Source organism: Dama dama, chromosome 14 (assembly GCF_033118175.1).
Source record: "Dama dama isolate Ldn47 chromosome 14, ASM3311817v1, whole genome shotgun sequence".
NCBI lineage: Eukaryota > Metazoa > Chordata > Mammalia > Artiodactyla > Cervidae > Dama > Dama dama.
The window spans coordinates 56603938-56892295 of record NC_083694.1 but is presented as its reverse complement, the minus strand read 5'-3'; the positions used below and the strand labels follow the sequence as shown (position 1 = coordinate 56892295).

Here is a 288358-nt window from a genome sequence, read left to right as displayed (position 1 = left end):
CAAAGAGTCAGACACGACTGACTGACTTCCACTTTTTTTTCACTTCCCACGGCCTAGGAGATGAAGGCTGGGATGGAGACCTTGGGGGAGGAGTGAGCTAGAGATCCCAGGGAACTCTGAGGGCCAAGACTGAACCTCAAACACAGGCCCAGGCCCAGATCTAGACTTTGTGGGTCTGAAGCTTTTACCATTTGGGGCTCATTTTAAGAAAAAATAATATAAAATTACAAACACAAAATCATATTTATAAACCCAATTTTATAAATATTTACTTAGAATGAGATATTTTACTTAGAATGAGAAATAAATATTTACTTGGGATGAGAAAACAGATGACATCAAATTATAAATTTTAAAAAGCCGACAGATGGCACAAGTATCACAAAATCCAGAAAAATAACCTTTTTGTTAATTGCCCACCACACCTCTACAGTATTTTTCCAGGTGTTTTTTGACTGCTTACTCTTTGACAAGCACTTCGTTTGCCAACAATTTTGTAATATCATTTTCTATAGGGAGAACAGAAAGATAATTCAGTCTTTACTACAGTTGATCAGCATTTTATGTAATATTGCTACAGGTTTATGCTTACAAAGTCAGGAATTCATGCATTTTATTTTGTCAATCCCAACAAAGACGGAAAACATGTGGTGTGCTTAGAATTGTGATATGCTACAATATTAAGTATATTCTTGACAAGAGAGAATCTCCTGACAGAAGAAAACTTTGACTGGGTATTGTGTGTGTGTGCTCAGTTGTGTCTGACTCTTTGTGACCCCATGGACTGCAGCCCACCAGGCTCCTCTGTCCATGGGATTTCCCCGGCAAGAATACTGGAGTGGGGTGCCATTTCCTCCTCCAGGGGACCTTCCGGACCCAGGGATCGAACTGCATTACTAACAACCAAACTCTGTCTTGTAGATTTATGATGACTGAAGGGATTTTTCCACAAACTAGCTTCTGATTCTGTACATTTTGAACCTAGTTTCTCTCACACTTCCCACCTACTTCCGGTACAAGGTACTGAGGTCACGTTCATATTGTAATATGACCTTTGGTCATTTGTCATGAGTAGACAGTAGGAACATGCCTACAAGCCATTCCTACACTAGGAAAAGTGCTAGAAATAATTTAACTATACTAGGAAGTCGTATATACAATGCACTCTTGGCTCCATTTTCGCTTAGATACTAAAAATGCCCATAGCATTCCAAAGCCAGCCCATATAGCACACCATCCACCATGAAACGAAGTGTGACCAAGAGTTGTCAAAGTGGGAAAAGACTATAGTTTTTATTTTTTTTAGGTATGGATGCTTTAATTAACTCAAAGAGGGAAACTCTTCCCAGTGTATACATATCAATCCTCTAAGGTGATAGTCTTAATTGATAATGGTTAATATACCTTTTTTCAAGTTTTATACATTTTAAGCAATTGCTAAAGGCTCTCCCATGTTCTTGCCAGTGAGGTGTCCTGAAGCTTGTGCTTTATTAGCTTCATGCTAAATCCACCCTTGCCTGGAACCTCTCACTCTCTCCCTACTTCCTCCTTCTTCCAGGAATAATTGGCTTGCCTTCTTTACTCTCCACCACCCAACTTGTGTTGCTTCTGGTGGAGGAATTTCTTCCCCTCCCAGATGGAAACCAGAGCACACCTGGGTCCCCAGCCTCTCTTGCCCTTCCTTCCAGTAAACATATGGCCCTTCTAAACTTTCCACTGATTTGACAAGTAGAGACAATAGACATAGGGAATAAAACAGATCTTTTCAATTTACCTTTACCTTCTCTCCACTTGGGTGCCCCAGAGAGACAAAAGCACACACAGGGGTTGATGCTGCAACTTCAGCTGTGACCAGGGGAAAACATGTCTGGGATCTCCCCCGAGTGAGAGGTGAAGCTCGCAGATGACAGGATGAGATAGAGGCTGGGGTCACTGCCACGGCCCCCCTTGGCCCCACCAGACCCTACTGTGAGTTGTCCTTAGAGGAGACCAGATCTCCTGAGGACAGAAGCTGTGTTTTACTAATCTACATGTCCACTGCACCTAGCATGCTTCTCAGTACATAGTTGTTGCCCCATGAATGCTGAATCTGAAGAGTAGAATGGGGTTGGGGATCTGACTGCTCCCAGGAGGCCCTTGAGGGAATAACAAAGGCTGCTTGTGCCTGAGTGGCCATGCACCCAGGGGACTGCCCATAATGGACAGTGACTGGGTAACTGGGGCCAAACCTGCCGCCTTCCTTTCCCTTGCCTATGTTCTCATCTGACATTATTATGTTTAACAGGGTGCTTCCTTTAGAAATCAGGAAAAAACCAACTGCAGCCTACTCTTTCTATGCAGACATTTCTTCTGGGCATTTCTTGGGAAATTAGTATGCTTTTCCAAATCCTGAATCCTGAGAAAAATCAATCCGAAAAACAGGAAAAACTATCATATTTCTCCTGTGAGAATTGAAGCTTAACAACCAACACAGAGACGTGACTGGTGTGAAGGATTCCACCGACATTTAGCGAAATCAGAAGTAGAAAGTGCTGATAACATTGAGTTGATGGTAAAGGTCGATGTTTTGGGGAACAGGGATGGGAACCCATAGGAGAGATGTGGTCACTATATAGTCTGTCTTGCTTAAAGCTGTTATGATATGAGTGTGTGTTTGTGGCCCTGTCTAGCCCTTGAGTTATTGTTGCAAACTAAATAAATAAATAGGTATATATAGTTTGTACACTTTTTTCAAATCCTATGAGTAGTATTCCAAGAAATAATAAGTTTTGAAAGGAAAAATAAGTCCCCTAAATTGGCAATTTTAACATAGTTTTGTGTAGCATTGTTCACTTTGCTAGACGATCTGAATGTTACATTATCCAAATACAGCACAGACCAAAACATGCGCTCGTTTTCCTGTGTTTGAATATTCACTATATAGGCAGTGATTCTTTGTGAATACCATTGAACTTAACACTTCTTATATATCAAAAAAAAATTTTAGGTATGCATGGTAATAAGTAAACAGCATAGAAAATGAAGGACAGGGAAGACTGGCGTGCTGCGGTCCATGGGGTCACAGAGTCAGACACGACTGAGTGACTAAATAACAACATGAAGAATGTTGAAAGTATTTCAAGAATAACACAATTTGGCAAATTTCCAAGAATTCCCAGGAATTCAATTTCTTCTTCCTGAATGCTGAAGTTAAATACCTATCAAGAATTTGGAAACAGTATTCCAGCCTCAGTGAGGATCCAGTTTCAAGTCAGGGGACTGAGAGAATCAACTTTTATGGGCTAGGACACTGCTGGGGGGCTGCTCGGGTCACCTAGTGTCTCCTGGTAGATGTCATTCCAAGCAGAAATCTGAGCTCAGGGCACATGATTCAAGTTTGAGTCGATGGGTTGCCCTGAAGTAAGAAATTGAGAATTGGAAGGGATGTAGGGGGTTGTCCAATGACCTGGCACTAGAGCACCCACGACAGATGAACCTACAACCACTGTTTCCTTACTCATGACCCCCAAGCTCCCCACTGCCTCCCGCCCTGCAGAACGGAGTGCTCACCTTCTCCAGAGGGAAGAAAGCTTCTTTTGTGTTGCCCAGCTCAGGGCTTTGGAAGGCAGTACAATCACCTCCACTCCTCAGTAACTACTGGGGATTGGGGATTGGTTCCAGGACCCCCAGGATCCCCAAATCCCTTGATCAAGTCCCTTATATAAAGTGGTGCAATATTTGCATATAAACTGTGCACATCCTATGCACTTTATTTAAAGATTTATTGATATATTTATTTAGGCTGTGCTGGATCTTTGCTGCCGTGTGTGGGCTTTCTCTAGTGGTGAGCAGGGGCTGCTCTGTAGCTGTGGTGTACGGGCTTCTCACCGCGGTGGCTTCCCTTGTTGTGGGGCACACAGCCTCTAGGGTGCTCAGGCTCAGCAGCTGTGGCACACAGGGTTAGTTGCTTCGTGGCATATGAGATCTTCCCAGACCAGAGATCGAACCCTTGTCCCCTGCACTGGCAGACGGATTCTTAACCACCAGACCACCGGGGAAGCCCCTCCTATGTACTTTAAATCATCTCTGGATTAGTTATCATACTTAATACAGTGTAAATGCTAGGTATATTAGTTGTTAATACAATGTAAATGCTATGCAGAGAGTTGCCAGGACACTGCAAATTCAAGTTTTACTTTTTGGAACTTTCTAGAAATTAAAAAACAGCACAACTTCTTATCCACACTCGGTTGAATCTGCAGATGTGGAACATGTGAGTACGGAGAGCTCACTGTATATATGACTCTTTAACTTGGATTCTCATATGGAAAGAGCTCTGCGTCTGATTCAGAAACCCAGATTTGAGTCCCATATCTGTGAAGTGTGAGCCTTGTCACACTGGCTTCTAACTGTCTGTTTACATGAGTGTTCCACTAGGCTCTGAAGCTGGGGCACTGAAAAAATAGTGGTTAAATAAATGAATAGATAAGTGAATAAATGAGTAGTTGGGAAGGCATTCATGAAGGAGCTGGAGTATGATAGGCACAATCTCTGGTCATCCCCAAAGAAAAATGAGAACTTTGGGTTAAACAAGATGGATTGAAAACATATGTATATCGCTCTTCTCTCCTCAAAGTCTATTTAAGAAGTTTCATCAAAGAATACTGGGGGTTCCCTGGTGGTCCAGTGGTTAAAACTCAGAGCTTCCACTACAGAGGGTGTGGGTCCAATCCCTGGTCAGGGAACTAAGATCCGGCATGCCATGGTGTGGCTACCAAAAACAAAAAAGGAAAGAAAGAAAGAAAAAAATACAAAATGTGTAAACTCCCAAAGACAAAGATTAGAGATGTCGACAACTTTAAAAAGGAGACTAATGGCAGCAGGGCACACAGGGAGAGTCGGAACCCACCTCTCCTGTCCTCACCCCCATGGGTGATGAGAAGTTTACTCACTATAGAAACAGACCAGCAGACTACCTTCCACATCACAAGGCCCAGCAGACTGGGAGAAAGGCACCCGCTGAAGTCAAGACAATTGACTGCAAGGCCCCACACTGTTCGGGCACCAGGGCCTTTTTTCCACCAGGATCTGAGCAGTCCAGCAATTTAAGGTACTTCCAGCCAGCAACTGGAGAGTTCTTCTCTGGAAAAACTGATGAGCCTGAGAGAAAACACCTACAGCTACTGAAATTTGGGTCCTCCCAACAAAATAAGCAGCTCTCAACCTGGTCACTCTGTGGAGAGCTCCTGCAGGCCCTATGCCTGGTCCCAATACTCAGAGAAGACCCACTTAGTCACTCCCAGGCAGCCCAGGGCTACCAGAATAGGAGAAAATCATTAGGGAACCAACAAACACAAACTTTGCCTTAAGTTCAAATTTTAGGAAAAATGCTCGGAAAACACTATTCAGGCATATCTCAGAGATAGGGCATTTCCAGACCACCACAATAAAGCAAATATTACAATAAAGCAAGTCACTTGGTACAAAAAAACCAATTTTTTGGTTTCTTGGTGCATGTAATAGTTATGTTTATACTACATTGTAGTCTATCCAGTGTGCAATAGCATAATGTCAAAAAAAAATGTACACACCTTAATTAAAAAATATATCACTGAAAAATGCAGAGTTGCCACAAATCTTCAATTTGTAAAAGCCTCAGTATCTACAAAGTGCCATAAAGTGAGGCATGCCTGTGCATATTTAAAATAACTATCACTTTACTGCAGAAGTAAGACAAGTAGAATTATCCTTATCTGCTAGGAATTTACATTGAGTTTTGAAAACCACGCTTTTTATGAAAAAAGGCTTACATGAATTTTGAACCACTTATAGTATTCATGTGGTCATAAATTTATAACATATTTATCAAAATAAGGTTTCACAAATTTGATGACTAATTCGAGAATAAGAGGTGTTTTCTATGTGTTTCTTAAATAAAAAACAAAGTTTTAACACAAGGTTTCCTTTTTTTGTTCCTTGAGTGTCAGGACTTTTTAAGAACAGAAAATATAGTGTATAGAAAAATGCAATCTGATTTGGATTTTAAATTTTACACTAGTGAGTTTACCAAGCAAAGTATTTTATTGAAATAAAACCTAATTTTTTTCCTTAAAAGGGGAGCTTATATATATATATACACACACATATATATATATATATATTATATTTTGCTTCTAAAGGGAGGCTTATTTATGTTTTGCTCTTTTAGCTTATGTATTTTTATCCATACCAGACAACCCCCAATGTTTAAAGATGGAGACAAAACAAGTAAACAAAAACATACAGAAATTCAGGAAAGGAATTAAGGAAACAAAGATAATATAAGGCACAGAAGAAAACTTAAATGATTATAATGATCCTCAGAAAGATCAGGGTCCACAAAAGAGAGGACAACATATACACCCAGAGAATAAGAAATAGTTTCTGGAAATATGATGGTCAAAATAAACTCAGTAGGAGGGATACAATGTAAATTCATGGACATCTCTCAGAAAGTAGAACAAAAAGACAGAGATGGAAAACAGGGTGGTTAAACATCATATACTAGAGAAGCTTCAGTGGGAGAGACCAGGGGAAATTGAGGAGGATGTTATCAATAAACTAATACAAGAAACATTTTCAGCATCTGAGGCCATAAATTACCAGCTTGAAAGGTCACACAGGGCACCAGCAAGAATGAAAATAGAGCTACCCCGAGGTACTTAATCTTGAATCATCAGAACATCCAGAGTAAAGAGATGATCCTATCAGCTTGTGAAGTCTAGGAATAAACTCACAGCAAAGATCAATAGTGAGAAAGGGATGAGGTTTCTCCCAGCAGCACTGAGAACCAGCAGACAAGAAAGTGATATATTCAAAATAATGGGAGAAATGCCTTCCAGTCACAGCTTCTATTTCCGGCCAAACTCTTAAACTCGGAAGGACAGACTAAAGGCGTTTCAAACCTGTAGGCTTTAAGACGATGTACCTCCCAGGCACCCTGGTCTCAGGAAGCTATAGGAGCAGGAGTTCCAGCAAAATGAGGGAGGAAGCTGAGAAAGGAAACATTGGGTGTATAAGATTCTTCGGAGGGAGGTGACAGGGACCTCCAGGGTAAGGTTGAAGCCAAGCCCTGGATGACAGCCCCTCGTGTTCCTTCAGGCCCAGGTCAGAGTCAGGCTGGTGTCTCAGAGAAAACACAGAAGTGGCCCATTGTCCAAGGGCTGCTCACAACGCATTTTGGAGAAAAATTAATGATAGATAAGTAGAGAAGAAAGCAAACAAAAAAGGCAGTTGTTAATGTAGGGGTGGGGCAGATGTGAGGAAGTTGTATATATGGGAAAATATAGTCTAGGGCCAGGAGTCTCAGCTGGGAACAGTATTTACCTAGTAATAATACAAATATTGAATATTGATTTTCAAATATTGTCATAAAACTTACTGTGTAATTATGGCTGATGTGCGTTGTTGTATGGCAGAAACCAACACAACACTGTAAAAATTAAAAAAAATCAAAAAACCAAAACTTCTGTAAAGTGATAGAGTAGAAGTGTGTGCATGCGTGTGGAGGGGGTGTGTAGAGAGATAAATCTTTATCTTTTCTGGTAGAAGTCAATAAAGGATGTCTAAAATGAAAAATAAATTAAGAGATAATCTTTTCAATATGGAGGGTCATTAAAAAATAGCTATAAGAAATAAAGGTGGCTGTCCCTGGGGTTAGGGGCTTAGAAGGGAATAGAAGTGGCTGAGGACTCTTGCTTGTTTTTTGTGATAAGCCCTGAGGTGCTATTCAACTTTGAAAACTATATATCTTGTATTCTTATGCTCAAAACAAAAACTAAGGCAATTCCCCAAATTTCTACTGCCCTTACTTTTATACTGCAACCCCGCCAGCCGCTCTGGACTCAGAAACCGGGTTCTCCATGCGTCTAAAAAAGGGCTTCATGTCCCCTGAAGCCCATCAGAGTCACCCAAAGCAAAAGCAGCTCCTCTCTCCTTCCAGCCAACAGCGCAGCAGCCGGTCGACTCTGCTTACTTATTCCCTCACCTTCTCCCTGCGCTGCTGGGCTCCTGCCAAGACTCGATTCTTTACTAAATCAAACCCTAAATCTCCTGTCTCACCCCCACACCAGATCCAGCCAAACTGACTTTGCAGGATTTATTAAACTGAAGGAACTTACAAAGGGGGAAACACACACACACACACACACACACACACACACATACACACTCAAACCACAAGGCATCTTTGGTTGCTATTATCCTCCGGAGAGAGCAAAATGGATGGAGACCCCGCAGATCGGAAACTCATTACAGATGTGCGCTTCAGCGTTAAGAGGGACACTTGGAGACCTGAACGTTTCAGGAGTTGGGGCAGGGTATTCATGTGTTGCTTGGAAACCAGAGACCAAATAGGAAACAGGAAGCCCCAGGAGAGAGAGGCTTAAATATTTCAGCATCATTTCCAGAGTTGAAGGCTGCCTGCCAGGGCCTGAGGGTCCTTATATTCTGGTCCTTATTTCTCCTCAGCCTCAGATTGTCGGAACTACTCACACCTCATGGACCCTCATCCCAATTTCATTTGCACCTCTTAGAGGTGGAGGTTGGATTCTTAAAGGGCCCATGTCAGAGTCCATGTACACACACACACACACACGCACACACACACACGGCTGCAAAGCCATTTTCTGGCACTGGTTTCTGATGAAGCTGGAAGTTTAACAGAAATGTCGGCTCACACCTCCAGGCTTCCTGCAGCTGCAGTGGCGGCTTGTGCAGGGCTCTGACTTACTGCTTCCAATTGTGTGACCCTGGAATCGGCTGGGTCTGTCTGAGTCCATCCCAGAATCCGGAACTGGAGCAGAGTATGGCCAAGCTTGAAGAGTTGCTGGGGCCCAAGGGAGCCCAGAGCATTAAACTCAAGTAGCTGACAGTGGTGCACATCAGCCATGTCTTTCTTTGCTGCAGACACAGACCTGGCCACAGGGGTCCTCCTCAGTGTGCCCTGCGCCTTACACTGTGTCTTTCTCTGCCACTGCAAATCCGTGTGGAACCCTCTCTTCACTTCCCACCTGAAGACCTCCGTGGGGGCGCCAGTGCTGTGTGCTCACCCCTACTCCACACCCTGCGGCTTCTCACTTGGCACTAGCATCCGCACACTCGGATGTTTGGGGCATGTGTGTGGTGTGAATTTCAGGGTCAGGTAGACCTCCCTTTCCATCACCAGTTGGATTTGGGGCAACCTAGCCTCTTTTAGTCTCTTTTTCTTCATCTATTAAAAGCATGCACAATCCTTTTCTTTCAGTTGTGAGGACTGGGGAATATGAAATATTTGGGTCTTGAATAAACCTTCCTCCAAAGATATACAACAACATGCTTGGTCAACAAGCATGTGAAAAGAGGCTCGATATCATTGGTCATTAGGGAAATGAAAATTAAAGCCACAATGAGATACCACTCCACACCTACTAGAGTTGCTGTAACAATAAAAAAAAAAAAAGAAAAATGAAAAATAACAAGTGTTGACGAGGATGTGAAGAAATTGGAAACCTCGTAGGTTGTTGGTGGGAATATAAAATAGCGCAGCTGTTGTGGAAGATGGTTTAGCGGATCATCAAAAAGTTAAACATAGAATTACCATATGATCCAGGAATTCCACTCTTAGATATAGACCCCCAAATAATAAAAAACAGATACTCAAAAACTTGTGCATGAATGTTCATAGCCACATCATTCCTAGTAGCTAAAAGGTAGAAAACCTAAATATCCTTCCGCTGATGAGTGGATAAACAAAATGTCATCTATCTACCCAATAGAATATTATTCAGCTATAAGAAGGAATGAAGTTCTGATACATGCTACAACATGATAAACATATGCTAAGTGAAAAAAGTTGAAAACAAAAGGTCACATCAAATGGTTCCATTTATATGAAATATCCAGATTAGGTTCCACAGAAACAGATTTTTTTTTTTGGTTGGTAAATAATTTTTTCCCCTTTGCTATACAGTAGGATCTCATTGATTATCTATTTTAAATATATCAGTATGTACATGTCAATCCCAAGCTTTCTAACTCTTCCCCCCACCCCCAATCCTTCCCCCCTGGCAACCATAAGTTCGTTTTCTAAGTCTGTGATGGCTGGCAAATATTTTTAGTGGTGCCTCTGTTATTATTACTATTTCTGGTGCAGATCTGACTCTTCTGTAAGGGAATTTCCAATGTGAATGTGAAAAGACAAACCCACGAAGAAGCCCCAATAAATAAGACAAATAGCAGAATGTGTGCACAAGGTTTCATGGGAAATCAGATGAGGGAGTGATTCACTCCACTCTGAAGATTGGGCACTTTGACTTATCTTCAAAATCACCTGGTAAGCATGTGCAGAAGCTCTCTCCAAGTGAAGGACATGGCATGGGTAGAAATAGCAGACTAGCCATTGCCAGGGGCTGGGGGGAATGCCAGCTTGATGTGTACAGGCTTTCCTTTTGAGGTGATGGAAATGAGCTGGGTAGATGTGGTAGTTGCACAACATGGTGAATGTAGTAAACGCCACTGTATTGTATACTTTAAAATGGTTAATTTTATGTCATGTGAATTTTGCCCCAGTTTAAAAAAAGTCTCTGCTCTAGGCCCATGTTTGATGATGGATGGAGATTTTTTGGTCTTCAAACTTGGCTGGTATACGTAGGAGTCACCCATTGATACGAATTCCTGGGTCCCACACTCAGACATTCTGGTTTAATCCACAGGGAAGAGGCCTGAACATAGAGCTTTATGAAAGCTGTTCAAGAGATCCCAGCACCCAGGACTTTCTCTTCTGTTTCCACGGGGCTGGCATCTTTTCCAGCCTGCAGGTCTGCTGAGGGCTCCAGGGCAGCTAGACAGATTGACCTTGGCTGAACTTCACTGTGATTGTGTCATAAGGGTCTGACCTTGTATCTGAACATGTGAATGTGGGAATCAGTGAAAAGTTAGATTTATATGTGAATACGTGAAGAAATATACAAGACTTCAGGGAGATCTGTGTCTACAATGGTCAATGAGGGTGGCCAGCCATGGCCTTAAACCCAGTTCTACCTTGAAGTTTCAGAATTTCCTATGCAAGCTAATGTCAAAATGTTACAGTAAGTCCAGAGAGGCAGGGTGTCTAATTCTTAGAAAAAAGTGTTGGGGGAAATTCTCAATATGCTTCTCCAATGGTCTCTTCAGGGACCACCTACTCTAGACTTCTCAGGCAGCAAGAAAAATTGGAAATAGATGGCAGACTGTGTGGGGAGGTCAGTGTGCTATGTTAGAGCCCATGGTAACTAGACAGCTAGGGAAGCACCAGGACTGCAAATGCAATGTCTTGGTTATCTATTGCTGCATAACAAACCAACCCAACACCTCATAGCCACTGAGATGCCTACTATCGAAACAAACAAAAACCTGAAAAACAGAAAACAGCATGTGTTGGTAAGGATGTGGAGAAACTGGAACACTTGTGCACTGTTGGTGGAAATGTAAAATGGTGCTGCTGCAACGGTAAACAGTATGGCAGTTTCTCAAAAAATTAAAAATAGAATTATTATACTGTATGATACAGCAATCCTGCTTCTGGGTTTCTACTCTGGAACTTTGAAAACTTGAAGAGATATTTGTACACACATGTTCCTGGCAGTATTATTCTAAAGTAATATCCTACAGGTGGAAGCAATCCAAGTGTCCATCAATGGATGAATGGATAAATGAAATGTGGTATACACATACATACAAGAGAATATTATTTAGCTTTAAAAAGGAAGGAAATTCTGACACATGCTATACCATGGATGATACTTAAAGACATTATGCCTAGTGAAATAATCTAGTCATGAAGGGACAAATACTATATGATTCTACTTGAATGAGGTACTTAGAGTAGTAGAATTCATAGACACAAAGTCGAATGGTGGGTGCCAAGGGCTGGGGCAACAGAGAGTTACTGTTTAATGAGGAGACAGTTTTAGTTTAGGAAGATGAGAAGAATTTTGTCGCTGGATGGTGGTGATGGTAGCATAACAATGTGAATGCAGTTAACGCCATTGACCGGTACATTTAAAAAGGTTACGATGATAAATTGTATGTAATGTATATTTTTGTTGTTGTTAATATATGTTTTGTTGTTGTTGCTTAGTCATTAAGTCATGTCTGACTCTTTTGTGACCCCATACACTGAGGCCCACCAGGTTCCTCTATCCATGGGATTCTCCAGGCAGGAATACTGGAGTGGGGTTGCCATTCCTTCTCCAGGGGATCTTCCAGATCCAGGGATGGAAACTTCATCTCCTGCACTGGTAGGCAGATTCTCTGCCACCCAGCTGCCAGGGCAGCCCAGTATATATTTTGACTCCAGTTTAAAAAAAGTTAATATAGTAACCTCCACTCCTCAAACCAAAAAACCACCATCAAAGCCCATTGTATTATCTCATGATTTTGTGGGCTCACTGGGCCTGCCTGAGAGGTACTTTTTCTCCATGTGATGTCTACTGGGTCTGCAGTCATATGGGGCTTGGATGGAGCTCAGTCTCATGGCTGGCAGTCTGGGGGAGACACCAGGCACTGCTCTTAAGTATTTGCACATAGGAACTCATTTAATCCTCATAACAAAACCTGAGACAAATAATACTAACACCTCCATTTCACAGATGAAGAAACTGAGACCCAGAGAACTGTAGGAACTTGTTCAAAGTCACACGACTCTAGGTCATTATGGTTGTGGCTGATATCCTCCTTGTCTGAACTCAGAGTGATCCCTTGAAGGTTTTCTGTTGTTGTTTTTTTTTAAAACAATTATTTCTTTATTTTTGGCTGTGCCGGGTCTTCATTGCTTTTCTCTAGTTGCAGCGAGTGGACTACTTTCTAGTTGCTGAGCACAGGCTCCAGGATGCACGGGCTTCGGTAGTTGTGGCGCGTGGGCTCAGAAGCTGCGTCTTGCAGGTTGCAGAGCGAGGGCTTGTTAGTGCGGCACAGGAGTTCAGTTGCCCTGGAGCATGTGGGATCCTCCCGGACAAGGGATCAAGCTGGTGCCCCTTGCATGGCAAGGCGGACTGTCAACCACTGGACCACCAGGGAAGCCTGGTTTCCTCTGCTGTAATGCCACATGTGGGGTGTGGATTCATTGATGAGATGGGGCACCCTTGTGCTTGTGCCCTAGCCTCTCCAAGGGTACCATGCAGCCAGCCACCCAGGACTTATCACTTCCTCCTCACTGCCCAGTCCTGCTACCTTGCACCTGGATTGATGACTCTTTTTTTGTGCCTCAGGGAATTCTGTCCCCTACTCTTCCAATTGTGATTAAAAGTATTTATCATGGGACTTCCCTGGCGGTCCAGTGGTGAAGACTCTGTGCTTCACAGGGGGTGCAGGTTCGATCCCTGGTCCAGGAACTAAGATCCCACAGGCCACACGGTGCAGCCAAAAATTAAAAAAAAAAAAAAGTATTTATCATAATCTCTCCAACCAATTCTGGACTAGACAGCCAAGTAAGTACTTCTATTGTTGGCCTCATTGTACAAAACTCCCATAGAAAGGAACACATAAGGATGCAGCTACCTTCACCACTCTTGGAATCAGGACATTTAAAGGAGAAATTTTTACGAAATTATCCAGTTACACAAGGAAGGGAGTTCCTGGCACCTTTAACCTAGTTCAGATACACCCAGAGTGTGGAGAACCTGCAAAGAATATCCCCAAACTCTGATTGGTCCTCTTTGAGGAGTCTTGGAAAAGGCAAGAGATGCCAGGAGATGGGTAGATTTTAAACCAATTTTTAAGAACTGGGACAAGAGGTAGATTCCAATACCAGCCTACCTGAAACTTGGCAAAACGTTTTGAGAAGATTATTAAATACACAATCTGTAAGCCTTCAGCAAAGAAATGGTCTCATTTCTTTAATAGCGTGGTCACCAGACTGGAGGATCTGTGAAATAATACACTCTGAATTGAAGCATGGACTTTAACGAGGACTCTCATTAAAAATGATCTTGCAGACAATGACCTGGTTGGATGGTGTTATGGACTGAATGTCTGTGTACCCCTGCTAAATCCATAGGTTGAAGCTGTAACCACCAATGTGATGGTAGCTCATTGGCTGGCTGTATGGTACCCTTGGAGAGGCTAGGGCACAAGCACAAGGGTGCCCCATCTCATCAATGATTTCCACACCCCACATGAGGCATTACAACAGAGGAAACCAGGTTTCCCTGGTGGTCCAGTGATTGAGAGTCCACTTTGCCATACAAGGGGTACCAGTTTGATCCCTTGTCTGGGAGGATCCCACGTGCTCCAGGGCAGCTGAACCCCTGTGCCACACTAACAAGCCCTCGCTCTGCAACCTGCAAGACGCAGCTTCTGAGTCCATGTGCCAGAAGAGAGATAAATAGATTTATCTAATTTGGGAGATAATTAGATTTAGGTGAGGTCATGAAGATGGGGCCCTCATGAAGGGATTAGTGCCCTTAGAAGATGAGGATGAGACACCAGAGCACCCTCTTTCTCTTCCTCTTCACTGCATGAGGACACAGTGAGAAGGTGGTATCAGCAAGCCAGAAGGAGGAACCTCAACAGAATCTGACTCTGATGGCACTCTAATCTTGGACTTCCAGTCTACAGAAACTGTGAGAAAATAAAATTTCCATTGTTTCAGCCACTCAGACCATGGCCTTTTGTTATGGCAGCCTAGATTGACTAAGGACAGGAAGCCTGGTGTGCTGCAATCCATGGAGTCAAAGAGAGTCAGACATGACTTAACGACTGAACAAGAAATTGACTATTATAGATGGGTTTGTAGCTGATTCAGCAGAAGTTCTTGAAATGAACTAGCATGCTTCTTGGTACATAGTTGGTGCTTAATGCATAGTCAACGAAGAAGATGTAGATGTTTTTCTGGAATGCCTTTGCTTTCTCCATAATCCAACTAATGTTGGCAATTTGATCTCTGGTTCTTCTGCCTCTTCAAAACCCAGCTTGCACAGCTGGAAGTTCTCAGTTCACACACTGCTGAAGCCTAGCTTGAAATAGTTTGATATTACTCAGCCATTAAAAATAATGAAATAATGCCATTTGCAGCAGCATGAATGAACCTAGAGATTATCATACTAAGTCAGACAGAGGAAAACAAATATCATGATATTATTCAGATGTGGAATCTAATTTTTAAAATGATATAAATGAACTTATTTACAAAACTAAAGCAGACTCACAGTTTTTGAAAACAAACTTATGGTTACAAAAGGGAAAAATGGAGCAGGGAGTGGGGAGGAATAATTAGGAAACTTGGATTAACATACACACTATTATGTATAAAGTAAATAACCAACAAAGACCTACTATATAGCACAGGAAGCTCTACTCAATATTCTGTAATAACCTGTATGGGAAAAGTATCTGAAAAAGAATGAATATATGTATATGTATAGGGCTTCCCTGGTGACTCTGGTAAAGAATCCACCTGCAATGCAGGAGACACAGGAGACCCAAGTTTGGTCCTTGGGTTGGGAAGATCCCCTGGAGAAGGAAATGGCAACCCACTCCAGTATTTGTGCCTGCAGAATCCCGTGGACAGAGGAGCCTGGCAGGCGTCCACAGGGTTGCAAGAGCTGGACATGACTGAAGCAACTTAGCATGTATGCATGCATGTATAGCTGAATCGGTGTACAGGGGTACTATACTGTACCTGAAATTAACTCAAGATTGAGATTCAACTATGCTCCAATAAATAAAAATAAAAAACTAAAACAAACTGTAGTCCTCAACTTACTATGTCTATTCTTTTTCTCCCTTCACTGGATGATAAGCTCTCTGAGGGTAGGGTTTTGTTCACTGTTACATCCCAAGCACCGAGAGGAGCAGCTGGTTGATAAGATTCCTTCGCTGTCTCTGCTGCCTCTTCCTGTTCTGCCCCTTCCGGCTCAGAGTAGAACCACACTCTCCCTACTCCCCTGAAATGGCCGTTGGATTTGTTTTGGCTCCTGAAATGTGAATTAAAGGTGACACGTGCTGCCTCCAAAAGGGACGTTTCAGAGTCAATGTGTGACTTGCCCCCTTCATCCTGTATGTTCGCCCACACCCCTTAGGACTGGGTGGAGCAGAGCCCCTTGCAACCTGAGCTACACAGTAATGTTGGCAAGAAAGACACTTTGTTGTTTTGAGTCACTGAGATGATGAGGATGTTTGTTATTGCAAAATAACCTAACTGACCTTGGCTGACATCAGGCCTTCAATAAATATTTAATGAATAGTCAATGAATCCTTTGGTTGTGTAGAGTGGAAGAACTCCACTCTAGGTATTGATATATATGTACATATCATATAGTAATAATAATAATTGCTATTATTTTTATTAGTCTTTTTGAGTGCCAAAGTTTGCAAGGCACAGAACTAAGCATTTTACATGTCCATTTAATTCTTAGTAATGAAATATGAGATAAGCGCTTTTATTATTCACATTTGTCAGATGATGAAACTGAACCATGGAGAAGTTCAGACCAGATTCACCATCACTGCCTGACTTTTATTAGCCAATATTCTGGAGCTCACACTGGGTGACCCCCAGGCCCTGCAGACCACGGTCAAAGGGTACCAACTGGCAGTGGGAATACCTGCAGTCATCATCTCCTTGTATCTCTTCAGCCTCTGGGTGTGGAGCAGGCAGGAATGTGTGCTCAGAAAGAGGGAGAGACAGACAGCTTGCTAAACTGCCGAGCTGGGTGATAGGTCACTTGGATGACTCCATGTCTGGTTAATATCTCAGGATGCTGTAAGTGGTTTGGCTGCCAATAAAATTCCCCAAAATATGCTCTGGGGGAAAACAGCCAATCATCTAAAAAAAAAAAAATCCAACCTCCACCCTAGCCCTTTAATTTTTAAATTCTTTGTGTATTCTTTGGGAAAATTCAATCCATATGTTTCTCAGCCTTTATACACTGAAATGTTTCTGAGGGAGTATTTGACTTCCCCAATCCCCAGAACCTTCCCCCACTTGCCTCTCCCTGTCCTCTACATTACTGCATCTCTCCCAACACTTTAGAAGAGGGAATTCAGGTTCCAGCAAAAGCTAACCATGGGGGAAACATTAAGGCTCTGTGCTGAGAAGCTGGAATGGCTCTGAGCCACTGAGATGCCTACGGGAGCATCCTCCAGGGTCCGTCACCTCCGAGCCTCACGCCGCATCAGACAGGCTGCCCTCATCCATTCTGTCTGTCCCACTCCATGAGTGTTGCCTTTGGAACAGCGGAGACACCTTTCGAGACCTCAGTGTTTCTGGACACACTCGGAGTCAGGACAGTACAAAGCCAGACAGCACAAAGACTTATGTAAAACCAGACGGGGATTCACATTTTGTTGAGAGCCTGGAGCCTTGGCCAGGAGAATCTCAAGATAGCTCTACCCACTCCTGATGGCGCGTTTTCATCGAGGGCCAGCTGGGGACAGGCGAGTGGAAAGAGGCGTGTGTGCTGCGCTGCAGAGCTGAAGTGTTGGGCTGCGCAGGGGCTTCAAGCCAAGCTCCACACGGTGGAAGTGATAATAATTATTAATGCCTGACATTTGTGTAACACTTCATAGTTTTAAAAAGGCTGTCAGCAGCTTGATATAGCCAGTATGTTGGAGCCAAAATGTTTAGATTTCCATTCTTTGTCCTAGCTGTGCAACCCTGGGCAAATCACCCAACCTCTCTGAGCCTCCATTTACTCACTTGTGAAATGGGGAAATCTTGACTCCTGTCTCAGAGGCTAGTTGTGAATCTTGTGATAAAAGGCCAGCAAAGTCTCTTTCAAGCTGCAAAGTGCTAACAGCTGAAGGTGGTTACTGTGGTGCTGATACCACCTTATCTCACTTGCTGAAGTTCATTTTTTTTTTGCTTAAAAAAATTTGCAACTTGCAATTTATAACATTGTAACACAGTATCTTCAATTTCCCGTATATATATATATATATACACACACACACATATATATTTATATATATATTTATACATATATATATTTTTTTTTTTTTTACAAAAGAAAACACAAGTTGCTCTCTGGCTTACCTTCCTGTCGTGAGTGCTCCCAATGGCCAGCAGTGCGTGGGGGTCCCAGGATTCGGAGTACCGGGGGGTCTGCTGGTGCCCACTGCTAGCACAGGCTGTGGATCCCCCTCAGGGGAGAGCTCATCCTGAGGGAGGGGAGGGTAGAGGCAGGGCTTGGAGTGGCTGTCTGAAGGGGAGGGGGGCTTTGAGTACTTCTGGGGAATCCCAGGAGGAAGGTCAACAGACACAAGGGACGCTGTGGTTTCCCCATGCACTCTCTCAGCCTGGGAGGAGAGGCCTGCACACAGCTGAGGCCCCTGTGGCGAGGTCCTGCTTGGAGAGGCATTGGCCGCCACCCACAGGTGCCCAGGGGACCCTTCTTGGGCATTGGGGAGTGCTAGACAGAGGATGGCTTCACAAAGGCTGGGAGAGAGGCACCCTTGGGGTGGGACAGGCACCTCAGTGCTGTCTCGGTAGGCCTGGAGACAGACCCAGGGACTCCCAGCATTAAGGTTCCTTAAAGCAGGCATCTCATGAGAGCAGCTGGAGGCAAAGAGGGTAGCACGGTTTGTCCGGTGACCCTGACACAACTTGGTGCGAGGCTCCTGTGCCTGGAAAGCGGGACTCACCAGGATAAAGCCTGAGCTCCTTAGCATGGTGCCCGAGGCTTGATTGGGCCCCTGCCTTTCCCTCCTCGAACCATCCTTATCTCACCACTTACAGTCCCTGGCCTCTGGTTTGCACCTCTGCCTGAACTTTCTCCTTCCCTGCCCTTTCTGCCTGGCGATCACTTACACCAATTCACCTGTTTTCGCTGGGCCCAGCAGAGTGCTTGGTAAATGGCCAAGAACATGTATGAAAAAACGAATGAGTGGAAAGAGTGGGGGACTCATCTGGGATCCCCCAGTATTTAAACCATGACCTGTTTGGAGACCCAAGTCTCCAGCATCAGCTGCGTGTGGTACTCGGGCCCTTCTGGGTTTCTGCAATTGCTGCTGGAGGGATGGTGGCCACAGACACATGGCCCCATGACGCCTGTGTCCAGCCAGCACTCACCTTGCCTGGGGCAGGCAGGCAGAAGGCAACCGGTACTCTCTTTCAGCCAGGGCCCTCTGCCGGTCACAGAGATCTCAGCTCTGCCACTGGGCTGGGCCTTGCTGGTCACTCCTGGTTCTGTTTCCTCCCTGGCTCAGGAGGAATGAAAATCTGACAAAGCCCCAAAAGCATCACCAGCCAGTGTGATGCCAGCCTCCTGTGGAGAGGCCTCCAGGTGAGGTGTGTTTTGCTGCACATTCAAATCACCTGAGGGACTTCGAAAACTGCAATGCCTGACTTCATCTCATAGCAGAGTTGTTGGAGGTTGGACCTAGGAGTGTGGGTGGACCAAGAGAGCATCATGCTTAGTGAAATTAGTCAAAGAAAAAGAGAAAGACAAATCCTATATGATAATATCAGTTGTATGTGGAATTTAAAAAAATAAAACATATGTATATACAAAACAGAAACAGACTCACAGATATAGGAAACAAAACGTGTGGTTACCAAAAAGGAGAGGGAGGTGTAGAGGGATGTGATTAACAGGTACAAACGATTATATTTAAAATAGATAAGCAACAAGGATATAAGGCATGGCACAGGGAATTAATTATACTCATTATATTATAATAATCTATAATGGAATCTAATCTGCAAAAATACTGAATCACTATGCTATATACCTGAAACTATGACAATGTAAATCAGCTCTATGTCAATTGAACAAACAAACAAATAATGCCCCAGGGGACTCTCAGGTGTGGCCAAGTTTGAAAAAAAGGCTAGGGAACTTTAAAAAAACATCCCTATGTCCCGGACTGCCCCAGAACAATGAAATTAGACTGTCTGGGGGCCTGGGAGTGCTATGACTTGGTTGGGTGTGTTTGTTTTTGTTTTAAATGTCTTAAATTTTAAAAGAATAAGAATTTTTATTTATTTATTTTGGCTGTGCTGCACGGCATGTGGGATCCTAGTTCCCCAACCAGGAACCAAACCTATGCCCCTGCAGTGAAAGTGTGTTAGTTGCTCAGTCGTGTCCAACTCTTTACAACCCTGAGGACTGTAGCCCACCAGGCTCCTCTGTCCATGGGGTTTTCCAGGCAAGAATACTGGAGTGGGTTGCCATTTCCTCCGCCGGAGGCTCTTCCTGACCCAGGGATCAAAACTGGGCCTCCTGCTTTGGCAGGAGGATTCTTTACCGTCTGAGGCACCAGGGAAGCACGGTGGAAGTGGGAAGTCTTAACCACTGGACCACCAGGGAAGTCCCTGGCCTGGTTGGGTTTGATAGGTCTCCAGGTGGTAGTAATGTGCAGGGGCCTGAGAACCTCTGATGAAGCCCAAAGCCCTCATTTAGCTCATCAGAATCAGAAAGGGCAAGGTACTTGCCTGACGACATGTAATAAATGGTGGGGATGGGACCAGGCTATGAACCCTGCTTCAGGGTCCTGAATCCTAATCCAACGCCCGTCCTATCACACAGGGCAGCCGGCACTCATGGAGACTCCCTCTGGCATTCATTTATAGGCACTGGGTTGGCACAGCTGGTCAAGATGTTGCAAGATCACCCTTGACTTTGATCAGAGAGCTTGTGCGGGGCCACCCCTCCTCTCCCTGAACTTTGTCAGACCCGAGGGCAAAACGCTTTGGAGAGAGCACCCAACTCAGTGGAAACAGATTTTGTGATGCTCAGAATGACACAGATAGTGGTGACAAAACAGAAACAAGTGTGGGGTAAAAATCTAGAAGAAAGAACCCTACCTAGAGGGATTATTATCAGGGCTGCTCTCACCTTGCACTCTCCTGGAAACCGCCTGGCATTTCTATGCCTTTTGCCCTGATTCACAGACTCTTTCTGTCCTTCCCATTAAGTGGTTCTGTGGGAGCATCATGGATTTGGAGACAGCCTGCCCTGGGTTCCCCTCCAGCTGTACCAACAATAGAAGTTGGAGACCAATATTATTTTTAATTGAAGGATAATTGCTTTACAATATTGTGTTCATCTCTGCCAAACATCAACATGAATCAGTCATACGTATACATATTCCCCTCCCTTTTGAATCGCCCTCCTACCCTATCCCACCCCTCTAGGCTGTCACGGAGCACCAGATTTGACTTCCCTGAGTCATCCAGAAAATTCCCATTGGCTGTTTTACATGTGGTACTGTATATGGGAAACCAATATTATTGGGTGCCTCCCATGAGCAGGCACTGTACTTTCATGTTCTTTGGCCTCTCTTAATACTTAGGAGAATTAATCCTGTATGAATCATTAATGCCCATTTTACAGACAAGAGAAGTAAGGCTTGGGGAGATTTAATAGCTTGCTCCAGATCACCTGGGTAGTAAATGATGGCGCTGGGATTTAAACTCAGTCTGCAGAGTCCCGTGCTTTCTCTCCTGGAGCACCTGCCTCCCAGCATGGGCCTCACCTATTTCAGTTCGGCCAAATCTGAGCTCTTCTTCATCTGTCAAAATCCTCCTCAGCTTCTGGGACTGCAGGGACTCTCTTCCTGCCTTTGTAGCCCGTTACCACAGCCTGGATTGAACCTGGTCTGTCTGTAGCCTCCATGGTGCCATCTCTCATATTCCTCTTGACCCCAGGGTACCCCGCCCATGGGAGGAGCCCAGAAAAGTGCAGTGGTCTCTATGGGCAGTAGAGCCCTGGAATTCTCCAGCCCTGTGAGGAGATATACCCCGTGTTAGGGCAGCAGAGACCTTGCTGCACTCTGTCCCATCCAAGACATCACTTCCCAGTGTCTCGTCTTCAATTCAGAAGGCTCCTCTCCTTCCCAAGAGGCTTCTTTTCTGATCCAAATTCTTAACTAGGGGAAGGTAAACACGAGCCATGATCAGCTTGTCATGAACTTACTTGGAATGGGACAGTGGACTGGCACTTTAACTTTATACGACATTTTTATTATTAACACAACATTACAGTAACATTGAAGGAATTTAAAGAGACAACAGTCCAAGGCACAATCCTACCTACTCCTCTTACACAGTTCGTCTATGGATCTTTTTAACCTTCAGCCGGAGAAATACACATTTTGTTTTTTTACTTAGTTCTAATCACAGAGTTTACAATTTTGTGTTCTGCTTATTTTGCTTAGAAGTAGCCTACAGACATCTTTCCATAGTCTCATCTTCATGCTGATCTATTCTAACATCTGTAGAGTCTTCTATCACATTTTTGAGGCATGGTTAAGTTGTTCCCCCATAGTTAAAGATTAACGTTCATTTTTATAAATAATCTTTATAAAGATGGACATCTTTGTCCACACATTTCTCTTGGAAGGGCAGAGAGGCCAGCACTGTTGTGTGGCAGCAGGATGTGAAGGGGTGGGTGGAATGGGGGGCAGAAACTGGAGGAAGGTCAACTTTTGCCTCAGTTTTGTCTGCACCAGCCCAGCTCACAAAGCTGGCTTCCCAGTCACCATCATATAGGCAGTTAGGTCACAGTGGTAGTAGTTTAGTCACTAAATCGTGTCTGACTCTTTGTGGCCCCATAGACTGTAGCCCACCAGGCTCCTCTGTCCATGGGATTTCCCAGGCAAGAATACTGGAGTGGGTTGCCATTTCCTTCTCCATGAGATCTTCCCAACCCAGGGAATGAACCCAAGTCTCCAGCATTGCAGGTGAATACTTTACCAAGTGAGCCATCAGGGAAGAAGCCATCTTCCCTAGGCCACAGGCATCTCGAGATTTCTGCACTGTCTCTGGCTCTGAAAACTCGGCCCTCTTCCTTGCCTATGTTTGTAAAAAGGTTGGGGAGCTAGACACCACATGCTGCAACGAAAGATGCTGCAGGCTGCAACTAAGACCTGGCACAGACAAATAAATTTTAAAAAATAATATTTAAAAAAAATCTTTCTTAAAAAAAAAAAAAGAAGTAGGCAAAGGGCTAAGTGTACTTGGGGTTTTCCTCTAAACACCCAAGAGAAATTTCCTACTCCTCCCAACTGTAGTAGTCATTTTATTTTTTTTTAATCTATTTCTTTTGGCTGCACTGAATGGCTTGTGGGATCTTAGTTCTCTAATGAGGACCTGAACCTGGGTCCCTAGCAGTAAAGGCCTGAATCCTAACCACTGGACCATCAGGGAATTCCCATATTTGTCATTTTCAAAGTTGAGGTTGTACCTCTAACTGTGTGAGAAGCTGTAGGAAGGAGGGGTCTGGCCTGTACTTTGGTCTGAAGAAGTGATGAGGTCCCCGTCACAGCGGCTGGATGCAATGGGAGCCAAGTTCAGCTCCAAAGGGTGGGTGAGACCCCATTTGGTGTAAAGAAAGGGGGAAAGTTAACTTGCTCAAGGAGATGGTGGAAACTCAGGTAGGAAGATGGGCATGAGAAGGGAATGTGTGGAGTGAGTGAGGGGCCAGTGAGGAGACAGAACTCACTCGGTTGGGTTTGTATTGGGGAAAAGTAAGAAATGAGGCTGGAGACAGGGCCCCTGGACTAGCTGTTAGCCTGGGGAGTGATCCTTCTCCAGGTCTGAGTTTCTCTGGCTCAGAGTAGAGAACAGTGATGAGGGTGAGAGCATTGATTACATGTGGCAATTTCTTATAATCAGGAGAGGGGAAAATATAGCCTAACACTTGATTAGGCAAACAGCTGAGATTCAAGTTGCTGTGTCCAGAGCCTGAGTGAGAACAGGCTGCCTAGTGCCTGTCTCAACTCACACAACACTCTCAGATGAGCACAGTCCTGCAGAGAGTCAGGAAAGAAGCTGTCATGTCTTGTCTCAGCCAAGGCAGACTCTTGGGGGCAGGTGATGCTCAGGCCACATGATGCTCCAAACACCACCACAACGGATGCTTTGACAATGGGAGAAGGTCTTTCTCTGCAAAGCCCCCTCTAGTCCTCACTTCTGTGGTTCCTCCAGAGACTCCAGAACCTACTAGGCAAACATGGGAAGATCAGCTTCTGGAATGGCCAGGATTTGTTCCATAAGCCTCTGTCACCTTGGTTCCAGGTCTCCATCACCCTTACCTTTTCTCTAGGATTAGCAATGGGGAGAGGTGGCTGGCCCCTTCTCTGGGTCCCAGCCTCTTGGGCTGTTTGCTTATTTTGGTTTTGGAACTCTGGTGTTAAGTAAAAACATCAGGGATTCCTGGCAAGGACTCAGACAAAACGAAAATTAGAAAAACAGACAAGTCTCCAAGTCTTCCCAAGAAAATAGCCCAAGCTGTGGATGGCCCCCAGAGAACACTCTTTGGCAACAGACAGCCCTAAACCACCTGCTTTTAGCTTGGGAGGCTTTCTCTGCTTGTGGTTCATGTTAGAAATTCTGACCCACATGTCCAGCTGAAACTGACTGTTGGAGGTTTCCATCTTAATGGAAACATCTCGGACTCAATAGGTCAAAGTCAAACTCACCCTAGACCCCTGGTGTTCAATCTCTCTCTCTCTCAGTGACTGGTACCACCGTACTCTCAGAGGCTAGAATCAGACACACGGGTTGTACCCTTTTCTCTTCTATTATCCAGACACGAAATAACCCCCAACTCCCTGTCCTCCTCCCTACTTCTCCTGCTGCTTCCTTGGTTCAAGGCTCTCTTTCTGATCTGCCACACAGACTCTTCAATGATTTTCCTACCTCTATCCTGTCCATTCTCAAAACAAGGGGAATTCATCCAAAACACAAAGTCAATCTTGTGCCCCTCCCCACTCCCTTGGAATGCACAATGGAGAAAATAATTGAAAACCAAATCATCGCAGGGCAGCATCCTTCTAAGGGTGAGGGAGGCAGGGGCGTTGGTTGTATCAGTGGGGAAGTAAATCTCTGTCCACCTCCCTTTCTCTTGCAGGAAGGGGTGGGGAGAATAGCTGAGAGCTGCAGAAAAAGGCTTAGTGGTCACTGACCACTCCTACTGTGAGAAAAGTAGGTAGAAGCTACAAGGTGTGTTGCGTTAAGTCAGAAAAAGTAATATAAACATATTACCTTAAAAAGAAATATTTTTCTGTTTGTTACCAGGGAGATGGCACTCTTGCCACCTCATCCCCCCATTCCTCATTCCCCCCCGGTGCTCACATGCACCTCAAGCTCCCAGGTTGTGATCTCTGATATCACTCACACAAATGAGGATTCCACGGACGCAGTTGATTCCAGGTAGCGAGGCTGGAAAAAAATTAGGATGGGTCTGGAACATCTTCTTGTTGCCAGAAATCAAGAATGCTTTCAAGAATGTCAAGGGCAGTGCAGAAAGGACAAATGAGCCAAACAAACGGGTTTTGGGGCCAAGCTTTGATCATCAGGGCATTAATTAAAACAAGTCAAGCCAGAGAAAGAATGTGTTCAAGATAATTCTCAAAACCCTCTAAGCATATAGAGGAGTGGTGTGAGAACAAAAGGGCAGTGACTGTAATGGCATATGTTGCTTTGGATTGACTTTAGTAAGTGGGGCATTTCATGTAAACAGGTCTTTTCTTTCTTCTATTAATTATATATGTTTACCAAGGATAGATATATTTTTGTTTCTATCTGTGAAAGCAGGAAAGAATAAATGCAGGGAACACTGAGTTAGCCAACTTGTATAAGAAAAAGTAGGCACTGTCCAGGCTGCGGTTTCTCCACCTTGGGGTGACACAGGAAACTGAATAAAGGTGGTTACCCCATGTTCCATGGCGTCCTAGAGAGGATCTGAAACTACAGACCCAGTGCCTGCTCCCTTAGGGAATGAAACTTGGAGATGGTTTCTATAAATTATAACCCAACACCAGCAAGAAGACATGCATTTTTAATAATGCTAACAGATCAGGCCAATTCATCAAGATGACAGGACAATGGGTTAGGTCAATGCTGGCCAAGCAAGATGAGAATTCATCTCATTTGAGGGGGAAAATTCAGTGCCGTCAAACAGGAAACCTTCCCAAAAGGTGTGGACTTAAAAAGTCTTATTGAAGAAACAAAGAACAGTTATGAAAAGGAAGCTTCCTGACCTGATTTCGTCTCCTTTGCAACCCCTAGTCTGATATCCTGACTTAGAATGAATTGTTCAACCACCCAGATTTTGCAACTCCAGCAGTTTGAGGTGGTGCTTTTTCTTTTCCTTGTGGTCTGGTAAAATTGTTAAAATCCTTAGAAAGCTAAAAATAGTACTTGGTAAAAATCGCTGAAATCCTAGGAAAGTGTCAAAACTGGCACCCCAGGAAGGTGCAGAATTCAGGAGAAGAAACAAGTGAAATCCACAAATATTAGTGCTTTTATAACAGGTTTTGATGTAAGGGTATTAAACAGCTTTGGGATTGTAATATTTTGTGTATTTAATACAGTGAGAGCTTTAAAGAGGATTTGCTATGTTAAATTTGTGAATTTAATTAAATGTTTGGAGGTATTACTTAAAGTTTGCAATCAGTGTTAAATGTTTGTGACAATCCAATGTGCTAAATTAACGAATTTTTATTTATTTATTTTACTTTTGGCCGCCCTGGGTCTTCATTGCTGTGAGGACTTCCTCTACTTTAGGCAAGTGGGGGCTACTCTCTAGTGGCAGTGCTTGGGCTTCTCATCGTGGTGGCTTCCCTTGTTGCAGAGCATGGGCTCTAGGGCACACGGGCTTCAGTAGTTGTGCATGGACTTAGTTGCCCTGAGGGACATGGAATCCTCCTAGACGAGGAATAGAACCTATGTCCCCTGCATTGGCAGGTGGATTCCTAACCACTGGACCTCCAAGGAAGTCCTAAATTAATGAATTAAAAAAAAAAGAATTTAATTTCATAAGTTTCAGGTCCACAGCAAAACTGTGGGAAGTAGAGAATTCCCATTTACCCCTTGTACCCCAAACAGATGCAGTCTCCCACACAGTCCACAACCCCCAGAGCACTAGGTAGAGGTACTGTAATCAGTGAACCAGCACTGACACAGCATCATCACCCAAAGCCCAGTGTTTACATTAGGGTTCACTCTTGATGGATTGTGCTATATGGATTTGGACGAATGTATAAGGCTCTGTATCACCACTGTGTCACCACACAGAGTAGCTTTGCTGCCTTAAAAAACCTCTGTGCTCTGTCTATTCATCTCTTCCCCTGTGCCAGCCCTTGGCAACCCATGACCCTTTCACTACCTCTATAATTTTGCCTTTTCCTGAATGTCATATAGTTGAAATCATACAGTATGCAGTCTTTACAGCTGGGCTTCTTTCACTTAGTAACATGCATTTAAGCTTTGTAGCCCAGTTGGTAAAGAATCTGCCTACAATGCAGGAGACCCGGGTTCGATTCCTGAGTTGGGAAGGTCTCCTGGAGAAGGAAATGGCAACCCACTCCAGCATTCTTGCCTGGAGAATCCCATGGACAGAGAAGCCTGGCAGGCTACTGTCCATGGGGTCATAAGAGTCGGACACAACTTAGAGACTAAATCACCACCATGTCTTTTCAAACCTTGATAACTCATTATTTTTCTTTTAGTGCTGAATAATATTCCATCATCTGGATGTACCACAACTTATTTATCCATTTACCTACAAAGGACATCCTGGCTGCCTCCAAGTTTTGGCAATTATGAATAAAACTGCTATAAATTTTCGTGTGCAGGTTTTTGTTTAGACCAAAGCTTCAACACATTTGGGTAAATACCAAGGAGTACAGTTGCTGGATCATGTGGTAAAAGTATATTTAGTTTAGTAAGAAAGTGTCAACCTGTTTTCTGAAGTGGCTGAACCATTTCACACTTCCACCAGCAAAGAATGAGAGTTCCCATTGCTCCACACCCTTCAAGCATTCAGGGCTGTCATCGTGCTGGATTTTGGCCATTCAGATTGATGTGTAGTGGTATCTTTTTGTTTGCAAAGAATTTTTAATTTATTACCTGTGTTAGTAGTGTGTGAATATTCAAAGGAATTCTGATAGTTTGAGGAAAGATGATGGTTACACTTTCAAAAGATTAATCAATGGGCATTAAATCAGGTGTAAAGAGTAGTCAGTGTTCCTCCCAGAAGCCCTTCAGAGTTGAAATAGTCATTGATAGACTGAATATGTACTGAACATTGCAGGCCTGGGTGAGAGGTGGCAAAAAAGAACCAACTTGCTCTGTGTGATAGGATTTGATGGGGGATTTGATGGGTGGTGTGGTGTTAAGGGCAGACGGAGTCAGTCAAGGTTGGAGACAGAGGGACAAAGAATTATGGAAAGAGACCAAACCCAGGATGGTGGAAATGGCTAAGGAAAAATTTAAGAATGGACAGTTTAATATTTATTTGGATGTAATTAGCATCTCTGTGATGTAGACCTTCTCCATTTCCATAAATTGGCTACATTATGTGAGTGAGCATTTTTTTTTTGGAACTCCAGGAAAAGTGACTGAGCTCAATGCCTGTGTCCATGGGGTAGGGAGAAGGAACAACTATCAGCAGGAAGGTGAGGGAGACTGAGTTACCTAATGCTGCCCCTCTACCTAAGGACTTTGTAGGGATTTTGTGGCAGCCAACAAGTTTGAGAGGGTAGAGTTTACACGGGGCTTGTGATAAACTAGGGCGTTGGAGCTAGCCTTTATCAGCTGGCAAACTGATTTGTTAAAATTTCAGCAACTCTTGTGAGGTGGTTGTCAAACCACTGGTAGATTGAAATCTGCCACAGAGGGAAGTATTTACACCACAGAAATTGGCACAGACGTTACACATCAGTAACTTGTCCAACTCTTCCCCCAGCTGCTTGTTAAACATAACTCAGATGGCCGCTTCCGGTCTGGCTCCGGGCCTCTCTCCAGGCTCAGCTCACACACCGGAAGTGCAGAATGGACCACTATTCCTGTCTCCTGGATTTCTGCGAATGCTGTGCCCTTACCCTGGCTTGGCTTCATTTTTCAAGATTCAAGTCCAGTGTCACTTCCTGGGGAAAAGACTCCTCTCTGCAGCTGCTGAGTCACGGTGGGACCGAATGGAGGGAGATGCTGTCTTTGAAATTAGAGGGGAAATTCTCCGGAGCCCCCTGGAGAGGGTGAGGTGAAGGGCAGCTCGAGCAGGGCCTGCTGACAGTGCAGAGAATGATCGAGAAGCCACCCTCCTGACCACGGAGGCCTGGAGCTTCCTTCTGCATGGCAGGAGGGCGCTGGCCTGTGGTCCCTCTCAGCATGAAATAGTCGCCTGGCCTCTGGGAAGGCTCCCAGCTGTCGACGCCCAGGCCAGGCCTGGCCGCCTGCTCTCCCAACTGCTGCTCCCAGCCGGAGCCACTTTCCGACCCCAAAGACTTGTCAGCAGGACTGGAAATGGTGACTTGAATGAAAATTTTTAAACCGCGAGGAAACTGTTTTGGGCTGCAGAGAGAAGTGCTGCCCTCAGGGCTTTTACAGGGGTCTCTAGTCCCCAAAGATGACCCATGTCTCAGGGTCACAAGCCACTCCTGCCCCCAGCTCCATCAATTCTGTTTTTGGGGAAAGGGTGGTAAAAGACCAACAGAAAAACGGGAAGATGCCTGCTGAGCCTGGCCTCGGAAACCTGCGGGAACAGGAAGCCGGGCTGCTGGCCCCTGGATGAGGCTGGGCACCAAGGACAGCGATGTTGCGAAGGGCAGGCAGGAGGGTCAGGCAGTCTGGCAGAGAATGTTCCCTGACACTCCAGTTTCTTACTCTCAAAAGGCAGTGCCCCATCACAAACACTCTTTACTTTAGAACCCTAAATTTCATTTAAAAATTCTTATTGACGATGATTATAAAATACCCAAGCTAGTCTTCTGGTGGTGATGGGACTTTGTCCCCATGCCCAGCAGGAGACGGCTTAGAATGCAGTGAAAGGCTGGAAACCAACCCGGGTAAGTCACCCCACACCCTGCTGGGCCAGAAGTCCTGCCCAGGGCCCTGTCCCGACCCTGCATTTTCTGGTTAGTACGTGTCCTTCACCGTCTCACCTCTCTGGTTTTATATTTCCCTGAGTGGCCAAGAATTATTTCCCTGGAAAGCCCAGCATCTGTTTTTCCTGCACCTCTGGTGCCCAAGCCAGCCTGCTATTCTGACATCACTGCTCTCTCCTGGGAACTGCTCCTGAGGGGTTGACTTGGTAGCTTGCGGAAACCCTGTTGCTCAAAAGAACCCATCTCTGTGCCAGGGGTGCCTGCCAGGGGAGACCTGGGAACATGAAATTCCTTAGCAGGTTTGTTTGAGGGCTGAAAGCAACTGAATGACTTTATAGGATCACATCAAGCTCTTGTTATTTTGGCCTGAGAAACTCAAGTATTGTATGTTTCCTTGTGTCTCCCTTCCCTCTTCTCCTGTGACTCAAGTGGGCACTAAAATAGGCCTCCGTCTTGCGGTCTCCACTGAAACAAGCCAAGGGAATGAGGATGGAATTCCCTTTATGATTTGTGGACACAGTGTCCTTCTCGCTGCCTCTTGACATAGGTTACAAACAGCTGCTGGGCACTTTCTGAGGGCTAGCTATTATGCTAAGCATGCAGGCACCAACTTGTGTATTTAACTCCATGATCTTATGAGGAAGAGAAGTCTTTTTTTTTTTTTTTTTCAATTTATTTATTTGGCTGCAGCAGGTCTTAGTTGTGGCATGTGGGATCTAGTTCCTTGACCAGGGATCAAACCTGGGCTGCCAGCATTGGGATTGAGGAGTCTTAGCCACTGGATAACCTGGGAAGTCCTAGAAGCGAAGTATTGGGTTGGCCAAAAAGTTTGTTTGGATTTTCCTATAAGATGTTATGGGAAATGCTATTACTTTTACTATAATACTATACTGTTACTACTATACTATTATTATCACCATTTTTTAGGTGAGAAAAGTATGAGTCAGAAAGTTATGAGACTGGCAGCATAGCTCACAAGTTGTAGAGCCAGGATTTAAACTCAAATCTTTCAGACTTGGGGATGTAACACTGCTTTCCAGCAACTCATTAGTTCAGTCTGATTCTAAAGTTCAAGTCTTTGGACAATACACAAACCTCACAGTATCAGTCTCCTTTGGAGAAAGTAAAAAAAAAAAAAAAAAAAAAAAAAGCCATCCCAAGGCTATTTCTATCAACACATTAGCAAAAGGTGAAACTAAGTGCATGTTTACCAGCTACTGACAAGACGCTGAACTTCTGCCTTGTTTCCTCTCTACAACCTGTGTTTTCCTGTCTCTACTCACCTGGGAAGTATTATGTTGAGCCATCTGAAATCAATGTTATTATAAGTAAAACAGTAAAATATCAGCAATTTCATGTGATTTAACCCAGTCATAGACATTGCAACTTGAAAAGCCTTTATTATCTTTACTACTCCATCTCTCTCTATCCTCAATCAACAATATTTCTTGTCCAAATTTTACTCTCACTTCAAGTTTCAGCTTAAATAATGCTATCTCCCCCAGGAAGTCTTTGCTGAATTCCCATCTGGAAATCATCTTTCCTAAACTCGCATAGCACCTTATTTGCATCTCTTGTCACCGTTTTCCAGGCATCATGGTTATTTGCCTATGTGTGTACATGTCTTTTTTTTTCTGGTGAGGAGCCATGTCTAATTTATCCCTACCTAACTGGCACCCCTGGATAAGGGAAAGGCTACCCACTCCAGTATTCTGGCCTGGAGAATTCCATTGACTGTATAGTTCATGGCGTCGCAAAGAGTTGTGGACACTGCTGAGCGACTTTCACTTTCAACTGGCTTCTGGCATAGTATCTAGCACCCTATGCTATTGCTAAGTCACTTCAGTCGTGTCCGACTCTGTGTGACCCCATCCCTGGGATTCTCCAGGCAAGAACACTGGAGTGGGTTGCCATTCTCCAATTCATAAAAGTGAAAAGTGAAAGTGAAGTCACTCAGTCATGTCTGACTCTTTCGAGACCCCACAGATTGCAGCCTACCAGGCTCCTCCGTCCATGGGATTTTCCAGGCAAGAGTATTGGAGTGGGGTGTCATTGCCTTCTCCGCTAGCACCCTACAGGTGCCTGTTAAGAGTTGGTGAACCTCCACTATGTGACTTCCTTCTTCTTGGAGGGACATGCCTATACCAGGGCTTCATCCTATAGCTTATAGGAGAATCTGAGATGGGGGCAGTACTCCTCCCGGCCCCACCCTCCCATTCCTGACCTTCACAACCTCCCCACCCCCACCTCTGCACTCTCCTGGGAAGGGCCTGGTGAAGATGCACCTTTGGCCCTGATATTAATTAAAAACCTTGGGTGCTTCCCTGAATGTTATCAGAAAGAGACCCCCAGTACTCAGAGGTCAGGGAAATACTAGGAAAGAGGCGAGCCATTGCAGATTAAATTGGTAGGTGGCAGATTTGATAAATGAGGGGACTGACATATAAGGCTTGTCTTGGGCAGCTGCAAGAAGAGTAGATCTTTGCACACTCCCTGCCAGAATCTTAAAAGTTTATACAGAGGGCTTAGCTGGGTTCAGTCACATATACTGTCCAGATGGTCTCAACGACAGCTCACTATTTCAAGGCTGTGTCCTTGGGCAGCTCCTAGTGCAGGGACCAGGGGAGGGGTGAGGAGTCTTCGATTTCCACATCTTCCTGATGACCTCCTCCAGTGCCTGCTTGAGTAGACAGGGGCCCAGAAGCATTCTCTGGATCAGACTTAATGCAAAGATCAAGTGAGGATGACTCTAAGCGTGCCAGAGACAAGGCCCTCCTAATATTATTTTCCCAAACCTGGCTTTATTCTCCCAAACCTGGCTTGATGGGCAAAGACATGAGTCATGGTTTTGGTCACTGTATTCAGTCTTAGGACATGATCTGAAGGCCACTGAGTCAGAAGACAAGTTGCTCTGCTCTTTCTTCCGCTGACGACGCTCTGGAAAGGAGCTCCTAGCAGCCCAGGCCTGGTTAAAGTGGAAGGGATTAGTGAATGTGTATTTCCTCCCGAGAGGAGAAATCTGCACATACTGAGTCTGCTTTCTCTCCAGAGAAAGTGGATAGTAGTAGACTGCAGATCCTTGAGTAGCTCATCTTAAACTCAACAGAGCTTCAGTTTCCACTTTGTATCTCCTGGTTTCCCCTCCCTTCCTTTCTGAAAGCATGACTGGAAAACAGAGGAGGCAGGATTTTTTTTAATGACTGACAATCTCCATTTCTCTGTGGGCAATTGCTCAGGGCAGACTCAGGAACCAGGCCAGTGGAGCCAACGTGCTGAAGAAATAAGGCAGTTAGGATGAAGAACCCAGGCAGAGAGTCTGTCTCCTGGGTCTTCAACATCCCAGGCATATGGCCTTGGGCAGCAGCTCCCTCACCAGCCCCCCCATTATCATGTACTTCACTTTTACTACCAGAAGAAGGAGGAAGAATAAATGGTTCCTCTCTTTCAAAATTGCCTGGAGGATAAATTAGAATGCAGAGGATGCAGGTGGTATTTCTGGGGACAATTTGAGGGCATAACATCCACCCCCAAACAGATACAGAAATGCTTTGAAAAATCAGAGAGCTGTATAAATGTAAGGGATCAACATTGTCCATTCACTCCTTCCCTCATACATTGCACACCTGGGACCTGTCAGGCAATGTGAGTGGTGCTGGGGCACAAAGGTGAGAGGTCCTAATCTTCAAGGAGGTCAGAGAGCAGTGTGGGAGATGGACAGATGGACAGACACACAAATAACCAACACTAGACAAATCCACAGGTATAGGTGGATGTGAAAGAGACTGGATGTTGAGATCCGGTAAAGCAAAGACTCCTTGGAGAAGGCGGCCCCAGCAGAATGTTGAGGGGTAGGAGTTTACTAGGGGAAAATGGTTAGTGTGGGAGGGAAGGGCCTTCCAAGCACAGGAAAGTACAAGCACAGGTGATGTTTGGAGGTCTCCAAACAGTGCACGTGGTTGGGGGGAAGAGTGCAGGGCCAGGGGCTCTGAGAGTGGGCAGGTCAGGTCACGGAGGGCCTGGTAAGCCATGCAAGGAGCTGCAGCGTGCTCTGGAAATAGAGGATGTCACTGAAGGCTTGAAGCAGGTGAGTGCCGGGACCAGGTGTGGGGTATAGGACAAGTGTGATGCAGCGTGCCCTGGAGGACTGCCACACTGCAGCCTCCAGGATAGAGAGCCTGCTGAGGACCATCAGCATGGAAGCGAGATCATGAGAGGCCCCCTTCAGGGTAGCAGAGGATGCGGGGCCTGTGTGGTCAGAGGCAGAGAAATGTCAGAGGTACTAAGGATGCTGAATGAAGATAAGGTGAGTGGAGTTGGGGAAGATAGGAGGCAGGGAGGACCACTGAGTAAGGGCAGCGGTGCAGATCCAGAGCCACTTTCAGAACTGGGGATGCAGGAGGGAATCAGGTTGTGGTGGAAGATGATGAGTTCTGAGTATCTTGAGCTTCTTTCCTTTTAAATGAGAAATAGCTTTTCCTTTCTTTATACCAATAATTTATTTCATTGCATTTTGCTTTGTTGCAATCAAAATTCAGGTCATATAGAAAAGTATATAAGTGATCAAAATTTCCTCTCGATTCTACCACTCGGAGATAGTCAATATATTGGCAAATATTCTTCCATTTTTTCTGATTTTTTATTGTTATTGTTTAGTCATTTAGTCCTGTCTGACTCTTTGCAACCCCATGGACTGTAGCCTGCCAGGTTCCTCTGTCCATGGGATTCTCCAGGCAAGAATACTGTAGTGGGTTGCCATTTCCGACTCTAGTAAATCTTTCTGACTCAGGGATTGAACCTGCATCTCTTGTGTCTCCTGTATTGGCAGGTAGATTCTTTACCACTTGTGATAAATGATTATTTTTTAAAATTTGAAATAGAGTATAACACTGTTTTTAAAACTTTTGATGCCCAGCTGTACCCTAGATCAATACAATCAGAGTCGCTGTGGGTTGGGGACTAGGCATCAGTGCTTTTTAAGGCTTCCTGATGATTCTAACGAGTAGCCAGTATTGAGAACAAGAGCCCTTAAAGATGAGATAGTACAAGGCAGCAGAGCACAGGCAGCTTCTTATTGATTCCATGCTGCTCCTAAAGGCTCCATAAAGAACCCCAAATCTATGTACTAACAGGATTCAGTGACCATAAGGTATCATAGACTTCTCCCTCATGCAATCAGACCGAGTCATGATTCAAAGAACTGAGGAAAAGCCTGTAATTTTAGATATTCTGCTCAAACCCAATGGATGCTTCGCCCTGGTGTGGAGTCACTTCAGTGGTCTGATTAATACATTAACACCTCAAGATGGGGCCTCTAAAGCTGGTCAGTGGCAGTGAGGATGTCGTCAATCACAGAGCAGCGTTAACTTCAGAATCTAATAAGGAAAGGGATTCTGAACTCTTGGAACAGGCCTTCACCCTCTTAGACAAAGAAAAGAAGGTGCAGAGGGAAAAGAGAGCCTCCGGTTCACATTAGAGTTTCGAGTCCAAGAATTGTAAACATGAACACACTGCCAAATCTCACTCTAAATATATTCCAATGATCTCATGTTTTCATATGCAGTGGAATCAAAAGAGGCATTTTTATTCATCTTGGATGACAGCATCTTGAGCTTTTATGGGAGCGTCCTAGTGGTATTCGTTTAACCAAGAGGGGCCAGTCAATACTCCAGCCATTTCAAATCACCGCAACCGGCGCGTTAAGTGCCCTGAATGACAATTCTTTATCTTCTTGCAGCTTGGACCCTCAAATGTAACCCCGAATATCAGCAGCAGACCCCTCACCCCCTGGGGGAAAAGTCTCCAATCAGAGATCCTCTGAGGCGAGCCAAGAGCGGTTTGGAGGGAGCAGCGCATATTTTGAGGTGATTAACATTTCGGTTTTGGCCTCTTCATCTGTATGAGCTTCATCTGTTACTCGTTTTCTCTTTGGCCAACGAGACCGCATCCAATGTCCCGCAGGAGAAGGCTGGAAATTTTTCTGAAAGCCCTTTTAGGTGAAGCCCAGTGAGAGGGCAAATGAAGCTTCACTCCTTTTATGGCCGTATCTCAACATGAGAGAGAGGGAGAGAGAGGGAATATCTTCTCTGTTCCCCTGAGACAGAGCCTGTGTGCTCCTCTGCACTAACTGAAGTGAACAGAGTTGATCCTACAACTGGCAACACCCTCAGTGACCCCTACCTAGGGTGACAGGACCCTTCAGTACCCCTCAACCTCCTGCCAACCCAGACCCTGCTTTCACCAACCCCGCCCCACCCCACCGTGGAGTCTTCCCTTCTGCCCTGTCAGAGCATAAATCAAGCAGCAGGGTAGCTTGGAAATATGACGAATACCTTGGCTGGCTCCAGCTTGAAAAGACAAGCGGGGAGGAGAGGGAATCTAAAGGAACCAGGCTTGGCTGCAAGTGTGGCCAGAATTCAGTGTTCCTGGAGCTGGCCCCAGTGGCTCGGAGGGCCAGGCGCTGCCAGAGGCGTCTCCCCTGGGGGCAGCCCCGCAGCTCCACGCTCGCAGGAGGAGGAGGAGAGCGCCTTGGTGTCTGTCAAGAGCAGCATTCAGGAATCCTCGGACACTCCCCGAGTCCTCGCTGTGAGCACCGAGAGGACGCGGACGGGTGGGGAGAGCTTTTCCTCCTCTGGGAGAGCCCTTGTCATGGCCCCAGGTTCGGAAGTTGCTGTTTCCACAGGGAGCTTGCCCACAGCTGCTGTGTGTGATGCTCCTGTGTGTGGGTGTGCACGCCAGGCGAGGCGAGAGAGCCCGCCGAGCCCTTCTGAGGACCCGGGTCAGGGGCGCCTCCAGCCCTCAGGTGTGCGGGCGGCCCTGCCAGTGTCGTGTCTCCCTGTTGCTGTTTCCTAGTGTCATCGGTCTAACCAGCTGCCCTCACTCGTTCATGACTCTCTGGTCCCCTCAGGTCATTCTCGGTGGGTTGGAGCCTTGTTGGGATGACTCTAGCAGAGACTGCCCGTAAGCAGAGCCAGGGTCCTCGGTGTCACCCTCCTGCCTGCCGAGCAGGTGGTCGTCTCAGGGCCCCGCAGCGGGCGGCTCCCGAGTGGCCACAGAGTGGTGGCTGCACTTGACAGGGTTCAGGCTCCAGGAGCTTCAGTGCAGAGACTCTTTTTTGACTTGATTTGTTTTGTTCTTGAGACTTGTGACAAGGTTCTTGGAGTGGCCAACAGACAAGAGATGTCTAGGCCCTTGCACAGAGTGGCGGGTCCACAGTGACACTTCTCTGAGAAGAGCTGTGGCAGAGATCTGGTCCCTGTCTCTGAGCACACGGGTATCAGAAGGGCTGCCTCGCTCAAACTGGTAATCATGTTAAAATGGGTCACTCATCTCTCCAATCCTCAATACCTAAAAGCACTTATTTCCCCCCTAGGCAATGCATTATTGGGGTCCCTGCTGCAGCAGGGGAGAGTGAGAACAAACAACAGGTTCCCTTGCTGACTTGCTCACTGGAGGTGGGGCGAGCCTATTCCTTATATGGGGTGAGGACAGGGGTGTGTCCAGGGGTGGGGTGGCTGGTGGGGTGGGGTGGCTTAGGTGTTTTGCCCACTGCTTTGGTGGTGTTGAGTGCAGGGAGCATGCTCAGTCCCCTGCTTTTGAATTCTTGAGGCCAGAATACTGGAATGGGTAGCCTTTCCCTTCTCCAGGGGATCTTCCCAAAACACGGATTGAACCCAGGTCTCCCGCTTTGCAGGCTGGTTCTTTACTAACTGAGCCACAAGGGAAGCCCAAGGATACTGGAGTAGGTAGCCTGTCCCTTCTCCAGTGGATCTTCCCAACCCAGGAAACAAACTGGGGTCTCTTGCATTGCAGGCAGATTCTTTACCAACTGAGCTATCAGGAAAGCCCTTGCTCCCAACACCCTGTTCTAAAAGCATCTTTTTAATGCCTTTTTTTGTTTGTTTTTTAAGGGAAGAAGCCCCATGAGACCCTCCCTGCAAGAAGCTGGAATATTATCACCACTCCTCTCCTCCGCCCCCTCAAAGGCCCCTCCTGACCACCGTGTTAGTCCTCTGAGTTGGCTGGTAGAACAATTAGCTTTCCTCAGGGGATGGGTGGATCACCAAATCAGGCCACCAAGCAGGGGTTTCCTGTCACCAAAGCCACACTAATGCAAATCAATTTTTCATTAGGAGAAAATAAAACTCACAAGTGACATCAACTGAAAAATGTTCTTTTAGAGTAAGTTATTCCCATTTAAAGCTAAGCACATGACAGCTGGTGACTTTTAATGGAAAGTAAAATTTGTTGGTCTGAATTACTATCAAACCACTTGAGAATTTGTTTTTAATTTTCCTTTTTGGAGAAAGGCAGTGCTTTGGCTTCCAGAAGAGCAGAGGAGGAATGGAAAGGTCTAGTCTTGTCTCTAATTGTGGCCTTAAAAGACCCTGGACAATCTTTGGCAAAATCATGATACAGCATCTCTAGGTACATTAATTCCTTCACCCTTTACTTAAAGCTCATTTAAGAAGCTGGTTAGAAACAAACCTCTCTGTCCTAGAATTCATTTGGGCTCTGTACCAAAACAGTTGTATGTGTCCCAAAACCCGTCTACCATTTCCCCACTTAATCTGGTACAAAATATCTGGTACAAAAGAACCCAGTGGTATTTGCTATGGACTGAATATATGTGTCCTCTCCAAATTCATAGTTTGAAATCTTATGATGAAATCTTGTAATATGATGGTAGTTGTGGAGGAGCAGCTTTAGGGACATGATTAGGTTTAGACGAGGTCATAAAGGAGGGGCCCCTGTGATGGGTTTAGTGCCTTTTTAAGAATGGGAAGAGACTAAGAATGGGAGAGACTCACCCTCTCTCTCCAAGAAGCAGCCCACTGTCTGCCAGCCAGGAGGAGAGCTCTCACTAGAAACAGAATCTGCTGGCACCTTGATCTTGGACTTCTTAGCCTCAAGAACTGTAAGAAATAAATGACTGCTGTTTAAACCAGTCAAGCTATGAGGAGCTCTGTTACCACAAACTCCAGGGGATCAGCCATCTGCATACTTGAGCTGCATCAGACATAAAAGAACCATGTGAGACAGCCTCTGTATGACCGAATTTGTTTCAGGCCAATATAAATTCAGTTCCTCTTTCCCTCCAGAGTCTTCTAGCACTTTCAGATTCTAACACACATTTGCTATCTTTGTGGGCAGTATAGAGCACACCTCCAGAATCTGGGGACATGGTCAGAAGAAGTCAGGGACTGAGGAATGCTACTAGAACCATCATAATACACCTGAGATTAACCACTTGCAGATGTGACCTGAGGTAGGTTTTGCATATGCATTGTTGAGGATTTAATGGTTTGCTACACTAATATTAGATAACTCAAAATTTATTGGAAAATGGAATTATATAAAGAAATGACAAACTAGATTGTAATAAGGCCATGTTATTTGAAGAGAATTAAATGGGTAGACATGAATAGCCCTGTATTGAGCCTAGAAAAGGGGGCTAAAGAATAATCACATTGCTATTTATCCAGGAGTGTTGAAAGAATGGTAGAGAGGGCATTCCAAACTCTTCCAGAATCTGAGATACACACCCCTTAACACCTTTTCCCTGATTTCTGCTTCACAAGTCCTTTTCATAGAGTTTGATGCTATTAGGATTGTTAGGTCTTCTTGGAGTAGTGACCCCTTCTTCATTATATTGTGTCCTTCTTTATCCCTGATACCTTTCTTGCTTTGAAATCTGCTCTGATTAAAATTAATAGAGCCGCTCCTTTCTTTTGATTAGTGTTGGAATGGTATATTTTTCTCTGTTCATGTATTTTTAATCTACATCTGTCTTTATACTTAGTCCGTTTCTTGTAGACAACCACTTGTTTATTTCTTGTCTTTTATCTACTTTGGCAATCTTTGTCTTTTAATTAGTGCATGTAGACTATTGACATTCAAAGGGATTATTGATATGGGTGGATTAATATCTATTTTATTTGATACTGTTCTCAATTTGTTGCCCATGTCCCTTGAGGTTATTTGTCTTCCACTTTTTCTGCCTTTTGCAATTTCAACTGAGCATTTTATATGATTCCATTTTCTCTCCTTTCTTGGGATATCAGTTATACTTTTCTTTCTTTTCTTTTTTTAGTGGTTGCACTAGAGTTGGAATACACACTTACAACTAATACAAGCTCATTTTCAAATAACACTATACAATTTCTTGGGTCATGTGAATGTTTAATAATAGGGAAATAATCCTAATTCCTCCCTGTCCCTTGTATCACTGATGTCACTCATTTCACTTATTATATAAGCATATTACATATATATACACACACACACGTAGCTATATATGTATATACATATATATATAAGATGTATATATATGATACATAAGCATTCATAATAAATATTGTTGCTATTATTATTTTGAACAAGCCATTAGATCATTTAAGAAAAATAAAAAGTTTTTATTTTACTTTCAGTATTCCTTCTTTGATGCTATCTCTTTTTTTATGTAGAGCTGAGTTTCTGATCTATGTCAATTTTCTTCTTTTCAAAGAACTTTTAACTTTTCTTCCAAGGCAGGTCTGCAGGCAACACATTCCCTCAGTTTTGTTTGTCTAAGAAAGTCTATTTCTCAGTTATTTCTGAAGGATAATTCTTCAGAGTACAAAATTCTAGGTTGGTAGCTTTTTCCTCTCAAAACTTTGAATATTTAACTCCACTCTCTTCTTGCTTGCATGGTTTCTGTGAAGAGGTGAGATTTGTTCTTGTCTCTGATCCTCCTCAGGTAAGGCGTTTTTCTTCTCTGTTTCTTTTAGCATTTTTTCTTTACCTTTGCTTTTCAATAATTTGAAAATATATGCTTAGGTGTAGTTTTTCTGAGATATTTATCTTGCTTGGTGTTCTCTGAGCTTCCTGGATCTGCAACTTGATATCTGGCATGTGGGGGAAATTCTCAGTTATTGTTTCAGATATTTTTTTCTGTTCTTTTTTCTCTTCTCCTTCTGGCATTTGTGTTACTCAGTTATACCTTTTGTAGCTGTCCAGAGACCTCGGATATTCTGTTCTGGGTTTCTTCCCTTCAGTTTTTGTTCTCTTTGCTTTTCAGTTTTGGAGATTTCTATTGAAATAGCCTCAAGCTCAAAGATTCTTTTCTCAGCTGTGTCCAGTCTACTAATAAGCCCATCAAAGGCATTCTTCATTTCCGTGTTTTTTTCATTTCTAGAATTTCTTTTGAGTTCTCTTTCAGAATTTCCATCTCTCTGCTTACAATGTCTATCTGTTCTTGCATGCTATTTTATCCATTAGTGCCCTTAGCATATTAATCTTACATACATATACGATTACATGTCCTAAGTCACACATACATATAATACGTGTTTTAAATTTCTTGTCTGACACTCAATAAATTGACTGACTTTATTATCAAGATATTTGAAAAGATAAGTTCAAATAGAATTTATCTTCCTTGGAATCCAGCTGTAAAAAGCATAAGTTAAAATGCTTTGATGTTTGATCTTTAGTTTCTGTTTGAACTGACTCTCCATGTCAGCCTATTTTCTTTAGTGAAGAGCAAGAAATTCCATTTACCATGGCTTTCCATACTCTGTCCTTTGGCTTTTGTTTTCATTCAACGTGTTATTTATTTGTCATGAAATAACATGCTATTTGGGGCTGATTAGAGCTTGCAGTGTTTACATTTATTCCCAATTATATAAATTAGATGGCTTCCCAGGTAGCTGTGTGGTAAAGAATCCTCCTGCCAATGCAGGACACGCAGGTTCAATCCCTGGGTTGGGAAGATCCCCCTGGAGAAGGAAATGACAACCTGCCCCAGTATTCTGGCCTGGGAAATCACACGGACAGAGAAGCCAGGTGGGCTACAGTCCATGGGGTCACAGAGTCAGACACGACTTAGTGACTAAAAAACAATATACAGGTTAGAAGTATTATAGCAAATCACCATTATGGAACTATAAACCTCTTAAGCATTCTATAACAACAACAAAAAATGCTAAACTTAAAATCATAATAACAACTGTACCAGGCTTACCATGAGGCCTGGAGTGACAACCTGGGGGAGGAAAATGTGCAGGAAAGAAGGGGCTTCAGCCAGATGCACAAGAGAGAGGATTTTTGTTGCAGTGCTGGCTAGATGTGTGTGTTTGTGCAAGACCCTTCAACCAAGATTCTATTTCCTCATTTATAACAATGTTAACAATTCCTACCTCAGGAGACTGGTGTAAGGATTACATAACATGACATATGCCAAATGTATGGCACAGTGCCCTGGAGGATGGAAGTCTTACTGAAGGGCCCATCTAGTATTCTCAGGTCTTGACCTCTATGGATGGGTCTAAAGCATCCCAGATTCCCACCCAGGGCTCCGTTCCAGTTTAGCTTAGGTGCACTCCAGTGCAAACACAAAGGGAGAAGAGGAGCCTGTATGGACAATAGTATAAAATAAGCAACAGGACGGTTGACTGTCAAAATGGAACAATTCTGAATTTCTTGTTAGAAAGCCACCTGTGTCCAAATTAACTTATGGGAAACTTAACCGATATCTCAATATAAATTTGCTTGATTGCACCTTCAGCTATTTGCCAGTGTCTAATGAAGGCAATGGCACCCCACTCCAGTACTCTTGCCTGGAAAATCCCATGGATGGAGGAGCCTGGTAGGCTGCGGTCCACGGGGTTGCTAAGAGTCGGACACAACTGTGCGACTTCACTTTCACTTTCACACATTGGAGAAGGAAATGGCAACCCACTCCAGTGTTTTTGCCTGGAGAATCCCAGGGACGGGGGAGCCTGGTGGGCTGCCGTCTATGGGATCACACAGACTTGGACACGACTGAAGTGACTTAGCAGCAGTAGCAGCAGCAATGCTTTCCAGAGACAGAGAGAGGGCATAATAGCCACTTTCCACAGCAGTAAGTCCTCATAAAGCATGCTCATGGCTCAGGAGGCTCTAGCTGACCAAGGGAGCAGATTGTCATACTGGTGGCTCATCACTAGCAATTATGAGCCTAGTGCCTGGCCTTGCACTTTGCATGCATTATCTCATTCAACCTCATCACAACCCCAGCAAGGACAAACCATTTCATGCTGATTTTACAGATGAGGAAATAGGCTGGGAAGGTTAGGTAAAATTGACAGGAGGAGGTAAGTGAAACTGGCAGTTTAACATGGAGGGTGACAGGAGGTTCTACTTTTTTCTAGAAAGGGTATTGTATTGCCAGTGGGGCCCAACATAGCCTGCCACTGAGCAATCAATCATTCCAGTTAGTGAGTGGTACTGGTTACCAGAGAGCAGGGTATCCGGGTGCCTGGGGCAGAGGAGCAGACTTCCTTCCGTCTTGTCCCTCCCACGCTCCTGCTTTGGTCAGGCCCTCGTTCTCTCTCCCTTGGAGTGTTAACTACTCCCTGCCTGTTCTCCCAGCTTCCGCCCTCAATTCCTCATCCTGGCAAAGTCCTGACCTTTGGACTCCAACCTACTGTTTCCACTTTATGCCCTGCTTCTTGTCAGTGTGATCTCTTCCCAGCCTAAACTGTGTACTTCTGAGAGAGGCTGGGACCTGCAAAGAAAAGGCCCAAACCCAACTGCCCCTCCTGAGGTGCAGGGAGCACGCCCTCCTGCTGTAACTGAGTCCCAGTAAAGCCTGAAGTCCTTGTCTGGACACCCCTGAGCGACTTAACAAGAGACCAAGAACCCAGGTCAGTTAACACTTCCAGTTCTTGCATTCAATTCTCCTCTGGCCCTAAATCCTATCCACACAAAAATCTCATCTCTTCCACCCAGCCTTTCCAAGCTCTCTAGGCCATAGCATGGTGTTTTTCCTTCTGCTTGGGCAGAACTTTTCCGGTGTAACATGTACACGTGACATTTAAGCAATTCGGGCTTGTTCGTGATAATTGTTTTAGTGTTTTGTATTTGTGGTGAGGTTGTAGAACGCACGGGACCAGATTCAGCACAGTGCGTGCAAGGCCCATAGGGAGGCTCTGGCCTGGCACAGACATTGGAAAAAAAAAAAAAGATGACATTTGCACATTGACAGCACATGAATTTCTTTAGCTAGAAACTACCATAAGCAAGAATAACTAAAACAGGAAGCTGCTGGTTGTTCTTTCTTTGAGTCACATAATAAATCACAACATTATTTGCTGAGCTTTCATGCTGCTAGCTTTGGGCACGGAAATTGCTAGGTTACGGCTCTGAAAGCCAAGGTCTACCGGGTTGAGAATGAGACTTGATCAGAGTCTGAGTCCTGGCTCCGCCCCTTACTGGGTGACTTCATGGAACTCCTTAACCTCTTTGATTCTTCCTGTTGTTATCTGGGAAGAAGTATCCTTTCCTCCTAGAGTTGCTATAAGGAATACTGACAGATTGTGTATAACATGAGTAAGATTATAACCCAGCCATCAGAGATTGTGTGATGAATCAAATTGACAAGTTTCCGTGAACTATGTTGGGGACCTGGGAGCGGTGTCTGCAGGGACACAGTGAGGAGACACAGGGCAGGACTAGAGTGGGGCGGACTGAGACCGGGTGCTTAGTCATTGCCTAGAGTGGCTCTGGGGTCCAGGTGCGGGAACCGGGCGATGGGGAGGTGGTTGCCCCCAGACAGGGAAGTGTGCCCCTTCTTCCCAGAGACCACCCTAGTCTGACCTCAGCTGCAGGGTGATCACTGATCAGGCCCTTGGTCACTCCTGAGTGGCCTCTCCTCAGCCCTCATGTTCCCAGCCGGACAGCCCTCAGAGACAGCCTCCCATTGCCCAGAACCTGGCAGAGAGCAGGCATTCGCACATACTGGCTTTTATTGGACATTCCCAAGCACATACTTTCCAAGAATAAAAGAAGACTTCTTTCTAGACTGACTTGTTAACTAGCAAGTGGATAATTAAGACGATGCAAGAGAATCATTGGCAAAGGTCCAGGAAGCTGCCTTCCTTGCACTCCTCACAGAGGTGCATTGGGTTACATTTTTGGACAGCTGTTACGTAGCTCAGGGCAGATGGAAGAACAACAAGTACAAAAAAGAACTTGATTTGAGCAAGACTTTTGACTTTGTTTAGCCACTGTTTACTGGATACCATAGTAGCGAGCCTTGTCCTGCTGGGGTGTGTGAGGTGCCTCGTTAGTTTGCCAGTAAGGGTGAACGGAAATATTTGAGTAAAAGCCTAATCATTTTAAGACACATCAAAACAAAAGCAAGGAGGGAAACAATCTGGCTCTCACAGTTGATGAGAATTCAGCATCTCTGACGAAGCTGGTGCTGTCAGCAGAGGGAGAGCAGGGCCCTGAGGGAGCAGAGGGCCTGTTGCCGACACTGGACTGACCCCGCGAGGAGGCAGCTGCTTGGTCGGCCGGCCTCCCTGTTGATTCAAGAAGCAGCGGGGGCCTATGTCTGGTTTACCCAAGTAGAGGAACGGAGCGTTCCCTGTTGAGCAGAACAGCGGCTGACCTGGCTCCCAGCAGAGGCGGCTCAGGGTACTCTAGCCGTGGGCAAGAGCACAGGCTGACGGGGCTCCACCGCCCACCAGGGTGCCCAGTGTCAACACCAGTATCCTCCCTTTAATAATAACACCACCACATAAGGAAGAGGTGCTTCTCTCCCTTACTTTGAGACTGTTAATACCTCCTGGTTGTACTTCTAAAAATTAATAAATTGTGGGGGCACAAGCAGAAATCTTGCAAGAAATCTATTATGTTTCTGTAGCTCCATCATTCCTTACCAGTGCACAGAAGTCTTAAAAGTGGCCTGCCTTTTCCCCTTCTTCCTCATTTTTTATTTCTATCTCATCTTTCTTTTCTCTCTTCCCTCCCTTTTCTCTATTCTTTTGTGTCTTTTCTCCTCTCTTTCCCCTCTTTTCTTCTTTTAAAAATAAAAGATGATCACGATCTGTAAGGAGTGCAGAAGTTGGACTCTGGAGTTCAGGGTTGGGTTAATTCAGCAGCACAAGGGTATCACTAAGGACCTAGGTTCTTTCCATCTTTTCCCTCTGTTCTTGAAGACATCTTTACTTCCAGGCCGGCTTCCTTCTTTCTCATAAAATGGGACCTTCTGTTTTAGGCTGCTAAAGAGATGAGTGGAGAAAATAGGTCAAAAGACTACGGGGGTACTTCCCTGGTGGTCCAGTGGTTAAGAATCCACCTGCTAATGCAGGGACATGGGTTTGATCCCTGGTCCGGAAAGATTACACATGCAGCGAGGGGCAACTAAAGCCCCTGAACCACAACTACTGAAGCCTGTGTACCCTAGAGCCCAAGTTCTGCGAAAAGAGAAGTCAGTGCCATGTGAAGCCCTCACACAGCAATGAAGAGCAGCCCCTGCTCACCACAACTAGAGAAAGCCCGCACACAGCAACAAAGACCCAGCACATCCAATAAGTAAATAAATATTAAAAAAAAAAAAAAGACGACTATCGGCAGTGGTAGGGACTATGGCACATTGGAGCAAATGACCTTGCCGAAGGCTTTCAAATACAGAACAATTTTCTTCCTGTTGCTTCAAAATACTTTGTTGTTCAGTTAAGTTCAGTTGCTCAGTCATGTCCAACTCCTTGTGACCCCATGAACCGCAGCATGCCAGGCCTCCCTGTCCATCACCAACTCCCGGAGTTTACTCAAACTCACGTCCGTCAAATTGGTGATGCGATCTAACCATCTCATCCTCTGTTGTCCCCTTCTCTTCCTGCCCTCAATCTTTCCCAGCATCAGAGTCTTTTCAAATGAGTCAGCTCTTCACATCAGGTGGCCAAAGTATTGGAGTTTAGAGGGAGGAAAAAGGGGATCCTGGATGTTCTGAAGTAACTGCTTTGTGAGTAAATATATTGTTGCAAGCAGTCAAAACATTGCTATTGCTCCAGTTCTGCAGAGGTCAGCACTGAGCTGCAGGGAGGACAGGAGATGGGCCAGAGATCAAATATGCATGGAGCTTCCTCAGTCCTTGCCTCTCTGCCACACCACAGCTGCTGGTAGCCCTGTGGCTGCCCTCCTCCCTCTCATCATGAGCTCCCTCGGGGTTTTGGGGTGCTGTCTTCTCCTTTCGTGCCCTCCTACCACCTGGCACAGATGTGCACACCCTGGACAGCACCCCACCCACCACATTCACAGCATGAAGCTGCATACTCACAGCCTAGTGTGCACCGAAGATGGATCCTCTCATCTTCCCCTCCTAACCCAGTTTCTAATTTCCAGTGGTTCTCAATGTATGGCCTGCAAACCAGCAGTGTCAGCAGCACCTGGGACCTTGTAAGAAATGTACATTTTCAGGTCCCACCCCAAAACTGCTGAATCAGAAACTCTGGGAGGGGGTAGGACCCAGCAATTTAAGTTTTAACCAATCCTTCAGCGGATTCTTATGCCTTTGGCTGTTTGAAAGCCACTGTCCTAAAGCCTCTGCAGTGTTTAGAGACCAACGACCTAAATGTTGGTTTTTAACCCTGGCTACATATTTGTGTCATCTGAGAGGCTTAGCACCCCCCACCCTGACTGCTCCCATGCACATGGTATTGGTCTGGTGTGTAGCCCAGGCTTTGAAATTTTTAAGTTCCTTGGATGATTCTGAATTGCAGCCAAGGTTGAGAATCACTGATCTAAACAAATATGAAGGGAGACAACCATACTATAAATAAGTAGACATCCAAAAGTGAGACACACTGACGAAATATGTAAGGGGGAAAAGAAAGGTTAATATGAGAGGTTAAACTGTCATTCCAGACCCCAAGAAAGGCAATGCCAAAGAATGCTCAAACTACTGCACAATTGCACTCATCTCACACGCTAGTAAAGTAATGCTCAAAATTCTCCAAGCCAGGCTTCAGCAATACATGAACTGTGAACTTCCAGATGTTCAAGCTGGTTTTAGAAAAGGCAAAAGAACCAGAGATCAAATTGCCAACATCTGCTGGATCATCGAAAAAGCAAGAGTTCCAGAAAAACATCTATTTCTGCTTTACTGACTATGCCAAAGCCTTTGACTGTGTGGATCACAATAAACTGTGGAAAATTCTGAGATAGAAATACCAGACCAACTGACCTGCCTCTTGAGAAATCTGTATGCAGGTCAGGAAGCAATAGTTTGAACTGGACATGGAACAACAGACTGGTTCCAAATAGGAAAAGGAGTACGTCAAGGCTGTATATTGTCACCCTGCTTATTTAACTTACATGCAGAGTACATCATGAGAAACGCTGGGCTGGATGAAGCAGAAGCTGGAATCAAGATTGCCGGGAGAAATATCAATAGCCTCAGGTATGCAGATGACACCAACCTATTGCGGAAAGTGAAGAAGAACTAAAGAGCCTCTTGATTAAAGTGAAAGAGGAGAGTGAAAAAGTTGGCTTAAAGCTCAACATTCAGAAAACAAAGAGCATGGTATCTGGTCCCATCACTTCATGGCAAACAGATGGGGAAACAGTGGAAACAGTGGCTGACTTTATTTTTTTGGGCTCCAAAATCACTGCAGATGGTGACTGCAGCCATGAAATTAAAAGACACTTACTCCTTGGAAGGAAAGTTATGACCAACCTAGACAGCATATTAAAAAGCAGAGACATTACTTTGCCCACAAAGGTCCATCTGGTCAAGGTTATGGCTTTTCCAATAGTCATGTATCGATGTGAGAGTTGGACTATAAAGAAAGCTGAGCGTAGAATTGATGCTTTTGAACTGTGGTGTTGGAGAAGACTCTTGAGAGTCCCTTGGACTACAAGGAGATCCAACCAGTCCATCCTGAAGAAGATCAGTCCTGAGTGTTCACTAAGGACTAATGTTGAAGCTGAAACTCCCAATACTTTTTGCCACCTGATGTGAAGAGCTGACTCATGTGAAAAGACCCTGATGCTGGGAAAGATTGAGGGCAGGAGGAGAAGGGGACGACAGAGGATGAGATGGTTGGATGGCATCACTGACTCGATGGACATGAGTTTGAGTAAACTCCAGGATTTGGTGATGGACAGGGAAGCCTGGTGTGCTGCAGTCCATGGGGTTGCAAAGAGTTGGACACGACTGAGTGATTGAACTGGACTGACTGAGAAGTATAAAAGAAGAGATGATCTGTTTTAGACACTATGACACATAACCCACTCCTACGATTTAAATTAGGCTGAAAAGCTCATTACCTCTTTTGGGAACAAGTATATACTGATGGGTTTCTAACTGCTATAGGTGTTACATGAAAAGTTCTCTTTACTGCTTCAAAACACACAGCTCACTATGTTATAAGACACTTCCATCATTTAGTACGTTCTGTCACTGCTCCTTTGCTTTTTCACAGTTTGGATAGCAGGTACTTGAGCTTGAACTGCTAACAGAAAACGTCAAGTTATCATCAGATGTCAGATGACCCTCCAAGACAGTCCCTTTAGAGCAGAAGGCCCTCCTGCTGGAAGTAAGTTCAAAGAACAAAAGGTATCCATGGATGATCTTAACCAAAGAGGAAACATGAGTACAAGCCTCTTCTTAAAGGAGAAACATGGAACCAGAATGAATCTTCAAGAGTCTGGGAATTTTAATTTAGTAAAACTAAGGAATCACGGAAAATCTGTCACCCAAGTAAGTTCATGAATTATCTTGATTTAGAATGAGACATAGAACATAATTAGTTATGTCACAGCAATTTAGGCTAGAATCAAAGGTTTCAATTCAAACTGCGTCAGGCCATGCTCTCTCAGCTTTTTTGTAGGCTGTCTATCCCAAAGATCTAGGTGGATATGACCATACCCCAAAGTAGAGTCATTTAATCTCTTTCAACATAGAAATCCCAATCCTGTATTTGTGTGGTTAAGATTTGCTAACACATCACTGAGGTTGCACAAGGTCATAAAACATGGCTACTGTAGAACTCAGTGGTCAGTAGAGGTTCACTGATTGATTGTACTTATTGTTTGTACTTAATAATTGCTTAAGAAGTTAAGAAACGCACGGTGAATCTCCAGATTTTTCTTCCATGCCTAATGGAAAAGGATTCCATTTTCATGTTAAAATCTCAGAACAGTTTCTGTCAATAAAAACAGCAACTTGTCTTTCTTCTGCAACAGCTCAATATAGATGCTAACAGTTTCCAAACCTTAACTGTATGAACAGCTTGGTTTTGACAGGCAATAACAAAGCAAATTCAATAACTGTTATTTTCACTTGAGCCTGGGCTATGGGCAAATCAGACCAAAATGAATTCGAAGTTTAGTGTGCACTGTCCTCATATTCTGATTTAGGCAATTTGGGGGTGGTGTTCAGAAGTCATCATTAAACAAGCACCAGGTGGGTGAAATATGGATCTTAATAATCAACAATAATAAAGGAGGGTTCTTGTTTTAGGTGGCTTTCCTTCAGGTTTTTCTCTACTTGATAGTTTGTCTATAATGAATATACCTGCTTTATTTCTTCATTTAGTTTACTAAGGTTTATAAGATACTTCTCAGTTCACTATGACTTAACTAGGCAAATACCTCTTCCGTATCCTCTCCTTCACCTCTAATCCCACTCTCTGTAACTGATGCCAACTCTCCCTAACACTGACTGTTTTTCCTAGTGCTGGCTCTGCTCATGGGGCTTTGGAGACACGAGCTAAGGTGAGCTGCACAACTCTATGAGGGGGGCTTGTCGCTTGATCATTTTACAGCAGAGAAACCCGAGGAAGGGTAAGTCACTTTCTCAAGATCACGCAGCTAGTAAGTGGCCCAGTGCGGAATTCTGCATTCCTATGCTCTGTGTGCGCACACAGTCTCTGTAATGCTGCCCAGGTGCTCTCTGGCCCTGCCTCACCAGTTTCATATGTTTAATGAGTCAGCTCTTCCATGATTTACTCTGAAACTCTCTACTGAGGTTGAACATCTTTTCATAGATTAGCCACATAGGCCTCCTTCTATAAACTGTTTATTCATACCCTTTAGCACATTTCTCTATTGAATACATCTTATTAATTTGCAAAAAAAATCCAATCCATGTATATTCTTGATATGAATCCTTTGTTTTATAAACTCCAAATATTTTCTCACAATCTATTACCTTATTTGCAGCTAAGATGACAATGGAATCATACTGGACAAACTATTAGAATTAGATAAGGGATTTCAATAAGGTTGCTAGATGTTAAGTGTCAACATAAAAATAGCATTCCTATAGACAAATAACTCATAGCAGAAACAAAAACTAGTTTACCTAGGAATAAACTAATAAAAGATGTATGAAACTAGTAGGGAGAAAACTGTGAAACTTTATTGAGGGACATTAAAAACCCTAAATAAAACAGAGACAGTTCATATTCATAGATGAGACGAGTAAGCTTTTCAAACTGTTAATTCTCAAATTAATCTACAAATTCACATCAAGTCCAATAAAAATATTAAGTGTTTTCACTGAACCTGACACACGGATTATAGAATTCATAGGGAGGATGAAAAAGTCACAAAGAGCTAAGGCAAATTTGAAGAACAATGCAATTACCTTACCAGACATTGATGTCTGACTTACACGGCTATCCAGGAATGGAGACAATGTGGTACGGGCTCAGGGACCAACCACTAGCGAAACACAGGAGGGAACCCAGAGACTCAGCATGCGTGCATGGAGAACGAGGGGCTGTGTGAGGCAAGGACAGGCTGACCCGTAAGAGAATAGTCACTCTCTTTTGGTGCTAGCACAGTGTAAGTGAAAAATTTCAAAGGCCATCGAAAAAGTGAGAAAATAGTTGAAAATTGGGTTATAGTTTGCCCAAACACTGGGCATTCAGTCCCGTTTGGAGGTTTCCCAAGCTTCTTAGAAGCAAACTCATGGAATTCTAAGAAAGGGCAGAGCAAACACCCCAGTCGATAACTTACAGGAGACTCAACACATGTATTTCGGTACTTCTTCCAATTTAAGGCTCCCTAGGTTGGATGGTGGATTCTGTTTTCAGAAATGGTGAGAAGTGAAAGTGTCATGGTTTGGAATTTATGAAATACAGTGTTAGCAAAGAGGGCCTTTATGGAGACTGCTCATATCACACACTTGGAGTGGGGAGATATGTTGGAAATATTATACCCTTGACCAAGGCCCCATCTGTCAGCATGCTGCACATCCTTGCTCTGGGAGAGAGAAGAGCAGCTGAAGTTTACCCAGACAGAAGCTTCCCTGTACCAACAAAATTCTTGTCAACTATTCTAGAAAGAGTGGGAAAAAAAATCAACTTAAAGCATTTCTTTAAAAGTTAATGATAAAAATGTAACTATGCAAACAAATTATCCCCACACAATCTATATTTTTAAGTAATTTATTCCAATAGAAATATTTCAGAAAACTGTACTTAAATTCATTTTAAGTTAGCTTATGCAAACACACTTAAGATCTCACACTCACATTTGCATATTAAACAGAAATCAAAGGTGAGAGAGGAACCAAGCTGCACGTCACTCCAGGAGGTCATAGTGCAAATGAGTACTTCATCTTTAGTACCTCAATTTAACCAGGATGAAGGAGAGTAAAAATGGCTTGTGTTTTCCTGCATATTATCATTATTGGATATTCATCCCCACAGATGCCTTTGTCTCCTTTAGATTACACTGTGAATGAGTTCCCCACCCCCTCCCCACACGTACATACTTCGGTCAGCTGTAAAACAATGGATTTGTCAATAATCAAGGTACAGAAACTCTTGAGTCTGGTGACTTATTATCAGCTACTCTGTCAGATTTAGTAAGTCAATAATTATTGGACTACCTTCTGTGAATAGTTTTAATAGGTGATATCTTCATGGGAAAATTGATACTTGTTACCTGGTATCTAAAGCATAGCTAATTATGAAACTTTCCACTTGTCTATTTAAAAAAAAAAAAGCTCAATCCCAAAGTATTCTAATTGTGTATTCCTTTAATCCCATCACCACTTTTCAGTCCAAATAACTAGAATCAAACTTTAAATCCTACTAATAACCTTCAAGGACCAGTTATCCCTTCATTTGGCTTTAAAGACTAAATTTACTTGTCGAGAACATACTAGCCCTTTACAAAATGTGAAGACAGCATTCTGACTCAGTTGAACAACAGTATCTCCAGATCTTGCAATAATCTCAGAGAAGCAAAATGTTTCCACACTTTGTTTTTACTGAGAAAGCTAGCTTAGCCTCTTAACTTCTCTTTAATTTATACCTTGTAGTTGTTTTCCCTTTCTGGACATAGTATCTTCAAGTAAACAATAACTGGTAGGTGAAGTGACTGCTTGTTGTTCTGAGTCCTGTTTAACTGTAAGAATGTACTGAACTAAATCTCACTTCTGGGCAAAGGAACTCTCATTTCAGGATTTTAGTAGCTTTTTCTAGAACCCAAACAAATCTTTCTGGCTGTACTGTATTCTTTTAAGGATTTTCTGAAAGGACTTATAATTAAATCTATACTCAAAACAATTTCAACAACACAAAATAAAAATAAACTCAGCTGGATGGATGTTCTTCAAAGTTGCTCTTAGGCATGTTTCATCTAAAGGCTGATTTGGAGGGTTTATTTTTAATCTTCTACCCTGGAAGGAGAGGAGCAGGGAAGGAGCTTGTCTGAAAAGACTCAAAGCCAAGGATGAATGTGACAATAACCTAGAGTGATCTGCATGCATTTTCTTAGACTTGCTATGAGCAAGAGTAAGCTGGTGGAAAGAGGAATAGCACACACTCCTGAAATAAGAGAAGTAAGAGGACAAATGATTATTGTCACACTCGATGCCCTAAAGTTGGTCTTCAAATTGATAAGGCACTGACCAAATTTTCCCCGCACTACAACTTGAGGAACCAGTGTAACGAAATAGCTTTCAAAAAGCTTAAAAGTTTGCTCACACAGATCTCTTTTGTTAGAATCCTCTAAATAGGGGGAAAAACAAAACCAGTCACCTTAGACACAAGCCATTTTTAAGGAAGCAAACCCAAAAGATGCTGACTTCACACAGAAAATTATTATCATCAATGTGTTAAATAACAATGTTTGTTACAAGAAAACAATACTACTCTGGCTGTAAAATTATAAATTTACTATGTTTGAGAGAAATAATATAAAAGAAGAGAGACAGAAAATAAAAGCAAACCCTAAAAGACCACTGAAGAAGTCAGACAGACCTCACCACTTGCTTTGTATCACCTATTCATGCACCAGCAGTACTATTGTTCCACCAGGACACAGTCAAATTCATTTTCAAAAAGGGATCCAATTATTTCAAAAGTCTTTGAGGCAGATGATTTTTTAAAAAACTGATATTATCCTCTGTTAACAATACTGCAATACTGGTACCTCTTGTTTGCAAAAAAAAAAAGATAATATGGTGGTTTAAAAGAACATTGAAAAGGACCATGTCTCAGAAAACAGGAAGGAAATCAAGAGTGGATAGTTAATGGGTTAAATCTACTATTATTGATTTTTAAACTAATACCAAGTCCTGTAGTTTTGTTTTTACCAGTAAAGTCATCTATAACTACAGATTTAACCTAAAAAAAAAAAAAAAGACTTCTGCTCAAATCATTTGGCCAAGTGAATTCTAGTAATCCTAAGAGAGCAATAGGCCAGGCTGCTCTTGGCGGGCCCTGGTTTCAACTAACATACAAGGTGTATACACTAGAGACTGTAAACATTTTTCTCTTCTGTAACAGTGCACATTGGGCTCCTTTATAAACCTTCTAGAAGAGGAATAAAGCCACTTACAGAAACTCTACAGCTACAAACACCCTAAGTTCTTGACATACAGAAAGATACAATACCAAAACAGTCCATACAGAAGGTAGCGCAACAGTCATATGGCATTTTCCGCACAGGAAAACATTTATCACTGAAGCATATGCCTGGGGAGGAAAAAAATACTCAAATTGTTTGGATCCCTTTTCATAATGTTTACACAAATAATATTTACACAGTGAAGAAAATGTAATAGGAAGGTGTGTTTGATTGGTTCTTTTAATTTTTACAGTTTGGAGGTTATGGTAAAAGTAATGTCTCTGAAAAAAATAAGCAGAACTCACACACAGAGGGGGCATGAGACCAAAATCAGAGCTCTTCAAGGTCATCATACAGTTATTTTTATAGTTGCATTTTAAAAACTGTTAGAGGTTACTTTTGCATGAAAAATAAGCTTCCATGTTCAAACAAACTGTTAAATGAGATGTGCCTCAAACTGTATTCTGGTTGGTATTATACTGCTCCACCAGGCTGGATAATATACCGATCATTATGCTTATCAAAAACTAGCTTAAATTTAGATTATAATGGAATTTCCAATGAGTTTTTCTTGACTCAGAGAGAAAAAAAATGGGCTTAATATTGGTGAAAATTTCAAGCTTGGGAGGCGCTAGTTTAGAAATTTATTAAGGGTAGGCCTAGTAAGAGGAGAAAAATTTCATCTTCTCACTAACACAATGCCTAAATATTTAATATTGTAGTATTTATTTTTGCCTGAATTATTATTAGGTCTCATTTGGTGAATTATAAGGTCAAAAATTCACCCACACTATTTTAATTCACTTCTCCCACTGGTCTTCTCTTTGCTCCAAATGCTAAAATAGCCTTAAAAAGCAATAAGCAAGCTTTTGAATGGACAAATCTGAAGACAAGAAAACAACAGTGACCCCCGCTGCACAGTTCAGAGTTTCAGTCAGTCAGAGGCCACAAATCTATGTGTGGTCTAGTCACCAAATCTGAACCCTGTTCTCACTCTGCACAAGCAGCCTTGTGTTTAGCGCTGAAAATATCAAACATGTCTTCCAGTTGAGCTCTCTCTTTGGCAAAACTGTGCTGTCAGGCTCTGACTTCCAGCTGCCCATCTTCAGCAATACGGTTAGCCTACCACTTAATCTACTTTAGCTTATTTATGACAAACAGACAAGGTAATAAAAAATCCACAGGGTTCTCATCCACAGTGTGTTTAAAAAAGCACATACACTGTTAAAAACACTTATTTCTGAAGAGAAATAAACAAGTTAAGAAAATTAAAACAAAAGTCAGATGTGCAAGGTCTCAGAGAGTAATACTGCTATGCTGGTTATGCAGAGGGGGTCTTCTCCGCGCTCAGCATGGGCTGTGCTGGAAGGTCTCAGCCACATTCTTGCCCTCTCCAGCTCATGTCATTTTCCACAAAACCAGAAATAATGGTATTTCTAACTGCACCATGTGAGAAAAATATTTGAACTCTTAATATCCTTTTCAAACAGAAAACAAAATTTACAAATTTAGCAATCTGAGAAAGCTCTTCCACTTTCCAAATGGATATACTTTTAATTATTCTAACAAGCAATATTTTCTATGTAAGTTTCATGGATTCAAGGATGAAATACTTATGATTAAAAAGGAAAAGGAATAAAATTCCCCTAGAACACAATCTGAAAATTTTTATGTGAGGCCCAAAGTAATAGAAATCTATTAGAAGTTATCAGTCAAAAAGCACTTCTTACTCTGGGCCACAGGCAAAATTCACATTGCCTCATGAGTTTAAAACATCCAACACACAGCCTTTGTTCAGGTGCCCTTTTTTTTTTTTTCTTTTTGGTTAAAACTCTAAGGCATTTCACCTCCAAACTTTTTTTTCCTCCTTTTTTAAAACTCAACATTTATTTTGGAAGTTAAATGCATTATTGCATAAAAGAGCTCTCACAAAACTCTCTTGATCAACTATTAACAAAATATGGTTTCACGGCAAGGACCTATAGTAAATTTTGAGAAAAATGTTTGTGATAAAGGAAAGTTAAGTAGGAAGGAAAGTTTTGATACTCAGAATTTCCAGCCTCTCAATCTTTCACCTTTTTCCCTTTGAAAATTATTCTGTATCCCTTATAATAAAATACATACATGCATACAAACACATGTAGATTCTCTTTTAAACAAATGTGAACCTGAATCTCATATTGAACAAAAATAATGAAAATAATTAAAAAAAACTGGCATTGTGCACATTAAACACTGTAAAAGAAAATATCCTAATAAAATATTGATACATCACCCTTGATGATAAAAATCACCTGTGAGTGACAGAAGGGCTAATTCACTTAAACTTGAAAACTGTAGTTATTGTAAAATCTTCTTAGAAAAGTTTAGGTTGGGATTACAGTTCTCTACTAAGCAGATCTGTGGTCCAACAATGAATTCATATAGAAGGCCAAACTTTAAACCCAGTTAAAAACAACCATGTTTTCTGAAGCCCACTTGAAAAAAGTGTCTGGCACGTGAACACTCAGCCTTTATACCTCCAGCAGGAAATAATGTACCCCATACAGTACTAAATTTCAGAAGTTTAGTGTTTAAAAAAAAAAAAACTCCCCTATCCAAAACAAAACAACCCCCCCACCCCAGTCCCAAACAAACCCCAGCAACTCACATTATTAACATTTCTAATTCCTACACTCTTGCTGTGAGAAAGTACGTTGAGGCTGCTGACTCATGAAGGCTTAAGCAAACCTTTTGGCGAGGTGGCTGGTAGAACCCTACTAAGCTGAAACATCTTCACACTTCAGTTCAAAACCAGATCCTGATGTCACCCATAAGAAATATGTTTTTCTTTTTAAAGTGTATCTAAAAAAAGGCGATTCCCCCCTCCAAAATTAGTACAAAGTTAAAAGAAATGCAAATTAGCTACGATCTATTCCAAGCACAGCACCGCCAGGAGATTCACACGCACTATTTGGTGTTTCATGGTGGTTTTCCTTTCATTCTATTAAGGCAGTGGTTTCCACAGGTCAGTTCAGAGATAAGAAGCACGGTCCATGGCAGTTTGTTTTACAGCTCTGATGTGTTCTCTGGGAATATCTCACTTCGTTCCCTGAAATTAGTGCTTTTTTGGTTCAGGACTCCAGAGGCTGAGACGGAGCCTCTGGGCTCTGCCTGGCACAGGATTGGTTTGTAGCTGGCACTCTCATCAGGTCCTCGCTTTCACTTAGGGTAACAGTTCACCTTGTTCTTTATCACGTTTTTACTCAAAAGTCATCAAGTTTGTAGGAACCTAAAAAATATAAGCATTACAAACTGATAGTATTTGAAAGGTGTTCTTCAACGTACTGTTTATCTTCCCTTGTCATTTTAAGTAAGCCCATAGGAATTTGATAGAAGGTACTGTAATTGTTTATGAATAATGGATAAAATATACTAGAACATTTTTGAGAGAAAAACCACTGAGATAAGTTAATACCCTTTCCAGTAAATTGAAATCTGGATGGCAAAATGGGCAGAGACAGTACCTTTCTTGTCTAACACAGGGGAACTCAGTAGATGTTCGCTGAGTGAATAAATGAATGAATGAGGAAAGAGTACGTATGGTCCTAGTAGGTGTGAGATTCCAGACACACCTGTCATCATTTATTTTCTCATTATATGTATTACAATGAATTCCTACATGCAAATTTTAAAATCAGCATAATTTTATAACATTACTAAGAATTTCTTTGTGAAATCATCATGAAATGAGTATAAAAGAATAAAACTCATCGCTAGATAAATTCTAACCTGACACTTTGTGACTCTGAAAAAAATCTATAGGTTATATAACAGTTGGCTGCTAACAGACTGGATCGAATTTAATTCCATTTCTTTTAAGTCTAAAATTCAACAATAATTCTTAGAAAAATAAATATATTTTGTTTTTAAAAATTAGTTGATGGGTCGTCTAGTTAAGGACTAAAGAGGGTTCTGACATGTTAAAAAAATGCTCTTAACTTTTACTACCAGTTTTCCAAAGTTGTGCTGGTAGAGATATTCATGTATCAGTAGTCATTGCTGTGTCCTTTAAAAGAGTTTAACAGTTCTCTCTTTTTTTAGTTGTGGCATGCAGACTCTTAGCTGAGGCATATGGAATCTGGTTCCCTGCCTAGGGTTCGAACCCAGGTCCCCTGCACTGGGATCATGGGGGTCTTAACCACTGGCCCACCAGGGAATCTAAAAAGAGCTTAACAGTTCTTTAACAACCTTTTCCTGAGAACCTAGGACACTAAAAAAAAGATTAATCTCTTACACATGTCAGCTTCTGAATGAAAAATTATTTGACAATGTAATCATAAGTGAATTATAAATAAAACATAGTATGAAAAAAAAAACATAGTATGAATGGATGAGTACTTAAAAGTATAAATTCTTGGGGCTGGTTATAAGAAATCCATATTTAAATAAGGTAAAATTTTCATTTCCTCCTAAGTTGCCTGACTATGGTTTATGATGTTGTATTTGAGTTACAGTCTTCTACTAAAAGTTTTCAAATTTCATGGCTTCAATTTATAAAGTTGCTACTTCTCTCATTCTTCTAAGTATAGAAACAAACAAACTGAAAAAACAAAACCATTTATACACATCTGGTTAACTTTTTCAGCAGGAAGATCCACTATGTTGTAAAAGAAACTGAATCCTATGCTGGTATGCGTACACTCTCTTGATTAATCTTAAAATCTGAGATAAAAAAAATGATACAATACTTTAAGGCCACATTTAAAGAAAATGTATGCATGCAACTGAATCCTGAAAAACCTGGTTTAGGCAAAAGAAGGTCTGCTTCCTTCATTCTATCCCAGACACTAATTTGACAAGGGCAAGGATGTAATTTTTGCATTATTATTTTTAAAATAAAAATTATAAGAGAACAAAGCCCATTCCAACAATATTTAAGAAGAATGCATCTACAGAATGAAGACAGACTTTGTGTCTTAGGTCCACCATTTTTTAATTTTGTTTGACTTTTTTTATTTGTTTGACCCTGTCGAGGTCATTTATTAGCATTTTTGAACCTTAGTTTCTTCCTATACCAAAAAAGCGGTTATAACTTAGGTCCTGACAGCACATGGTAAAAAACACATTTATAAGCTTTATAAACTTCTACAATGTACTATATAATTCAAAATCAGCTACTGATAATATTTACCATATACTTCTGTATTTCAGTACCTACAGGCAATAAACTTTTCAAATATATTCAACTAAAAACTGGCCAAAAAGAGTGCAGAAACTTTTGTAACTCCAGTTATATTTATGTCTGCCCTACCAATTCATGGTTCCACTTTAAATCAGAAGCAGGATTTGGGGAAACCACCACTATGAATTCATTCCTCTTTCCAGCCGAGTTAGACCATCATAGGCCTCTTTGAGTTAGACCATCTTTGTTTCAGTAAAATAAAAACAAGGAAAAAGTCCAAATCGTTTTGGGTTTCACTGCAAGCATAGGAACCTACATAAAATTGTCAACAGAACAAATAGAGATGCATCAGAATAATTTTTGGCAAGGTACCATCAAATTTTTAACCTCTGAAGCTACGTTTTCTTGCCTCTCATTCTTATTCTTCTGACACAGGCTACATCTCCCTATTTTGAACACCTTAAACCTTGTTTCACCTTCAGGGTCTTTGCACTTCCCTTCCTTTCACCAGAACTCTGTTCCCTCTTATCTTCACACGGCCCCTCCTTCCTGTCATTCAAGTCACTGTCATCTCCTTAGGGAGACTTCTGCTGTTCGCTCTTAATTTATTTAAAGTTGACTCTACTCCCAACACTCCGTATCACCTAATTCTATTTTGCTCCTTTCAGAGTTTTTACTTTTTGAAATGCTGTTATTTGTTCACTTGTTTACTGCCCATCTCCCTCATTAAAATGTGGACCTCATGTCTTGCTGACTGTGGTCAATAAAAAAAGAACATAAACAATGCAGTTTTCCTACTTCATTCCAAAAATTAGTCCATGTACTTCTCTTTCCAGCTCTTTTAAATACATTCCCAGTTTATGGACTCTTCTGAGGATGAAGAGAAATGCTTACCTGTTGTTTGTTGCTTTGGCAGGCTGCACTCAAATGCTTAAACCACAGCATTGCATTCATCCTACTGCCTGCTTGAAACTTGTACGAATTTCCTAAAATTATTAAAAACAAGGGGAAAACAACAAAAATTGATGAGAGTTCTCAGTTTCAGTTTATTTCAGTTTCAGTCTCAGTTTCTCTTTCTCTCACCTGATTTTCTAATACAGAGTTCCATATGCTACATTCACAAGCTGTAATTTATTCAGAAAGTCACTGCTTTGCTATTCATGAATTGGAAGAGAAGTATTTTGTTTTCTTACATGATCTTTAAAGTACACCTAAATAAAACAATTGTTTGGCTTCTCTAAATTTGTATGCATGGATGAGAGTACAGAATATCAGTTCTCAGCACTATTTAGATGATCTAAATACTAGTAGATGCTAACACTAAATTTTTATAGGCCAAAATGTTCTAAAATGTTTAACACTTAAACATAAGCTATTTAATGGGATTAAGGATTAATCAGCTAACATCAATATAACCTATGCTTTTAGTTTTTACTTACATTTGTCGAAATTATTAGAGAAGTTCCTAGGTCTAGTAAGGGGTTATGTGAAAAATCTGAGAAAGCACCTTTTTCTCTTTTAGAAATTTAGAAATTCATTTGTTTTATTTGTGATGTATGTATTTAGATCTTGAAAGTTAAAGTGTTAGTCATTCAGTCTCATCCTACTCTGTGACTCCATGGACTGTAGCCTGCCAGGCTCCTCTGTCCATGGAATTCTCCAGGCAAGAATACTGGAGTGGGTTGCTATTCCCTTTCTCCAGGGGATCTTCCTGATCCAGGGATCAAACCTGGGTCTCCTGCATTGGTAGGCAGATTCTTTACCATCTGAGTTACTAGGAAAGACCATTTAGACCTTATGTTGACTAACTAAAAACTGACACACAATAAGAGTATTTTTATACATTTATATGTATTAAGGTAATAAACTGAGAAAAGAAGGGATTCATGTAGTATAGGCTGCCCTAAGTTGAGCTTAGTTCTCCTTCTCACGGACCTGAGGTCTTCTTGTTTCCCAGTTCTTACTGACTTCTACTCTTTCCTTAATAACTGCATCCAATGATTCAAGAGCCTTATCTGATCTATATGTAGGCTTTATACAGCTCTTCTTTGAGATTTTAACAATCAAAGACTTACTCATTTTCAGAAGCAAAAGTTCTCTTCACCATATGTTTAATTATTCAAATAACATTTTTTGCTTGTTGAACCCAGATCAAACATCAGATCAACCTAAATAGCAGGCATATCTGATATGACAAGCTGGCCATAGCGGCCATTCATCTACCCTTCTTCCTGAAAAAAGCTGTCAGTATAGATTTCATAAAAACCTTGTACTCAGAAGTAGTTCTATCAAGTACACTAAAGAATCAATGATTGCCCTGGAGAAGGAAATGGCTACCCACTCCACTATTCTTGCTGGAGAATTCCACGGACAGAGGAGCCTGGCACGCTATAGTCTATGGGGTTGCAGAGAGTCAGACATGACTGAGTGACTAATACACACAAGGAATCAAAGGAAAACAAAGAATTTGTTAACTAAATCCTATGAAAATTATCTCCTTTTAAAATGTACTTTTATAAATAATGAATGTCTTTGGGATTGGCAGGGTGGAGGCTGAATTCAGAATGTTGAGTAGAAACTCCTTACTCTGTAAATCAGTTTATTTCACCTCAAAATGTGACATCTTGCTATTATTTTTTCTGCATGTTTTCTTAAATTTTTACTGTAAATACCACAATATCTTAAAAGCAGAATATCTGTTGATATACATTCTAAAGAAACGGAAGTCAAGAATATAACTTTACAGTCAATAAATGGTAATATAATATCATTTTAGTAGTGAGCTGCTGAAGTAGAAGGTTCTGGGCAGATGCGAAACGATTTCCTTTCTGGCTTCCTCTGTGGTGCTCATCAGTGCCTGGCAGATGTTATAAAGCAAGAGCTACAATCATGTGAGGATCTGTTCTGATGACCACTGAGTTCACCACGACACACACAAGCAGGATAAGGAGACACATGACCTGATTCTACACGGCCCACCCTCCAACCTCTCTCATCCATTCTAAAAACTCCCGTGGTTAACAGCCAATAATGTTACTCATAAATGTCTCTACATATTATAAGCAAAGCATTATAATTAAAATTGTACTTATCTGGAAAGTGGTTTGGGTCAAATAACCAATTAATTTAATTAAAAATAATGGAACACAAACCACTTAAAGGAAAACTTTTGCCACATTCAGGACTTAACAATAACAATTTATTTCAAGATATAAATGAAGGGGTATTGCATATTGCAAACCTGAGATTTTAAAGTAACAGTGGTTTATAGATTCTCAAATTCCCACTTCCTTTCTTGATTATTAGCTCTTCAAGCTTATGCCCATGTAGCAAAGAAAATAAGCTTATTAAAGAAGCAATTAATAGATACTGATATCTAAAAATATTGGCATAATTAATATACATCACACGACAGAAGTATTTCCCAAGAGGTGAAACAATATAAACAATGCCCCCAGTTGAGTATTCCAGTTAAACTAAAATTTGGCTTATCTAAAGTTGTATAGTAACCACTACTTATTTCAATGATTCACCTTTCTCAGAATCAGTCAGCAAGAAGAGATCTGGATGTTCTGGGTCATCAGCCATCATCACCATCCATCCTACTACAGACACATTCTTATTTGATGTTGATTTAAACTGAGAGATAAAAAAAAAATAATAAAAACACAAAATTTATGGCTTATCCTAAGTAAAAACTTACTGTTAAAAAGTGTATTTTCAGTTTCTCCTAGGGAGAGCCAAGATTTCATGCTGGTTAGCTCTGCTCCTGGCCTCTTACTACTAAATTCTAGGTAGGCATGCCCTCTTCAGATAGTCTCCTACTTTCCAGATGTTTATCAAAAGTTTAACTGTCGGGCTTCCCTGGTGGCTCAGTGGTAAAGAGTCCACCTGTCGATGCAGGAGAGACAGGTTCGATCCTTGATTCAGGAAGATTCCACATGCCGTGGAGCAACCAAGCCCATGTGCTACAACTACTGAGCCTGTACTCTGGAGCCCAGGAGCCACAACTCAAATATGATCAACTCAGTTGATGTGAAATAAAAGCATTTGTTAAAATATAATGCATATTTGTGGTAGACTTGGAATGGAATTTATTTTTTTGTTTGTTTGGTAGGTATTGTTATTGAATTAGAAAATTCCAAGGAATTCAACAGTACCTACCAAACAAACAAAAAAAAAAACAAATGACACCCCACCTCCACCCCTCCGACTGAAAAAAAAAAAAACAAAACAAAAAACCTGAACAAAGTATACAGGAAAGAAAAACACAAAATAAAATAAAACCCAAACTAAAATTCTGCAATACACACTCAAGGGTAAAATGCTAAAAACATTTCAAAATCAGTTTCAAGACAAGGATGCCCACCATTGTTACTTCCATCCAATGCTGAATTGGAAGACCTAGTCAGCATAATAAGATAACAAAAAAAGAAATAAAAGGTATAAGCATGAGGAAGAAATAAAACTGCCATTACTCGCAGATAGTATTATCCATTCAGAAAATCCACCAAATTAATAAGAAAAATGAGCAAGGATGCTTGGAAAAGATCACTATAAAAGTCATCTGCTAGATGACTTTTATACACTAGAACTATAAAAGTCACTTCTAAGAAAGGTACCTAGAAATATATGTAACAAAAGACATACAGGAAAGTGTAACAGTCAAAAGACATTCAAGAAGACCTAAATCAACAGAGAAATACCATGAGATGAAGAAAAAGGGTCAGTGTTGTAAAGATGTCAATTCACCCTTAATTGATCTACAGATTCAGTGTCATTTCAATAAAAATTTCCATAGGGTTTTATGTGGGAACTTGAGAAGCTGATTCTAAAATGTGTGTTTAAGACAAAGGATCAGAAGCAGCCAAGATGCTCCTGAAGAATTAGGCAGGACTTGCCTTGCTACACAACAAGACTTACAAATCTACAGTAACTGAGACTGTGAGTTACTAGGACAAGGACAGACTTGACAGGGCAATGGAAGTCTAGAAAGCAATCTGTGAACCCTGAGGCAAACTCAAACGACAAGAATGGGCTCTGCAGACCAGCAAAGAAAGAATGGACTGTTCAACACATGGTGCCAGGAAAATAACTTACCCAGGCAGATAAATAAAAATAAGTGCCTATTTCATAGCACATCTCACATACACCTTCCTCTGACTTCAAGTGGGTCAATGATTTTAAAGCAAACTGTAAAACTTTACCAGTAGAAAATATAGAACATTTTGATGATCTCACGTTAGAGAAGGATTTAAAAAATACGACTCAGAAAGTATTAAGCATAAAAGATAAATTTTATTACTTTAAAACTAAGAACCATTCACTAAAAGATCACAAAGAGAGTGAAAAAAAACTGAACAAATTGGAAGAAGATATTAGTAATACATAATTGCTAATAAGTATCCAGAATATATAAGGAAATTTTTACCAATTAGTAAGAAAACAAATTATTCAATAAGCAAAATAATTATCCAGGCATTTTATAGAAGAAACACAAATAACTAGTCAACATGAAAAAATTATTTCAAACATTAATAATCTGGGGTATATACACTAAAATCACAAGTTTATGGACTTCCCTGGTGATCCAGTGGTTAAGATTCTGCAATGCAGGGGTCATGGGTCTGATTCTTGGTCTGGGAACTAAGATCCTTATCATGGCTGATAAGGAAGGAAGAAGATGCTATCTGGGAAGACTTGGATGGTTCTGACAATGCTCTGTCTTATGTGGGGTGGAGTTATATACGTGTTTATTTTATTTATTATTCTTTAAAATATACACGTATACAATGTATCTTCTTCTGCATGTATGTATTTCACAATTTTAAAGAAATGGGAAAAAGAAGGAACATATCACATTATTTTTAACAACATGGTTACAGCAAAAATGAAAGCTAAAGGAATTAGGAAGCTTTAATAAGATGAAGAGGGCTTCCCTGGTGGCTCAGCAGTAAAGAATCCGCCTGCCAATGCATGAGACACAGGTTCAGTCCCTGGGCCAGGAAGATCCCTTGGAGAAGGAATGGCAACTCACTCCAGGATTCTTGCCTGGGAAATCTCATAGACAGAGGAGCCTGGAGGGCTACAGTCTATGGGGTTGCAAAAGAGTTGGACATGATTTAGCAACAACAATACTATGAAGAATCAAATTGGCAATACATAGCTGATCGACAGTTTATAGTTTATGTCAAAGCATACAGCATGATTTTCTAATATCTTTTCTTAGACCCCAAAACCTCTGCATCAATTGCTTTTTTCAGCAATAATAAAAACTCAAGCAATATAAGCCCATTCACAGAGTCCAAATGCCCTCGACCACCAGCTGAACCTCATCCTGCTCCCAGAATTTACCATCCTTTGGGGTGTAGTCCTCTGGACCTTTCTCTCTGCATTACATCAAAGACTTTCTTGTCGTTGTTGGTTTTCATATACAAATGGGGGTATACTTATACTCTGACTTGTGGTTTTTACCTATCAGTATTTCCTTAATAATAAGTATTTTCAGTGTTTGCAGATTGCTGATACTATAAATATAACAGGAATATTCTTCTATAGATATTTGTGCACTAGCTTAATGATTTTTCATAGAACAGATTTTCAGAAAAAGAGTCACTGGTTATTAAGTTAAATGCTGAGTAGGACTGTCCACCACAAAAAAATATCAATTTAAATTTCTGCCAATTGTGGGTCATAGTCTGTTTCCCTACATCATGGCCAATGCTACATTATCAATCTTTAAAATTTCTGCCTAATGGTCAAAAAAAGCATCTTCTTTAATCTGCCTTTTTAATAACTAGTGAGGTTCATCACCTTTTCATGTATATTAACCATTTATATTCACTTTCTTTTTATCTCCCTATTTCATCCTTCTACTGTTGTTTTATTCTTACTGAGCTGTGGAAGGTCTTTATACATGTTACAGACTTCTTTTTCAGGTGTAGAATTGGTTTTTATCTTATCTAACAGTATTTATTCACTCATTACTATGCAGAGAGGTTCAAAGATATCTGCAAACTTTTAAAAGTTATGATGAATATGCTTTCATTAAAAATATTTTTATAGTGAATTATTTCATTTTAAAACATTAAGAAGACATACTCCTCTCTTGTCTATTCCCAAGTCTGCTCTTTTCCTCATGTGCAAAAAAAAAAAAAAAAAAAAAAATTCATACTTTAGAAAGTAATAAAACAGGTGCAGGCTTCCAGATTTCTTCCTCCTGCATTTACTTACATATAGGAACAGATATACTTTTACTAGTGACTTTTTTCCTCCTCCAGCTTTTAATTTTGAAAAAGTTCAAACTACAGAGAAGTTGAAAGAATGCTACAAGGATTACCCATATATATACATTTTGCATTTGCTTGATCTCTTTGAACATTTCAATGTAAGCGTCAGACATAATATTGAACCCTAAATATTTCAACATCTATCTTCTAAGAATATACTGATATTACTATACAATCACAATGATTCACATTTAAGAAATTTAATAGACATAATCATATAAAGTCCATTACTATAATTTCTTTGATTGTCCTAATTATGAACTTTATAGCTTAAAAAAATCACCTCCAAGATTAGACCAAGGTACATACACTGAATTTAGTTATCAAGACTCTTTTAAAGTTTCTCTTAATCTAGAATATTCCTTCTGTCCCTCTACCCTACTCCAACTGTCAAATTTTAGTCTTAAGAATCTAAGCCAGTGGTCTTACACAATGTTCCATGATGTGGATTTGGTTGCTTCCTCATGATTAAATTTTTGACAAGAACACCACACAGGTGATGCTCTGTTTATATATTTTAATCCCACATTTACTGCTTATATATAGCCAATATTTTCTTTCAGTTTGCATGTTAACTTTTGTTTGAAAATGATTAAAAATCTTTTTCTCCACTGCTTTTAGTTCTGTGCCCTTTTCTATCCTAAAATTGGATAAATATAAACATGGACTTGTTTCTATACTGCTTTGTTATTATCATTCTTTCTTTAATCTTAACAGTTTAAACTAGAAAAGATGAGGAACACAGTCCATTTCCTTGGCACTCAATCTGGCTTCCTCACAGCCCACTAGGCTCTAATATCTAAACATTTCAAATGCATTATTTATCACTTCATATAATTAAAAACCCAAACTAGCTGTATAAGTACCAATACCAAACACAAAAATATACTTAACATATGTATTAGATGACAAATTCAGTTATTTTATCAATTCTCTAGTTTGGCTTCTAATTAAAGTTAGGAAAAAACAAACAAAAAAATGTATACATTTTACTTCCTTATAATAGGCAACTAAGTGAAATCTAGCCAAGTCTCTCAAAGTGGCTAAGTGAACAGTTAACTATATCTGAAGATGATAATTTAGCTATATTAACCTCTTTTTTCCCCCCTCCTTTGAGTACAGCAATACTAACCAGAGGCAATTACTTTGCAAAACATTCTAGTGAAACTAAACTGTAGCTTTGTCAGGTATGTGGGCATTCTAGTCTATTTGACTAGAATATAAAAAAACAGTCCTTCACCTCAATGTGAGGACTAGATCTAGACATTTATAATGTTGAGCAAAAAGGTTGGTGCCTTTTAGGTACAATCCAGATACAATTAAAAAATGATGCAATGTATTATTTAAGGAAACCTAAGTGGCAAACTCTAAAGAAAAGCAAGGCAATGATTAACATAAATTCAGGACAGCAACAGGGTATGGGTACAGCTGATAAAGAAAGGCAGGTGATGCTATCTTATTACAGCACTTCCCACATTCATGTAAACCACAACTGTGTTCTTCTCTATCCCTAGTTTGATTAAAGGGCTAAACTGTGAGAATAAAGAAAAGCTTCTCTGCATAATGATAATTTTTGAAGTTGAACTTATAACTGGCCTCATCCAACCAAACTTCAAACTAGGGATTTTCTTACTAAAAGGAAAAAAACAAAACAACAATAAAACACCAAATCCTAGTAAATTTAGTCAAAGTATTTGGTGAAGTAATACCTGATATTAAAATATACACATGCAATATGTATATTATTGTTTTTAAGAGTCAGCCATTGTGAGGGAAAAAAAAATAAAGTGATAATTGCCAAAAAGAAAAAAAAGGGGGCGTTTCTGAATTACACAGTATCACTAGGTAATTTATAAATAGTAAAGAACTTAATTTTTTTTTCAGTGTCTTCCTTACCTTTCCTCAATATGGTAAACCACTTAATTCCCCCCACCCTCAAAATACACAATTTATAAATAAATTCCTCTCCAAGAGATAATGCAAAACGGAAAATTTTCCTTTCAAATAGTGTATCAGTGGCATACAAAAGCAGAACAGCATGCAAAAGAAGATTTATACCAAGATTCTACATTTATAGCAAGATTCTACAAGAAAAGAGCTTTTCGAGGCTTTTTTCAAGCATAAGAAGGTGACCACAGTAACCTTAGTAACTATTATTCCTCTTCACTGTTGGAAAAAATCACTCAATCAGAGGCTGAGATGGAAAGAACTGCAGATGCTGGTCCTAATTTTTCAATACTTTACAAATCAGGAAATGACACTCCAAGGCAACAGTTTTCAACCATTTTTCTGAACAAAAACCCCCAGGTTTGGGAGGGCTTGGACATGAAGATAAGATAACGGCAGGGTGCAGTTTTGACATTTGCAAAGGAAAAACAGTATTTAAAAAAGGAACTTCAAAATATGCAAGTTATTCCAAGACCTTTCTTGGGATGGTTATTACCAAACAAAAATAATTCCATTACAATACTCATACAAAGAAAGTCTAAGAACTTCTGGCTTAGAAAGTGGGGAAAAAACCCCAAACCCTCACATCCCATTAGGACTACTTTTCTTACAACTACATAGAGGCTGTGAAACTATGCTAAAGACTTGGAACAGGAATACTTACATGTTTTCTTTCTGTAGCCTTTAGAGACTTGGCAGCATAGTAGAAAAGCTGCGTCCCACACAAAGCCGCCCAGTATTTTGTCCAAGATGCTACCTGGAGAGGACAGACACAGGAATATACTACTCAAATGCTACCGGCTTCTCAGTCACTCTGTTCCTCATTGCCAAAGATCCTTAGCTCCACTTCACTTCCACCACCTTGGCTTTGAGTTTCATCACTTTTGAAATCTTTATCTCAAATATTCTTACCACGTCTACTTGATACATTCTACTTAAGACTGACAAAACAAAATTGGCTGAATTCTGTTTTTTAGAGTTTTTCGCTCTCTATTTTCTATTCCTTCTAAAAATACTCCTTAACAGGATATACTTTCAAAATTCTCAAAGAACTATATTAGGGAGCAAAGAGAAGTACAGGAGCATCTTGATTTAAACACCTTAAGTGTATAATTTAACCAAAATCTATTAATACGTAGTAGGTATAATAACACTTTAAATAACATTGTGATGGAAAGGTATATTTTAAATTATTTCAAATGTATTATATATCTGGTTTTGTTTCATTTGTCTTCATATTTTTTTAGGGTCTTATTCATTTGCTTATTTTTAGACATGTTTTAAAATATAAAATAATTCTTACTGTAGGCTTCTTGCCTTCTTTTAACAAAGTTTTTCTCCTGAGAACACCTTGAATAGTAACAGCCCCTGGATATAGATGTACTGCCAAATCCTCTGATTCCGCAGAACTATAAAAATGAAAAGAAAAGAACATATAAGCACTTGAGTAATTATCAAGTAGGTATTTAAATAAAATGTAATTATTTTCAATTTTAAGACTGTTACTTTATTCAGAATGAGAAGACACTGACAATTATAAAGGTTTACTGATCTGAAATTTACAAGCTGTCACAAAATGAATCAGGCAGTTATTAAAGTCAGCAGATGGTTAAAAAACACATTTTACTGCACATCTGAACAAGCATAATCCAGAAAGAATACAGCGATTCACTTTAGTAAAGAGTAAATTAGGGATTCAAGACTTTTCTTCTCAACATGCCATACTGCAGCACTGCTGAAACCTTTTTTCCCCAGAAGAAACTCAAGTCCTGGTAGGAAAGGTGAGGATTCTATATGTTAAAAGTCTTTTTAGGCATATAAAACTCAAAATAAAAATATCAGAAAATCAAAAAAGGAAAAAAAGCAAAAGAAAACCCATGCTCAATTCTAAAGTAGGTGAGAGAAGTAAAAAAGGCAATTAACAACATATTAAAAAAAATCAAACTTTCTGCAATAAAATTTAATGACATTTTAATGTCATCAGTGCATCTAAGTGATTATAGCCTAACAACTCTGCAAGAAAGGAATAACTAAAACTCAAGATTGCTTTTTCTTGTATCTTAAGAAAACCATCACAGAATAATCAAACATTTAAATATCTTTCCCCAACTCATTTAAGGTCCTATAGTTAAGATAAGAACAATTTTTATGAGTCAATTAAAACATATACACTGATGAAAAAAAAAAAATCTCTCATTCTCCAGTGATTTGACGTGAGCTGCAGAATTCCTACAACAGTGATGAAAACTGAAGTTTGCCAGTTTATCTCTTTTTGATTGTTTAGGTGTTCTCAATGACTTAAAAACCTAGAAACCACTAGAAATTTCATGCTGGAGCTATTTATATCCAAGGAGATTAGACACTATTAAACTGACATAAAATTAACTTTAAAATGTTTGCTATTGCATTGTCTTATGAGAATTGGTTGATTATTCACTACCATTAACCTCCAGTCCCCAATCAATCTACCATCTTTATTTTCTTCAGCAGCTAATGTAGTGCAGAAGGAGATCAGGATTAACTAGGTAAACAACCGAATGAACATGAGTTAAATACACAAATATTATTTCATAAAACAGACTTGTTTAAATTCAGACCTGCAGTTAATCTGAAAAATCCTTAAAAAAGACAAACTGAATGTAGTAAATTCTTTGATTGCAGCCTTTGAAAAACAAGTGGGTTTTTGCACTGCTCCTCTAACAATCAGCAACGTTAGAAAGACCTGTGCAGTTAAAAAGCTACTGATTTGAAGTATTTAAAGAATGTGACATAAAGATGCAAGTTTTAGCAATTAGCTCTGTGGATCAGAAAGAATACTTCAAATTTATCTCTAGGTTAAACCTTGGAAAAACGTTTTCACGGGCATTTTATTTAGCTTTGAAACCAATTAGCTGAGAAAGAACAGAAGTAATGTGAGACCACAATTATGAAAGCCAGTCACCACCACCAGAGGGGAGTTCTGTGACCCCTGAATGCAGGGGGATTGTACCTGCTGGCCTTCATGTGGCTTCGATAGCCATTTCGTGCCACTCTTGTCACCGGGCCGAGAGAATGGTATAATCTGTTCCTGTTGGATTCCATTATAAATTGCATATATTACTTTTATTCACAAAATCATCATCAATAACCTAGAACAGTATAATAATTTCGTGTAATACAGCTTTCATAATAATTTTTTCGTGTGACACAGCTTTCTAAATCCTACAAAAGGATAGTATATTATTGCTCCTTTTTTTTTTTTAAAAAGCATGCAGCACAGATTTTAAATTATTATTTTCTTCTACCATTGACTATAAATATTTAGGGTTGCTTCTTAGTTTAAACCATGTATTTATATACACATTCATTTTCACAAATTTACTAAAATAATTAAAGAAGTATTTATATCCAAACAAAGCCTGAAATCCTTTTGTTTATATTCCAGTTCTTGGATTCCACTTTACATATGGTACCTGAATTTATAGAATAATCATTTTTTATTATATGCCCCTATGAAGATACCTAGAAGCAATGTGATCTAAAAACTTAAAATTAATGGGATCTAAACACCTTATTTTCCTTTCTCTTATATATTAAATAAAAAAAAATACTACTAAAATATATAAACTGAGTAAAAATATAGGCTTTATTTTATTTTCACATCAACTACAAGAAATACACGATAAAGCCAGTAAATGATTTTTAAAAAATGGTATGAGTTAACTTTCATCCAAAATGGCATGTGATACTTAACAAAGTAAACAAACACACACACAGAAACACTGGTACTTCTTTGCCTAGAAAAAGCCAAAAGTAGCACTGTTGATAAATGATATTTAAAACCAAAAGTTTTATTTTAGCAACTTAAGTGGCAAAATATTTGATGTCTATTTTCAAAGTTCATTGTCCACAAGTACAACAGTATTTTAAATCCCAATTCTTTATTCACTTTTTAATATTTCATGTTTGAATCTTGCTGGGCAGCACTGATTTGATTTCAAAGTGTTCAAAAGAGCCACTGATTTAAACTTGGCAAAAGCACAGTAGATATTTTTGGCTGCAAATGTCTGCAAAGCAAAACATTTGTCAAAAGAAAAATACTATTTTGAGATGTGACGGTAACACTGTTAAATACCATCGTCCTTAAGTAACCTGGTGGGATAAGAACAGATTATTTAACACAACACCATTCTGGTTACTTGATTACTTCTCATGCCATCAACATTTTTTATCTAAATACAATACACTATAATCAACTTTTGATGATACTATGTTCTTACTAGAGGGAGAGAACTAACAAAACAATTTGTACAGACAGCATGCCAGAGGCAACTCTTGCGATCTTCCTGATTCAGGCAAACCCAAATAAAGAGACTGACATAAAAACGTGGAAGAGAAATAATATGTAAAAACAAATTGTTAAAAATTTCCCAAAACAAAGAGAATAATACTTAAGAACACTGGTAGTTAGAAGTGTTCAAAAGTATTTCGAAATATTGAATATGCAATTAAAGTCTTTATCACCATGGTAAGAAATTTTCACGAAGCTTCAAGAACAAGGACCTACTTTTCCAATAACAACATGAAATTAACCAACTGAAATACGTATAGTTCAATTTCAGATGTATAGCGAGTATAACTGCTTCTATTAAAAAGTGACTGGTAGGGAGTTAGGTAACTAAATATTTTCAACTTCATCAATTTTAATATGACATTCAAAATTCACCCTAGTCTGATTGCTCAGAAACTTATTGCTTAGTGCATACACAAAAGGAGCAATTATTCTACTCAAGGTTCAAATATTTTAGCATGACAATGGCAGAACTAAAATGATCAAAGACAGCAAAATTCGAATGGATATTTATTAAATAACAATTATTTGCTCTGCTTGCCTACATTTTCAGAAAAATCTTATACTGAAAGATCAACACAGCATATTTGCTGCAAGCAGATGACAGCTTTTATAGATTAAAGCGTCAAGGGAAAGAGAGCAGAATGTGACTTATATTATTTATTTAAGTATGTGTCTGTGTGCTTTCTGGAACCTTTTAATTAATGACAATTTAAATTCAAACTTTTACCTACTTATTTAGAGTATAATTTAAAATGTATAAATTAGCAGAGAATGAAACTGATCATTTCACTAAATACCTTAAAATTACTTAAATAAACCAGAATTTAAGGAAAAGATTTTACTTTTGTACATGTTAAGTAGGTAAGCTGACTATGATTGGTTATTTTTTTAAGTTATCTTTTCATATTTTATTTATTTATTTAAAAAAAACCTTATTTTTGGCTCTGCTGGGTCTTTGTTGCTGTGCGGGCTTTCCTTTAGCTGTGGACAGCGGGGGCCACCTCTCCAGGTGCGGTACGCAGGCTTCACTGTCGTGGCTTCTCTGGCTGTGGAGCACCAGGCTCGAGAGTGCGTGGGCTTTAGTAGTTGTGGCTACCGGACTCCAGAGCACAGGCTCAGTAGTTGTAATGTCCGGGCTTAGTTGCTCTGAGGCATGTGGGATCCTTCCAGATCAGAGATCTAACCTGTGTTTCCTGCATTGGCAGGCAGATTCTCTACCACTGAGCCACCAGGGAAGCCCTGATTATTATTACTTTTCAGTTACAATTTAAAATGTACTAAAAATCAAATATATGTGTCAAGTCACCAAATAAAATGTCTTTACTAGATAATACTGAATTCCAGGCTTACGTATTAACTTTTAATTTCTGCCACCAGCAGGAAGCCTAAATAGTCCTTTTATATGTAATAAATATTATGTCTTAAAATTCACATTATCATATACTTTGTTGTCATTGTTTAGTCCCCAAGTCAAGTCCAACTCTTTTGAGAGCCCGTTGACTGTAGCCCGGGCTCCTCTCTCTGTGGGATTTCCCAGGTAGGGATACTGGAGTGGGTTGCCATTTCCCTTTCCAGGGGATTTTCCCAACCCATGGATTGAACCCACCTCTCTTGCACTGGCAGGTGGATTCTTTACCACTGAACCACTTGGGAAACATCATATACTTAAAAATAAACAAATAAACTCAAAACAGTTTAAATGGACAATTTTTCTTACCTTTCAAAAGCAGGCCATGAAGTCTCTTCACTTAGTTCAGAGCCATCACTGCTACCTAAAATCAAAAGTTACCTTATTTTTTCAAACATCATAATTATAGTTTAGATTTTACTTTTTAAAAGTAAATACTCTAGCTGTGCTTATTCACATTATTTGTGGGTGAACATCTACATATCAATTCTTCATTCCAATATCATTGTGCTTGATTTATTTTGCAATATATTAGAATAGAGTTGACAAGTCTACACAAAGAAACAAAACAGCGTAAAACATTTTTATATGTATACTTATGGCTTAAATCGATTACATTAGTAAACATTTTTTCTACCATCGGAGAATAAGTACATATAAATACACATATAAGTACACAATTTTGTTTGTCATAATTTAAGACCAATATAATTACAAATTCCTTAGAGGTTCATGGTATACTTCCTTTTGCATTTTTTTTTTAAAAAACCCATTACTATCCTAAGGATGAAAAACTCAATGAAATTCAACTTTTGTCTTTAGAGGCAAGGCAGAAGAAGATGGAATCCTTAAGGAAAAAAAAAAAACGTACCATAACAATGTAAAAACTTTCTCTTAGAGACCCAGAATATCAGTTAAAATAGAAAAGTTTTAAATTAGCTTAAATGGAGGGGAAAGAACTTGGAGAGTCCAAAACAGCTTAGGTTGATTTAAAATTTATTTTAAAGATATTCAATAATTAATTTGTCCTTTGTGTATCACATTGAGTCATCTATCAGACTTTCATAACCAGGGTTCTTTGAGAGGCTCAAACTCGAATACTATAAAGAACCCATTATGTGTGATGGATTTAACACCTCTTCCATGCATGTAGAATGGTACAAGTTATGTACCATCCTTGGAAGTACTAACAATTACTGAAATAATTTTCTGGTTGTGTGGCTCAGATAAGAAATTGGATGTAATCTGCTGTTGGTAGTGGAGGCTTGTATGTTCTTTTTGATGTGTAGAATATTATGTGATAAAGACCGAAAATTTAAGCAATAAGTATGACATTTGTAGAAAACAAGTTTCTTCCAGAAGCATGGACTTCGAGTAGATATGCCTCCTTCAGCTGGGCAAGACTGTTCTGGGTTATCCAGGACATATATGTCATGTTAGAAAATGTTAGAGGCCACAGTTCCAAGCACTGGTTAATTGTTCCAGGGTACTTTCTCAGAGCCTCCAAGACATAAATTAATATTGTATGTAAAAGTTACAGCTAAGGAAAAAATCTTTTTGTTATTATGAATTGCGTGTGTATATTAATAACTACCAGCTATGGTTATAAACTTTCTTTTCAGAATGTTAAAGGTTTAAAGGAAACACCCTGGAAAGTAATGCCTATGTCTAATGTTCTTAATTTATAAATAAGGATATAACAATCCTTACTGTTTACCTACTTAGCCTTGGAATAATTAAACAATAAATACAAAGGCAAAAATTGAATTAGCCCCTTCTTGTTCTAAAAGACAGTTCTCTAAAATAAGACATTAACTGTAATGGAATGAAATAATTAGATAACTATCTTGTGGTAACCAAAAGAACATCTATGGAAAGTAAAAGTCACAAATAGAGAATCATCATCATTATAATATTTATAAGTATTACAGAAAAGGCAAATATTTTATACTAAATTGAGAGCTATAATTTTTAAAATTACTTTTTTTTTTTTGCTTAAAGTAACATTCTAGATTCCAGAACACATTTTTTTAACTAGAAAAAGCTTCTTCCTCTCTCTTTTGCAAAATTATTCTGTGTACTACTTTTCAGATTGAAGTTAATATTTGCATATAGGCAATTTACAGTATTAATGAAGAGATATTTCAGGTGACCAACGTGTCTTCTGTTTTGTAAATTTTGCATCATTTGCATTTATAAAAAGGGAAATACTGGAATAAAACTGCTGAATGAAGCTTTCCAGCTCCAAAGCAATTTCAGGGTTCGAAAACTTGCAAGTGTTAAAAGAAGTCAATATGTTCAAGAAAATGAACTACTACATTTCTTTCTACTGATTGTTCATCAATATTGAGATGATCGTATTAATAGTAATAGACTAAGCCCTTGAGCAACCTTGGCAGTTAATCAGAGAAGACATTTTCCTCCTTTATTTTAAAACATAAAAATAGCATCATATAGGGATTTCCTAACTATCCAAAGAAATTATGCTCAGCTAGAAGGTTCAGAAAATAAATAACAGTTTAGGAAGTAAAAACAAACAAATTCTTCTTAACTTCACGTCCTTTTCCAGTCCCGATAGCTATCTCTATTTTCTTACCTCTCATTCTCTAATCTACTCCAGCCAGGGCTTTGCCCACAGTATTCTATAAAGCAAATCCAGTCAAGGTCACCAAGTGACTTTTATTTTGCAAATTCAGTGATCAACTCCTGTTCTCATCTTATTTTCTCTTTTGTGCACTTGATATGGATACATTCAATACATCCCTCCCTTCAGAGATCCTTCCTCTACTGGGCTTTTGTGATACCACACTGCTTTTCTCCCTACTTCAATGGTCCCTCACTTGTAGTTTCCTCTGATGGGTGACCATTTAAAAAAAAATGACACCTCCAAATGTTAGCATGTCTACTCTTATTTATTTATATCCTCTCCCTCTGTGACCTTATCTGGTCTCATGGCTTAAGATACTAAATACGTTAATTCTTATACCTGTATCTATAGATGTGACTTTACCTCTTTAAGCTTCATATTCATATAGTCGATTACCTACTTGACAACTCAATACGGTAGAAACATGTCCAAAATGGAAATTTTAATTCCCCAAACCTAGTCACCCTTTACAAATACCTCAATACCTACAAATGGCTGCTCTTCTAATGTTCTCTGCCTAGGTAACAGCACCACCATCTAACTAGCTGCTTAATCTAAAAAAAAACTGGGAATCATAACTCATCTGCCCCTTTCCTCATTCCTACATTCCAACTACATGCAGTAACCAATTCAAACAGTGCCTGTTCTCTTCCCCACCATTCCTCGAATGCCTCCCCTTTTGAAGTCAAAAACATCAAGCACTTTTCAAACAATCTTAAATTATTAATTTTAGCAGCTACTAGTAATGTGATCTTATATCCACACTTTGCTACTTAGCTTTTATCAATTATTTTTTCTACTTGTAGTAGGGTTAGTCATGCTTTTCCAGCTGAGTTTTCTTAGAAGTCTGATTTTACATAAGTTGGAACCCTCTCAGAGAATTATTTCTCACCTATTGATATTCCACTAGAAAGAGTAGAGCTTTCAGCTTGGCCTCGAGATGGTGCATGGGGCTCCATGACGCTATCATCTAATAGATGTCTTGGCCCTGCATTTGGGAACGTTGCACTCTTAAACTCTGCTGTGTTCATTTTATGAATGAAACTGGAAACAAAGAGAAATATTTTTCATATCTTTCATTACTGTTACTGATTCAGTATATAAAAGATACTCTTACATAAAGATTCAGGATATAAAAGATGTACCTGCTATCCTGAACTTACTTCTGAACTCTCATACTAATGAACACACAGATTTTACCATGAAAGCCTCAAGCCAACAGCTTAGGGAAAATTTTTTTAGAAAACCAGGCCATATCTACCTATATAACAGAAAATACTTTATCTTGATGCTTGGGTTCATTAAAAACTATTTTCACATTCACTTTTGGAAAATGTCTATTAAATGTTCACAAAAATCATGGCAAAGGTGAACCGTGGGGTCCATTTTGAGGAAACAATCTTGTAAAGCTAAACAAAAAGACAGTTTCCCCTTCTTTGTATTTTGTTATAAAAAGAACAGTTTTTATATGCTTTATGGTGACTTGTTTTGGTTAGGACAAGCAATGCCTCATGATACAAGTTATAATTTAAAACAGAAATAGTGTTTGCTTTCCTGATTTTATTTATGATGATGACCTGTAATGTTCATTTTTATCCCCCAAAATGTGAAAGCACTATTGGAAAAACCTCATTTCCAAATTAAGGTAAGGAAGAAATAAATGCCTTTATGCAAACAAGATATTTTACTAAATCAGAAAAAGACTACTGTGTGTTACATAAATAAAACTACGCAAGGACACTATTTTCTGTCCAACTAGTGAAATAAGTAGAAAAGAAATCCAATGAAATACATAGAACTTTGCAAGAGAAAATCAGAAGCGCTGACTTGTAACCCAGGCTGTGGCACTTTCTATGTCCGTGCTGAATCAGGTTCCGAGGGGATGGCGGTGTCTGCGGCAGTAAGGCTCCTTCAGCGGCCATGCTTTTTCTTCCGCTTTGTGGAGATGCTCCTACTTCAGGACCTTAACGGTTAAATGAAAAAAGAGAGAGACAGAGATACAGAGAGAGACAGACAGAAACTGTTAAATGGTTTAGAAAGATTGCTTTATTTGAAATCCTCTGATATGAAATATTGTGGTTTAATTTAAGGTAATATTAATTCCATTTAACTGACTGAACATAAGAAATATTAGTTTCTGAGTCGTAAAACACAAAACCTCAAAACAAACAATATCTATTAATTTCTATCTATTTTACTTGCCCTAAGTAGCCAGTATAAATATTTTCCCTATTTATAGAGGAAGCAGTGTAATTAGAAGAGATGGTATAAGGGTCTCATATCACACATGAAACCTGGACTAAACCCTTAGGTCTTCTGAATCTTAGTTCAGTGCTCATTTAATTTTACACATTACGACTTCACTCTTAGTTTCAGCTTCTTAGATACAGAATGTGTAGAGTAGGTCAAGGATTCAAATTACAATTTAAATCTATACTGACTGCTCATGTTTCTGGAAATTAAAAAAGTGGAACTTGAAAGTACACAGATTTGCAAAGTAACACTTTAAAACATTTTTTATTGGTGTACAGTTGCTTTACAAGCAAAATATCACTTTAAGAATGAAAAGAAAAGCAAATTTAAATAGATGTAGCCTGGAATGACTTCCTCTGCTTGGACACTCTCCCCGGTAGCTACTGCCATGGTTCTGCTCCCCGTTTTCTTCACGCCTTACTAGACGGGCCTCCAAATATTTTTAGGATATATAATGATACAAAGCTTAGTGCCAAGATCTGTATTTGGAATATTAAACAAGGTATTGTCTATGATTTCTTTAAAAAATTCTCTTCAATTTTATGTTTTTAGATTATTTACATACATATAAATCCCAACAGATAAATTAAGAGACTATGACCATTCTTTTCAGTACTTGGTCCAGCATTAGAGTGAAATTAAAAAAAAAATTAAGCCACTAAAATTGACTCCTATAATTATTCAAATTAGTAAATTTTTTACTTAGACCAGAAACATTTCTAACATAATTAACCCTTACTGCCTCATACAGTGTATACTTAATGAAAAAAGAGTTGATAATTCATAAGCACTTATTATTTTCTGTTGGTTATATCTATTACTCTTGATTACTTGGCATATTAATTTGCATATTACTGACAAACCACACGTGACAACTTTTTAATGAAAAAAACAGAAAAACCAAACAGAAAAAGATATATTTTAATACCAAAACTAAAACTGTGCAGGCAGAATAAAATGTGCTACGCACTTACTCACTTTGGAGTATATCCCTTCTGTCTTATGAGGTTATCTGGTTGATTACTCAGTAACAAGAGAAAGCCGCACTAACCTACTAAATCCTCCCTGGAAGCAGCAGAACGTGGTGTGCTTGTCCCTGGTTCTATCTTTAATGAAAGCCTGAATTTCAAAAAGGAAAAAACACATAGAATGATTAATATTTGACAAAATAACATTAAAATCATGTATTTTTCTACCAAAAGCCTAAAAACATTTTTTATAAAATAACCTCAACTGTGTATTTTTCTTCAAGGGTAATCTTAATTAAGTCCCCTTTCTCTTTCATACAAAGCTGATCTTACAGTGATTCCAGGAAATATTAGAGAGGGAAAAACATCAAAACCTCATATTCAAAAACAGAGATAGCTCTCCCAAGAACCTCAAAACTGCCAAACAACTCAACACATTTAAAGCTATTTGGTGAATGACTAAAAGGTGATTTAACCTGAGGTTATATTGGTACAAGGCAAATAAGTTCAGTAACTTTCCCACATTTCATTAAATTATGCTAATTCTTTCTAGAATCCTTATTGGATGGGCTAATGGTCTCTGTAGCACTGAAAATTAAAAAAAAAAAAAACAAAAAACACAACACCTTATTTAAAACTAACCATCCAAAAAATAAATTATCAAAAGAAAGATCTATCTATACAAATAAAAAGGCTGTTTACAAAATCCCTGATAAGTCCCTTTTCTAAGTCAGAGTTTATTAGTTGGAAATTAAAGTGGTTCAGTGGTAAAGAATCTGCCTGCCAATGCAGGAGACACAACAGACCTGGGTTCAATCCCAGGATCAGGAAGATCCTTTGGACAAGGAAATGGTAACCCACTCCAGTATTCTTGCCTGGAAAATTCCATGGACAAAGAAGCCTGGCAGGCTATAGTCTATGGGGTCACAAAGAGTCAGACGTGACTGAGCACACACACACACACACACACACACACACACACACACACACACACAAGTTCCATTTAGGAAAATGTATCAATTTTGAGTTCTGCAGCAAAAAGAGGTTATAATTCCTATCAGTAGAAACGGTTTCAGGAAATAGGATACTAAAGCAGTTGTAGAAAATATTTTGGTGTAGTCCAGGAAATATACTTTGGTGTACTCTGTAATATTATTAAGCATTTGTCTGGAAATTAATAAAGACTTTATTTTTCAGCATCCTACCAACTGGAATTTTTTATGAAACTGCATAATACAAATGATATTATAATGATAAATCTATTATAGGTGCTTAACTTTTTATCAATGTCTTTGATATCCTAAAGAAGAAATCATATATAATTGTACACTAATTACTTAACCATGTAAAGTACATGTACTGAACAGATGTATGATTAACCAGAACTCTCTGCTCTTTTTCTTATTACAGGGTAGCTGACTTTAATTATGTGAGCTTCAGACTATGCTATATTCCTTCACTGAACACCTGTTTTGTGTCAGGCACTGTTCTCTCAGCACTGTTCTCCATTATATTCTCTCAGGAATATAATGGACACTAAATGGACAGGTGTCTCTCCCCTTTGGAAGCGCACAGTCTAGAAGGTGGAAGACAAAGAAGTAAACAAATTAAGTACAGTTTCCTAACACAGAACCAAAATAGAAAGGAACAGAAAGGAGGCTATTGGAGAATCACATTGCTATTAATAATGGCTGATAACTGACAGCAATATAAAAAGTGGAAGCATCTTAAACTGCACAGGATAGTCAGTGTCAGTTGCCTATATCATCATCAAAACACTATATATAACAGTGATGCTGATTCACTAAGAAAAGATATTATGCTGCTGCTGTTGCTAAGTGATTACAGTGGTGTCTGACTGTGCGACCTCATAGATGGCAGCCCACCAGGCTCCTCTGTCCTTGGGATTCTCCAGGCAAGAATACTGGGGTGGGTTGCCATTTCCTTCTCCAAAAGATATTATGCTCAGTATTAAAATGAAATAACTTCGAAAGATTTTCACCCTGATTAAAACGCACGCCATGTAACTTGTAATATTGATACTGGCTGCCTATGTAGATCAAACTGCCAAAAACAGAGGCTTATGGATAAATAAAAAGTCATTTTTATTTAAATCTTTCATCATAAAATCCATTTTTCCCAACTTATGACCTTAATAGCTCTTATGTTAAAATGCTCTGATTTTGAACACATTTAATCAGTAGGTTCATGCAACACAACTGCATCTTTAGGAAAACACTATCTTCTTCAGCTTCCCGTAAGATTCTCCAATACTACCAAGTGACTTGTAGTTCCCCAAGCAAACATAGCTTCCCACCCTATTCCACTGATGGTTCCATCCCTGAAACACCTTTCCTAACTCTTCATGTGGAGCAACTCACCTGCTAAGATGCAGACTAAGGTAAGATGGTCACCCGAAGCTGCTCATGTTTATTTTCTCTTCATTTTTCCCAGTTAAAGCTGAGTTAGGTCTCCCCACATCTATGTTCCCACAGCATCCTCGGCACATCTCTAGTATAATACTCTTTGAACTATTTTGTAATTATTTGTTTTGTAATCCCAGCAGCTAGCATTCACCTACAGCAAAAGCTGAATAAATATTTGTTTACGAATATAATGGGACTTCCCTGTAGCTCAGATGGTAAAGAATCTGCCTGCAATGCAGAAGACCTGGGTTCAATCCCTTGGTCAGGAAGATCCCTTGGAGATGGAAATGGCAATCACTCCAGTATTCTTGCCTGGAGAATTCCATGGACAGAGGAACCTGATGGGCTACAGACCATGGGTTGCAAAAGTTGGACTAGACTAAGTGACTAACACACAATGAGCATAATGGGAAGGCTGCCTGAGTTCTAGTTAACTCATGAAAACAAAAATCAGTATAACAGCATCCACTTTCCTACCAAAAAGAAGCTCTCATGCCAGGATACAGACAGCTAAAACTACTTAACAGCTTAGTTAGCTCTATCCTTTCAGCATTAAAATTCACCATACTCTGTATTTATACAACAATTTCTTAGACTTCACTTCTACTGAAGGGGCTTCCCTGATGGCTCGGTTGGGAAAGAATCCGCCTGCAGACAGGAGACTCCGGTTCAATTCCTGGGTTGGGAAGATCTGCTGGAGAAGGGGCTACCCACTCCAATATGCTTGGGCTTCCCTGGTGGCTCAGCTGGTAAAGAATCCACTTGCAATGCAGAAGACCTGGGTTCGACCCCTGGGTTGGGAAGATTCCCATGGAGAATCTTTAGCATTCTGGCCTGGAGAATTCCATGGATTGTATAGTCCATGGGGTCGCAAAGAGTCTGACGTGACTGAGCGACTCTCACTTTCTACTGTAAGAGTTAAACTTTAACTTTTAAAAAAATCCATTAAGTTTCTTGAGACAGACACAGAAATTTTAATAATGACTTACTCATGTTTTGAGTTTTAAGATAATCTCCTGTACCCAACGGGACAAAATATGAGTGTTTTATGCTATGTCAGTAGAGAGATGAAAGAAATAAGTGATAAATATGACAGAGACCATCACACTCAAGAAACTTACAATCTAGGGGATCAGATCTGTGAAACGCTGTCAAGATTATTAAAAAGCTGATGCACTGACCTCATACATTTTCAAATGAATTACCCTGTAAAAACTTTCTGTAAAACAAAAATTGATACAGAAAGATAAAGTGGTAATGATACAGTATGGTGAAGACGATGGCAATAAAGGTGTTTTCAAATATAAATAAAGCTTCAGATACATTTTAAGTATATGTACAGAGCTTCTCAATATATTTGATATTTGAAGAAAAGTTATTTTCAGTTGTTTTCTGGAATCTCTAGCCTTTTATTATGTATACCAATTCTGTCCTCCAGAATTCTTTAAAAAATGTTGAAATTTAAGGAACAAAGAAGCTGATAATTACTATCGCACAGTGTAAGAAAACTTTTGTGTATAATGCATTAATATTAAAAAATAACCTTATCTTTTACTTTGATAAAAATTTAAAGTATAATCTTTTACTGGAAAAAATATTTGTGGCAGACACAAAGTTAAATTTGAAAGCTTAGAAACAGCAAAAAAAATTTTTTTTAAATAAATGAAGCTGCAAGGAAAATGAAAAGCCTCAAGAGAAATAACTTTTTTATCCTTCTATCTTAAAAAAAAAACCAAACAAACCTGGTAGTCATGATGTAAAGAACACTACTGAAAAATAAATGTGAATGTGTGTGTGCTCAGTCATGTCTGACTCTGTGACTCCATGGACTGTAGCCCACTAGGCTCCTCTGTCTAAGGAAATTTTCAGGCAAGAATACTGGAGTGGGTTGTATTTCCTACTCCAGAAAAATAAAAAGGGTTAATAATGAAAAAATCCCTTTTCCACTGGGTAGGATTGAGAATGGTTAAGCAAAAAGACATGGATATCAGCTGTTTTAAAAGTAAGTTTTGAAAACCTTTAATGAAGGACTTGCTTGAATAGAGGAAAGGACAAGTGTGGTATTCTATTGGACAAATATTAATATGTCTCTAATTCAGAGTCCAGAAGGTTCAATATTCTCTCAATACACAAAAATAACTGAAGACAAATTAAAAATTGTGTTGAGGAGCAATTTTTCCATTCATGTACTGTTTCATTAATTTTTCAGTCTATTAAAAGATACATTTCCATAAAGATATTCAATGCTTCAATGGAGAAAGGAAGAAATGTAAAACTAGAACTATCAAACATCAGCTCTCAACAAGTTGAGAAACATACAATGCTTTTTAATAGAAGAACAGATGACGTACTTGTATACTGGCTCAGTCACATCAAGTGACTGATTTAAAAAATTCACGTGAATAGGTAACTTTACCACTGTAAATGCACAACTGTATTTGCACGATAAGATGCAGTATTTAGATGTTTAAATACAGAGACGAAAGGGTGGAGGACAGGACACAATTATACAAACCACTTCTGAAGATCCAACCTACTTGTAATTATCATCTTCCACAAACTTTTGCAGTTCTTCTATGTACTGAACAGAGTTCAGGTATTTTTGGACATGAGGCAACATGGGGATATCTAGGCAAAACATGATAAATAATTATCTGATAAAGTACATCTCAGGCAGAATTTCTAAAGTTAAGCTGAGAAAAATATATTTAAAGGTAAATTAAGGCAACATAGCACCAAAATTTAAATTAACTCTAGAAGGACATGACTGAGGTAAATGTTATTTAATGTAAAACTGAAGGTAATTTAGAAAACTGCAGTTGCATGCTGTTTGTACAGATTAAAACAGCTCCATTTACAAAGTCCCACATATTTGAGAAATTTCATAAAAAAAATCAGAGCCATCATTGTAACTTACACTCAAACCTCATTTAAGTGTAAGATGTAAGGCAGTTTAGGGTTGTGTTTTTTTTTTTTTTTTTTTTTTAAAGAAGCCTGGCTCCCATTTGTAGTTTTTTTTCTCTCCTACTTAGAAATTTCAAATAAGATTGATTTAACATTACAATTTGATGCTATGTTAAAAAATTGAGAAAAGGATAAAAAAAGAGATTAAAGTTAAATAACAACAAATTGTAAACTGTTTTTAAACAGCATTAAAATTACATAGCTGTAAAAGCCTCTCTTTATTTTCTATCAAACTGAAAGCATTTAAACACTTTAAAATAATAAAGTTTTTTTTTTTTCTAATCACTTGGGGTTGCCTAAGTTCTTTCCACATGTGTGTTTCCATAAAATACATCTTGGACAAAAACTGGTTATCTACTCAACACAGAACTCAAGAAAGCTTCTCAACTGTTATTACAACAGTCTCAGCTCACTCCCTAACTGAAAAATAAAAGAAATATTTACATAATAGATCAGGGAGATCAAATGAGATGAAGAGAATAGAAAATAATTGTGAAAATTATCTTAGCAAAGTTGCTACAAAATTGCAGAAGAGCAAAAGATAAAACTTAGCATTTTAAATATGAAATACTTGAACTCCTTAAAAGCAAGATCTTAAACAGGATGCTCAACACTCAACAGTGACATAATCATTATTTCCCTTACATTAGGATGATGTACGCTGCTATGTGAAAAGTGGCCAGCAACCTGTGTAAATGAATCAACCTTTATAAATGAATCCCGGAAACTCACCATATTCACAGGACTGCTGTAAATCAGAAATTATTCTAAGGATGTTATTCATCAAGTTTGATCTTTGTTCATTTTCTAGAATGCTGCCAGTTGATGGATATGCTGAATCAATGTATGTTAAATCAGACAGATAGATACCTGGAACAAAATTAAGATAAATGAGTGTTTTCCTACTTGTTCGGATGAGTATAATTTGTTTATAGCTATATTTCAATATATGCCGTATTTAAAATATATTCATTATTAATACTGTGTTAAAACATGACCACTAAGGCCTAGATTTCTGTGGAGTCCAGGTCAGACACACAACTTAAAGCTGAAGTTAGGAACTCCAGTACCTACCTACCTACGGGTCTTAATGGAAAGAAGATGAACTCCTGAACTGGCTCTGCCTCTGTATAAAATAAAGATAATTATTCTAATTTCCGAACCTTGGTTTTTATGTCTATACACTAGTACCTATTTTGCAAGTTTTGGTACAGCCTGAAGAAGTTTTTTTTTTTTTTTTCCTGAAGAAGTTTTAAGTTAGCCAGCCTAACCACTTCCCTGCCATGAGGCAGTTAACTTAATATTAGTTCTATACATGCTTGCCTTGAGTGGGTAACTATCACTTGAGTCTTACTCTTTTTTTCCTTTTAAATATTTATTTATTTGGCTGCACTGGGTCTGGGTTGTGGCACACAGGCTCTTCGCTGAGGTGTGTAGACTCCAGAGCACTTGGGTCCAGCTGTCCCCATAACACATGAGATCCCAGTTCCTCCACCAGGGATCGAACCTGTGCTCTCCTCCCTCTCCACGTTGGAAGGTAGTTTCTTAACCTCTAGAGGACCAGAGAAGCCTCGATTCTTAATTACTTTGAAAACTGTCTCGTTCTAGTAGCAACGTCTTGTTTTTATTAAAGATTAACAGATGGATTTTTGAAATAGTTCTACTAACTACACATTGAAGTTAACCTTGCTCTTTTTCTGTACCAACAAAAATAATACATTCTCCCAAATAATTCAGTTGTCCTAGCTCTGGATTTCAAAGTCACATCTACAGAAAATATTTCCTGAGAGTTTACTATGCACGCGTAAAGTGTAAAAGGCAACATGTTCCTACTTTGAAATCATTACTCCCTGTTCATGAACTCTCAGAATTAAGTGCAACCAAAATGATGTACCTATTGCCTTCCAAATAAGCCCGATGTTTTTTTCTCATGTTGGTTCTTCCATCTTAAATGATACCTGAACTCAGCTCTGCCCATCTAAATCATTATCTTATATTCAGGTCAGTGTCAACGGTTCTTTAGTTTTCTCACAGATTCCAAGAAAGGAATTGAGAAACTGTCAAGTCCAAATCTCTCTTTTCATAGGCAAACACTCTAAGGTCCACAGATATTAAGGAAGTGCCTAACACCACATGAATTGTTAGTGACAGAGTTGGATCTCAGAGTATACATGTGTACTCCAAGGTTTTTTTTTTTTTTTTTTTAAATTACACTGTTACAAACAATTACAGTATCTGTATCATTAACTCGATAATTTTTAAGACTTTCTAATCTCTTTATTGAAAATCTTTTGTATTTTATATCTTATCTGCTTAAGATAATAAACTCATTCAGGTGGTTACTCTATCTTGCACTTTAAAAAATGAAAATCCTGACCAATATTCCAGACAACTGGTGTTTAACACAATGTAAAAAGTTGGCAATGGTAATCCTTTTACTCATTCCAGTATCATTCCTTTTCCATTTAGTAAATCTTAACAGTATTCTTTAAGCCATCTATCATAAATACTTCTTTTTCTTTAGAGACTCTCAACTTTATTTTTTATGACTTCAAATAAATCTGTAGCCTAGCTCCCTTTTTTCCTTCCTATCTCAGAGGAAGAAGAATCCCCTTCTTTTTCTTCCAAATCTAAACTGCGATTTTGAATGTAATCTCTACTGCCTCCTTTTAACATATCCACTGCTGCCTCCACTGTCACTCACACTCCATGGCTCTTTTCCAAGAGCCAGTATGCACATTTAAATCTCCTCTATTTAAGAAAACATAAGCAAAACAACCCTTCCTTTAAATCTGATCCCCTCCTCAAGATAGGACTCTTGCCTGCCTTCTTCAACAAACACCTTAAAAGAGAAATACGAACTGGTACAATTAATTTTTTTTTATCCTTCATTCTATTTTTATGTAATATTTGGTACATATAGAAGTTTACTTGTGTCAGGAAAAATTGTGATAGACTTTGCAATAGGCAAAAAGACTACCAGGTATATCCTGTTTCCAGTGCATGCTCTTGGCCTGAGCTATTTTATAAGTTGTTGAAAACTGGTAATAATACAAATTCTTGTCCATAAAAATGCCAATGAATTATGTCCAGTGGGATGTAACTGATTACTGCCCTGTGGATGTTGACCAATTTTGCAACCATCTGTAAATTCATTCCAGCATTCCCAATGGCCTGCATGTATGTGCAGTACTCTGACTTTTCCCTTGAAGTTGTTGTAAATATCTTCCCGATTCCCTTGTACACTTAATGATTTAAACAAAACCTTTGACATGTATTCATTTTTTATTTGTGTGAGAATCATAACTGTATCTTTAAAAATTAACAGTTTAACATATAATATTGGTTATCTAATAATATAATAAATACTCATCAATGTAAGAGCTACAATATCAGTACTGTTGCCTCATCTTTATGTTCTTTCCCTGTGTCATCTCTCTGCCTCCTGTCTAGAGGGAACTACCATTTCTAATTTTAAGATTATTCCCCTTGTTCTTTTTGAGGCACATGTCTGTATTCCTGCACATTTTATTTTACTTTTGCGCTTTAAAAAAATCATACTTTTATATGTGTGATTAGATGATAATACTGGTAGAGTTAGAATGGGTACACAATAAGTGATTTATAAGTGGTTGTTAGATAAGTTTTTAAAAATATGGTCTGCGATTGCTTTGTATCACTATTTTGTTTCTGAGACTCATTCATATTGTTAAGTACAGCTGTAATTCCTTAAGAGGATAAACTATATGTAACTATATCACAATTTATTCATTTTGTTTGATAAGAGTTTTGAGTTACTTGCCCCCTTCCTTCTTGTTACTATAGACATTCTTGTACATGTCTCCTGGTGCACACGTACAAAAATTTCTCTAGGAGAGATATATACACATCTATACAAACATGCAGGTATATATAATGTTCAACTTTACAAGACAGTGCCACATTGGGTTTTAAAGCTGTATCAACTGATACACAAATTGACAGTATATAGGTTTCTGCTGATCCAGGCATGCTAACATGTGAAATTCACATCTGTCTCCTTGCTGAAACTTACTCTGGCAAAGGCATACATGACCTTCTCACCCTAATTCTTCAGACATCTCCCCTGGCCTCCTCTCCATTACTCAGTCTCTCTGCTGTATTTGTACCACTCCCTTTGTTTCTCAGTCTTCACTGGCTTGAACTTGCCTCGCTTCCATCCTCTCTTGATTCTACTATTTCCTCAGGTCCCTTGTAATTGGCATTCCCCATGGTTCTGTCATTAATCTTCTCACTCTACAAGTACTTCTGAATTGTCTTATTTCTGAGGCCTCAACCATCACCTGATTGCTGATGACTCTCCAAATTTCTCTATAGAACACAGCTCCTGACTTTCATTTTCAATTTAACATGCCAAACTAACCATAATTTGTACCTACACACCTGCCATTCCACTTTCCAAACCTGGTCAGTGAGATGAACTGCTAACTAGTGAAGAAGAACTAAACAGCCTCTTAATGAAAGTGAAAGAGGAGAGTGAAAAAGTTGGCTTAAAACTCAACATTCAGAAAACCAAGATCACGGCATCTGGTCCCATCACTTCATGGCAAATGGATGGGGAAACAATGGAAACAGTGACAGACTTTGTTTTTTTGGGCTACAAAATCACTGCAGATGGTGACTGCAGCCATGAAATTAAAAGATGCTTGCTCCTTGGAAGAAAAGTTATGACCAACCTAGACAGCATATTAAAAAAGCAAAGACATTACTTTGTCAACAAAGGTCCATTTAGTCAGAGCTATGGTTTTTCCAATGGTCATGTATGGATGTGACAGTTGGACTATAAAGAAAGCTGAGCACTGAAGAACTGATGCTTTTTAACTATGGTGTTGGAGAAGACTCTTGAGAGTCCCTTGGACTGCAAGGAGATCCAACCAGTCCATTCTAAAGGAAATCAGTCCTGAATATTCATTGGAAGGATTGATGCTGAAGCTGAAACTCCAATACTTTGGCCACCTGATGCGAAGAACTGACTCACTGGAAAAGACCCTGTTGCTGGGAAAGATTGAAGGCGAGAGGATAAGGGGATGACGGAGGATGAGATGGTTGGATGGCATCACTGACTCAATGGGCATGAGTTTGAGCAAGCTCTGGGAGTTGGTGATGAACAGGGAGGCCTGGCATGCTGCAGTCCATGGGATCGCAAAGAGTTGGACACAACTGAGCAACTGAACTGAATAGAACTGAATTAGAAACCTCTACACTGCTTAAACAAAAAAGCTCTGAAGGAGTTCACTATCATATTTCTCCAGGTTAAGCTATTAGTGAATACAGTGTGATCACTGAATGATCAAGTAATGTATTACATAATATAAATCAGAGGTTAGAAGCGGTCCCAATCTTTTTAAAATCAGGAAGTAACATAGGAAGTATCTATATGACCTTTTCCTTAAAACAATGGGGAGATCTGGCAACAGCGAGGTACAGCTGGGAAGAGGATAGATAGTAATCATTACAGATGTCAGTCTGTCATAATCTATTTTCCTCTGCTCTCTTCTCATTTACTTCACCTATATACATTACCTGCTTCATTCTTGTTGTGAGCATCTATGGGCCTTTAACTAGACCCCTGCATTACTTATGCATGTCACAGGAATTTAAAGAAATAATTAATTCTGTGAAAGAAGTAGAAACTAAGCTGACTTCAAATAAAGGACGTTGATCAACAAACAGAGCTGATGGTAGGGCCTGAGAAAGAGAGTAGCACAAAGTAAGGCAACGACAGGGTTTGGAAAGCACACGGTGCTGGTAAAGAGCCCACCAGCCAAAGCAGGAGACATAAGACACACGGGTTCAATCCCTGGGTCGGGGAGATCCCCTGAAGAGGGCATGGCAACCCACTCCAGTATTCTTGCCTGGAAAAGCCCCACAAAACAGAGGGGCCTGGTGGGTTCCAGTCCATAGGGTCGCAAAGAGGACAGAATGACTGAAGGGACTTACACCCCCACACACACATGCACACAACACGTACAGAAAGTAGAAGCCCACAAAGTTTTATCTAGAAGCAGCAATCAACAATTGTATAATCCAATCAGAGAGAGTGTGGCCAAATGCTTTGGAGTGAGAGTTAAATCCCAGTACTATAGCTTAGTACTGAAGTCCTAAGCCAAATTACCTAAGATGTCTAAATCTGTGTCTCCTCAGTCACTGAGTTAATCAAGATTCTTGATTTAAAGAAATAAAAAGGCATAGTTGGTATCTGACAATTACTAATTCTCTCAGCAGCACCCTAATTTCATAGCAGAAGAATTGGGTCAGAGGTAGTAAAGTGACTTGTTTAAGTTCCCACAGCCAATGGGGGGCTCAGAACTCTCTCCCCTATGACTCAGGCCAGGGTTATGTTTGCTTTTAAATCACAACATAAATAAGAATAACTGTATTCAGACAAGTGGGGTCATGTTGCAGACTAGGAGGAAGTGACATTATTTAACACCATAATTTACTTATATAACATTAGAATTTAAGAAGTATTAAATTTCTGAGAGAATTTTATACCTAGTTTTTCAATTATTTTTGATAATTATATATAATGAGCAGTTTTATCTTAGAAATATACACCAGGTTTTTCTTACAATTTCAAAACCTTCTAAAATGGCAAATTCTGTAAAATGTTTAAAAATTCTTCCAGGCTGTGAAGAGTATTCTATTAATTAGGATTAGGAGGCTAATTAGGAGGCTGCCTCTTTAGAACAGAGTCTCACTCCTAAGCTTTGTAATAAAAAAACAAACTCATCAGCCTGCAACTACTTCTAAGTGAAGCTGAGTACTATTTTTTCAGTATTCAACTTAAAAGATCTCTGGGCAGCAGACTCACATGTTTGTTTTATAATTGCCCGTTGAACTATGATAGTTTGTTTCCAGATGGTGCCCTTCCTTCAACCTGCACACAGTCTCTCCTTGTTTGCAGGCGTTCAACCTCCTGCTGATGCCACTACCCCCACCCCTATTTAAGGCTACAGAGAGGAAATCCTAAGATTTTTCCCCCTTAGTCTCCAGCAAATTTTTGGTGACGTAATATGTGGGCTGAACTTGAGTCTCCTGAGAAAGAGAGGGAATCACTATTCAAGGGTACTGTATATACAATCTGGGTCAGCTGCAGCTGGTTTTACTGCATTTCTCCATGTGGCAGGCAGAGCAAAGCCACAATGCTTTCTCTGCTGGATTAAAGACAGCCCGCAGACCAGGAACTTCCACTCTACTACTTAAAATTACATAGGTGGCTTGTCAAATTCAATTGATTAGTGCTGTAAGAAGAAAAAGAAGCTCCTTATTACAGCTTGGATTCAACGGTCCAAAACAAAAATGCAGTTGCCATTAAAGTCACAGACGAACAAACGTCTACACTGATTTTTAAAAGCAAGAGTAAGAGCAGCAAGTTTCTGGGCTTGCTTTATCAACAGATGCAAAAAGGTATTTTAATATTTCTTTTATTTTTATTTTAAAATTCTAGGTATGCTGAAATGTATAATTGTTTTATATTTGTAGTAGAAATTTCAAAATCACTTATTAATCAAAGACTTTTGGAACATACTAAAATTTGCCTTGTCTGGAAAAGGTTTTGTTTTGCAACTTTATATAAAACTGGTCATTATATACTTTGTGATGATTAATGAATTATTTGAGGTTCAATTTAATGATATTTACTGTGTATGTTTATAGACTGATGTATATACACTCTGGATTTCTTTTTTTTTTTTACATTCTGGATTTCAAAAAACAAGTGCTTTAGGACATTAGAAATTTTAACAATTAACATTAAATGTATATGATTTATTGCACAATGATAAGAACAAAGGGATACAAACTAAATAGTTATAAACATGATTAGTTTGTCTTCATAGCTACAGTGTGTATGCTAGTGATTTACATGTACTGTTAAAATATCTTAAAGTAAAGCTACAAACACCATTAAGAAGATATCAAATTAACTGCAAGGCTTTGCAACAATACCCTAATCACAGCATAATCAAATATAACCTAGTATTTAGTAATCCTAAATATAAGAGTTTTAAAATAAGTCTATGGTATTTCTTGCTAAAACTCAAACTTTTAAGTAGTTTCCAAGTTTACATGTAACAGTACTTTAGCTTGGGTAACAAAAATTAAAACTGCTACAATCGGAATTATGTGACAAACCAAGGCGATGGATACATTAAAAAGTCCTGAAACCTTACAGATTATAGTTGAGAAGAAGAAATAAAATGTGATAGAAGTATTGCATAAGTGGTCAGCATTAACAACAGAAAGTAAGAACCCAGAAGATACAATTACTTAAGTACATAATTAAAAGACCAAAAGTATATAATATTTTTAGACAAATTCAATTTTGGTCAACGAACACAATTCCTTAAATATTCTATCTAGGAGCTTTGTTTAAACTGTATTATTAAAGACTAAAAATAAAATTACCAGTTACCAACAATGAGCTTTAAAACCAAAGACACTTAAGTTTGTTATGATTTGGGGGTTCTCTGTCCTTTTAAAAAAATCAAAGAAATTCAAGGTAAGAATCTTCAACAAGCAAAAAAATGGTAAAGCTAAGTAAGATTTCTTCAACTTTACTTTCATGTCCTTTCCTTAAAGATTCAAAACTCTAAATACTGGGACAATCTCTGCTAAACATATTTTATAAGAAATTCTGATAAAATTTCCAAGAAATACTGGATCAGAAATATGTCATCTCTTTCTTTTCTGTTGTTGCTGCTATGGAAAGTACAGGACTTCAATTAAACCTTGGTTCTCACGGAAGCCTTAAGCAAGCATTTAATCTGAAACCCAGATAGCTATTTATCCCTTTCTTAAACATCTCCAGGGGATGAAATCGTTCTTGTGTCTCTTCCCAGAACATAAATCACAATCTAGAAGTTCTTTATCTAAGATATCTTCAGTGCTTCATAAATTTAATTTCATTGCCTCATGCTGTTTTCAGTGCACGACACAGCCAGTTAAATGCCTCTATGCGTTTACCATCTGAAAGGAAGTCAAATCTTGACTTTCATTTCTTCTCCCTACTAACTGGCAATGTAGCAACTATGAAGAGAAATAGTACCAATAAAATTAACTCAAAGCAAGGAAGGCTTTCCACCCCCCCCTCCCAAAACAACCAAGCAGACATAGATTTAAACTTAAGTATACTGTAACTAATTTACAACATTCTCGTGGGGCCTAGGAAAATTTTAACATATACAGAAAGGTTTTATGAGGTAACACAGATTTATGGATCTTTCACTTTTAAAACTGAACATATGTGGGAAAATATTAAATGAGAGAATGTTTTCATAAAAGGTAACAGTAAATGCATTCTAAAAACTCATTCTTTACGCATGACGTAGCTAGTCTACTACTTAAGAAATGTGGTTCCTTATTCAGTTTTAGGTGACAACGAAATCATGACTTTTGTAAAGGATAAGGAAATTGTATTTATTTTTTTAAAAAATAAACTTTTTGTTGTCCCCTTTAAATGTTAATCCTAGGTCAGATTCTCTTATGGTAGATGGTGATTCATCTTATGATTTAATCATACAGGAACCCACAAAGAGCCAAGGCAGAATACAGCAAAACGAAGCTATTTTAATTTAGATTTGTATTTTCACATTTTTGTTCTTCCGTAACAACACTGATACAAAGTTCCAACAGAGTTGGATTATATGCTTCTCAGTTCTACACAAATCTGTGTCTGGTAGGAATGTAAGATCTTCAGTCAGAACACTGCTCAGAAAAGTCTACATGTTTTGAAGTTTCATGGTACTTTCTGAATTTTCCTTGTTTTGGTAGCTTATTTCATAGTAGATTATTTAGATAAAATAATTTTCTATGATCTAAGAATTTCCATTCCATTATCGAAGTGAAACAAACGAGTCCATCTGAACAAGGGCTGCATTAACTACAGGAGAAAGTACGTTTACCCAGGAGGCTGACAGCTTCTATTTTACTGTCTGCAGTTTTAAAAATAAACCATATCTAAATCCTATGAATCTGCAAGTATAACAAGAAACATTTTACCGGTTTTTGGTACAGGTAACTCCAATATAGTAACTAAAAGTCCTCTTTAAATAAAATAAAAGACACTTGGTCTAAGTTTTCAACTGATGTCAGAAGGCAAAGGATGAAAACAAAAAACGAAAAGTACTCATCCAAGTGTGCTTCCGGCTATCTGTCAGCAAACAGAAGGCCTCCGACACAGATATGGAATATTATTATGCTCATCTCTCCTATCTTATGTTAGTAAAGGAAAAAGAATTCCCTGCACTCCATCCATTCTTTGTTTTATTTTCATTATCACTCCACAGTTTGCAAACCTTACTCATTTGAAAACACTGAAGGAGACATGGTTTTAGAAAGTAGTAGTCATCTTTATGAGGGAAGCCCGTCATAAAGGGGAAGCCCATCTTTATGACTCTAGTTGAAGAGTCCATATTTTATTGATACAACCTTTAATTTTAGGAGGGTTTATAATCAAGTCAGACATGCTACTATCAACTGATAGAATACATATGGAGGGAAAGGAATGGCAGCAGAAAAGCTTGGGATATAAAAATGATCCACAAGTACCCGTGCATAATTAAGTAATGGGTCAATGTAAAAAGATACAAACCAGGAAGAGACTGTGAAAGACAAGGAACATAAAGTTAAGATTCCTCTGCAGTTATTATACAACTAGGATAAAAGTCACAGGTCTAGAGAGTTAAGGAGTAGAAGATCTGAATCCCATCTGAGTGTTTCAGCTTCTCCAGGCTTATTCTCTGCAAAATGGTATATGTTTACATCCCAGTGCTGCTGTGAATGCAAACAGTTAATATGAGTTAAGCACTACATAAATATAAGGGATTGTTGTAGTGTTGGTGATAGAAAAAAGGACAGAATATGTTGCCATATGATACGGCTGTTAATGAAAAACATGAACCCTGGAGTCTTCTGCCTGGGTTCAAATTCTGGCTCCATGTCTTAGAAAGCAGTGAGACTCTGGATGAGGTACGGATACTTAACATCTGGATGCCAGGTTTTTTCATTTGAAAATGAGGATTGTAATAATCTACCTCAGAGGGCTGTGGTAAAATGTAAATAATTTAATGCATGTAAAAGGCTTAAACAATGCCTGGCACACCCAATAAAAATGAACCACTGTTACTGCTGCATTGCTGTTTATTAGTAGCATCATAAACCATTTGGGACTTGGCTTCCCAAATCAAAAAACAATTGGGTGGAAAATGGGATAGAAAAGTTATTGGTATATCCACTGCCATCCTTCAAAAACAGCACACAGGAATCGAGTTTATGAGAGAGGAAGGTGGGCTATATACTGCAGCACGGTGGGCTATACTGACGACAGGATGACACAGCCTGCTCATTCTAACTGCGACTACTCTGCAGGGAGGTAACGAAAGAGAAAGGAAGCAGTTTTGCTTCCTGGAACTAGTTTTACTGTTTTCTAGTGTTTCTATAGATTGTACCATAAAAAAATAAGCACTTATCTTTCACAGCAGAAGCGAAACATTCCAAGCACACATTTCAGCCTATGTGCCATGGCTAGAAACACTGACAAGGAGCCAGGGAACCTGAATTCTAGACCTGGTTCTATTATTACCGACTTGTGTGGCGTTGGCCTTCAACACGCCCATGGGCGCAGGGAGTCTTAGATGATATGAGACGGCTGTTAAGGCACTTTCCAGTGATCAGATTCAACTACAGATGAGTTTCTTTCCTTGATAATGGTTATAAAAAACTTATTAATATTTTATGAAAATGCAGCTCAGTAGAACTTCTGTTAGAAGAATGAACCTGCTGAATCATATATAAACTTAGAGCATATATAGGATTATGATTTAGGAAACATGATTACCCACAATAATGACTATGAGCATGTTATCATTCTTAAATTCGTCACCAATCCCAAAGGACATACTATGAAAACAAGCAAAAACTACGATGCTAAAACTTTCTGGTTTTACATTTGTCTAAAAATGCTTCTTTAATTTGACAGATAAAAAAGATACTTATTAGAGAAGGTCAAATTAATTCAAAACATACAATATAAAGAAAAAACACTGACTGGCAACTTTCACACTAGTTAGAGAAGAATGTTGTAATTAATTTCTTACAGGCATTATGTACCATTTTCCAAGCCTTAAGACAACAAGTGAGCTTTTTAAAGGTAAGAGAAGTGTCTTACTAGGGTCTCAAAAAGCCCCAAGAGCATCTAACCATATGCCTCAACACAGGGGCACCAAGATCTGCTCACTCAGCTGGGGAACAAAAAGCATTACCATAAGATGGCAGTTGGAAAGCTTTTCTCTGAAACCTAATTTTTAAACAAATAGGAAGGCACTTAATATTGAATTTAAGAAATTAATAACTTTAATTCTGGCCCCATTTATTAACACCAACAGATATTCAGTTTTCCCCTTAGATACTTTTTTAGATTACTGATTTAAAAAGTAGATTAATATTAATTCTTTTCTACTTCTTCCCTTCATTGGTTGCTTTTTCTTTTTTAAAGATAGCATACAACCTCATTTCAAAATGAAGGCTTTTATCTGGACCCTAAGTGTGCTATTCTTCCTACTAATGGGCATTGGACATTGCAGAGGAGGACAGTTCAAAATTAAAAAAATAACCCAGAGGAGATACCCTCGCGCCACAGATGGTAAAGAGGAAGCAAAGAAATGTTCATACACATTTCTGGTACCTGAACAAAAAATAACAGGGCCAATATGTGTCAATACCAAAGGGCAAGATGCAGGTACCATTAAAGACATGATCACCAGGATGGATCTTGAGAACCTGAAGGACGTGCTCTCCAAGCAGAAGCGGGAGATAGATGTCCTGCAGTTGGTGGTGGATGTGGATGGAAACATTGTCAATGAGGTAAAGCTGCTGAGGAAAGAAAGCCGTAACATGAACTCCCGTGTTACTCAGCTCTATATGCAACTACTGCATGAGATTATCCGAAAGAGGGATAATTCACTTGAACTTTCCCAGTTGGAAAATAAAATCCTCAATGTCACCACAGAAATGTTGAAGATGGCAACAAGGTACAGGGAACTGGAGGTGAAATATGCTTCCTTGACTGATCTGGTCAATAACCAGTCTGTGATGATCACTTTGTTGGAAGAACAGTGCTTGAGGATCTTTTCTCGACAGGACCCCCATGTGTCTCCTCCTCTCGTCCAGGTCGTGCCTCAGCATATTCCTAACAGTCATCAGTACACTCCCGGTCTGCTGGGAGGCAATGAGATACAGAGGGATCCAGGCTATCCCAGAGGTTTAATGCCACCGCCTGATCTGGTAACTTCTCCCACCAAAAGCCCCCTCAAGATACCACCGGTCACTTTCATCAATGAAGGTGAGTTACCTCTTACTGCTAAAAAATATAGCTTATGAAATAATGGTCGTAATACATGCCTATCCTTCATTTTGGTAATGTAATTTTACATGAATATTAAATTTTCTGATTTTGTTTTCTATTAAACTGGAACTGTTCTTAAATACATCTCTCAGTCTAACAGTTTCTAGAAACAGTATACTTTGTGGAAAAAGTAGTCATTCATTCAAATTCTTACAATCTAAATTATTAGCACTGAGACAGGAACGAGTTCACAATCCACTCCTAACCTCTATGCCATCCTATTGGTCTCCAGCTAGGTCCTCACATTTGCTAAACAGCTCTTTCATTTACCTCTTGCTGTTCTTCCCATCATTATCTTCCTCAGAAGGAACGTGTAACAATTAGTTCTCACTCTGCTAAGGTCACACTGGTGGCTCAGATGTAAAGAACACACCTGTCAATGTGGGTTCAATCCCTGGATCAGGAAGATCCTCTGGAGAAGGGAATGACAACCTACTCTAGTATTCTTGCCTGGGAAATTCCATGGACAGAGAAGCCTGGGAGGCTACCATCTACAGGGTTGCAAAGTGTCAGACATGACTTAGCGACTAAACAACAACTGTAGCTCCTGAAGCTTAGAATTAACCTCCTCCTATCTCCACTCTCAGCACACCACCTACTGCTGCTGTGCTGAGATTAAGTCTACTCAATCCTAGGTTCCTTGTGCTTTTCTATCTTGAAAACATTTGCATAAAACCCAGGCCTCTTGCTCTCAGTCTCAAGAAGAAGAAAAGGTACACTCTGCTTAGTCCAACTCTTCGTGACCCCATGGACTGTAGCCCGCCAGGCTTCTCTGTCCATGGGGGTTCTCCAGGCAAGAATACTGGAGTGGGTTGCCATGCCCTCCCCTCCAAGTGATCTTCCCAACTCAGGGATCGAACCCAGGTTTCCCGCATTGCAGCAGGATTCTTTACTACTTGAGCCACCAGGGAAGCCCAAGAAAAGGTATCCATCTCACCTATTTTTCAAAGCTAAAATACCTTGTAACCATGTAAGTATAAATAAGTCTTCAAAACACAAAAATCCTGAGAATTGATCCTAATATCTCTACCTCTAATTCCACCCCTTCCTCCTTTCATTCATTATCAGTCACTAATCAAGGTGTCTGCCACAAAAAGATGAATAAGTCATCTTTGTTTCAGTCTAGTAAGCTCAATGCTAACTTTCTGAACACATTTATTTTACACATACATCCAATTTCTCATAAGCTATTCTCCTGAATTTTTTACAAATTGATTTATTTTCTTAAAGGGAAAGACCCAAAGGCCCAAAAGTGGAAAAAAAAAAAAAAAAGAAAAAAAAATTTAATTGTAGTTTATTCACTTTGAAAAGGCAGGACAAAAGACTGCATGTAGACTAAGAAATAATTTAAAAAAAACACAGAAAAAAGACAAAGTACTGGAAGTATGTACACTGCAAAGTGCTCGTGTCTTTCGGTAGCAGGGTACATCACTGACCATTCACACATCTCTGCTTTCTTGGGTATCCAGATCATAACATTCTAACTCTTCCTACTTCTCTAGGTCCTTCACTGGCATCTTCTTCCTTCTCCTATGACTTAAAAAGGCTTTCTCGAAGATGCTGTTTTATTAGTGGTCTCCTTCAAGGCTACAAGCATCACCACTGCTTAGATAACTCCTGCATGGAGCTCTCCCTCCTGATTCTAACCAAAGCTGGATATCTGCAGCACCTGGATATTCGATCATTACCTCACATGCTGCTGCTTCCTCTACTGAAATGCCTTCTTTCAGCTTATCTGTCAACCTGGCAGATTTCAAGGCTTAGAAAAGTGTCTTAAATGTTATACCTACACAGATTCAAACAAATGTATCTAGAAGGCTCCCTCCCCAAACTGCTGCAATGCCTTGAACATGTTTTTTTCCATTATATTACACTGAAGTTATTTGTCTGCATGTCTGTCTCCCTGTTAAACTGAACATTTCTGGAAGAAAGTGAACTGTCTTTTCATTTTTCTATCTCAAACATCTAGCCAGGATTAGGTGTGGCATGTTGTATTCCACATATTGTAAGCACTACAATACATACTTGAGGAATGAATACATAAATTAGTAACTAAACTGTAAAAAAATCTTTCCCCTAAACTAGCATTCTCCTTTCAAAAATAATTATTATTGTAAAAACAATAATTACTGAAGAAAATCTAGAAAATACTAACAAACTTTTAAAAGTGCTTGCGGAATATCCAAATACTCAGAAGTAAACTATAGTAATAGTAGTTTACTTCTGAGGAACTAGTTTATAGTTACTAGTAGTAATATTAGTTTACTTTTGAAAACACTTTGGTAAGAACCTTCAAGTCTTTCTCCCCTGCCCCTCCATAAACATGGTAACCAATATTCTTGTAACTTTAAGAATTAACTTTGTTCTTTTTTCCCCTCTATAATTATACTCTTAGGACATAAATTTCTGTAAATGAAACTGATAAGTAAATGGACTCTGACTTCTCTATTCTGGTGGATTTTACCACCCATTTCAGAATCTCTTTGGCTCATCTTTGACTCTTCCCTCCTGTCCCATGCATGGAGTCAACTGAGTTCTCTCTGCGCTGCTTTTCAGTCTTTCATGGGTGTGTCCCTCATTTCTATTCAGAGCCAGAACTCTAACTTAGATCCACAATACCTGTGAAAGCAGAGAGTGGACAGAAACGTCCTGGATTACTAGCTGGGTGACCTTAGCCGGGTGGAAGGGGTTGCTCTGTGTCTCAGTTTCCTCATCTGTAAAGTGGGGATATTAACAGTACTCACCACACTTGAGTCATTAGAACAGTGCATCTGGCACTCAAACATAATTCTCACTAAGAATTATGTAACAGCTTGCCAGCTGATCTATTTAACTCCATTTTCTCTTTCCATCAAAATATATTCTACACTGCCAACAGATCTGCCTCAAATTTCCATCCTGATCACATCACATGCCTGCCCAGCAGGTCCTTAATACAAACAGAAAACATCCAGTTTGCTTAGCCTGGGGAAGATTAATATTCTCCTCAAAAGAATCAACCCCACTTCTTTAGCTTTCCTTCTATTGATTTCTTTCACAAAAACCATCTGCTTCAATAAAATAAATCAACTCATTGTCTTCTAAATATTTTCTATGCATTTTCCCTATTAAAATTTTAAGGCTCAGACTACAATACCATACAATGCAATAACGAGTCCTCCTTGAAGCCTATTTGACTTCCCCAGGCTTGAAGTGATTGTTCCTACACGAATGTCTCTACACTCTGTAACAAAGACACGCTATTTCTTATATTCACTGCTGAATTATTAGGTATCTTCACACGTACACACAGTACTTATGTATGCACACCTAAATAAAATGCCTTCAGTCTACAGTACAAGCTCTTTCGTGGTAGGTGGATATTGTGTCCTTTGCACATGCTAAATAAATGCTGATTAACTTGATATTATTATTTTTTTCCATTTATTTTTATTAGTTGGAGGCTAATTACAATATTGTAGTGGTTTTTGTCATACATTGATATGAATCAGCCATGGTTTTATATGTATTCCCCATCCCGATCCCCCCTCCCACCTCCCTCTCCACCCGATAAAGCTGTCATTCCAAAGGCCTTCCTAAAAGTACTTTAATACATTCTATTCTACTGCAGTCATTCGTTTTATGTTGTTGTAACTGTCAGAAACAACAGGCTAGTGAACCAGTAAACTGGGCAAATGATGATCATTATTAAGATCTTCATGCCCTCTGATTTCCAAGGGAATGATGTGTGTGGAATGATCACCTGGATATATAAAGAAAGAAAAAACTTTTTTATATTCTCTTTAAAAAATGGATGTCTTGTCTAAGCCTTTAATGTATACAATTTACCAGTAGTTTTTACATATAATTTATAAGTAAACATAACCGAAGTGTGTGAAAAATTTTTTTTTAACTGATGGGATGTATAGTCACATAAGTATGGGGATGACTGCCATGGAGTATCTTAATTTGATGGTTACTACCAGTTCTAGAAGAAATGATTATTCACATATTCATACAACAACACACGAAGCATGCCTATGGAGAATGAGACACATCAGTTCTAGGTTTTACTAGACACTGAGCTGCAGTGCCCAGAAATTCCAGTGTCACAGAGTTACATCTCATGCTAAGGATTTAGCATATCAAAGGTCCCATTAAACAGACTTACTTTAAAAGAAATAATGGTGTATATATCCCAAAGAAACCATTCCTTAATGTAAAAAATGAAGCACGGGCATAGCTTTTTCTGTTATTCATTACTTATTTGTTGTTCTAAGCAAACATTAACTTTTTATTTTTTTCTGTAAATGTTGGTCTCTGAAACTCAAGGACATTAATTAGCTACAAGGGAAACTGCACTGAATTAAGGAAACTTGTTTCCTTTGTTGTTGACACTGGGTAAGTCACTTTGCCTCTCTGTTTTTCTCATTTGTACAACAAGTACTGGTGGGACTGGAAGACTCTTAATACCTCTTTCTAGTTCTACTATTCTGTGATTCTTATCAAATATAAACTACTACAAGCAACAACAGACTTGCTAATTTTTCTTTATATATAATGTGCTAAAATCTTTGTTCATATTATTCTTATGTCAGACTGGAAAATATGTCAGCTGTTTGGGTACTTGAACAAAAAGGGCAAACACGGATGTCTATTGCTGAACTCACATATGCTCCTGGCACCAAGAATTTCATATTACTGCCCTCTACATGTAGGTACATGGTCATTCTAAACCCTTTAAATGAATAATGTGTATGTATAATTTAAAAAGTGTCCTAGCCAATCACGGAAAGTCAAATACTATACAATTATTCTACATTTATGTGAGGGATCTACAGTAAATTCACAGAGATAGAAAGTAGAATGGTGGCTGCCAGGGGCTGGGGGAGGGGAAGATGCAGAGTTGTTATTTAATGGGTACAGAGTTTAGTTTTCCAAGAGGAAAAGAGATATGGAGATTAACTGTATAGTAATGAAAATGTACTAATGCCACTGAACTGTATACTTAAAGATGGTTAAGCTGGTACATTTTATGTTATATATACCTTACCAGCATTTTTAAAAAGGTGTCTTAAAGACAGGTAGTTTTATATTTTCATTTAAGATGGTTATAAGAAAAGTGCACCTCAAGAGAATAAACTTACTATGAGCTTATGGCAAATAACAGAATATTTTTGTTCATTTACAATAAATAATCCCCAGAAAAATTACTTTCCCTCTACCTGAAAAACAAAATGTTTGGGAATGTAATTATACACTTGGCAGATTACTATCAAAAAATTCTTAACTGGTAATGTTGTTCATTGGCTACCTTCTGGGTTAGTCTTTAATAAAAGACCAACACTTTCCTTTTACAGATGGCATATTTGTAAGTTCATTCCTTGTAGATAAATGAAGTTGAGAAAGTTCTTTGACAGTATGTTAGAGAAGAGACCTGCACACCAGGAAATCTGGATTCTGGCAAGGCTCTTCTGAGGCTCAGGTGCTTCTTTTGTTAAGAGCTTGTTGTGATGATTAAATGAGGTGATGCAAGTGAAAATAAGCTTTGTGTATGCTCTGACCATCCTTGTCATATTTTTTTGGAGTGTACTTTCCAATATATATCTTGCCATGTATCAGAATATAAAAGGCAATCTTATAAAGTTAAATTTGAAAATCAGTCATTAGAAACTAAAAACATGCTTTTTAGTGAGTAATAAGCTAACTTTCAATTCAATTAGTAAATTTAAAAAATGCAATTGGTTGCAGTGGAATACTTATATTAACACTTAAACCAACAAAAACTAAATTAAAGAGGACGACTGGTTGAGCAAAGGGGCTGAAGTATGCTTCTATTAACCAGTTATGAAAAACAATTGGTATATTCTTAAGTAACTTCAAAATAAGAGGCTCAGGTTGCTAACTGCATTTTAAGCTTATAGATTAATAAACAAAGTAATTCATATTTTTACAAGAAAGAATCTATTATCACTTTAGAAGGCATTTGCCTCAAATTTCCCACCCCAGAAATGCTGAATATTATACTTAATCCAATTAAAAAATTTACCCCTCGAAAGATTTTACTTGCTGACCAATTATCTGAAAGTTCTAAGTTGGTTATCCCTTTCGTCCTACTTCTCCTATCACAAAGAACACAGTATTGGGACAAAGTAAGGAAATTAATGAGAAATTCAACAACAAAAAGAAAAGGATTTTCCTCTCAACTTAAGTAATTAAACAGTTTCTTTATAGAAAGAGGACAGGTATGTTAAATAAAGATGGTTTCCAGTAAAGGTGCTATTCAAAGTATGAAATCTTTTTGTCTTTTTCAACACACTGTTCTGTTCAAAACATGGGTTCTTCTTAAAAAAAAAAATACATGTTGTGAAATACGTGGCAAGACTGGTCAGTATTTTTCTTTATATGATGAATCAGACCTATTAACTGGACTTTGTTAGTCTTATACAAATTTTAATCACCAAATAAACTGAGGAAGAAAGAGACTGGCCCTTCAAATTTACTGTACAGAATTCCATTTTCACGCTTTGAGAAGAATGCAACTGCGTCATAGTAAACAACTATTTCAAGATTACAGTGCAAGTCACTGATGTAGAAAATGAACTTATGATTAGCAGGAGGGAACAGTGGGGGGAGGGATAAATTAGGAGACGGCTTGACATACACACAGTACGATACATAAACTAGACAATAAGAACCTACCGTAGGGCACAGGGAACTCTACTCAATACTCTGTAGTGACCTATATGGGAAAATAATCTAAAAAAAAAGAATGGGCATATGTATAACCGATTCACTCTGCTGTATACCTGAAGCCAACACAACACCGTAAATCAGCTATACTCCAATAAAATTTTTTAAAAGGTTTTAATAAAACTCCTATTTTGTAAGAAAGGTACTCCTAGTCTATACCTGTAAACGACTAATAACAAATTCCTGAATCATACCATAGATAGACAGATTACTTAATTTCTGATACTACCCAAATCAGCAAGTTAAACTGGGAAACTGGCCTCTCAAAAAAAAAGCTGGTACTACTTTACTAGTCATTTAAGAATGCCTGGGAAGCATTTTTTATGGTAAAGAGAAAGCAGTAAAACATTTAATATAAGAATGATCTATAATCTAATCCTATAGCAGAAAATAAATAAGATATGCAAGTAATAATGAGAAAATATATCTGCCAAGATCAATAGTATACACTGGGCTAAGACAGGTTAATGGTTTATTTATAAAAATAAATATAAACAAACACTAAATCCTGATACTTATTATCTTTACTGAGGAGGAAAAAAATAGCTGCAAATACTGCTAATTTTATCCACATGTCTCAGAAAAGAATTTCTACCACATTTTCCTAAGCCTTTATATCAACCAAGTCTAACAGGCATCGAAACTGCAAACATGAAGCTCACTACAAAAAAGTGGGTTGAAAATTAAAATTGAAGATCATTTAAAATTTGCATAAACTGAAATCTTATCAAATCAAAGCTGTATCTAGAAAACCCAGGAACTCACCAATTTGCTTAAATATCTGAGGGCCTGTTAAATAGCAGAAGAGAAACAAATAGCATTCTACAAATATCCTGTCAAGATTCAAAACCTTGATACTTAAAAATGTTTTACAGCAATTCAAATAATCTAATGATAGTCCAACTTGTGAATATATATAGTAAAATATAAAATGTAAACTGTCAAAATTATACTCAAATGAGTACAGAGCAAACATTTACAAAGATGACATTCACAGAAGAAGCACACTTATGAAATAAGAGAAATATCTGTATGTATTGCAACAAAAACACTTCATGTGTGTATTAACTATAGCACTGATGTAAGTTTTAAAACCAGTGCTCCTCAGATAGTCTTGACTGTTCTGAAAGTGACAACTTAGGAAAAATCTGGTTAATTTTGTAAACAACTATGACAACTGCATTCTCAGACTGACAAAATCAATTTCAACCCTGCAACCGACCTCAAGAGCTCTAAGAGCCACCCTCCACCACAGACATTTCAGACATGCTGAACTTCTGACTCCCCTGGTTCATCAAGCTCTCTTCTGTCTCCATGCCTCAGCAGATGGAGCCAACACCACGGCTTCCCCACAGGTTGGGGTTAGCTAGTTCTCAGCCAGGTTTCCTGTGTGCCCTGCTGACTATCGGCAGACTCATCAAGCTACAGTGGAGTCTTCTCTCCCCACTTCCCCCTGGACTCTATGGCTGTTTCTCTATCCCTGGAGCCTAACACAGTTTCCAGCCTATTGCAGATGCAGAAAAGACAGAACCAAGGAAACCACTGTGGCTGCCAGGAATCATTTAATTCAACAAATATTTGAGCACTGAAGTGAGTTAAACTAGATACACAGTTAAACTGGATATGAAAACTACAGTTCTCACCCACAAGTAAACAAATAAAACATGTTACCATGCATTACACAAAATAATCTAAGACTGGACCTGGAAATCATACTTCATTTAAACTTCTCTACCCTTCTCTGACTTGACTACAGTGCATGCTTCTGTGACATGAAGTAGCTTATACATGACTGGTTAAAAAAAAAATGGTGAATATCATCAGTAAAACAAAGTGGTCAAATTGGTTCACATGGGATTTTATCCAAGGATAGTAAAGTTCTGTGCCACAAGTAACTGCAGATGAACACAAAATATGTTAACAGCTAACATTAGCTGTTATTTTAGTGCATGATTTTGTAGAACATGACGTTTTTCAGGAATACACCAGTTTTCTACAATAGAAATGACTGTACATTCATCTTTGAATAGCCACATTAAATCTGTTAATAAAACAAACATATTTATTACACAAGCTACTTAAATTATTAAATAAGTTACTACTATGTGTAAAGGTCAGCAACAAAGAAGAAAAGGGAACTAAGTTACTGATGACTATTTTATTAAGCACTGTGTTAAAGGCTATGAATACTTTGTAATTTAAATTCAATAACTGAGAAGGTGGACAGGTAAAAATAATTCACATTGCATTTAAATGGAATGTGATCTAATTTACAGCTAGTGTGAAAAGGGCAAACATTATTTTTAGAAAAGCCCTCCCTAGCTTAAGAAACCATTTATGAGCTTTCACAATCTAACCAATATCCTCACGACTATAAAAGCTTAAATTCTTAACAAAATCTTAACAAATCAAGCTATATATAAAAACAATAATATAACATGACCAAGTTGAGGTTATCCCAGGAATGAAAGGTTGGTTTAACACTAAAAATACAATCAATGGAATTTATCATATTAACAAATAAAAAAAGAAAAACCATATCATCATGTCAGTAGATAAATAAAAAGCCTTGACAAAATCCTAAATCCATTCATGGTAAGAGCTCTCTACAAACTAGAAATAGAAGCAACAAGAATTTTTAAAGTAGTTATTACAGCTTAAAGGAAACTATGTCCATAATAAATGCAAGACTGGAATCTCAGAAGAGAAATAAAAACAATAAAAAATAATCTAACTGAAGCTCTAGAACTAAAAAATTTAATACTTAAATATAACTCAAGAAAGGCAGCATTATGTATTTCCAGTTTCTATAAATGTTTAGTAGCAATCAGTAGTGCTTACAGTCATTATAATAATTTTTAAAAACCTGAAACAGAGAAGTATCAATGAAACACAATAAAAATATGGACTAGTGAAATTGATCATCTCTTCCTTTTGTGTGTGGTTTTCAATATCCCTGTATTTAAAATGTGAGAGCAACTTTGATTCATTTGCTTAACAAAAAACTGACAGTCTACTTAACAGTTCAAACACTGATGACATGAAGTCAGAAGAAAAATAAAGACAGTCTCCGTCCTTAAGGAATAACCTAGAGGGAAGAGTTTACAGTTTCTACAAATCCCTTCTAATGATGTAGCTGTGTAACTATTTATTTAATGAGATTAAATCTACCCCAACAAGGCCCCATAAGGGACCTTGTACATACTTCGCACAGTACAGAAAACACATTCCTCAAAATCTCAACAATCCTATTATTATTACAGTACAGATTTTCCTGTATGAATTTTACTTGACTAAACTCTCACACAATTTCTAAAAATTTTACATGTCAGAACTTAAAAACTTTTAGTAAAATATAAAATTTGACAACTGAATATACTCATTTGATTGTTTCTTAGGATAACTTAGGGTTGATCTTTAGGGTAATTCTTATTTCTGAATCACTTAATATTTTGACATGCTTATGAAAAAATTCAAAGCATCAAAACACTGGAGAAGGGTGAAACTGATGAATGCTCAGTAAACTAGATGCTATCTTTCTTTAGATCAGAAATATGGAAATCACAAGTTCAAGAGTCAGATACTCTACAAATGATTTCACAAAATGTTGTCATTTTAAAATATATGAAGAACTTTTCAGTGGATTAAAAAATAGGGAGTGAATTCATACAAACGTGAGATAACATGGGAACAACTGTAGCATAAAAGTTCAGAGCATGGGTTCTGGGATTAGAAAAAAGTGGGCTTAAGTCTAGGGTTTAAAGACTAGTCAGTTAACTGTTTCATCTACAGAACATCTGTAAACTATCAGAAGGTTATTGTGTAGATTAAATAAGAAAATTACTGTTAGTCATATAAATTGATACAACACTTTAGAAAGGCATGTTGCCAACATTCCTGAAATGTATTCTTATGAACTGTTGTATGAAGGAAAAATTTAAGATTCCAAAAGCTTGGGAGACTGGTTTATTTCAGGGCTTCTCAGTCTTTCATATGTGAATGTATACTGTGTTTCTGAAAGGGTAATATAATATTTAGCAGTTCTAAAACTTACTTGACCGTGGTATGCCATTTTCACTGAGTATCTCAAGGGACTAGTGTGATCCACTGAAATCAAATTTTGGTAACTATAAACTGGACCCCACGAAGAACTGTAAAACTGTTCACACACTTTTGGTCTAGCAGATCAATTCTGCAATGTTTTCATAAATATGAAAAAATGAAGTAAAAAAGAAGACACTATGTACAGTGTTACTTATAATAACAAAAATCAGATGAAACCTCAGTGTCTAATGGCAGAGGTAAACATGACAGATCAACATCAAAGATTGTGTCTTATCGTAAGCGCTAGAATGGAGACTGTAGTCCCATGGAAATGTTTGTTGAAACAAAAAGACAGAATCCAATTTTCTGAGTATTAGAATTATAACAATACAAAAATATATGTATTTGGACAAAGACTTGCAAGAACAGTGGAAAATCAAGTTAATGTTCCAGATAGTGGGACTTGGGGGGGGGGGGGGGGTTGCAGTAATTCTTTTATTTAGATTCTTTTTTTTTTAGTTTCTTTAGCTTTTAAAGGTTTGTGTACACAATACATTAAAAATGGTATCTGTAAAGAAAGATACAACGGTAAGACTCTTAACTAAAAACTACTTTAATATGGCTCTTTTCCTATTAAGTTTCCTGGCAATCAAAGCAATTTTAATTACAGGACCATACAAAGATTGTCAGCACGCAAAAGACGCTGGACATTCAGTCAGTGGGATTTATATGATCAAACCTGAAAACAGCAAAGTACCAATGCAACTATGGTGTGAGAACAGTTTGGATCCTGGAGGTTGGACTGTTATTCAGAAAAGAACAGATGGCTCTGTCAACTTCTTCAGAAACTGGGAAAATTATAAGGTAAATTAGTGATTCAGCCTTGGGGGAGAGGTAGAACAAAGCAGCTGTTGCAAAAATAGTCATTCTATGCAATAAATAAGATACACAGCTAAAAAATCACTCTTTATATGTTTTTCATTATCTGCATTTGTCCAAAAGACAATCCTCATCTTTGGTTTCAAGTCAAAATTAAAATGTAAAAAGGAAACTAAAGATGTACTTTAAAATGTTTCCTTTCAGTCTGGATGATTTAAACATATATTTAATTCTTTGCAAAGACTGATCCTAATTTCATTTTCTAGGAAGACAACTGCTTTTTTGTTCATGACCACATCTGCACCCATTATCAAGTGTATTTAATCAGAGGTAAACAATCTTAGAAAAAAGGTCATATTTTGGAAGTCCTATACTCTGTATTATTGCTTATAATAATAATGAGACATTAATATATCCATGTGAGAAGTTGTATACATTTCTAAACAAGTAACAAGTGAAAGAACACAACCTCTTTGAAAATACATCTAGCATTAAGATCAGGTTTATCAAACTTATATTCTGCTGCGTACTTGCGACGGCAAATATTTATGGAAATAGGATAATTAATTTGTTACTTTCTTCAAACATTAACCTACAATTTTTCAAAGGGACTCTGAAGATTACTATTTTATCATCTTACGTTTACTAATTTTATTTTTAATAGAGCTAAAGAAGATAATTTGTTCTAAGACAGATACTACCATTTTTACTGAGTATCATAAAAAATGTTAGATGTATTATTTACTTGACTATGGTGGAGACAATACCTATATACTTTTAGAACAAAAATTTGTTTCTCTGTATGAGTATGAAAGAAATCAGGAACCCTTTTTGAGGGTCTGCGTAGTGTACTAGTTAATGTTTTTAGTTTCTATGAATAATTTCAATTCTGCTTTTATCTTATTTGTAGACTTTGGAGTTAGTTGTGCAAATAAATGCTGACAAATTGAGAGAAAGCAAAACAAAACAAAGTGATTACGTGGGACTTCAGTAGAACAGGTGATCTACAAAAATGGAAGATTACATTACCACTTAAATGGTCAATATCTTTATCACTTAAATGGTCAATATCTTTAAGCTATCAGGTGTTTAAAACATCTATAAAATGCTTACTATCTCTACACTTATTCATGTATGCATGTTCTTTGTTTAATAACAGAAAGGATTTGGAAACATTGATGGAGAATATTGGCTTGGACTGGAAAATATCTATTTGCTTAGCAATCAAGATAATTATAAGTTATTGATTGAATTAGAAGACTGGAGTGACAAAAAAGTCTATGCAGAATATAGCAGTTTCCGCCTGGAACCAGAAAGTGAATTCTATAGATTGCGTCTGGGGACTTACCAGGGGAATGCTGGGGATTCCATGATGTGGCATAATGGTAAACAGTTCACCACTCTGGACAGAGATAAAGATATGTATGCAGGTGAGTAAGAAAAAACTGATGCGTGTTCTTTGCAGGGTCACCACTTTCTATGCACTAAATAGAACCCTGTTATAAAGTATATGCCACTGAAGTCTTTTCAGAAAAGTTTGTTTTGGACTCAGTCAAAGGGAATACAACCTGATGAAAGAGACAGTTTCTTAGGAGCTCTTCTCTAAGGCAATCCCAAAGCGTGAACTCTGTGAACAAAGTCCTGCTGTTCTAACCTGATGGGATGGGACGGGAAACAAAACCTAGTCATCTGGAAATAAACTTGCAACTGCCTAAAACTTCTAACAAATCCCACTGGACACCTACCATGTGGTAGGCACTGTTGTAGGCTCTGAGGAACACGGCAGTGAACAAAGTTCCTGCCCAAGTGGAACTTAATTTCTGGAAGGAAACAATGATTTCTCAGGTGGTGACAAGTGCTTTAGGAAAAGTAAAACTGAATAAGGGAACAGGGATGGGTGCCATTTTATGTGGGTTGGACAAAAAAGGTAACATTTGAACAAGGTCCTGAAGCGAGCGAAGGAAGTCATTTGGGTACATGGGGTAAAGGCACTTTTTGGTAAAGATGACTGGAGCAGGGGGTCCAAGAAGAGCAGAAAAGCTTTATTCAGAGGAGAAATATTCTCTTTAGAAAGACTCAATTAGGTCATCCACATAATGTAATTTTAAATTTAATTTTCACACACTTTTTGCCTTTTTAGCCTAGGTTTCTGGCTCTGATAAAGAGGTATCTCCTGAAAATTGACTTATTTTTACATTGAGCTGTGTCATGGCAAACAGCACACAGGTCTCTATTTCACTCCGGCAAAAGAGGAAAAAGGAAGACAGATTTGACCATAATAAATGCCTTATTTACATAAACTCATGTGATTGTTAATAGGAGGCCTGGCGTGCTGCAGTTCATGGGGTTGCAAAGAGTCGGACACGACTGAGAGACTAAACTGAACTGAGTACAATTTTATATATAGATTTTTTTGCTATTTTGAAAATCAATTTTACCCAACTTTACTGTCTTTAGCAACGCCATATCGTTTCCCCTCCCAGTCTCTCCAACCTCTCTCTCTTACATACAAACACTACTTGCATTTTATTTACCCTGCCTCCCAGAAAAGAAAATCACTCACGACAACAAAAAAAGCATGTGCTAATAATAAACAAAGAGCAAAATAAAAAAGGCAATTCAAGTGATCTTTCAAGCAGTTCATACTCAAGCAACAGTAACAGAATAAATGAAAAAACAACACTGTGAAGATAAAGGTTAACTGAAATCAGCAGGAAAAACTCAAACTGTTCTCAAAGTAGAATAAGCTTTTGATGGTTTACAGAGTACCACACTTAGAAGAAACTTTTACTCTGATGTCTATATTTTTTCCTCAAAGGAAACTGCGCCCACTTCCATAAAGGAGGATGGTGGTACAATGCCTGTGCACACTCTAATCTCAACGGAGTCTGGTACAGAGGAGGCCATTACAGAAGCAAGTACCAAGATGGGATATTTTGGGCCGAATACCGAGGTGGCTCATACTCCTTGAGAGCAGTTCAGATGCTGATCAAGCCTATTGACTGAAGAGACGCAGTCTCCAATTTAAATGACACAGAACTCTATTTTTCAGTTCCTAAAAATGTAAATGTTACACGTATATTATTTTGCACAATTCATTTCTACAGATATAGTTTTTTAAGTGAATTTTTACTGTAACTATAAAAGGGGATTTATGAATATAGATTCATCTTCCCTTAATATACTGTAGAAGATTATCTATAATCCAAGTTATTTTAAAAATATTATTGACTGAATACAGGCGAAGTTTGTTTTCTAAAATGTAAATTATTTGTCACAACATAAAAGAAATTTTAGCTTTATTTTAAATCAAAATTCAATACATGTCAAGATCCTTAACAATTTATTTAAAGCCTTTATGAGAATGCTGTAACTTCCAATGGAAAAATAATTTTAAGATTTCAGCAACATCATACATTTTATTTATAAAAAATAGACAGGAAATTAGAAAAAACTCTAGTTTTGCCAACAATTTGCATTGAATAAAAGTTATTTCAAATTGAGTTTATGCCTTTCACATGAAATGATTAAATTTGAATTCTTGACAATATATTTTATGTCAATTTCAAAAAGAATTAAGAAATCCACAAGATACCTATTTTTAAATACAAAAACAGTGTATACAGTATTTAAATGGCCAATTTTTAGAAACAGATATATATAAATGAATTTTTCAATGTTACCTTCATATGAATACCAAAATTTCCTAAAATCTACTTTATATTTTTATATCAGTAAAACATTGATATTACAAATGTGCAGAATATTTGGTGAGTCAATGGTTTTACAGAACTGAAGTACAACTCTAAGCTTATTTATTAATATTTTTCCCTCCCTAATTTACTGATCTTAACTATTTAGAAAAAGTTTATCTGATAGTCAAATCAGAAAGTTTGGACAGCTTTACAAGCATTACTGCATACTTATGGGTGGGACTAAAACAACTTCAATGAGCTGTTAGATATTTTTCCAATACTGAGATTCAACAGTTTCAAAATGGAATCCACAGGGGTTTCACTAGTCCAATGGCTAATTCCAGTGTGTGTGTGTCTTTAGCTCATCTTTGCAATTAACAACTTTACTACCAATCTTCTAGAACAATTATCTTCTAAATATATGTTCTGCTTAGAGCAGATCTTTCCTTAACTCATTTGTGAACTAAAAATTTTAGAGGAATCTCTTGGGACTTTTGCTCAACCAGTCAGAACTGAAGATAATTATCTGCACAACTTTAGTCCATCAACATCAAGTCCAAAGTTTCTGCTCTGCCACATCTCAAAACTTCTGGTGAAAGAAGGTAAGAAAACATCAAACCTATAGTGATGTTATTTTCTGCTTTATCTATGGTCATTTTGGAATAGTTTTCAAGTCCCTCTCCACTACCCCTAGAACCAGAAAAAATCCAATATAAAATTTCCGGGAGAAATTAGGCATCTAATTGTTTTATCAAATCTTTTTTTTTTTCATTTATTTTTATTAGGTGGAGGCTAATTACTTTACAATATTGTAGTGGTTTTTGCCATACATTGACATGAATCAGCCATGGATTTACATGTGTTCCCCATCCTGAACCCCCACTCCCACCTCCCTCCCCATCCCATCCCTCTGGGTCTTCCCAGTGCACCAGCCCCAAGCATTTGTCTCATGCATCCAACCTGGGCTGGTGATCTATTTCACACTTGATGTTTTATCAAATCTTAATTGAATAAAACTTTACTAGGACAATCCATTATTTGCAGAACTACAGCATTTCACACACACATCCAAAACCCGATTAAAGACAAGTCTCAGAGAATTTTCACAAAAGAGGAATATTATTAACACCAGAATCATGTGCAAGTCAACATACAGACTGGAAAACTGCTGAATGCTAATAGCACCTTGCCCATAGAGCCCATTGTGCCCTCCTTTACAGAGAGGTGATGCAGCTCTGCTCTAAAGTTCCTGGAAAGCTTAAGAATAACTTAGGCAACTGAGTTCCTTGAGATTAGGGAGTAAGAAGCAATATTATATGATGGCTAAACATAGGTCCTAAAGGCAGAACTGCTTGGATTTGTGGCCCAAATCTACTATGTACATGTTTTAGACTTAGATATTCCTGGGCCTAATTTATATATTCCTGCCTCAGTTTTCATATCTATAAAATGGAGATAACAACAGTACCTAGCTCATGCAGTTACTGTGAAAATCAAATGAGGTAACACATGTGGTAAAACATTTAGAATAATGCTTGATACTAGTAAGGACTCAGTAGACTTCAACTACCAGATTATTCTTGCTCATCTATATACTTTCTGCATTACCTATCATGTGGTGCCTTGCACAGAGTGAGTAACAAATGTGCTAAAAGAAACACTATCCAAATTTTCCAGCACAAAATTACACTGATCCATGATTTTCATGTACAAACCTAATAGAGCTGTGTCCCCTGTTAATGGCAGGTAGTAAAGAGCATGGGCCATAAGAAAAATTAAGAACAGCTGTAGTAAAAAAAGAAAAAAAAAAAAAAAAAGGACTCCCCTGGTGGTCCAGTGGTTAGGACTCTACGCTTCCAATGCAGGAGGCTAGGGTTCAGTCCCTGGTTGGGAAATTATGATCCCACATGCTGTGCGGCACAGCCAAAAAAAAAAAAAGGAATAGCCACACTAAGAGATTTCAGCCTAATGAGAATCTTGTGAGAGATTAGGTAAGTCACATGTATGATAGGCAAAGTCTGATAGCTAGCTACTTTATAGGTTACTGGGGAATAAGATGTGGTTGCCTTACCTTCAGTAAGATTGAGCTAAAAACTTGGAGCTAGTTTATAGAAGGATTACTTATGTTTAGTTATTTTTAATAAATGAAATGAAGCTCATCCTAAAAATGACTTAGACTCTGTCCTCCACTCAATGGGACATCGTCAATGTCAAGGAAACTTGGCATCTCTAAAATTAAGTAGATATGAACTAATTAAACTCATCCTCAGGCTCCAAGCCTGCGTGAGTGTAAAGATCAGATTTTCAGTTTAATGTTCACTTGACTCTATGAGTCAAGGAGTGCTAATTCTTTTGGCATTATATTTGTTAGAACTCCTACTGGCAATCATATAATAAGACTGTAAAAGCTTCTACAACTATGAAAATGTTTCAAATTACCTGTTAATCTGTACTAATGCGATATGATTTTTACATATTTGAATTAATCAATAGTAAGTTAAAGATGATTATATCCTAACGGTTTTTTTAGTCTTTTATTTTAGTGTCTGAGAAAATAAGTAAGAAAAGAATGATTATACTTATGATGTCATGACCCCTCCTTAAAGAAGCCACCTAAAAATAAGCTCGGTTTTCAATCAGTGGGGTCAACAGTTATTACATTGTAATTCTATAATTATAGGAAAGACTGAAAAATGAACTTAAAATTAAAACTAAAGACAGATTTCCAAAATATCAATATAATTCCATAATGCTTTCTTGGAGCTGTAAACGAAATGGATATAATGCATATCTAAGAGCAAGTCAATTTAACCTCCCTTGTCCAGATTTCTTCACTTACATGAATAATAGTATCACTTATAAACTGTTGTAACAAATTAGAAAATTTATATAAAGCATACAATGTTGGGCATATGGGATTAAGTTGCAAATAAATGTTACTTAAGATTTTTATTATTATCCTCCTGTTAAGGTTTGCTAAAAAATTTACAAAACACACTACTGAAATATCAAGTTGGAAACACTGCTGGCAAAGCTGTTGGAACTAGGGGAATCTGATTCTGTTTATGATTAAAATGCAGATCTATATAACTTCTACACATAATATACATATATTTTAAAGATATAGGCTCTTCAAAAAAAAAAAAACCCAAAAAACTATGAGAATGGGAACGCAATCAATATAGCCCCATCCCCAGCCCTTCTACATCACAAGTCATTGAATAGTCTAAAGTAAACTTCAGAAAATACACTATGAAAGAAAGTTAGAAGAATTTTAAATATATAAAAAAGAATGAGAGTAAAAATGGATATAAATGAGGTAATGGAAAATGGGAATGTAATTTTGGCTAAAGAAAAAGCTAGGGCTAGCTGCCATTTGGTCAGAGCTCATTTCAGACCTCATTCTCGGGATTCAGAAGAAAATGACTGAACATGCTTTATTGCTGTTTTAGAATTCACTATGTAATCCTAATGAGAAGAATAAGGTAAAGTAATCCATGGTGTATATTACCTACAAATCAAAGAAAGGAAAATGGAATAAAACTCTTAAAATATTAAAAGTCAATGACATTTTTTGACCATTAGCATTTTTGAGATCAGTGCCAGAGACTTTTATACATTTAACCAAGTAAAATTCTACCAATTCTCACTCATTCCCACAGAGTGGCAGAAAACTTTGGACTCTGTCAAAATATCTTCGTAGAAATGTGAATAAAAAGCTACTGTTTTTGAAAATATTTGTACATAGATTAGCAAAAATTTCTAAAACTAATATAAAATTAAAGAACTATATTCTTCTAAGGGATCAAGATAGGTTGAAAACTCCTGAAACATTAAAGAGGATCAGATAAAATCTGAAGGTCCTTCCAAGTTTAGGCATGCTTCAAACATTGCTGTGATGAGGGCACTGCTATCAAGGCCTGGTAATGTAATGTACCTCCTTCACAGCTTACAACAGTCTTTGGTATTAAAGAGATGTTAAGTTCCACAAAGGAAGGGTCAAAGTCCACTTTGATCACTGCTCTACATCTATCACCAAGAACAGTCTAAGCAAACGCTGGATGGCCAGCGATGCACCAATAGAACACTGGGAGTAGGTAGGGAATTGTAGACAAAAAATGACAGTCAGACAAAATTGCTGGAACAATGGGAAGAGCCAGAAAGGGATAATATAATTAATGAAGTTAACCAGTTAAGTATTAAATACTAAGTGCCCACTTTTATTCCAGATGATTAACATAGAGCCCTGGACCAAGGTAAACTAAGGGCTTACACACTGCTGAGGGAGAGAGATTAATGAAAACAAAATAGTGCTTGTCAGAGGATAGGGGATGGAAAGGGTACAATTTATATTCTTTATTACAGATGGATATAAGGGAAGCTTTTCTATTCTCACAAAAGGAGAAGGAAAAAAAGCCCACCAGGCTCCTCTATCCATGGACTTCTCCAGGCAAGAATACTAGAGCAGGTTAACATTCCTTTCTCCAGGGAATCTTCCCACCCCAGGGATCAAACCCTGGTCTCCTGCACTGCAGGCAGATTCTTTACCATCTTGAGACATCAGAGAAGCCCAACATAAAGACAGCTTTCCTCTTCTCAGAAAAGGGAAAAAAGGGGGCGGTGGCTATCTTGAAAATCTAACATACAAAATTGCAAATTAAGTTGGGGGTGTCTCTATAGGAGACAGAGTGAGGCCATCTTACTTCTCTGTAAAATTTTGCTTTTACTTAATAGGAAGCAGTGTACAGAACTGCAACAACTTACTTATTTCCATAGTTTTAAAAACATATGCTTTCCTTCCCAGAAAACATCCTAAGCTGGTTGAGCTACTGCATCCTCCCAAAATTACATAAATAAAGTAGAAATGAGGCTAGAAAATGCACATGAAAGAATATTTATCATGTTTCATACAACAAAATTATTTTTGCACAATGCTCTTTTCCTCTCTCTCCAGCAAAGCAAAACTTCCCATGCCAAATTCTTCAATAAGCCCCTTAAGATTGTTCTCCAATGACAAGAACAAATGAGTGCTGTTAATGATTTTCAGATTTAAAGCAATAATTCTCATATAAAACAATTTTTTCCTTGAGATTTGCCAAACTATTTCTCTCCAGAAAAACTGTATCCTTAGCCTAAGAACTTTTCACTATATTGTCCAGGCTGACTAATTTTTACCTTGAATGCAAACCAACAGAAGAGACAACTTTTCAACAGATGATGAGTTGAAAGCCAACTTTTTCTACTTTTTATAATTTAATCCACATTGAATTATAAATAAATCTGGCAGTATCAAAGTTAAGAGTTTTGTCAGCATATAAGCCTCCATTTTCTGTTTTAAATTTCATAGAGAATGATGGTTGGTTCCGTTCATAATTCATAACACTAAAAACATTATTAGTTTGGATAATGCCTCTTATGTTAAGAATAGGTGATGAACCTTTACCTTTTCTCTGTATAGTATAGATTCTTTTGGTTGACACATCTGTTCCAAAAGAACCTTCGCAGACGTTAAAGGATAAGGGGTGGTTGTTTAGTCACTGAGTTGTCTGACTCTTTGTGACCCCATGGACTGTAGCCAGCCAGACTCCTCTATCCATGGGATTTCCCAGGCAGGAATACTGGCATACACTGCCATTTCCTTCTCCAAGGGATCTTCCCGACCCAGGGATCCAACCCTGGTCGTCCACTTGGGAGGTGGCTTCTTTACCATGGAGCCATCTGGATAAAGGATAGCATTATGCAAATTCTGTACACTTGAGGAGGGATAGTTAACTAGAAGCTCCTAATATGCACAATGAGGATTATCTCTCAAATGTCTTCAGGACAAGTTATCTCCTATCAAACGTACAGCATCTTGTAAATGTTGTCATTTTTGGCATCTATCTGCACTAGGCCTAGTTTAATACAAGTGAGGAAAAAATTCTGAAGAAAAGTTAAATTTAAAAACCACGATCCTAATTCATTTTCAGTTCAGTTCAATCACTCAGTCATGTCTGACTCTTTGCGACCCCATGAACTGCAGCATGCCAGGCCTCCCTGTCCATCACCAACTCCCAGAGTCCACCCAAGCCCATGTCCATATGAAAAATGTAAATATTAACAGGATATAAACTATTGTAAAATCTTCGTTCTTCAACATACTTTAGTATTGAAGATTACGAATGAGAAAATGAACCAGCTGAATATGATACAAATAAAGCAAGCAGTCAGAAAGTTGTATAAAGTCGAAATGCTTCACATTTTCTTAGGAAAAGCAGGTTTGTTTTGATAGATGAAATGAATACATTTAATCTCAAAGTATGCTATAAAATGAAACTGTCACTACATTAAAAAGGTGATTTTCATGCTGGAAACGAGCTTAACTACATCACAAGAACTTGTCTGACAAATATTTCACTGTTTCATTTTCCTGTCCCAAGTCTACCAAATGTCTGTGCCAAATGTTCCACAATCATCTCACAATCTCAGATGCTTCTTCACAGACTGGTATAGGGATGAATAATTATATGGAGAATCCAATGTATAAAATTATGCAGATGCTGAGTATATGTTTCATGTACAGAATGCATAATATTCCTGGCAAGAACACACAGAATATTTCTGTACAGAATACAGAATATTCCTGGCAAGAATATACAGAAGAACTACACAAAAAAAGATCTTCATGACCCAGACAACCATGATGGTGTGATCACTCACCTAGAGCCAGACATTCTGGAATGCAAAGTCAAGTAGGCCTTAGGAAGGATCACTATGAACAACGCTAGTGGAGGTGATGGAATTCCAGTTGAGCTATTTCACATCCTAAAAGATGATGCTGTGAAAGTGCTGCACTCAACATGCCAGCAAATTTGTAAAACTCAGCAGTGGCCACAGGACTGGAAAAGGTCAGTTTTCATTCCAATCCCAAAGAAAGGCAACGCCAAAGAATGCTCAGACTACTGCACAATTGCACTCATCTCATACACTAGCAAAGTAATGCTCAAAATTCTCCAAGCCAGGCTTCAACAGTCTGTGAACCATGAACTTCCAGATGTTCAAGCTGGTTTTAGAAAAGGCAGAGGAACCAGAGGTCAAATTGCCAACATCCGCTGGAACATCGAAAAAGCAAGAGAGTTCCAGAAAAACATCTACTTCTCTTTTATTGATTACACCAAACCCTTTGACTGTGTGGATCACAACAAACTGTGGAAAATTCTGAAAGAGATGGGAATACCAGACCACCTGACCTGCCTCCCAGGAAATCTGTATGCAGGTCAAGAAGCAACAGTTAGAACTGGACATGGAACAATGGACTGGTTCCAAATCAGGAAAGGAGTATGTCAAGGCTATATACTGTCACCCTGCTTATTTAACTTATATGCAGAGTATATCATGAGAAACGCTGGACTGGATGAAGCACAAGCTGGAATCAAGATTGCCGGGAAAAATATCAATAACCTCAGATAGATATGCAGATGACGCCACCCTTATGGCAGAAAGCAAAGAAGAACTTAAGAGCCTCTTGATGAAACTGAAAGAGGAAAGTGGAAAAGTTGGTTTAAAACTCAACATTCAGAAAACTTAGAAAAGATCAGAAAAATTCAGAAAAGATCATGGCATCTGGTCCCGTCACTTCGTGACAAATAGATGGGAAAACAATGGAAACAGTGACAGGCTTTATTTTTTTTTGGGCTCCAAAATCACTGCAGATGGGGACTGCAGCCATGAAATGAAAAGACGCTTGCTCCTTAGAAGAAAAGCTATGACCAACCTAAACAGCATATTAAAAAGTAGAGACACTACTTTGCTGACGAAGGGCCATCTAGTCAAAGCTATGGTTTTTCCAGGAGTCATGTATGGATGTGAGAGTTGGACTATAAAGAAAGCTGACCACCGAAGAACAATGCACAGGAGTATTCTGCCTTGAACATAGGATGTACAACATTTCCTATTCCCACTGGAATTTGAGAATGTCCCACAATGATATGATGAGTTAAGAACTCTGACAAACTAAGGTGATGCTCTAGATCAGCTGAATGACATTGTATCAGCTGTCTTTGCCCCTACTTTGTGTTCTAGTCACTGGTACTATAAAGACTTCAAAGATGACACTGTAGAGTCTCCTAAACAAGTAACAGGTTTTTCCATTATTTTCAGAAACAGTTATGGTGAAATCCAGTATGAGTAGTTACATAAAAGAAAGAGTGGAAATAGGGGGTAAAAGGGAATACAGGGAAAAAGCAAATGCTATCTTTTGATTACTTTCTACATAGGATCAAGTCAATTTATTTTAATGCATATACTAAGGTATACATAATATAATGCATATACTAGGTATACATAATATATTTTCTGTATTTAAATTCACATGTACATTAAAAAGGTATAGTTTCAGTCATTTTTTATTCAAACACCTAATAAAAATCACTATTCATATTTTGGTGAATATCTTATGTTATTGGTTCAATACTTCTTGGAATTCATCAACACTATAAAATATACAATAAAGAGATACACACTACATGTAATAATATGTAAAATACAGGTTTGTCTCAGCACTGAGCTAAATTTCCACAGCCAAACAGCTAATTTCTTCCAGAAAAACAATAACACCTTCATTGAGACTGGTTTTCATAATTCACTGGTAAAATACCTGCCAACAATATAAACCAAGAACTCATGATGTTGACAATAAATTCATTATATCTTTTGATCAATTTCTTAAGTTGATGTTAAATATTTTCAGAGCATTAAACTTCACTGCAAACTACTAGTTCATTCTTTTAAAGCATTACTAAAATAGCAAAAATGTATGGCTTTACCACATGGTTCATGTCTAAGAAAAAATGAAAATACATTCCAGGTAGTAAGGTAACACACTCCTCTAGACAATTTTTTCAACTTAAGAATCCTTTAATTTCTTTAAAGGACACACAAACTTTTAAAATATTTTGAATTTTATATAAACTATTGATTAAAGCAGAGCAACAACTAGGCATAATGAATATACAGTGACATAACTCACCTAAATAGGGAATGCAGGGTGTCATCTTTAAGCTACTTATATAGTCTCTGAGTCTTTTGTAATTATCTTCTTTACTCATTACATATTCTAGTTTTTCAAAGGTGGTTTTGTCTTTTCGACTTAATAACTAAAAGACAAATAGAAAAGCCCAAGTTATTTCTGTATCCAATTTTATTATAGTAAAGACTTAAAAGTTACAATTACTATAAATTTGAATTTTAATTTCAAAGTTTTATTTTCTTTAATTATATTTTGGTAGTATATAAATAAAATAAAACCAGACATGTTTATTAATATAATAAACCCAAATTCATTATTCATAAAATACAATATACTTTGTATGTACCTAAAATAATTAACTTACTAAGTAGTAAATTTTAATACATTATTTATCATCTTTACTATTTTAAATGGTTAAACAATTTTTATTGGTCATTTTCCTAATTTAAAATAATTATATATTCATATTCACCTCAAAGGTCCAAATATTTTCATGACTTGTCCCCTGCCCTCTCAAAGATAATTCTTACATAAGCATTAAGAAATAAATACTGAATTTCATAATTTAAGTAATAATTTTTCTTGATGACTCTAACCATAATTAGTCCTACCAGTACTATAAAACTACAATTTACATGTTTGGATTTCTGAGATTTTTTCCTTGATCCCTTTGATCAGTGCTGTATTACATACAGTTGAACAATCAACTGCAGCTGTTTTAGGAGGCTTGAGAAGTAGATTTATAGTGCATGCTCTTTGAGAAAAATGGAGATATCAAGGGGAATAAAAGAAAAGCAAGGACAGTCATCCGAAATAATATTAGCTAAAAGACTCAGAAAATACATGTTTTTAAGTATTTCAAAGACTCTGGGGAAAAAAAAAATCTCTTCTTTAAATATGTGAAGTTACTATTTCATTATTGTTGTAAGTCAGATTTCACTTTATCTGGTAAAATATTTGTTATTTTATAGTAGGCAAAACACTTCCACCTATAAAATTCTCATCTAATTCTCCTACGAGGTTAAGAGAAAAGTCAAGAGGACTAATTTAAAGATGAGGCGACTGAGACCCCAAGGGGAAGTAGAACACACCAACACTCGTCCTGCAAACACTGGTTTCAGAACTTTCTGTGGCTCAGTTTCAACACACTTGATTAGCACTTTCAAGATTAGGTGCAACTCTCCACTTCAATCTATAAATCCAAACATTCTTTTCTCTCCCACACAACAAAGTATTTGAATATGCAAATTATACTGCATGACACAGCAAGGATAACAAGAAATCTTTTTTTTTCCCCAAAGTCAATCATTCCAGAACTCTGGTACAGTATCAGGAGAAACAAATTACTTGGAACTCATAGCTGATTTTGACATATCTGAAACACAAAACTAAAGCAGCATGGAGTCTGATAAGTATAAAAATAACACATTTTGCAATTTTCATAACAAATCAATAATCAGAATGAAAGGATTCAACTTGGGGTGGGATAGCAGAGACTTGTTTTCAGAGGACTATTTTTAAAAGCTATGGTAAAATATACATAATATTTACCATTTTAAACAGTGTTAAGTGTATAATTTAGTGGCATTAAGTACATTCACATTATCCGTCAATCATTGCAATCATCCATGGCTAGAACACTTTCCATCTTCCCTAACTGAAATTCTGTAACCATTAAACAGGAACTCCTCATTTCTTGCTCCTCTCAGCCCTGGGAACCACCTTCTACTCTGTCTCAATGAATTTGACTACTCTTGGCACCTCATATAAATGCAATCATTCACTATTTGTCCTACTCTGTCTAGCTTATTTCATTGATAATCAAGGTTTATCCAAGGTGCAGCATGTGTCAGAATTACAGTCCTTTTTAAGGATGCATAATATTTCATTGCACATTTACACCATATTTTGTATGTTCATCCATCTGTTTGTGGACATTTGGATTGTTCATACCTATTGGTTATTGTTAATCATGATGCTTTCTTATACACTGGTATAAAAATGCCTGTTTGAGTCTCAATCTTTGATTCTTTTGGGTATATACCCAGAAGTGGAGTTGATGGATAAATGGTAACTCAATGTAATTCTAATTTTTTGAGGGTATATCCTATTATTTCCAATCTTTTTTGACTATGTTAAAATTTCTATGTTGAGTAGAAACAGTGAAAATGGACATACTTTTCCTTGATGTTAAAGAGAATGTTTCTAATATTTCCCCCATTTGTGATGTTATTTTTTGGTACATTCCCTGCATTTGAGGGCACCAGGATTTTCCACCATACTACCCTTTCACTGTTCAATATTTCTTTCTTTTTACTTGGGTTGGATTCCTCATCTATCACAACTTTTATATTTACCTACTTTATCTCTTGTACTATCCTTGACCTCTCTGTGGTACAAACAAGCCTAAAAAAAAAATCCAACTGGTTAAATACAATTAATTTTCAGCACTTCTTCATGGTAATGCTGAACACTAAGTTTCACTTTAAGTTCATGACCAAAAATCTCAAGTGGACCTTCCTAAGACCTACATGTTTCCCTAATTAATTCACTCTTAACAGTCCCCTTGATGACTTTCATCCTTTCTTCTTTCTTCAAACCTCTAATACCTCTCCCACTGTCAATTAATAACCTTGCTTCTTATGTCTTATGAAACAGAATTTTGCAGAAGAATTCTACAGAATCCCACCACCAAATCTACCAACATACCTGTGTCTGTAACCAATCGCACCCCCTCTCTCTTGTTAAAATGGAGAAACTGCTCCTGCCTCACTGGAGTACTGGACCTTATCTCCTCTAATCTAGGGTATCACAGGCTTGACTTCTTGTTCTCTTACCACTTCCTCATTTTATTAGATCACTGTACTACCACTCAAGCACACTGTCATGGATCTCATCTTTGAAATCAAAACACCACAAATCTTTAATCTCACTTTTCTTCTAGTTATCGCTGGCCCTCACCCCAGTACTTCACAACAAAATTCCTCAAAGGCATTCTCTATTCTTATTGTCCCATTTTTTCTTCCACTCTTCTCTCAAATCCAATCATTCCAACATCTTTGACAAGGTCATCAATCCTTGCCAGGTCCAACTGCAATTAGGTCCAATCACTTATCAGAAATTCTTATCACATATCACAGAAAAGCATGAGGGATGTATTTTACATCTCATTTACTCTGTTTTATTTTTCTATAGAGCATTCATCATTATTTATGATATATCTTTTATATATTTACAGCTTATCTTTTCCCAGTAGAATGTTAGCTCTATAAGAACAGGACTTTGTCTATATCATCCACTATGCACGTCAAACAATTAGTACCTAGCGAAAGTGTGGAATATTTTCAAGTTTAATATGAACACCAAAAATTTTATTCAGATTAATAACGGAGCTGTTACTAAATTTAAACAAAACTATTTTCGATGCAAGACATGAGAGAGAGAGAATGAAAATAACTTCAAGGAAACAAAAATTAACTTGAGGGAAATGTATCTCATTTCTAAACCACAATATTAACCAGAGTACAATTTCTTTTCCTTAAAACTTCAAAGACGGAATTCATGATTATATATTTATAATCACTTCCATTCCCTCATTAAATTAAAATTTTAATAAAAGAGAATTAGGTCATCGTTATTAAAAATAATTTTTAGAGTAGGAAAACTGTTCACTCAGGTGTTTCTAAAATACAAATGAAATATAAAGAAGATCATAAGCTCTTCCATGCTAATGTTTTTCCAGTATGAGAAACATCTGTCTCTTCAGATACTATGAAAAGTGAGAACACCAGGCTAATTAAAAACAAAGTTAAATTTTAGTAAGTAAAAAAGTGTTTTAAAGTTAGTCAAGTCTTTGACTAACACAGTAAGAACACACTAAACCTCTGTACAAAGTGTAGTAAACAAAACCATTCCCCTTTAACATTAAAGAATAGTATTAATATGAACAGATTTAACTCAATCTAAAGTTTCAGTTCTATAAAATTTAAATGAAAAATACCCAGCAAGCTTGAGGCCAGCATCACATTGATCAACTATAAAAATACACAAATTTGCAAAAGTAAAAACTCACACTCTGACCCTGTTAAATAGAACCAAGTATGATTAGCATAATATAACAACGTGCACAGAAACACTGCCTACTTCCATGTTAGCTATCAGATTTTCCTTTATTCCTAAGGAAAAAACCCAAGAGTTTACTGAGTAAAAAATATTGTAATGGAAATCTCAATCACTAAATTTTGGGGGCAACTTACAATTTATATCTTCCTCAAATTTTCCAAAAGCATAATCTTTACATGATTAATGCAATTTATTTTCACATTTACAGTTTCCCATTAGTAAACTTGAAATGCTATGTCGTCAAAGATGTTTAAAGTTCTACAAAAATGATTTCCTAAAGAGCAGAAACCAAGCACCAAGTTGGTTTTTAGCTCAAAACACCTAACAAGCCTCATGAAATACTTATTTAAGGGGAGAGGAAAAAATGTAGGTTTCAAAGAACAGAGTACAAAGTAATTAAAAAATCCTTATCTATTATCATAATATTAACCTTACTAAGAACTACCAGAGGAACTAAACATCTTCACTTCCAACAGGAAGTCTAACCTATCATTAACTAAAGAAGATTACTCACCGCCCATGTTTTAGTCAATCTGAAAATTGGGGCACTCTGTAAGCCAGAAACCACTGCCATAAGTGCATGAAGGTTATTCAGCTCATACAACTTCTGAAAGATTTAAGAAAAAGGGGGAGGAGAGATGAAAAATAAATAGCATGAATACAAGACAACTTGAACACAAATACAGATTAGGCAACTGGTGGTTCTTATAGCATACTCATTACCCTCATTGTTTTTGGGGTATCCACTGTGTTTACAGTAAGTTGATTTTTGGCCCACACAGAACTCCCTCCTAGCTCTGGGAACACATCTACCTCCAGTTGTCTTATACATTAGGAAAACCAAAGTTATGACTCAGCATCAAAGTTATCTGGTATGCATCCTTGTTTCTAGTAGGCAGTTTCCTTTCTTATATTGAACTATTACTAGTTCTGCCTTATAATCCAAGTTCAAAGAAAGGTCCATGCCCAGGATCCTGATTTGTGTCCTACTCAGGACCCTTAACAGGAGAAGGAAATGGCAACCCACTCCAGTATTGCCTGGAGAATCCTGTGGGCAGAGAAGCCTGGAGGGCTGCTGTCCATAGGGTCGCACAGAGTCTGACATGACTAAAGCGACTTAGCAGCAGCAGCAGCAGGACCCCTAACATTCCAGGGTAGGGTTCAAGCTTGCTTTTCACAGCCGTTCTCAATTTCTGGCTTCCTGCCGCCTGAATCCACATTCCTTTGTTCCTTGTTCATGCTGGAACATCTACCTGCTTCCCAATACTAGACATTGCTTTTTACAGCCTCCAAGCAGAAGAATCCCATATGATGCTGTGTGTGCATGCTAATGATAGATTCCGTCAGTTTACCAAGAGATCATCTACTTTTGTCAAATTATTGCTAATTGCCCAGATTTCTTCAAACTATCAGATGTTTATACCTCAAAGGTCTTATCATGTGAAACTGTCCTTAATCATCAAGAAACTCCAAGACAAAAATTGCCTGTTATGAATATGAGAAGCAAGGAAAGGCGAGGGGTTCTATTCCTTTCACGAACCCTAACTAATACCACCTTAACTCAGGTCTGAAAGAACTCCCATAAAATTTCAAGAAATATGAACTCAAGTTTAAAAAAATAAAAAAGGGAAAGGGAAAAACACAAGGACTCTTTCTGCCATCTTTCTGTGCCACCATAATGGGGCATGTGAATGTCTTGGCTGATGCTCTCAAGAGTATCAATAACGCCGAAAAGAGAGGCAAAAGCCAGGTGCTTATTAGGCCGTGCTCCAAAGTCATCCTCACGTTTCTAACTGTGATGATGAAGCATGGTTACATTAGTGCATTTGAAATCACTGATGATCACAGGGCTGGGAAAATTGTTGTGAACCTCACAGGCAGGCTCAGTAAGTGTGGAGGGATCAGCCCCAGATTTGATGTGAGACTCAAGATCTATTACTAGAAAAATGGCAGAACAACCTGCTCCCATCCCATCAGTTTGGTTTTATTGTACTGACAACCTCAGCTGTCATCATGGACTAGGAAGTAAGACAAAAACACACAGGAGAGAAAATCCTTGGATTCTTTTTCTAGGGATGTAGATTCATAAAAACTAGGGATGCAAATTCATACAAAGGAAATGCCTTAGAGGAAAAATAAGAAAAAGAAAAGGAAACAAGAATTCACAAATGGAGAACAACATCAGGTACTGGCTTGCAATGAAATGAAAAGGAAGGCGTTACCCAAAAAGCAACACAAAAGCTAAGGAATCTTTTTAAAAATGTGAAATAAAGGTTAAAAAGACATGAAAGGTAGAGGGGGAAAAGGCTAATATTTATCTAAATGGAGCTACAGAAGGACATGATAAAAAAAATAATGGGGTAGAAACAATATGAGAGGTGAAAGTAAAGTTGGTCAGTCGTGTCCAACTCTTTGTGACTCCATGGATTATACAGTTCATGGAATTCTCCAGGCCAGAATACTGGAGTGGGTAGCCTTTCCCTTACCCATGGGATTTCCCCAATCTAGGGATCAAACCCAGGTCTCCCACATTACAGGCAGATTCTTTACCAGTGGGGCTGCAAGGGAAGCCCAAGAATGCTGGAGTGGGTAGCCTATGAGAGGTAATGGTGGATTATTTCCCCAAATTACTGAAAGACACTAATTCCCAGGGTGAGGAAGCTCAAGAAATCCCAAGCAGTGTAAATTTAAAAAATGAATCATGAATTTGGAATCGCATTTTTCAAGAACAAGGGTGACAGAAAGACGCTTCCAGACAAAATAAAGAGAGCTTTAAAAAAGATTTAAAATGGTGCCAAAATGATTATTCATATGGAAAAATATGAACTGGAATCCATAATTACATGTATTATATCTAAAAGTTAAGAATTGACTACCAAAATCAAAGCTACAGAAGTTTTAAAGAGTAATGTGTGAGAAAATCTTTGACATTTTCAGAGTTTAGAGTAAGATTTAAATGAGATATTCTTTTAAGCACAAGACAATAAATAAGACAATAAAAGTTAAAAATTAATATATTTGACTATTGAAGTTAAGAGCATCTGTATCAAAAGACAATAGGAAAAGAGTTGTAAGACAGGTCACAAATAGGAAGATGTATGCAAAGAATATAGCAAAAAACTTTAGCATCTGGGATTATATTTTTTAAACTATAAAAATCAAAGACCAACACTATAAGAGAATACTGTTCAAAGAAAGATCTTGAGCAGACATTTCAGGAGAGAAAAACGTAAATAGCCAAAACACAAAAAATGTTCATTCTCATCAGATTCAATGAAAGCTACTGGTCTCTTTGTCATTTCTTTGAAGGTAATTTGTCCTTTCTCCCTATAGTTCCAGTGTTTTAACCTGCAGTTGAGCACCAAGAGATTCACACAAGAATTCTGTATAAGCAGTGGTACTGATAACAGCAAAAGTCTAGAAGCTCCTTTCTAACTCTCTAGGCTGTCTGCTGGCCCTACAGACTTCAAATCTGCCAGCCTCTCCCCAACTCAATCACATGAGATAATTTCTTAAATCTTTTTATACATTATATACATATATGTGTGTGTGTGTTTTGACTCTACAGAACCTGAAACATCTACTAAAAGAGAAAGACCTGCCTGTTTTATAAGAAACAATATAGAAGGCAGAGTCCCCAGAGGGATTGAAGAGACAGTCATGGACAAAAAAAACTATGAATTTAGGCCCTGGGGTAAAAGTAAGCATTATCAGAAATAACTCAAAGTATGAGTCTGAACTGGAATTAAATGATTATTTGATGAGAATAATGACAGGTCTAATGGATTTGGTGGTTTTGAGTGGAACATACATTAAAAAAAAGAAAAAAATCTAACAAAAACTCCAGAAAACAATAATGAAAATTCAGGATTTATGGACAAAAGACATGGTTTCTACTAGCTAAAATCCCATCTTTATCTAACATATCACAAAGAATGTTTTTAAAAATTTTATGACACTTCTGAAAAAATAACAAATTTTAAGAAGGCTAACTGCCACCTAGTGCCACACAATGTTAGAATACAGTTGCTTCCAGGTGCTCAAGGAAACTACGGAAGAGTAATGACTTACAATATTTACAATGAGTACAATAATTTACAATTGTAAAAATGGTATCCTCAATTTATTCCATCTTCCTTCATTCACAGGTGAGGTAAGTTATGTATTTATTATTAGAATAATGAAGGATGTGGCTACCATTATACCTATTTTAAGTAAACACGACATAAATTTGGAGTTGTTACAATTTTAGTAAAATCTTGTATCCTCTTGTGGAATGTCCTATTCAATCTTCTCTCTAAATTTTAACTGTCTTTGAAATCCATGTTCTATTTCTCCTGCTGCATCTATTATCTATGCTACTCAATGTATTTGGTTAACACCCTCATTTATACCATTCTTTTAAAAATAAAGTCTTATTCTCCACATGGTTGGCAGAATAATCTATTTCAAAGGCAAATAACTGATATGTATTTCCCTACTTAATCCTATAAGGCTTTTTTAGTCACCTGCAGACTATACCAAACTATTTTATAAATATTAAACTTCATCATAATCTGACCTCTGCCCAAATACAATTCAGCTTCTCTGAGAAAGAAAGGAAAAGTATAAAAGAAAGGCGAGGAAGATAGGAGGAATAGAAGAAAAGGCAAAGGAAATAGACATGCAATTTAAAAAATTAACTTACGTTAATCATTAGGCCTTCTTTTCCAGCGTCAATAAATAGTAACTATAGTGACCCAGGCAAATATTTACTCACAAGCATTCGTAAATGACTGAATTCAAAAACAAGCACAAGTTTATCTTACCTTGGCAGTTTTAATATAGTGGCTCAAAACTTCTGCTCTAATTTTTAACGTTTGAGCATGAAGAATCTCTCTAACAACCCAAAAGCTTACCTGCAAATGAAAAATAGGTGAATGGTAAGATTCTTTACTTACAGGATGAAAGAATGACAAGAGCTACTTGGTGAACTACTGGGAGTTGTATAAAAATACTTTCTCTTGCCCCTGACTCACCACCAGCACGTAACTCTTCAAATGTTGCACATACTTCATACACATATACAGACAGATATAGACATGTGTATTTGTCTGTGTGTGAGTCCTTGTCACTAAGTCATGTCCAACTCTCTGTGATTGTGGCCCACCAGGCTCCTCTGTCCACAGGATTTCCCAGTCAAGACTACTGACATGGGCTGCCACTTCCTTCTCCAGGGGATCTTGCCAACCTAGGGATCGAACCCACGTCTCCTGCATTGGCAGGCATATTCTTCACTGCTGAGCCATCAGGGAAACATATATACACATTTGTACAGACACATAAAAACATCATAATGATTTTTCATCTATAAAAGCGAATGTAAAATTTGAAGGAAAAGAGAAAGCAATAAAACCAGAATGATGCAACAAGAACATGATACAAGTGTTTTTTTGCTGTATTTTAAAACACTCTGGCAGAATTAGATAAGCTCTAAGATCAGACACTGTAAAACATGCTACTTATAGTATGTTTTTCTGTGTCTGTGTAATCACATGCTGCCATTTATTTACATGGAGTAGAAACCTAAATGTAAAGAATCTCAAGTATGGTTTTCCTGATATGAATAGGATAAAATATAAAACTACTTAAAGAAAAATATATGTAAGTCATTCTAAAATCAAGATTGTATTTTTTTTTTTTGCTTTCTAATTCAATGAAACCATCTTCAAGATTTCTTTTAAAAAACAATAAACATCATTCATCAGAAGGCAGGATGGGTCTGTAACATTACTAAAATGCTCTGGTGAAAACAGTGTGCTTATCATATAACAGAGAGTAATATGTATGTAATATACACTTTTTTGTAATATACATTTTTTATATAACATATTTCAATTCATGCACTATGAAAGCAAAATCAAAGTACTATCAGTTGGTTCAAAATTCTACAAATCTAAAAGTAGGATGCAGTTAGAAATCTCAGTGCAAAAATAAAGCCACTGCCACCTTTTCTTCTGAGAAATATTTCAGAATTTATTTGCAACTTTCATCTATAAACAAATTGTCAAACTTTGTATATTTTAAAGTATATATGTAAATGTAAACTGAATATATTTTACAAAGACATCTTTATATTTGTTACTAAATTTGCGCTACTAATGACAATAATTATCCCTCATTCTAATAAATTTTACTTCTAAAATGTATCTAAAGTTAAGGTTATTTTAACAACAATCTTGTGCTGTCCTGTGCTTAGTCACTCAGTCGTTTCCAACTCTTTGCAACCCTGTGGACTGCAGCCCGCCAGCCTCCCCTGTCCATGGGGATTCTCCAGGCAAGTATACTGGAGTGGGTTGCCATGCCCTCCTCCAGGGGATCTTTCCAACTTAGGGATCAAACCCAGGTCTCCCTGGGCATTGCAACTGGATTCTTAACCAACTGAGCCACCAGGGAAGCCCAACAACAACCTTATTAGAAAATATTAATTATGATTCAATCTAAACTCCATGATCACTGACTTACTAAATTTAATGTCAAAATTTAAGACAAATACTATGGTAATTTAAAAACATGGCCACAAACTCTTTGTCACTCCTCACACTGAAAGTTGGGGGTATATGTCACCTCTCATCGAACCTAGATAAGCTCATGACTGCTTCAAGGAATAGAAAATTAACAAAACTGAAACTGACTTCCAAGACAAGGTCATAAAAGAACATGCAGCCCCTGCCTTGATTGTTGGAACATTCTCTATGGGATTCCTAAACTACCACGTAAGAAGTCCAGCTACCCTGAGACCACCATGACAGAAAGGCTAAATATAGGTGCTTCCCAATTGACAGTCCCATCTAAAGCCAATCATACCTGATAATACTGCCCCAGAATGATCAACAGCAAGATACAGTTTAATGAAATTATTGGACTTCAAAGAGAAAAATCTTTAGGCTAAGAAGAGAGAAAGTGATTTTTAAGGAAAAGAAAATTTAATTATCATCAGACTTTTCAATAGCAACACTTTGCCAGAAAAAAATGGAATACTACATCAAATATTATCAAGGAAAGAAAATTTCATACAACAGACAGGTAAACTTATCAACATGTAAGAACTCAAGAATTATTGTTCCAATGAGCCCTTCCTGAGTAAATGCTTGGAGAACAGGCTTCAGAAAATCAAATGACTAGAGAGAAACACCAACATTAGAAAGACAGTGAACATTAAATACACACAATTCACAGAAATGAGAATGATAAGGGTTAAAAGGAGGAGAGTACATTATATAACGCCTATATGCCCAGACACTATATACTATTTACTATAAAAGAAATACAACATTTGCAAAAATATGTACTTAACTGTTTAAAGGAGTATTATTGGCATTAGTATTGCTATTCTGAGACTGTTATTTGTTGATGTAGGTTAAGGCAAATGAGTAACTTGTAGGATACTGTATCATGCCCCGTTTTCATGGAAAACCAGGTTGCAGGTGTGGAAGAAAGGATATACAGATATAATATGGAAGACATTAAGTAAAACTCTGGTCTTGAATTTGGAGTATTAGTATGAATTTATGAGATATTTTATCTTCAAATAGTTGGTACATATATATATATGTGTGTGTGTGTGACATATAGATATCCTAGCTATATTTGCTGAAAAAGCCTAGAAATTATGGTCACTCTTATTAGCAATGAGCATTTTTAGCACCTAGGTCCATTTCCTACTATAAGAAACCAATATTTGTTAAAGAAATGCTGATTCCAGGCAGAGAGCCGGTAATGGACAAAATGAACATGCAATGTCTTTGCAAACAAAAGCAAAGAAACTGTTCAAGATTACAAGGGTCATGAGAAAGGTCATGAAAGCCAACCTGAAGAGACTCCTGTTGGCCAAAGACGGGATAATATGAGTTTCAATAATGATAATAATGGCAATGGGAATACTGATTCACATCATTTATGTTTACGTTTATGAGTTTAAAATAAAATTAAAAAGTTAAAAACTACTGTCATTGTTAAAGGATGACAGAACACCAATTCATTATCTTCAAAACTGCTAAATAATGAGAAAAAAATCAAATATTTATCCTTCCTTACCTGTATGAAATGAATCTCTAGGTATGCAAATACTAGATGAGGGAAAAATGTCTTATTATAAAATTATCCCCACTAAAAGTATTTCTTTATATCTAATATCTAATGTATCTACTAATATCACAAAAAAGATCTGATGAAGAAACCCCATACAACCCAGACTCTTGCCAAAGGCACTGAACCCGACTGAACCTTTGGAATTAGCTGCTAATTTCCAGAGAACATAGAACATATTAAACTATACAAAATGCAATCTAGACTATGGGAGACTCTAGAGGTTCTTCCACACAATATAGTAAGGAAGAGAAAAGGATAAAGGGAGAAATTGCAAATTAAAAAGTCTCAAACATTTAACAAATTAAAAAAAACTGGCCAGGCTAAGTTAGGGATCCATATTTATGTGATAAAAACTATAAAAATAAATACATGACAGTGAGTGCTATAAAAGTCAGGACAGTACTTATTGTTGGAGGAAGAAAGGGTGTGAACTGGGATGAAGGGACATGGAGGGGTTTCTAGTGTCGTTCCTCAACTTTCATTAAACCATATGTTTGTTTTGTGGGTTCTTTTTGTATCCATGCTTTATTTTACAATAAACAGTTTAAAGTAAAAAATAAGAGAATAATACACATGACCAGATAAATCTGAAACTGACAGAACATCTGAAAATGAAAAAAAAAAAAAAAAGTGAAATTAAAATTAGGAAGAACTGAATGAAAAAGTCCATGAAGAGAATGATCTCTGTTTTCCTTATACACTAATATATCCCCAACATCAAGACCAATATTCAGGACATAGTAGGAGCTTAGTAAATATTTAAATGAATGAAAATAAAAGTTGAGTCATTTTATATCAATTAGATTTCAAAGTTTAATGACACCAAGTGTTGATAAGGATACACAGTGATGAAAGCTCAAAGCAAACAGGTACAATCATTTTAAAAAATATACACAGTCTTATGTAGTTAAACATGGATATACTCTCTCTGACACAAATTTTGTATTTAGGATCACATTTTTCAAACAAATCACAGTGTTTCCCCCTTATTTTATGGGAATCAACTTAGTAAGTTTAAGCAGCAATTTTTTTTTTTAAGCAAAGACCAAAGTACATATTGCCTAATACAGGTAAGTATTATTTCAGAAAACTTTAGTTTGCATATTCAGTTACAATGTAAAAATATTTTATCTTATTGTGGGTCATACCAAAAAGTGTTTGAAAGCCACCAACTAGAGAAACTACTGCACGTGGGCACCCAAACTCTTAGAATATTCATAGCAACATTCTTCACAACAGCAAAAAATTAGGAGACACATTAGTCCACCCTAAAATTAGTCTACCCTCAAAAGAATGATGAATTCTTTCTGATACATTCATGCAATGAAATGCTAGAAGACAGCACTGAAAATCAATGAATAAGCACTATATACATTATCATGGATACAGCACAGAAATACAAGTGAAAAAAGCCAACCACAGAAGTCTATATATAGTCTGATGATAGGTTTCACAAAGATGAAAAGCAAGATATACAATATGTTGTTTAGGGCACAACTTTTTCTGGTAAATCTACTTGTATAGGAATTATAACAAGAGCTAAAATTTTTAAAATCAAATTAAGAAAAAACAAAAGAGAAAAAATGTTTTCCAGATAATAGTTACCCTTTAAGTGAGGACAGAGCAGAGATCATATAAAATGCTTCAACAGTTTTGGTAATATTCTTAGTTTAAGTGGTGAATTCACAGTTGTTTTATTATAATACTTCCTAATATACCTTAGATTAACCATATGAACCTGCCAGTTCCATAGGCCAGAAATGGCAGTTTCATAAGATTCAAACAAACATTTAATATATTTTAGGAATGAATCAAGTATTTCATTAAAAAGTAAATCTTACTTTTATTCAGAGGTTATTTCTAACTGTAGCTGCTTTATTCAAGCTTTTATAATCATATAAAAGTGTCATGAAAACCTTTTATTTACAGCCAAACATATATTAAGCTTTAAAGATAATTTCCTAACTTTTTATCATGGAAATCTTCAAACGTATACTGAACTAAACATGATAATAATGAAGTCGCCAGTACAAATGAACCAGCTTCAACAACCAAGTCATGGCCAAGTTTTCTCACTTGTACTCTCATTCCACTCTTAAATGCTCCATTAACACTGTGAAGCAAATCACAGACAACATACGATAGCATCTATCAACACTTTCAAAAAGGAGTATTTCTACAAACAAAACCTAAAATGATTATCATTCCTAAAAACATTACTTTCTAATTAGTCAAATTTCCAATCATCTAAAGGTAACATTTAAAAAAAACATAGGCAACCTTTCCCCCAATTAAAAAAAAATCAGAAAGTCACTGGCCAGAAGGCATAAATACAAGTGACCAAAGAAATAGCCAAAATAGAATGAATATTAAAATTGTGATAGAGTCAAGTCACAGGAGACTATACAAATACTTAAAATGTTTTCAGTGATTTTATCAATATGATACAGTAACATTTCATGATATGTTAAGACAACAGGACTGTAAATTATATGTACAACATGACTTCTATTAGATCAAGAAAAAAATTAAGAATGGAAGAATATATACTAAAATATTAGTAATAGCCATCTCTGGGTGATTTTGCACCTACCCCCCAGCTTTTTATACATTTCTACATTTTTTTTAGTTTTCTGGCAATGTATGCTACTGTTTTGATAATCAATTAAAAAAGCATAGTTTCAAGAAGATGTGGGAGAGTTCTATTTCTGGTAATATTGAGAAGCAGGTATCTCTGGAAATGCTCCTCTGATTATAATTACAAATTATAAAAACAATATTTAAAAGCACAAGAGAGGAACCAAAAGCAGGCATAAACTGGAGAATAGATCTTTGAAAGAAGTAAGATGCAGTGGATGAGATTTGCACTCATAAAGTTAAGTGTCTGAGGACATTCAGAGTTACAATGTGGTGCACCAAGAATTTTAGCAGAAGGCCACAGTCTTGATGGCCTAACTGTCAGAGAACAATCGGCTAGACAATAAGGGGGGATATTCTGGAAAGGTAAGAAAAGTCCCCTAAATCTATATAAAAACTCCATCCAAATCTCCAGATGACCTCGGAACTGTGCATGTGCAGGGGAAACTTTAAGAAGCCCAGATAAAGACAAAATCTGGAAAGAACCAATCTATTCTCCAACAAGAAAGAGAATTGAGAGTCTGAGCCCAGCCGAGTTAACTCAGCCAGGCGGTCACTCAGCTGTGTCCGGCTCTCTGCGACCCCGTGGACTGCAGCAGGTCAGGCCTCCCGGTCCATCGCCAACTCCTGGGATTTCAATGCTTTTTCTCTTAATACCCAGTCAACCTTTTCTTTTTCTTTCTGTGTCTGGTAATTTTTTCAATTGTATAGTCATCATTATGGATAATATGTTATAGAGATTGTGGATTTTGTTGTCTTCTTTCAAAGAGTAATGATTTTACTTTAGCAACTACCTGCTAAAATTGTGTCAGATGGGACAAAAAAAAGGAGGACTCAACTATATGCTATCTACAAGAAACTCATTTTAAAAATAAAAGTCTCTTTGTAACTTCTTTTGTAATTTCCTACTTCAGATTTCCCATCACACTGCTAAGAGAAAATAATAAGAGTAATGGAAATAACTAAGTAATAAATTTTATTATAGATCAACTATAATCTTGATTAAGTGTAAGAGCTTTTGGTACACTGTGACATACTCTGAACAATCTTTTGACTTACTTAAGAATAATATTAGTGCTTAAAAATCTAAAGTCAAATTTGTGGGTATTGTGACAATGTTTTTGTTGGCAAAGAAAAAAGTTTACCGTGATGATAAATCCTGACCACTCCAGAAAAAATTTAAAACAACTGCCATATAGTTTAAATAAGGAATTCAGCATAAGACATATTTGCTGTAGGTTCCTTACTAATGATTTAATCTAACTGAAAAAAAAAAAAAAAAATACGAACTCACTTCCATTTTGGGTAATGCAGTGACCCAAATAACTTGAGATATACTATTTGCTATAAACCCCTAGAAATGCTGGGTTAAAGAGAACCATTTTTTAAAAAGTAGGCTTCCCTGGTAGCTCAGCTGGTAAAGAATCTGCCTGCAATGCAGGAGACCCCGATTCGATTCTTGGGTTGGAAAGATCCCCTGGAGAAGGGATAGGCTACCCACTCCAGTATTTTTGGGCTTCCCTGTGGTCAGATGGTAAAGAATCTAGCTGTAATGCAGGAGACCTAGGTTCGATCCCTGGATTAGGAAGATCCCCTGGCGGAGGGCATGGCAACCCACTCTAGTATTCCTGCCTGGAGAATGTCCATGGACAGAGGAGCCTGGTGGGCTATAGTTCACGGGGTTTCAAAGAGTCAGACACAACTGAGTGATGAAGCATTGCACATGACTAACTTGAAAAGAGTTCACTTGAGGCCAAAAATAAAGGAAATAAAGGCAAAAAAGGAAAGGGTATGACAGCTGCCATTGGCAGATTTCCTCTCAAGAGCATAGGGATTTGGGATTTAATACACCTTCTAAGTAATAACGTAAAGCTTCACACCTCTGCCCTCCCCCATCAGTTCCTATCTAATAGATCTTCAAAGAGCTACAGTTTTGGTGAAAATGTAGACTAAAACAATTCACCCACTGACAGAAGGAGACAATACAGAAGAGGGAGAAAATTAAGTCTTCCTTAAGAATTTGTAACCTGCCCTTAATTGGATTTAGAGCTTAAACTTTCACTACAGAGTAGTACAGATGTCCCCTAACCAAAACACAGAACATAAAAAATAGTCCTAGTTCTGGAAAAAAAAAAAAATAGTCCTAGTTCTGTAAAAGCCCTTGGTAACAGTGAAAGCAAAAAAAATGAACGCCCCTAAGAAGGTATATACCCTCAATCTAGGCAGCAGCAAAATTCCCACAGCTAAAGCTTAAATGAACATAAGCTCTCAATTCAAAACTACAAAATGCATAAGAAGCTATTTTGAGTATGAATAAGCAGATACAGAGCATTAGTACTTCAAGGACTTTGGATAATAACAGAGAAATTACAAAATAAAAAGTTGAAGATGACTTAAGAAATTGGAAAAATAGTGGGGGGAGGAAATGACACTAGTATAAAAAATAAGTGCATAGATTTGAAGCAGATTTGACACATCGGAAGAGAACTATTTTAGTGAACTGAAATACAGATCTGAGTAAATAACACAGAATGGAGCACAAAGGGACAGATGTAAAATATGACAGGTTAAGACACAAGTAGGAAAGAACATAAAGTTCCAGTAAATTTCCAGTAGGAATTACAGAAGGAAAAAAAAAGAAAAAGATTATATGGAAAGACACTGATGAGATATTGGTTGAAAATGCTCTAGAACTGATGTAAAAACTTAAATTACTTCTTAATGAAAAACTACACACTGAGGAATTGAATTTCGGAAATTAAACATCAAAATTTTATAAGCAACTCACATGATTAAATCTTCTTGTGAAGGCAACTGCATTTGGTGCAGAACTGTATTTTTCTTTTTTATTCCATCCACAACTTGAAAGCTCCTGAAAAATTAAATATAAATTCATGAAAAAGCCCAGTTTTCTTGTTACATTAATGGTTTAAAAGCATTAAAGACAGTTGTGTACTTTCCCAGACTGTTTTATTTAATAGTATAACCACTCAGTTAAATCACAAAAACAAATTTTACAAGAATGCAAGTGGGCACAATTACTTATCCATATGAACACAGATAATTAGATCCATATTCCATATGCAGAATTATATATTCTTCTTTGAAGAGATCTGAATCCCAAGAGGAAAATCTACAAATAATGAAAGATGAGCATCCCACAACATAAAGTGAAGCCTACTTGTTGCCAAGTCCCAGTCAAGCATTCAGAGTTTCCAATCAACTTTTTAGTAACCTCAAACTTTTGAGCTGAAAGCCAATGACCCCACGCATTTGAAGAAACCCCTAAAAGGGGATGTTTGACTCCCCATAGATCTATCAATAGAATTCAAAGAGCTCAAGAACTTAGATGTAAAAAAAAAAATTAAAATTTTGTTTTACACTAACCTCCACCTGAAATGACATTGCTTTTAATTATACATGTAGGCTACCGACTGTAGAAGAATTGGCAATATATGTGACTTATCACTAATAAAAACACAGATATTTTCATATCACATTACAGTTGGTACAGATATCTCAAAAACATGATTTACACTCATCACTGCTTGGAGTTCTAATCTCAGCACCTCTAGATACTTAACATATTAACAAAGAGGCACATCTATAGCCATAGGACAGTTTTTAAAAAATATTTTGATAGGTACATGTTATTAGAACTGATTTTCTTGGATTTTAAATAAGGGTTCAGCTCCAGAAGCTTCAGTTTTCCAAAGGGGTTCAAGGGTCAAAACAGGTTAGGAATGCTGCTATAATACAACCACCATGGTCAGAAAGAGACATAATCCATAGGAAAGAAGAATTTCAAGGACACTGAATTAGGGTGGAAAAAAAAGAAAACTGAGAAAAGGACAATATCATGTAATTATTACTTCCGGATAGATATTGCTCCCATTAAATAGAAAAAATAGAAGGGTACAAACAAAGATTCAGAGAACCAAATAAAACTTTTGGACATGAAAAATATAATAAAATAATTTTTATAAATCAAGAAAGATAAAGGTGACAATACCTTTTAAACAATAAGCTAAATATGGGGGCAAAAATATTATGTTAATTAGAAGAGTCCACTAGAGTCAACTTCTGAATAATAAAAATAATTTTAAGAGAATACAGAGAGAAAAGAGGAAAGTAACTTATTGAAAAAAATGCCAGTTCAAGAAAATGTCTCCTGAATCTAAAGGATGAGAAAAGACCTGTCTAATGTCCATAACAAAAGATTAAAAAAAAAAAAAAAAGACTCAAACCAAGGCCTAGCATCAAAACCTGTAGCACACTGGAGACAAAGAAATCATAAAATCTTGTCAATTCAAAAACAAAACAGAACAAAAACAGATCACATACAGAAAACAAGGGATCAGAAGGTACCATGTATTTCAACAGCAACTCTCGAAGATAGAAGACAACTGAAACAAAGCCTTCAAAATCCTAGAATTCTATATTCAACAGAAGTATCAATTAAGTATGAAAGCACATCACAGACATTTTCAGAAAGTCTCGGACAATCTTCCTTTTATGCACCTATTCTCACGGAGCTTGTAGAATATGTCTTCCATCAAAACAAACTAGCAAAGTCAGAAAAGGGGAGAGAAGAGCCAGGAAACCAAGGAACCAAGACTGAAAGAAAATACTGGAAATTCCCAGATTAAGAGCAAAGGGAGATTCTGAGACAAAGCTAAGAGCAGACCATAAGAATGATAGTCCAGATGGTAAATAGCAATGATGGAAATTCCAAGAGAGACATCTCTAAAAGATGAAACACTATCTGGAGTGTTTGAACACAGAGAAAACATACTCACTACATTCATTACTGGCAGAAAAATTGGGATTCCAGGTAGCTCAGTGGCAAAGAACGCTCCTGCCAATGCTAGAGATGCAGGAGACGTGGGTTTGAACCCTGGGTTGGGAAGATCCCTTGGAGGAAATGGCAACCCACTACAGTATTCTTGCCAGGAAAATCCCAAGGACAGAGGAGCCTGGCAGGCTACAATCATGGGATCGCAAAGAGCTGGATACTACTGAGCATGCACCCCAAAACAGCGAAAGTTAAAGTAAGTTATTTAGCTGAAAGAAAACAAAATTTAAGTAAGTAATCATGGATCAACTGTTCTTCAGCTTTCTCTACACCTATAAAGAACAGTTGAGCCATGATTACTTATTCATGTCAAAATTATGACATAACTATAAAGAAAAGAGGAGGAAATAAATTGTGCAAATATGAGAGGAAGAGAAAATAGAGTGACGTCATCTTCCATAGTAGAGAGTCAATAAATCACATCCAAAATTGAAAACTCATAAGCAATAGGCATTTAGATATATTATCTTTAAAACATATATAAAGTCTTCCAAATAAGAAAAGTTAAGAGACCTGGCTGGGTGTTGGGCTCAAAGGTGGAGGTTGGAAGGGTGGGAACAACAGGATATTGCTATATTTTGCTCTCTTGTGGAAATATTTAGCTTGTTAAGCATGATATATGCATATCTTCAATATAATTTTAAAATTAAATAAAAACAAAAAAGAATGAACTGAGTTAGGAAAGACTGAGGAAGTTATGATGTTATTATGACACTTTAAGAAAAAGGCAATGTTCCCTGGAATAGGGTAGTATTAATGGATACTGAAAATATCACTTGGTCAAAAACTGGATCCACATAGTGTAAGTTAAGAATGAGGTATCCAGAAGTACTAAAACTCCTAAGTTTCTGGCTTGAGCAATTGAGATGGGGACTACTTAAAAAAGAGACAACAATTATCACTTTAATACAGCAGGTCAACAGTAAATGTTCTAAAGATATAAAGTACTTTTTTTAAACCTAGAATTTGCAAATTTCAAATTTGAAATTACTGCAGGAAAAGAAAATGACAGAAGCAATTCTACAGTCAAAAGGAATTTGAGTACTTTGTACTCAGCCTAGATATATGCTCATATCACATTATCTTCCTGTATAGACACAAAGTATTTAGTGGTAGATATTACATTAACATAAACATGACACATGATAACTATATTAAAAACATCAAACTGCTAGAAAACATGTTTGGTCTTCCTAAATATCACAGTATATTTATACAACTATATAAAGATGTCAAGGTTTAGGACAAAATTTCTAGGATTAAATCAACTCTGAATTTGTTTTTAACCAATTAACAAAATTTCCAAATTTATATTAATGCTATAATCAAACTGTCTCTATGAAATTGCTATTCAACTTATCTAGCTATTTGACAAGTCATTTTCCTGTCATAAGTAAGGCTATATTATAATTTTCTGTCGTAAGTAAGGCTATATTATAAATAAAGAATATCCTTGCACCTTTTTTGACATTTCTGATCATTTCCTAAATATACAGTCCTAGAAGCAAAATCACTAGGTCAAAGAGTAGGAACCCTTTCTTTCAAGGTCTTGATACTTGTCAAACTGCCCTTCTGAAATACTAGATCATTTATACTAGCACTACTGTCAGTTTCACAAGCATCTTATCAAAACTAGGTGTACTTAATTTCCCCATGTGTAAAAGTAATTACAGTTGTTAAATAAGTTTGTGAAACAGAAAATCGGAGGGTGGAGAGGGGCAGCAGGGGGGGGGACCATAAACCACCCAGAAACCCACCACCTGAATAAACCTATGTAAACATCTTCCCTGTCTCCTTTATGTGCATATAGAACTACTGACAGTAGCCAATACATCTGTCCTTTTCTGTGTGATCTAATCTTTTGACTCTGGGCTTAAGTTCTTTCTTCCTTAGAACATAGGTCTTAACAGCTGCAATAAAAAGCTAACCCTAAGGTAGAGATCACTATGTGCCAGGCACTACTCTAAGTGCCTTACACATACCAACTCATTTGATCCTATCTTTATCATTACAATTTATTATGACAAGGAACACAAAGGTAGCAGTGGATTATAGCCTTATTTTTTACATTAAAAATTTTTTAATTCTTTTCTGACTCCTCAAAATAAGAGACGCTAAGAGGTTTTGAAAAATCCATTCAATTTTTGGTGAACTGCAACATCACTAGCTTAATGAAAAAATGCTTTTCCTCTTTAAGAAAACTCTGTTCAAAGCAGACCTGAAAGAAGGCAGGGGTTGAATGAGACTCCAGTCAAATTACTTGGGAGCAAATGGGTTAAAATTCCATTGGAGTTCTCCATCTTATACATAAAAAACATGAAGAAATAAGGAGGTTCTTTTAAGTTTTAAGATAGTACTTTCTGCTTCAGAAAACATTTCCCCTTGGAAACAATGTTACGTTACTAGCTCATCTAATACAACATCAAACAGACAAGGATGGAGAACAACATAGTGGCTGCCAGGAATTATGGATGGAGGGGAGTGGGGGTGGGAATAGGATGGGTGTGACTACAAAGGGGAAGTACAAGTGACAGACCTTTGCGGTGATGGAGTAGTTGTGTATCTTGATGGAGGTAGCAGTTAGGCAAATCTACACAGATGATAAAACGCCACAGGACTATACAGACATGTACTGTATAAACATCTGTTTCCTGGTTTCAAAACTGTGAATCTAAAGCTATCTTTGGGGACTTCCCTGGTGGTCCAGCGGTTAAGACTCTGTTCGCAGTGCAGGGGGCCCCAGATTCCATCCCCAGCTAGGGAACTAGATCCCGCATGCTTCAACTAACACATGGCGCAGCTAAATAAATTTTTTAAAAAAGGAAAAGAAAACAGTTCCCCATCTTAAAATAAAATTATCCTTGTAGAATTTTTTTGTAACTTCCTGTGAATCTCTAATTACCTCAAAATAAAAAGTTTATAAAACAACAACAAGAAAAACCCATATAATGGATTATGAAGTAGACACTGCACTGGGACTCATTCAGTACTTTCCTCTTAAACCCTGACATGCATTTATGGTTAGCTGACCTTAAAGGAATCTGTCTTGCCCCATCTCTACCTCAACAGCCACTAAATATCTCTGTGGGAAAAAAAAACAACAACTGCTTTTCCCTTTGTCTCTGTCTCTTTCTGTCTCAGACCCTAGAATCCTTCTCTAAGTGAGACTATACCATCTGAGAAATAATTTCTCCTACCAGCACCATCCTGTATTGAGAGGTTATCTGCCAGGTCTCAAGTTACTCTATACTAAACCACTTCCCATGAACACCAAAAAGTTAAAGTAAACTTAGTGATTCAAAAGATGTTTTTTTAGGGTTTGATTCATGAATAGGACTGATTCAAGTTAAGTACACTATGTAAATAAGCCTCCATTTCAGCAAAGGCTAAAGGAAACAGAGTAGCCTCGATGCTTAAAATCTGCTCAAATGGATTCAACTTGCAATTTTTAAAACAGGCAGTGAAGAGAAAGCTTCTAACAGTAACTCACATATACAAAGGCAATTTCTTAATGGTCACTAAAAGTGTATCAGAGAGAATATTTGTGGGTTCATTTTTAGCCATTAAACAGATTATTTTGAAAGCATGTGGGAAGGCAAATACCACAACTGATGACCACCTACCCTATGAAAGAATTACTGAATTTCACAGGAGTCACAGCTTCTCTTATGTCTTGTAGGTTTGTTCTGTAAAGTCAAATTCTTGGTCTAAATTTCATCTTGTAGGTTCCAACACTCTTAAAAGGACTGCTCTAAGGGTGATGTTGTAGGGATACCTATAGATAGAAGAAGAGAAAAGGCCAATATAGACCAGCTGTAGACAGAGACTCAGGGAAAGAAAGAAAAAGCGATGGAATTTGTAAAAGACTGCAAGGGTGGGGTCCTCACAATGAGAAAATCACTACTGCTGAGGTAGGTATTCCTAGGCTCAAAACCTGGAAGATCTGGAGGGATCTGATACATCCAGTATATCCATTCAGCCTACATGGCTGCTTAGTCGCAGCCTCAAATGAAGCACTCACTGCGACTCCCATGCTTCTAATCCACAGAATAAGCTCTGAAACTACATAATTCTAATGTAATATGTTAAATCAAACATATCACTTCACTTTTCTAATGTACTCACATTTTCTACTTCCCCAACCTCCCTCCTTCCAATACCTTAATGCTGCCCCTTTCAGTGAGGTCAGAGATTAAGGCAGGAGCTATCTTCTGCTACCACTGATGGTGTGATATACCTACCCTCCTAGTCAACAGCTTCTTCTTCACGTTCCCTAGTTCCCTAAGTCTGACCTTACCATATATTAAGAAAATTTTCAGTGAGAAACAGCAATAAGAACTGACAAAGCAGCTAACCTTACTTCCAATGAAATATGAGAGGAAAAGCCATGTCTTCTTTGCTTTCTTCAAACCTCCCACTGTATTTATGGATTTTTATATTTTAAGCCTAATGAAAATGATACTTTTCATTAAAACAAGAACAGAATTATGATATTCCTGATGTTGGAATTTCGGATGTTGCCAAGATGATAGCGTCTTTGCACATAAAAGAAATTTTGCATAGAGAAAGCTCTTTACATGTATCACCAGAAAGATCACAATTGCAAGTTCTTCAGAAATGTTTTAATAAGATTCAGAATGACCTATATGTACTTTCCCTCATTTAACCAGAATTCTTCCTCAATCTCTAGCGTATCCCAGTTACACAGGAAGGTTTTATCTATCCTTTGTATTTACTGTCTATTGATATAATCTAAATGACTTATTACACTGTTTGTGTATATTATATTGTGTTTATCGATATAATCTAAATGACTTTATTGACCTATGTCCCATCACTTCATGGCAAATAGATGGGGAAACAGTAGCTGACTTTACACTTTTGGGCTCCAAAATCACTGCAGATGGTGACTGCAGCCATGAAATTAAAAGACACTTACTCCTTGGAAGAAAGTTATGACCAAACTAGACTGCATATTAAAAAGCAGAGACATTACTTTGTAAACAAAGGTCCATCTAGTCAAGGCTATGGTTTTTCCAGTAGTCATGTATGGATGTGAGAGTTGGACTATAAAGAAAGCTGAGCGCCGAAGAATTGATGCTTTTGAACTGTGGTGTTGGAGAAGACTCTTGAGAGTCCCTTGGACTGCAAGAAGATCCAACCAGTCCATCCTAAATGAGAGCAGTGCTGGGTGTTCTTTGGAAGGACTGATGCTGAAGCTGAAACTCCAATACTTTGGCCACCTCATGTGAAGAGTTGACTCATTGGGAAAGACCCTGATGCTGGGAGGGATTGGGGACAGGAGGAGAAGGGGACGACAGAGGATGAGATGGCTGGATGGCATCACCGACTCAATGGACATGGGTTTGGGTAGACTCTGGGAGTTGGTGATGGACACGGAGGCCTGGCATGCTGCAGTTCACAGGGTCACAAAGAGTCGGACATGACTGAGTGACTGAATTGAACTGAACAGCATAAACAATAAAGCACAGAACTTTCTTTTTTGAATGTAATACATGTCAGAGGACTTTCAGTCAGATCCTGTCATTTCATAAACATTTGGGAACCTCTAAGAGAAGTAAATGTTATCCAACGTAATGACTACAGTACAGATTTCAAGCACAGCTGCTAATGGAGAGAAAACCTGATTGCAAGAGAGCTTTCTGTCTTTCCTCCGCTGCCGCTAAGGTGCTCGGCTCTTCCAAGGAAGCTAAGGCCGTTTTGGGGTGAGGCCCTCACTTCATCCGGCGACTAGCACCGCACCCGGCAGCCCCCACCTAGCACTCGCCTGCACCATGGCCTCCGTCTCGGAGCTCGCTTGCATCTACTCTGCCCTCATTCTGTACGATGATGAAGTGACGGTCACGGAGGATAAGATCAATGCCCTCATTAAAGCAGCCAGTGTAAATGTTGAGCCTTTCTGGCCAGGTTTGTTTGCAAAGGCTTTGGCCAATGTCAACATCGGGAGCCTCATCTGCAACGTGGGGGCTGGTGGACCTGCCCCGGCAGCTGGTGCTGCACCAGCAGGAGGTCCTGCTCCAGCCACCGCTGCTGCCCCAGCTGAGCAGAAGAAAGTAGAAGCAAAGAAAGAAGAATCTGAAGAGTCTGATGATGACATGGGCTTTGGTCTTTTTGACTAAACCTCTTTAGTAACACATTCAATAAAAAGCTGAGCTATTTAAAAAAAAAAAAGAGAGCTTTCTGTCATAGCTCACCCTGTGCTGAGTAACGTATACTCATTTTGAGGAGAAATCCCATCAGTGTAGTGAATGTGGCAATGCCTTCAGAAGAAATACAAGTTTTATAGAGCATCCGAGAATTCATAATAGGAAAAAAAACACAAAAATCCTATTAATAAACATGGAAAATTCCTTAGAATACAGTCATTGCTTCCTCAACATGAGAGAACTCACACTGGAGAGAAGCCCTGTAAATGTGTAAGAGCCTTCTAAAGGGGAAAAAAAAAAAACCTTCATGATCAGAAGAGAAACCATACTGCGGCAACCTTTGTATATAAGAAAAGTGCGAAAACTTTAACAAGAATGGAGCCTCAACTAAATACCAGAAAATTCATATAGAAATTAATGAATGTTTACTTTATGGTGAACTTTTGCCCTTACTGAACACTGAAGTATTCATACTAAGGAAGAAAATGTGGATTATGGGCAGAGAGGAAAAGAAAGTTCTGCTTCCATAGAACAAGTGTACTTGATAAGTTACATTCTTGGACTGGGTAACAGACTTTTGCGAAAATAACTAAACATGGTAAAAAATGGGAGATGATACGCTTGCAGGCTGTACAGTGCAAAGCCTTGGAATGGTAACTCAAATTCAAATATCGAATAAGTATGATTCAATCAGTACAGACACACCAGCAGACAAGTTTCTGCCTTGGTGGAATTTATGTTCCAGTGAGACTACCAACCCCCTAATCTCTAAAAACTTGACTTCTGACCACCCCCAACACTTACCATCTCAAGACTTCTGCAGTTTTGGTCAAAATCCTATTTATTACTGATGGAAGCTACACTTAACTGAAGCTCTTACTCTGAAGTCATCACCCAAACTTATTCTACTTTCAGGAATCCTCAAAGACCTAAAGAGTATTTTAAAGGTTAAGTAGTCCAAAATCCCTTGTTTCCCTCATCTGAAACAAAATTGCAAGTCTTCTGGCTCATGTCTTTTATGTTTTGCTACTAAATTATTTTTTGGAATTCAAAGGGCTTTAAAATAAATTTTAAAATAAGTGAAATTAAGCAATTGAGAATTTTCTGAGCACCCACAGAAAGAGCTGTGAATGTTGGACAGATTAAAAAAGAGAAAGCAAAATACATGGCAATTTACTTCCCAAAGTGAAAGTCACTCAGTTGTGTTCAACTCTTTGCAACCCCACGGACTATACAGTCCATGGAATTCTCCAGGCCAGAATACTGGAGTGGGTAGCCTTTCCAGGGGATCTTCCTAACCCAGGGATCAAACTGGGGTCTCTTGCATTACAGGCAGACTCTTTACCAACTGAGCTATCAGGGAAGCCCATTTACCCCCCAAACTGGTCTAACTTAAATAACGAGAACAAAAAGACAGTGAGCAACTGTGGTAGTTAAGAATTGTGGGGATGTATTAACACAACAGATGGCAGAACTACCAGCTTTTTTCCTTCCTTGTAATCAGTGTAAGTGCAGTGTCAGCAACCATATATCACTGTGTCTCCCTCCCATTCCTATCACTAAGGAATGGCTACTTACAAGGAGGAAGAGGGGTAGAATGAAAAGCCGGGTTTTGTGTGAGAGCAATCACCATTCACAGAAGCTTCCAAATTTGGCCATGCTGCTTGTGCCAGGGGGCAAATGAAGATTCTTAGGATTTCTGTAGCACTAGCTATAGGAACATTAGGGCATGGGATTTCTGTAGCACTAGCTACAGGGACGTCAGGGCAGTGTCCACATAAAGGAGGATCCAACAGTAAATACAGATAACAGACTGAGGTGAAACAAACATGTACAGGAACTAGGGAAGGTTCATACTCTCTGAGCCAATGAGCTGCAGCCCTGTAAAAATACTGTGCTCTTTTAATAAATTTCCTTCAGCGTTGACAGGGAAGCACAGGGAAGCAGAAGGGGAGAAAAGTTATTTAAGAAGTAAAATCAACTGGAGATACTAAAGAACAGAGGAAAGAGGACAGAGGGAGAAGAGAAAAGAATGACCTGCAGGTTTCTGACTGGTACTAAAAATGGACAGACAGATGGTGCAAACCACTCAGACCGACAACTTTAAAACCAGAGCAAACATTTTTTCTGTGTAACTCTATTAAGTAGTTTGTAAAATTACTGAACTTTCCTTTACCATTAAATTCTTTTCATTGGTAAACATGTTTTTCTCCCATTATTCTCTATTATAAAACAAAAAAGCAAAGTGGCAAAATCTGTTCTTTTGTCTTCCTTCACTTTCAAGCCATTTCAAGTGTGACACAAGGTTGGAGAAAAACCAGACTGAGCATTAAGTCTGACTCAGATCTGCTTACTTAAAGACCAGATTTCTTCAGCTAGTATTTCACTGATGACTAAGGATAGTCTGTGAAGAAAGCTGAGTACTGAAGAATTGATGCTTTTGAACTGTGGTGTTGGAGAAGACTCTTGAGAGTCCCTTGGACTGCAAGGAGATCCAATCCGTCCATCCTAAAGGAGAGCAGTCCTGGGTGTTCATTGGAAGGACTGATGCTGAAGCTGAAACTCCAAGACTTTGGCCACCTCATGCGAAGAGTTGACTCACTGGAAAAGACCCTGATGCTGGGAGGGACTGGGGGCAAGAGGAGAAGGGGATGAGAGAGGATGAGATGGCTAGATGGCATCACCGACTTGATGGACATGAGTCTGAGTAAACTCCAGGAGTTGGTGATAGACAGGGGAGGCCTGGCGTGCTGCGATTCACGGGGTCGCAGAGAGTTGGACACGACTGAGCGACTGAACTAAACTGAACTGAAGGATAGTCTCTATATAATAAAAAATAATTTTTGACATCTCAAACATAAGACCAATAGTTTTCAGAGGGAAACAAAAGGCTTGGAGTTTTTCTTTTTTTTTCCTGAACAATTCTGAGGTAGACAGTGCAACAGACAGGCAGATAAACAGCTTTATTCTGAGAAAATAACTGGACTTTCTTTCTACAAGTCAAGAACAAGTTTAGGGACAAAAGTTTAAATAAATTCTGCATATTATGAAAGACTTGAGAATACAGAATTCCACAAGCTGGTAAGAATGGCAGTGATCTACTTATGGAACAGAATATATAAGTTGCAACACAGAAATTGCCTCATTTGCAGAAAACTGAGACCTGTGTGGTTTAATCACCAACTTGCAAATCAAATCACTAAACCACATAGCTGGATTCAGAATCTACATTCTTCAAAGCTCAAATTTAGAATATTTTATTCAGAAAATGTGAATAAATCATCACCTGAAATAAAGTTACATGTGGACATATACATAGAATACTGAGTTTTGACTAAAACAGTTTTAGTGTAACTAATGATCTTTTAAATAGCTTCATTTTATATATTATAGTTTTTAAAGCTTTATATAAAATTATAGAGACTTGAACATTGGTATAATGGACAGAAACATGAAGATAAATTTATTTGGTTCAGTGATAACCACTGTTTTTTCATATCTGGGATTTAAAAAAATAATTCATTGGGTAGTCAAGTTGATATTCTGACTACATAGTAAGAGAGACTTCATTTTATGCTAATAAATGAGACTAATACACTAGACTGAACAACATCATGACTTCAAAATTCTTTTGTTAAAGTTATCAATAGCAAGAGTTTTACATAATAAACAAATAATAGCTGTACAAACAATATGGAAAACAATTTGGCAGTATTTAATAAACTTAAGGATGTTAATGTGCTACAACCCAGTAATTAATACACTAGAGTATAAACATGGATGCTAGTCAACAATGTTGGACATAAGTAGACAAAAAAGAAAATCACAGGATACCATACATAAAAAATCTGAAACCTGCAAAAGCAAATATTGCTAAGGGAGAACATACACTTATAGAAAATCAACAACTAAATGCACAGTAATGATACAGATCAATACTGGATAGTGGTTCCTCTGGTGGGAGGAGGGAAGACAGGTGAATATAGAAGGACACAAACTGGCTTCAACAGTACTTGGCTAGGTAGGTACACAGTTTCATCTTGTTACACTTTACATCTTATTACATGTCTTAAATATCCCAGGATAAATCAGAAGATGTTTTTCTGCCAGGTGAAAAAGTTCTGTTGATGCTGCCAGAGTTAATGTAATCTTGAAGATTATATGAGATTGATACATGACAAAAATATTTTGGTGCTACATTGCTTCTTCTAAGAGTTACTGCTTCAATTTTGAAAAGAAAAAAAAAATTCTCTCGTTGGACAAACACTAAACATTGTTCATTTTCTCATTCTAGATATTGAGTTTCCACTACATGCCCGATTAAATAGTAAAAGTATCTGTCCTAAGTGTCCTCGTGTAGCTTAAAACCTAGTGGAAGTAGCAAGCAATAAACATATAAGCCCAGGATTAACATCACTTTACACCTGATCACTCCTTCCTTCTTAAAGATATGTCCTTCACTTGGTTCACTGAATTTCACACTAACCTAGTTTTCCTCCTAAATCGCCAGGTGCTGCGTCTCAATTTCTTTTGCTAGCTTCTCCTCAACACTAAATAGGTCCCTTCTTTTCTCCAAGTATATTCACTCTCGGTAATCTCACCCATGTTTTAAGTATCTCTACACTGACAACTCCCAAACTTACATCTCCAGCCTGAACTGGGGGAAAAATATATACATATACATATATATATAAATACAGTATATATTACCTAACTCAACATTCTCCTTGGCTGTCCAACACACACGTAAAACTAAACATGTCCAAAGCCAAACTCAAGCTGTTTCTTCAAAATCTGCTCCTCTGGCCTTTCTTCACAGACTACACTTCATATTCTGTTCCCTATAAATGGCACTCCCAGGAGCTATGAACACAAATACTAACCATTTTCCATCTCAAAGGCTATGGAGTAAATGTTTCAGGTGTCAGGCCAAAAATTTTGCCATCATTCTCGACTCCTCTTTAGCATACAGTGCCTGACAACTTACCACCACCTCCCCTCACACCCTGACCCAAGTCACCTTCGTTGCTCACCTGGTCTCCTCGATTCAGTCCTTGGTACCTGCCCCTCCCTACTCCCATGCTTGCTTCCCCACACACCCTGATCTGTAGTCAGGAAGAGCTACTTAAAACCCAAATCAGAAAATGTCACTTGTTCGCTCAGAACCTGTGCCATAGCTTCTGATCTTTTCCAGAGTAATGGTTCCCCAGGTCCCATGCCATCTGGCCGGCTCCCCTTCTATTAGACTCCCTGAGTTCACTGAGGAAGTGAACTCACTGAGTTCACTGGCCTTTGTCCTGGGATTCACACCTCACTCCAGTAACCTTTTCCCTTATGTGAGCATAATAAATAGTTTACAGCGGGTAGATGCATAATAAATGTTAGTCTAATTCTTTTTTGAAAATGCCTTGATTTTTTTCTTGTCTCTAAGATACAACACACAGTCATATTATAAAGTCACAAAATAAAGATATAAGGAAAAGTATTCAGGGCCATTGTAGACTTGTATATACTACACCAAATACACTATATTTTGTTCCCAAAAGAACTAAGAAAGAAACTTATGGCACTATACATCGGCACTGTTCTGTCTGCCTGGAACACTCTTCCCCCCAAACAGGCGCATGGCTTGCTCTCTCATCTCGTTCAGGTCTTTCTCAGGCAGTGCCTTTGCAGTGAAGCCCTTCTGATCACCTTGTGCAAAACCGTAGCTCTCACTGCCCTCACACCCTGTCCTCTTCTGGCTGGCTGATGCTTTCCATGACACACTACTGGCTCACTTTACCCAAATGTAAGATGCACAAGGGCAGCATCTGACACAGAACAGACACAAAGTAAATACTTATTGAACCACAATCCAAAAATGTAAAACTGCAACTGACAAGTCCAGTGAATTAGTAGGAAGTGCTGGGAGAGCCTGGATGAAGAGAAAAAAACTCACCTGAGAAAGTCAAACTTGACTTGAGAAGTGAAGGATGAACATGAGTTAGTTAAGTAGGATTCACACAAGCTCAGTGTGAGAGGGGCTAAAAGGCCCCTGTAGCTAGACCAGAAAACAGGTGGAAAAGGTGGACGATGAGGTTGGAGTAGGTAGGAAGAGGCAAAACTTAGAAGAGATTTGTAGACAATATTGGGATAGTCTTTATCATTTCAGAGTGACAGGAAGCCACTGAAGCATTCTAAGCAGAGGAATCATGAAAGCAGATTTACATGTTGAAAGATGACCTTGGTTACTGGGTAGAAAAAGTTTAGAAGGGTCAGGATGGATGTGGACAGATCAGGTAAGAGGGCAATGCAACAATTCAGATGAGTTACCATGGTGTCTTTGATTAGGGTGTTCAGAGTAGAGAGAGAACGGATAAATAAGAGATTTAGGTTAAAACAAAAAATGAACAGGATCAGTGTTAAATTAGATCAGGAAGTGGGGGTCAAGGGAATTTTTAAAGTTCACTTCTAGGAAGTTCACAAAAAATTCCCATTGACTTGAAGCTTATGTCCATAAGCAGTCACTGCTAGACCTTCAGTGTCCAACTCCTTGCCACAAATGGCTGTGGAACACCTGCAATGTGGCAAGATGTGCTGTAACTGTACAATATACACTGAATCTGAAAGTCTTATTAGCACAGAAAAAAGAGAGTAAAAGTCTCAGTAATTTTTATACCAATCACAGGTTGAAGTGATAATATTTTGGATGCTGCAGTTAAATACAATTACTAAAATTAACTTTACTTGTTTCTTTTTACTTTGTAGAAAATGTAAAGTTATATAAATGGTTCACATATTTCTACTGGATAGCACTAATCTCATATGAGACGTCTAGAAATACAGAAATTGCAGTTTATTCAAAAGGAAAAAAAATATGTCTAAAGAGAAGAGGTAGTGCTAGTGGTAAAGAACCCACCTGCCAATGCAAGAGACATAAAAGATGCGGGTTCGATCCCTGGTTGGGAAGATTCCCTGGAGGAAGGCATGGCAACCCACTCCAGTATCCTTGCCTGGAGAATCCCATAGACAGAGGAGCCTGGTGGGCAACTGTCCATAGGATTACAAACAGTTACACATGACTAAAGTGCCTGAGCATGCACAAAAAGAGAAGATGACTGAACTTTATGGCAAAACGTTGTATTTTTTAGGAAGAATTTAGTTTGCTTTGTTTTGTTCAAGGATGTGAGGAAATGAACACTTTAGTTCCTATCATTTAAATACAAGAGCAATTTTTCCGTTTGTGTCTTCTTTGTAGACTAGATTGTTCTGCTTCCTCTGTTGCTAAACTAATGGTTTCAGAGTGCCCTCCATGGTATAGGGAGAAAGGGGGAAAAAAAAAATTGTGGGCATACCAAAGACTCAGAGGTCATTTAGGCCCACGCTTTCATTTTGTAAGTGACAAACTTGAGATATTCAGACACTAAGTAACTTGAAAAACACAGGACTGTCTATGCCACTGAAGATACAGATGCTTTCTCTAACAGCTATGTTATTGGACTTGAAAATACTATAACAAATACACTATATATTTTTTTTAAAATAAAGGCAATATTATTTAATAAATGATAATAAGATATTTGGTTAAATATTTGGAAAAAATGATAGACACTTAGAAGTTTGGTTAAAAATTCTTATAACAAATACACTATATTTTGTTCTGAAAGAACTAAAAATATATCTGTCTTAAGGTACTGAATTTATTAGTATTATCAATGACTTAGTTTGGGGATACAAAGTCATATGTATATTCTTACCTGATAAAAGTAGAAAAAGCATCAATTTTTAGAGTCTGAAAACCAGTTCTAATACTAAGCTATAATCAGGGACAACTGTCATTCTGTTTTCTCATGAGTAAAATAGACACTACCATATTCAGGTTGTGACAACGATAGGAACATACATACACACATAGTGTAATAAATAACTTACAGTGGGTAGATGCATACTAGTCTCCTTCTTCTTAATAAAACAAAAAATGCCTTCCTTCTCTCTCTTCTCATCAAAGTGTCAGCACACAGTCATATTATAAAGTCATAAAATTAAGGTACAAGGGAAAAGATTACTGAAGAGAGTTGTGAAACCCAGAAGCTTACTCCCATTATCCTATTAAAAAGACTCAAAGCCTCAGGTAAATCATCCAACCTTCCTAAGTCTATGCCCCCTTCAGTAAAGTGATGAAGCCAAATCAACCAAAATGACTCAGCCTCATCTATGACTCAACACTGTTAGCTATGAATGCCACGAGCTTCCAAAGCCTGAATAATGTCAAAAGCTTTAAACATTTAAAGATTAATATAAAGTGTAATTTTTCATTTCTAAAACTTCTCAATTTGAGATACTATAATTCACCATTTTGCATATTTTAAAGGGAAGTTCTTAAAACTACTCACATCTGGTTGAATGGCTTTAAATACTGGAACATCCATTAGTGTTATCTGACCCTGAAATAAAAAGTAAAAAATTTTTATAATTTCTTCTTTGGAATGCCATAATATGACATATATTTGAAATTAAAATTATTAGTCTGTACTAAAATACAGAGTACTCAAATCTTTACTAGAAAAAAATCCCAATTTTATAAGGGCTTAAAAAAATGAAAATTTAGTCCTTACACCATAAAATAAAATTATTTCTATTTGTCTCATGCCTTTTCATATTTTCCTGTGAGATCAGTGAGGTAAAGTTACAAAATAAACAGAAATAATTTTAAAAGTTTGAACACGGTCATACATTGTGTGTTAGCTGTTCAGTCGTGTCTGACTCTTCTCGACCCTAAGGACTGTAGCCCAACAGGTTCCTCTATTCATGGGATTTCCCAGCCAAGAATACTGGAGTGGGTTGCCATTTCCTTCTCCAGGGGATCTTCCTGACCCAGGGATTGAACATGGGTCTCCTACATTGCAGGCAGATTCTTTACCATCTGAGCCACCAAGGAAGCCCAAATACATACACTAAATCAAAATAAAAAACAAAAACTGGATCTACTGGTTTATAAAGCAGTGGTGTTGCTGTGACTATTAAATCAAATCTACTCAAACAGTAATATAAAATGTGATAATAATACAAGGGTATTTTTCCCCAATTTATAAAAAGTAACTGACTCTACACTAGTGGCAACTCATATTGAAGGTCTTCACATGATTATGGACCTATCTCTCTTGTGGCTACAGATATAAAACAAAATCTAGCAATATACTAAAGTTTATTCCTGGAATGTAAGAGTTCAATATCAGGAAATCAGTATATTCTGCTCACAAGCTAAAGGAAAAAGATAACATAAATAAATGAACACTTGTCTGTTAAGAATTAAGTTTTTGTAGGTATCCTTCATGACAATGCAATAATGCCTTCAACTTTAATTTTTTAATTTACGAAAAAGTAAAAATACTTCTTTCCTACCTTTGTCAGTAAAGTACATTTAGCTTGAGGAGGAGGTATAGGTAGAGACAAAAGCAATCATCATAAAGGTAAATACTGACTATTACTTACCAAGTTGATAGTGTAACCTACAAAGCTTCTCTAAAAGTATCAGTGGATTTTTTTTTCACCTTCCCTATTTCATTCCTCTGCTTACTCCATTGTCGTGCTACCCTCCCCATTGATTCCCACATCCAGTTTTTTTTTTTTTTAAACATCTCCTCTGTTGGGCCTACAAATTCTAACTGAATAGTACCAATATGTAAATTGTGTGCAAAAACTGGAGAACAAGAGGTAGAAGACTTACCGCATATTCTTCTGGTGTAACCTTAAGGACGTCAAATACCACAGCATCAAAACTTTTCTTCAATTCAGAACCTTTGTCACTTAATGATTCAGAACTGCTACTTTTCTGGTAAATTAAAAAAAAAAAAAACGAAGCCACTGAAAAACTGTCTTGCAGTCAGTATCATGGAAACTAGACTACCTTTAAAACTGAGGAAGCTAAGAATACTGAGTTAACAAATTCTGTAGAAAAGTTAGTCGGAACCGACTGTTAAGTTGGAAGAGCACTAGGCAAAGGGTCAGGCAATGTAAAATTTAACCTCAGTCAGTCAGTTCAGTCTCTCAGTCATGTCCTACTCTTTGCGACCCCATGGACTGCAGCACGCCAGGCCTCCCTGTCCATCACCAACTCCCAGAGCTTATTCAAACTCATGTCCACTGAGTTGGTGATGCCGTCCAACCACCTCATCCGCTGTCGTCCCCTTCTCCTCCTGCCTTCAATCTTTCCCAGCATCAGGGTCTTTTCAAATGAGTCAATTCCTAAATTTAACCTCAACTTTAGATTTTTAGGTTTGCTAGTAAGTCATTTTCCTCACCCTGACCTCCTAACATTTCCAATAGAAATGAAAGATTTTAACAAGTTCAGTGATTTTCAAATGAGATTTAAAAGGAGGGGGAGAGGATACACTCATCTATAATTTTTAAAACTAATGTTTATCAAGAAAAAGATAAATTATTATCCTAATATAAATCACAGGAAAACATTTAAAATTCCATTAACTAAATAACCCAGTCTTATCTGTCAAGTGAATGTCTGTCTGTGACAGTACAATTGATACTGCCCTTCCTATCACAGTACAAATGTGTTTTCTGCTTTAAGGTTACTGCTTAATTTTGAATTTGTTGTTGCCATATGTAGAACAAAAGGCAGCTTTTGGCTCTGAAAACCTTATTTCTGTTAAATTTCCACTTCATCTGTACTACAAAATAAAGACGCATTTTGCAAATCACTGACTGAAATCAAAGAAAAAGCACTGTAAGAACATTCAGATCATGTTCTGTTAAATGGTGGTAGAATATCAGGCTACAGTCAGTCAATGGCACAAAAAATTACAGAGGTATAATATGTAAGTCAACCTAACAGCTATTATACATCAGTTTTGAGCACTTGTCATTATGTTTCATTTTTACTTTTCCCCTCCCCTTCAGTTCAGTTCAGTTCAGTTGCTCAGTCCTGTCAGACTCTTTGCGACCCTTTCAGTAGCAACTAAATATCAAAAACATTACAAAGGAAGGGATCAGTCATTAATTTTGGAAAATTCTGCACCATTATTACTTCAAATATTTCTTCTGCTCCTTCCTCTTTCTCCTCCTCTGATGTTCCATTATGTGTACACTACACCTTTTTTCACGGGCCCCACCATTCTTGAATATTGAGTTCCGTTTTCCTCATTCTATTTTTCTCATTGCACTTCAGCTTGGGAAGATTCTACTGACATGTCTTCAGGTTCACTGATTCTTTCCTTACGTGTCTGCTGGTCATCACTCTACTGGTGAGTCAATCAAAGTGATCTTCATTTCTGGTACAACGTTTTTGATTTCCAGGATTTCCTTTTGATTCTTAAGAGTTTTAATATTCCTGCTTATATTACCCATCTATTCTTGCATGTTGTCCATTTTTTCCCACTAGCGCTATTAACATTACTAATCATAGTTATTTAAATTCCCATCCTGTTAATTCCAAAATTTCTTGCCATATCTGGAGTCTCTTACCACATTGCTTGCTTTGTCTCTTCAATCTAAGTTTTTCTGGTTATCTTTCAGCATGTCTTAAAATTTTTTGAAAGTCAGATGTGACTTAGTGGGTAATAGAAACTGAGGTAAATAGGCCTTTAGTGTAAGAGTTTATGTTTATCTAGATAGGAGTTACATTGTTTACTATTTGTTGTGGCTAGAGGTGTCTTCACTTTCCTGTAGTGTCCTTGTTTTTGTCTCTGGGTTTCCCTAGAAACTCCTTAGATGAGAGTATGTGCCTTGCAGTTCTTTAGGCTGGGATCCTTTATTACCATACAGGAACCCTGTTGATGTGGTGGTAAGGTGTGGGAAGTAGGAAGAGGAGACATGTTCCACCGCCCTACAGTCTGTTACTTCAGTGAGCCTGTGCCCTTGGGCTGTTACCTTAGGTGACTCTCAGTACCCCAGACTCCCCTTAGAAAGTTAAGACAGGAAGGCTAGAGGACTCGGAATTGGGTATTTCTCTTTCCCCAGGTAGGTTAGGATCTGGTAAAGTCTCCCCTGAGGACAGGTGGAGAAAAGAACATGCTGGGCATATTTCAGGATGATTACTTTCCCCTAGTATATTTCAAAATGGTTACTTCCCCTCCTCCAGCTGGAAGCATGAGGGATTTTTCTATGATCTTCACTGTGAAAACTTGGTGGTGCTCCTGGAGGTAAAATTCATAAAAGTGGGCTGGGAGGCCTAAAACTAAGCCCTCAGGAGACTTAATCCTCAAGCTAGTCCACCCAGAGCCTCTAGCAGCAGCTTTTCAACAACAGTTAAGTTTTCCTGCCCTTGCCTGACTCAAGTGATTTCTGCTCTTGGTAAACAGTGATTCTCTGTATTTGCTTCTCTCTCCAGTTCTCAGGGCATCACTGGTCAATTTGCTCTGTGACACCAGTTCTACAACAGAGCAGGTCTTCAGATTGTTCAGCCTTTTTCAAGCTGTGAGGACAGGAGTCATGAATTCCAAGCTTTTTATGTGTCTGAGCAGAAACCCAAAGTCTCATAAATGGATTTCATATATTTATCTTATTCCATGTGTTTGATCTCTGTAACTATGATTAGCTTACAATATGTCAACAATGTTATTTTATATTCCAAGACTAACACAGAAATTTATTCATGTCAATAATTCAAATAGACATCAGTTAAACAGTATATACTAATCCAGTAACTACCAAATAATAAATATATTCATTTTAAATTTAACTTGGCAATTTTCTCCAAGTTTCTAACTCATTCAAAAAAAGTGAGCAGATCATAATGGCAATCTTAATGCTTATCAAAATGAATAATCATTTTCCTCCTTTCCTTCTTACAAACCATTAGCAGGGGGCTTAAAAAATTACGAGTGATGTGCTTCTATCTGCTTCCCCACTGGCAATAAATAGGCTGGTATTGATAAGAAGCTAAGTAGTACTGAGACATAATGTACACTATGTTCACAGTAGTCATTCTTTATCCACTGAAAGATGAAAAAACTACTGACACTTCTAAACATATGAAAAAAGTTCACCACCCCTCTACTGATACCAGACGCTTTAGCACAGGTTAGGTCTAAAAGGTAAAGATAGAAGGGTAAGGGTACCCATTTCTGAGAAGCTTGAATTCTGATATGCTAATACATCTTTATTTTAAGAGAAGGTAGAAAAATACATATTTTTATTTTCTTGACATAGCAGGAAGACAATTTAAAAGGCAGACTTTCTACCCTTACTTCTCATATACTGGATTATACTACTCTGAGGTCTCATGGAATTCATCTACTTTTAGAAAAGCCAACATAATTTTTTATACAAGTGAAATGATCTGTTTTATTTAACAAACAATTCTGTACTGTTTCCTATAATATTATCTCATATATTTCAGGACACAAAGTCAAAAATACCATCATATACCAACATATATTTAACAAAGTTAAGAAATATGATTATAAAGATACCAAATAAATATACATGCAATATAGACATATTTACAAACATATTTAATCCATGCCTCAAGGAGGAATAAAAGCTATATACAAATTTATAGGAAAAACGATTTAAAAAAAATTTTTTTAAGTAATAGCTTCAGAAAGAAGAAAGCTCCTGTTTAGGGAATCAGGAGAAAATGTTCATAAAACTATAGCATTTAAAATAGAAAAAAATAAGGGTTTATACAAACATCAGCAAGATGTAGTATTCTTCCATTAGAATAAAAATTTCAAGTAGAGAATCAGTGGTAGTTAAATCCATTAGAAAGAAAATTTAAGGCCATTTTGAGAAAAGTCCTAAATGCAGGGCTGAATGTCATGGGTATTTAGTTAGTAGGTAATGAGGAACCATGGACAGTTCGGAAATACAATAAAGTATAACAACTGTATTTTAAGAATATTAAAATTGAGTTATATGAGTTATTGAGTTATATATATTATATGTAAATATATAATTATATGTTTTATATATTTTTATAAATATAAAATATAGAAAATTTTAATTTAAATATATAAATTTTTATATATTTTATAAAATATTTTATATAAATTATATATATTACAAACAAAATTATATATAATATATAATATATTAGTATATATTATATAATTAAATATATAATATAATTATATATCAAATATATAATATTTAATTGTATATAATCAATAGATATTCTATTAATATATGTTTATATAATTATAAATATAATAAATATAATATATTAACATATACTATATAATTAAATATATATTATAACATATATGATATTATATATCATATAATATATATAAGCATATATATTTTTTATATAAGGTTATATAAAATTGAGTTATATAGTCAAATGGACCAAAAACAGCAGAGAACAGAAGTGCAAGATCAAAATAAAAAGTCACTATGATAGCCTAGACAAGAAATAATAAATGACCAAACTAAGATGCTACTAGTGGAAATAAGAAGAACAGGACTGGCTCCCAGAGATAAGGTGTGGTGGCCAGGCTCTAAGCCGGCTGCCGGGCATTCTCTCTCTCTTGGTGGTCACTGGCCTGTGTGACCCTCTCCACTAGTGTAGGCAGGACCCAAGATGCTACTGATGGTTACATCACAGAGGATTCCAACTTATGTTCTGCTAGTGGGCTCTCCCTGCTGCGCTGTGAAAATAGCTGTGCTGGGCAAAGGAGAAGCAGGTTAGTGCAAAATCTACAGATCTGAACTTAGATGCTAAGGAAATAGTGATGTTACTGATGGAAGTCAGAGAAGGGGGGTGAGCCATTTCCTTTACAAGTAGTATAGCAGAAGAGAAACAAGTAAACTGACTTTGTTCATATTATAAATAAAATGTCTGGTCCATCACAAATGCTTAATAAAATCTGTAACAGAAGCCAGAGCTAGAGTTAAAAATATGGAAATCATCTACATAGGAAAAATAATTGAAACTACTGACAGAGAATATTCTAATGACAGCAAGGCCTACGTAAATTGGCTTGGGCAAAATGAAGTTGAAATTACCAAGGAGCTGTGAAGTCAAGGTGTAAAATCGTCAAACATTTTTTCTTATCCTCTACGGTAAGGATAAAATAAAGGGGAGATATACAAGCTAGATGCTGAAAATATTAAGGAAAGCAGGCAAGTACCCTAGATCTATAGACAATGCAAAAAAAAAGGGGGGTGGCAAAAATAAAATCATAATCCATTAACCAGAGAGATGAGCATCTAGTTCAGTCTTCATCTTCATCTCTAACAGTGTGAGCTACACCACCAGAAGAGCCCTTTCAACATTCCAGCCTAACAGTTCTTCAGTCTCCTTCAACAGGTTTGGAATCAAGGGATCTGACAGTGTCAACATGGTCATTCTTTGCCCCATTTGTTCTACTGCCCTCAAGGTTCATATAATGTGAAAACACCTTAAAAAGAAATCCTATGCATCCTTCAAAACTAAAACTAAAAAAGGGTTTTAAGTAATCATTATCTGTCAGTTATATTAAGTAGGTAGGGAGTAACTCCTAAAATGTATAATGAACACATGGATGGTACAATTAAAATAGTTTTTAAAAAATCTGAAAAGCCTGTAACCCTTTTCTCAAGGTACGATTTATAATCTGTAACCAACCATAATGCTTTAAAAATTAGAACGCCAGGTAAGAAATTTTACAAAAAACTTCTTAAATGTCTTACCTCAGAAGCAGTAGCAGCAATATTAACATTGCTTGCCTGCCCGTTCATCAGGTCCATGCTTCCCACAACATCAGTCCCTGACGCTATTTAATAGCAACAGAAGACTGACTGCTTCACGTCCAAGGCCACAAATACATTATTATTCCTGTAAAAAAAATAAACAGAAAACTTTAACTGTGTGTCTTATTGGAAGTTTAAGAAAACAAACCCATACCTTGCACCATGACCCAAATAAAATACTTCCAGTTTACCAAACTCTGTTTTTCATTTCAGTTAAATCAGTAAATCCAGTCTGAGGACAATCCTATTATGCTACTTTCAACACATATGTTCAATACATGCTACTGTTATGTTCTTTATCAGCAAAACAAAGATATAATTTTTCATTTATTGTTAGAAAATTTTTTAAAGTGTTTGCTTTAAGAAAATAAAAAGTGTAAAAAAAATCTTGCAAAGTAACACATGGCCTAACAAAATAATGTCTTAGAGATCTAATTTAGCATTGCTGACAGTCTACAGTTACAAAGTTTACAAGCTGATAGTTTACAAAGATACCACAAATAATTAAAAACAAATTATTATTTATAAAGATATCACGTTATTAAAAATAACACACTATATAATATATATATTTATTTGTATAGGGCTTTAAAGCTTATTGAATAGCTTCAATCCATTATCTCACTGATCCTCACAATGACCATAAGGCTAATTAAGGAAGATTTCATTATAGTTATAACACAAACACTGTCTCTGAGGACACAGGCTTGTAAATGAGGAGTCAAGAAGAAAATTCAAGCCATCTGAAATTCTTGTCAAATATTTTTCCACATTACCATATTTTTTTCTACTTTACTGAAACTCAAAATGTTTACTTCTGATTCTAATCCCTTTCCACAAAGAAACTGCCGCATAGATGGGTATGTTGGTAACTACCTATCTCGGAGGCAATGTCTTCCTCTAAACAGAGTAAGGCCCCTTTCAAACTTTAAATTTCTATGACATTTTCCAGAAGAAAAATGATAAGTGTCTATCAATTAGGTAGTTAAAACTGTATCTATTTTTACTGAAGTATAATTGACTTACATTATTAGTTTCAGCTATACAACATAGGGATTTGATATTTTTACACATTACAAGGGATTTGATATTTTTACACATTACAATGACCATCACAATAAGGCCAGTAACCATCTGTCACCACACAGGGTTATTAACAATATTACTGACTACATTCCCTATGCTGTACATTATAAAATTATACCCACTTAACAACCTGAACTTGAAATACTAATTCACTTGAAATGTTAAGTTTCCTTTCTCTGGAAAAGCAATGTATGGCAGTGATTTAGAAGCACAAACTACAGAACAAAACTGCCTAAGTTTAAACCCAGTGAACTGTTTACCTTTTCTGTGCCTAATCTCCTTACCAATAAAACAGAGATAGAAGTACCTACTTCACAGAGTGGTGATGAGAAATTAATACATGTAAAGCACCTAAAACAGTGCTGACACATGTTAAGAGTGCTATTATAATGATGCACATTCTGTCTACTAGCTACTGAATCCACACGAAGCTTAAATTCAAGAGAATCTTCTAATTAAAAAAAAAACAAAAATCTTAGGAATATACCTCGGACAAAACACTTCTTGGTGGCATCAGCAATATCCTGATTTCAGAAACAATGAATGAGAATGCCTAAAATATGTTTCCCAGATGTAGCAAAAACATGTTGCTGGGCTGGTGATCTGTTTCACCCTAGATAATATACATGTTTCGATGCATGAAACAAGTACTCGGGCCTGGTGCACTGGGAAGACCCAGAGGGATCGGGTGGACAGGGAGGTGGGAGGGGGGATCAGGATGGGGAATACATGTAAACCCATGGCTGATTCATGTCAATGTATGGCAAAAACCACTACAATATTGTAATTAGCTTCCAACTAATAAAAATAAATGAAAAAAAAAACATGTTGCTGGTTTTCAAATGCTTAAAAATTTTTTACTAATGGTAGCAGGCGTCAGTCACATCCTAAATTGATCTTCATTTCTTCAATATATCCTAAGTACCTGCTATGAGCAAAACACTGTGCTAGAATTTTTTAAATCAGAAATATATTAGGAACAATGATTTTTAAAATAATCATTTGGAAAACCAACATGAAAAGGAATAGAGCACAGAAATACTTTAATGTCCTCCAATCTACAGTACTTCATTTTATAAACTTTGCTCATTCTTAAGAATCTTACTAAGAATCACTTATATTTACACTACTATGCAAAATGAACTTGATAATCCGAATTCTTTCTGAAGGCAACATTCAGATTGCAATGAAATATTTTCAAACAATTTAATTTCATTCCACATTCTGCACCTGAGTAATTTAGGTACAAATTCATAGATTAAGAGTGCCCCCTAGTGTTAAGAAAAATTCATCAAATCATTAAAAGAAATGTATCCTTAGTCTAACTTACATATCAAATAAATAAATTTTATGGTTAATATTTGGAGAAGGAAATGGCAACCCACCCCAGTGCTCTTGCCTAGAGAATCCTGTGGACAAAGGAGCCTGGTCGGCTGCCGTCTATGGGGTCACACAGACACGACTGAAGCAACTTAGCAGCAGCAGCAGTGTGGTTAACAGTTACTAAAAAGCAGGTAAGATACCAGGAGTAAACACTAATACATTTGTGAACTATTAACAGTAAATAATCACTCTCTCTGCCTGCATTTAATTAAAAAGTCATTAAAATATCCTAATGAAAACTGTCATATTAAAATCCATTACGTGAAATGAAAGGCAGCAAAGCATACTTTAATGAAAGTCTTATTCTAATAATTACTTATAAATGTACTACATGTCAGTAGTATTTAACAGCGTTCAAGTACAACAAAGCCTCATACGATACCATAAAAACACTGCAAGTCCTAAGAAACAGGCATGCGTTAATTTTTACAACATGTGCCTCAATACATTTCTGTGCTTTGCACACAAAAATGTTCAAATTGGACAAGACAAATACATGCTTTAATATTATTTACTTTTCCTAGTACTATGTATAAACAGCACAATCATTCACAGTAAACACCAACATCACAGAAGCACTTTTCTTAGTTAAATTATTTCCTACTATTCTCTTCTGAAACTTCTAAAAACAGGTAGTAGTCTGTCCTTTAGAAGGGTTTAAATCCCCAGACAGGCATAGTGCTTCAATATAATCCCCAAACATCAATACTGCTTCTTTCCAAGCAATGTAATCCTCAAATACAAAACCTGAAATGTGCAGATTTAGCTCCTTGCTTGAGGTCACAAGAAAGAAAGAAAAAAAAGAAAGTGAAAGTCGCTCAGTTGTGTCGGACTCTTTGCGACCCCATGGACTCTACAGTCCATGGAATTCTCCAGGCCACAATGCTGGAGTGGGCAGCTGTTTCCTTCTCCAGCGGATCTTCCCAACCAGAGATCAAACCCAGGTCTCCCGCATTGCAGGTGGTTTCTTTACTAGCTGAGCCACTAGGGAAGCCCAAACCAGATTATTAAATAAGAGGCAAAATCAGTCAGTCTCCTAACCCCTCACCTTCTTAACAGTATCTCCACCAAGAAGCCCAATACTTTTCATTTTATTTTTTCAGGAGAGAAAATTGTTTTATTCAAGACAAAAATACCAAGAGGGTAACGTTAAAGTGACAATTTCTCACTAATTAATCTCCTATCATAATACCAGTTACATATTCTTTTCTAAAATAATTTATGCTATCATTAGGAATATTAAGCTAAAAATTTAAAAACACTTGGTAATTTTACAAAATATACTTTAGAAGAGTTAAGCAAATATAAGGAAAATAGTGAAATGCAATTAATTAGTGCAATTTCTTTGGAAACATTCAGATAATACAGAATTGATATGCTTATACATGCTGGCTTAAACTCTCAGTAACAAAAATTAATCTCACCAAAACTCTGGAGAAGAAGAAAAAACTACATAGATTAAAAGCTCTTCCATCAAGCACTATTTACAACAGTGAAAACCAAAAGTGACCTTAATGCCTTTGTACATAGTCACATTAAAAAATTCAAACAGACAATTATAAGCAAAAAATATGAAAACAGAAATGACAATTTCAACCACAGAACCTAAATCTTATTTATGATCATATAAATTTCATAAGAAAAAAAAGCAATATGGTGAAATTAAAACACCATAATAGAAACTCAGTATTTACAGCTGTCATAGCTCTTGCTTTCCTTTAAAATTTATTTTTAAATAAATATTAAAGACACGTTTTATATGACAATGAGGAGGGCATGGGAACCCACTCCAGTACTCCTGCCTGGAAAATCCCATGGACAGAGGAGCCTGGTGGGCTACAGTCCATGGGGTCGCAATGAGTTGGACACAACTTAGCGACAAACACTTTATTTTTACATGGAAGGCAAAAAGGTTTAAATGGCCTGTATATCACAGCACTTTCGGCATGTATGACAGCTAAACTTTCACTGCCTTATTTTTTTATTTAAGAAAATTAGAGATTAGTCCCAAATCCCCCAGTACTTTGTTTCAGTAATTACAGCCATCAAAAAACACTGATGAGTATCAAAAAAAGATAATTTTATCTTTGACATGGCTGATATTGAGCTATTTTGAGAGAAGTTTAGTAAAGAATGTGGTTGCCTCTTAAAATCATTTCTACTAGAGCACAAAACAAGATCATCTTTGGGTATTTGCTTATAACAAGTTCAAGTTATTACGAAAGAAATAAAAAGAAACAGGTTATGATATACATCCATCCAGGGTTATATGAGCTCCCCACTGCCTCCCACAAAGAGATCATTAGTCTCCTTCCTTTATGCTTCCACTGCTCTTCTGTCAAAATTCTATTGCTGTTTTTTCACTGATTTTTATTTTCTCACTGATTTATGTATCTCTCCATAATGAACTTTGAGTTTCTTGATGTCAAGGACCCATATTGAAAACAAAACACAAAAGAAAAACCATGATCTTTCATCTTTGCACTCAGGCACATAAACATAATACTGACCTTAATTGCCTAACTTAAGCATCTATCTGTGAAACATAAATGAATGATTGAACAAAGCAGTTGTTCACATGATAACATTAAATAAATGTCCAATTAACAATAAACATACAGGCATAATGGCAATCAAATAATCAGTGCACACAATAATATACACATTTAAATGAATACAGGATTTCCCTGATGGTCCCAGTGGTTAAGAATCTGCCTGCCAAAGGAGGGAACATGGGTTCCATCCCCAGTCTGGGAAGACTCCACATGGTGTGGGGCAACTAAGCCTGTGCGCCATAACAAGAGAAGCCACCGCAACGAGAAGCCCGTGCATCCACAGCTGGAGAGTAGCCCCCACTCGCCACAACTAGAGAAGAGCCCAAGCACAGCAACGATGAGCTGGCGTGGCCATAGCTTTTTTTAAAAAAGGAATATTTCTATTTCTAGCAACATGGCTAAAAAACGATGACCCCCTAGGGATATTTAGAGATGGGGGCTTGGACTCTGACACCAGTTGAACAGAAAAAGCAACCAAGAAATGAGAACTGAAACACACATACTCTTTTCTCTACTCCATCCACACACCATTTTAACTAGAATAAACCAGAGAGACTGATAGTCTACCCAATCAGTGATAAGACGGTTTATAAAAAAATTCTGGTACAGAAAGATAAGTACCTGTATGTCTTTGCCTGGGCTTAATATGGTGGCTGGAGGAGGGTGCCTACGAAATGAAAATCTGTTATCCTAGGCATGCTCCAGCTAACACATAGCAGCTGAATTTATACTACCAGCAAGGTCCAAGGCCTTCAAGACAAGATATTCACATAAGCTATGCACACAAGCCAATGAGACTCCTGGAACCCATAGGAGATGAAGGAAACAAAATTTGTGGGAAGTAACATTCCTTCAATCCAGGCAATGTGGAATTCCGAAAATAAGTTCTCACTGTCAAAATCAAAATATAAATATTTATGTTAACTGTGACTAAGATGATTAGTGACTTTAGATTACTGTCAATGTATTTGTTTAAAATTAACCTATATTTAATAGTTTTTTAAAATAATGGCCTGCTCTTATGTAAAAAAATTACTTTTTTTTTACAGACAATCCTATCATTTTGTTTTATACATTGAAATACACAAAACAGTGCAATAACAAATCAAAGCTAACATTTATGGAGTGCCTGCTATCCAGTAGGTCCTGCTCTAAGCACTTTTCCACTAAAAATTCACTCAATGATCAAAACAAATCCTACAAAGTTATTACATCATATCTCTATTTTTAGAGATGAGTGGAAAGGTAACTTGCCTAAGCTTACACAGTAGGAACAGGCAGCTAGAAGAAGAAAAAGGAAAGGAGGATGGATGGACAGAAAAACAAAAGACAGCAAAGATGGATAAACTGATGGACAGAACAAAAACTTAGGGTGGGAGGGAGGAGGTAAAAAAGAGAGGGCAAAGGAGTGGAGAGGGAAGGCAGGGGGACAAAATGAGGGAAGGAGGGATTCAAAGAAGAGAATCTAAAAGTTTTTTCTTCCTCTGAGCAGACTTATAATATGACTAGAGGGAAAACAGAAGAAAGCAGGGAATACTACAACTTACTACACAGTGATTCAGCTTCAAGAGTCACAAGATTTCTAGAGGAGGAAATGATCTTTAGGTTTACCAAGCAAGACAGGTTGAACAGTTTGAAGAGAAAGGGGAAGTAATATGCCACCAACAAGGGTGCAAATTTAAAAGCAAAGGTGGCCCAGAGAGAAAGTATGATGTGGACAGACTTGCTTAGTGGGGACAACCTTTCTGAGTTATTCTGAAAAGGTTCAAAGAAGTGACAGGACCAGACTGCAGATGGTCTCAACTGTTAAAAGGAGGAATTCAGATTGGAAAGGAAAGGCGCTAGGAACCATTCAAGTTTTCTGAGTAGGGAAATGACCTTAGGAAACTAAAACCAGTATTTCAAGGATTATCATGCCGGGGGTATGCCACTGAGCTCTACGGAAGGTGAGTAGTAAAAAACACACTCTTACCTTCTGCCAAGAACAGCGAAGCACCTGAAATGACGTACAGATCCCTTCCCACTCAAGCTTCTCCAATCTCTGCTCTCCAGGACCCTCACCTTGTCTCCAAGTTGTATAAAAAGCCCCTCATCACACTCTATCCCCTTAACTGCCATCACCGTCACCCTCCATCACCAGTTTCTAATTCAGAATCCCTGATGCTGTGAAAATAGCAATTTGAGGATATTTAAGAGAAAAAAAAATCTAACAAAATTCATATTAATTTGTGAACACTGGCCCCACCCCTCCTGAGGGGTAGTGACAGCAGTTCAGTGGGAAAACCATAAGATATTAATACTAATTCTAGAACTTAAACTAGGTATGTGCTGTTGGGTAAATTATGTAATCTCTGAACTTTTGATTTCTTTGTGTATAAATAAGAGACAATGGGCTTCCCAGGTGGCTCAGTGGTAAAGAATCTGCCTGCCAATGCAGGAGACACAGTAGACACAAGTTTGATTCCTGAGTCAGGAAGATCCCCTGGAGGAGGATATGGCAACCCACTCTAGTATTCTTGCTGGAATAATCTCATGGACAGAGGAGACTGGTGGGCTACAGTCTATGGGTTGCAAAGAGTCGGACAAGACTGAGCGCACATGCATAGTCATAAGAAACAATAAAATGTACCTCAAAGTGATTTTGTAAGAATTAAATGTAATCAAATAGGCAAAACTCAGTGCATGTAGAAATGGTGAGTACAAATTTTGGAGTTGGAAAGCCCTGGGCTCAAATTCTAGCTTGGGCACTTGCCAGCCAGCTGTAAGGCGTTGGACAAGGAACTTAGTGCTAATATTTAGACGGAGGCTCAAAGTCCATCTATCGGGTGACGGGCTTAAAACAAAGCAAACATAAAAACAAGCAACCCTGCCCCCCAAAAATTCCCAGAAAAAAACAAAAGGAGAAGAGAAGGCAGATCTCAAATAATCCTTCTTTAAAATTCCAGAAGCATGTGAAAATTACAATATAGTGAATTAGAAAAAATGGAAAACTATGCCTCTAAATGAACCATTTTGAAAGCATACTTTAAGACACAAGTACACTGGAAAAGAAATTTACTGAACAATTAAAAAAATTTTACTTAAAAAATACTCATTTCTTAGAAGTGCTAAGTGTATAACATATTAATAATAACTGTTATCTTTCAGCACAAGAAGGAGATAAACCTACAAACAGTCTGCAATACTAAATTACTGCATTTAATGATGAGAGGTCTCTTAAGAGAGACAACACATTGCACGCTGGCTGACTAACTTCCAAGAGTAAATTAAACATGAATGTTATAAATTATTTTATAAATTTATTCAAAAGTCCACTGAAATTATCCCATGTATCCTTCGTAGTACAGAATAAGTGATAAAATATTCTAAGCTATACTTAATTCTTAATCAAAGGATAACAAGCATTTTCAAACAACAGTAATTCACAAGGACAAGAACACCCTGAAACTGTAAGAAAAACAAGATGTGCTGGAGAAGCTTCAATCACTGTAAGCCAACCACAAAGACAGGTTTAGCAATTTCACACACCACCCAGGTTGGGGGGAAAAAAAGACAGTGTTTAAACTAATCTACATATTTAGAAATCTTCTGTCAAAAGAACTTAATAAACTGTTTCCCAGCAAGACTGTTTACTAGATCACTTACCAAATTATTGTTTAAGTTTAAACATCTCCATATTTTTTTTTTTCCAGGCATGTATTCTATTTAGAAATATTTTAGGTACATATTTAAGATGTGTGAGAAGGATGATTTTCAAAACAAAGTAAGCTGAGATCTTAAATTAGAAGGAAGAAGATAGGGATAGCAGAAAACTATTTCACACAGAAAACTATTTAGCACACTGCCACTTTAACAGACTGCCTAAAGTAGGGTTAAAGCATATATTACAGGCAATGATGGAAAGAAACTGGCCTGCTTAAACCTCCCCATCTAAAGACTCAATATAAGTTTTTCAGATATAATTTTGTTGCATTTCTACTAAATTGTACATATAATGGGATGAACTATTTATAAACTGGCCCACAGCTGCAAAGAAAAGTTGTATTTCTATGTACCTAAATGGCCTAAGACTATCTATCTGTAGGGGAGCAGAGGCTTTCAAATCAGATATTAAAGGGGGCAAATCTATTAAGTAATGCCTTTAAAGGTTAAACTCAATCTCTAGCATAAAATGTTCATAAAGATAATCTACCAAGATTCAAAATACTTAGGAGGGGATTTCCCTGGTGGTCCAGTGGCTACAACTCAGCACTCCCAATACAGGGACCCCAGGTTTGATCCCTGTTCAAGGAACTAGATTCCACATGCCGCAATTAAAGATAGTGTGTGTTGCAAGGAAGATCGAAGATCCAATGTACAGAAACTAAGGTCCAGCGCAGCCAAATAATTAAAAAAAAAAAAAAAAAAGAGCTCCGAGATCTCCTATATGCCTTGGCCCAAAATATAAATATAGGTTAACTAGAAATTCCATTTACAGAAAGGAAGCTCCAAGCAAAAAGATACATTGTCCCTCAAACACCTGGTTCTGTGTTTTGGTGGGTGTGTGTGCATTTTGGTCAGAGGCTCAATTCAGAAGACTGGCCCATAAACATCCATTTAATTCATAAGATCATATGCTATTTGAAAAAAAAAAAAACCATACTGCACAATATTAGCAAAGAAAGCATAAAGACAAGTCAACTGAATCAGAAGTACATTTATGTATTTGGCAAAAGTGTATCATTGTAGGCCTAGAAATGATTAGAGAAAGGAACTCAGCCTGTTAGCATTCAAACAGTGGAAGAGAAAAACAGCATGGTGGGTCAGTGTGGCAGGGGCAAGACAGACATCAGAACTCCATGTCCAAGCAAAGATTTCAGGTGGGGCAACAGTACACCAGCGCCTCCCTTAAGACACAAGAGAAAAGTGTCTATCACCAAGGGTACGGAATTCCCTGGCAGTCCAGTGGTTAGGACGCTGCAGTCTCATAGTTGAGGGCCTGGGTTCAATCCCTAGTCGGGGAACTAAGATCCCACAAGCCATGCGGCACAGCCAAAAAGATTTTTTAAAAAAGGAATAAATAAAAAGGAGGACAATTAAATAGCCTGAACACTCAGGAGACTCTTAAACCTGAAATGTGAGGCTGACTGAACACCAGAGAACAATCCATAGGCAATGGAACACTATGCAGTCACTAAAAAACAACAGAATACTCAGTGATACATGGAGAATTGTCCACAACTTACTGCTAAATCAATAAAGCAATGTAACAAAACGGTATTTGAGGTATAATCCCTTTCGGCTGTCATTATCATTACAGCATAGAAGAGAATTTGTGCCAACACACACGAAAATGTGGCCGTCTCCAGGTTTACACATCAAGTTTTCCCTAACTTTGGCTTACCAGTATAATATTTTATACTTTCCCACAAAGACTTCAATTTTTGAAAAGTAAAAAAAAAAACAAAAAACAGTGTCTTCTCATAGACTGCTTATTAGCTGCGAGAGGAAAAATAAGCGTACGTATACTGTGACGAAACTAGACAACGCCTTGAACTGAGGAGCAGACAGACGTTGTGTGTCTCTCATGGGATACTCTGGGACACACTGCTTTTGAGTACTTCAGCTGCGATTGCATAGTTCAGTTCAGTTCAGCCGCTCAGTCATCTCCGACTGTTTGTGACCCCATGGACTGCAGCACGCCCAGCCTCCCTGTCCATCACCAACTCCTGGAGTTTACTCAAATGTATGTCCATTGACTCAGTGTTGCCATCCAACCATCTCAACCTCTGTCATCCCCTTCTCCTCCAACCTTCGATCTTTGCCAGCATCAGGGTCTTTTCCAGTGAGTCAGTTCTTCACATCAGGTGGCCGAAGTATTGGAGTTTCAGCTTCAACATCAGTCCTTCCAATGAATATTCAGGACTGATATCCTTTAGGACGGACTGGTTGGATCTCCTTGCAGTCCAAGGGACTCTCAAGTCTTCTCCAACACCACAGTTAAAAAGCATCAATTCTTCGGCACTCAGCTTTCTTTATAGTCCAACTCACACAGTCATATATGACTACTGGAAAAACCACAGCTCTGACTAGATGGACCTTCGTTGGCAAAGTAATGTCTCTGCTTTTTAATATGCTGTCTAGGTTGGTCATAACTTTTCTTCCAAGGCGTAAGCGTCTTTTAATTTCATGGGTGCAGTCACCATCTGCAGTGATTTTGGAGCCCCCCAAAATAAAAGTCTCTCATTGTTTCCCCATCTATTTGCCATGAAGTGACTGGACCGGAGGCCATGATCTTAGTTTTCTGAATGTTGAGCTTTAAGCCAACTTTTTCACTCTCCTCTTTCACTTTCATCAAGAGGCTCTTTAGTTAGTCTTCACTTTCTGCCATAAGGGTGGGGTCATCTGCATATCTGAGGTTATTGATATTTCTCCCAGCAATCTTGATTCCAGCTTGTGCTTCTTCCAGCCCAGCATTTCTCATGATGTACTCTGCATGTAAGTTAAATAAGCAGGGTGACAATATACAGCCTTGCTGTACTCCTTTTCCTATTTGGAACCAGTCTGTTGTTCCATGTCCAGTTCTACCTGTTGCTTCCTGACCTGCATACAGGTTTCTCAAGAGGCAGGTCAGGTGGTCTGGTATTCCCATCTCTCAGAATTTTCCAGGTTGTTGTGATCCACATAGTCATAGGCTTTGGCATAGTCAATAAAGCAGAAGCAGATGTTTTTCTGGAACTCTCTCTTGCTTTTATTGATGATCCAACGGATGTTGGCAATTTGATCTCTGGTTCCTCTGCCTTTTCTAAATCCAGCTTGAACATCTGGAAGTTCATGGTTAATGTACTGTTGAAGACTGGCTTGGAGAATTTTGAGCATTACTTTGCTAGTGTGTGTGATGAGTGCAATTGTGCAGTAGTTTAAACATTCTTTGGCGTTGCCTTTCTTCAGGATTGGAATGAAAACTGACCTTTTCCAGTCCTGTGGCCACTGCTGAGTTTTCCAAATTTGCTGGCATATTGAGTGCAGCACTTTCACAGCATCATCTTTTAGGATTTGAAATAGCTCAACTGGAATTCCATCACCTCCACTAGCTTTGTTCATAGTGATGCTTCCTAAGGCCCACTTGACTTCACATTCCAGGATGTTTGGCTCTAGGTGAGTGATCATACCATCATGGTTATCTCAGTCATGAAGATCTTTTTTGTACAGTTCTTCTGTGTATTCTTGCCACCTCTTCTTAATCTCTTCTGCTTCTGTTAGGTCCATACCATTTCTGTTCTTTATTGAGCCCATCTTTGCATGAAATGTTCCCTTGGTATCTCTAATTTTCTTGAAGAGATCTCTAGTCTTTCCCATTCTATTGTTTTCCTCTATGTCTTTGCACTGATCACTGAGGAAGGTTTTCTTCTCTCTCTTTGCTATTCTTTGGAACTCTGCATTCAAATGGGTACATCTTTCCTTTTCTCCTTTGCTTTTCGCTTCTCTTTTCACAGCTATTTGTAAGGCCTCCTCAGACAGCCATTTTGCTTTTCTGCATTTCTTTCTCTTGGGGATGGTCTTGATCCTGTTTCCTGTACAATCTCATGAACCTCCATCCATAGTTCATCAGGCACTCTGTCTATTAGATTTAATCCCTTAAATCTATTCACTTCCACTGTTTAATTGTAAGGGATTTGATTTAGGTCATACCTGAATGGTCTAGTGGTTTTCCCTACTTTCTTCAATTTAAGTCTGAATTTGGCAATAAGGAGTTCATGATCTGAGCCACAGTCAGCTCCCAGTCTTGTTTTTGCTGACTGTATAGAGCTTCTCCATTTCTGGCTGGAAAGAATATAATCAATCTGATTTCGGTATTGACCATCTGGTGATGTCCATGTGTAGAGTCTTCTCTTGTGTTGTTGGAAGAGGGTGATTGCTATGACCAGTGCGTTCTCTTGGGCAAAGCTCTATTAGCCTTTGCCCTGCATCATTCTGTACTCCAAGGCCCAATTTGCGTGTTAATCCAGGTGTTTCCTGACTTCTTACTTTTGCATTCCAGTCCCCTATAATGAAAAGGACATCTTTTTTGGGTGTTAGTTCTGAAAGGTCTTGTAGGTCTTCATAGAACTGTTCAACTTCAGCTTCTTCAGTGTTACTGGTCAGGGAACAGACTTGGATTACCGTGATATTGAATGGTTTACCTTGGAAACGAACAGAGATCATTCCGTAGTTTTTAAGACTGTATCCAAGTACTGCATTTGGGACTCTCTTGTTGACTATGATGGCTACTCCATTTCTTCCAAGGGATTCTTGCCCACGGTAGTAGATATCATTATATCCACTGAGTTAAATTCACCCATAACCTGAACCTAATCTCAAGGGAAATAGACAAACCTAAACTAAGGAATGTTCTACAGATGCAGTCTTTTAAAAATGCCACTGTTATGAGACACTAAGAAAACCTGAGGAACCATTACAAATGAAAGAAAACTCAAAGACACATGATAACTACACCCGCTGTACTGGACTACATTAAGTGCTATAAAGATGTTATTGGTGCAATTCACAAACCAGAACACAGACTGCAAATCAAAGTACTGTATCAGTTTCTTGAATCCAATAACTATGCTGTGGTTATATAAAAAAAAATAAATTTGCTGTTAAGAAATACAATTGAAGTATTAAGAGGTAAAAGGGTATGAGGTATGAAAACTCATCTCAAATATTTCAGAAAAACAGCATGTACATGTGTGTGAGAGAGAAATAAATCAGTTACAAAGTAAATTGGGCAAAATGTTGAAAACTGGTGAATTTGTATAGAGGGTAAACAGCAGTTCTCTTTACTACTCTCATAACTTTCTTTTTGGTTTGAAAGTCTGTCAAAGTAAAAAGTGTAGGGAATCCTACATGTTCTCCTGAGTTATACAAAACCTTCTTGGCCTAAAAATCTTCATATCATAGAGTTTGTGTGATCAGTCACGTCCAACTCTTTGTGACCCCATGGACTGCAGTCCAACAGGCTCCTCAGTCCATTCCCCGGCAAGAATACTGGAGCGGGTTGCCATTTCCTCCTCCAAGGGATCTTCCCAACCCAGGAATTGAACCCGCATTTCCTGTGTCTCGGTACTACAGGCAGATTCTTTACCACTGAGCCAGTGGGGAAGTACCAAAAATCTTCAACTTGCAAAATTTCAAAGAATAAGGTACATTTCTAATAAAAAGTATAACTCTTTCCACCAACAGATGGCGTTAGTGGCCATTTATTTAGTGTCACTTTCGACCTCAGAGCCAAAAATGATCTCGTGAATAGTGTTCTGAACTGAGCTACATAAACCCTCAGGTATTTCTGCCACATGCTACTACCAAGAACAACACAGACGAACATTATTTAAGAGGCAGAAGGTACTTTGGAGATCTCCAATTGGAGGACATTTCAAAGCTCCAGGTCTTCCTTCATTTTAATATTTGCCCCTCTCAACCCAGGGAATGCCCTTATCCTTCTAACTCCCTAGGAGAATCACTGCTGTAGTAATTTACTATAAAGCAACGTGAAAGCATAGTAGCCTTCAAATGTGCAAGAATAAAAAGGGGAGGGAAGAAAAAAGGAAGTAAAGAAGGAGTGTGTGAGTTTGCTAACCTTTTGCTTTATTCCAATCTCCTGATTTTACAGCTAGACAACAATCTAATGGGAGGGAGGTCATGTGATCTGGCCAAGCTCACATCATTAGTTAAAGGCACAGGTAGCTCTTAAACACAAGCCTTCTATTTGCTAATCCTTGGGGCTTTCTACAATGCCTAATTACCCTCTTCCTACTAATCCTTAACTGGATGTTTAAGCACTGTGGAAATGTGGGAGCGGTAGAGGGTAAAATATCTGGTTTCTCTCTTTTCACTTCTAATAGAAGTTCATTAGGTAAACATGATGACAAAAGAAAACACCATGTACAAAGGCTAGGGACAGTGAAATCCTTTGTCACTGGCATTCAGGGAACCATCATTAGTGGAGTACAATATAATTAGAGGGTAAAATGTAAAAAAGAGTGATGGGAAGCATCAGGAAGTGAGTCTGGAGAACCTGGTATAAAGGGCAATGTTTGCCACAGTAAAAAGAAAAGCCTCGACTTTATCTGGAGGCAATAAAAAGATAGTCCTTATAAATGGGACTATTAAACTACAGGATCTTACAAGTCTCATTCAGAAGATATACACACATAAACATACACAGTGATAGAAAGACATTCCTGTTGAATTCATAAACCTCAACAAACGGGTACCTGTGTAATTACTTCAAGTACAACAGATCCTCAGTGTGTAGGAGCGATCTGCCCCAAGACATCTTGAAATACCCCCAAATTTGAGAATGTTACTATAGCATATAGCACATTAATGTATAACTAATTTTTTACTCCAACAGACTTTCAGTGATTCTAAAAAACCCTGAAATAATCCCTAGTCATTTGCAAGTTGCAAAGCAGACTCTTGCATCATGAATTTATTAAGCCACCACAGAATCTTACAATTTACCCAAAATTCCTCTTCCTAGATGTACTGCCTTCTACTTCTCTTTGGTCACCAGAACTACAGTTGCCTCCTGCAGCATCAACAGTCCTCCCAACGAAAGTTACTACACACACAAAAAAAGAGAATAACAAATGTGCCTACCAGTGGCAGACTAGGACCAAATATGTGACCAGCAAAATTACAAATTATCAGGTCATACACCATACACCCTCCTAGTCATTCACGAAATAGTGAAAACCACAAGCGTTAATTTGCAAAAGATGGAGCTCTATTCTAGCAGCAACTGACTAGCCAAAAAAAGCATCATGTACTTTAATAGCAAAGACCCCACTGGCCTTTTAAAAGCAGCAATGCCTATAACAACATAAATATTAGCATAGCAGCTTGTAGCTTACAACACACACCTTACCACAATTTTGGCAGAAGGATTTCAAGAAATCTTGTATTACCAGATTTACAGCCTAGTTTTCATTCGGACATTTTATTAAGAACCGAGGGTACTGGATCTCTGAAGATGTTTGCTCCTGCCTAAGTTACTGGGGCCACCCCATGACCAGAGAAAGGGAATTTCCTGCATAAAGACTGAGGTGCTGTAGGGACTGGGACATTCTTCATTTATTTTAACAGCTCCCTGAGATAATTATTATTACATTCAACTTAGGAAACTGAGGCTCATGGAGGTTAAGAGGAGGAATATCTCTTACGAGTAAAGAAATCTCTCCTAGAATTTCCTTTCTTCCATCCTTATCCCACCTCTCCCCTCTGCAAGATTCTCTGCAAGTCTATCACTACAATTCCTCCATATTTACTTATGTCTGCCAAGGAGGAAAGGTGAGGATGGCTTTCAAAGAGAACCCGATATTTGAGATGAGCCTTAACGAGCAAATATTGGGCAGATGGAGGGAAATGGTAAGGACATTCCTGACAAGAGGAAATAACACTTGCAAAGACAGAAGAATGGAAGAAATTGGCATGTCAGGACAATGCTGGTTAATGCGGTGCAGAAAAAGCACGCATGTGTATGTGTATGTGCATGTGTATGTATGGAAATGAACAATAACCTATGAAGACAGACTGGAGTAAGGTCACGTAACATTAACAACAGCCTGGGAAGAAACATGCACTTTATTCTCTAAGTCAAGATTTCTTAACTGAGAGATCATGAATTAAACTCTAGGGCCATGAAATGCCCTGCTCCCCAAAGTATCAAAATTGTGTGATAAACACACACACACACACAAAATCATTTTCTTGGATCTGAAGCTATCAAATGATTTTCAAAGGAACTCAGAAATTAAAAAGTGGTTAAGAACCATTCTGAATGACTGGGAATCACTGTATAATTTTATAGGCTGAGATGTGTGCCATATCACTTTCATTTCAGAAAGGCAGCTGGTAACATCTGTGGAGGCTGATGGATTAGAGAAAAGAACCTTAAAAGCAGAGGGTGATAAGAAGGTATTACCCTGCTCCAGCCAAGAGGTTATAAGTACTTCTATTAAAACACACACACACACATACCCTAATTCTAGAGACTTTTCAAAGGTAAACTTGCTAGAATTTGTTGACCACCTGCAAATGGGTTGTGATGGAGAAGGAAACCAAGCCTTTCTTTAACTCTTTAACTAAAGAGTTAGAGTTAGTTAAAGAGTTAACTCTAACTCTACTCAGTTAAAGCTCCTGTAATCCACTTACCCCACACTATCATCAAGAAAAGCCATTCAATACAGCAGAGCAACTGCAAGTGACAAGGTACCTCTTTCTTCCATCTGCAACCAGCCACCACTGGGAAACTAACCAGAAATGCCAAATGTTCCAAAGAGAAAACGCTGATGGCTTAGAACAGGGGTTGGCAAACTATGATCTACAAGCTGGACCCAGGCTTGTTTTTGTAAATTACGTTTTATTGGAACACAGCCACACTCATTCATTTCTGTACTGTTTATGGTTCCTTTTATGCTACAAAGGCAGACCTGAATAGATGCAAGACAGACTGTATGGCCTACAAAAAAAAAGCCTAAAGTATTTACTATCTGGGGCCTTGATGGAAAGTCAGCCTACTCCTGGCCTAGAACAAAAACAGGGATAGATTCTATTTCAGAAAGTACCCCTTCAGTACAACAGGTGGGATTAACATGTAAAAGAAGGCTATGCATGGACCAAATTCAACTGTGTAACATCAATCTTCTGGGTGCAGCTGTAGATATATTTGTATTAGCAGCAAACTACTTATCAAACTGGATATAAAAAATTTCTAGTATCCCTCTATTTGAAAAAAACCACTCCTCATAAGGTAACATATTAAGGGGCAATGCTCTCAACCCAATTCGAATCCTTGATTGTTTCCCTCATTCTTCCACTAAACCTATTTTCTCTCTCCCCCAGGTTCTCATTTTTTTTTTTTAAAGTAACAAGAAAACAAAAAATACTAAGATCTAATAAGCATCACCATGTAAACTGATGAAATTCTCCAATCTGAGAACCCGGGTCTTGGCCTATCTGTGGAATATTGGCAAAAAGGTGGCTAAGTAGGCATTTGTGATTAGTGAATCTTAAACGTAAATTTCAGATGATTTAAAAAACTAAATTTTAGTCTATCCATTAAAATTAAGCTCTACTGGTGGCCTCTGCTAGACTAGGCTGGGAAATTATATGTATGGTGATGGTGATTTTTTAAACATATTTTAAATTTTTTATTTTATTTATTTGGCTGCGTCAGGTCTTAGTTGTGCCATGCAGGACCTTTGTTCTGGCACACGGATTCTCCAGTTGTGGTGCACGGGCTCAGCAGCTGCAGTGAGTGAGCTTAGTTTCTCTGTGGCAGGTGGGTGGGATCTTAACTCCCAGACCAGGGATCAAACCCATGTCCCCTGCAGTGCAAGGTGGATTCCTAACCGCTGGACCACCAGGGAATTCCTATATATATATATATATTTTTTTTTTTTTTTCCCCCTAAACGGTATGAGAACGCAAACTTCAACATATCCAAATTGATCAATTCCCCACAGTTATATAAAAATTATTTCAAAAGTGAGAGTCTCATAAATACATCACCTACACACATTCCCCCAAATCTAAGACACAATGTTCTCCAAAGGATTTTATTAAGCAACTTGTTTTACCAAGAATATGTTCAACATAGGAATGTGTAATAACACAGGTTTCAAATAATAAGCAGCTAAATAGATTTTAGATACTCTATACTAGGATTTCTTAACCTTGGCACTACTGATATTTGGGACTAGATAATTCTGCATGAGGAGGACTTGGCTATGCATCACAGGCTGTTTGGTAGTATCTGTGGTCTCTATCCACCGGTGCTGCTACTGCTGCTAAGTCACTTCAGTCGTGTCTGACTCTGTGTGACCCCATCCCTGGGATTCTCCAGGCAAGAACACTGGAGTGGGTTGCCATTTCCTTCTCCAATGCATAAAAGTGAAACGTGAAAGTGAAGTCGCTCAGTCCTGTCTGACTCTTCACGACCCCATGGACTACAGCCTACCAGGCTCCTCCGTCCATGGGATTTTCCAGGCAAGAGTACTGGAGTGGGGTGCCATTGCCTTCTCCATGGTCTCTATCCACTAGATGCCATTAACTAGTTAGTTTTGGCAACCAAACATCTCCAGATACTACCAAATGTCCCCTGGGGGACACAACTGCCTCATTCAAGAACCACTGCGCCAAATGAATTAAATATTTTCTTAATTTTTAAAAACACATTTCATGGTAGATACTGCTTTGCAAGTCAATTGTTTCACAGACATGTTAGGTGTCTGAGCTGGAAGGAACCTTGGAAATCATGTGGTCCAAACCATACATGTTACAGGTGAGAAAAATAAGGGCCTCGAAAGGCCACTGAAACAGTTGTGACCTGAAGAGAGACAGGAGCCCATGACCCCCAGTTCCAGGTCAGGATACCAGGAGGACCGAAGAACCAACTCAATTTCACAGGTACTTACTAAGCATCTCTTAATATTTTTCAAAGGGCACATACTTTAATTTGATGGAGTTCAATTCATTAATGTGTTGTTTTATGGGCTGTGCTTTTGGTGTTGTACCTAAGAAATATTTACCTAAAACAAGGTCACAAAGATTTTGTCCTGTTTTTGTCTCAATGTTTTATAACTTCAGGTTTTACATTGAGGTTTATGATTCATTTTGCATTAATTTTTGTATACAATGCAAGGTATAGATGAAGTTCATTTGCTTATATATAGATATATAATCCAATTGAGCCAGCATCATTTTTTTTTTTTAACAGACTATCTTTTCTTCAATGAACTGCCTTTTTACTTCATTAAAATTCAGTTGTCCATATATTTATTGGACTTTTTTCTGGACTCTTCTATTCCATTGATCTATTTCTCAATCTTTATACCAATGCTACACTGTTTTGATTACTTTAGTTTTGCAATGAATTGTGATATCAGGTAGTATTAGCTCTACAATTTCGTTCTTCTTTTTCAAAGTTGTTTTAGATATTCTGGGTCCTGGCCATTTCTACATGAATTTCAGAATCACCTTGTCAATTTCTACAGAAAAAGCCTGCTAAGATTCTGATTGGGCTTGCAGTGAATCAACAGCTCAAGTGGGAAGAGCTTTCACCTTAGCAACAATGAGTCTCTGACCCCATGCACAAAGAATGTCTCCTCACTTATCTAAATGTTCTTTAATTTTGCTCAGCAATGCTGTGTAGTTTTTAGTATTGCATACATGTTGCTATTGTCAATGGTACTGGCTGTATTAAATTTCAGTTTGTTTGTTGCTAGTATAAAGAAGTGCAATTGATATTTCTACATTGATCCTGTATCCCATAACTTTATGAAACTTAGCAGTTCTAGTAGTTTCACAGGTTCCATCAGATTTTCTAAAACAGTTGTATTTGAAAAAGAAAAAAGAGATACTTTTCCTTTTTCCTTTCCATTCTAGATGCCTTTTATCTTTTTTACTTGCTTTACTGTAGTGTCTAGAATTTCCAGTACAATGTGGAACAGAAGTGGTGCGAGTAGACAACCTTATTTCTGGTCTCAGGGAGAAATCATTTGGTTTTCCATCATTAAAAATACATTATCTGTAGTTTTGGGGGGATATGCTCTTTATTGGGTTGAAGAAGTTCCTTTCTAATCTTATTGTGCTCAGGTATTATCTGGAATGGAGGTAAGACTATTAAATGTCTTTATTTTTGCATTTATAGAGATGATTACATGGTTTTTCTTTTTCAGTTGGTTCATAGAGTGAATTATATTTACTGCTTTTTTTTCCCATTTACTTTTATTAGTTGGAGGCTAATTACTTTACAATATTGTAGTGGTTTTTGCCATACATTGACATGAATCAGCCATGGATTTACATGTATTTCCCCATCCTGAACCCTCCTCCCACCTCCCTCCCCATCCCATCCCTCTGGGTCTTCCCAGTGCACCAGCCCTGAGCACTCGTCTCATGCATCCAACCTGGGCTGGTGATCTGTTTCACCCTTGATAGTATACTTGTTTCAATGCTGTTCTCTCAGAACATCCCACCCTCACCTTCTCCCACAGAGTCCAAAATTCCGTTCTGTACATCTGTGTCTCTTTTTCTGTTTTGCATATAGGGTTATCGTTACCATCTTTTAAAATTCCATATATATGCGTTAGTATACTGTATTGGTCTTTATCTTTCTGGCTTACTTCACTCTGTGTAATGGGCTCCAGTTTCATCCATCTCATTAGAACTGATTCAAATGAACTCTTTTTAATGGCTGAGTAATATTCCATGGTGTATATGTACCACAGCTTCCTTATCCATTCATCTGCTGACGGGCATCTAGGTTGCTTCCATGTCCTGGCTATTATAAAGAGTGCTGCGATGAACACTGGGGTGCACGTGTCTCTTTTAGATCTGGTTTCCTCGGTGTGTATGCCCAGGAGTGGTACTGCTGGGTAATATGGCAGTTCTATTTCCAGTTTTTTAAGGAATCTCCACACTCTTCTCTATAGCGGCTGTACTAGTTTGCATTCCCACCAACAGTGTAAGAGGGTTCCCTTTTCTCCACACCCTCTCCAGCATTTACTGCTTGCTGACTTTTGGATAGCAGCAATTCTGACTGGCGTGTAATGGTACCTCATTGAGGTTTTGATTTGCATTTCTCTGATAATGAGAGATGTTGAGCTTCTTTTCATGTGTTTGTTAGCCATCTGTATGTCTTCTTTGGAGAAATGTCTGTTTAGATCTTTGGCCCATTTTTTGATTGGGTCATTTATTTTTTTGGAATTGAGCTGCAGGAGTTGCTTGTATATTTTAGAGATTAATCCTTTGTCTGTTTCTTCATTTGCTATTATTTTCTCCCAATCTGAGGGCTGTCTTTTCACCTTTCTTATAGTTTCCTTTGTTGTGCAAAAGCTTTTAAGTTTCATTAGGTCCCATTTGTTTATTTTTGCTTTTATTTCCAATATTCTGGGAGGTGGGTCATAGAGGATCTTGCTGTGATTTATGTCAGAGAGTGTTTTGCTTATGTTCTCCTCTAGGAGTTTTATAGTTTCTGGTCTTACATTTAGATCTTTAATCCATTTTGAGTTTATTTTTGTGTATGGTGTTAGAAAGTGTTCTAGTTTCATTCTTTTACAAGTGGTTGACCAGTTTTCCCAGCACCACTTGTTAAAGAGGTTGTCTTTTTTCCATTGCATATTCTTGCTTCCTTTGTCGAAGATAAGGTGTCCGTAGGTACATGGATTTATCTCTGGGCTTTCTATTTTGTTCCACTGATCTATATTTCTGTCTTTGTGCCAGTACCATACTGTCTTGATGACTGTGGCTTTGTAGTAGAGCCTGAAGTCAGGCAGGTTGATTCCTCCAGTTCCATTCATCTTTCTCAAGATTGCTTTGGCTATTCGAGGTTTTTTGTATTTCCATACAAATTGTGAAATTATTTGTTCTAGTTCTGTGAAGAATACCATTGGTAGCATTTACTGCTTTTTAAATGTTAGACTAACTTTGCATTCCTGAATAATTACTCCACTTGTCATATTTTTTTTAAATAAAATGTTGCATTCAGTTTCCTATAATTTGTTTAGAACTTTTGCATGTGGAATATTTTTATGCAGACTTCTTTTCTCATAAAGTCTATATCTTGTTTAAGTATAAGGGTTATGCTGGCCTCACAAAGAAAATTAGGAAGCACTTCCTCCTCTGCAATTTTTTTCAAGTGTTTGTATAGTGTTTTATTTCTTGAATGGTTAGTAGAATTCACCACCTGGGCCTGAATGGTTTTTTGGGGGTAATATTTTAATGACAAATTCAATTTTTCTAACAGATACACAGCCATTCAGGTTGTTTACTCCTGAGTATATGTCTTTGAACAATCTTTTTTCTGTTATAAAATTTACAGACATAAAGCTGTCTATAATATTTTCCTGTTGTCCTGTCACTATCTGTAGAATCTGTAATGATGATAACTCTGAAAGTCTGGTTAAAACTTTATCCATTTTACTGATATTCCCAAAGAAGCAGTTTGGGGTTTTAGTGATTTTATCTACCATTTTTCTGTTTTCTATACATAATTTCCACATTGGTCTATACCATTTCCTCTCTTCTAATTACTTTGGTTTAATTTGCTTTTTAATTTCTTAAGGTAGAAGTGGAGGTCATTAATTTGAGATATTTTTCTAATACAGGCATTCAGTCATACAAATTTCCCCTAAGTACTCCTTTAATGGAATCCCACAAATTCTAATATGTTGTGTCTTCATTTTCATTCAGTACAAAACTTTTAATCTCTTTGAGTTGCATTATTTAGTTTCCAAGTATTAGTAAATCTTCCAAAGTTTTCTGTTTCTAATTTAATTCCATTGTGATCAGAGAATGTAAGATCTCAATCCTTTTAAATTATAGAGACTTATTTTATGACCCAAAATATGGTCCATAATGGAAGATGTTTTATGGACATTTAAAGAGACCTGAGAAGAATACTCTGCTGTTGTTAGGTGAAATATTCTGTAAATGTTAATTAGGTCAATTTTTTCAATTCTCAAGAAAGGGTACTGAAACATCCAGCTAAAATCGCAGATTTGACTGTTTCTCCTTGGAGTTCTGTCCATTTTTGAAATTCTGTTCTTAGAGGCACAAATGTTCAGATCCATTATGTCCTCCTTGACCTCTTTATCATTTTTTAATGACATCCTTTATTCTTGGAAATATCATTTGCTCTGAAGAAGTCTACTTCGTCTAATATTAATATAGTCACTCCATCTTTTTTTTGACTGTTCTGAGTATAGTGTATCTTTTTCCATCCTTTACTGTTGGCATCTTTATATGTAAAGCATATTTCTTATAGGCAAGGATATAGTTGAGTCTTGCTTTTTAACCCAATCTGAGAATCTCTGTTTAGACCATTTATATTTAATATGACTCCCAATCTGGTCAAATTTAGGTCTATTATCTTACAATTTGTTTCTATTTGTCCCAGGTTCTTTTTCTTTTTTTAATGCCTTCTTTTGAATTAAATGAGTATAACTCTGACTTCACTTTATCTCTTTTGATGGCTTATTACCTTCAACCTTTTTAAAAACAGAATTGCTTCAGGATTTACAGTATATAACTTTCGACTTACCATGGTCTAACTTCAAGTGACAGTACCACTTCACATACAGTATAAGACTCTTATAATAGTATACTACCTAGCATCATTATCTTGCCCACCTAATACTCTGTAACTAGATGCTAACTATTCATTAAAACGGGAGAAAAGCACTAGAATAATGTAAAAGAAATTGGAGCAACAAACTGAAACCTTCTCCTCGGCTTCATTTAAAATGATAAATAAAAACTGAAAAAGACATAGATGCTTTAAAAAAAACCTAAAACTATAACCATACCACCTGGGTTCAACTCCGAATTCTGCCACCTACATACTGTATAACATAAACCAAGACAGTTAGCCTTCCTATTGCTAAGTTTCTACCTCTTTAAAATGAAGGTAACAATTGTACCTTCTTTACCAGTTTATTGTGATGATCCAATGAGTTAATACAGGTAAAATACTTAGAACAGCTCCAAGCAACTAGTAAATGGTTAAAAAATAAAGGATATCCCTAAGATATTCTGGGTTTAGTTCCAGAACACCGCAAAAAACTGAATATTGCTATAAAGTAAGTCATACCAATTTTTTGGTTTTTCAGTGCATGTAAGTTATGTTTATACTACGGTCGATTAAGTGTACAATAGCATTATGTCTCAAAAAAGTACATACCTTAATTTAACATACTTTATTTCTAAAAATCGCTAACCACCATCTGAGCCTTTAGCAAGTCAATCATTTTGCTGGTGGAGGGTCTTGCTTCAATGTCAACGGCTGCTGACTGATCATGTTGGTGGCTGCTAAAGGTTGGGGTGGCTATGGCAACTTCTTAAAATAAGACAAAGATGAAGCTTTGTCTTCACAAAGACTGACCCCACAGAGACTTCACACTGACTGACCCTTCCTTTCATGAATGATTTTCTTGTAGCATGCAATGCTGACTGGTAGCATTTTACCTACAGAACTTCTTTCAAAAATTGGAGTCAATCCTCTCAAACACTGACACTGCTTTATCATTAAGTTTTTGTAATATTCTAAACTCTTTGTTAAAATTTCAACAATCTTCACTGCTTCTTCACCAAAAGATTCTACATCAAGGAAACACTTTCTTACTCACCCATGAAAAGCAACTCTTCATTCATCCGCGTTTAATTATGAGATCGCAGCAATTTAGCCACACCTTCAGGCTCCACTTCTAGTTCTACTTCCACTATCGCTAGTTACTTCCTCCACTTACACCTTGAACCCTTCAAATCATCCGGAATCAACTTCTTCCAAACTCCTATTTATGTTGATATTTTGACCTCTTCCCAGGAATCATGAATGTTCTTACTGGCAGCAAGTATGGTGAATCCTTTCCAGAAGGTTTTCAATTTACTTTGTGTGGATTCATCAAAGTGATCACTATCTGTGGCAGCCACTGCCTTTACATCTGTGGCAGCTACGGGCTTCCCTGATGGCTCAAATGGTTAAGACTCTGTCTGCAATGCAGGAGACCTGGGTTTGATCCCTCAGTCAGGAAGATTCCCCTGGAGAAGGGAATGGCAACCCACTCCAGTATTCTTGCCTGGAGAATCCCACAGTCAGAGGAGCCTGGTGGGTTACTATCCACGGGGTTGCAAAGAGGTGGACATGACTGAATGACTAAAGCTTTCACTGATAGCGTTACAAAATATATTTCTTAAATAATAATGATTTGAAAGTCAAAATTACTCTTTGACCCATGGGCTGCAGAATAGATGTATTAGCAGGCATGAAAACAACATTAATCTTGAACATTTCCATCTCTTGGGTAACCAAGTGCGTTGTCAATGAGCAGTAATATTTTGAAAGGAATCTTTTTTCTGAGCAGTAGGTCTCAACAGTAGACTTAAAATATTCAGTAAAACATGTTGTAAACACTGTTGGTGGGAATGTAAATTGGTACAGCCACTGTAGAGAACAGTATGGAGATTGCTTAAAAAATAGTTATCATATGATCCAGCAATATACTCCTGGGCATATATCCAGAAAAGACAGAAACTAATTTGAAAAGATGCACACACCTCAACAGTCACAGCAGCACTATTTATAATAGCAAAGACATGGAAGCAACCTAATGTTTATTAACAGATGAATGGATAAAGATGATGTGAGATTTATATAGTAGTATATTACTTAGCCATAAAAAAAGAAGGAAATAATGCCATTTGCAGCAACATGGGTGGACCTAGAGATTATTATGCTAAATGAAGCAAGTCAAATATCACATTATTTATATGCATAGTCTAAAAAAGTGATACAAATGAAATTATTTACAAAACAGAACAGACTCACATACATAGAAAACAAATTTATGGTTACTAAAGGGGCACAGGAAGTGGAGGGATAAATTAGGAGTTTGGGATTAACAGATACACACTTAGCTCAGTTCAGTTCAGTCGCTCAGTCATGTCCGACTCTTTGCAACCCCATGAATCGCAGCACGCCAGGCCTCTCTGTCCATCACAAACTCCCGGAGTTTACTCAAACTCATGCCCATCGAGTTGGTGATGCCATCCAACCATCTCATCCTCTGTTGTGCCCTTTTCCTCCTGCCCCCAATCCCTCCCAGCATCAGGGTCTGTTCCAATGAGTCAGCTCTTCGCATGATGTGGCCTAAGTATTGGAGTTTCAGCTTCAGCATCAGTCCTTCCAAGATACACACTACTATACATAAATTAGATAAACAGCAAGGATCTGTTGTATGGCACAGGGAAGTATACTTAATATCTTGCAGTAACCTGTAATGGAAAAGAGTCTGAAAAAGAATAACTAATTCACTTTGCTGTACACCAGAAACACAACACTGTAAATCAACTATGCTTCAGTAAAAGTTGTCTTGAAACAAACAAACAAACATGTAAACAAATGTGCTACCATCAAGATTCTATTACGCCATTTGTAGAGCACAGGGAAAGAAGATTTAGCACAATTCTCAAGGGCCTCAGGATTTGAGGAAAAGTAAATGAGCACCGGCTTCAATTTAAAGTTACCAGATACACTGGCCCCTAACAATAGAGTCAACCCATCCTCTGAAGCCAGGCTTTGGCTTCTCCTCTCTACCTATCAAAGTCGTGGATGGCATCTTTTTCCAATAGAAGGCTGTTCCGTCTGCACTGACAACCTGTTGTTTAGTGTGGCCACCTTCATTAATTATATTAGCTAAATCTTTTGGCTAGGTTGTTGCAGCTTCTTCATCAGCACTTGCTGCTTGCCCTTTTATGTTACAGAGAAGGCTTCTTTCCTTAAACCTCGTGAACCAACTTCTGATAGCTTCAAACTTTTCTTCTGTAGCTTCTTCACCCTCCCAGGGTTCATACAGCTGAAGAGAGTTGGGGCCTTCCCCTAACAGAATATTGTAACTGGTTTGATCTTCTGTTCAGATCACTAATACTTTCTCCATTATGAACAATAAGGCTGGTTCTGCTTTCTTATCTTGGCTTTCAACATGTCTTCCACACTAAACTTAATCATTTCTAGCTTTTGAATTAAAGTGAAATAAATACGTGCCACTCTTCCTTTACCTTGAATACTTAAGAGGCCATTGTAGGGTTATTACTAGGCCTAATTTCAATACCCCATTTTTTGGAATAGGGAGGCCTCAACAGATGGATAGAGATCAGTGGGGGTGGTGATATCAATGGTCAGTTGGTGGAGTAGCCAGAATGCAAACATTAAGCTCACTATCCTATATGGGGAAGGTTCGGGGTGTCCCAAAACAATTACAATGTAACATCAAAGTGCACTGATCACAGATCACCATAACAAATATAGTAACGACCCAGAGGAATCAGGTGGAGAGGGAGGTGGGAGGGGGGATCGGGATGGGGAATACGTGTAAATCTATGGCTGATTCATATCAATGTATGACAAAACCCACTGAAATGTTGTGAAGTAATTAGCCTCCAACTAGTAAAAAAAATTAAAAAAAAACAAAAACAAATATAGTAACGAAAAAGCTTGAAATATTGTGAGAATTACTACCAAAATGTGACCCAGAGACAAGAAGTGAGCAAATGCTGTTGGAAAAAAGGCACCAACAGATTTGCTCAATGCAGGGTTGCCACCTTCAAATTGTAAAAAACAAAGTATGTGTGAAATATAATGAAGCAAAATACAATAAAAGAAGGTATGCCGGTAAATTACTCACAAGGTGAATAAAATAGTTTTTAGTACCCTGTACACTACCTAAAATAACCCTGATTACTCAACCCACACACTAGGCTGCACTACCCTAAGTGAATCCACAAGCAAATTATTTCCTTAGGCTCTTTCAGTTCCAAGAAATTCATTCAAATTGCCCTAAAGAGCATTTTACGTATGACACTACTCACTGAACACTGGTTATGATCTTACTACTGTTATAAAAGCTTTTGTGTCATCTCATTTAATCCTGACATCAGCCCCATAAGGAAAGGTATCAATATTATTTATGATGCTCACTTTTTACAGATAAGGAATGAGACAGAGGAGTTAAAACAACCTTTCCAAGGTCACACAACTAGTAAAAGACAGAGTCAGAATTCTACTGCCCAAAGTCTGACACCAAAGCCTGCAAGCTTTCCTGGGGAAAAAATGGGATGGGGTCTCCAGAAGGGCAGGAGCCACAGAAGTCCTGGAGTAACAGGAGAGGAGTACCTACAGAGCCAGACAGCAGAATCTCGTCTCAGGCTCTGTGCCCATCTCTCTCACCGCATGGTTTCCTGCTTACAATTTTGTGCTTCTCTCATCACAGATGCCTCATTCTCTCCTGGTTACCAACTGGCTTCCTCAACTCCTTTACCAATTCTGTAACTCACAGCTTCTGCTTATACAAAACTTTCCAGTCTTTTAAACTTGAGTTTTACAGGATTCCACACTAACGTATCTTCCCAGCTTAGGTTCTCGTGGCTCAATGGCAAATTAACTCCATGGTGCCTACACATGGCTGTAATTTCCCCCACCTAGGAATGCTAGGTTGTTAGCTGGTTTACAGACTAGCAGCCCACTAACAGGTCAAATGCCCACCCCTGGATCAATCAGGTGGAATATAGCTTTTACGTGGTTAAAAACACAGCTACTGAGGTCTGTTCTTCAGTAATGCACCGTGGAACTGCAGGCATGCCAGAATTATAAAACACACGTCTGGGACACTGAGTCAGCTAAGTCACCTTTAATCTGGGGCTCAAAAGTCTTGTCAGTATTTTTAATCTATTTAGTTATAGTAATTAAGCAGTCATAAATACAACTTCTGGTTGTTATTAAGGAGATCATGTAATTTACAGTGTCACACAAGGAAGACATGGGACACAGGCCCAGCTATTGTTGAGTTGAGGGTGGCCACACGACAGCAACAGTATTACGACTGAGACAAGGAAAGCCCATCATCGCCTGTCATTTTCAACTCTGCTCAGACAGAAGTAGTAAACGGCGATAACCCTCTCCCTCTGTTGCTGTGTCCGTTGCACCACACTGAACTTCATGAAGCAGAGCAGGGGTCTAGATGTGCCGACACGATCACTAAGCCAATTCACAGCTGCCCACACGGCAGCACAGAGGCCTCAACAGTGCTGCTGGTTCCCCCAAGTTCAAAGCTTCAGAACTAGAGCTCAAAATATCCTTCTGCAGATGAGTTTGACCCTATATCCCTTGGCTTTTTCAGTGGCAGAGGAAAGACTTTGAAATGAAAACCTTCTGCTACATAATTAGCTAAGACCAAGTAATAGGGAAAGAAAGGAAAAAGCAAACATATAACTTATCAATGCTACTTTCCTATCAATGTTATTTTAAATCTTCTTGTTGGGAGGATTACCTAATACATATATAACTTAACTAGAAACCCCCCTTCCTTTGGGGGGGGCGGGGGAAAGACCACTGGTTCTAAACAGTTTGGATTTTCCCTCCAATCTTCATTTACAATTGATCAATTTACAACCTTAAAAAGAAAGGAAATAGAGTGAGAAGCCAAAAGTCAGTAACAGTATATGCTATCCCTTAAATTTTAACCTGCTTTACTTCTAAGGACTGAATAATTTGGTCTCATTTTATCAAATTATTTCCCAAATCTCCAAAAACCCTTCAGGACAAAGCATGCCAAAACTGATTCCTGTTGCTGTAACTTCAGTAATGCTGTTCCCCAAAGCTTATGTTCTTACCACCTTAATGAAACACATTTCCTAAGGACCACTCCTGCCCTCACTGAGCCTCCCTCCTCTCCTGCACACTGCTCTTCAATCTGACACCTAACTACATACAATCTCATGTTATTTAGTGTGGTTTCACATAGAAGATTTCATCTCTCTTTCTTCTCTTCACCAAGAAGATGTAACCAACCAGTGCAAGATCTATAACTTACTCCTCCAGGATAACATTCACAAGTACTGGGCTCACAGAAACCATTCAAAAACACTGTTGACAAAAAGAAGCAAGTCAAAAGAGGAGTTTCTTACCCAAGGGTATCTTCAAAACATTTCCCTTTTAATAGACTTACCCCTGTACCCTCAGCCCTAAAAGATGGGATCTGAACCACACAAACCCACAAAAAAATATATCCACAAATCCAAACTGTAACAGAAAAGCAGCAGAGGTTATCCTAATGACAATTTATAGAATAAAAGCTGTATCAGTCAAACCTAAAATACATACGAATCCCCTACCTACAAAACCCTAAAAGCTACGGTTTCAGCACATTCACAGAAGAGCAGCTTAAAAGCAACAACAGAAAACACATAGATTTGTCATGTAAGCTAATGCCAGGAGGCCAGAAAAGTTCTAGTCAAACCCTGAGACACCTAAATCAGAATTTGAAGAGGTCTAACGAATTCTTTACTCTAGTAACCCTAGAGATCTAGAGTAACCCCAGATACAAGAGAAGCTAGGCTGTGATTAGTACACTTGATCTTCAAGGTCCTGAAAGGAGGAAGAGTGAAGAACTAATTCAGCCTAGTTACTTTGCTTTTATACCTTCTTATTTAATCCTTACAGTGATCCCATGAGAAGACATTTCTATGCCCACTTTACAAATAGGGAGGCTGAATATTAAAAAAAATTAAGTAACTTGCCCAAATTCACACAAACTTTAAGCACAGGATTAAAACCATGGCCTATGCGGCAAAAAATTGTTTTAATTATTTGACTGATTCCAAGAATACTCAGATGCATTATTTAAGACAACATGAAATCACAGTTGTAACATTCATATTCCTCTTATTGCAAATGAATTAAGATATATATTTAATAGAAAATGCAACTGGGAATCTTCAGACTAAACCCAACCAAGATCCATAGTTTAAGCACATCTGACTATACCATTCATTACTTATTCAAAAAACTGCCAATGGCCTTTAACTTTATGACAACTGGCTAACTATTTGGGTAAAAAGACAAAATTAGATCTTACATTAAAATAAACAGGATGAACTAAAGATGAAAAATGTTTAAAGCATAAAAATACTAGAAGTAAAAATAGGTAAACTTTTTTTTAACGGTGGCATAGGAAAGTCTAGGACTGACACCAGAAAAACACAAACAGTAGAAAAGACTGATAAATCTGCCTAAAGAAAACATATGACACACACACACAGCCAAACAGAGATACATATTTCATCAATTCTAGGATGAATATTTTCTCATCTTTTAGCATCTCTGAAATCAGGATGCCTCTTAAAACTAAGAGGGTCATGGTTTAACTGACAGCATATTTCTATCCTTAATTGTACATTATACAGTGTCTCTCACAACTTAAGCCAACACAGATTTAATAAAATACTCTAAAAAGTGTCAGTCACTCAGTCATGTCCAACTCTTTGAACCTCATGGACTGCAGCCCACCAGGCTCCTCTGTCCATGGGATTCTTCAGGCATGAATACTGGAGTGGTTGCCATTTCCTTCTCCAGGGGATCTTCCCAACCCAGGGACTGAACCGAGGTCTCCTGCATTGCAGGTAGATTCTTTACCATCTGAGTCACTACAGAAATACTCTAAGTTATGTGACAAAACTAAGACAGGGAAAAGGTCTACAACAAGCAATAAAACCAATATTCTTCATACATGAAGAGCTCTAACATGTTATTAATGTTAAGCAATAGGATGCTTCAACTGCACTGGTAATGTTTCATTTCTCAAGTTAACTGTATTTTTTTTTTTCTTTTCCATTATGGTTTATCAGAGATATTAAAAATAGTCCCCTGTGTTATACAACAGGAACTTGTTGTTTATCCATTCTATATAAAAGTTTGCATCTGCTAATCCCAAAGTCCCAATCCATCCCTCCCCTAACCCTCCCCTTGGCAACCACCAGTCTGTTCTGTGAGTCTGTTTCTGTTTCATAGATAAGTTCATTTGTATCATATTTTCGATTTCACAGGTAAGTGATATCGTTTGGTATTTGTCTTTTTCTATCTGAGGTGTTAAGTATATTAATCTTTTATGTACTTTTTTATCTGACTTATCTGCTTAAAAAACTTTTAAGAGATAAGAATATAAGCAATAACTATATAAGAAATGTACTTAACCTTCAAACAAGCAAACAATCCTCCTTTTAGGAATTCACCAAAAGGAAATGACCAGAAAAGTACAGGAAGATGTATAAGAAAGATGCTAACTCTATCACTCTTTACAATATATAAAAGTTAGAAACAACCTAAGTGTCCCATCAAGAGATTGCTTAAATAAATTATGATGCACCCACAGAAAGTGATATGATGCAACCATTAAAAATGAAGGCAGATATGGCTGATTCATGCTGATGTTTGGCAGAAACCAACAAAATTATATAAAGCAATTATCCTTCAATTAAAAATTAATTAATAAAAAACTGAAGTCAGAGAGAAACTGTCTTTGGAAATGATGTAAGTATCCTTGAAAGTATACAAAGACTTTTTACATGAGCACCAGATTTTTTTAAAGCTTATTTTTTTCATTTTTTTCTGGCTTGATGTGTTTTATTTTTTTTATTGAGATACACATAAATACTAAAATCTACTTATGAATTTTTACTATGTAGGTGTGCATGTAATCACCAAATAAAGATATAGACCATTTCCAGCACTCCAGAAGTCTTGCTCCGCTAGTCCCAATCCTTAACCACTACTTTGACTCCCAACAACAGAGATGAGTTTGACCTTTTCCTGAGCTTCAAGAAAAAGAGAATCACACAGTACATACTCTTTTGTGTCTGATTTCTATCAATAGTTGGTGATATTCACCCATATTTGCTAAATATAGCAGTAGTTCCTTCTTTTTCACTGATATATAGTATTCCAACATAGGGCATACCACAAATTATTGCTACATTTTTCTGCTGATGGGCATCTGGCTTGTTTCCAGTTGGGCGCTATTATGGAAAACAAACTGCTACATTTTTTCAGATTTTGTAAATGTTTTATTTGTATTGCTTATTTAGTTTTAGATATTTATATTGATAAAAGAAATCAAACAATCCAAAAAAATATAATAAGGAAAAAAAAAAACCTGGTATCTCACCACACAGACAACTACCATTTTCTTTTCAAGGTTTATGTTTATTATGTTATAAATGCTGTTTCTTCTAAATCAAGCCCTTTTCCTTCAAGTTATTTTCTCCCTTCTTTCTCTCCCTCTTTTTTACCTAAGACCAACTAGGTAACAAATGTTTACATCTGGTGTGTAACATTTTTCAATTTTACAAGATCATTTATACTCTGTAATACACATTGGATTTTTACCGTTTCATTAAAATGGGATATTTTATACTTTCCTCTGTAACTTGCTTTTCTCAGTTAAATATAGTGCCATTGTCTCATATCACTGATTATTTTTGCCATGTCTTGCTTTTTTAAACAGCTTTGAAATATAAGTCACATACCATATAATTCATCCATTTAAAGTATACAATTCAGGAACTTCCCTGGTGGTCCAGTGGTTAGGACTCCTGAATTTTCACTGACGAGGTCTCACATTCAGTCCCTGATCAGGGAGCTAAAATACGACAAGCCACATAGAGAGGCCAAAAAGAAAAAGTATACAGTTCAATGGCATGTAGAACCATCAGTGCGGTCAACTGTAGAATATTTTTAAAATCTTAAAAAGAAACCCTATACTCTTTAGGCCTCCCCATCCCCTACCTGCAACCTTAAGCAACCACTAACCAGCTTTCTGTCTCTACAGATTACCATTCTGCATGTTTCATAAGAATGTAATCATATAATATCTGGCATTTTGTGACTGCTTCTTTCACCAAGCATAATATTTTCAAGATTTACTGATGATATAACATGTATCGTACCTTACTCCTTTTAAGGGCTAAATAATAATCCCATTGGATGGATATACCACATTTTGTTTATTCACTTTTGGGTGATGGACATTTGTGTTATTTCTATTTTTTTCCTTACAATGAATAATGTTGCCATAATCACTTGGGAACAATTTTTTATGGAGACATGCTTTCATCTTCCTTGGGTATAAACCTAGGAAAGAACTGCTGGGTCATAATGGTAACTCAACATTTAATCTCCTTAAGAACTGCCACACTATCTTCCAAAGAAGCTACATAATTTTACATTCCTGTTAGTGTTTGAGGGATCCAATTTCTCAACATCCATTCCTATACTTGCTACATCAGCAAACTTTTAAAATTCTAGCCCTTCTAGTAGTGTGAAGGGGTATCTCATTATAGTTTGATTTCACTTCCCTTATACCAGTCCCCAGGTCATGGACTGGTGTCTGTCCATGGCCCGTTAGGAACTGGGCCACGCAGTGGGGCTAGTGCTTGAAGCTTCATCTGCTGTTTCCCACTGCTCACATTACTGCCTGAACCACCACCCCCAACTCCTATCCATGGAAACTGTCTTCCACGAAATTAGTCTCTGGTGCCAAAAAGACTGGGAACCACTGTCTTACAGCTAATGACACTGAGCATTTTCACAATGCAAACAGGTATTAAAGCATCATTTTGTATACTTTAAATGTCTTACAATTTTGTCAATTATACCTCAAGAAAGCTGAAAAAAAAATACACTTAATAACATTATATTTTCTCATCTCTGCATAATGTTCCTTTCTTTGTTAATGTCGTTGTGTGTATTTAATTATATGTTAGCTAAAATATAAATGTAATAAGGGCAAATGTTGTTGTATTTTTGTTTATAGCTGTATCCCCAGCACCAAGAACTATTCCTGGAACACAGAAAATGCTCCATGGCTTTTAAAAAATGAATAAACAAATGAGTTCTAAATCAAATGTGCATTTGGGAAAAATTATAGTACTTTCTTTTGGCATTTCTCTACAAATGAGAAGTTGTATAGGCCATGTCTGTATGCATAAAAACATATACACATATAAGTATACAGTACTTATAAGCGAATAGTTCTGATGATTAATTTAAAAAACCTCACCTGACCGGGGCGGTGGGGGGGGCTTTAGTAAGATATCATACTTGGTGAGATTTTAGAGAGATTTCTACTAAAGCCAGGAACCTGAAATTTAGAATCATCTCTCTCAGATAGTGAGCCCTTAATGAGGACTAGCCAACACAATACAGTCCTCTCCTCTCCTCTCTTCTCTTCACTTTTCCACTCTGACGGATGACTGTGTCAAACCTCCAAAACATATAGCCATTCTACCTCACTCTCAGCTAACGAGCTTGCTTATCATACACTAACAGAAAACCTCAGATGAGAACTTCCTCAAGCCACCGCCATCATGTCTCTGCCCATATATTCTGTTCTTCTCTCCCAACTCCTAGTAAAGCAACGAATAATCCCTCCACCTGTGCTCAGATTGGGGTCAGCAAACCACACGCCTGTGCTGTCTGTGGCAGCTTCATGCTGCAAAAGCCAAGTTGAGTAGCAGTAACAGACAGTACTGCCCACAAAGCCTGCAATACTACTCAGCCCTTCAAGGAAAAAACTGGCTCAGGCTTGCTCTAGATGATCACCTCCCCTCTCATCTAATACAGACACTGCTGGTTGAAGGGCCCAGTAAGTCCTGTGCAGAAGAAATGAGGTAAGACCCACACAAAACACACAAGACATCAGAGATACAGGCTGATGACCAAGAAAGGATCTTAACAGAAACTGGTCATGTAGAAAGTATGAAAATGCAAGGGCATAAGACTTTTCAACAGCCACCTGAAGCTAGGTCATTACAGTACCACCCCTTAAATTTTGAAGGACAATTACTTCACTTCAGAATCCCACACTGAGATGGGCCGAATTGTCAACCAGCTGTCACGGTAGAAGAAAGATATTTTCAGCAATGCAAACATCTCAGAAATTTCACCTCCTCAAACACTCTTTTTTGAAAGTTACTGAGGGATGTATTTCACCCCCAAAAAAAGGGTAAATCAGAGAAAGAGAAGGACAGGGATCCAGAGAACATGGGCTCTAACACAGGGAAAAGGTAAAGAGAACTCCCAGAGTCACAAAGGGGAATCACAAGCTGATACCCAGCAGAGTGAAGAGCCCCAGTATTGATCTGGGCAAAAGTACGGGGAACTCTGAGATATTTCCAATTAAAAAAAAAAAATCAAGCAATCTGATGTGTTGGCACATACTGAGACAGTTCTGGGGGGCGGGAGACAGAAACAAATCAGACACTAAGCAAAAAAAAAAGAAGAAAAAAATATTTAATATTTATTTACTTGGCTGCAACAGGTCTTAGTTGTGGCACGCAAACTCAGCCGTGGCATGTGGGATTTAGTTCCCTGACCAGCAATGCAACCCAGGCCCCCTGCACTGGAGCAGAGAGTCTTAGCTACTGGACCACCAGAGAAGTACCCCCAAAATTTTAAATTCATGCAATATAATCATAGAATACTGTATAGTTCAACAGTAAACAGATACACAAAGTCATAATAATGTAAACAATAAACAGTGACAGTTACATAACTATATGTTACATTAGGAGATATAACATATTAGGAGCTGACTATATTAGGAGATAAAGGGAGAGGAAGCTCAGTGAGCCTAAGAACCCTAAAGCATAGACTCATCTTCCAGAGGAGGAAGCCAACAGATATTTAAAATTGAAAAACAAGTAATACCTTAAAATATGGACGTAAATATCAGAAAGAAAAAAAAAACCAGCTAAATGTATCAAAAATAATTGCTCTAAAAGCAGGAACTGGGAGGGAAAATTATTCAGGGGGTGGGGTTTTCACTTTAAGTCTTACAGTACAACTTTATTTTTAACTGCACAGGTTTTAAAGTGAAAGTTAATGTGTTGTTGTTTTCAAGAAACATAACTAGTGTTCTTTGTATCATTTAATATCAATTAATTCAACCACTCCACAAATTTTATCTGGGCATTGACTGTGCCTGGCACTTTTCTAGGTGCTAGGAAGACATCAGTGAGCCAAGTCTTTGACCTCGTGAAGGACCTCAAGGAAGGTCCCTCCTTATATTCAGAGGGAAGCAGACAATAAGCAAATTAACATATGCTATAATGTCAGATAACTGTTGTGAAGAGAAATGAAGATGAGAGTAGAGTGTGATGGGGCTGCTATTTAGGCAAGGTTTTCAGAAAAGGGTTCTCCAAGAATGAGCAAGAAGGAAATTGAGCTCTAAAGGAAAAATCTGTTTGGAGAAAAGGTCATATAAGCAAAATAACAGAAGGGTATCAATTAAGCTCAAGGTAAGGGCTTCATTTTTCAAGCCTCTCATACGCCAAAGCCATGTGTCATTCAAAAGCCTGTACCAAAGTTCCCTGTGGTGGCACACACAGACTGCCAGGCACCTTCACGCTGAGTCCTATGAACACTGCTTCCCACACCCCTAACTAGCCATTACTTACTAAAGTGACTGGCTAAGTATATACTCAAACTTTCTTCTTTCCACAGAATAGGCAGATGTCACATATTTCAAATTTCAGTGTTTTTATTCCTAATACATGGTTAAAAGGTTTCATAAACCAAAAGTTCAAGATGTTAATCAAGAAAGACTCTAGATTAATTTCAAGCTACCAGAATATATCACATTCAATCTTTATTTTCTCACTAAAGAAAAACCGTAAACCAACGGGAGTAAGACACTTTTAAAAAAACAATTAGAGGGTAATTTTATTCTCCAAGAAACCTCACTCAGGTTGAGCCAGAGTTTCAGGCTATCTGAATTATCTTGTTATTGAAAACTGAGTAACTAAAAGAATGTAGCATCCAGAGTGAAGCAATTTGCTTTATTCTAAATACAGCTGTTATACAATAAAAACTTCACATTCAGAAGAGGATTAATTCTAATACATCTTATTCTCAAAACACTTATATCATTAAAAGTAGATCCAAACTGTCTTTTTTTATACAGCAAAAAAAGAGAGCAGAACTTTTAGATTCTAAACAGGTCTTAAAAGTTTAACTTATGAAAAGAAAACAAATTCAACTAATTAAATCTCAACTAACAGTTGGGTTTAGAGTTTAAAAGTTATTTAGAAATTTCTGGAAAAGCAGACTAGCCGCTATACTGTATGCTGAACTGTTGCAGTGGATGTTGATGCTCCCCCCATCAACACTCCCCAGGTGGAGCATCACCTTGTAGTAAGAGCTGAGACTTGGGTTTAGGTTCACTGCTTGCTCATTGGTGTGCTCACATTTTCAAACCCATTTCCTCAGCTCAAAATGGAGATGATGATACCTACACTCGGTCAATGTTCTGGGCTTCCCCAGTGGCTCCATGTTAATGCAGGAGACAGGGACTCCATCCCTGGGTGGGGAAGACCCCCTGGAGGAGGGCATGGCAAGCTACTCCAGTGTTCCCGCTGAGAAAATTTCATGAACAGAGGAGTGTGGTGGGCTAACGGTCCATGGGGGGAGGTCACAAAGTGTCAGACACGACCAAAGCGACTGGGCACACGCACAAGGTCCATGTTAACTGTTGGCACTCCTGTAAGTGAGAAGTGCCAACACATTTAAGAATCAACAGTATATTAAAAAGTTTTGTGATCTGCAAAGGTCCCTGGATGGGGATGATCCCCTGGAGAAGGAAATGGAACCCACTCCAGTATTCTTCCCTGGGAAATTTCATGGACAGAAGAGCCTGGTGGGCTATCGTCCATAGGGTCACAAAAGAGTCAGACATGACTTAGCGACTAAACAACAACAACAATTTGTGACGAACTATACCAATGCTTGTCATATTTTGAAAAGAAAAATTTCAGTCAGAATTCTCTGATTTAGCGATAATGGTTATTAGGTTCTACCGAAGAACAATAGGACCTTGGTCCACTCACACATACACAGCCAGAGGAAGAAGAAATTTAGGGAACGATTTAAAAAATTTAGGGAAAAAAAGAATTAGACTCCCTTAAAAACAAGTGCCAAGAAAAATATTTTTAGCAAACATCTCATTTAACTATATAAACCAAAAGTATAAAGCTGTCTAACCACATGTAAACTGTGTATCATGTGACTTAAGGTAAGAGTGTTTATTCTGGGGAACCAGATACCCAAAGTACATAAACATCAGTGTATTTTTAAAATAACTTGTCTTGATGCTTTTGTTCACCAGTAATAATTCCCACTATCCTTAGAAGGAAAAACACAACAAATATCCTTAACCAAGAAAACTCTTCAGAGAAGTTTTTACTTCTTCCAAGTTGTAAACTAGTGCTAAATGTGTTATCTGACAATCTGCCTCCTTACCCTTTAAGCTCCATCAGGGCACAGACCTATCCTTTTCTCTGTTGTATCACCAACATCGAGGCAACTAACTGGCACCAAGTAGAAAATCAATAAACATGTGTAGAATGAATGTACAAACTGGGTCTTAAATTGCAACAGAACAATTTCACTTATATGTATATTCATCATTCACTACAAAAAACTGCTGTCTCAGCTGTAACGACATGTACTAAGCTGAAAGAGACATGTACTAGGTACATAAACACACACACAAATACATTACTCACATATATGATAAAAGTGCATAAAGTAAAGGATCCACAAGGTCAGTTTTAAAGTAGTTATATTTTCTCTCAGGATATTATGGTCAGTTCTTGCTGATAATCAAAGTATATATCAAAAAAGCAAATTGCAATCTGGAATGATTTAGGCAAAATGAACAATATTTCCAGAGTTCCATTCTCAGTGTTTTAAAGTCAAATTTCTTAATTGAATGAAAGGTGGAATAAAATGGGGGGTGGGGGGAGAAGGTAGATCTTACCATTTCAAAATAATGTCCTTGCATTTGGTCTTTAAGCTAATAAGATAAGTACTTTTCCAAATCTTTGAAGCCAGACGATAAACTTTATGCCTACAAAGCTTGAGTAAGAGGCTTTTATTAAAATAATACCGTTTGGATAAGATCCTTCATAATTCTAAAGTCTCCAGGAAGATATGCAGCAGTAACAGTAACACACATTATTTATGATTTTACAGCACTGTATAACCATAATTATCTGGATGGAATAGGCTTTTAGGGCTAGCAAGCTATGATCTATGACTGTAATACCATGCTGCACAGATCCAACCAAAAGTTTCCCAAAATTCTGATGGTCATCTTCAAAGAGACAGAGCTGGCTTGATGGTGAATACAGAAAAACACCACGATCAACTCCCAAACACGGGTACGAAAACAAAGCTCTCTACAGCAACTACAGCGCTGAAATTTTAAAATCCTGGGCATGTAAAAGATAAAACTCAATTAACTGCTGACTGTATTTCCTTCTTAACCATCTTAAAGGCCAGGTACTCTGTATTTCTTTTCAGAGCTTTCTTCAACAGAAATTTAGTGTTTCAATGGCCCTCCTCCACAACCAACATCAGTGCCCTTTCTTCCTCCTCCCTCAACCCTCCTGGGTAAAACAAATTAACATTTGTACTAAGGTACCTCCTATCAGCTCGCAGCTTCTTCCCAAACACGCCCACGTACAGTGAAACTGGACTGCGTCTACACAACACACAGCTACAGGAAAAGAGCTTTGATGGGGGCAGGTGGGGAGATAATTTAGCTCAGCACAGGTTTAAGGTTATTTTCCAGATACAGATAACAGCTCCTCACTCCTGGCTCGGGTTTCTCTCAAATCACCTCCAAAGCATGGTGTTTATGAGCCTACCTAATCCGATACTGCAATGGAATCCCGGATATTTGCAGACAGATATCCCCGCTCTGCAAGTGTTTGATCAGACCCGTGGGGGAACCTCTTTTTTTATTCTTATTTTTTCAGCACGCCCGCTCCTAGCAGTACAGCACACCCGATCTCCGGCAGCGGGCAGCGGCCCCCGGCCCCGCGTCCCGCCGCGCGGGGCCAGCGCAGAACCGGTCCCCTCCCGGTCCGAGTCGGCGGGCGACTCGGACTGCGGGCCGCTCCGCAACAGGTCACCCTGACCGCGAGAGTGCGGGTCCGCAAGGCGGCCAGCTGGGCGGCCGGGCTCCGGGGTCGCAGATGCTAGGGCCGGGGAGGGGGTGTGGCCCGGCTCGGCGGGTTCCGGCTCCCGGAGCCCCGGCTCCGCTCACCTGAAGGGAGGCTGAGGCGCCACTCGGCGCCAAGACTGCGCGGGCGGAGGCCGGGGGCTTCCGCCACCCAGGGGAGAAGCGAGGCGAGGCGGGCTGACCCCCGGCCTCAGGACAGAGACCCGGAGCGGGGACCCCATGGCCGCCTCCTGACGCCGAGAGCGAGCCGCCGAGGGAGGCGCGGCCCTGGGTTCCGAGCCCCCTCCTCCCTCAGCCCGAGCCCCGAAACCCCCTCTCCTCGCCGAGGGCGAGCAGTCCCGGGGCCCGCGGCCGGGCGAACGACACACACCGCAGCGCCCCGGGCGCCGCCATTCCCCGCGCTGCCGCCGCCGCCGCTGCGGCTCCGCGCCGCTCGGGGGGCGCAGCGCACCCACCTTCCCTCCCCCCGCACCGCCCACCGAGGCTCCGCACCAGGCCCGCGGCGAGGACACCGACCTGTGCAGCCCCGGCAGACGCCTCGGAGGTTGGAAAGAAGGCGCTGGCCTCCCGTTCCGCCGTTCTGCTGCCGCCGCCGCCGCCTAGGCTAGCGCTCAGCGACCCGAGCAGTCGGCGTCTCTCATTCAGCGCCGGCCGCCGCCGCGGCCGCTCGGGGGAGGGGAGTGAGCTGGATCCACCCCGTCCGCGCCGGGGGTGGGGGAGGAGAGCGGGCCGGGCGGGGGCGCGCGCCGAGCAGGCGGGGCGGAGCCGCGCTCGTGCACCAACCGAGCGCGCTCACGCGGGCCCCGAGCGCCGCGGCCGGAGGGGGGGCGGGGGGGGGGGGGGGTCTTCCCGGCGCGCGCCCCCGCCAGCGGCTCCTCTGCCGGGCCGAGCCCAACTGTCCCCGGGGGCCCGTGGCCGCGGCGCGCGCCCACAGCTGCAGTCCCTCCGCCCCGCGCCCGCCCGAAGGAGGGGCAGCTACCGGCCAAACGAGGGGGCGGGGAAGGATTGGAGGGACGCACAGGTGGGGGCTCCGCGGCAGCCCGGCCACCGGCTCCCCACGCCCGGCCCTCCGCGGTGAAATCCGCTGCGGTGGCCGCCGCCTTCAGCGCCTGGCACCTTACCTTTAAGGCCAGAGAACGAAGTCTGGAAACCCTCGGCTCCCGGATCCAATATCCTGCCCGCGCCAGAGGTGTTTTTCGAAGTCACTGCGCACAAGTGAGGGGGTTCCACATGTGAAGAGCCACCCCACTGCCGTAGGATCATAAATTATAGAGATCAATACTCTCTCGCATTAAGATTCAGGAGGTGTTAGAAGTAGGCCTTTGTGTGATGCCCTTGGCTTAATGAGCAGATGACAGGGACTTTGGCATCCCTTGGGCCTCAGATTGATGAGTTCCAGGTGAGCAGTATTTTCACGTTGAATGCAAGAACAAGATTCTGGAATATTAAATATTTCCTGTGAATAAAAAAGGAATGGATTTCGCTAAACAGCGGAAGAGTGTTGTTTCGGAGGATGCACTATACGGGGTGGCCTATTTAGAATTAGCACCATTTGATGCAGTCTGACTATAAATGGAAGGTGAGCCACCTTTGTATATGTTATCATTAGACCATTTAGAAATGGATGGTTTATTGGATGATCTGCCTGTCTCTCTCCGGGCAATGTATGGTAGAATGTGAAAGGAATACTGTGAACCAACGTTGCCCGTAAAACAGGAAAGCGACAAAATCCTTCCCATTTACTTTCTTTCCTCTCTAATAACCCCTAAACAGAACAGATTAATCATGTATATTGTAGGATGCTAATTATTTCCTCCCTTGACTGCCCTTCACTCTAGTTAGGGAAGCTAGAATGCCCTTCAACCCTTGTCTCATAAATAGAATTACTTCTTTAAAGCGCTCCCCTTCCCCACACCCAAAGTTGTTAAAGAGCAAACAAAAAAAAGGATAGGTAAAGTTCATGTTCTTTTCATTTTTATTTCATTTACTTTCAAAGAAAGTCCTTTAAAAAAAAATCATGATGAAATCACTAGGAGAAGCAGAGAAACCAAACTTTCAAATGAAAATAGACCAAGAAAAAGTAGACAGACTAATGGTGAGAAGGGGAGAACGTGTGATGTATACAGGAAGGTTTTCCACAGATGTTAATTGCTTCAAGTTCCAAAGAAACAACAGGCAAACAGAACTAGCACAAATCCTTCTAGTTGGGTAAATCTTTAATCTTCTTAAATTGTTAGTAAGAGAATACTCTTTTCCATACGGAAAAGGTTATGTGCCCACAGTAATAATTCAACAATATAGATCTGTATATATAAATCCCATTATCACTGCTTTTAAAATAATAGGAAAACTGAGGAACAACAGGGAATCTTATTTTGTGTAATTGTCTTGTAATAACTTTAAATTTCGATTAGGGTTTCTCCTTGCTCAACATAGTGCGACTCATAAAAGAGAAAATTCTGATAGTAGCCTTTGCAATGGAACCACCAGCCAGAAGTTGAACTTCATACATCCAGTATCCACATGGGGGAGATAACTTCAAGTACCAGGTATGTGGGAAGCTTTCAGGAGTTACTTTATATTTTCTCACCTTCGCAGGACCTTCCCTTGGCCGGAGACGTATCACTGCCAGTGTCTGTTGCAGAAACTGTCCCACTTCTACCAGCAGTCAGGCCACACACTGTGTATCTTCTATCTCCTTTGTACTCAGGTGAGGCAGACCATCACAATCTCTTCTGTTTGCTGGAGGGAATGATGAGTGATATGAACCCAGTGGGGATCCTCATTTCCTACCCGCTGGTGGTTTCAGTGTGGACATGACCCAGCTCCTGCAGAAAAGATCTGAGCTAGAATCTGCTGTAATTTCCCAAAGTTTTCCGTTTTCCATGGACAGTATTGACTCTGCATGAGTTAGCTGAAACAGATTTCTCCAGCCTCGGAATCACCCAAGCTCGGAACGGCCTGTACCACACTATCTGACTTGTGCAATGAAAAAGGCTTATTGTAAAAGCCTTTACTCTGTACTCTTCACCTGGTGGGGTTGACTGAGAAAAAGAAATGGGCTTTCAGGAAACAGGACTCGGAGCTCATTTCTTCCCTTCACACCTACAAAGGTTTTCATTGCTTTCCACAGTTAGCAATAAAACTAGGAGGGTTTCATAAAAACAAATGAGCCTGTCTTCCTACATCTACCAATAATTTTAAAAAAATTTACTGGAAGAGCAAAGAAGTTTTCATCTGGACTCGAGAAAAAGTCCTGTGACTCATGAAGCTAGGCCATGGAGATACTAAATTCTAACATACTGAATTTCTGAGTTTGGCATAATTACTCAAAATCTGTTTCTCATGTTGATAACCTGTAAAATAGTAATTTTATTAACCTTTAGAGTTGTGTTAAGTTCAAATTTCCAAATTTCGTTAAGACTAAGAATTTGTGTATAAAAATACAGAAAAAAGGTCACTCTCAATGTCTGTTTTTTTTTTTTTTTTCCAAAGCTTGGAAATTATTTTAGGAAGTCAGTGTCCTTTCCTATTCATTGATATGCAAATGAAACAGTGACTTTTTACATCCAAAGAGGAAGAACAGCAAATTTTTTTTATCAGAGCATCTTTAATCACGGTTAAGTTCTCTGAGTTGCCATTTTTTTTTTCCTGAGTTGCTTTATGTTTTCCATTTGCTTTTGCCAAAAGACAAGAAATATACAAAGTCTTAGTGTAACAAAAAGTACTACTGTATAAAATAGAAATGCCATTATATAGCATTTAGAAATCAATAAGAATAGAATCAATAGAAATCAATAAGAATTCAATATGCTTAAAAGTAGTTTCAGAACAACCACCATTATGTAACAGTTTTATTACTGTCCATCAATCTTATTTCCAAGGGGTAAGCCAAGGAACTCATTTAGATGTAGAACAAGCAGTTTCAAAGACGAGACCACCACTGTAAAAAAGAATCAACAAATAGCTCTTGTCATTACAGCTGTCAAAACAAAATCGAACTGGTGGCATAAGAAAGCTTATTATTTCAGTAATACTTAATTCTTTTACAACCAACAGAATTTCAGTAATAACATGTATCTCTGTCATTTTCCTAAGCTTTAATCTTTTTTTTCAAATATCTTTACTGGCTGGACATTTTGAAAAGATCTGTTATGTTTGTAGTGTTCTGACTGAAAGTATAGGCAAAGTAGCATATTCAAAATTCAAATGCACAGGGGTTTGAAGGAATAGACAGGTATTCTCCAGAAAACTTGACACCAAGTTACTGGAAGAGCCTGCCACAATTCCCAAATCAAGAGACACATGCCACAGATAATAAGATACAAAGAACAGAGATAATCACCCGTCCATTCAAATAAGAGCAACAAATTTCAAAAGGCATCAGTTCAGTTGCTCAGTCATGTCCAACTATTTGCAACCCCATAGACTGCAGCACGCCAGGCTTCCCTGTCCATCACCAACTCCTGGAGCTTGCTGAAACTCATCCATCAAGTCAGTGATGCCATCTAACCATCTCATCCTCTGTCATCCCCTTCTCCTCCTGCCCTCAATCTTTCCCAGTATCAGGGTCTTTTCCAATGAGTCAGTTCTTCACATCAGGTGGCCAGAGTATTGGAGCTTCAGCTTCAGCATCAGTCCTTCCAATGATTATTCAGGATTGATTTCCTTTAGGATTGACTGGTTTGATCTCCTTGCTGTCCAGTAAGGACTTATTTTATGACTGAGCTATCTGTCACAAGGGCAACTCTGCAGGGTATGGATCAGCAGGGATGTATTTACTACGTGAAGATTAATGTTTCCCTGGAACAACTCTTAGGAAGACAAACTAGTATGTAAATAAATGTTTGTATGAACTAATACAAATTAACTTTAAGGACAATTTCAGTAATGCCTGATTTATATGACAGGATAAGGAAAGAGGGCAGCGAGGGATTGAACATAATTAGATTTTCTAGGTAACTGAGGTTTTCATCTTCAAGTACTAGTAACAGTTTCATTTAACCCACTTGTATTGATGTTTTTTTCTGAAATACCACTTGCTTCTCGGCCTGAAACTAATAAAATATGGTGTAGCTTAACCTATTCCTAATGACCTAGAGGTGTCTTATATCTGACAAAAGCTATAATACCAGGATGTCCCCAGAAGCTTAGAAGTACTTAGTACCCTTCACTCTACAATAAATAATCATGGCCTACTATGTTCTTACACTCCTTTGAGTCTAATTGAGCCGGACAGTCCTCATGATCAGTCCTCCTGCTGTCCCTTCTTGCTGCACTGCTGCCGCAGCATTGCCTGTGTGCACATGCACACCTCCATTTGAATCGTCTTATCATGCTAGCCAAATAACCAATATTTTTTAAAAGGTAGGAGTAAAGAAACTCAGATAATGCTAAAACAACTCTGATACGTGGGGCAAAAGCCATCTGCCTACTTTCATATTTTCCTCTCTATTTTGGAAATTGAGTTTACCAGATAAGTATATTATTATTGCACTCTACTTCCTTTATAAAAATGTCCTACATACTTAATGAAAGGTGAGAATCTTTGTCAACAGTGTTCATCACAGTAGTTTCCTCATATTCATATACCCTCCATTCAGATTAAGGCTAGAGGACTTCCCTGGTGGTCCAGTAGTCGAGAATCTGCCTGCCAGTGCGGGGCACGTGGTGTGGGATCCCTGGTCTGGGAAGATCCCACATGCTGCGGAGCAACTAAGCCCCACGTCCCACAGTGACCGAGCTTGCACTGAGTCCACGAGCCATGACTACTGAAGCCTGAGAGTGCCTGGAGCTGTGCTCCACAGCAAGAGCCCGTGCTCCACCATGGTGAGAAGCCAGCACACCCACCCTGTAGCTAGAACCAGCACAAAGAACCAGCACAGCCAAAAATTAAAAAAAAAAAAAAAAGAATTACAAAACAATAGGAATTCATAAATCCACACTAGTAATAAACAGATTAATCAGTGGAGAAGAAGGACGTACTCTTGCTCATACTTGAACAGGTAAATGTGGGGGGAGTACTGGAATTGGATAGTCGTTTTGCAACCACAGTGGCAGAGTTTGGGTAAGACAGGAATCATCAATAGGCATTAACTGTAGGAGAGAAATTTTGATGAGGAACAGGATATTTGGGTCATCTTAGAATTCTTCCTAGAAATATCCTGTTAGTTGCAAGGAATGAAACACGGTAATTATACACTGGAGAAACGGAACAAAACCTTTACCAGGTAATCAAAATTAACGTCACGAGTGAGGGACAGATGGACGTTCTTTGCCTCAAGATGCAGTTCCCAGTGGACGCAGCATCTAATGAGGAAATATAATGAGGAATCTAATGAGGAAATATCAGATAAATCCCATTGTTATGTTGTCTTTTTTTTTTTTTAAAGGGTGTAGGAGTTGTATTCTTCAAATTTGTCAATGCCATGAAAGGCAAAAGTTGTGAAAATATTCCAGCTAAAGAGCCATGACAGCTAAAGGCAATATGAGATACTAGGTTGGATCCTTAAATGGAGGGGGAAAATTTTATAAAGCAAATTATTATATTAATTGGAAAACAGATGTTAGATTGATTAATGTATTGTATCATTGTATCATTAAAATGACTGAAATTCATAACTATACTGTGATAATGTCCCTAAATACTGCAATATTTAGGAGTAATGGGCTAAGATCTATGTATGATTGGAGGAAAGAAATATATTTATATATATATATATATATAAATCCATGGAATTTTCTCATCCATGGAATTTTCTAGGCAAGAGTACTAGAGCGGGTTGCCATTTCCTTCTCCAGGGGAATCTTCCTGACCCAGGGATTGAACCCGGGTTTCCCACATTGTGGGCAGACACTTTACCATCTGAGCCACCAGGGAATCCCATATATATATATATATATATATATATATATATATATATATATATATATATATAAAAAGAGAGAAAGAGGGAGAGAGAAGAGAAAACAAAAGTAATAAAAAAGTGAAATGTTAACAATAAGTGACTCTGGATAAACGTTGCTTGGCTATTCCTTGTAACTTCTATAAATCTGAGGTTATTTCCAAATAAAAAGCTTTTTTTTAAATAAAAGGATTTTTAAAAAAGAATTAAGATAAAAGCAGCAGTGACAGAAGTAAGCAATCCATAGACTGTATAGCATGCTAATTATTTTAAATGGCCACCTTACTGCCAAATCCCACATGCTTTCTAAAATGGACTACTTCCATGAAATTGCTCATCTCTTGGGTTAAAATTACAGAAACAATGAATTTTATAATTAAAGAGTCATCTTATCCAACGTTTTTATTTCATAAATGAGGAAACTGTGGCTCAGAGATTCAAGACTTATCCTAAACTCTTGAACCAGTTAACGCGTCAGAGCACCATTTTGATTCTACTTCAGTCTCTACAACTGCTGAGCTTTCTATCTGAGCTTACTGCTCAGTTTCTATCACTTTCTCTTTCCTCCTTCCTAACGCTGTTTCCTATGGTTCTTGTATTCCCTTCTTTTTATGATTATACAGGGAATTGTTATGGCCTTACTGTTTCAACTATCACTGTTCCACTGGTGAAAGTCTCCCAGACCTCTGTCCACACGTCTAATTGCCTCCATGGACATCTAGATGAGGACACTCATCATCAGTTCAATCTCTACAAAACTGAAATAACCACAGGAGAAAAAATAAAAATAAAACCTATGAAAATACACCTACCCTTCCTGACAATCAGAGAAAGAGATATTAAAGCAAGACATGTTTCGCCTAATAGATTGCCCCATTAATAAGACTTATAATGTTCAAGTTTAGCCAGAATGTAGGCAACAGACTGTCTCATAAACTGATGGCAGGAGTTTAAGTGAGCATATCCCTCTGGTGGACAGTTTACCAAAATTAAGGAAATCTTAATGTACATACTTTTTGACCCAGCAATTTCACATGTAGGTATTACTTGTCTTAAAAAAAAAATACTGTGACGACATTCAAAGAAGTATATAGGACTGCTCTTTTAGTATTGTTTGTAATAGCAAGAATTGGAATACTTAATATCTATCAATACAAGGGTAGGTAAATACAATTATACTGTTTCTTTGCATACATGAAAACATAGTTGTATATAGACCAATATGGGAGAGAGCCCAAACAAGTTGAAGGGAATCATGTACATGAGTCTCCCATTTCCTTTTACGTTGGTGCATACATAGAAATCAGCAGAGAAAAGCTGTCACAATGGTTACTCCAGGGGAATGGAGTTAGGGGTGGAGAAGAGGACTTCATTTTTCTACTTTATATATTTCCATTGTTTGCTTTTGTCATTGTGGGTTTTTTGGTTGTTGTTGTTTTGTTTTTGTTTTTTACCAGAAGCATGATAGCTTTTATAAAAGCAACTACAGCAATCAAGGGTTTCCCTCCCTGGTAGCTCAGCTGATAAAGGATCGACCTGCAATGCAGGAGACCCAGGTTCAATTCCTGGGTCGGCATCCCTGGAGGAGGGATAGGTTACCCACTCCAGTATTCTTGGGCTTCCCTGGTGGCTCAGACTGTAAAGAATCAGCCTGCAATATGGGAGACCTCGGTTTGATCCCTGGGTTGGGAAGATCCCCTGGAGCAGGGCATGGCAACCCATGCTAGTATTTTTGCCTGGAGAATCTTCACAAAGAATCGGACACTACTGAGTGACTAAGCACAGCATAGCACAACAATCAAAGAGCTTCCTTTTTAACCTGAAAACATTTCTTTATTCAGTTACTGTTCCTATCACTTCTTCTCTTTTCCAGGCTTTAGAGTGAATGTTTACTCTTTTCCCTCCTTTAACATTTAGCCACTTATTCTTGATCCTTATCATTTATTTGCATATTGTTTTGCAACTATAAGCTCAAACAATGTATGTAGAAAGGTACTCCTAACTAGTCTCTTAGATTTAACTACTGTTTACACCCTTTTTTTATTCTTTTGCTCACTTTTCCTCCTTCACTGTTTTCATTATGTCACAGATCTTCTCCATCTTTACTCACTTGCCAGTTGAAAAATTCTCAGTTCTTTATGGTTCAGCAAGGAGGCATCCAGGGACTTCCATAACCTCAGTCCACTCTCCACCTATCACCACGCCACACACTTGTTGTTCAGTCACTAAGTCGTGTCTGACTCTTTGAGACCACATGGACTGCAGCATGCCAGGCCTCCCTGTCCTTCACTATGTCCCAGAGTTTGCTTAGATTCCTGTCCATTGAGTTGGTGATGCTATCTAACCATCTTATTCTCTGCTGCCCCTTCCTCCTTTTGCCTTCAATCTTTCCCAGCATCAGGGTCTTTTGCTATGAGTTGGTTCTTAGCATCAGGTGGCCAAAGTTTGGAACTTCAGCTTCAGCATCAAGCCTTGGTTTGTAGAAGCTTATTCATGAGTTCCAGAGTAAAACTGCTTTCAAAAATCAAAATACTTTTAGAATAATGAGGAAAGTTAAGTGGGAAAAAATAGCATTAGATTTATAATATCACTTCATAAATGTGATATGGTAGAAAATGGTAGAAAATTTTAAAATATATTACAGGAGTTAATTTTCTACCATATCACCTTTATGAAGTGATACTATAAAAGATACTTTAAAGATATCCTTCTATATCTCTCTCTGTATTTATATATCAAGAGATATGCATATAAAATTCAACAGTGAAACTGGAGTCATTTAGTGTTTTTGCTTACTCTGGTTCTTTAAAGTTTTTGCTAGCTCACAGTCAGGAACTGACTGTGGCTCAGATCATGAACTCCTGATTGCCAAATTCAGACTTAAATTGAAGAAAGTAGGGAAAACCACCAGACTGTTCAGGTATGACCTAAATCAAATCCCTTACAACTATACAGTGGAAGTGACGAATAAATTCAAGGGATTAGATCTGATAGAGTGCCTAAAGAACTTTAGATGAAGGTTCATCCCTTACAACTATACAGTGGAAGTGACGAATAAATTCAAGGGATTAGATCTGATAGAGTGCCTAAAGAACTATAGATGAAGGTTCATGACATTGTACAGGAGGCAGGGATTAAGACCATCCCCAAGAAAAAGAAATGCAAAAAGGCAAAATGGTTGTCTGAGGAAGCCTTACAAATAGCTGAGAAAAGAAGAGAAGCTAAAGGCAAAGGAGAAAAGGAAAGCTATACCCATTTGAATGCAGGGCTTCAAAGAATAGCAAGGAGAGATAAGAAAGCCTTCCTCAGTGATCAGTGTAAAGAAATAGAGGAAAACAATAGAATGGGAAAGACTAGAGATCTAGAAAATTAGATTCAAGAAAATTAGAAATACCAGGGGAAGATTTCATGCAAAGATGGGCTCAATAAAGGACAGAAATGGTATGGACCTAACAGAAGCAGAAGATATTAAGAAGTGGTGGCAAGAATACACAGAATTGTACAAAAAAGATCTTCATGACCAAGATGACCACAATGGTGTGATCACTCACCTAGAGCCAAACATCCTGGAAGGTGAAGTCAAGTGGGCCTTAGGAAACATCACTATGAACAAAGCTAGTGGAGGTGATGGAATTCCAGTTGAGCTATTTCAAATCCTAAAAGATGATGCTGTGAAAGTGCTGCACTCAATATGCCAGCAAATTTGGAAAACTCAGCAGTGGGCACAGGACTGGAAAAGGTCAGTTTTCATTCCAATCCTGAAGAAAGGCAACACCAAAGAATGTTTAAACTACCGCACAATTCAGTCATCTCACACACTAGCAAAGTAATGCTCAAAATTCTCCAAGCCAGTCTTCAACAGTACATTAACCATGAACTTCCAGATGTTCAAGCTGGATTTAGAAAAGGCAGAGGAACGAGAGATCAAATTGCCAACATCCGTTGGATCATCAAAAAAAGCAAGAGAGAGTTCCAGAAAAACATCTGCTTCTGCTTTATTGACTACGCCAAAGCCTTTTTGCCTGTGTGGATCACAACAAACTGTGGAAAATTCTTCAAGAGGTGGAAATACCAAACCACCCGCCTCCTGAGAAATCTGTATGCAGGTCAAGAAGCAACAGTTAGAACTGGACATGGAACAACAGACTGGTTCCAAATAGGAAAAGAAGTTCATCAAGGCTGTATATTGTCACCCTGCTTATTTAACTTATATGCAGAGTACATTATGCAAAATGCTGGGCTGGAATCGAGATTGCCAGGAGAAATATCAATAACCTCAGATATGCAGATGACACCACCCTTATGGCAGAAAGAGAAGAGAACTAAAGAACCTCTTGATGAAAGTGAAAGAGGAGAGTGAAAAGTTGGATTAAAACTCAGCATTCAGAAAACTATGATCATGGCATCCAGTCCAATCACTTCATGGCAGTAGATGGGGAAACAATGGAAACAGTGACAGACTTTATTTTTTTGGGCTCCATAATCACTGCAGATGGGGACTGCAGCCATGAAATTAAAAGATGCATGCTCCTTGGAAAAAAGCTATGATCAAGCTAGACAGCATATTAAAAAGCAGAAACATTACTTTGCCAACAAAGGTCTGTCTAGTCAAAGCTATGGTTTTTCCAGTAGTCATGTATGGATGTGAGAGTTGGACTATTAAGAAAGCTGAGCGCTGAAGAATTGATGCTTTTGAACTGTGGTGCTGGAGAAGACTCTTGAGAGTCCCTTGGACAGCAAGTAGATCCTACCAGTCTACCCTAAAGGAAATCAGTCCTGAATATTCATTGGAAGGACTGGTGCTGAATATGAAACTCCAATACTTTGGCCACCTGATGCGAAGAACTGACTCACTAGAAAAGACCCTGTTGCTGGGAAAGATTGTAGGCAGGAGGAGAAGGGGACAACAGAGGATGAGATGGTTGGATGGCATCACTGACTCAATGGACATAAGTTTGAGTAAACTCTGGGAGTTGGTGATGGACAGGGAGGCCTGGTGTGCTGCAGTCCATGGGGTCACAAAGATTTGGACATGACTGCATGACTGAACTGAACTGAGTGTAGTAATAAAGTTGGTTATCACGTTACAGATGAGAGAAGCTTACTGCATAACCAATGAGTCCTTTCCCTGGAGAGATGCAATTCTATCTGTGGTTTCACATTCCAAAAAGAAATATTCTAACTCCTTCTGAAAATTAGTAACGTAAGCATTTAATTGTACCTCTGTTAGACTAACCAATACATTTTATATAACTCTTACTCTATTTAATAGAGACTTTACTTAGCCAGAGAGACTTTCTTCACTATGACTTAGCATATACAGATTTGAAACTCATTATTGAATACTGGCAATTATATTTGTCTTTAAAAGTCACTGTATCTATAACATAGTGGTTATTATTTAAGAGTATTTAACTTGCTGCAGTCCATGGGATCGCAAAGAGTCGGACACAACTGAGTGACTGAACTGAACTGAACTGAACTTGATAAAGTATAAATGGTGGTAAAACTAGTTATAGATTGACTTTCAAACTGTGACTGCAGTTGGAAATCATGATTTCATTAAGAACAGTCTGTTAGTCACTTTTCAAAAAATTGTTTTCAATTTACTAATATGTACTATAATATAAACATTACCAGCACACATGCTGAAACTAAAATAAAATCACTTTAAAACTAACGGGCTTTGGGGTCAAATTATACCTAAACATAAATATTGATACTTGTCAAGATGTACTTATATTTTGGTACTTTTCTTCCTTATCAACATTATTAATTTTGAAATATAACCACAAGAAAGACAAGGCTTCTGATAAATTAAAAACAAATTTATTGACTACCTTATTTGGTGAATTGAATATTCATATTTATGTCTGCTACCTTCCAAAATTCACCTAAAATTACAATAAAGTATAAAAAGAATGGAAGAAGAAAGGATAATGGATAAAAATTTTTGGAAGATGAAAAAATAAGGGATAAACAGATTTAAGTAAGTGGAGTAAAATGCAATTAGCTACCTTTGTAAAAGGCAAAAAGAAACCAGCTGCTTTGCACAGCAGAACTCTGAAAAGTTTAGGAATTGGAGAGATGGGGTACTGAGAAGACTGTACCCATGTCATTCCTCATGTCATTATTCTAAAGATTAAATAATATTACAAATGTTAAAAAAAAAAAAACCTTGAAAAGTGTTTCTGTCAGGTTTTATAAGTAATGTTCTTTGTTATCTGTTATAATGTTCATTTCTAAGCACTTTTCTAAATCACCAATGTTATTCAAATGTTTGGTGCTAGCTTAAAGTTGTAAGACTGGTACAATCACAGTGTCTGCATTTTCTTTTCCTTGTTTCCAAATTACTGCCCAGAAATATCAGGTCAATGATGTGTTTACCTTGTTCTAGATGCCTTCCAAATCTCTGCTTCATCAACCCCTGGGCTAGCCTTGCCTGCCCGTGTCCACGGCAGGCTCCTGAACACTGATCAGGGCCCAATTTGCCTAGAAAGGGAATTCACAAAAACTTACTTGGGCAGCATTTAATCAGCATACCTATTCTTTCTAGAGGGATTCATGTGATAAACCCATTTTAGGCTCTACACTCAACCTGCCACATCATAGGAAGGTGAATGAAAAACCAGTCATCTTTCAACCTCCATAACCCTTCTAGAAGGCCAAAACTCCACACCCTATCCTTCTTACAAACATCAGCTTCTTCCTAACTTTCATTTCCTTTCATATTTATTTCGGTTTGATGTTACCTGTATACATCTCTTTCCATTAGGCGAGGCACTGTGTGATTTTCTCAGGCTTCATATAACCCACTAGGGACAGCCAAAGTGGTGCTTAGCGATAAATGAGCTAGGTTTCACATGAACTATAAATCCTATTCAATTAACCAAATAGAATTTGTTATATAATCAGCAAACAGAAGTCAAACCTAAAATTAGTATTCGAGATCTAGGACAAGAGATAAGAGACAAAAAGTCAGGAAGAAGATGAAATTTCCAGGTAAAAAAGTATTAATAGTTCAACTACTGTGTGTGCATGTTAGTCACTCAGTCATGTCTATTTGAGACCCCAAAGACTGTAGCCCGCCAGGCTTCTCTGTCCATGGAATTCTCCAGACAAGAATACTGGAGTGGGTTTGCCATTCCCTTCTCCAGGGGATCTTTCCCACCCAGGGATCAAACCCAGATCTCCTACACTGCAGATAGATTCTTTACCATCTGAGCTACCAGGGAAGCCCTAGAGGTATTTATTTTCTACCGGAAGCCTTCCAACATAACCCATCCTCTAGCCAGATTTATAAGAAATGAAGATTCCCCACTGAGTGTCATCAGGAAGAAACTAAAGAGTGTAGCCAATGGAAAATGAGCTATCAACTTGAAAACTGTAACATGCTGAAAATTCCTGTTCAGATGTAATAATGGGAAAAAATATAAAAAAGAGGAATCTGAAAGGTAATTGTCTAGATACAAAACTGCTTTACCTAGTTAAAACAGAAATATTCTTTGAGTGGGAAGTATCAGTCTATCTGACTCACAATCTCTTATCTAATATTTATTCCCAAAATGAATCTACCTTTCAAGCATGGTGAGATTGAGGGGAGGCATGGCTGGAGAGAGAAGAATTAGGGCCATATGGATGCTCTTGCTAGGTAATTTAATAAATTCTCATCCTGATTCTCTTGCCCATTTAGTGAGGTCTCCTCAGCCTCTGTATCCTGATTAAATTTTTCATCCTGCAGAGGATTCCTAGGGAGGACTGCTCCCCATTCCTACTATAACCCAGGAGGCCCCTCCTAAAAGAGCAAGATCTCTCTCATGTTCATTATTGCACTTGGCATCGGGGCTCCTGTGTGCACCAGATTAACACTTGAAAAAAAAAAAAGTACATAATAGAACTTCTAGAAACTATCCTTCAACAACTGGTGATGCCTTTAATGCACTTTCTAGCTTGAATTTTGTTAATATGTAACTTCTTATAATAGACCTTAAGCTCCTTGAGGATAAGAGTTCCTTCAGATTTGTAGTCCTTTGTTACCACTATCCCAGCGTCTTTCACAGAGAAGGTTATCATTAAATACAGATAAAGATGAACAATAATGATAATGGACAAGTCACTTTTCCAGAATCCTGGAATAAAATTTTTTTCTACTGGTGAGCCATCAGCTTCTTCAAAATCTAAGTCATGGCTCACTTTCTCTTTTATTTCCTTAATTATCATTATTAATACTTACTGGAAAATTTTCCAGTGATATAACAGCGTATACCTTGACAACAGATGTTTTAATGTTGTACCAGTTCTTGAGACATATTATTAGCAGATGCTTTTTCATCCCAGCTCGTTGCTAAGTTCCTTGAAAGTGGGGACCATGCCTTCAATCTCATCACACCATTCATAACTACTCTGCACACAGTATTGACTAACATTAACCATATGCTTTTCATGGACTAGGTGTTTTCTAAGCATTTCATGTGTATTTAATCATTTAACCCTCATGGCAGCCCTATGGGGTAGGTACTAAACATAAGTAGCTAATTCAAGGTCACATAGCTGGGAAGTGGCAGCACCAGGATTTGATTCAAGGCAGTCTTGCTCCAGACGCGTGGTCCTAACCAATCTACTTTACTGTCTCCTAGACAGAAAACATTATAGTGGCTTCCTAAATGACTGATTTAATCTAAAGTATTTCCTAAAGGCATGGTTTCTGATCAACAATGGTTTGCGATATAGAAGAGATTTTTCTCCTCCCTTTGTTGTACTGTTCATGTTACTAAAACATCTCCCTTACTACTATAATTCAACTTTGTTGTTCTTGGAATTCTTATAGCATAATCAAGTTATCCACAGCACCACAACTTCTTTATAGTTTGGTCATTTCTACTACTAGTGAAAGTCCCTAGCTGCTGCTGCTGCCTCACATAGGGCAGCAACTTCAAACCCATCTGCTCCTTACCAGCTAGGGGACCTCAGACAAGTCACTGAAATTCTCTCAGCTTCAGCTCTTTATCAGAAAAACAGGGATAATAAAACCTCCATGTAAGGTTCAGAGATGATAGGTTAGGGGACTAGCATAGCATCTGGTGCCTAGTAAAGCTCTGTTAGTGATTGTCATTATTCTCTTAGCAATTCACCTAACTCTTGCTGGATAAGTAAACCAACATAGAGGTAACGGTAAAGATTTGCACTCTCACTATTGCCTTTTGGTGCTATTACTTTTTCATTGTGCTGAAGTTAAAATTGATCAGATTCTATGTCTTACTGATGCTTATGCCCCATTAAGCAGTGAAAGGAGAGAGTTTCTTGGGTTTTTTGGTGGCCCCAGGTCTTAGTTGTGGCACACGGGATCATCTGTCTTCCTTGCAGCATGTAAGATCTTTTATCTGAATCAAGTAAACTCTTAGTTGCAGCACATGGGATCTTGTTCCCTGACCAGGGATTGAACCCTGTATTGGGAGCATGAGTCTTAGCTGCTGGACTACCAAGGAAGTCCAAGGATAGTGCTCTTTGATCATTGCTCTCGCTTCTTGCCACGCAAAATTTGTGGTGAGTTGGCTGGTCATTTCACCTCTCTTGGTTAATTCCACAGCAGTCAGGTAGAGAGAATAATGGCATCATTGATCTTGGGACATTTCTTACAAGTAAAGAATACATAAAATGTTTCCTATCACTGTCCTAAGGCAGGGGCTTCCCTGGTGGCTCAGCAGTAAAGAATCTGCCTGTAATGCAGAGGACAGGAGATGTGGGTTCAGTCTCTCGGTTGAGAAGATCCCTTGGTGGAGGGCATGGCAACCCACTCCAGTATTCTGGCCCAGAGAATCCCATGGACAGAGCAGCCTGGTGGGCTACAGTCTACAGGGTTTCAAAGAGTTGGACATGACTGAAGTGACTTAGCATGCATGCACACACATACTCCTTAGGCAAAGTTATTTACCGTTGGGCCTCACAGGTGCTAAACCTTCCTGGAAGTTCATGGCAGATTGTACTTCAAGTTGATCTTCATCAGTGAGGAATGATTATGATCCAGATTGTTGCAGTACCAAAAGGATAAAGTAAGCAAATGATTGATACTTACTATGTCTAGTCTAAAACTGGGGAGTATACAGTTGGTGGGAATGCAAACTAGTACAACCACTATGGAGAACAGTGTGGAGATTCCTTAAAAACCTGGAAATAGAACTGCCATATGACCCAGCAATCCCACTGCTGGGCATACACACCGAGGAAACCAGAATTGAAAGAGACACATGTACCCCAATGTTCATTGCAGCACTATTTACAATAGCTAGGACATGGAAGCAACCTAGATGTCCATCAGCAGACGAATGGATAAGAAAGCTGTGGTACATATACACAATGGAATATTACTCAGCTATTAAAGAGAATGCATTTGAGTCAGTTCTAATGAAGTGGATGAAACTGGAGCCTATTACACAGAGTGAAGTAAGTCAGAAAGAAAAATACCAATATAGTATATTAACACATATACATGGAATTTAGAAAGATGGTAACATATATGCAAGACAGCAAAAGAGCCACAGATGTAAAGAACAGACTTTGGGACTCTATGGGAGAAGGCGAGGGTGGGATGATCTGAGAGAATAGCATTGAAACATGTATATTATCATATGTGAAATAGATCGCTAATCCAGGTTCGATGCATGAGACAGGGTGCGCAGGGCTGGTGCACTGGGATGACCCTGAGGGATGGGATGGGGAGGGAGGTGGAAGGAGGGTTCAGGATGGGGGACACATGTACACCCATGGCTGATTCATGTGAATGTATGGCAAAACCACCACAATATTGTAAAGTAATTAGCTTCTAATTAAATAAAAAATAAATAAAATAAAATTGGGCAGTGTAGCATAATTGAATCTTGAGTTTGGAAGACTTAGGGATCTAATTTTTCTCCCCTCTTCTACCTCCTCCAGCCTAGTATTTGGATACCTCTATGAAAATTGGCAGGTGGTCATCCAATCTCTGCTGGGAATTCGGAGACCTGGGGATTGGGCTCTAGAACTAGCTGTGTCGCTGGTCCAGACAACTCAACCACTGCAAGCTCCAGTTTCTTCTCTTGTGAGACATTGGCTCTCTATCTGACCTGCCCAGTTGTAAACTCCCTTCTTCACCCCCCTCCCAGCAAACAGGCAGCCCCAACTTACAATGGATCCTGCTCCAGAAGATTGCTGAAGCCTGGTATTCAGGACTCAGAAAAGATTTCCTGTTGAAAGAGTATAAATGATGGTTGGGATCTCAGGTTTGTCCACACCACTCTATTTCATTTATAATGCTGTTAAATTATGATATTTGTCTAAGAGTGAAAGAGAGGAAAAAGAAATTTCTTCCCCCCTTTTCTGGATGCAAGTCAACACTAGACAAAGCTTTGAAATGTGTGCAATTTATTGGGATGGCCAAGAAGTTCATTTGAGTTTTCCCTTAACATCTTACACCAAAATTCAAATGAACTTTTTGGCCAACCCAATATTTAGGCACCCTCTCACTTCCTTTCCTTTTTCTCTCTTCCATCTTCTAGTGTCCCTTGCTCTGTGTCCATAGACTCCACCTGTCATCCCATTCAGGATCTCCTCAAACTCTCTGCAAAGCCCTGAGCTTTTTTATCCTCTCCATTCTGACCCATCTCACTCCATCCCCTGTCTTCAACTCCTCTAGTCCCCGAGCCCCAACCTGGGTCATCTCAACAAACTTCCACTCCCTCAGTGAAGCAGTCCTCAGACAGATTAGTGAGAAGGAAATCCGATTTAAATGATGTATGAACACCTAAGCACAATAAGAGTTGACGCTTAAGTAGTGCTGTGCCTGGCACTATTCTAAGCATGCATCAATCCCAGGAGGGAGGTGCTATACTATCTACATTCCACAAATAAGGAAACAGGCACAGAGAATTTAGGTGGCTTGCTCAGAGTCACTGTGCTACAGTTAGTGATGGAGTTGGGTTCTGAATCCAGGCAACCTAACACAAATGGGTCTCCACATTCCAGGCAGCATAACATGCATGTGAAAAAATTCTAGTAGTGTTAGAGAGGATTTTCTACCATAGCTGGCCACTGAACCAGGGTGGTGAGAGCAAATGCGTTGCAGGGCCCAAATAGATAATGAAAAGGCATGAAATAGGGGCTTCACAGACACAATCTTCCACCCATCCATGGACAAAAACACTGGCTCCTGTTTTTCTTGGTTCTCCCATTCCACCTTTCTCTTCACAGAATTGTACAGATGATAAAACAAAGAATGGTTGATATTTCTAGTAACACACTTCAAAGAAAGATGATAGTGTTTTGCAATGATAAATGGCAATCAGCACTGGTTCCAGGTGTGTGAGGCCATCCCTATGGCAACTGGAGAGCCCGTGTGCCCTCTGGGAGGGTAGCCCTTCTCAGCCCTAGGTGATGCTTAGTTTTGCAGGCAAGTGGAGTGACTCCAGAGACTATGCTGTCAACCACGTGTTATACTAGCTGGGTTCAAGTGACACCTAGACCACATTTTTAATGTACTTCATTGTAATATATTCACTTTCATGGTGAATGGTTGCCCCTATGAATAAATGAGAAAAATGTCTGTACTTACCAGGACTCCTCCAGTTGTAAGTGCTATAAACTCAAATTATCTTTAAAACACACCCACATATGTGGGGGTGTGAGGACATGATGTCAGACAAGAGTTACATCTAGGGGCCGAGCTATATAATCAAGCCCCATCCTTCCATCTCCCAGATCTTCTTGTATTGGTTTGTTGAATTCATCTACTTCTACAGATGAGAAGGTAGCACTCCAGATGCACATCCTTTCAGCCCACAGGTCTACAAATGACAACAGGTTTCCCCTCCAGCTCTGGCTGAAAAGTCCCAGGGAAGGAAGGACTCTGACTGGTTCCTCTTGGGTTGTGTGTCTACCCCTCAACCAATCACTTTACCTGGAAAGTTGGACCATTTTGATTAGCCAGGACTAATTTATTTTATTTCAATAATTTCAAAAATTGGCCTACTTCTTGTCAGATTCCAGTGGGTTACTAGTGTTTATAACTTATATTTATAGCTGTTAACAGATTGATCCTAAACCTAGGTGTTATGTGACCTCAGTCAGTTCTTATTCTTTTGTCTGTTTTTGAACTTTTTATTATGTATTGGGGTATAGCTGATTAACAATGTTGTGATGGTTTCAGGTGAACAGAAAAGGAACTCAGCCTTACATATACCTGTATCCAGGGCTAATTTGTTTACTTGTCAGCATGATAGGGGAGAGTGGGTGGCAGATGACAGCTCCCCCCACTCCCCAAACTCTAATAAAGTACAAAGGGACAGTTCTCCAAATAATGAGTGGCTCTGAGCAGTTGAAAACTATAGGTGTTCACTATAATGTTCAAGTTATCTCTAGCATGAAAATTAGGGAAATAAAGAGAAAAAATAACTTACGTTGGATAAATTAAAAAACCAGAACTTGCTTTTGAATGCTTTGTTTATATAATATATGCCTTCTTGATTACGATAAATGTCTAAACAGGGAACTCCCTGGTGGTCCAGTGGTCAGGATTCTGTGCTTTCATTGCTAAGGGCCTTGGTCCAATCTCTGGTCAGGGAACTAAGATCCCATAGGCCTTGTGGCATGGCCAATAAAAAAAGAAGAAAAAAGTCTAAATAAAAAGTGAAAAATTCAGTCAATCATAGAAATGTTTCTAAGTTTTCAATTCCTTTGGTGTTTTATGAGAAATATAGATAATTGACAGCTTCCTTTATTTATTAATCTGGATGATTTAATGCTACATTAACCTGGTTTAGTGTCATTTAGAATCTAGAATATGTAACTTAAAAAAATCATGATTATACAATTAAAAAAAAGATTAGATTTTATGGGAGATTTAGTGTCTTGCCATAACATGCTTACTCTCAACAAGTTAGAGCTAAGCCAGAGAACTAATATAAGATAAAATGGAGAACTTGTTTTGCCATTACATTTCTTAAGAGTTGAACTAAGAACTAAAATTGAGATATGGTTTACTTAAAAATTAGAGAATCATTTATCTTTTTGTATCTTTGCTATCCTTTCCCACTATATTTAATATGTAATTTGTACAATGGAATACAAAGATGTCTAGGGACTTTCCTCTTTTAAGTTAATGCCTTGTCTGTTTCTCTTTCAGCATATTCAATTTGTGTGTTAAATCCTCAAATTCCCAGTTGTAATATGGTGTGTGAAAGTAAAATAAGCATTTAATTTTGTATTGTTAAGGCAGATTTATTTCCTTACTTTCTAAATGGAACACATTATTGAAGTTGTACCATAAGGCAGGTCCCTCTGCTAAACACTATACACATACAACTCATTGTATCCCTATTACTGTCCTGTGAGCAAAAGATCATTTTACAGCTGAGGAAATGGGGGCATTCATTTAATTCTCAAAACAATCATCTGAGATAGGTAACATTTTAACCCGATATTATTGTTGAGGAAACTGAGGCCTGGAGAAGGTTTGAAAATTATTCAAGTTCACAGAGCTACTTAGGGGATTTGAACCCAGGCAGTTTAAGTTTGTACTTGTGCCCTTAATCCCTGTTCAATACGTCCTCTAACTGCTTAATGCTTAGTACATTATCAAGCATGCAATCTGTACTGAGGACAATTAACACTTAACCACAAAGCATGTATTAGACCTTGTTCTAAGATGAAAGTGAAAGTGAAGTTGCTTAGTCGTGTCCGACTCTTTGCAACCCCATGGACTGTAGCCTATCCGTCTATGGGTTTTTCCAGGCAAGAATACTGGAGTGGGTTGCCATTTCCTTCTCTAGGAGATCTTCCCAACCCAGGGATTGAACCTGGGTCTCCCGCATTGTAGGCAGACGCTTTACCATCTGAGCCACCATACCCTTGGTCAAATTCTTCTCTGTAGGTCTAAAGTTACACATTTCTCATATTTCTCTCTTTTCAGAGAAAAAGGTAGAAATAACTAAAATAACTCTAATTTCCATTCTCAAGTAAAATTTCAAAAAGACAAATTTCATAGTATTGCAGTAATTGAAGATATTATATGTTATAAAAAGTCTCACTTCAAACTTGTACCAGTTATCTGTTTATAGTTACAAGTAAAGAAGAGAGAAAGTTCTGCCCATTAGGTCATTTGAACCTACTTCCAAATAAACTATAGTAGAATTATGACTGGTTTCTCTTCTGCCCATCTTTCTTGGCCCAAGAAAAATGTCTGGACTTCCTCTCCCCTTGAAGCAGATATCTATTTGTGGGCAAAACCTGTCTGCCTGAATCCCTTTCCAAAAGTAAATGTGGGACATCCAGGTCTGTTTGCATTTGTGTGTGTGTGTGTGTGTGTGACAGAGAGAGAGAGATCCTCTAAAGCCATTGTGACATTGAAAATTTGTTTATTGAAAATTTGTTTAGACCTCTTGCGTGACTGATTACACTACCTAGAATGACAATGGGTTTCAGGGAACCCTTCTAAATGATTAATGAAAGAATTCCTGCCTTTTTGTGTCCTCCACATATTTCTGTCAAGGGTGAAGCTTTTAGGAACAGTGTTGATCTCATGTTAGGATGGCTTAAATTCAGAACAATTGAAGCAGCATAGGTAAATAATTCTTTTTTTTTTAATTGTGCAGTCCTTTAACACCTGACCATGTAGTAATTCTTATTCTTTTAAATGAAACCATATTTTAAAGTACAAAAATTTTAAGACACATTTAATAAAACTGATGGGTAAAAATTGTATGTGATTTATTTTTAAATTAGCATGCTTTATTCATTAAGCACATAAATAGTATATAATCATATCCAAATATATATCAAATTGATACATTCAAGCATTCCATAAAACATATTCCAATTTTAGTCAATCCTCACCTTACTTTAGTTTATAAAATATTTATTATATTCTCTTATTAGCAAGAAATGAATTTATATGAACTTATGATGAAAATTATATATATTAAACATATGCAAGGGAACACATATTTTCCAAAATTTTTATATACTGTGCATAGCTACAAGGTTTAAAGAATAAACTCAACTCCTTAGTACCACTTTCAAAATCTTTCACAATCAGATCCCCAACTATGTCCCCAATTTCAATCTTGGTTATATCTTGGTATGAGTTTTTAAGACTCCTAAGTATTAGACCTTGACTAAGACAAGGAGTCCTAAGACTCCTAAATTTTTAAAATCATACTTAGACATATAATGTGACTAAAATACAGAAAAGTGAAATAGAAGATCTTAAAAGAAGATGAGTAATAATATATTATCTTCAACGAAATGGAAATCAATTTTAACAGTAGAAGTGGAAGTCAGGAAGTGGTAAAATACTATCTTCAATGGATTGAGAGAGAGAAAAGAAAACAATCTAAAATTGTATAACTAGCAAAAACTTTCTTTCAAGAATTGAGAGTCAGCCAATTTATTGAAGGAAATTCTAAAGAATATACTTCAAGAAGAAGTAGCATAATCCCCAGAGGAAAGTCTGAGATGCAAGAAGAGATTAAGAGCAAAAAAGGGGTTAAATTTGTGAGTAAACATAAATCTAAGCTACAATATAGAACTGGTGTATAGAAGAAACCAACACACCATTGTAAAGTAACTCTCCTATAATTAAAAAATTTTTTAAAAAATCCATATAGACTAAAGGCACTTCTATAATAGCATATAAGTCCAGGAGTGATTAGAAATAGAATATTCAAAGGTTCTTGTGTTATTGAAAGTATCAATAAGTGTTATACTTTGACAAGTTAGGCTATCAAGAAAGTCATGCTCTCCTGCTGGAAAAGGCCAACCAGAGAGAGAAGCCCTGGAAAGACAAGAAGGAGAGAAAGGGCCCAGGTTTCCAGCCATCTCAGCTGTAGTGAGGCCGTCTTGGATCTCATCCAGATTGCAGCTGGACCTGCTGATACTACCTAGAACAGAAAGAGAAGCCATCCCCATGGAGCACCGTGTGCGAGTTAAGTCGCTTCAGTTGTGTCTGACTCTGTGCCACCCTGTGGACTGTAGCCCGCCAGGCTCCTCTGTCCATGGGATTCTCCAGGCAGGAATATGGAGTGGGTTGCCATGTCCTCCTCCAGGGGATCTTCCCAACCCAGGGATCAGATCTGCATCTCTTATGTCTCCTGCACTGGCAGGCGAGTTCTTTACTGCTAGTAAAGAAACCCTACAGTTAACCCATAGAATCATGAAAAATAATAACAAGCTTGTCATTTTAAGCCATTGGGATTGTCTGTTACACAGTAATGAATGCCTGACATAGAACACTAACAAAAAGCCTACAGCAGTCATCATATCCAATGGTGACATACTGAAAGCATTCTCTTTAGGAAAGGGACAAGATCGGGGTGCTTCTATCATTGGCTCTACTTAACATCATGCAGGAGATTCTGACCAGAATAAGAAGGAAATTAAAGTATAAAGGTTGGAAAGAAACTAACTGGTAAATATGGCCAAGAATCTATGAAAAAGTTAATGATTAATTAGTTAATAAAAGATGATGCTCTTAAAGTGCTGCACTCAATATGCCAGCATATTTGAAAAATTCAGCAATGATTACAGGACTGGAAAAGGCCAGTTTGCATCCCAATCCCAAATAAGGGCAATGCCAAAGAGTCTGATGCTTAAAGTCTTTCAAGCTAGGCTTCAACAGTATGTGAACCGAGAAATTCCAGATATACATGCTGGATTTAGGAAAGGCAGAGGAACCAGAGATCAAATTGCCAACATCTGTTGGATCATAGAAAAAGCAAGAGAATTCCAGGAAGACATCTGCTTCATTGACTATGCTAAAGCTTTTGATTGTATGGATCACAACAAACTGTGGAAAATTCTTAAAGAGATGGGAATACTATCTTACCTGCCTTACCTGTCTCCTGAGAAACCTGACCATGCAGGTCAGGAAGCAACAGTTAGAACCAGACATGGAACAACTGACTGATTGCAAATTGGGAAAGGAGTATGTCAAGGCTGTTAATTGTTACCCTGCTTATTTAACTTATATGCAGAGCACATCATGTGAAATGCCAGTGGATGAATCTCAAGCTGGAATCAAGATTGCCAGGAGAAATATTAACAACCTCACATACGAAGATGATACCACTCTAATGGTAGAAAGTGAAGAGGAACTAATGAGCCTCTTGATGAGGCTGAAAGAGGAGAGTGAAAAAACTGGCTTAGAACTCAACATTCAAATAACTAAGATCATGGCCTCCAATCCCGCCACTTCATGGTAAATAAAAGGGAAAAAGTGGAAGCAGCGACAGATTTTATTTTCTTGGGCTCCAAAATCATTGCAGACGGTGACTGCAGCCATGAAATTAAAAGACTGTTGCTCCTTGGAAGGAAAACTATGGCAAACCTAGACAGCATATTAAAAAGCAGAGACATCACTTTGCCAATGAAAGTCTGATTAGGCGAAGCTATGGTTTTTCCAGTAGTCAAGTATAGATGTGAGAGTTGGACCATAAAAAAGGCTGAGTGCTGAAGATTTGAAGATTTCGAACTGTGGTGCTGGAGAAGACTTTTGAGAGTCCCTTGGACAGCAAGGAGATCAAACTAGTCAATGCTAAAGGAAACCAACCCTGAATGTTCATTGGAAGGACTGATGCTGAAGTTCCAAAACTTTGGCTGCCTGATGAGAAGAGCTGACTCATTGTAAAAGACCTTGATGCTGGGAAAGATTGAGGGCAGGAAAAGAGGGTGACAGAGGGTAAGATGTTTGGGTGGCATCACTGATTCAATGGACATGAGTTTGAGCAAAATCTGAGAAATAAAGTACAGGGAGGCCTGACTTGTTGAAGTCCATAGGGTTGGAAAGAGTTGGAGACGACATGGCAACTGAACAACCAATAATGAATCTATGTGATAAAACTATAAAGGAAAGCAAACAAAAGCTATTTACAAAATTATAGTCCTTGGCTCTGAGGAGGAAGGGGAGGAGATTGGGTAGGGAGAGGTTCACAGGTTAATTTCTTTTCTTACACTTGAAGATTGAGTACTTGACATATATCTATAATTTACTATTCTTTTCAATCTACTCAATATTTAGTGAAGATTTCACCAAGTATTCAAAAACCCTCACATTTAATCTGGATGATATCAGGGAGGCATAACTGGAATGCCATGGTACCTCATAAAGTCTAAACTAAACAGTCATGGTGAACTTTGCAAAAAGAAGGCCTTGGAAAGGGGACAATCTGTTCAACTTCTCTAAAAGGAAATGGAGAGCAAGAATTTGTCAGTGTCTGCCAAGTCCTCCCTTCCCGGCACCCCCACACACACCTTTCCCATTCATTCCCATTCCCTTAATACTCTCACTCCTCCATTGCCACTATATTCAATTCATATTAATTTGTATTCTCAGTATTTTTCATTTCTCCCCGCTTTGAGCAGATTCCCAGGCCCCTTCATGTTTCCTGATCCTGGTGATTTTTTCTAAACAAAATATATCAGGCAGCATGAAGTCTAAGGCTCTTTCTGGGGTTTGAAAAAATCTCAAGTCCCTTGGAGAGGATGTGTCAGGTGTGTTAGAAGAAAAGGGATAGGGCACATTGAACCAAGAGAGGGCAACCAGGAAACCTTCAGCATCATAGATTACCTTCTGCCTGTATGTTTCAAATCATCTTTTCCTTCCACACTCCATGTACTTCTGATGCAATAGGACATGTTCACACTGTAATGTGACTTCTGGTCCAGCACTTTCAAGTCTTATTGCTGGGCGGGCTGGCTCAGTGAGTAGTAGAAGCATTCCTGTAGCTATTCTGATACTGGAAAACCAGCAATGACTTAACTATTTACAGAAGTGATTGCAAGCCACTAAACCCAATCAAAATGCATCCCCAACTCAACTCCTTTATCAGACCCCCAAAGTAGCCACGACCACTCCAAAGTCACCCTACTCCAGAGGAATTGTGACTGAGGAGAAGTAGGAGGGCCAGGAGATGGAAGTTTTAACCGGTTACATTTAAATTGCCTACTCTTGCAAATTTTACAAAAACATAGGAATGTATGAACTTATTATGAAGGCACCTCCCATGGTCATAAGAGGGATGACCCTTGCAAGTGAGGGACCATGAAACTTAACCAGTAATAGCTTCAGGATATCTGCTGGGGGGCTTAAGGAATGCTTACTCAATGAGTGAGTGAGCCAAAGATGAGACACTTGCATACTAGGAATCTCTTACGTAGAGGAGGAATTTTCTATCTTAGCATATCTATCAGGGCCTGGATACGTTATCTTATCTTAGCTCCGTGCTTATCAAATCTGACAGAAAAAAAATTTCCCCAGGTACCTTATATGGGAGAGGTGATGTGTACACAGCAGACATGAGTGAAAGTACGTTTTCCAGTGCATATTGATGTATTGTCAGTCTGGGTAGAAATCAGTCTCTTGAGAATTTGATTCATGTTGTTTAGTCGGTAAGTCATGCCTGACTCTTTGTAGCAACTCCATGGACTGTAGCCCACCAGGCTCCTCTGTCCATGGGATTTTCCCAGACAAGAATACTGGAGTGGGTTGTCATTTCCTTCTCCAGGGGATCTTCCCGACCCAGGGATCAAACCCAAGTCTCCTGCATTGGCAGGTGGATTCTATACCACCAAGCTGCCAGGGAAGTCCCTTGATTTTGTAGCTGGGTCCTAAGAAATTGACACACTACAGTACCCGATGAAATTCCGCTTCAGAACACGGAAATATGGCACCCAATGGACCTCCACTCGTAAAACCTTGTCACCAGGCTCACCCTTCTCAGACAGAAGCACCGAATTCACCAAGCATGGGACTTCCCTAGTGGTCCAGTGGCTAAGACTCAATGCTCCCAATGCAGGGAGCGGGGTTTCAATCCCTGGTCAGGGAACTGGATCCCAAATGTTGCAACTAGGAGTTTGAATGCTGCAACTATGACCTGGTGTGGCCAAATATATAAATAAAAATAGAAAAATTTAATTCATGAAGCATACCTCAAAACTGTCACTCTGATGACTCAAACTAAACTTTCAAATTGGGTGAGAATTATAGATTACCTGGACAAGCACAGGTGAGATTAATATGGGGGATTGCTTTTTTTCTACTGCTTTTCTATACTTACAAAAATTAATGCTTGTTTTCATAGTAACTTTAAAAAAATTATTTCATTTAATTAAAAAAATTTTTTGGCCACACCCTGTGGCCTGTGGGATCTTAGTTCCCTGACCAGGGATTGAAACCAAGCCCCCTGCACTGGACCACTGGACTGCCAGGGAAATCCCATGTTTTCATAATAACTTAAAATGAGAAAGAAAAATTACTCGCTAGTATATGGGATTAGGAGAGAATTTTTTTGCAGCTGTGAAATAGAACAGTTCTTAAACCCTTCAGGGCCATGGAAGCTAAGAGCAGAAACCCCTCAGCATTTGCTCTAAAATTGCCTAAGTACACACTGGGTGTTGCTTCAAGATCATGACCAGATTCTTCATTTCTTCAAGTGTCAGGTGCTTTGAGGGAAAGAGGAAAAGACTGCTGCGACATTAACCATTTACCGACTGATCCTATTCTTATGTTTGAAGATTTTTAGGGCTGGAAGCAGACAGATCAATGAACCTAGTTCCCTTATTGTATGAATGGGGAACCCAGGACCAAGGTAAGTTACTCTTGCAGGATTACATGGTCAGTGGTAGATGTGGGCACTCTGGAATAGGTTTAGGATACTATTTTTAGGCTTAAATAATTCAGAATTGAGTGTCACAGAGGGTGTAAAGGAAGATATATAGTAAGCCAGCCATTGTCCCAGAGTGTTTGCTGGAGGGGAATCAGATTCCCACCACTTCAGCCAAATTAACAGCTGGTAACAGTTGGAGGCAACTGTCAGTTCTTAGAATTTTGAGCTTGCAAAAAATCTCGCAATTAATAATATTAGGGAAGGGTTGCTCCTCCTGGTCCCATCCATCATTCATCGGAAGGTGCCTGGGACCACCAGCTGTCACACACAAACTGACTCCTAACCAGAGCAGAAACTGGAGTTGGAAACAGGATAAAACCAATATCCATCAATAAGAAGTTGACATTTCGAAGAAGGTCCCCAGGGAAGGTCAACCTTGCCCTCTGTAAAAAGAGACAGGAAAGAAAGAGAGGAAACCGTGGCAAAAACAAGATAAAAAGTTTCCAATAACATCCCCGTGGGGAAAAATGTGACAGTAAAAGAAAATGATAACAGAATACCTCTAGAAAGATAAATAAAGAACTGATAATTGCCTCCCAAGAGGGAAACCAAGTTTCAGGGGTTTAGGCATAGGAGAGACATTCTTTTTTTTTTTTTTAAACTGTGTAAACTTTTGTACATTTGGGTTTTGGAATCATATGAATTTTTAATCTATTTTTTAAAAATACTAGATTTTAAAAAAAGTAACAAGGGAATCTTTCTTAAAGTCGTAGCTGTTTTTAAATAATCCCTGTGAAACAAGGATGTGACTAGCTTAGTAAAATCCAGCCCTGACCAGGGCCTTTTGTGGCAACGCAGAGTGACGGAGGGTGTGCTGCCTCAAGCCTTATTCAGGAGGGGCTGCCTCTAACTGTAGCATCACTTTCTAGCATGAGCCCAATACACATTCCTCTTTCCTTTCTAGTGTTTCTTGCTGTAACTATTAAATACCTCCATGAAACTAAATATTTCCTTTTTTGGAGAAGGATTAAGTATAGGCAGAATGCTATTTTAACAGCTATCATCATGCTGTCTAGTTCAATATAACAAAGTTCCTGTCCTCCTGGCCAACCGCCCATACGCGCATGGTTTTGCTCATATTTGTTGGTATATATGGAGGCAGCAGTAAGGATTTTATAAACACACACCACATATATGGTATATGCTATTTTTCTTTAAAATTTCTCTATATACATATGTCTATATATACATACATATATTGGGCTTCCCTGGTGGCTCAGATGGTAAAGACTCTGCCTGCAATACAAGAGACCTGGGTTCGATCCCTGAGTCAGGAAGATCCCCTGGAAAAGGGAATGGTAACCCATTCCAGTGTTCTTGCCTGGAGAATTTCATGGACAGAAGAGCCAGTAGGCTACAGTCCAAGGGGTTGCAAATAGTTGGACACGACTGAGGGACTAGCACTAACACATACTTATATACTTTTTAAGAAAAATATTTTGGAGACACAGTATTATAAGGAATCAGATTTATAGAGAATGGTGTCAAATAGGATATGAAGTAACCCATGTAGCATGTAGGATGTAGCAACAGAGATGTGTGTGTAGCATAAAAGAACACAATGTTCAAGAGGCAGTGTAGGGATTTCTCTGGTGGTCCAGGCAGTGTAGGGAATTCTTTGGTGGTCCAGTGGTTAAGAATTCGCCTCCCAATGCAGGGGATGCTGGTTCAATCCCTGGTCAGGGAACTAATATCCCACATGCCACCGGGTAACTAAGCCCTCAGGCCACAACTACTGAGCCAGTGTGCTGCAACTACAGAAGCGCCTTTGCATCGCAGTGAAGACCCAGCAGAGCCAAAAAAAGGGAGGGTGAGGGTAGTGTAGCATAATAATTTAAAGCATGGACTCTGGAGCCAGGCAAACTGGGGATCTAGATTTACCACCCAGTTAACAATGCAACTTTTAGCAAATTATTCACCCCATTGTGATTCAGGGTTGCCATCTCTAAAATGAAGCTGATAACAAAAATCTCTAAGGTTCATTATAAAGATTAGGTTAGTTAATCGATAAGAAGTCTGGAATAGCGATGGACCACAGGGTAAGCACCATGTATAAACATTAACTGTTGTTATTTTACAAAGAACAATTTGGCAATGTGGATCCATGTCATAGTCCTTCTGGCCCCTAGATAGATATGTTTCCCCCATGTAACCATGTAAGGAAATATTTGATCAGGGTCAACTATGACCTGAGTAGTGAAAAAGTCCTCAAGACCATCAACTTCTCTTAATTCCATCTTCACCCAGAAAGTGTCTTGATTACTAATCCAACTTTTCAGGTACGTGTCCTCAGGAAAGAGGGTGTGGTATTCTGAATGAGATTAAGGTCATCTGTTTCCTGCCGCAAAAGCTCACCTCCAATTAAAAATGAATGCATTGGTATTATGAATTATACGTCCACCCTGTGTGAGTGTATCATTGAGTCTGCTCCTCTGGGGATACACTCGGAAAATCTAGTTTGTGAACTTTCCCAGCTGAGGTCCAAACCCGGACCTTTGTGTAGTTACCAGGGAAATATCCCCCAGAGGCTTCTTGGGGACCAGTCACTGTCTTCTTTCCTAGATGAAACCCCCTGGAGCTCATTGTAATTAGGGAGCAATCATTCCATATGGTTGCAGAACACTGTAGTCACTTTGCTTAGCAAAGTAGTCAGGTATAGTGATTATACTTGAAAACCTGCAGTTTTTTTTTAACCCTATATGTGACAAAATTGAAGAAGGAAGTTGGTGATTCTATTTTGAAAGATAAAGTAAAACCAGCAGGGATTGGGCCTTTCTGTAGGGAAGGAAGAGGTAGAAAGTATATTCTGAAATATACTTTTCTCTTTTTCCCTATGAGGGCCTGGTGTTTAGGGTTTAGGTTACACTTGGGTAAATTGTTTGGGAAAATAGATAGTTTACTGGTGAGAGTAATTGGAATTGGGATGCTCAAAATTCCAATGCCAGTCTCAGATTGAGTTATTAACAATACTACATTCTACTTCAGTCTCATGAGAGGCCCTCTCTGACCTGTACTAGTCAGGCTCCATAGAATAATAGGTTTTTCTTCTGGGACTCTTGGAAGAGGGTCATTGACAATCTGGAGCTTGTCCAAGGGAAGGCAACCATAACAACACCATCTCACATGTATCAGTCAGGATATATGTAGTTGCAAGGAACAAAACACTAGAATCAAACTGAGCTAAGCAAAAGTAAGAATTTGACACATGCAACTGAAACCACAAAGTTGTGAAGTAAAATTGTTCTAAGACAAGGCTTTGCTGTAGGTTCACCTGATGCAACCAGGACTCAGATTTTTCTCTCTGTCTCCTTTTTGGGTGTTGGCACCTATACCATTTTGGGTATAGGCCCTTCCCTTCATGGCCTAAGACAGATGTCAATACTCCCAAGGTCCCAAGAATCCTTACCCCCATCTCACACCTTAGAACCAATGCATTAATGTCTTGAGATTTACTCTAACTTGACTGGCTTAAGTCAGGTGCCTACCTCTGTGGCTATCACTGTGGCCAGGAGAATGGATTGTTAGCCCTGGCCGGGAACTCCACCCTTGGAGCAGGGAGGGGATCAGCTTATCCAGTACCATAGGGAGTCCCACTTGGAAATCAGGGCTGGTGGAAAAAAGGAAGAGGAAATAAATGCTGCAGGAATAACCAACAAAGGTACACACTTTATCACATGAGGAACATTTAAAGGACTAGGAGTCTCTAGTTTGAAAAAGAGAAGACAAAGAAAGAGCAAGTAGTTGCCTTTGAAGGTTTGAAAGTGTCATTTGGAGGCAGCATTAGATTTACCCCATGTAATTCTAGAACTAATTTTGACCAAATTTAAGGGAATGAAATGTAAAAATCTCCCTCTTTCTTTCTCTTCCCTTCTCTGCTACTCACCTTCCTCTATTTCTATTCTTAAGAGATAACCTCTGTGAACTGTTGAATGAAAACCTTTCTTAAGATTAGAGTTACCCATAAGGACTTGACTGTGTCTTTAAAGAATTGGTTGTCTCATCGCTTCAAGCAGGATTTCCACTTTAATGGACCTGGACTAGCTAACTGTAAGACACAAGGTTTCCATGTCCAAGGTAGTGTGATTTAAGGGAGATTTGGAGGTATTTATAAAAGGATGATAAGAACTTAAGACATTCCAGAGTAAGTGTTGTTTGTTGATGTAACGAAAGAACTATGAACTCCCTTTCCTTAAAATCAGAGCAATGATAGCAGATGGAGTGAGTAATGAGAGCAACTTGGGCCAGACTGTGAATTCAAGAATGAGCAGAACACACAGGGAGGCAAGAGTTTTCATACACATGGCCAAGGTTCCTCTGACCTGTAAAGGCTGCTTTGACTGAATGTTCTTTGGGTCTCCCATTCACACATAAATAATTAAACTAATCCCTTGTCTATTCTAGTGTATAGCAGAAGGAACCAAAAAAAAAAAAAAAAAAGCATTGCTAATGTTTTTAACTTATTTCATAGCTGGATCTGTTCCAATTATTCCTGACCTATTAATGAAATAGTAACTGTCATCTAACTAATATTTCTGATGTGGTCTGAATCACTAGCAAACAAAGAAAATACACTAACAATTTTTTCATAGAATACAAGAGCAGTCAAAATGATATTGTGTCTTGTCCAGGCCTAATCAGAAACTGAATCTTAATAAATACCACCTGTTGAATGCCTACTCTCATTCACATACTGCTTAGCACCATAGATCTCATTTAATAAAAATATCAGAACACTCCTATGAAGTTATTATTGTTATCTCCATTTTACAAATGAAAAATGAGGTCTGGAAAGGTTAAATAAGATGCTCAAAGGCACACAGCTAATAAGTGGTAGAACCACTTAGAATTGGGACATAGCACTTTCTGACTATAAACTCATACCTTTTCCATATGAAGCTGCTTTTATGCATGAGAGCATGTTTATGTGTGTAGAGAGGGAAAGTTCATGACACTATGTGGCTTGATATTGTATTGAGAGCAATCTCAGAATACAAATCATAATTCTTTTTACATATTTGTTAGGCATATAAACACACAAATGTATGGGGTGGAGAGGTGAAGTCATTTTAAAGAAATAAACATGCCATGTGGATTTTCAGAGGCGCCTTTTTGTTCTTTGGTGCTTAGGTAAGTGAACTCTGAAACAGCTTTTTTTTTTTTCTCCTTTTGTTGTGGATTTGTTTTTGAGTGAGTTGTATAGCAATGACACATTTGATTGTTATTTCTTGGGCTTGTTTTGAAATGTGTATTGAAGCCTTGTGAACTTTACAGTTCCTAGGGTCACACATTTTTTCTTAATGACTGCTAAATGATGTGTTTTTTCCAAAACTCCTAAGGGAGTATGACCTCCTTTAACCAGCAGTTCTTAACATTCAAAAAATTTCCTTTATTTTTACCCTAAGCTAGACATTCCTTTTTCTAGTTTCTCTTTCAATTTAGTAGACCTTCATGGGCTCAGCCTCTGTGAGCTGGGTAGTTGTTCTATTATCAGCTCTGCAGACCCCTTCCCCATAGCTAACCTCATTATGCTCTTATTATGGCACCCTGTTTATGACTTCTCACAATCTATGATTGTGTCATTTATCTACTTGTTTATTGACTGTCAGGCCCACAGGGTGTAAGTTCTAGAGAGTAGAGACCTACTTCTTCCTCACTGTTGAGTCCCCAGCAGCTTAGCAAGATGCCTGGCATAGGAGGCTGTGAATCAACTTTGTGGGTTTGTTTGTTTTTATTGGAGAAGAGTTGCTCCATAATGTTGTGTTAGTTTCTATCCTACAGCAAAGTGAACCAGCTAAACATACACAAATATCCCCTCCTTTTTGGATTTCCTTCCCATTTAGGTCACCACAGGGCACTGAGTGGACTTTCCTGTGCTTACAGTAGGTTCTCACTTGTTATCTGTTTTATGCATAGTATTAGTGGTGTTTATATGCCAATCCCAGTCTTCCAGTTCATCCCTTTCCTCCCTTTCCCCCTTGGTATCCGTACATTTGTTCTCTACATTTGCGTCTCTACTTCAGCTTTGTAAATAAGATCATCTACATCAATTTTTCCAGATTTCATATATATGCATTAATATATGGTACTTGAGAATAAACCTTGTTGACTGATCAAATGAATCTAGCAGTGCCTACCACGTGATAGGTGTTCCATGAATTTTTCTTCACAAAGAGTGAATGAGGCCTGAAGTGGTTAGGGAAGATGGTGGCATTTGATTTGGTTGAAGTATAGTAGAACTTTCAATATTTTGTTCAGAACAGACATTTTTTTGGGGAAATGATCCTTAAAATCATGTGAGGGCTACTAACTGTGAAGTGCTTCAGATAAAGGGCACATAGCCCAAGCTGAGTCAGTTTCTGTTCTCCACTCCCCTGGGCACATCGGTCCACCCCTGGATAGGCACAGGGTCCCAACCAGTTCAACCAGTGCCTTGTTACCAATATCTTTCAAACTTGAGTTGGAGAAAGATATTCCTTTTTCCTTTGGTCAAACAGCTGCAAGGATGTCCATCCAAGGCAGCTATGTCTTGTACTCCCATGGAGGAAGCTGGTCTGACAGCAAGGCGCTAAGAGGCAGGAGATGGGGAGGGAGCCCTGATGGCCAGGGTCCAACTGACAGCTTTCCAAGGCTTAGCTGTTCGGCTTCAAATCTGAGTCAGTCCAGCGTTCTCTCATAAATCACCCCCTAAAAAGCAAAATGCTTGAGCAGATAGGTTGAGTCCAGGAATCCCAACTAATACAAATGTGAGTAAGTAGACAGGAATAGGGAGGGGCTTCTGGGCAAACACAGATATTAGATTAAATACGATTTTTTAGGTTAAGCTCAGAACTGAACACTTAAGGGATAGATATTTATGACCTTCAGCCACCACCACATTTTACTGCTGTCTCCAGTATGAGCCTCGTATATGCAGTTAGCTTTGGCCATTGAAGTAGGAAATGAAACGTGATAACATGAGGAAATACTTAAGACATAAAAGGAAGTAGAAAAAGATGGATACAAATAAAAGCACAGCAAGAGTACAACTCCAGAGAACAATGATGTGAAAGTCACACACTGGTTTGTATCCAGTTTTAATTTACTGGAAGCTTGATGATGAACAACATTGCCTAACACTTTCAGCCTTTGGTTCTCTCACTTGTAAATCACGGATAATATTCACTCAGGGTTGTTGACATAGTAAATTTTAAAACAGTAGGTAAAAATAAAACAAAGCAAGAAAAAAATAGTAGGTAAAATCCTTAGCACAGTATCTGGCATTCAATAAATGTTACTTATATTCTGTAGGTTAAAAATAACAACATTCACTGCATTTAAAATTTAAAAACACTGCCAGAAACACATCTAAGCGTTTATAGTACTTGTGTTTGGATTTGTTGATTTTTTTTTTTTAACAAACACTTATTGAATACTGGGGAACAGGGATTAGAGACGACAATGGGATACAACAGTGAACAAAGTGAAAGAAGTCCTTAGCTTTGTGTAGCTCAAATTCCTGAGGGATATAGACAGTACACAAATAAATTAAATAGTGGGTCACACGACCCGAAATGCTATAGTCGGTGAGTGCGTAGTGTTCATATGTGTAGAGATGGTCGTGCAACAATTTTAAACCCAATGTCCTGAAAAGCTTCACCGTAAAAGTGATATTTGAGCAAGACTTGAAGGTGAAGGAGGATGGCAGGACTATGGATTTTTTTTCTCCTTATATTTACTTTTCTGATTTTTTAAATGAGTATTTGGCAACTTATTTTTAGATAAAAATTTTAATGGAAACAAAAGTCTGAATCTTGCTAAAAGTATTTATTATTATAACTTATCTATGGTGTTTTAGCTTTAAAAAATGTTTTTCCTTATCACTTATTCTCAAAACATCACAGCAGTGCTGGAAGGCAAGTAATATTTTTCTCCTTGTGTTACAACTGAAAATGAATTTCCTCAAGGTCATACAGTTATTAAGTGTTAGAACAGATTCTTGAAATTCAGATATTTGTGCTCCAGATTTTACACGCTAATAAATTCCTATTTTCTATAGTTCATATACACAGAATCCTCTATCTTCTCCTGAAACTTATCTATTTATATATACCTCCAGAGGTATTGATCAATAACTTCTAATAACTCCACAGTTATTTATTATGTTCACTGGAGTGGGAACTGCAATAATAAATAGTCTCTACACAAAGGGGAGTGTACATAAGTTTTTGAGTGGAGTTATATTATTGAATAAGTCATATAGCAGTGACCTATGTATTATTTAGTATAATACTTTAAAAATTATCTTTATCTACATTTTTTTTGCTAAATTGTTTTGCTTAGAATGAAAATTGTTAATAATACACTACTAACATCAATCAAGGTTATGTTCTGAAATAATCTGCATACAGCCACTGTGGTCATTGATAGTTCTTACCGAAATGAGAGTTGGAAAATGTGCCTTGAGTTTGTTGGGAGTGAGGGGCAAGTTGAATATTCCACTCTTCTAAAAGCTTGATTCCCACTGAATAGTACTTATCCTGACTTTCTTTGCAACTTTCCTACCCACTTCCGTGACAGTTTTAGCTCAAACCCAGCATTTTTATTGCAATTCAGAATCAAAACATACAATTAAACTAAATACAGTAGTGACATTCTAACTAAAATGTATAGTTACAATAAAATATAGTTATTAAAAATATTGGCTCAGTGTTTGGTATAATTAAAGTTTGATATAATTAACCTTATAACACAAACATACTTTTTCTACTTGTTAACAATCCTGAAAAATGTATCTGAGTCTTAGAAGCATAACATTAAGATAAAGTAAGAATGGCTTGTTTCTATAATTCATAAAAGAAAAAAATGGGAGTGAAGGAGAGAGAGAAAATTTCTTAGTTGAGAGCCAAATTGTTTGCCTCAAGAAAAGAGTCACAATTTCCTAATCTACATAGATATGTGTAGATATGGCTGTAAGTTAAATGAGATAAAATGTGTAAAAACACTTGAAACAGTACAAAGAAGATGTCCCAGATCTGTTCATTGCTTCTTCATCTGAATCCACATTTGCACAGAAGGCAGAAAATTTGTAAATGATGGGACTTGGCACTCATCATTTCTACCTTTTATAAAATCTCTTTCATTACTATTTCCTCAGATATTGACTTAGGTGTCAAATTTAATAGAGTATTTTTAACTGAGTGCCCAATATATTTTCAAAGTCTTGTATGAATGAGCACCCCTTTCATTCTTTTCCTCCCAAGCCTCAGAGAAGAGTCAGAGTTGGGATGAAGACTTTTCTAAGTCAGGATCTTTTCAGAAGGGGCATGGTGTATTCGCACTCCTGTCATCATCACAACTTGTGTGAAAGCGTTCAAATTTAAAAAGTAAACTACATAGTTCGAAGGACAGAGAGAAAATAGCTTTGATCCTTAAGGATTTTACCAGGAGCCATTTGTATGTTCCACTTTGCAGAGCCTGCACATTTATATGCAGATCACAAAGCATTTTGTGAACACTAAAGCAGAAAATTGCCCAGAGTGGACCATTAATGTAGGTGCATCTTCCCTGTCCAGTCTGTCTCACAGAACTTCTCTGAACTGTAATTCTTGATTCTGTGCTTTTTAGACCTCATCACTGGCAAGCATGGGCTCGTCACTGCTGGGGAGGAAGGATCTGAGAACAGAAGAGGCACATGCAATACTTTCCAACCAGGCAGTTTCCAAGTTCCCTGTTGCCACAGCACCCTAGTGCTAAGCTGAAGGTGGATGACCAAAATACTGGCAGAAAATGCGAATTCACATTTGAATTTGAATTCCTGCCTTTCCGCATGTGAAATGGGGAAAGCAAAACTATTCTATCATTAATTTTAGGGTTCAAAGACTCCATTCTTCAAATCTCTGGTGGAATGATAGTGAGGTGTGTATCAGGAGGAAGGATGTCAAGAAAAGATTCTAACCAAAAAAGGGTTGCTATTCTTCATCCTTCACACACAGCCCCCCATCCCCAATAAAACTAAAAACTTAAAACCTGAGTTGGGCTTCCCTAGTAGCTCCGTGGTAAAGAATCCACCTGCCAAAGCAGGAGACACAAGCTCAATTCCTGGACTGGGGAGATCTCACATGCAGGAGAACGACTAAGCTCACAACTACTGAGCCTGTGCTCGAGAGCATGCGGGCTGCAAATACTGAGCCCCGAGCACTCTAAGCTTGTGCTCTGCAACAAGAGAAGCCACCACAATGCCCATGCACCACAACTAGAGAGTGGGCCCCGCTCGCTGCAACTAGAGAAAAGCCTGAGCAGCAACGAAGACCCAGCACAGCCAAAAATCAATCAAATAATTTTTTTTTAAAAAGAAATTTCATGATTAGTAGGATAAAAAGGAAAAAACTTGGGTCAAGGGGCTTTGAAACTGACTGATCCTCCATCATTTCTTGGAATGAAGAACTAGTCTGGATTGATTCCTTAGTAGAACAGTTATACTGTGGTAATTTCAAATGCAGTTGAGCCTTGAACAATGTGAGGAGTGGGGAAGGGGGATTGGGGGACTGACCCTCCTTGTAGTTGTAAATCCACCTATAAGGCCCTTCATATCCACAGTTCGGAAACCATGGATTCAACCAATGGCAGATCATGTAGCACTGTAGTATTTACTATCGAAACAAAAATCTGCATATGAGTGGAACTGCACAGTTCAAACCTGTGTTGTTCAAGGTCAATTGTATATGAACGATCCAGGACTACTCATGTCAGATGACTTTTTAAAACTTTTTTTAAGTGACAAAATATACACAGCATAAAATTTACTACTTTAGCCATTTTTAGGTGTGCAATCAGTGGCATTATTATGTTAATTACATCCATGAACAAGTTCATTCATTCATTCAATAAATTTTAATTGAATGAGTGCTATGGAGGAGCACCACAGTCTATGAACAAAAATTAAGATTCCCTGGCTTCAGAGGGTCTCTTCATTTTAGCACATAGAGGTAGAGAACAAGCAGAAAACATCATAGATAAATAGATTCTGTGGCATGTTGGCCTGTGATAAGGGCTATGGTTGAATTGCAGGTCACAGTGCTCCCAGGTTCTGAAGGCTTCTGTGTCCTTCAAACAGCTCTGAAACCTTTGCTCATCCACCTCTTTCCCCACAAAGCCCTGCCTCCGGTGATTGCTAGTGCTTCTGAAGAGTTCACTGTTTACCTGATTGGGTAATTCATAAAGAATATGGGTTCATCTCAACCGATCACTTTCTAAATAAATATACAACAACTCTGAAGGCAGTTGGGGCTGTCAATTAAAAAGGGTAGAGGTCTCTGCTACACATAAATATTGTGCTTTTCACAAGAAAACACTCTTCCCTTTAAGAATGAGAATCAAGGCACCAAATTCAAACAGGAGGACTTGCACTCTTCACCAGTCAAGCCAAGAATTTTTTAAGAAGAGGGGATTGTATAGAAAGAAGTATTTGCATTTTGAAAAGTCTTTCTCCTCAGAAAGTATTTGCATTTTGGAAAGTCTTTCTCCTCAGTGGGACTTCCCTGGTGGTTCAGTGGTTAGGAATCCACCTGCCAATGCAGGGGACATGGGTTCGATCCCTGGTCTGGGAACTAAGATCCCACATGCAGAGAGGCAACTAAGCCCATGTGCCCCGACTACTGAGCCCACGTGCTCTAGGGCCTTCTTGCCACAACTACTGAAGTTCACAAAACTAGAGCCCATTCTCTGCAACAAGAGAAGCCACTGCAGTGAGAAGCCTGCACACTGCAACTAGAGTGTGGCCGCAACTCACTGCTACTAGAGAAAGGCTTCGAGCAGCAGCGAAGATCCAGCACAGCCAAAAGTAACTAAATAAAATTATATAAAGACAAATAAAAAAACTTATAGTGGCCAAAGAGGGAAGGAGTGGGAATAAAGTGGTTTATTGTGGCCTGTGATGACAGTGGAAAGGAGATCCTGAAATGCTTGCTTCTGTCAAGTGCAAGGATGCTGTCAGATGCTTTCTATCAAATGTTTAGCTTCTTCTCAGGCTTTTCAGGGCTTACTTGGTGGCTCAGATGGTAAAGAAACTGCCTGCAATGCAAGAGACCAAGGTTTGATCCCTGGATCGAGAAGATCCCCTGGAGGAGGAAATGAACAGAGGAGCCAGGCGGGCTGCAGTCCATGGGGTGGCAAAGAGTCAGAACAACTAAACGATTAACAGGCTCTTTCAGGCTGTGAGGAATATTTACACACCATAATAAATGTTTATTTTAAAAATATATTGGGAGAGTGGTAACTAGCCTTATCATGGCGATCATTTTGAAATACATAGAAATATCTAGAATAGGAAAATGTGTAGAAATACACTATGCTGTGTCCCAGGAACTAACATAGTATTGTAGGTCAATTATTCTTCAAAAACAACCAACCAGACTCATGGAAAAAGAGATTAGATTTGTGTTTACCAGATGTGGGGGCTTGGGAGTAGAATTGAATAAAGACATTCAAAAAGTATAAAGTTCCAAGTATAAGATAAATCAGCACTAGGGACGTAATGTACGACGTGATAAATATAACAACCACTACTATATGTTATACATGAAAGTTGTTAAGAGAGTAAATCCTAATCTTTCTTACCACAAGGAAAAAAATATATTTTTCTATTTCTTTAATTTTGTATCTATGTGAGATGATGCATGTTCTTTAAACTTTCTGTGGTCATCATCTGTGGTCGCCACAGTCAAATCATTATTCTGTGCACCTTAAATTTATACAGTGCTGTATGTCAATTGTGTGTGTAGCTTAGTCACTCAGTTGTGTCCAACTCCTTGCGACCCCATGGAATGTAGCCCACCAGACTCTTCTGTCCATAGAATTTTCCAAGCAAGAATAATGGAGTAGGTTGCCATTTCCTACTCCAGAGGCTCTTCCCAACTCAGGAATCAAACCCACGTCTCCCACATCCACAGGTGGATGCCTTACTGCTGAGCCACCTGGGAAGCCCATATGTCAATTATAGCTCAATAAAACTGAAGAAAAAAAAAAAGAATGTACAGGGAAGAAAGTAGTAAGTCCATGATTGTGAAACTGGACCACACCTTGCCCATGATCAAAATTAAGATGCCAATGCAGGGCAAAGGGACACTTGTGACTCTGAGGTACTCTGAAAGGATGCAACATTACTAAAATGGTACCCCAACCAGAAATGCATAACCTGGGAAAACATTAGGTAAAATCAAATGGGCGAATATTCTATGAAATAACTGAACCAATTTCTTTAAAAATGGCAATGAAAGACAAAGGCTGAGGAACAGTTACAGATCAAAGGAGACTAAAGAGTAGGGTGACCAACCATCCCTGTTTGTCTGGGACTGAGTGGTTTCCCAGGATTCAACATTTGCAAGGTTAATATGGGAAAAGTCCAGGCAAACAGGAACGAGTTTGTCACCTTCATGCTGCTGCTGCTGCTGCTGCTGCTAAGTTGCTTCAGTCGTATCCGACTCTGTGCGACCCCATAGACGGCAGCCCACCAGGCTTCCCCGTCCCTGGGATTCTCCAGGCAAGAACACTGGAGTGGGTTGCCATTTCCTTCTCCAATGCATGAAAGTGAAAAGTGAAAGTGAAGTCACTCAGTCGTGTCCAACTCTTAGTGACCCCATAGACTGCAGCCTACCAGACTCCTCCATCCATGGGATTTTCCAGGCAAGAGTACCAGAGTGGGTTGCCATTGCCTTCTCCTGTCACCTTCATAAGGAGACATAATAGTTAAATGCTACATGTGCAATGGGTGAACCTGAACTGGAGGGGGAAATGCTATAAAATACATTATTGGAACAAGTCACAGAATTGGAAAGTTTAAAAAAATTGAGATAAAATATAAAATTACCATTTAAACTATTTTTAGGTGTATAGTTCAGTGGCATTAAGTGTGTTCACAATGCTATATAATCATCCTCACTATCCATCTCCAGAATGTTTTCATCTTTCCAAATAGCAACTCCATATCCACCAAACAGTAGATGCCCATTTTCCCCTTCTCCCAGGCTCTGGTAACCACCATTCTATTTCCTGTCTCTGTGACTATGCCTATTCTAGGTACCTCATACAAGTGGAATCATACAACATTTGTCCTTTGTGTCTGACTTATTTCACTTAGCATCCTGTTTTCAAGCTTCATTCATGTTGTAGCATACATTAGAATGTCATTCCTTTATAGGACTGAATAACACCCCACGGTATGCATATACCACATTTTGCTTGTCCATTCATCTCCTGATGGATATTTCAGTTATTTCTACCTTTTGGCTATTTTGAAAAATGCTGCAATCAACACTGGTGTAGAAACACAGACTTTTAAAGTAGTACATCAGTGTAAAATTTCCTGAATGTGCCTGTACTGTGGTTGTAGAAGAAAATTATCTTTGTTCTAAGGCAATACACAGTAATATATTGAGGCAAAGGAGTATGATATATGCATCCTGTTCTCAAACGCTTCACAGAAAAAAACCGAGACACAAAGGAAATGTGGCGAAATGTTAAAAGTTGATGAATCTAGGTAAAGAGAATGAGTTCTCTCTATTAGTCTTGCAACTTTTCTACAACTCAAGAATTTAAAAAATTCATCGAAAGTAAGGGAGTGGGGACTTTATTTACGACGGCTAGGCCTCATGGAGTAAGGTAAATCTATGAAAAGCCAGCCGTCACAAAGCCTGAAATGTTCTCAGAGGAGTGGAAGGTTACTCAGGATGCATCACGGCTTAATTGGGTATCTTGTCCCTGTGAGCAGAAGTTGGCCACAGCGCCCTTTTCTACGGCTTTGTTATGGTTTCTCAACTACTCTCTGCTGCTTCTTCAACCGCTCCTGTCCCTACCAACTAATTTCAGCAACCTGTCCTGTCCTCTCTTCCTCTTGCCTTCAGCTTGCTCATAGCTTCTGTTTCCTCCTGGTTTCCACTTCCTCTTCTCTGTGTGTGTGTTGGCTGCCACTGCTGTCTCTCTTTGGTTCCAGGCAGCTGTGATGGGTCATGTCGAATAGAGCATGGCAATCTTTGCATAGAAAGAGCTGCAGCCAGGACGTGTGAGCACATTGCTCAGCCAGTTCAGTCCAGCTTAACACCCCATGCCTGTAATGCTTGGTGTGGTTGGGGGAGTTGGTATTGGGGGTGCAGTGGGGAGGAAAAGCAGATCTCACCCTAGGCAATAATGATTTTTTTTTCTTTTTACTGTGTGGCTTGCAGGATCTTAGTTCCCTGACCAGGGATTGAACCCAGGGCCACAGCAGGGAAAGCACTGAGTCCTAACCACTGGACCTCCGGGGAACTCTCTAGTGATTCATTCTTCATCTTGGAAATGTGTGGGAAAAAGTGGAAACTGTATATAAAAGCTCAAGAGAATTGAGGAGACAAGATGTCATTGTAGTTTAGGAGAAAATTATCAGAAAACCCTTCTTCCCTCCCTTCCTCCCACAAAAATTCTGTGAAAGGCATTATATTAATAACAGATACTTTGGGGAATCCAATTGTGTAAGATGTGGTCCCTGCCACAAGAAGTTTACAGTCTAGGACTATGTGTCTTAAACTAAAGTTTGCGGTGGGATGTTCTGAGAGAATAGCATTGAAACATGTATATTATCAAGTGTGAAACAGATTGCCAGTCCAGGTTGGATGCATGAGACAAGTGCTCAGGGCTGGTGCACTGGGATGACCCAGAGGGATGGGATGGGGAGGGAGGTGGGAGGGGGATTCAGGATGGGGAACACATATAAATCCATGGCTGATTCATGTCAATGTATGGCAAAAACCACTATAATACTGTAAAGTAATTAGCCTCCAACTAATAAAAATAAATGAAAAAAATAAATAAACTAAAGTTTGCACCCACTTAGTATGCATTTAACCTGCATTAAAAAAAATGGAATAAGAGGGAAAATTATTAGAGTCCATCACTTTGCAATAGTCAGTACTGTTTAGTGAATATTTATCTGTGTGTGTATGTGCCCACAGGATTGTGACATTAAATGTATTTCTACTGTGGGCTATAGAAAAACTGTATGTAAGCCATTGATCTAGTAGAACTTAAACCTAGAGCTTCAGTGATCACCCATGATAAAACATGCAACTAACCCATGTGCTGATTCGTATCTCCAGTCTAAAACTGGTTTCTGAGCTCCAGAAATGGCTATCCAACTGCCAGCTGGACATGTCAAACTCAACCTATTCAGCATTGCCCATATCATCTTCCTCCTCAAACTGTGCCTTTTCCCTACATTATGTGTTGTATGATATCAACATCTACCTGGCAAGTCAAATCAGAAGCCCTGGGGTTCTCTATGGCGTCTCCTTCTCCACTCGTTCTTCACACCCAACTGACCAGTTGGCCTCCTCCTCTCCATCCTCACTGGCAGTCCTTGGCTTAGGCCTTGTGTAATTTCTCATCTGGCTTATTGCCATCCTTTGCTAACGAGTCTTCTTGTCTCCAGTCTTCTTTCATGATTCCCAAGTCTGTGTATTACATCGCTAATCAAGTGAATTTCCAAAAGTTCTAATATGGTATTTTTGTTTCTGGTTGGAAATCCTTCCGTGGTTCCCCACTGCTTTCAGTTTAATGTCCAATCGCTCAGTTGTGTCCGACTCTTTGCGACCCCATGTACTGTAGCCTACCAGGTTCCACTGTCCATGGGATTTTCCAGGCAAGAATACTGGAGTGGGTTGCCATTTCCTTCCCCAGGAGATCTTCCTGACCCAGGGATTGAACCTGGGTCTCCTGCATTGTAGGCAGACGCTTTACCGTCTGAGCCACCAGGGAAGTCATTCATAAGAGCTAGAGTCTTTCTTGATTTGCCCCTGCTGCCTCTTCAGCCTCAGTTGCTGATCCTCAGCCCCCTCTCAGATTCTAGAGATACCAGCTAAATCTGGTTCCCAAACAGCTCAGGAGCTGTCATATTTCAATGACTTTTACTCCTGTTTCACATCACTTCCTTTGCTTCTTCACTTGTGTCTAAATTCTACTGCTCTTCCTGGACACAGCTCTGGTGCCACCTGGTCTTGGGACCTGTTCTGACCACACTCCAAGACTTCCCTAGAATCTTGGGCATGCCGCTGTCCCCGCATTGACCAACCTGCATGGTCACTGCTCTCAGGGTTGTCTTGGTTACGAGCTAGCTGACACCAAGCACTTTGTTTTGTCCATCTCTGTAAGATGGTCCCCTCTATAAAACATGCAACTAGCCCAAAGCCTGACATGCTCAGAACTGACCAAACATTTGTTGAAAGAACAAGTGCAGATGAAATTTCCTACTGGCCTACTCCTTGATTGTAAGGATAGTATAGTGATAATGGTAAATAATTCTTGCAAATACTATAGCTTTCAAGAGTCATTAGAACCAGAAGATTACTGATTGGCCAGATGTGCTTTATCTAATTTCTATTCTATCATTCCCTTTTCCACCGCCCCCTTCTCTGTCTGGAGCCCATAAAATGAGAATAGGAGAACATTACCATCTGCTTGTGGGAAACATCCAGGAATTCTCCTCCCAACATGTCTCTGTTTTTTTTTTTTTTTTTCTCAAAAAAACAAAAAAGAGGAAATATAAAGAAAGAAAGAGAGAAAGGAAGGGTGGGAGGGAGGAAAGAAAGAAAGAAAGACAGGCAAGTGGGCAATGTGGATCAAGTTTATTTTATCTTAGACACTCTTTGTTGTTCTAACTGTCCATCTGCAATGCTTTTTTTATGCCTTAGGGAGGTAGGCCAGGTTCTTTTGGTGCTTACTTTGGATGGGAAACTGCTTGGAAGCAGAGTGAATTTTGAGGAAACATCCAGTCTGGACTGTGTATTGTAAATACCCAAAGCTATCATATAAATTTATTTGTTCCCCACAGATCCATCTTGATTTTCTCTTTAATCTAAGCCCTGGGGATATAGTGACAAAGATGATGTGGCCTTTGTCTATAGGAAGAAGGGACATTTTTTTTCTTTGACCCTATTCTTTTGCTGTTTCAAACTTTTATTTTCTTGGATTTTGCTTAATGTAAGTGAAATCTAGCCATTTCTAAGTTATTCAGCAATTTTGTTTCAAAGAGTTCCACCTCTCTGAGACAAGGCAGAGCTCTTTTTTTTTTTTTAAAGATAAATATCTTTCTTAAAAGATATTTATTTTTATTTACTTATTTATTTGGCTGTACTGGATTTCAGTTGCAGCATGTAGGATCTAGTTCCCGCACCAGGAATCAAACCCACACCCCCTGTGTTGGGAGCAGCTGGACCACCAGGGAAGTTCCATGCAGAGTTATTCTTAACGCAAAGGTTTGGAGTCCAGAAATGGGAGCTCCAAGAGTCAATATATTCCTTATCCAAAATAAATAGACCATGGACGCAAAATATTCTCTGAGGTGTACCTTTTTAATATGTAACATGGGTGTGATGTTACCTACTGCCTTTACATGTGAGGATTCACTGAGCTAAAATAGGTGAAGCACCAGCAGAGAGATGAGTACCCAGAGATATAACGCCCACTAGATGTGACTCACTCTTCTAGTGCATCAGAAGACAAAGGGACACTGAGGCTGAACCAGGAAGTGAGTGGCACAAACACAGTGTTTGCACCACCCTTGTGATGCTGTGGTGTCTACACGGCAGAGGCACAGGGAGGGATTTTTTTTTTTTTTTTTCTTAACGTGCGATAAGTGGTGCAGTTGCAGGCTTGTGAATAAAGCAAATCCTAAAGCATCCTTTAAAGTGGTCTTTGGTGCTAGATAATGTGCCTTTCATATCTTTGAGGGGAGGTGGAAGTCAGGGAACTATAACACGTTTTACAATCTAATTAGTCGCTTGATCTTAATAGAAAACTGCCTGAGTCTCTTGGGTTTTCCTGTACTCATCTAGGTCATTTCCAGCTTTTTCTCACAGTGAATCAGTTCCCCACCTCTGTTACACAACATCTGGAGTAAATATGATTTCTCAAAAGGCCAGAGTATGCATCTTTAGAGCAAAGCTAGCCAGTATTACTCTGAATCATAACAAATAGTGGTTTTAGCTACAGCAACATTATGGAAAGATTTGGTTGAAATTCTGTTGTGGTCATTTTTTGGCCGTTAAAAACCTGACATTTTCCCAACGATATCGCCAATGTGTATTCAGAATGGCCCTCATTCCCATGCCCTCACACAAGATCTGATACTCCCTGGTTTCTAGAGCATCAGTTGATGACTCCCTGACCACTGAGTAATGTGAGGTACTCTTGGCTTGGTCCATTCTCAGATTCTGCCATGACCTCAAAGTTTCTGAATGTCTCAAGAGCAAAGAGCAAAAAAAAAAAAAATTCTTTCTGGGATTTTTACTCAAGCTATGGGAGATCAGTCCTGGGTGTTCACTGGAAGGACTGATGTTGAAGTGAAACTCCAATACTTTGGCCACCTCATGCAAAGAGTTGACTCATTGGAAAAGACCCTGATGCTGGGAGGGACTGGGGGCAGGAGGAGAAGGGGACAATAGGGGATGAGATGGCTGGATGGCATCACCGACTCGATGGACATGAGTCTGAGTAAACTCCAGGAGTTGGTGATGGACAGGGAGGCCTGGCCTGTTGCGATTCATGGGGTTGCAAAGAGTCAGACATGACTGAGTGACTGAACTGACTGACTGAAGGGAGAAATATGGTTGTTGAGCCCTTTGTCTTTTCCTAAGGCTTTGGCTGAATGTTGTGCTGGTGGCAGAACTCCCCTTTCCTCCCAGTTTCAGTTTTACATGATGCCACACCTGTTACTGACACCTTGCCACCCCCTTGGAAGAGGTCATGTCCCCATCAAGTGACTCCTCTCTATGACACATTCAGCTCTGGTCTGACCCCTCCTACTTATTCAGCGTCAGTCTCTTTCTATATTTGCTCTTTGTCTCTATCAGGCTGGTTTCTTTTCATTGCCCCACAAATGCTGTGGTCATATCTGGGTTTTGCTTGTGCTCTTTCCCACCTGCTAAGCCCTTTCTTCTTTTTTTTTTCACCTATCCAAATCCCTCTAGCCCTTCAAAGCCCAAACAGAATCTATTTTTTCAAATGTTCTAATATTTACTATTCTCCTGGTTCCCCAAACTCCTTTATTATTAATAACCAATATCCACTCATCAGTCATTCTTACAATAAAGATTTCCTAAGAACCACTATGAGTTATCACCATCCTAGAGCTCAGGATACAGTAAGACAAAGTCTTTACCCACTTAGCATTTCTTGTACACTTATTCTAGTGTGGAAGACATACATTAAGCAAGCAAGACAAGTGAGTAGTATAACTTTATATTGAGACAAGTAGTATGAGAAAAAAATAAAAAGGCAGGATAATGGCAACCCACTCCAATATTCCTGGTGGGAGAATTCCATGGACAGAGCAGCCTGGTGGGCTATAGTCCATGGGGTCATGAAAGTGTCAGACATGACTTAGCGACCAAATGACAGCAAGGGCTAGAAGGTGATTGCAGGAGTGGAGGCCGTTTTTCATTCAGTGGTCAGGGAAGGCCTCTTTGAAGAGGTGATATTTAAGCAGAGACTTGAATTATGAGAAAGAGTCAGTCATGAGCCAACCGGAGAGAAGAGTGCTCCTGGTAGAGGGAATAGGAAGTGAAGTCCTGAAGACAGGAAAGTTCTAGAATAGGAGTCCCCAACCCTGGGCCATGGGCCGGTACTGGGTCATGGCCTGTTAGGAACTGGCCTGCACAGCAGGAGGTGAGCAGCGGGCAAGTGAGAGAAGCTTCATGTGTATTTACAGGCGCGCCCCATTGCTCGCATTACCGCCTGAGCTCTGCCTCTGGTCAGATTAGTAGCAGCATTAGATTCTCATAGAAGTGTGAACCCTACTGTGAACTGCGCATGTGGGGGATCTAGGTTGGGAGCTCCTTCTGAGACTCTAATGCCTGGTGATCTGATATGGAGCTGAGGCAGTTATCACTGGGGAGAGGCTGGCACTATCTCCCATCATCCCCAGGTGGGGCCATCTAGTTGCAGGAAAACAAGCTCAGGGCTCCCACTGGTTCTGCATTATGGTGAGTTGTATAATTATTTCATTATCTATCACAGTGTAATAATAATAGAATAAAGTACACAATAAATGTAATATGTTTGAATCATCCTGAAACCATTACCCCAACCCCGGTCTGCAGCAAAATTGTCTTCCACAAAACTGGTCCCTGGTGCCAAAAAGGCTGGGGACTGTTGTTCTAGAAAGATGAGGAATGTTCTAGAACAGCAAAAAGATTAATGTGAGGCAGAGTGAAACAGAAGATGAGGATGTAGAGGTGAGAAATTGTGGGGCTTTAAGGGAGAGAAGAATCAAGGGTGTAGGGAAAGCCTGGGGAGGAAAGGAATAAATTTGTGTGGACAGGGGAGATGCTGAAGTTAAAAACAAGAGTTCATTTTTAGACGTATTAAGTTTGAGATACCTTTAAGCATCAAAGTGTAGATGTTGGGCAGACAGTTGGATGTATACAAGTCTGAAACCCAGTGAGAGGTCAGGCTGGAGTTATAAAAAGCCAAGGGACTAGACAACATCGCCTAGGAAGAGAGTATAGATTGAGAAGAGGCCAGAGCCCTGGGGCCCACCAGCATTTAGAGATCATGGAGAAGGAGCCAGAAAGGAGACTCACTTTGTGGTCACTGCGCTTTCCCACATATCCAAACACATCTACAGAACTGAGTGGTAGGCTTGTAGTTTCCTGTGTGCTGGACTTGTCATGACAACTGAGACTGCTAACTTTTTGTGACTGCTTTCCACAAGAGTGAAGGTAAGGATCCAAAGTGATTTATTGGTGCCTACAGTCTTGGCATGGTCCTTGTTTACTACGTATTTCTTACTGTTCCAAACGTTCTCACAGTGCTGAGTAAACACTACCAGGCTGTTGGGGGAAATATAGCTACTTCCTTTCTCAAGGACTGGATCAGTGAGTTAATTCTCACATGTATTTTGCTGGCAATAAACTGATGCACAGAGAGATTAACTAATTTACGCACAGCCTACACTGAGTCCATAGCTAGCCTGAGGCCACGCTACTGTGTTTAGAATGAGTGCTGACTGCCAGCGTCACCTGGAGTACTGGCTTTTTTTTTTAATTGCTAACATATATGGGTGGTCTACTCAGCGCTTTAGATAGTAACTCTAAATCCTCACAACGTCTCCATGAATAGGCAACATCATCACCATTTTACAGGAAATGGGGAAGCAGACATGAGAGAATTTCATATGATAAAGTGGCAGATTTGTCTGGTTCCTAATCCATGCTACTTGCCTACTGAAACAGAATATTTGGCAATAGGACACAAGAATAGTCTGTATTTAGAAAACTCTCTGGAACATTCTTATGTATATAGAAGTTTGAGAATCCAAGGTTCATGGGATCTCAGGTCTGTTCTTTGAAGTTCATGGTCATCTTAAAATTTGCTCTATTAAGCCATTTTTAATATGTCAGTATCCATGTTTAAGTAAATTTATTAGAGTCTCATAGACTATTCTGAGCAGTATTTTGTTAAACATAGGCATAGGTAACAGCTTACTGCATAGTTTATCATCATTTCCAGAGAGGTAAAGCACATAATTTTACACTGAACCAGCTTGCATTGTCTGATACATTGACAATTACTGCTTAACAAGCCTCATGCCATGGATACTGACGTAGCTTACTCTCAACAAGAATAGTTCATCTTTTCCCACTGTCTTTATGATTCTACACATTTGCCTACACAGATCCATAAACAATAATGAAACAAATCAATCATATGGCCAGCTCAAGAGCATGAATGACTCCATGCTGCAGGCTGAGAGGAGGTGGGAATGGGTTGTGTTTGCACTTCTCAGGCTAGTAAAAAGAAAACCTTTTGAGGTAGGAGATGGCCCAGAACCCTAAGAAAAATCAATCCATGGAGTGCTCTCTGAGTTTTGCAGATGTTCTCAAGAGCTTATGAGATGAAAGGGAAATGGAGTCACAGAAGAATTAAAAAAAGAAAAGGAATCCAGTTCTTGGGTGAAAAAAAAAAAAAAAGAAACATAGTGAATATAGAAGGCCTTAAGGTCATAGGTGACAACATCCAGTAAATTCATTTCTGTTGACAGGGAGTTGTATTTTACTGTCACAAACCTCCACCCAGACTGACCCTCCAGTTTGCATCATTTGTACAGTGAGACTGGTTTCACCAGTTTGCACCTGTTAAACTCTTAGTCATCAGTTAAGTTGTTTAAGTCTATTTTCCCAGCAGTTTATCCTATATACAGTTTTTAATCCCACAACAGAAATCAAGTATGGTTACACACCTGTTGGATATTGTCAAAGGGGGAAAAATAAAAACAATTTGGAGCAGAAATGAGGCCATTACACTAGGGAGGACTGCAATCTGAGTCTTTCATCTGAAAAGAAACAAAGAAAGAGAAACATAAATGGGCTGGAAGGTGGAGAGGGAGAATAGTGGTGGAGGGGTGGGAATTGGAATGAACTTCTAAGGTTTACATCTTGGGTACGATGTTGTCAGATTTGACAAAAAAAAAATGCATGCAGAGAAGAAAAAGAAAAAATATATAAGATGCTAAAATAAATCTGAATTTCAGAAAAACAATTGACAACTTTTAGTATGAGTCTGCTTCATGTAATATGTCTGAGATACTGAAAAATTATTTGCAGTTTATCTGAAATTCACATTTAGCTGAATGTCCTGTATTTTATCTGGCAACTTTACTGGAGTAGTGCCTTTGAATCTCAGTTTAACAAAAAATCCTTTTAGAAAACAGATGTCTTCAGGAAACTAGGTCATGGATTCAACAATATAATACTTGCTAATTATACTGCACAGCATGATGAGATGATATATTTATTTAATATAAATAAACTAGCAATTGTAATGACTGAAACCGCTATTTGATTTGAAAAAACTTTCACTTTATCTATCTATTTGGTATGAGTAGGAATAAACTAAAAATGGACAACAGTGATTCTAAGGCTTATGGACAAGAAAACATCCATCTATTCCCTCATGTACTCTTTCTTGCCTTGCTTTTTATGTATACAAAGGCTTTCTGGTACATATGTTTTATGAAAGTTTATTTTAAGGGAGGGGATTTATGCATGGCTGATTCATTTTGCTATACAGTAGAAACTAACATAATATTGTAAAGCAACTATACGCTAATAAAAATTACCTTAAAAAAATAAAGATGCACCTAAGAATAAAAAAAAAAATTATTTTAGTGATCAAAATCATTATCATAAATGGACTCCTCAACCCAGTTTCTTTTTTTTCTATTTTGTTCCTTTATTTTTTTAAAGTAATTAATTTATTTTAATTGGAGGCTAATTACTTTACAATGTTGTAGTGGTTTTTGCCATACATTGACATGAATCAGCCATGGGTGTACATGTGTCCCCGATCCTGAAATCCCCTCCCACCCCTCAGGGTTGTCCCAGTGCACCGGCTTTGAGTACCCTGTTTAACACATTGAAGTTGGACTGGTCATCTATTTCACATATAGTAATATACATGTTTCAACGCTATTCTCTCAAATCATCCCACCCTCGCCTTCTCCCACAGAGTTCAAAAGTCTGTTCTGTATTTCTGTGTCTCTTTTTCTGTTTTGCATATAGGGTTATCGTTACCATCTTTCTAAATTCCATATATATGTGTTAGTATGCTGTAATGTTCTTTGTCTTTCTGGCTTACTTCACTCTGTATAAGGGGCTCCAGCTTCATCCATCTCATTAGGACTGGTTCAAATGAATTCTTTTTAATGGCTGAGTAATATTCCATGGTGTATATGTACCACAGCTTTCTTATCCATTCATCTGCCAGTGGACATCTAGGTTGCTTCCATGTCCTGGCTATTGTAAACAGTGCTGCAATGAACATTGGGATACATGTGTCTCTTTCAATGTTGGTTTCCTTGGTGTGTACGCCCAGCAGTGAGATTGCTGGGTCGTATGGCAGTTCTATTTCCATTTTTTTTTATTTCCATTTTTTTAAGGAATCTCCACACTGTTCTCCATAGTGGCTGTACTAGTTTGCATTCCCACCAACAGTGTGAGAGGGTTTCCTTTTCTCTGCAACCTTTCCAGCATTTACTGTTTGTAGATTTTTTGATAGCAGCCATCCTGACTGGTGTGAGATGGTACTTCATTGTGGTTTTGATTTGCAGTTCTCTGATAATGAGTGATGTTGAGCATCTTTTCATGTGTTTGTTAGCCATCTGTATGTCGTCTTTGGAGAAATGTCTGTTTAGTTCTTGGGCCCATTTTTTGATTGTCAACCCAGTTCTTAAATAATTCTGCATAGTGAACTTAAAATTTTAAATTTAAAGAAATAATAGACCTCGCCAAAAACAAAACAAAGCCCTAAAGAAAGTGTCGACTTGCCACCACCACTTACCACAATCTGTCCAATTCCAATTTGTCCAGGAGGGCAATAACCTAGCACATACAAAGGTTGAAACAATAGAGGCTTAGAGTTGGGTGCTGAGATTGTGTTGGGAGGGAAAACGGGAGAAATAGCATGAAGAGGAAATAAAGTCCAAGTAAAAGAAGTGCAGTTTCCCAGGTGGCTCAGCAGTAAAGATTTGCTTGCCAATGCAGGAGATGCAGGAGACAGCTTCAATCCCTGGGTCAGGAAGACCCACTGGAGTAGGAAATGGCAACCAACTCCAGAATTCTTGCCTGGAGAAATCCATGAACAGAGGAGCCTGGCAGGCTACAGTTCATGGGGCCGCAAAGAGTCAGAGATGACTGAGCATGCACGCGTGTACACATGCACACACAAACGAAGTGCCAATGTGCCATATTCTGGCTGAGAGATGGTAAGGCAAGGATGAGGCAAAGATAAGGGGAGGAGGTCCAACCTGAGCTTGTTGGGAAAATGAAAGGATGGCAGAGAGATGAGGAGTGAGCAAGTGTGAAGGTTTTTACATTGACCAATATTTGGAGACTGTCAGATGAAAGGAAATTTATTTTGTCTAGCTCTAGAGAATGAAACCAAGGTCAATAAACAGACATAGCAGGAAAACAGATTTTTGCACCATTTAGACAAGAGCTTTCTAAGCTTTAGAGCTAACTGCTGATACAATGGGTCATCCCAGGAGATGTGTTAAGCAGAGGCTGGCTGAGTGGTGGGCAGGCCTGGGATGGAGACGATTCCTGTCTTGAATGAGGAGCAGATTAGATAGATGCTCTCCAAGGCCCCTTCCCACCTGAAGTGTATGTTTCAACACACCAGGACCTTGTGTCTTCTATCAATTGCTATATCCTTAGTGCCCACTTACACACAGTAAGGTCTCAGTAAATCAGCACAGTCACAGGGGGAGTGCTTTCTGGAGAAGGTGGCGCTATTTTATACCATGGCCTTGATGTGAGAGGGAAAGGGAAATTAGCTCAAATTAAATCAACACAGTGGGCATCAACATTTGGAGGAGAATGGCTCTAGGGCTCTATTTTGTGTGAGCTACAAATACATGGGCTTCCTGGATGACTCAGTGGTAAAGAATTCACCTGCAAAGCAGGAGACTTGGGTTTGATCCCTGGATCAGGAAGATCCCCTGGAGTAGGAAATGGCAACCCACTCCAGTATTCTTGCCTGAAAAATCCCCTGGACAGAAGAGCCAGGCAGGTCACAATCCAAAGGGTAGCAAAGAATAGGACATGACTGAGCACACACAAATACAAAGTCCATGTTTCCCCATCCATACCAGCCTGGTGAGGAAAAAGAGGAAAAAAAATAAAAACAAATACAGCATTTCTTTGGTTCTTTCATTCTCTGCCTGCAGTATTTTCATTCCCTTCAAATTTCTCACCAGCTGGTTCTAGGAGCTTCCAGGGGATAGTGCTCCTGCCTTCTGAACATGTGGCCATAAGAGGGCATTTGATTTTACTTTTCTGTCCTCTGGCTTACTATTTTCTCTCCTGCTTTGTCATACAGTGGTGATATCTTTACATTTCTATCAGCTCCAATATGCCAAAGCTCCCGTATACCCCACTAAGACACCAGGCTGCCTGGACAGCTGCCAAATATGCTCTTCCCACTACTGCCAGCGACACTGTGTACAAAGTACACGTTGGTATACTTATGGATGATTCACCTTGTACGGCAGAAACCAACACAATATTGTAAAACAAATATCCTCCAATTAAAAAAAAAGTATACATGTTGGGAGAGTGAATAAAAATCTTAAGGGAGAGGACACAGAGTCAGTCAGCAGTAGCAAGAGCAGGTGATGCCAACCAGAGAGTCACTGAGCCACCATGTGAAGTTCCAATGGAGGAGGACAACCAGGAGAGCAGCTGCATTGCATGAAAGAACATAGCCCTGGAGCCAGAGCAGCTGGGATGCCATTCTTCACCACTCTGTGCCTCAGTCTCCCCCTGTAAGGAGCAGGGACCATGCCAGTACCTTTTGTAAGACTATTTTGAAGACTAAGTGAGCACAGGCAGAGCTCAGAGCTGTGTCTGCCCAAGAAAGCTGTCTGTCTACGAGACCCTTTATGAACAGTGCTGTCACGATGCTCTGAAGATGTCCAGTTCCCCTCAAGTGCCACTCTTCCCGTTTTCCTCAGTGGCACTGTAGCCTTATCAGACCTTCTAACCTGTCTGCTGAGAAACCTGTATGCAGGTCAAGAAGCAACAGTTAGAACTGGACATGGAACAACAGACTGGTTCCAAATTGGGAAAGGAGTACGTCCAGGCTGTACATTGTCATCCTGCTTATTTAACTTACATGCAGAGTACATCATGTGAAATGCTGGGCTGGAGGAAACACAAGCTGGAATCAAGACTGCAGGGAGAAATGGCAACAACCTCATACATGCAGATAATACCACTCTAGTGGCAAAATGCAGATAATACCACTCTAGTGGAACTAAAGAGCCTCTTGATGAGGGTGAAAGAGGAGAGTGAAAAAGCTGGCTTAAAACTTAACATTGAAAAAACTAAGATCATGGCATCTGGTCCCAACCCTTCAAGGCAAATAGATGGTGAAAAAGTGGAAATGGTGACAGATTTTATTTTCTTGGGCTCCAAAATCACTGTGGATGGTGACTGCAGCCACAAAATTAAAAGACACTTGCTCTTGGAAGAAAAGCTATGACATACCTAGACAGTGCATTAAAAAGCAGAGACATCACCTTGCCAACAAAGGTCCATACAGTCAAAGGTATGGGTTTTCCAGTAATCATGTATGGATGTGAGAGTTGGACCATAAAGAAGAATGAGTGCTGAAGAATTGATGCTTTTGAACTATGGTGCTGGAGAAGACTCTTGAGAGTCCCTTGGACTACAAGGAGATCAAACCAATCAATCCTAAAGGGAATAAGCCCTGAATATTCATTGGAAGGACTGATGCTGAAGCTCCAATACTTTGGCCATCTGATGCGAAGAGCCAACTTATTGGAAAAGACCCTGATGCTGGGTAAGATTGAAGGCAAAGGAGAAGGGAGCGACAAGATGAGAGGGTTCAGTAGTATCACCCACTTAATGGACATGAATTTGAGCAAACTCTGGAAGATAGTGAAGGACAGGGAAGCCTGGCCTGCTGCAGTCCTTGGGGTCACAAAGAGTTGGACATGGCTTAGTGTCGAACAACAACTGTAACCTTACAATAAACTTAGAAGTGTTGGACCTCTGGTGGTCCAGTGGCTAATGCTCTGAGCTCCCAGTGCAGGGGGCCAGGGTTCTTTCCCTGGTCAGGGAACTAGATTCCACATGCCACAACTAAGAGTTTTCGTGGTATGCTGTGATGAAGACTGAGGACCCCATGAGTCACAAATAAGTTCAGGCACAGCCAAATACATAAATATTTAAAAAATTGAACCAAGTGGGTTTCTGCTCCTTGGAACAGGAGCCTTCTTATGACTGTAGATTTGAATCCTTGGGTGAGTATAATAACTCAAATTCTCAAGTTGGAATTTTCACTATTGTTCGAGAAGCAGTAGAGAATAAAATCGACCAGGGTTTGATCCCTGGGTTGGGAAGACCCTCTGGAGAAGGGAATGGCAATCCACTCCAGTATTCTTGCTTGGAGAATTTCATGGACAGAGAAGCCTGGTGGGCTACAGTTTGTGGGGTTGCAAAGAGTCGGACACGACCGAGCGACTAACACATACATACGTACATACATACATACATACATACAGAATAAAATCAACAGGTAGTGAGCACCCACAGTTATCAAATACAGCCTTCACAGAGCCATCTTTGTCTTGGCGAAGCAAAGCAAACATCCACTAAATGACGATGAAATATTTGAATATTTGTCCATATCTTCAGCAGAAGTGATGACACTTGTCCTAAATGTGTAGACTGTGGAATCTAACTGCTTTCTGGTCTTGGTGTTACAGATTGTTCAGCCACTAGCAGCAAATTCTTTTTTAAATTTTGTAAGAAATTTAAACAAAATTTTTCTTAACCCTGAGTAGATTCCACATTTCAGTCAAACTAGCCTTTTGCTTGACCTAAGTGGGCCTCACAGAATAACCTTTATTTTCAAATGTTCTAGGATGAAATAACTTTCCATTATTATACTTTGAACATGTTTCAAAAGTATGTAGAGCATATAAAGGGAGAAATATTTGCTGGCCAATGGAAACCTAAACCTAGTATTCAAGAGAGGGCTTGGGGATATAGATACACAGACTTGGAGTTTATAGGTCATAATTAAAGCTCTAGGACAATTGAAGTGAGTGGAAAGGGGGATTGTGTAAGGTGAAGAGAGAAAAAGACAAAAGACTATTTAGGGACTTTTTCTCAAAATCCATTGTCATCAGCTTTGCATGTGGAGCCTGTTGCTCCTATGCCCAACTTGGACCCAGTAAACCTCAATGACTGAGGTGACAGAAGTCAATCCCTTTGGACCTCCTTCACCCAGTTCACCTATTCTCCACGCCACAACCACCAATCTGTTCTCTGAATTTTTAAAAAGTCTTTGTTTACTCTGTTTATCTATTTATTTAGCTGTACTGTGTCTTAGTTGCAGCACATGGGATCTTCAGTTGCAGTTGCTGTTCTTTAGTTGCTCAGTCGTGTCCAACTGTTTGTAACCCCATGGACTGCAGTCCGCCAGTCTTCTCCACCCATAGAATCTCCAGGCAAGAATACTGGAGTGGGTAGCCTAACCTTTCTCTAGGGTATCTTCCCAACCCAGGGATCGAACCCCGGTCTCCTGCATTGCAGGCGGATTCTTTACCGCTGAGCCAGCGGGGAAGCCCCCCTTAGGTGCTGTATGCAGGATCTTTTAGTTGAAGCAAGTGGGATCTGGTTGCCCGAACAGGCATCAAACCTGGGCCACCGGCATTGGGAGCGTGGGGTCTTAGTCACTGGACCACCAGGGAAGTCCTTGTCCTCTGAATCTTTAAGTTCAGGTTTTGTTTATTTGTTTCCAGATTTCACATGTCAGTGAGATCATATGACTTGCCTTTGTCTGTCTGACTTATTTTACTGAGGTTCATGCCCTCGAGGTCTATCCTATGTCCTCAAGGTTTATCCCACACTAACAAAAGTTTGAGTCCCATAGAGCTGAGGAGAGGGTACATTTGTGTTAGCCACAGACAAGGGTGCCCAAAAAAGGCATAACAAATTGCCTCCTGGCTGGTGGTTGTGAATAGGTGTCCATAACGGATTCTTTCCCGGATTTCTTGGTAGTGGTTTTTCCCTTGGCTTGGCTACTGTCGTGCACTGGAGCCAGAGAATCAGAGGCAGTGGCAGACGCAGATGGTATGTGAAGTAAAAGGACATGGCTCACTTAAAGCACAAGTGGAAAATTGTCTCCAAGGCAGCCTCAGCCAGGCTTCCATTTTACCAGGCTCGGGGCACCCCCTCCATGTCCCAAGGGGTGAGGAAGTCACATCAACACAGGCCAGCACCTGTGCTCTGTGAGAGACTGGGGGTGCCAGCAAGCCACAGGCCTCCGATCCCAACGTCGCCTCTCCACAAACTGGGGAAGGGGTCACACCAGGTCTCAGGGCCGACTAGAAGTAACAGAGAGCAGCTGTAGGTGTGCTAGGCGCTGAGGTGCTGGGGAGGCACACCTGGGGAGCTTGTGTGTCAGGGGAACCCGTGGGGCCTCGTGCCCGTGAACTGCAGCTGGCCTTGCACATAGCACGAGGCGAGAGCTGAGTCGGGCCAGTTCTGATGACAGCACTGAAACCACGTGCGCCGCTGCTCTGCAGGCGATCCTGTAAGACTCTTTGATGTTTTAAAAATATTTAATTAATTTATCTAACTATTTGGCTGCCTTGAGTCTTAGTTTGCGTCTGCAGAATCTTTCTTTGTGGGCTCTCTAGTTGTGGCATGTGGGATCTTAGTTCCCCGACCAGGGATGGAACCTGTGTCCCCTGCATTGCAAAATGGATTATCAACCACTGGACACCCAGAGGAGTTCCAAGATACTTTGGTTTTTTTTTTTTTTTTTTGACTTGCAGCTATTTTGTGAGAAACTCCCTCTATAATATATAGCATTTTTAATTAAGTAGTTCCATCTTTCTCTCAGGATGAATCTAAAAGAGTGACTTTTACAGAACTTGATGCTGCTGAGAAGTGACAAATTGCCAACATGCAGGCATGGGTGTGGGCTTCTTGTTATGGTGCATGTTTCCTTAGGAAGGTGACTTGTAGGGTGGCTGTGAAGGTCCTAGGATTGCTATAAACATAGAAGGGGTCATTCTGGAATAAAAATGTTTATAACTTGATCCCGGCATTGAACAATTGGGCTGTTAAATCCAACCATACATCACTGAGATAGAATTAGGTTAAATAACACAAATGTATTTAAACCCAGCCATAGATCACTGGGACAGAATGCATATGTTCTTCCCCATTACCTTCCTAAAAGCAGCAAATGTAAGTCTTAACTGGAGTATAACTTACAATTTCCTTTGGGAGGGAGGGGGAAGTAGGCCTAGGCAGCTTTAATATAACATTTATAATAGCTATTTTATATACCGCGGAATTTAGCATCTTAAAATCGCTTTGCCTTCACAGAGAAAAGTACCAAAAAGAGATGATGAAGAGAAGCATGGCTGGGGAGGGGTGGGGGCGGGGTGGGGTGGGGGTGGGGTGGGGGCGGAGTGGGGGGCGGGAGTGTGCTTGTTAATGTATTAGACATAAATGTTTACGCTCATTTTCCCTTGTTATATGTGCTCATTGGAAATATTTCTAAGATCATAGAAATATAATCCCAGCTTCTATAGACTAGCGGGGTTAGCAGCTTAAATATTCTTGAAATTTTACATATACAATCACATGGATGATGAAGAAACTACTTTCCATAAAAGGACAGGGAACATACAAAGCCCTGGGAAAACACATTCCCCGTGGGAGGGATGAGATAAACGCTGGTAATGGGCTGTATTAACCATTCTCAGAGACAAGATGCAAACAGTCAAAGGCAGCATCGAGCTAGGGCGTGACTGCCGTGGGTAGCTAGACTTCATCCTTGCATGCAAACCAGAAGCCAAGAGAGTTACCGAGCTCCCCGACGCAGGCGCATCTGTCCCTTCCTTAAATCCGATTTTCTTGCCATCTGTTCCTTTACTCCAGCCTTGGCTGTAAACATAGTTTATGCACAGGGATGCATTGTGTTGCCAGGCAGCTCTCCTTGCTCGTCTAAAACAGAGTCAGTTCTGAACTGAAAGACTGTGGGTCCCCTTATTATCCCTTTTCTCTAACAATATAAATTGTGAGAGCGTTGAGAGTAAGTTTAGAAATGACATTTTTAACTTCATTTGGTACATGTGATGCAATATAACGATCTGATTCTGTAAGGAAACAACATTTAATGCGTCGGGATGATTTAGATCGTGGAAAAGGATTTCCCCTGCCGTGGAGAACAGTAAGGACATTGTTGGGGACAGTCACTGCCGCCGCAGTAAACGGATCAAGGAGAAACTGACATAGCAGCCTCAGCAGCAGCAAACTCACTGCCTCCAAGGTTACAATTTGTCATGGGGGTGGGGGGAGGAGAGGCGGGAGATGAAGATGGCTTAAAGATGTGTATCCTAGGATGTGAGGTTATGTCTCTGAGAATGTACTAGAAGAACTAGCCATCTGGCAGCTTTGGGGAGGCATCACCTGACCTCTGGTCTCCAGCTCTAGTTTTTTTACAGCTATATCATATTTATAATGCACTCTTCCTGGGAGAAGCTTGGAGCGAGCTACACATCTTTGAATGGATTCAGTTAATCCTTTTACTGAGTATTACTCATTAGTGAGTAATGACAGCAGGAGAGAGGAGCAAACAAGAAAAAAAAAAATTCCACATTGAAAGTGGCCACTGCCATGGCAAAGAAGAAAATAACATTCACTCTGCTAAGCAACACAAGGAAAAGTAAACCCTTGTGATTCTTCTCCACTGAGTCTCAGTCTAGGCAGTGGCAGAAGTGGTCAGAATTCACTTAAAGACGGTTCATTCTGATCATGCAAGTCATTGTTGATTACAACTCACCCCATGGCGGGGAAGAGATTTGCCTGCTCTGGGGGCCCACAGTTAGGGGACAAACTTCAGGCCAGTGTGGCTGGGGGACTGGTGACATACAGGTTGCTGCTGTTGTTCAGTCGCTGAGTTGTGTCCTACTCTTTTGCGACCCCATGGACTGTGGCCGGCCAAGCTCCTCTGTCCATGGGATTTCCCAGGCAAGAAGACGCGTGAGTTGCCATTTCCTTCTCCAGGGGATTTTCCTGGGTCAGGGATTGAACCCACGTCTCCTGCATTCGCAGACTGATTCTTTACCACTGAACCACCGGGGAAGCTCGCCGCACAGGGAGGACTGCATAATTATGTAAATGCATTGAGAATTACTTGCTGTCCAAAGGGAATTATAAATTCGGAAAAGGGAAAGGCTGGAATAAATACTGTGGTGTTAAATTGGGAGTGGAGGAATCAAGGTGAACTCATAACTTTTAGGAAGACATGGATATATAATTAGGTATAAGTGAGTATAGATGTTTATGTGTGTGTATTCACATATATCATGCATGTACACACATACACATATGTCAATAGATATATACTTATATTTCCTAGTTCTATCTGCTGAGAGGGCCAGAAGCAAAGATATTCCAGTAGGAATAAGCATAGCTCGCTTGCAGAATCTGGCTTCTACATGCTATTCTTCATTTAATGGACCTAGGTTTCTTGCAGAAACAGTTGATTCTAGGGCTTGGGTAGGGGAAATAAAAGGTGAGACAGGAACATCTTGTTCTACAAACTAAGGCGATGCTCAAAGAATGATGGGGACATAACAAAAGGACACAAGGCTTGCCTTCAGTGAGCTCCCACTGACCAAGTCTGGCGCGATTTGAGTATCCTAGTAAATGACAGTTACTGATCTTACCCACTTGAATAAAATAGGAATCCATGAATCTACAATGATAAAAATTAAGGGGATAAATGGAAGATAAACAAAGTCCTATCTTACCGTAGAAGTTGAAAGACATTTTCTTCACAAAACACTTAGGAATGACTCAGCAGAGAATCCTATAAAACATCATCTCCACCAAATGTAACAAGAAAAATTAGTAATGGGACAAATTAACGTCATGTGCCTCCTGATACGATGCAATAAGAAGAGCAAGGCATTACTTAGAGATTCTTGCTGCAAATGCATAAATCACAAGGAAATACCAGACAAACCCAAACTGCAGGATATTCTGTAAAATAACAATGTGCCTCAAGAAATGTCATGAAAAGAAGGAAAAATGGAGGAACTTTTCCAAAATGAAGGAAATTGAAGAGAAATGATAACTATAAAAGACCTAGACCTATCACCTGGTCAACAAGTGAAAATTTTTTAAAATTGAAGTATACTGATGTACAATGCTGTGTTAGTTTCAGCTGTACAACAAGGTGATTCAGCTTTTCTTTCTTTCTTTCTTTTTTCAGATTCTTTTCCCTGATAGGTATATACAAAATATTGAGTATGGGTTCCTGTGGTATGGGTCCTTGTTGGCTATCTATTTTAGATATATTAGTGTGTATATGTTAATCCCAAACTCCTAATTTATCCCTCCCCCCCACTTTTCCCCTTTAATAATCATAAGATTGTTTTCTGTTTCACAACAAATGAAATTTGAATGGAATCTCTGAATTAGATGGTAATGTTGGATCAATGTTAATTTTCTGATCTTGATGGTTATGTTGTGTAAGAGCATGTCCCTGTTTGCAGGAAATACATGAATACGCATTGAAGGATCAAGACATAAGGGGCATGATGTCTGCAACTTTTTTCTCAGATGGTTCAGGAAAAAATTTTAATGTATGTGTGTATAAAGAATAAGGCAGATATGGCAAAATGGTAACAATAGGTAAACTGAGTGAAAGGTATAGGGGAGTTTCAAGAGCTACTTTTACTACTTTTCTATAAATTTTTAAATTTCAAAATAAAAATATAAAAACAGAAAAAAATGCCTACTGCTAGTCATTATGTACATAGACCATAGTGAACCAAACTGAGCAGGTCAATTCGAATGCAATAACAATGGACCTTCCTTGGCAGTCCAGTGGTTAATTAAGACTCCAAGCTTCCAGAGCAGTGGGCAAGGATTTGATTCCCTAGCTGGGAAACTAAGATCTCACACACTGTATGGCATGGTCAAAAAATAAAATGATGTTTAAACAAAAGGAGTGTGCTCCCTAAACCTATGGTGAAAGCCTGAAGTAGATAAAGTGAAAGTGAAAGTCTCTCAGTTGTGTCCAACTCTTTGCAATGCTCTGGACTACACAGTCCACAGAATTCTCCAGGCCAGAATACTGGAGTGGGTGGCCATTCCCTTCTCCAGGGAGCACTAAAAAGAAAAAAAAACCAAACATTTGGAATAACAGTGAAGCTTAATGCAGGACACCCCCCTACTGAGTCCCTTCCCTCAGGTTGCTCACCAAAGGGGATAAAGGGTACCCTGAAAGGTTGGGGTGGGAGTGCAGGATAAATAGCACAAAGAATCAGCTGCTACAGCAATTCAAAGGAGCCTGAAGACTTCCCAGAGTTTCTGGGTGAAGAGCCCTGGACAGGATTGGGACGGGACGGGTCTCCTGCTCAGCATAGAGTCACAGGATTTAGGCATTTCTGAGAACTCTGTTTTCTTTTTTATCATCATGCAGGCTGGTCTGTTTTTCACCTCCACACTCTTGCACCTACTGCTGCTCCTTCCTGGAAGGTGGGCAGTTTATGAGCTGGGAAGATTCACTGCATCCATTTTTCCAGATTATCTCCTACTCATTTCTTTGCCTTGTTTGACTGACTTGCTCCATTCCAGATCAAAAAGTCCTTTTCTCTGTTGTGCTTCTATCGTTCTTAGTACATGCATCATTGCACATGTGCCATTTATGGCGCTTGTCAATTTATCTATCCATCTCCCCCAGACTGAGTCTCCTTGACGGCATTGTATCTTTGTATCTCTAATGTCTGGCCATGCTGGGGAATCAGGAATTGCTAGAGTAATCAAATTAACCTGAGACTTCTCAAAACAGTGTTTCTTCCTCTTCTTTCCATTTTTACTCCTAGGCTAATTAAAAGTTTTTCTTTATTCAGTGAAAACATGTCATAAGCTTTTCAATTTTAGGTAGTGTAAATCCAAATTTTAGGGGAAATATTTTCTTTTCTGGGGCTTCCCTGGTGGCTCAGTGGTAAAAAATCCGTCTGCCAACACAGGAGACACGGGTTCGATCCCTGGGTCTGGAAGACTGCCTGGAGAAGGAAATGGCAACCAACTCCAGCATTCTTGCCTGGGAAATCCCATGGACAGAGGAGCCTGGTGGTCTACAGTCTGTGAGGTTGCAAAAGAGTTGGACACAACTTAGTGACTAAACAACAACAATAGTTTTCTTTTCTACCCTGAGACTATTGGAGAAGGTGGAGAGAGAAGAACCAGCATGTCAGTAATAGCAACAAGATCTGCCACACCAGTGGTTAAATTCTCGATTCATGATTCAGTGACTAACCCACATAGAAATATGTGAACTACTTCTTAGGGTTATGTTAGGGGAGGCACCATAATGACCACAGCTGATTTGTAAGAGCCAGCCAAAATTATGTTAACCACTGATGCTTGCAAGCTTCTCACATCAAAGCAGAGTATTATATAAGCTGCTGTCTGCTGAAGGCCAGCAGAGCTTCTTGCCATAGTATTATTATAATAATAATTAGTAACCCTATAAGCATTCTTCATCCAGGCACCATAAGCACCCCACAAATGTCACAAATTCTGTGTACCCAGGCATTACTTGCCCCACAATGGAATGAGGCAGTATCAGGGAACAGAAGGCAGCTGCTTTCTACATATATCATTGAGGCTCCAGTTGCAAAGCTGAACTCCTCCTCCCCTTCTCCATGGTAATTGTGGTCTGAGGTTTGAAAGAATATCTTTTGTGCGTTGATTTCTGTTCCACCTCTTACTCTGTACCATGTCTGAGATTGCTGTCTTCTTAGGAGCAGTAAATCATCAATCTGCTGCTGAACACTGAGGGGCTTCTGACTGGAGAAAGTCCCTCCTTGCTATGGTTAATGCGGAAGTGCTAAAGCGTTCCTTTGTCCGCTGTCTTTACTGGTTTTAAACATTTGTTTGAACCAAGTGCTGTTTCACCCTTGAGGGAGCAGCTTCCTCACCTCACGGGCAAGCTGACAGCTGTTGGAAGAGTTTTCAACACCAGATTATTTTAAGGCATCTGTAAAGTGGGTGAAAACTAACTCCAGTGCAAAGCGGTTTAGAAAAAAAAACAAACAAGCAAACTTTTAGAAATAAATCAGAATAACATCCACACCTAGCAGAACAGCTGGCTCCTCAAGCACCTAGAAAGTTACTTGGTGCCTGGCGGTGTTTGCAAGATTCTATCCTGAAAACCGGGTCACGGGCTTGGCTTAACAAAGAATAATATGAATCTCCTGCTTTCACATGCTATTCAGCAGGGTGACATCTGACCAGAAAGACTGTGGTAATTGCAGTTTCTGGTTTCAGCAATTTCACACTGAAGTGGTAAAGCGAAAAAAAAAAAAAAAAAAAAAGCTCATTGGCATATGTTATATAATTTTTAAATGTGTACTTAGTAGTAAATATCAGCTTGATCTTAAAGTTTGTTGATATGGCCTTAAAGCAAATTAAAAAACCAAACAGTTTCATTCTTACACATAACAGCACAGCATATTTCTCGGTCTTATAATATCATATACCAGCACGGCTTAATATGATTGAGCCAAATTATATGGAGAAGCTTACACACCATTGCTACTATATCTGTAGCCCAATCAGCCCAACCTCACATAGGAGGAGGGCAGAGCTATTACCCTTTGTTTACAGAGGAGGAAATGAAGGCCCAGAGAAGATGCATGGCTGCCAGACCTAGAGCATGGTTCTCATGGTCCTAAATTTAGCCCATCAAGTCATGACATCTTTCCTGGTTGGGGATTACAGTTTTAAAAATGATTGCTCATGCGGCGATTCATTATTATAAATAATCTAATAATTCACGATGAAGGAACTAGAAAACCAGGGCTAGCAACAAGTGTGTGACAGCTTGAATTTTCACCAGCTGTATTCATTGGCTTCAGGCCCAGATGCCATCTGACCTTCAAGCTAGCCAAGCACGTGGGTATTTCTTATCAGCACTCAGAACCAAAAACTCACTGTGATATTTGAGAGAGCCAGAATTTTGTTAGGGAGGAGAGAGGGTGAAGACAATAAAGACGCCGTCTATTTTGAGATGGACTTGTTATTTCTTCTTGGTTATGGCTCTGAGGGTAGGAAGCATCAGTGCTGTTTCTCAAGTATATTTGAGCCCTTACTTATATGTCTAACCCTGCATATAGATTCTGTAGAGACTAAGAAAAGGTTAAGGTACAATTTTAGGCTCAGTGGTTTTCTGTGTAGTTGTGGAGAGCAGGAGCACATAAGATGATTTCCGAGCAACATTGGCAAATTTTGGCCCATTGATCAAATTCAGTCTGCCTCCTGTTTTTGTACAGAGCGTGAGCTAGGAATGGTTTTCACAATTTTAAATGGTGGGGAAAAGATTAAAATAAGAGTACTATTTTGTGACATATGAAAATTATGTGAAATTAGAAATTCCACATCCAGAAATCAGATTTTATTGGAACACAGCCATACTCACTCACTTACGTCTTATCCGTGGCTGCTTTTGCGCCACAGAGGGCAGCAGAGCTGAGTTGTTGTGACAGAGACCATATGGGCCACGAAGCCTAAAATAGTTATGAATACTGTCTGGTCCTTCACAGAAAATAGCTTGCTGACCTCACGGTTGACACTACTCTAATGGTTCTAGTGGGGTGATTTACAGTCAGTTTAAGAACCAGAGGGCTTCTACGAAGGGTGGGAGAATTTGAGGTAGAAATAAAGCTTTGACGAGAAAGTGCTTCCAAGTAGAGCTTGAGAATCAAGATATTGAGCCTTGTGGCTGAGGGAAAGGCCAGTCACATATGGGCGTCCACTCGGCTCTCCACTGACAGCTATATAACCTTGGTAAGTTCTTTAACTTCTCTAGCTCGGTTTCCTCAGATATTAAACAGAAGTCCTAATACCCACTCCTCAGGACTATTGTAAAGCCCATAGTAAGATTCCATACACAAAGTTAGCACATTGCCTGGTACAGAGCTGTTGTATTGTAAACATTAGCTGTTAATAGTAGTGATTGCCATTAATTCTCACACTTGACCATCTATTAATAAAATAAGGCAAAATTTCAACTAAAAATTAAGCCCTTCAGAGGTTATTAGCAAACAAGCTGTTAAAATCTTAGAGGTGAATTTGAGCAATTGAATCCCGTGAAGTGGTCCTAAAAGAATTATAGCATGTGAATATATTCCCAATATGTTCCATGAAGATATGTTTCATAAGCCATGTAATTCTATTTTGCCAGTGTATCCAGGTTGGAAACTCTCTATGAGAATCTAGTGAAAGCTATCAACCCCACTCCTTGATAAATGCACACTGCACATATAGACATGTTTTGCATACAATCTTAGGGCTTAATGGATCCCTTGAATTCCATCCCTGGTTTCTAGGTTAAGAACTCATGCTCTAGTTGCTCACTCATATTTATCAAACCCACAAGATATTGATATATGAAACAGAATGCTAAATTATTAATTTATGAAGAAGAAATAATGTCAAGTAGACTAAAATCCTTGTATTGGCCAATCAGCTCATTATCTTGCTATACAAAAGCTACATGAAAAGCCAAAGTACAATTAAAACTGAGAATGGAATCATAGCAAAGGGAATTAGAGAATTTTCTTAATAGCTCTTGTCGCCAAACTATCATAGTCTGATGCATCCGTTTCCGTTGTAGAAGTACCCCTGCCAAGGATGATGGAACAGTCAGTCCAGACCCTCTCCTGTAGACAGTTCCTGATGTTTGTACTCTCTGCTTTTGGACACAGTAAAGGCTAACCTCCTTCTGTGATCGCTCTTGCTAAATAAAGGTACAGCACAAACAGTTAGACCCCCATATGCAGACATGGTCATTTTCTTACATTATATCTTGTCATTCTATTCATATGAAATATCTATGTCTGTCAATCTATTGGGAAGTTCCCTGGTAGCTCAGACAGTAAAGTGTCTGCCTACAATGCAGGAGACCCAGATTCGATCCCTGGGTCAGGAGGATCCTCTGGAGAAGGAAATGGTGACCTATCTATCTAGGTCAATCTGTCTATCTAATCTTCCATATACAGATTCCAGTTTAGGGTGAGTTTATTGTATTCATTTTGCATAATTTCTTTTTCAGAAGGGATCTTTGCTAAAAATCAGGAGGTACCTGACTGTCCCCCATCTCTCCCCTACCTCCAATCCATACTGACTATAGAAGAAAAGGATCCATTGTTTCCTTTCTCCTTCCTTCCTGTCTCTCTCTTTCTTTCTCTCTTAAATAAATTTTAATTTTGAAATAGTTTAAGATATCAGTACAAGAAATTTCAAAAGTACTATAGTACATAGAGTTCCCACGCACCTTTTACCCTTGCATAATCACGGCACAGGTCAAAACCAGGGAATTACATTGGTATATTATAAACTCATATTACCTTACTTGGATTTCACTAGTTTTTACATGCACCCTCTGTGTGTGTGTGTGTGTGTGTGTGTGTGTGTAGTTCTGTGATATTTCAGCACACGTGTAGATTGAGAAACCAACATCACAAAGAAACTGTGTTACTCCTCAGTAGTCAGTGATTTTCTTTTATAAATACTCCATTTTCAGTGTTAGAAATCTTAGTCCAGGAGATTTTTACTGTTTCACGCATCTGAAGTTTTTATGCAAATGATCTTGAGGGACAACAGTTGTGACCTCACCAATCCCTTCCCCTGGGGAATAATCACATTCACTATAGCCAAGGCCTCAATGGCAACTTCTAGTCCCAAACTGTCTTGAGTTTTATTTCTGAATCTTTGAATAGTTTCTGTCATTGAGTGCATTTTTTTTTAATGTACATTCATAGAAATAGTCTAGTAGGATTTTTGAAAGTTAGGATTTCTGATTAAAATTTCTCTGACTATAGTTGCATAATAAAAAAATTTCTTGGGTTTCCCTGGTGGTACAGAGGTTGAAAGTCCACCTGCCAGCACAGGGGACATGGGTTAAATCCCTGGTCCTGGAAGATACCACATGCTGCAGAGAAACTGGGTTCATGTGCTGTAACTACTGAAGCCCATGCACCCTAGAGTTCATGCTTGGCAACAAGAGAAGCCATTGCAGTAAGAAGCCTGTGCACCACAACTAGAGAGTAGCCCCTGCTTGCTGCAACTAGAGAAAGCCTGCACACAGCAACAAAGACCCAGTGCCATCAAAAATAAATAAATGATAAAATTTCATAATCTGTGAGACGTTGGCATATGTGTGTGTGTGTGTGTGTGTGTGTGTGTATGCTTAGTCACTCAGTTGTGTCCGACTCTTTGCGACCCCACAGACTGTAGCCCACCAGGCTCCTCTGCCCATGGGGATTCTCTAGGCAAGAATACTGGAGTGGGCTGCCAAGCTCTCCTCAGGGGGATCTTCCCAACCCAGGGATTGAACCCAGGTCTCTGCACTGCCTCCTGCACTGGAGGCAGATGCTTTACTGTCTGAGCCATGAGGGAAGCCCGTGAATACTGGAGTGGGTAGCCTGTCCCTTCTCCAGGGGATCTTCCTGATCCAGGAATTGAACCAGGGTCTCATGCATTGCAGGCAGACTCTTTACCAGCTGAGCTACCAGGGAAGCCTGTGTTGGTATATACCTTCACACAAATCTAAACTTGTTTCCTCTGGGCTCTGAGGTTTCCTATACATATGTCCTTCATATCCACTTTTCACCTTGGGGGGTTGCATGTGGACATATTTAGGGCCAATGTCCTCTTCTAAAAAATGCCATACAAGGTTACAGTCTACAGAAGTCTGCTCTCAGGGAGCTCAGTTTCCTGGTGAGTTTTCAGAGCAGTAGACTGTTGTTTGCCTCAGAGTTTTCTTTTCTTTTTTTTTTTTTTTTGCCTCAGAGTTTTCATAAGTACTTTTGCATGACCATCCCCTGAGATAGTGCAAAACTAAATGGTTATTGGAGTCAGCCCAATGAACTAAGTGATTTAAATAAATAAATAATGACACGTGCATATTGAGTGTAACCATCATAACTGTCTATTTAAGGTCATTACAGAGAACAAAGCCTAATTCAACCCAGGAGAGCATAGCTAAAACATTCTCTGGGACCTAATTAATTCTTAGGATAAAAAAACTGGTTGTTGATCAAAGATTGGATGATGTTTATTCCATGACTTGGAAAGGAGAAAGGAACCCATAATCGGTGGTGGGAATGTAAAACAGTAAAGCCACTTTGGAAAACAGCTTGGCAGTTTACAGTTAAAAGTTAAACATAAAAATACTTGGAAATTCCACTCTTACCTAAGAAAAGTAAAAATATATGTTTACACAAAGACTCACGTTCAAATGTTCAGAGCTTCATTATTCATAGGAGCCAAAATCTGCAAACAACCCAACTGTTCACCAAGTAGTGAAGAGATGCATAAAATGTGGTGTATCCATACAATGGATGTTGTGTGTGTGCTGAATGGGGTCCGACTCTGTGACCCCATGGACTGTAGCCCACCAGGCTCCTCTGTCCATGGGGTTTTCCAGGCAAGAATACTGGAGTGGGTTGCTATTTCCTTCTCCAGGGGATCTTCCAGACTCAGCAATCAAACCTGCATCTCTTGCACCTCCTGCATTGGCAGGTGGATTCTTTACCACTGCACCACCTGTGAAGCCCCACAATGGATGTTACTCAGAAGTAAAAAAGGAATAAACTACTGACATATGGTATATAATAGATGAACTTTAATAACGTCATGTTCAGTTAGACACAAGAGACCACATATTATATGATTCCATTTGTAAGAAATGTCTAGAAAAGGCAAACTTATAGAGACAGATATTAAATAAATGAGTGCCTGGGTTTGGAGATGAGAACAGGATGAGGGCATAAGGGATTGTGTTGAGGGGATAGAAATGTTCTAAACTGATTTATAGAGATGGTACACCACTTGGTAAAGTTACTAAAAGTAATTGAATAGTACATTTGAAACAGGTAAATTTTCTAATATGTAAAGTGTAGCTTGACAATGTTGTTTTCATTTTTAAAAAAGGGAAGTAACCCACATTTTTCTGGGAGACAGAAGGATCAGCCATGGGTAAGTGCTCTAAGAAATGCTAGGGATTTTTCAAATCTCAATTTGGGCTGAAGCATATGTTGCCAGTCACTCTCCAGGCTTCAGCAATCCTCACTGTATTTCTCTCTTTGGAAGGTGTTCTTTCCCTCCCATTTCTAGTTTGAGACTAGAAAGCATTTCCAGTTTATGGTGCTTGAGTGGAAGAACCAGCACTTTTGTTACCTCTTATACCCTTGGCTTCTCTGAATGGGAAGGGCCATGTCAGCAGATGCCTAATGGAAAATCTTAGTGGGAGAAAGAAAAGCTTATTCGTCAGTCTAAATCTGATTTGAGAAAATGGGGAAGGGAGGGTACAGAACTGAAGAGATAGTGTCCTGGAGACATGGGGGAGAGAAGAGGGGATTGGCCTATCTGATTCCCTTGGGGGAGAGGCCCAGGGGGTGTAGGGGGCACCCAGGCTGGAGAGAAACCATTCCCCTGGGGAATCTCACTGCGATAAGAAGCTGGCCCATCTTACAGGGACTTTTGCTGCTCTCAGTAGCCCTGTGTGTCCATGATATTTGCATGACAGCATGGCCAGAGGAATCTGAGTGGGCTAGAGGGTAGGCAAGTGTGGTGTAGACCAGGAGAGGAGCCAGGGAGCAGAGACACAGTCCATCCAGTGTCCAGAAGAGGACAGCTTGGACTAGGAAGGTATATAGTATGAGTATAGTTATAAACTTTGCATGCATACCTATCATTTATTAGTTCTGGGTTCTTGAGCAAATTAACCCCTCTCTACTAATGATCTATTTCTATGTAAATTTTGTAGTACACTGTACTATTATATTATTCTATCATTATAATTTGCCTGCGGTGGTTGCATTCAACTTCAGGGTCAGCTGCGGGCTGAGGTCAGCTGAGATGCTGAACCGGTTGCGCCTCCCTCACCATGTGGTTCTTTTCATCCATTAGTTTGATCTGGGAGTCTTAAATGAAGTTCGGTTCAAAGATGATAACCTCCAATGTGCAAGAATTTATCAATAAGTCATGCTTGCTGAAGGATCATTGGCCAAAGCAAATCACCTGGGTTAGCAGGTAATCATTGTGAAGGTGAGAATACTGGGAGGTCTGATTCAGGTAGGTACCAGAAGCATAACAGCCTACCACACTTCCTAAGCCTCAGTTACTTCATCTGTAAAATGAGGATGATAATATTTCTTTTGTCTGACACAGAATAAATGAGGTCATATATGTAAAGCACCCATGAAAAAGTCTAGCACTTAGTGATCAGTGGATACTTGTTTTTATCATTATCACTAACATTGCTATCATTATTGCTACTGTACTTTCACCTCAGAGTATTATCAGAGTATCAGGGTATCAGGAGATTTGGGAGTGAAAAACCAGGAAGGCCTGACCTAATCTAGGAAGTCAGGGAAGATTTTTTTGATAAAATATTTCAACTGAGGTCTGATAGATAAATTAAAAGTTGAAGATCCCCTGGAGAGGCACCCACTCCAGTATTTTTGCCTGGAGAATTCCATGGGCAGAGGAACTTGGTGGGCTACAGTTCATGGGGTCGCAAAGAGCTGGACATGACTAAGCAACTAATACACACACACACACACACACACACACACATACACACACGCTAAAGGCATGGAAGCAATCTAATTGTCCATCAACAGAGGAATGGTTAAAGAAGATGTGTATATATATGTACATATATATATATATATATGGGCATGTATATATATATGTACATATATATATGTATATCTGTGTGTGTGTATATATATATATATATATGGGCTTCCCAGTGGCTCAGCAGTAAAGAATCCACCAGCAATGCAGGAGACGCAGGTTCGATCCCTGGGTTGGGAAGACACCCTAGAGGAGAGCAAAGCAACACACTCTAGTATTTTTGCCTGGAGAATCCCATGGACAGAAGAGGCTGGTGGACTACAGTTCATAGGGTCACAGAGTCAGACATGACTGAAGTCACACAGGCACACATGTACATATATATGCCATTGCAGCAACATGGATGAACCCAGAGATTATCATACTAAGTGAAGTAAGTCAGACAGAGAGAGACAAACATCACAAGATATAACTTAAATATGGAATCTAAAAAATAGTACAAATGAACCTATTTACAAAACAGAAGTGGATTCATAAACATATTAATAGAAAACTTATGGTTATCAAAGGGGAAGGGGAGGGAGGGATATACTGGGAGTATGGGATTAACAGATGCATACTACAATATATAAAACAGATAAACAGCAAGGACCTACTGTACAGCACAAGGAACTATATTTAATGTCTTGCAATAAGCTTTAATGGAAAATAATTGAAAAATACAGTATATATAAGTAAATATATAACCAAATCACTTTGTTGTACCCCTGAAACTTACCCGATATTGTAAATCAACTAAACTTCAATTTTAAAAAAGTTTGCTAGGCTAAAGGGATCCATGGGAAGACCATTCCAGGAGAGGAAACTGTGTGCAAAGCCCCTGAGGCTGGGGGGAATATACAGTAACTACCACAGCCATGAAACAGATGATTATACAATGTTAGTATTGCAAACCTAGAGATATTCCCCGGATTTTTGAACAGGTCCACCTTTAACATTTGCAGGGCCCAGAACAAGAGTACAAAGAAAGGCCCATTGACTATACATCTAAGTATTTAAAATTATAAACCTAGCTAATAAACTATCAATACAATATGTTCTATCTTCCTACCTTATCAGATACACCCCCGGCTCACCCCCGTTGACTTCACAACCCCAGCTCCATCCTGAACTGTGAACGTCGTCAGCACACCTGCACGTGGGCCCCACAGATTGCATATCCAAGCTTCTCTCCAGCAGCAAATAGCCATTGCCCAGCTACCTCTCAGCATCCCTCAGAGTGTGTTCACCAGCTATGCGGTCAACTTTCAAGATGGACTGAGGCTGGAGGGCTGTAGACCATTCAAGGAAAACATTCTGGGATCTTGACTCCCCAGCGTACGGTTCAGGAGGGAAAGTCCATTCTCTGAATGGACATATTCCCTTGGTCCAGGGGTTTGTTTGTCCTGGAAGGAGAGGCCAGTCAAAAGGAGGGTCAGAAAGGAGCCCCTGAAACACAAGGCCCAAGCCTGGGCCCCTTACACTCAGCACAAGACTGGTTTTGGGAACCCAGGGAAAATAACTGAAGCCATGGGAGGGAAAGGCTTCCCGGAGGAGGAAATGCCCAAGCCCAGTATTTCCCAGCAGAGGAAGCATCTGCTGCAAAATCGAAGTACATGGCATAGTAAATCTAATGTTCCTTGATATCAAATATGAAATGTTACAACCAGGTGGCAGATGTTTTAGCTTTGGTCAAGGCATTTCTCTTCAAGCCCTTTTATTTAGCGAGATTGCCAGCATTCTGATTAGCTGCAGTTTTAGTGGAGAAGGCTTACTCTGCTAGGCTCAAACATGGCTTAGCAAAGAGCAGAGGGGTCTGTGTGCTCATTTCAAAGCTGTTATCATGAGGATGACTAGTTTGATCTCCTTGCAGTCCAAGGGACTCTCAAGAGTCTTCTCCAACACCACAGTTCAAAAGCATCAATTCTTCGGCGCTCAGCTTTCTTTATAGTCTAACTCTCACGTCCATACATGACTATTGGAAAAACTATAGCTTTGACCAGATGGACCTTTGTTGTCAAAGTAATGTTTCTGCTTTTTAATATGCTGTCTAGTCTGGTCATAGCTTTTCTTCCAAGGAGCAAGCGTCTTTTTTCCAGTCAATTCTAAAGGAAATCAGTTCTGAATATTCATTGGAAGGACTGATGTTGAAGCTGAAACTCCAATACTTTGGCCACCTGATGCAAAGAACTGACTCATTTGAAAAGATCCTGATGCTGGGAAAGATTGAAGGCAGGAGGAGAAAATGACAGAGGATGAGATGGTTGGATGGCATCACTGACTTGATGGACATGAGTTTGAGCAAGCTCTGGGAGATGGTGAAGGACAGGGAAGCCTGGCGTGCTGCAGCCCATGGGGTTGCAAAGAGTCAGACATGACTGAGCGACTGAACTGACAATCATGAGGATGAGAAAGATTTTCTTCATTTAAAGGCTTAACTATGAATATATTTTCAGTGACTCATATAGTGAGATTTAAATGCAGCTCTAAGTGTGAAATGGATGGAGAAGCCTGGTGGGCTACACTCCATGGAGTCACAAAGAGTTGGACACGACTGAGTGACTTCACTTCACTTCACTATGTGTGAAATAGCCATGTGCTAAGAATGGGGAGGGGGAAAACATAATGGAATGAACACAGACTAAAAAGCATAAACATAAGCCCTGACACATTCTTTCCCTTCCAACGCAATGCTGACCAAGGGCCGTCATTCACTCATGCCCCACTCATCCCCAAGATAGCTGTCGTTGAGACTGAAGCACTAGAATACTTGATAGATGGAAGGATTCATTCTCAATAGTTATTCACCTACCTTACCATGAAAATGAGAAGTGTGCCTTTGTGGAAGCCCAAGGGTGGCAGGATTAAATGCACTAAAGAGAGCCAGGAAATCTTACATTTTTAAATGTAACAAGCTCAGTCATTTGCCCCAGGGGGAAATAGCAATGTCAGGAATGAAGCACTAATTACCAGCAATATCCCAGAAGGGAGGCAGGGAGATTGTGTTGAAAGGGACCCAGGGGCAGAGGTGGGTGACCCATGGCACAGTCTCCTCAGCAGCCTAGTTCAAGGTCCTTGCAAGAGTAGGGCAGCCTCCCAGGGAATTTATTCCTAATTCTTGTTCCATGCAAACCCCACCAAGAAAGCAATAAATCTTCTCTGACTCTTTGCAACCCCATGGATTGTAGCCTGCCAGGCTACTCTGTCCATGAAGATTCTCCAAGCAAGAATACTGGAGTGGGTTGCCATTCCCACCTCCAGGGGATCTTCCCAACCCAGGGATCGAACCCAGGTCTCCTGCACTGTGGGGGGATTCTTTACCATCTGAGCCATCAGGGAAGCCCTATATAAAGGTAGATGAGGCCAAAATATCTGCAATGGAGGAGAATGAGTGAACTCCAAATTTCACTCATTGAACTTTGGGGCAGAGGCGGGTGAACTCCAAAGTTGCCAATTTGGAAGACTGGGAGAAAAGGCAAACCCATAGATAGATATTCAATTTAGGGAGAGTTGTTTATTATTATGTTTATTATTATTATTATTATAACTATATTATCAATAATGAATTTTTACTCAGTTCTCACTATGTGCTCAGCAGTGCTAAAATTTACAAGCATTGGTTCCGTGAGGGACATACACACCTTATGAGGAAAGTGCTATTATTATCTTGTTTTACAGATGAAGACAAAGAAGCCTAAGGAGACTGGGTCCAGAATGGTAGAGAACATGATGGATCCATTTTGGATAGAGTGAATCAGTTCTCAAAGGGCATCCCCATGACTGTCAAAAATCAGAAATTGAACCTGGAGGATAAAGTCAGGGTGGGCAGGGAAGAAGGGCATGTAGATCTCCACTATCTGTTCAGTCAATAAATAAAAATGTAGAAATAACACAAAATCAGAAACTGAAGTTAGGAGAGATCAGGACTAAAAAAGTAGCTTTGAGAGCCAGGTGATGCTGAAGACAGGGGTATGGATGTGAATGGAAAACCTTCAGTAATAGGAGCCCAGTGTGTGATTGTGTGCTAAGTCACTTCAGTCGTGTTCAACTCTTTGCAACTCCAGGGACTATAGCCTGCCAGGCTCCTCTGTCTATGGGATTCTCCAGGTAAGAATACTAGAGTGGGTTGCCATGCCCTTCTCCAGGGGATTTTCCTGACGCAGGAATCAAGTCTGAGTCTCTTATGTCTCCTGCATTGGTGGGTAGGTTCTTTACCACTAGCCCAGTAGTAACCAGTAAACAAGAATGGGAGAGATTTTTGTCTGTTTGCTGTTTTTAATCAATAGCCAATCCGAAGCAAACTTAACACTCTCTTGGGTCACAGCTTAAGGACACTTAACAGACGAGAGTTAACTCTGGGTTTCTAGAAGTGTTTAGAAGGCATGAGAGGAGATTCTCAACCACCTGAGTAATCCAGGAAACACTTATCCTGAAGAGAAGGCTAAAGCAAACTTTTCTAAACATAGCAATAGAAACTCTTAGGAGTGATTCACAGCCCCTCTCTTCCTAGAAGCAAGTGGCTCAAGCATTTTAGTAAGAGGCCAAGGCAGATAAGCCACTGCGTGGAACTTAAATATGCATCATTTAGTTTTTTTTTTGCTGTTTCCCGAGTGAGTAGGATTATTAAATGTTTTATGTTTCATCTGTACCTATTGCAAGCACAGATTGGGTCTAAATGCCCCTGAGAGCAATTTCTCCAAAGTTCCAGCACTTCTAGCTAGCTCCCTGGCCAGCCCTTTGTCAGCACCAAATAAATGATGAGTGAATGGAGAGGGGAGGCACTCTTTCTGAGAAACAGTAGTCCTCTGTAGGAGAGAGATGAGAACCACAGAACATCAGCTAACCTTAAGCTAACAGAGGCCTTGGAGATGACTAGCATAGCAGTTCTCACACCTCAGCACGCATCAGGATTTCATGGAGGACTTGTTAATACACAGGCTCCATCTCTGTCATTGTAACGATGGTAATGACAAATTTTCATCTGACTGTGCAATCAAGGTAGTATTGATAGGAATGAACTCCAGAGGCTGTGCGTGAGCAGGGAGGGAGGTGGTCATTCAGGGCCAGTGCTCAGTTGTATGACCTGTATTGCTCAACTTTTGTCCTATCTGTTAAATATATGCCATGTCATTAAATGCTTTTAAATCTTAAAAAAATGGGGGGAGGGGACATCCCCAGAATGGGATGGGATGGGACCTGAGAATCAGCATTTCTAACAATTTCCTAGATGATGCTTTTTTATTTCATCACACCTTGAGGATTGTGCAACCAGTGCAATCTCTTCATCTCACAAACAGAAAGCCGAAGCCCCGAGGGTGTGAACAACTTGTCCTGGGTTGCCTAGTTAATGGCAGACCTAGGATTAGAATCTTAATCTTTCTCCGTTTTCCTCATTTCTAAGTGTTTCAGCATGTATTTCCTGAAAATAAGAAGTCTCTTTTGTAATCGGAGTACATTTATTTACTGAATTGTATTATAACACCGTATCAGGAGATCAACATTAAAGCAATGTTATAAACTAATGTACAGACCTTAGTCAAATTTTATCAACTGTCCCATTCGTGTCCTTTATTGGACTAGGACCAATCCAGAGTCACACAAATTTAGTTGTGATGTCTCTTCAATTTGCTTTAATCTGGAATGATTCCTCAGTCTATCTTTGTTTTTAGGGTCTTGATACTAAAGAGTATTATTTTGAAGAATGTCTCTAGATTTGGGTTTGTCTGATGTTTTTCGTGATGAGATTCAAGATCTGCAGTTCTGGCACAAGTAGCAAAGCAGCGAAACAGCGTCCTTCTCAGGGTATCATGTCAGGAGCCACAGGAGGTCTATTTTTCCATTTCTCATGATAGGAACGCTGATGCCTTGGTTAAGACGGAATCTGTGGGGTATTTCCATGATAAAGTTACTATTTCATCCCTTTGTGATAAGTAAATATCTTGTGAGGAGAAACCATGAGACTATGTAGGTTTATTCCTCATCATACTTCACCCGCTGATTTTATCATTCATGAATAATTTTTCCTTGAAGCAACTATTAAAGTGGTGGTTGCCAAGTGGTGATTTTTAAATTCTATCCTTTCTCCTACATTTATTAGTTGGAGTCCTACTGTAAGGAAAAATTTCCCCCTTTTCCCCATTCATTCATTTTTTCATATCAGTGTGGGCTCACTTATGGGTTCTTTTTTATTCTAGAATCCATATCTCTTACCACCTAAGTCTGTTCTCTTTCAACTCTATGGCCTACCTGTTTATAACAGCATTATTTCAGAGATGACTTCCTAGTTCATCACATTATTTCAAAAACTGAATTGAAATTTTATTCAGACCATAAACTTTATGATATATCTCCTGTTTCATGATGGTGCAGGGTCCAAGCTAGAGTCTAGGCACACTGGTGGTCTTAAGAGTATTAGTATTATTGCCCTGGGTCACATTTTCCAAGGTCATAATAACAAGTTAAAAATTTTTTGCCTTAAAGCAATACCTTCATCATTTCCCACTCACCTTAATTCCTCTTGGGCCATGTGTGTAATGAGTCTATCCATGCTTTTATTATGGTCCTTGAGCAAAAGAAGGATGCCATCCTTGAACTCAGAGAATGGGAGAGAGGTAGGCAGAGCTAGTCATGGCCAAACCTAGGTTTCTATGAAGGAAAAAACTGCTTTAGTTGTCAAGTTCTCTCTTTCCTGCTCCTCCTTCCCATTCCACTGTCCCTGGGGTACCTGAAGGAGGGACATCTGACTTGCATTTGTACTTGGTTGTTCGAGTCCAAAGGAGAGTGCCAACTCACAAGTCAATATTTGCCATTTTTCACTACTAATTACATGATTTTAAAAAAACCAAAACAAGCATTTACCACATCCTTGATTTCACCATCATGTCATTGTGCAAGAAAAATAAAACAGCAGAAGCAAGATATGCCTAAAAAAAAAAACTGCTTTCTGTTTTTTAGAAAGAAATATAGCTGACTCAAAATCATAAAGAAATGAAAATTTCATCTTCTGTTACACATACTTCTGTCCTCTAAGATGTATTCCAAGGGAAATTCCTCTCAGAATTTAGCCACTTATAACAAGTATCAGATTCTCTGGGAGTAGGACCTCAAACTGAACCAGGTTGAGTTGGAATATCTAATACAGTAGTTCTCAAACTATGGTGATACTGCCCCCCTAGGGGTATCTGGTAGAGGGTGGATGCGGTTTTCTGGTTGTCACAATGGGTAAGGTGTGGGGGAGGGAGGTTATTGGCATTTCATGGGCAGGGTCCAATGGGTTAAACATCCTGCTTACATGGAACAGTTCCATATGGCATGAATTGCCCTGCCCAAAATGCCGATAACATCCATGGAGAAACAAAGAGCTTTTCCAGGAATTTGGAATTAGACTAAGAGTCCAACTCAGTGTAACAGCTGTCTTGAATTGAGGAATTGTAACCCCAGGAACTGTTGGCTGTGGGCATTATTTACATAGTAGATTGGGCAGTAGAGAGAGCTAGTCTATAGTGAGAGGGGACCAACAGAGGTATGTAGAAAGAAATGGGGAAAAATGACAGAGTGAGATTCTTACTCACACTGTGATTCAAGCCCTTGGTTCTCATTACACTTCAAGCCCACCTATCACCCTGTTGTTGGTTTCTGTGACACCCTGCTGCTTGCAAACAAGTGTTAACTTCGGAGAAACTAACTACCCTCTCCTGTCACCTGGATGAGCAACAGAGAAAGCTAGTGTGTCCGGGGAAAGAGGGAAGAAAACTCAGAGGGAAATAGGGGTGTATCATTGGAGGCAGCCTGAAAGCCTTAAGGGTCCTCGTCAGTTTCTGAGGCCCAACTGCCTGTAGACCAACCCAATGTGGCCGGAGAGGTGGGTCCTAGGAGATGGGTCTCTCCAGAGATGGCACTG

General features: G+C 38.9%; 3 protein-coding genes, 1 non-coding gene and 1 pseudogene across 9 annotated transcripts; 3 read left to right on the top strand and 2 right to left on the bottom strand.

The window, feature by feature from the left end:
* Positions 1–51996: 51996 nt before the first annotated feature.
* On the bottom strand, positions 51997–207329 carry RALGPS2 (Ral GEF with PH domain and SH3 binding motif 2). Of its 5 annotated transcripts, XM_061160802.1 has the most exons (21): positions 207127–207329; positions 165147–165291; positions 159244–159348; positions 157910–157960; positions 157449–157511; positions 141301–141384; positions 132554–132643; positions 128260–128352; positions 123624–123750; positions 86555–86692; positions 85396–85486; positions 80516–80583; positions 79039–79174; positions 78104–78255; positions 74874–74928; positions 71813–71890; positions 70127–70232; positions 69488–69580; positions 63121–63226; positions 60482–60573; positions 51997–57694 (listed from the first exon to the last, which is right to left on the bottom strand). In XM_061160802.1, exons 2-21 carry the CDS (start codon positions 165201–165203, stop codon positions 57665–57667), a joined length of 1815 nt encoding a protein of 604 aa, XP_061016785.1. In that variant the 5' UTR covers positions 165204–165291; positions 207127–207329; the 3' UTR covers positions 51997–57664. The 5 variants fall into 5 exon arrangements, with proteins under 5 accessions (XP_061016785.1, XP_061016787.1, XP_061016786.1 ...); XM_061160804.1 differs by lacking the exon at positions 71813–71890; XM_061160803.1 differs by lacking the exon at positions 157449–157511.
* Positions 92864–115296, top strand: ANGPTL1 (angiopoietin like 1). 2 transcript variants are annotated; one of them, XM_061160808.1, is made up of 5 exons: positions 92864–93271; positions 98362–99203; positions 110713–110906; positions 112081–112351; positions 113740–115296. In XM_061160808.1, the coding sequence occupies exons 2-5, from the start codon at positions 98381–98383 to the stop codon at positions 113925–113927; spliced, it is 1476 nt and encodes a 491-aa protein (XP_061016791.1). In that variant the 5' UTR covers positions 92864–93271; positions 98362–98380; the 3' UTR covers positions 113928–115296. The 2 variants fall into 2 exon arrangements, with proteins under 2 accessions (XP_061016791.1, XP_061016790.1); XM_061160807.1 differs by having other exon boundaries at positions 92865–93271; positions 98358–99203.
* Positions 128389–130743, top strand: LOC133069345 (small ribosomal subunit protein uS8-like; annotated as a pseudogene).
* On the top strand, positions 149148–149533 carry LOC133069651 (large ribosomal subunit protein P1-like). The gene has a single exon (XM_061161255.1). The coding sequence runs from the start codon at positions 149163–149165 to the stop codon at positions 149505–149507; it is 345 nt and encodes a 114-aa protein (XP_061017238.1). The 5' UTR covers positions 149148–149162; the 3' UTR covers positions 149508–149533.
* A 44563-nt stretch (positions 207330–251892) lies between the features above and the next one.
* On the bottom strand, positions 251893–251965 carry TRNAC-ACA (transfer RNA cysteine (anticodon ACA)). The gene has a single exon. It is a non-coding gene; the product is annotated as a tRNA-Cys (tRNA).
* Between the last annotated feature and the right edge of the window lie 36393 nt (positions 251966–288358).

What these genes read in the sequence shown, in the direction of transcription:
- ANGPTL1 (XM_061160807.1), top strand. An exon ending in GGTCACTTTCATCAATGAAG is followed by an intron (nt 99,204 to 110,712) that starts GTGAGTTACCTC and finishes TTTTAATTACAG; the next exon opens with GACCATACAAAGATTGTCAG. An exon ending in AGATAAAGATATGTATGCAG is followed by an intron (nt 112,352 to 113,739) that starts GTGAGTAAGAAA and finishes TTTTCCTCAAAG; the next exon opens with GAAACTGCGCCCACTTCCAT.
- LOC133069651 (XM_061161255.1), top strand. Translation starts at nt 149,163, where the DNA reads ATGGCCTCCGTCTCGGAGCTCGCTTGCATCTACTCTGCCCTCATTCTG.
- RALGPS2 (XM_061160802.1), bottom strand. Translation starts at nt 165,203, where the DNA reads ATGGACCTGATGAACGGGCAGGCAAGCAATGTTAATATTGCTGCTACT. An exon ending in GATTGACTAAAACATGGGCG is followed by an intron (nt 123,751 to 128,259) that starts GTGAGTAATCTT and finishes TTTGTCTTTTAG; the next exon opens with TTATTAAGTCGAAAAGACAA. An exon ending in GTGGAAGATGATAATTACAA is followed by an intron (nt 80,584 to 85,395) that starts GTAGGTTGGATC and finishes TTTGAAATTCAG; the next exon opens with GCTTTCATTAAAGATAGAAC.